The following is a 267105-nucleotide window of genomic DNA, read 5'->3' on the forward strand; positions in this document are numbered from 1 at the left end:
TGCAGCCATTATCCGTGTATAATGTAGACACAGGATGAACAGTGCGTGAGAGAAGAAGCCAAAGGGCAGAGAAAATTTTTTATGTTTACATTTTGTTTGTCTTCCCATAAAATGTGAATTTTATTTCATACTTCTAAACTTAGTACTACTTGCCTAGGAGGTATTCCCAGATGTGGTTCCCAGTATCAGTGGCCTATCCTGGGCTCTGGATCCACAAGAAAAAATGAAACCACAAGCCTGATTTCAGCCCCTCCCCAGCCTCCAGGCCCACCCAACCTAGGAGGGCTTGGAGCAGCTGCCAGGCCTGTGCAGGGTACTGGGGGGGGTCCTGGGCATGACACCTCTGTGTCTCCATTTCTTTTATTACAGGAAACAGCTTTCACTCAGCCTCCATGACCTTCCCTGAGTTTCAATGGCAGATTCAAGTAGTTGTTCTTTAGGGAAGGGAGGGGATGTGAGAACAGGTAGAAAAAACAGTCAAGGGCAGTCTTAGGGCAGGGTCCTGTTTTCCCATCAGCAGACAGACACATCTATATCTTTGAGCTCTTCTGCAGACACTGAAGTTTCTCCAAGTGGAGAAGTTAACTGTTAATGACAGCGTGCTCCCGACAAGTATGGAGACCCCAGACCAGCTGGACCTGAAGTTTGATGGCATTGACTCCTGCTTACCTCACGAACTTATTAGAAGAATGTCGACAAGCTGATCATACCCTCTTTGGATAATTAATATAAAACTTGTCACTATCTTCCCCAGGTGGTTTTGAAGACAGGGGCCTGCTGTGTACCTCTTTGCTGGCAAAGCAATAAAGCTGTCCATTTCTTCTTGCTCTTGTTGTTTAGTGGCTAAATTGTCTCCAACTCTTTGGCACCCCATGAACTGTAACCCACTAGGCTCCTCTGTCCATGGAATTTCCCAAGCAAAAATACTAGAGTAGGTTGCATTTCCTTCTCCAGGGGAGCTTCTTGACCAAGGAATTGAACCTGTGTCTCTGGCTTGGCAGGTGGATTCTTTATCACTGAGCCCCCTGGGAAGCCCAATCCTTTTCCACTTCACCCAAAACTCTGTTACCGAGATTGGATTCCACACCAGAGTACAGAGAAGGTGAGATTTCGGCCTCAAGGAGAGGACTTGTACCCTGGGTGCCCCTGGCCTCAGGACGGCCGGGGGGCGAGGGGCGGCGACCCAGACCCAGGCCCGCATGCCCAGGGCCCCTTCTCATTGTCTCTTGAGGCGGCGGCTCAGACGCAGTCTCAGGACTCCAGGTCTCTCTGAGACTCCGCTCGACCGTGGCCTGAAGCCTCAGTCTTAACCGCTTGATGATCGACGACCCTCACTCCAGTTCCCGCTGCAAACGACCGAGGAGGGAAGTGAGTCGGCGCGCCGTCGGGGACCGCGCCGCCCTGGGTGTGCTTCACTCGCGGGGCGCTCCGCCGCGGGCACGGGTCAGTCTGGGGAACTAGTCGCTCCCACGCCCCGGAAGCGCCCCGCTACAGGGGGTGCACGCTCCGGGAATCACGGCCCCCAGGGACAGGGCATGGAGGCGGGCGCGCCTCTCCGGGGATCACCGCTCGGGGGTTCATCGCTCCCTAGAAACCATCCAGGGGCTGCATCACCAGAAGGATGTACGTCGCTCCGGCATAACCGCGTCTGGGAGCATACCGCCCGGGGGACTCATCGCTTCGGGAAGCCGCCCCGGGGCACATCGCCCGGGGTGCGTACAGCTCCTGAGGCGCAGCTCCGGGGACCGGGGGTCGGGGGCCGGGGGCCGGGGGCCGTGTCGGGGGCGGGGCGGCCTTCCTGGGCACCGGGCCGCCCTCCGGGGGGCGGGGCGCCGTGTCGGGGGCGGGGCCCCGCCGGGGCCAGCGCGCAGGTCCGCCCTCCCGCGCCGCGTCCGGATTGGCTGCGGCCGGGGGCGGGGCCCGCGGGGCATTGTGGGCCCCCCGCTCGCTCCGCCGCTCGCCATGTCGGGCTCCCCGGTGAAGCGGCAGAGGATGGAGAACGCGCTAGACCAGCTCAAGCAATTCACCACAGTGGTGGCCGACACGGGCGACTTCCACGGTGAGGCCGCGCTGGCCCCCGAGCTCAGGGGGCGGGCCGGACAGCAGTGAGGGACTTCGGGCGCGCGGGGCGCCGGCCGGCCTGGCGGCGGGGGGAAGCAGGGGAGGGCCCGGGAGCGCGGGCGCGCAGCTGAGGGGCGCCCTGGAGTCGCGAACCACTTGTGGTTACAGGGGCAGTTTCGTTGCGCGAATGTTGAGCAGGAATATGAGTTAGTTCTGGGCCCAGAGAGGCCAGACACTGCGAATGACACCCCCTGCTTGTGAAACCCCGTGTTGCACACACTTTCCACCCCTGCCCAGGGCACAGGGGTGTGCACGCTGGTGACCATGGCCGGGTGCGGGCCAGTTAGACGTTCGCCGCCTGGGACCAAGGAGCCCCCGGGGGTAAAACCCCACTCACTGCAGGGAGGCAGGCAAAGCTTGCCCCAGGTTTAGGTTTTCCTGGCTTGACTCACCTTCCTGGGAGGGAACTGGGGGGCTTGGCCTTCCCATCCTCTGCAGCGCAAACCCAGACCAGGTGAGCCTCCATTCAGATCTGCTGGGAACCATGAAGGTTGTCAGAGAAATAGTGAAATGCTCCGTGGCTGGGAGTGCTCCGGGGCACACGGTAGGGAAGGGACTTCCTCATTTCTGCTTTCTCATGGTGACTTGAGAAACAGGCTTTATTTCCTCTTTGGTAAGAATAAGACTCTTATCTCACAGAGCTGAGGAAAATGAGTAAGCATGTTTGGCTGCTTAAATATAAACGTTGGAGACGGTGATGGGCTTGAGTCCAACCTGTACATTAAACCAGCTGACAGAAGGTTCCCTCCTGGTCAGAGCTGGGGTCCCTGGAAAATTCCAGCTCCCGCTGACCTGCGAGGTCACTGGCCTCTTTCCACCCCTCCCACCCTGGTCCAGGCCCCTGGCAATGACCTCACCAGGATAGAGGGTCTGGGAAAGTGGCTGCACACCTTTCTGCTCCTTTTTGGTTTTTGTTTTTGGCTACACTGGGTCTCTGTTGTCGCAGGGGCTTTTCTCTGGTTGCGGCATGCGGGGGCTGCACTCCAGCTGCAGTGGAGGGCCTCTCACTGTGCGTGGTCTCTCTTGTGGAGCATGGAGTTTCAGGCTCAGGGGCTTGGTACTAATGGCTTGAGGCTCAGTAGTTGAGGTGCACCAGGCTTAGTTGCCCCAGGGCGTGTGGGATCTTCCGGGCCCAAGGATCGAACTCATGTCCCCTGCATTGGCAGGCAGATTCTTAACCACTGCATAACCGGGGAAGTTGTTTGCTCCTTCTTAGTGTGAAGTATTTCCCATCTTTGCTGAGTCAATGAAGCCCTGGTCTGTATTGTTTTCCTGTTGGGTTTCACTGGGCAGCAGCTGCAGGCTGGCTGGTCTTAGGGTTAACTCTAACGCTTCAGTTCTGTCAGTGTAGGCCCAGCACGTCTGGAGGAGTCTTGGGGAATGTTTGCTTTATTTTCTCCTCTTTAGAAATATTTAAACTCAAGTGCTGACATTTAAGATTGCTAAGTGAATGTTAACGACTTTGTTTAAAAACACGTTTATTGATGATGTGTACAGTACAGTAGGTGTGTGTTTATCTCTTTGTGACCCCATGGACTGCAGCCCACCAAGCTCCTTTGTGGAATACTGGAGCAGGTAGCCATTCCCTTCTCCAGGGGATCTTCCCAACCCAGAGATCTAACCTGTGTCTCCTGCATTGTAGACAGATTACTTACCAACTCAGCTACCAGGGAAGCCCATATATATCTAAATCTTACATAGTTGTAAATTCAGTTTTACGGTCGCTTTATGGACTGAAGGGTCTTGCCTTTGGGTGTCACAAGGCTCTTTGAAAATAAGTCAAAGCTGTAGATGCTCTTCTCAGCACCATGCCCCATGCCAGGTTTTGTATTCTGTTTAAGGGTCCCTGGAGCCTGAAGCCCATCTGTTGACCCCAGATTTTGTTTTTAGTTTTGTTAAAAGTCAGCTTTATCTAGGTACTATCTTCAGCGCATTACACTGGGTTTCAACACATCTGTGTAAGCTCCACTCCAGAGCATGCTTTCTTAACTTGTTATTTTGAAATACTTAATAGACTCCAGGAAGTTGCAGAATTAGCCCACAGGGTCCCACGAATCCTTCTGCCGTCACTCCCCCGGGTGTTCTGTGTGGCCGTCGTGTGACAGCAGAACGGGGCACTTGGTGCCAGCACAGTGCTGTGAACAGGCTGCAGGCCGGCCCTGTGTTCACTGGTTTCCAGCTGCACAGAGGAGGGGTCGTCCAGGACGGTTAGGATACAGCTGTTCCCAGCCCCTGAGAGCCATCCCCCTTCCCTGTTTTCCATCTCTGTACTTTTGTCATCAGAAGATACTTTGAAAATGCTAACTTGCCAAATCAACTTACGGAACCGGCTAATCCTGGAAGCTGAGTTTTGATGAACTTGAGCTCAGCACTGCCCTGTGACAGCCGGGGCCTCGAGACTCCTTGGAATTCCCACCTGGTTATCGAGAAGGAACACGTGTGTTAAAAGAGAATAGTTTGAAGACCCGTGTCCAGCCCCTCTGCGGCTGACCTGGGCGCCAGCACCTCCGGACGCTGCCAGTCTCCTCCTGGCCGCCTCCCTCCTTGCTCCTTGGCGCTGGCCAGCTCTCGGCTCTTGGCACAGCCGCTCGGTGGCTTAGCCTCCAGGTTTCCTCGCTGCGTGCAGCTGCCTCTTGGCCAGCCTTCCTGCATGAAGTGCGGTCGCGCCCTACTTGGCTCTGTTCCTGTGTTTAGGGCTTGCAGGGGTTGTCTCAGGTTTCTGGGTGGAAGCGGGCACTCCACTGACCCCTGCTTCCCACAATTACTTCCCAGCCATCGACGAGTACAAGCCCCAGGATGCCACCACCAACCCGTCCCTGATCCTGGCTGCGGCACAGATGCCCACCTACCAGGAGCTGGTGGAGGAGGCCATTGCTTACGGCAGGAAGCTGGGCGGGTGAGTGCGGGGCCGTGGCTGCCAGCCGGGTCTGCTTGCTTCCCGCCCCTGAGGCGGGTTCTCCAGTGTTTTAGGCTCCGGGAAGGAAAGCTGTCTGCTTTCTTGCGGGCATCACCCATTGTGAGTGAACAGTTCACTGAGTTTTGGTGGCAGGAGCGTGTGGACAGCACCCCAGAAGTCCTTCCCCCGTTTGTAGTCAGTGTCCTCAGCCCTGGCAGCCGTGGAGCTGCTTTCTGGCATTTTGTTACCTTCTAATAGTTTTGTTGGAGTGAGAGTCACTGTCTCAGTGAGCAGTCCAGTTCATTCTGATGCGTTCACGTATACAGTGGTGCAGCCACAGTTCAGTCCGAGAATGTTAGCGCCTCCTGGAATGTTCTCTAGTGCCTCCGCCTGCGACCAGACTGGCTCATCTCTCCATAGACTCGCCTTTGCTGGATATCATGTTAAATGTTCATCTGGGTGGTACTGCTCAGCTGAGAGTGGGCTCACAGGGAACAGTGGCCCCTGGCAGGAGCTGTGCTGGGCTGGCCTGTCCCTCTCTGGCGCCCAGCTGCTGAGGCCAGCCATGTGCAGGGGTGGCAGTCACGCCCTGGGCCTGCCCTGCCCCCCCACCGTGCACCCCGTGCTGGCGGCTCCCCTCACTTCTCGATGCTCCTGGAACTGGTGACCGTGCCCTCAGTGGTCACCAGACTGACTCTGCTCTCAGGCCAGAGATGCTTCCAGTCCATCCTGGAGCCACGCTGTGCACCTTACTCACCCGCCCAGGAAGCGTCAGAGCGGTTGGGGAGAGTGTTTTGCTCAAGCCCCCAAAGACGACGGGGCTCAGCTTGATGGAAGGAAACACTGGGGATGAAGGTGGGCTTGGTCGCACAGTGGGAATGCGCTCGGTGCCCTCACTGGTCGCGTCAGAGTGAGGAGGAGGGTGGCTGCACTCAAGTTCCATTCCTGGTCAGGGAACTGAGTTGTCCTGTGAGATGTGTGGTGTTGCCAAAATTTAAAAAAAAAAAATGGAGAAGATGGTAAGTTTTCTGCTATGTGTGTTTTATCATCACTTTAAAAGTTTTTTAAGAAAAACAGACGGTGGGAAAATAATTTGGGGAGCAAGTAAGAAGTTTTGTAGAATCCTGTGCATTTAAACCTAACAAGCTTCTAACCTAATTTTTTCCCTTGGAATTTCAGGTCACAAGAGGAACAGATTACAAATGCTATTGATAAACTTTTTGTGTTGTTTGGGGCAGAAATACTGAAGAAAATTCCAGGCCGCGTATCCACGGAAGTGGACGCAAGGTAAGGACGCAGGGCTGACGGGTGGGGGGTCAGGAGCAGCAGCCGCTGTTGTTCGCGGCTCCCCACACGGCCACGAGCTGCTCTGGGCACCTGGTCTCTGCCCTGCGTCTGCGTCGGCCCCCTCAGCCGCTGCAAGCCGGGCACCCCGTCCCCCCCAGGCTCTCCTTTGACAAGGATGCAATGGTGGCCCGCGCCCGGCGCCTCATCGAGCTGTACAAGGAGGCCGGGATCAGCAAGGAGCGGATCCTGATAAAGCTGTCTTCCACCTGGGAAGGAATTCAGGCTGGAAAGTAAGTGTCCCGTGAGTGGGGAGCTGCTGGGGCCTCTGCCCGTCCCGGGTGGGCCTCTGGGGCAGCGGGCCTGTGCGGTGCTGCCAGCAGAGGACAGAGTGGGAGTCGGCTCCCCCCAAGCACGCTGGGTGCGGAGGAGGCAGGCGGGCATGGACAGGATGCTGCCCTGGCGCCCAGGCTTGGCTGTCCTGGGAGCGCCTGTCCACCCCCACGGGTCCCTGTGTTATTACGGCCCCGCAGCCTTCTGCCTCAATGCTTCCGAGGGACGGGATCGCGCCGCACGTGGCCTTCATGTGTGGCTTCCCTTGCTTGGCTCGTGTTCCAGGTTCACGTGCGCCACGCCTGTGCTGGAGCTGCGTCCCCCTTAAGGAGGTCTCCCTGTGTGTGTACAGCGCACCTTCCAAGCACATCCTCCTGGGGCACACGGCTGCCTTTGTCGGGTGGGGTTGCTGGCTCGGTGCTGCCACCGAGGCGGCCCTGTGCCCTCGAGGCTGTGCTTCTTGACCGCTTCCCTGCGGCCCGGCAGCGGGGCGCCTCTGAAACCATCTGCTGGGACAGGAACTCGGCTGGCAGATGGTAGAGCGTGGCCAGGCCCCCTTCTCGTGGCTGGCCCTGACGTGTCATCTGGGGGACAGGCTTTCTGCAGGCTGACCCGGAGGGCAGGTGGGGGCCGTGGGGCCGGTGAGGCTGTGGGATTGAGGCAGGATGGTGCTGTGGTTGGAGCCGACTCCGTGATCTCCAGCCCAGAGATTCCTTTTTTTTTTTTTTTTTTTGGCTGTGCTGGGTCTTCACGGCTGCCTGGCTTTTCTCCAGGTGGGAGGGTGGGGGCTTCTCACTGTGGCGGCTCCTCTTGTTACGGAGCACAGGCTCCGGTGCTCCAGGCATGTGGGATCTTCCCGGACAAGGGACTGAACCCATGTCTCCTGCACTGGCCCAGTGCAGAGGTTCTGTGACGAGGGGAGGACTGTGTCTGCAGCTTTCAGGGGCCTTCTCGCCTTGGTCCCTGTTCTGAAATGTGGGTTTGATGAGGTTTGGTCGCCACAAGCCACTGGCCTGAGCTCATGCTGGCGAACGTTCCAGAATTACTCATGAGGGTGGGGCAGCAGTCCCTGCCTCTCAGGGACTGACTCGCACGCGCGTCCCGTCCCCACAGGGAGCTGGAGGAGCAGCACGGCATCCGGTGCAACATGACGCTGCTCTTCTCCTTCGCCCAGGCTGTGGCCTGCGCCGAGGCCGGCGTGACGCTCATCTCGCCCTTCGTGGGCCGCATCCTCGACTGGCACGTGGCCAACACGGACAAGAAGTCCTACGAGCCCCAGGAGGACCCCGGTGAGTGGGGCAGGGGGTGCCTCGTCCTGCGCTCTCGGGGGGCCCCAGGACTGAGGGTTGGGCGGCACGGATGGCAGCTCCGGTGTGTGTCCCCAGGAGTGAAGAGCGTCACCAAGATCTACAACTATTACAAGAAGTTCGGCTACAAAACCATCGTCATGGGCGCCTCCTTCCGCAACACGGGAGAAATCAAGGCCCTGGCCGGCTGTGACTTCCTCACCATCTCACCCCAGCTCCTGGGGGAGCTGCTCAAGGACCACAGCAAGCTGACGCCCATGCTCTCAGCCAAAGCAGGTAAGACCGCCGCCTCCCGCCTTCCGCCAGCCTAGGGCCCCACGGGAACCGGTGCCTTGCTCTCTTGAGGCTGTGGAACCTGGAGCCTCGGGGCGGGCTGCCTCCACCCGGCACTGGGCCTTGTTGGGCGAGGGCGGCTCTGAGCCCACAGCCCGGGCATGTGCTCCTCAGCCCAGGCCAGTGACCTGGAGAAGATCCAGCTGGACGAGAAGGCCTTCCGCTGGCTGCACAACGAGGACCGCATGGCTGTGGAGAAGCTCTCTGACGGGATCCGCAGGTTTGCTGCGGACGCCGTGAAGCTGGAGTGGATGTTGAGGGTGAGCGCCGGGGCCACGGTTGGGACGGGCACGTGGGCAGGAGGGGCCTGGGGGCGGGAGGGCCCAGGGTGGCAGGCCTGGCCAAGGGCAGGGTTGGGGGCAGAGGGCAAGCCCAGCGCACCAGCTCACACCACTCATCTCCAGGAACGGATGTTCAGCACAGAGAATGGAAAATAGCGCCGCACCTGAGGCTGGACCATGGATCTGTGCGTCTCTGAATTGGGGCCTAATTGCACATGCTTTGTGATGAATCTTGGATTTTTTTTTTTACTAATTGGAGCGGGGACGAATCATAGATTTCTGATTTTATGTAAAATTCTGCTCAGCGCATTAAAGCCCTTTCTTTTCCTTCTTGTCTCCTTCCTGGGGCCTGATGAAGGTGGGGTTAGGTCAGCAGCCCCATGGGGACCCCCAGTCAGTGGTGACAGCCCCTTGCCTGCTGCTGGGCAGTGACCAGAGGGCCTTGACTCTGAAGGTGGGGACCCCCAGCCTTCTAGGCTGTGTCTGTGGAGCCGGGCAGGGCGTTGCTGCCCTGCCGGAGGGCCTGCTGTGGGGACACCCCACCCACACAACTTCCTTGGGCCCAGGTTCCTTTGGGGGTGGTGGCGCCACCTTGTGGGCACAGCGTGATGTGTACGGGCCTCAGCTTCCACCCCTCAGACCCGAGCAGAGGCGGGCAGCGGGTGCGGTGTGCTGCGCTGTGAGCGCTTGGCGGGGGGAGGTGATGAGGGGTCCACGGGGGAGCCCCTTCCGCTCTAGCCCAAGTTCCTGGAACAGTGAAGGGGGTCAGGGGAGGGAATGCAGGGTTGGGGGGATGGCCCAGGAGCAGGAGGGGGTGGTTGGGTGTCCAGGTCTGCACCAGGGGGCCAGGTGTTGGGGCGGGCCTGCGGGACACACCTCGGGTCTGGGATGTGCCCACTCCCCTCCCTGGGGGCCCTGCCAGGCCAGGCCTGTTCCCCACAGCTCCCTGCAGGGAAGCGGGGCCCCTGGGAGTGTGGCTCTGGAGCTGCCTCTGGCCGCCCTCCCCAGAAGCAGGAGCAGTGCTGGGTGGGCAGGGCTCAGGGCAGGTGCCACGTGGGCCACGCTGCCAGGGCGGGGCTTCTCCCAGCCCCCCGCGACTGCCTCGCCAGTTTGGGTCAGAGGGCCGCGGCTTCCTGCAAGCCTCCAGCAACCCCAGACTCCCTGCGCTGAGCTGGTCAACAGGCTGTGTCCTAGGAGGAGGTGGAAGTCGCTCACCATGCCGCCTGGCCCGGGGCCTCAGCGCAGACAGCGGATACGGCTGACATGTGAAGGCCACCTGCTCACGGGCCTGACCCCCTGCAGCCAGCGCCGTGGGACACCCTGGTCCCCGGACCTGGCCCCGTGCCCTCCCACTAACGGCCAGTCCACTGTCACTCTCCTGGATATCTCACCTGGTTTTCTTCACTGAGCATGATATGAATGCTGTCCATTAACGGGAACACCCCTTTTATGGAAGCTACGACTCATCGAAAAGAACCACCACAGACGTCCACACACCTTTTTCGTGGACTTGGAGCTCAGGGTCTGTTTTCAACACTGAGCATGTGGGAAATACTAGGGGCCTCTTTCTGGGTCCTAGGCCACCTCCCCCCCACCCCAGTGCCCTGGGCCTGGAGACCCGGCCACACGGGGCCAGCGAGGAGGACTAGGGAGGGCTGGGGAGGGCCCTGCCCCGCAGAGCCTGCCCAGGTCAGGTACGGACACTCAGAAGATGCCCCTAAAGGGTCATCATTTTTCTTTTTTATTTGCGTTACCATTTTAATAAATGCTTTTGTCCAGCCAGGTCCATCACCAGCTGGTGCCGCACATGGGATGGCTGGTGAGGGGGCCCAGGCCCAGGGTGCGGAGGCCAGCAGGCATCTGGAGCTGCGGGCACAGAGGGGCGCGTGGAGGGCCACGGCCTGGTCTGCGGCGCCTGGCCGCCTCCCTCCTCCTCCCTTCCGAGGGGCTGGCCAGGGCAGAGCTAGGCTAAGAGGTGACACACATGGGGCGGGGCAGCTCCAGGGCTCAGCTGTGAGCCACAGGCCGGGCGGGTACCCTGAGGACACTGGAGAGTGCCCAGAGGCTGCACTGGAGTCCGCTGGCTGGACAGCCACCTGGCAACCCAGGACCGTCCGCCACCCCAGGATGGCCGGCCACACTCCAAGAGGAGCTCACGCCACGTCCACCTGGAAGCAGGCGTGGCCGTCAGGACCTGGACACCACTCGGCAGGCAGCCGTGTGCTGTACCCACGAGCCTTTCTCCTAACATCAGAAGGGACATGGAAACGCTGCAGCGTCCACCTGAGTCTACCCTGGCCTTACATGGGATCACCATCGGGCCTGAGACCATGCACCAGGCCAGTGTCCGCCCTCACCAAGGCCCAAAGGGGTGGGGACACCACAGGGAGGCCTGGGAAGACCCTCAGCACAGGAGCAGAACCCCAGGGTCCTGGCCAGCAATCACCCCAGCTTCCCGGAAGGCTCTGCGTCCCCCCAGGACTGTGCCCCGGGGCCGGCGGGCAGCCCACTTGCCTCCCCACCCCACCCCAGGGAGACCCACCACGGTCAGCGGCACGGCCCATCCCCCAAGGCCGACCCCTTCAGGGAGGATCCTCAGAGCCCCCCAGCAGTTACGCCAGGGGCCAGGCAGGCCGGGTGTCATGACGCAGGGTCTCGGGGGACACCCAGGACATCTGGAGGTGGCGGCATCTGCTCGGGGCCTGGTTCAGGGCCTCGTCACTTCCTGCGGGGTAGATACCAGTTCAGACAAAGAGGCTGGGCACCAGGTGGGGTCCCACCGCCGCCTGCCGCGGCCCCTCACCGGCTGCCGCAGAGGAAGAGCAGGTTCTGCACGGCCAGGACGGTGGAGCTGGCGTTCTGCCCGGTGACCAGGTGGCGGTCCAGCACCACGTGCACGGCATCAGGCTCGCTGGCTGCAGGAGACCCCGAGCACCGGGGCCTCAGGCCACGTGCAGGGCGGCCCCCGAGACCCTGCCGCCCCCACCCCACCATCCCAGTTGGGGCTCCCACAGCCCTCTAGACGCTCAGCCCAGCCACTCACCACTGAAGCAGGCCCCTGCGTCCTTCACGAAGTCCTCCACGACCAGGGGCAGGTGGGCGAAACCTGGTGCCCGGACGAGCTCGTACACAGAGGGCTGTGGCGCAGGGGCAGTGCCCAGGGTTAGGGGGCCGTGCCCCCCCCCCCCAGACTGCCCGTAGGGAGGGGTCCACAGCAGGGGTGAAGCTTCCCAGGTCCTCCCCGGCATCAGGACACGGGGTCACCACAAAAGTCCAAGCAGGTGAGCTCAGGGTCGAGGGTCGGGCACAGAGCCCGACAAGGGGGGCCACAGTGCCCCCAGAGGATCCCCCCCAGGACCCGCAAGCAGTCACCCACTCATCGGGCACAGAACAAGGCCCCAAGGGGCCCCCGCTCCAAGCCCCCAGCTCAGAGTCCTGGTCTGAGTCCTGACCAGGCCAACAACTGCTGCCCCCCCAGGGGCCTCGTTCCGCACCCCCCCAGGGGCCCCACCCCGCGGCTCCTGCACCGCCACCCCACCTATGCACACTCACCCCGGTGACGCTGTAGCCTTGGAACACCCAGGACCTGTCCTCGCTGGTGGCGCAGCAGAGGGCGGCCACACCGTGGCCCACAGCACAGATGGGCTCTGCAAGCAGGGCCAGCACCGGCTTGACGCCGAAGCCACCCTAGCCCCACCGACACCCCCACCTCCCCGGCCCTCCCAGACAAGACTGGGGTTTGTTCAGAGCTTGGATCCCCTCAAGCTGTTCAGGGGCCAAGAGCCAGGCTTGGCGGGAGGAAGGCGGCTGCTGTCCACCCCTCACATGGGCGCACCGTCGCTGCCCATCAGAGGCGCCTGACCCGGCCTCTGGGCAGCGCCTGGAGCCCCCTCCTCCGAATGCAGTGGCGGGGGGGACCCCGGCCCTCTGCTCAATCCCAGGCCCCTGGCTCCAAGCACCCCTCTGAGAGGGCAGCCTGGCACAAGTGCGTTCCCACGGCCAAGTGCCCGGACAAGCACTGCCCGTGGAGGCCCCGTTTCCGCCAACAAAGGACACTTTGTGCAGCCCTGGGTTTGCCCGCTGGTCCCGATGCCAGGCCAGGGCAGTGTGCCACGTCCTCTTGGAGCAGACACGTCTCCTCAGAGCAGTTTTCCCAGCCCCCTGCCCCACCGCCACCCACAGACCCCACCAGGAACCAAGCCAGCATCCTGCCTGCCCACCTTGCAGGGGGCGGGGTTCCCAGCCCACAGCCCCGGAGGGAACCAGGCCAAGGGAGGGGCAGTGGTGGAAGGGATGCCCCACCTTCGTGTGTGTGTGTGTCACACACGCGTGTATACACGCTGAGTAAACCTGTCCACTCACTGGTCAGGACCATGGCGCTCCACACTGACCCCAGGCGGCTCCTGAAATGACTCGGCATTCCCACCAAAACCTGAACCCCAACGAGGCCCACGAACACCACCTCCCACACCCCCACCAGACACTCCTCCCTGTTAGCGGGGTCCCCTCTCCCATGAATCTCATACCGCCCCCCAAGCCCGGGCCTGGGGCCACCTACTGCTCTCGGAGTGGAAGTGCTGCAGGATGCGAGCCAGGGACCCGCTGCTGGCCAGGTCCACCAGGGCCCCGGGGCAGCTGGGGATGAGGAGGGCATGGTAGCGGGCACCTGGGGGACCACAGCCCGGTCAGTCACAGATGACGAGGCCAGCAGCTGGCTCCTCTCTGCTGCTGCCGGCCAGCTGCCGGCCAGCTGCTGGCCCCACCAGCTAAGGCTCCCGAGACCCGCCAACCACCTGCCTGCCCGCCAGCTCCCTCCGCTGCTGGGAGCTCTGGCCAGCGGATGGGACATGGCCCGGATGGTCACGGTGCTCTGTGGCAAGCCCCTAAATGCTCAAGGAACGCGGGTGCGTAGTTTGCGGTCAGGACCCAGCGGGAACTGCACCCCCAAGGCCCTCCCAGGCTCCGCACCGTCAATAGACTCCAGCTTGGCGGGGCTGGCGTAGGCTCTGAGGCGGAAGTCCTGCACCCAGCGTGCATTGCTGTCGTTCACGTCGACAAAGTCCATGGTCTTCCCCTGTGGGAGCCCAGAGGCCAAGGGTCAGCACCTCACCCCCTGCTTCTTGCACATGGAGGCTCCAGAAAACTCTGACAAGGGCTGGGACTGCTGGCAGCCACTCGGGACAAAGGCACCGTCAGCCCAGCCCCTCGGCCCCTGCTGGCCGCAGTCCCCGCCTGTAAACTGGAAGCAGGTGTCCCAGGCTCCTCTGGGGGGACTCTCAGGGCAGTGTCCCTGGGGTCCCGGCCCCTTAGGTCCCCCCAGGGATGATGTCACTCTCCTGGAGACAAGGGGGACTGGACTCACCCCGGGGGTGGCCACTTGCAAGTTGAAGGCAGCGCTGGCCAGCGTGAAGCAGTGGAGGAAGGACGGGGCCGACACGCCTGCAAGGAGACACAGCCCGCTGGGTTCGGGGCTTCTCCCGGCCTCGACCACCCTGGGGAGCAGCCCTTCACCCCACCTCACCCAGGGCCCATTCCGCACATGACTGGGGCAGCAGTTGTAGCTTCCTGACCCCCTCATCCCTGAAGGGGGTCTCTCTCTCCCCCCAGCCTGACCACTACAGGCGTTTTCCAGAAGGCAAACCCAAGTGTGATGTTCCCTAACACTCCATCACCAGGGACCGACACCCCCACACATCCACCGATTTCAGCCAGAGGGAGGCAGTGATAGAGGCCTGCGGCTCTGGAGCATGGGCCGCGGCCTGTGTCCGCGGGGAAGGGGGGTGCATGCAGGATGGGGCGGCGGGGCCCCTTCCCTCAAGGAGCTCCTGGCTCCTGTGCCCCCGCCCTCTTCTCTGCGACCAGGGAGAAGAAGGCTCCCGGTTGGGGCTGAGGCCCCATCACAGACACCTGCTTCTGAAGTCACGGGATCTGCATCCTTCCGCCTTTACTTTAACCAGGGGACTCCACCCCTGAACCTCACCTCGGACCTCATCTCTCTCCAGTCTAGGGGATCAGTACCTGCACACTGTACATAGTCTGCACATCTGGCAAAGGCAGTCTCCCCAATTCTGCCCGGTTCCTCCAGCCCCCTCTACTCCACCAGCTTTGGCCCAGGGCCCCCTGAAGGGCCTACTCATCATGCCCACAGAGCCCAGCACCCTTCAGAGCCATGCCCCCAACCCATGTCCTCAACATCCCTCTCGGGGGTCACACCCAGGCCGGCGCGACCCCTCCTCACCATTACCCTGCTCCCAGCAGTCACCCACGACTCCAGGACTGAACCCCACTCTCAGTGGCTCAGCCTTGACCTCTCCACGGGGTCTGGGTGCCCCTCAGTGTCTCCGTTCTGCGGGACAGCTCAGGGACCCCACCTGGGGCTCAGCACACTGCGACCCCGTGACCCGCTGTCCTTGCCTTCTCGCCCACTTGGGCAGCAGCTTAAGTCAGGCCGGAGGCAGGCTCCAGAGCAGGACCTCGGGACCCGCCTGGGCGCCCCGGCTCCCCGCCGAGCGATCTCCTCGCGGAGGCCGAGGCGCCGGGCGCCCCGCCCGCCGGCCCTGAGCACCCGAGGCCTCGGCCGAGAAGCGGCGCTCGTGGCGCGGGGCCCGGCCGCCCGGCTCCCCTCGCACTTTCACCCGGGACACAGCCGGGGGGCGCGGCCCGCGAACCGCAGGGCTCCGGAACAGTCCCCCACCGCGTCCCCGGGCGGCGGCCGGGCGCACTGGCCAGCCCGCAGCGAGCGCCACCGCGGGCCGCTCTCCACCGAAGCCCGGCTCGGGCGGGAGCGCTCGCGGTCCCGACCCCGCCCTCGCGGGCCTCACCTTCCGCGGCGCCGCTGGCCACGAGGAGGCAGGCGGGCCGGCTCGAGAGCCGCTCGGACGCCATGGCGGGTCTGCGGGGGGGGGGGGGAAGGCAGCACGACTGCGCGTGCGCGGGGCGGAGGGGCGCGTGCACGGGCGGCGGGGCGCGCGCCCGAGAGCGGTGACGCCCCGCGCGGCCTGGGGGCGGGGCTGAGCGTCTCTGGCCCCGCCTCCCACCTCGAGTCCGGGTCCGATTCCGGGTCAAGTCCGCCGCACGCCGCGAGCGCGCGTTTCCGGACCGCGTCCGCGGTCGTGGCCGCCGGGATCCGCAGAGAGGTCTGAGCTGGGCCGCTGGACCGCAGCTGTACGGAGCAGACTCCTAGCCCGACCACCGCTCGCGGTCGGGAACACGGTTCCTGCCCCTTCCGAAACCCAGGTCGGGGCCGCGGGCCAGCCTGCAAGGAATGGGTTCCGCGTGGCATTTGGCAACTTGCAGGACGGGGCAGCGGTGGTAGCATGCGGCCTCCCGGTCCCGAAGCCTCATTCTGGGTCTGGCAGTGGTGTGCCTCTCAGTGTCGGCCCCTGAGTCCAGTGGGGAGGACACCCGCAAGATGACCTGTCAGGGCGATTGAGGTGTCCCCTGGGTGGGCTGGGAGCCTCACCCCTTCCTGAGCAGGTTCTCATACCAGGGAGGGCTCCTGCCCTCACGTGGGAGGGGGCAGCGGTGAGGAGGCGCCTGTTACTGAGGCTGGCCCTGAGGCCAACACCTGGGCCGGGTGGCTCACTGCACCTGGGCATGATGGTGGGCGCTGCAGGAGGAGTGACGGGCAGGTGTCTGCTCCTCTGAGGGCAGGCGCAGGACCAGAAGGGCCAGCAGCCCAGCCCAGGCCAGGTGACTGTCTCCTGGTCCATCCCTCAGTCTAGAGGCGAGAAGAAGGGGCTCCCCCTTCAGAGCCCCCCGCCCCATCCTGCTGAGCCCCCTCCCACAGTCTTTGCCCCGGGTCACACCTGAGGTGTCAGCTCACCTGCCTCCCCCTGGGCAGCACCTACACGCTATGCAAGTTCCCGATCATCGGACAGTGAGTGCCCAGTGGAGCAGGAGGCAGGGGAGGCCTGGGGGCCGGGCTCTGCTACTGGGCTGTGGCGCGGTTGCACCAGGGCTCCTGCAGTTGTTTGGGCCCCTGAGGCACAGAGTACCTGGGGACCAGAGGTCATTTAAGTTTTCCTGCAGCAGCGTTTCATTCCTGTCCCGAGAACCTGCTTGCCCTGGACGCCAAGAACAGGTGACTGGGGGGCCACTTCTGGGGGACTTTCTGCCCAGTGGGGCTGGCCAGTGCCTCAGGTCTCCTCTGCTGTCTCCCCTGGCAACTTCCTCTTTTCAAAGTATATCTGAGCCTTTCCCTGGGAGCCATTTCACTTCCTATTTCTATCTCCTGAATGCTGGACCCCACCTCTCTGCCCATCAAACTCCTAACCATCCCTCAAAGCCCATGGGCACCAAGGCACTGTCTACCCAGTACTCCCTTTCTGAGAACACCCCATGCAAGGACTGCCCTGAGTGCCCCTTTATCTCAATCGGCCTGCTGGGTGGACCTCCCATCTAGGTACTTGGGGTTGAGGCTCTCTCAGGGAGGGTGTGTCATGGGCAGCCCAACTTCCCAGACAGGCAGCAGAGGGGCCCAGGTCCCGGGCCAGGAAGCATCCCTCTCCCCATCAGGGCTCAAGCTTCTCAGCTCTGGGCTCTCTTTTGGCCGAGGTTGGGCTGGGAGGCATCCATAGACTTAGATCCCAAGTACCTGTGTGTTGTGCTGCAACGGCCCCTAAACCTAGGCCTGCCGAGGCCATTGCTGCCGGCTGGGCACAGGGTCCCTGCACCTGGAGCAGAAGCATCGGCAGGACTGTTGAGAACGCGCAGACGCTGGTTCCACTGCTGCCCCCAGGCTGACAGTGCCTGGCCAGCAGCTGTCAGGCAGTGGCGTTTTGTGGCCTGGAGTGGGGTGATGCGACAGGGAGGCAGGCCCTGCCCCAGTCTGGCCTATCCCAGGGCCGAGGACATCAGGACAGGGAGCGACAGAGGTCTGGGGGGTCCAGAGGAGCGTCTGAAGGGGATTTCCCGCAAACACACCTCCAGATCCCACAGAGCTGGACGGGGTGCCAGCGTGGGCCCCAGGGGCATCTCCTGAGCGCTCTCTGCAACACAGCAGGTGTGCGCTGCCCTCCAGCCAGGACAGGGGCTGCTCTCGGGGTGCAGGTGGCGGCATGGGGCTCTTGTCTGCTCAGTGGCCCTCCGATAGCCAGCGCGGCTCCACTGGCTGAAGGTCCCAGACAGAAGCACAGGCAGGGCGGTGTCAGTCACTGGGATGCCAGGAGCCTCTGCCTGCCTCGCCCTGTTACCTCCCTGAGGGCAGGGAGCTGTGGCCAGGGCGGGGCTAAAGGCCCTGGAGTCCAGGCCCCACTCGGCATCCACGGGAGGGTCCAGAGCAGCGGGTCACCGGCCAGCTCTGCCCTCCCCAGGCCTCCACCACTCTGCCCTGGTGGAGGAAAAGAGGTTCTGGAGGCCCCTACCTGGCCTGAAGCACTGGACTGCCCCTCCCCCGGGTGCACCAAGAATGAGGTCCCAGGTGGGTCCCCAGAAGGGAGCTGCACACTCTTGGGGGAGGAGAGGGTGCTAGAGAGGAAAGCAAACTGGACTCCCATACACACCTTCTGCATCCCCGTACAGTGACCCCACGTGTGACCCAGCTTACCCTGGCGGCCCTGCCATGGGGCCTCTGGCCCTAGACATGCTGCTACTGTCTGAGTTCTCCTGGCTTTCAGATGTCCTTGTAAGCCTGCATGGGGTTTACAGTGTGAACTTCTTATATACTGAGCACTTTTTATATCTGGTATTTTGTTTAGACCTCAAAAGTGGTACTGTAGTAAAGGTCATTGAAGTCAGCCAGGGCTTCCCTGGCGACTCAGCTAGTAAAGATCCACCTGCATTGCAGGAGACCTGAGTTCGATCCCTGGATTGGGAAGATCTCCTGGAGAAGGGGAAGGCTACCCGCTTCAGTATTCTGGCCTGGAGATTTCCAGGGACTATATAGTCCATGGGGTTGCAAGGAGGACACAACTGAGTGACTTTCATTTTCACTGGGCGCCCCCAAGAGGTTTCATTTTTCATCATTTTGGAAGCATCCCTACCTTCCTAAAGCTTAGGCATGCTATGAACCAGAAGCTGAGGGGCTTCCCTGGTGGCCCAGTGGCGAGAATCCACCTCGCGACACAGGGGATGCCAGTTTGGTTGCTGGTCCGGGAAGACCACACGTCACGCGGCAACTAAGCCCGCAAGCCACAGCTACTGAGACCCGCATGGGCTGGGAACTGTGCTCAGATACAAGAGAAGCCGCTGCAACTGGAAGCCCGCTCACCACAGCGAAGAGAGCAGCTCCCACTCACCGCAACTAGAGAAAGCCCACGCACAGCAGCAAAGACCCAGCACAGCCATAAACACATAAATAATTGTTTTTAAAAAAGCTGAGCCTCAGAACCCTCATGGCACCCTGGGGACCTCAGCTGCCCCATTCTAACATTCCCTGGAAGGGGCCACCAGTAACAGCATGCGTGGAAATTCAGAAGAAATAAGGGAAGAAGAGAAACATAGCATCCCTGAAGCTGAGATGCTGTTTCTTTTAGTGAAAATGAAAATCACTCAGCTGTGTCCTCTTTGTGACCCCATGGACTTCCATGGGATTCTCCAGGCGAAATACTGTGTAGCCTTTCTCTTCTCCAGGGGATCTTCCCCACCCAGGGATTGAACACCAGGTCCCCCACATTGCAGATGGAAGCCAGAGAAGATTACAAACTAGTATCACAAAAGTACAGTGTGGCCTTGAGGCAGGTGCAGGCAGACACAGGCTCAGGAAAGACCCTGGCAGTGTGCAAAGTGGCAGCAGGAGCCAGTCACCTAGGGACTGAGGGGGACCCTTCACGGCCTGATCCTGGCCCATGTCATCCCTGGGGGGAGAGAAATACCACGAGCTCCTCGGCTTAGTCCCCACGAAACCTGAGGTTCAGATGGGTTAAAGGCCTCGCTGTGAGTAAATGCCAAGAGTGTTAGATTAGAAAAGATTCCAGAAGGTTAGACAGTAAAGGGATCAACGGTTATGCATGATAACTTGAGATTTGGGAACTTCTAGACACAGGAAACAGATGCAAGCCAGCCACTGAATACAGATAAGTGCCATTTGGCAAAGGCTTGGAATATGAGACACATAAAGAAATGCACGCAGGAGCGCCCTGTGGTCAAGTGGTTAGAGCTCTGCGCTTTCACTGCCTCGGCCAGGGTTCAATCCTTGTCAACCTTTGGTCGGGGAACTAAGATCTCACAGGCCGTGCAGCCCGACCAAAAAAAAAAAATCCTCCAAATAAATAAGAAGAAGGCCTCTCATCCGCAGAAAAACAGATAAATGGCACCAACAGAAAAATCAGAAAAGGCACAGCCCAGATAGCCAAGAAGTTAGTAAACAGTAGCAGTTGGCTCTGTGCAGACGGAATGACCCAAGGTGGCCCTGATCAGATGGGCTGTCAACCTCGAGGGCTTTGCCCACTCCCGTGTCGCTGGGCAAGTGGCAGCTTTTCACCCGGCCACCCCACCTCTGAGCAGGTCCCCGAGTGAACTGTGTGCTGGGCCCACAGTCGCGGCAGCCGACAAGTGGAGGCAACTCAGCGTTCATCAGCAAATGATGGATACACAAAATGTGGTCCACGCATAGGGTGGGACTTAAAAGGAAGGAAATCCTGACACAGGCTACAGCATGGATGACCCTGGAGGACATGATGCTCAGAGAAATAAGCCAGACACAGAAGGACAAATCCTGTCTGACTCCATTCACCTGAGGTCGCCAGAGGCGTCACCCATAGGGACAGAATGAGCAGGTGTTTAACTGGGACTGAGGGTCAGTTTGGGAAGAGGAATCGTTTCCGAGGGCCGATGGGGTGACGCTCCCACAATGTGGAGGTGCTCAGTGCCCGGGACCTGTGCACCCACAGGGTTAAGATAAAACGGGGGTCACAGTGGAAACAGTGGCTGACTTTATTTTTAGGGGGCTCCAAAATCACTGCAGATGGTGACTGCAGCCATGAAATTAAAAGATGCTTACTCCTTGGAAGGAAAGTTATGACCAGCCTAGAAGGCATATTAAAAAGCAGAGACATTACTCTGCCAATAAAGGCCTGTCTCATCGAGGCTATGGTTTTTCCAGGAGTAATGTATGGATGTGAGAGTTGGACTAAGAAAGCTGAGTGCCTAAGAATTCATGCTTTTGAACTGTGGTGTTGGAGAAGACTCAAGAGTCCCTTGGACTGCAAGGAGGATCCAACCAGTCCATCCTAAAGAAGATCAGTCCTGGGTGTTCATTGGAAGGACTGATGCTGAAGCTGAAACTCCAATACTTTGGCCACCTGATGTGAAGAGCTGACTTATTAGAAAAGACCCTGATGCTGGGAAAGATTGAAGCCAGAAGGAGAAGGGGACGACAAAGGAAGAGATGGTTGGATGGCATCACTGACTCAATGGACATGAGTTTGGGTAAACTCTGGGAATTGGTAATGGACAGGGAGGCCTGGTGTGCTACAGTCCATGGGGTCGCAAAGAGTCGGACATGACTGAGTGACTGAACTGAACTGACTGAAGAATCTGCCTGCCAACGCAGGGACACAGCTTTGGTCCCTGGTGCGGTTACACCTGACTCAGCCTGTGGCCACGCCTGCTGAGCCCGCGCTGAAACCAGAAGCCACTGCACCGCAGCTAGGGAGCAGCCCCACTCGCCACACCTAGGGAAGGCCCGTGTGCAGCAGTGAAGGCCAGCGCAAAGATAAAAAAGGAAAACTAATAGAAAACTGAGGCAGGGCCCCGAGAGAGTCATCGTGTCCGGAGGGCCAGACCCTTAGCTCCTGGCTATGGGGACAGAACTCACCTTCACAGCCACCCCCATCCTGCCCCGAGTCTCCACAACGGCAGGAGACTTTTTTTCTTCTTTTTTTGCATTTAAGGTGCAAGCGGAACAGAGGGAGCGGGAGAGGGGACCAGCTGGCTGGAGAGGGATTCGTGGGCAGCTGCAGGGCCTGTGGACAGGCGGGCTGGAGGCTGTAGCCATGGGCTCCGGTGCCTCCCTCGGTGGCTGGGCCTGGGCCAGGTGGTTCAGGGCGAGGGGTGCGTGCCCCAGGGAAGCGCCCCAGGTTTGTGTGGGCCTGAGGTGTGGGTGCACAGCCGGGGGTGGGTACCCGGAGAGGAAGCCCAGCAGCTTTAGGAGGCCCGTGGGGGGAGTGACCCAGGCTGACAAAGGCAGAGAAACTTCCGGAGCCCGGGGGTGGGGAGCCTTGCTCCCAGGAAGCCCTCACTCCGAAGACCCCCAGTTGGACGCCTGGCCAGGTCGGCTCAGGGGAGGATGGCGGGAGGAGGGACCCTAAGCCGTACAGCGGCCTCCTCCCCCGCCGCCTGGGGATGGGAGCTTGCTGCAGAGGGGGGCACAGAGGCCCAGCGGGGGGCATGGCCCCCTCCCCCGACACAGCTCCAGGCCAGTCAGCCCCGCGCGGTGGTGCGGTGGCCCAAGGTCCGGGCCGGGGGTGGGTCCTGCAAGCTGGGCCTGGGTCATCTAGGGCCAGGGCTGACAGGAAGGCCGGGCCGCAGCCATCTGGGTAGGGCCGGGCCTGGGCAGAGCCACAGGTGGAACACACCCGGGTCAAGGGCACCAGGTGGTGGGAGGGGCTGGGGCGGGGCACCAGGGGGCCCTGGCCCTCCCCGGAAAGCCTGCGGTGTGGATAGGTGACCCCCCACACCCAGACAGGCTGCCCCGCCTCTCCCGACCGCGTGCAGTTGAGGACGCCAGCCCAGTCTTTAGATAACAGTTTATTTCAAACTGACCTCCACTCAGGCCCAGGGTTCCAGTGGCCAGCTGGTCAGGCAAGGGCACATCGGGCTCCCAGTGCCCACTGCCACCAAGACATGCTCCCAGCAGAGCGCAGTCTCCCTGCAGGCTCGACGGGGCTGTGGCCGAGGGTGGTGGTTGCTTGCCCAGCACTTCTATTCAACCTGTTATTGCATTTATACGCTTCTTAGACCCTCAAGGACCCTGGGTGGGCAGGAGGGGCCGTCTGCAGGCGCTGGGCGGCACGGCTGCCTCCCCGCCAGGCTCTCACTTGCCCCCAGGACAACCGCCGCAGAATGGGGAGGGGTTCAGGGCGGGAAGCGTAGGGCCCAGCTTCAGGGGCCGCCTGGGTTCCAGCCAGAAGGTAAACTTCAAGAGCGCCTCTGACACCAGCCTGTGAGCTTTCTGTCCACCCAGCCGGGGCTCAAGCGAGCAGGCAGGAGGCAGGGAAACTCAGCTAATGGGATCACCCACCTTGGATCAGTCCACTGAGGCTGCCCACCCAGAGGAACCCCCATCCTGGCTACACGCAAAGAGCAGAAATGGGACAAACAGCCACACCCTTTAATGTCCCCAGGCTGGCTGGACCCAGCTCAGAATCCATCCCAGGCCCCTGCCCAGCCCTGCTACCCTGGGGGTTCATCAGGAGCTGCTGCCAGGAAGACCACAGGACCACTGGGGCCCTTGGCACAGGCTGGCACACTTGGGCAGGCAGGCCACCTTCAGAGCCCGCTTCTCTGTCCGTCTGCCAGTGCCCGGGTCCACACAGAGCCCCCACCCCGTGTCAGGGACCCACCCGCAGAGCCTGGGCTCCTTCTGCCCTTGGGTTCAGAGGGGTAAGTGCTGGGGACCGCTTGAGGGGGCTGGGTCTCCACCGCTGTCGGGGCCTGTCCACCTCTCTCTCCCTCTGCTTGTATGTGGGGGACACAGTATAGGTATTACATATGTATAGATAGCGGTGTGTGAATTCGGCATGCACTAGACTCCCAAGGTCTGTACAGGATGTGGCTGTGCCCAAGCTGGCCACCGGCCATCATTTTTTTCGGACCAGGAAGGCAACCCCAAGAATCAGGGCTGCAGCAGCCACAGCCACGCCCCCGGCCACCAGCAGTGGGGTCAAGTTCTCGAAAGGGCAGGGCCCTCGGCCACTGGGGCCCCCACCGGGGGCCTCGCCCTCCTCAGCCCCATCCCCAGGGCCCTTGGGCTCGGGGGCCGCGTCAGGGGCGCTGGGGGCCGTGGGGGCTGGCTTCAGGTTGCTGTGGTTGTTGAGAAGGGCCGGGTCTGCCTTGGCCGGGGTCTTCTTGGCAGGTGGCGGCGTGGGGGCTGCCGGCGGCTCCTGCTTCTCCGCCTGGGCCTCCTTCTTCCCTGGCTTAGAGGACGGGGCCTTCCCGTCCATGGCGGCAGGGGCTCGGGCCTCGGCCGCGGCCTTAGTGTCGGCCTTGGGGCTGTTGGTCGGCTTCCCTCTGGACTCCATGCTGGGTGTATGGGCGGGCTGTGCAGGGTATGCGGGGGCAGGCAGGCGTCTGAACCACGGCAGCTCAGGACAGTTCACCCCTGGGCATCCTATGGACCTGGGGGGGAGACCCGATGAGACTGGTGTCCTGTGCAGAGACCCGCTCAGCTCTCTGGACCCTCCTCTCCCGAGGCTCAGCCTCCAACTGGCCTCAGCCACCTCCTGAGAAGCCTCTCCGAGCACACAGGTAGCTGCTGTGGGCCCCCTTTGGGCTGGGGTGTTGGGATGAGACCTGCTAGAGGCTTTAGTTCCCTCATCTGTGAAATGGTCTTGCCCACGCATGTCCTGTGTCCATCATGTCAGCCCATAGTGGGGAGGTCCTGACCGGGAAGAGAGCACCCACCCAGACCCGAGGAGGGTGTGTGGCTGGGGAGGTGGCTGGCACCCCATGGGTCTGGCCAGAACTGACCGTGTACCCTTCTTGGGGCTGGGTGGGCTCGGGGTGGGAGGGCAGCGTGGGAACCCAGAGTCTGGGCTTTCAGGCACATGGGGTCATAATGGGCCCAAGGTCACCAGGACCCTGATCGGACAAAGCCAGGGTGTCTCCCCAGAGGCTGGAGAAGCCAGTGGGAGGGCAGCGACAGGCCTGGGCTCCCAGCCGGTCATGGACCCCCCTCTCAGCGCCCACCCCAGGACCAGCCTTGCCTGCTCCAGCTTCACAGCGGGGATCCCTTTCTGACCCTGAGGTCATGCCTGCCTCTGGGGGAGGAAGTCCTTGGGGTGAGCCTGGGGTGGGCACCCCAAAGGCAGGGCCAGGCAGAGACTGGGCGCTCTGGGCAGTAGGGAAGGCCTGGCCCTGATCCACAGAGTCGGGCGTGGGGCAGGGGGCTGGTGGCCTCACCACTCTGGACCCGTCTTCCCTCCCGGGAGCAGACCCCGCTGTCCGCAGCTCCTCTGGGAGGCTGAGGAACTCCACCTGCGCCTGCCGGGGGAGGGAGCCTGTGTGGGAGGCATCGGCCCAGGACCCCACCCTGGCAATGCACACTGACACAGTGAAGGTCGCCTGAAGGTCACGCGTGGGAACGGGGGTGTCCTGGGGAGGACTGTCCCACTTCCAGGGAACCCAAGAGCCCCTCACCCCTGTCATTCTGGAGGGGCACCCCGCTGCTGGGCATCAAGTTCCCAAAGGGCAGGTGGTCCAGGCTCCCCCTCCCCCAGACCCTTGGTTATTTTGGGCTCATATTGACGTCACCGGCTGCCCCTCCCCCTCCAGGCGGCTGCGCCCAGGAGAGCAGGGGGCCCCGGAGCGCCCCCGGTGACCTTCATAGCGGAGAACCGTCGCTCTGTCCAGGGGCCCCGCTCCCCGCTCCCGCCCCAGATCCCGGGCCGCCGAGTCCCCGCCGCCTTACGCTGCTGCTCGCGGCGCTCCCACCTCAGGGCCGCGAGCTCTCTGCGGGACCACGGCCGACCTGACGAACGGCGGCGGGCGGCGGCTGCGGATGCAAGAACTGGGAGTTTCCCACAATGCTCTGCTCCCGGCGCAGGAAGCGGGGCGGGGACCGCATCAGCACGGGCTCCGCCCACCTGCTCGTGGTCACCACAGCGCCCCGGAGCGGCCGGGACCTCTGGGGCCCCCAAACCCAGCTCCGCTTTTGATCCGAAGGGTGGCTTAGCGTCAAGAAGGTGAGCGGCTGAGGCTGGCTTTCTTGCATCCCCATCAGACCTCGAGGGAGTCAAGAGGTCATTCTAACCAGGCTCCGCTACAGCCAGTGTGCCAATCATGGCTGGGCAGGCGGACTCAGGACGGCAGGGGGAGGGGAGCCAGGTACCACACGAGGGGGACGCCCTTCACCCCCAAGAGTCTAGGAGAAGAGACATCTACTTAGAATATTTATTTATCTTCTTACAGGACAAGACACAAAAAGTTACAACTTCTTAAAACTCTTCAAAGGAAAAAAATATAATTCTGTAAGCAGCAGCAGCAGCTTCCAAGGTACAGATGTGACGGGAGAGAGCAGCTCCCAGGAACAACCGTGAACTGGGGGGCCCAGGCCTGAGCCCCAGGTAGTGTCACTGGGAAGGGGGCTCCGGGGAGGGGCCCAGGGGTGGGGGACACAGCACCGCCACATCAGATCAATCACCAACACGACCACGTGGCTAGGGGCGGGGCAGGTCAGGACGAGCTGCCTCAGTTCACAACACCGAGGGCCGGGGAGGGCGGAGCTTTACTAAGTGTGGTCAGGGGCCTTAAGCAGAGGCCCGGAGAGCAGGCTAGGCCCGGGGAAGACGGGAGGGGCTGCTCCTGGTGCCCCCCAGAAGATGCTCCCGGGCTCCATACTGGTCCTCATGCCTGCCCTCCCCTCTGGCCCACCCGGCCCTGGAGGGGGCGTGGCTTCAGAAGTAGGGGCGGGCGGAGACAGATTCCTGGACGGGGTCACTGGGGAGTCAAGGGCACACACCCATGTGCTCACACACTCCTGCACGCACACACACACACACACACACACACACACACTGCCTGGCCACATGGGGACGGCTGGAGCCCCCCACAGCAGAGGGCGGCCGCCACCCGCCCCCAACATTCTCTCTCTCTCACCTACACACACACCTCACATGGGCTGGGTCCCCAGCTGGGGACGGGGGCTGGGTCCCACAGTGGGGGCGGGGGACCTGTCCTGGGAGTCAGCACTCAGGGCCACCCCCCGTCTAGGATTCCTGGCTCAATATGGGGGGCAGGAGAGCCCGATCCTCCTGCAAGGCTGGCCAAGGCAAGAGAACAGCAGCAGGGGAGGCTGGACGGACAGACGGAGGGGTGGACAGAGCCGCTTGTGCTCGGCAAGTTAATAAATAGGTTTGTGCGGGGTCCCCTCTGTGGACTAGGGGCCAAGCCTCGGGGACAGGAGCTGGTAGACTGGAGGGGAGGGTCCAGCTTGCCCAGCCCAGGCTGGGGGCCCCCAGTCCAGAGACCAGCTCTATCCCTGGGGGTTGTTCAGACTGGGGCAAAGGTGGGCAGGGCTGGCTCCAGGAATGTAATGGTTTCGGCCTTTTCTAAGTAAGTAAGACGTTGATCCCGGGGGTTGTGTAGGCAGGACCCCGCCAGGCACGCGTGTGCACACCTGCACTCCCCCTCTCCCCACCCCCACCCATCCGGGTGGGGAGAGACTCTCGTGCTTTCCCCGGTGGGGGGGCTGCCTGCCTCGGCCCCCTCTCTGGTCCTGCTTGACTGGAGGGCGAGGGGCGGCTGCTGGGCTCAGGGCTGGACGCGTGGCAGCCCCAGCAGGGTCTCAGCGATGCCCAGGAAGTAGACCACTTGAGCGATGCCGAACAGCGGGGCGATGACCAGGGCGCGGCAGTAAGCGCCCTTCAGGAAGGCAGAGGGGCCCTCGTTCCGCAGGATCTTCCTGCAGGGAGATGGGGGGCGGTCAGAGCCATGGCGCTCGGGCTGCCCTGCCCTCCCCGCCCCTCGGGGCTCGCCCACCTGGCACAGTCCAGGAATCCCGAGTAGGTGTCCTCGTTGATGCCACGCTGCAGCGACTGGAGCCGGGTCTTCACCACTGCAAGGGGCACGCGGGTCAGCGTGGGCCCTCAGCCTGGACCCACCCCCAGCCCCGCCCTGCCCCAAGCTGGGCACCGACCGTCACAGGGGTTGACGGCCACGGCGGCCGCACTCCCAGCCACGCAGCCGGCCAGGAAGGACACGTAGAAAGGCGACTTGTCCCCGGATGCTGGCCGGCCCAGCTCGTTCAGGTTGGCGAAGAGGGGGAAGTAGACGATGGAGAAGGGGACATCCCTGTGGGGGGACCGCGGGGTGACTGGCTGGGATGCGTGGGGCAGACGGGTGGATGGGTGGGCCTCCCCTCGCCCTGCCTGCCCCCCACCTGAGCAGCGTGGCCCCCAGGCCCTTGTAGAGGCCAGCGATGCCGCGGCTCCGCAGCAGGTCCCGGGTCAGCTGCGTGGCTGTGGGGCGGGGGGCGGCTGGAGCCTCCACCGAGGGCTGGCCACTCCCCTGGCCTGAGAGCTGGGCCTGGGCGGACAGGATCTTCCTCTGGGCAGCTGGGGAGAAAGGGGGCGGCCTGCTGGTCTCCCTCCAAGCACAGAGTGGGGGCGGGGATGGGGTCCAGCTGGTGTCCCACCATGCCCCACCTCCCCCACACCCTCACCGAGGCGGCCCGCGTCCTGGAGCTGGATCTTCAGCATCTCCATGGGGGTGGTCACGATCACCTGGCAGGTGCCTGCCCCGCAGCCCGCCAGCATCTCCTTAAACAGGGTCAACTTCTGCCTGCAGTAAAGAGGGTGGGGCTGCAAGGCAGAGTCAGAGGACCCTGCGGCTGGGGGACGTGAAGGGGGTGGGACCAGTGAAGACACAGGCAGCTCCCCCCACCCGCCCTCCAGTAACAGGCACCGAGCCCGAGAGACAGCCGGCTCACAGCGGGGCCAGGGACGGGCTGAGGACTGTTCTCAGCAAACAAAACTGGAGGCGGAGTGGGCGGTTCAAGTGCTCCGTGGGGACTATTGCCCTTTCAGCTGCACCCTCAGGTGATAGGGAAAACTGGCCAGTGCCCCCCAAATCTCAGCCTACAAGGGGCAGCAGGCAATGGCTAGGGGCCAAGGACCCCTGGGGCCTGAGTACTGCGGATTCAGCATCGGAGGAGGAGGTGGAGGAAGAAGCCCTGCAGGTTGGGTGAGGGGCCCCCAGGACGACCTAGCTTTTGTCCTCTGGAGGCACAGCTCCCCCTCCCTTCGTGACTGTGGCCCCCAGCAGTCAACCGAGCCCCTCACCCGTCCTTGGAGAGCTGGTATCGGAAGAAGTCATTGGCTGCCAGCTTGATGGCCTTCTCGGGGGTGACGAGGGTCAGATTCACGGCAGCTCCTGCGTGGCGCGCGGATGGGTCAGTAGCTGGGGCCGGGAGGCTCTCAGCGGGCACTCGCCTCAGTTGGCAGAGCCATCCCCCCGCCTAGCGGCTCCTCCTCCAGGTGACCCTCCCGGTCCAGTGGGTGGGCCTTCGTGAGGAACACGCCCCCTGCCGTATAGAGGTGGGGGGCCTGGGCGGGGAGAGGGGGGCGCATCCAGCTTGGGGTGGGCCAGAGAGCTGAGGAGGCCCTCTCTGTGTGAGGACTCCGCTGCACAGCGTCTGGGCAAATCCAGGCTTGGTGGTGTCTCCTAAGCAGCTTTGCAGTCAGGCCCCGCCCCCCCCCCAGTGTCCTGGCACAGACAGGGTCCTGCCTGTCCCGGGAGGCGGCGAGGCCGCTGCGATGGACACACAGGTCCCGCCATGCTGGGTGCTGGCAGCGGTGGAGGACGGGGCTGAGTGCTGCCCTTCCCCACCCCACACCCCGTGCAGGTGCAGCCAGCCCCCACGGGGCACGTCCCCACCGTCACACCAGGCCCTCCCGCCCCCTGCCCAGCCTCACCGCGGTACATCCCGAAGTAGCCCTCTGAGCGGATGGTCTTGATGAGGCAGTCGGACCTGCAGCCCCGGGGGGGAGGAGTGAGCCGGGGGCAGCCAGGGTCCAGCTGATCCAGGCAGGAGCGCCCCCAGGCCTGTCCTCCCCCCACCCCAGCCCGCCAGCTCACATGCTGGTGTACACGCGCTGGCCATTCTGCTGGTTCTGCAGCCTCGTCTTGGCCAGGTCGATGGGGAACACGCAGGTGACCCCAATCAGGCCGGCGATGCCGCCATTGATGAGCTTGGCTGGCAGGCTGCGTGGGCAGATGGAGGTCAGGCGGCCTCCTCGGCCATAGGTCGGCAGGGAGGGAGGGCAGGGTAGGGTGAGGCTGGGCTGGGTTCTGACCTGATCTGCTTATCGGCCATTTAACTCAGGAGCACCCAGGTAGGAGCCGCGGAGCGGGATGCCAGACAGTGGGGGAGGGAGCGCAGGGCGGAGGCGGGTCCTCTGCTTTCAAGGGTGTTTCCAAACCAGAGCTTCTGTCCTAGGAGAGAGGGGACTGCAATCAGCGGGGGTGGGCAGACAGGAGAGGCACACCAGAGGAACAGGCTTCCCCATCTCCCTCCCAGGTCCCCCACAGGGGCTCCGAGCGGCTCCCCCAGGTCCCCAACCCCACTCGGGTCGGCCACATGTTGTGGGCTCGCAGCGTGCCATGAGGCCCACCACCTGGCCCCATCCCTGGGCCACCTGGTTTCCTCTCAAGATCCCCCACCAGCGCGTCCTCCCAGCTGGCCTTGCTCACGCTCACGTGCAAGGAGCCCTTTAAAGGGCCAGGCGCCTCCTCCCCTGGGCTGGGCTGTACCAACCCCATTCTCGAGCAGCCTGCTCTGTCAGGATGGGGGTGAGAGAGCCCCAGGGCCCCCGCGGGGCTCAGCTCACAGCTGCCCAGGTAGATGCGGCCAGCGCAGGTGCAGACCCTGCTCCGTGGCAAGTCCAGGCTGGAGCCCCAGACCACCGCTCCCCTGGAAGAAGCAACCAAACCACAGCCAGCCCTGTGCCCACCCTCCCAGGAACTTCACCCCTGACTGCCCCCTCCCTCGCAAACACACACGCCCAAGGAGGGCGGGGGATGGCGGCGGAGCCCCCCCCCAAGGAGGGCGGGGGCTGGCTAACCCTCTGAGGCTCCCTGTGTCTGGTCCACCACCTATTCCGGGGGGGCAGGCCCAGGAGGCCCCTCTCTCTAGGGGCAGGGCTGGGGACCCACAGCCAGCCCCAGGGGCCTCCTGCGGGGGGCGCCCCCCAGCCCGCGCCGAGACCAGCTGTCCCTGCCTCGCACCCGCCGCGCCGCTACTCGGGTCACACGGCTGGCTCACACCTGCCGTCGCTCGCGGACCGGTGACCTTCACCCCCGCTTCCCCGGGTCGGGCGGCCCCCTGCCCCCTCGGCAGCCCGCCGCCCCCGCCGTGGTCCCGCTCACCCCGGGCACGCAGGACCGGCTCCTCCACTGCTCCTCCTGGAGACTCCAGCCCGCGGGCGGGCGGGCGGGGGAGGGCCAGCGGCCGGGGGCGGTGCCGGCGGCGGGGATTGGCTGCGGGGCGGGGCGGGGCGGGGCGGGTCTGGGGGGCGGGGGGCGACTTTCTCTTTCAGTTTGGGCGGGATGAGGCGCCCTGCCGCCGCGGGAGAAAGGATGAGAAGGGGGTGTGACAGCTTCTGGGAGGCTTGGGCTGGCCTCCGAGCCCCCTTCAGCCCGTGAGGCAGCGGGTCTGACGGGCTAACCCAGACAAGCCACGCAGCCGGTTCGAGGGGCCCCAGCCCGCGGCTACCGTGCACCCAGCTGCTCCTCCGCGGCCAGCAGGCGGGCTCTGGTTAGGGCCCTGGGACCCCAGGAATGGGGCTCTCTCTGTGCCCGGGCACAGGGAATCTGCAGCTGTGGGGTGGAGATGGGCTGTGCCCACCTGTGTCTGCGGACCGTGTGTCTTCTGGGAGGTGCATTTCAGGGAAAACTCATGCAGGAGCGGAGAAGACACGCTTGTCTGCTGCAAAGGCCAGGGGGTGGCTGGATCACAGAGACCCACCGGCTGCCACCCACACTCCCAAAGCCCTCTGCCCCCCAGATGCCTCCCACCCCACTTACCCAGAGCCTCCGTGCCCCAGTCTCAGAGAAGAGCCTGACCTCTGCACTTCAACCTGACTCTCTCTCCCCACCCCCACTCCCCAGGTGCAAACGCCACAGCCGATTGTTGTCCCCGACCCTTGGGGACAAGGTCCATACTCTGCCCTCTTGGACCTGAGCAAGCCCACCAGACCCCACCCCCTGTCCAGGGTAAGGGACACCTGGATGCTGGGGTCCCGGAAGTCGGACAGACTCTCCAAGGTGGGGAGGGGAGCAGCTGTCCCCGGAATAGAGGCAGGCCTGGAGATCCGAGCCTGAAACCGTCAGCCCTGGGTCCCACTCTGCACGCTGGGATGGGGGAGACGCTTTAGAACCGAGTAGTGTGGGGAGGGGCTCTGCCAGGGGAGAACTGGCAAGGGGTCCTCTGGACCAGGAAACCTCCTTTTCCTGTCCTCACTCAGTGGTTCCTACCACCTGCTCATGAGAGCTCGCTCGGAGCGCCCTCCCCTTGCACCCCAGGTTGCCATAGAGACCCGGCAGCCCCAGCCAGGCCTGAGGCCCCGGGCTGTCAGCCCTCCCTGTCCCCCCTGGCTCCCGCAGCGTCCTCAACCGGGGTTGCAGGCGAACTCTGAGCTGAGCTGTGACAGCTCAGCTCAGAGGCCACCCGCAGGATCATGCTGCTGCCTCCAGGCCCCCCAGGAAGTAAAATCTGCCACGAAAGAAGCCCCTGGACTCCCTCACCCCCAAGAAATGAAAAGGCTGTGAGGCTCCAAGTCTGCTGCTGGCCCTTCCCTCCCCATTCATCCCTCCCCGCCCCTTGCCCCGAGGAGGCACTTTCGGTCCCAACGGCTGGAGGGGCGCCAACTCGGCGACAAAGGAGGCGCGGAGTGGGGGCTCAGGGCTGCGACTGGAAGCCCGGCTCAACTCGCCGTCCAGCTGGAAGAAGTCCCCATGGGGCCCGGATCGCCATGCTGAAGCCCGCCAGGCGATGGCGACTTCAGGCACCCACGTGTCCACGTACATCCCGCAGGGCCCCACGTGAGTGTCCCCCACGGCCCGGCTCGTTCCTTGGGGACTAGCCTCCGTCTCCCGACCGGCGAGGACACGTGTGCGCGGGGAGCGCGCCCGGCACCGCCCGGGGCCCGGCCTCCCACACTCCGGCGGCAGCGGATCCGAGCATCCGCCGGCGCGGGCTCCGCAGAAACCGCCTCGTCCGGGCAGATGTCACTTCCCACAGCTGCCGTGGTGCCCCTGGCCCCCGCGGCCGGGCTGCACTCGGGTGGGCTCAGCGGAAGGAGCCGCCAGGCGGGCACTCACCGCGCGCTCTGCCGCCGCCGCCGCCGCCTCTGCCGCCGCGCTGGCCTCCCCGCCTCGCCGCGCGCCCGGCTGCACCTAAGCGCGGGGGCGCGTCCGCTCGGCGCCGCGCGCGCTCCGCCCCCGGCCGGCGGCTGGCTCGCTGACTCCGGCTCCCCCTCCTGGCCGCTACGGCCACTGCGCTCGGCAGGCCCCGGTCCGGCGCCAGCCCGCGCTCTAGGTCTCCAAGGGTTTTCACTGGGCGTTCGACCTCCCCTCGGGTGCATAGGCCAGGGACTACTCCCGTCGGGCCAGCGGATGGAGGGTGCGCTGGGACGAAGTGTCCCTAAGGGAGGAGCCGTGCGAACTCAATTGGCCAAGCATCAGATCCCCAACCAAAAGGCAGATGTGCAATCCCGCACAGGACCGACTGTATTCATGGGGCAGCAGCTGTTAACTTTGTAGCTGGGACTCCTCTCCCTCCCCGATTGGGACCCAATGCAGGCGCTGGGCGCAGACCAGCAGGAATGAGGGCTGTGCGGAAGGAAGTCTGTACAGAGGCCTGCTTGCAGCAGAGCAGGGCCAGGCCTCAGATCACCTGGTCGCCCCTGGCCTTCCACCGGCCTCTCCACCCAAGAAAGTCAGTGCTGAGACAGCGACCAGGCCAGCGTATGTGTGTTACACGGGTGGGGGGGTCACTTTGTTCACACGCAGGGAAGATTTGAAAGCGGGAGCCTCAGGGTCCAGCCCGAAATCTGGGGTCTCGGTCTGGGCAGGCTCTAGGGAGGGTGATGGCGACCGGTCAGGAGAGGCAAGGTTCCTGGGGGCCAGGCTCGTGTGCTGGAGGCCCTCCTGGTACTTGCGGCGGCCAAGCTCCAGGACAGCCTGCACCTCTTCGGCCACATCCCGCCGGTCACTCTGCTCCAGGGCCTGCACGAGGCGCCCCACGGCCCCCAGCTGCCCAGCCTGGCGCTCCGCCCAGGAGAAGAGCATGTGGCGGATCTGCCCATCCAGGTCATCCCTGGGGGGACAGGGGTGCAGTCAGGGGGGTGCCTGCCAAGACAACCCGCCACGCCCAGGGCCTTGCTTTCCCTCCCAGCACAGGGGCCTTGCTCCGTGGGCCAGGGGTGGCCAAACCCTCCCTATCCTGCCCATCTGCCCTGCCCCCCTTCCCTGGACAGAACCTCAGCCAGCCTCTGGGGGGAAGCCAGCAGGACGAGAGGCTCAGAACTCACCGGAACTCGTGCCGGATGCGCTGGAGCTCACGGTAGGGCAAGCCCAGGTGCAGGGCCACGGCCGGCCAGTCGGGGCCCAGGCGCCTGGCCACGTTCAGCAGGTTGCTCTGGGTCAGGAAGCCAGTCTCGGCGTCGCCCAGGTTCAGAGGCGCCAGGGAGAGACCAGCCCCCTGGGCCGGGCCCTCGCATCCCCGCAATCTCTGCGGGCAAGTCGAGGTGGCAGTGAGCTCCGGCCTCACCCCAGCCCACCCCAGGGGCTCCTCCCCCGTCCCCTCCACACGGGGCTCCCCAGCCAGGCCTCACGGGCAGCTTGATGGGCAGAGTGGCCATCCACAGGGCAGCTGTGCCCCTCTTCTGCCGGGCAGCCTCCGCCTCCTCAGGGACCACCTCAGGCACCTCGCCCCGGTAGAAGGACACCTGGGGGGGGAGGGGGGCTTCAGTGCTCTGGCCTTGGCCCGGGCAGCCCGGGGCGCCCACCCCACTGGCCCACCTGGCCCCTCACGGCCCGAGCCCGTCGGTCCAGGGCGGTGGTCACGTACACCTCCTTCAGGTTCTTCAGGTGGGAGTAGAAGACAAAGCACACCCTGCCCTCCACGCAGTCTGGGCGGTCTGTGGGCACAGGGGGTGGTCAGCAGGGACTCGGGGGCAGACCCAGCGTCCCTGCTCCAGGCGCCAGGGGCCACACCTGCATCGATGTCAATTCCCCTCTCGAAGGCAGCAAAGAACTTCTCCCCCTCAAACATCTCCACGGTGTCCGAGGGCTCAGGGCCGCGGTATCGCTCCAGCAGCCGCCGCAGGGTGGCGTCCACCTGGGTGGGGAGGGACCCACTGGCTGGGTGCCCGATGCCCTGCACCGCCCCCCCACCCGCCTCCCCCAGCCTGCCGCCGCTGCCCCCACCTTGTTGCGGGGCAGGCACTGCAGCAGGACCTGCTCGGGGTCCCGGCGTCTCTGCAGCGCGATGAGGTTCACGCGATGCAGCCGCAGCCGCTCCCAGGCCTTCCGCGCCAGGCCCCCCACGCAGGTCTTGGTGGTGTACCAGAGCCAGTACCTGGGAAGGCGAGGATGAGGGGGGCCCTGCAGGCCAGGGGGCGTGGGGAGGGGGCCGAGGCTGTGGGGGCACTGACCAGGAGAAGCGTGTGACCTGGAAGCGCGCGTACAGGTGCGTGAGCTCCAGGGCCACCTGCGCGGTGATGTCGTCCCAGGTGGCCGCGGGGGCGGCCCGGTGCAGCAGGTGCAGGCAGGACCGGTCCAGACTCAGGCCTGGGGCGGGGGGAGGCGGGGGGGGGGCGGTGGCGTGCCGGCTGAGGCCTCTGGCCGGGCACCCCTTCTGAGCAGCACCCTGCCCCGTGCCCACACGGCTGCCCTCACCTGTGATGCCAGGCGGCAGAGGCAGCTGCACGGTGACTGGCCGAAGGAAGCTGGAGGGGCCGCTCTGCGAGAGGCAGAGCAGGGGGCTGGCGGCCGCCTCGGGCTCCCCCAACAGGGCCGGCAGCTCTCTGCGGCCCACGTGCACCACCTGGAGCAGATGGGCCGCCCGAGCGGTCACTTCTGTGCCCAGGCGTCCCCATCACCCCAGCGGGCGTCCCGGCCCTACCTGCATGCGGACGTGCCGGGGCTCCTCGGTGGCCCCAGCGGGGAAGGTGACCCTGACCCCAGCGTGTCCCGAGGAGCACAGCAGCGCCCCCTCTGGTGGCACCAGGCAGGCATCGGACACGGGGCGCGAAACCACAAGGAACCAGGAGAAGTGGGGCACCTGGCAGTGCGCCCAGAGCCGCTGGCGCGGGCGCAGAAGCACACGGTTAGGACCGGCGGGCCGGAGCAGAGCCGGCCCTTCCCAGACGGCCCGGGCCGCCCCCACCTGGGGCGCCTCCTCCTCCAGGTGGGTCTCCAGGTCGCTCCAGCTGTCGTCACTCAGCGTCCTGACAACCACCTCGCGGAAACGCCGGGCCCGCGGGGGCACAAATAGCAGCCACAGGCCCACCTCCTGCCAGGCAAGGGGGGACGTGAGCGCCAGGGCCACGCCGGGCCCTCCTTGCTGGGGCCCTCGCCCGCACCCGCCCTGCCCTGCCCCAGCCATGCCTGCTGGAAGGCCACCCCGTGGGGCTGCAGCTCCAGGACACCGCTGAGCAGAGCGTCGTGAGGACCCAGGGGCACGAGCCGCGGCTCCGGCAGCCACAGGCGGTAGCGGATGGTCACGGGGGCAGCAGTGGCCCCTGCGGGGAACTGCAGGCGGACGCCGCAGGCCAAGGTCACGGAGCAGCCTTGGGGCGTCACGGCAAAGCTGAGGGAAGACAGGTGGGCACAGGGTCAGACAGCAGGGTCCCCTAGGTCTGAATCTGGCGCCCCAGGCACCTGTGGGAGACCCCCGAGGCACGGGCAAGGTGTACAGTGAGGGCAGTGTGGCGGGTGGACAGAGGCTTTTCCAGCCTGGCCCCTCCCTCACGCCATACCTGTCCAGATCTGAGGTCAGCAACAGCCTGGGCATTTCTGGGACCATGGGTGTCCCTGGGGAAGGAAAGATGGGCTGTTGGGCCAGTGATGACACCTGCGCCCTGACTGTGGTCTGCCCCCAGCCCCACCGCGACCCTACCTGGGGGGCTGGGGGGGTCAGGAGGGGGCCTGCCCAAGGGGTTTCCTTGCAGGCGCACAAAGGGGGCGTCCAGCAGCTCAGGGGGCACGTCCCGGAGCTGGTTGTCCCGCAGGTCGAGCCGGGTGAGCAGCGGGAGGCGGGCCAGGCTGGCGGGCACCGAAGCCAGGAGGTTGCTGTGCAGAATGCAGAGCCGCAGGGCCCGCAGCCCGGCTGCGGGAGGCGCCAGCTCAGGGCCTGCGGAGGACCGTCGTGGCTACCCGCCCCCAAGCGCTAGTCCAGGCGGCTCGCACCGCAGGCGTCCGGGGAGCCCTTTCAGTCTCCGCCCCTAGCTGGACTAGAGAGCTCGGGGAGGCCTGTGCATGGGGGAGCCTTGACAGCCAGGGAAGCGGGGGGCACGCGAGGGCTGCCGGGGAGGCGGGCCGGCCCGGGTGTACAGGGCACCGTGGAGGACAGACGGCCGTGGAGGAGAGTAGGGCAGCCGGCGGCCCACAGGCACTCTCCACTGGGCCAGGGGAACCAGGGCCGTGACTCACCGAAGGAGCCAGGGAGGCTCTGCAGCCGATTGGAGGCCAGATTGAGCTCGGCCAGGCTGCCCAGGCCTCCGATCTCAGGGGGCAGGGCCTCCAGCAAGTTCCCAGAGAGATCGAGGCGCTGCAGGCTGGACAGGGCTCCCAGGGCTGGGGGCAGCGTTCGCAGGCGGTTGTGGGTGACGGCGAGGAAGGTGAGGGATGGGAGGGCCCCCAGGGCCGCGGGCAGCTCTGAGAGGCAGTTACGAGACAGGAGGAGAGCATCCAGGCCACACATCTGGGGGACGCAGGCCGGCAGTGTCTCCAGGCTGTTGAAGCTCAGATCCAGGTGGGCCAAGTGGGCTAGGCCACTCAGGCTGGCGGGCAGCGTGGTGAGGGACCCCTGGAGGCAGGCACCCAGGGCATCCCGACGTTGCCCACCTGATGGGGGAAAAGCAGACAGACGTGGCCTTCAGAGTCAGAGACCCAGGTGAGCTCAGCTCTGCTGGCCAGGGAAACGGGTGCATGGAAACGCAGAGCTCCACCCCAACCCCACCACAACAGAGAGAGACGGACAGATGCTGCAGAGCCACCGGCAGGTGAAGCAGGCAGACACAGACGGTGCGGCCTCATCTCAGCTGACAGCCATCACCGGTGACCCACCCCTGGTAAAAGACCTGCCCTGGCATCTGCTGGAGACACCACTGTGCAGCTGCTGGGTCCGGGAGCCCGGGCCCAGCCAGCTTCCTCTCGGGGGAACACGGCTGGGTAGCGCTGTGCAGGGAACAGGGCTGGGGCTGGGGCCGGGGTCCACCTTTCAGGACCAGGAAGCAGAGGCAGGAGCTAGAAAGAGGCTGGGACAGGGCTGGGACTGGGGGGGCTCACCTTTGAGGACCAGGGAGCGGAGGTGTGGCAGGCTCCAACGCAGCTGGGCCAGGGCAGCCTCCAGCAGCTGAGGGTCCTCGTGGCCACTCAGCTGCAGGAAGTCCACCTCCAGCAGCTGAGGGGCCTGCTGGGCACACAGGCGCAACAGCCGGCGGCAGCCCCCAGGGTACAGGTGCAGGCTCAGCCGGTTTCCGGCTGGGAGCAGGGGCGCCTCCGGCCCTGCACCCGCAGCCTCTGGAGCATCTCTCGCAGCATCTTCTGGGGCCGACGTCGCGGGCACCGGCCCCGCCTCCACTGCAGCCATCGCCCACCAGGCGTCCTCGGGGGCCAGACATGTCCCAGCTCGCCAGGCAGGCCTGCTCAGGCAGGGCCCAAAGAGGCTGCAGGGTCGGGGGAGGAGTGGGCTGGGCGTCCTCCCAGCCAGAGGAAGGGGGACTCAGGCTGGAGGGAGCCAGGCCCACTGGTCCAGAGTCCAACGCCTAGGCTGGACAGACTGTCACTGACATGGGCTGGGGAAGAGAACTCCCCGGGGCTGGGAAGGTGGCAGGCAAGAGACCTGTGAGTGCAGAGGGGCTTGGGGACAAGCTGAGGGAGTGGGGGAGGGAGGCCTCACACCCCCAGTCTAGAAACTTGACAAGGGACTCCTAGTCCAGACCCCCGCAACGCCGCCTGCCGGGCACCAGAGTCCCACCTCCAACCTTCACATTTCTCGGCTCCGACCGGAGGCAGTGGTTCTCATCTACCACGTGGGGGCGGTGGCCCAGGCAAGGACACGAGTGATCCTGCCCGCGTCTGTCCGAGCAGCGCGAGGGGGGTCCTGAGGACGGGACCCACTTCCTGGCCCCTGGAGGAGGACTCTCCCGCCACTTCCAGCTCGCACCTCAGTCCGCAGGGGAGGTAAGTGCACCGCGCAGTCGCCGCCCCCACCGCTTGGGGCGTGCCCTGGGGGAGAGACCGCACCGTAACCCCCACCCCCATCCCCACCCCAATCTCCGCGTCCCCTAGTCGCACCCGCGGCCCGCGCGTCACCTGCGCTCCCGGCGGCGCGTTTCTGGGTCCGGCCGCGTGGGAAGCTCGCCTCGCGCCGGCAAGGTCCGCCGGCAGGGGTCTAAGGGTCCCGCCAGCCCTGCCCGCCCTCTGCCGGACAGACCGCCCCGCCGCACTCAGCTTCCTGTCGGCCGGCGTGCGTCTGTGCGACCGGCCTTCCCGCGGGAAGGCCCGCTTTTCGCGCCATAAAACCAACCTCTCCGACGTTCTCGGGCTCTGGACCCGCTCTGCTCTGGCTATGCATTCCCGCCCCCGTGTTAAAATGAACTAGTGCGATCTCTGGCTGCAGGGGGTACTGAGGGCTGATCGCAGTTGCTGTCCCACACCCACCTCCTACCGGAGGTCAGCACCGAGGTCCCCAGCCAGCCCCCAAAGGCCTCCTCTCAGGTCCTGCAGAGCTCAGGGCCCACCTTCCATGACCCTATCTTACGGGAGCACTCTGGGCCACCTCCCAGCCCCCTCGCCCCCAGCGGGCTTCCCCATAGGCTGCCTCCTTTCTCAGCGTCTCACAAGACAGGAAAAGGAGATGGGAGAGATCAGATGTGGCCCAAGGCCACTCGGTGAAGGCCAAAGTCAAGGACCAGATTTGTCTCTCCAGAAAGCCTTCCCAACTGGTCCTTCCACCTCACAGAATAGGTGCCTGTGAACATGCACATCCACCCCAGCCTGTTCTGCCCCAAATGACACCTCTGTACCCTCTTTCCGCCACCCTCCCCAACTACCAACATCCTTCCCACCTGGACGGGCAGTTCCTGCTAGGCCTGTGTTCTCCCCAGCTCGTATTCCCCCTTCAGTTTCCACATAGCTGCTAGAATACACACACACATGCAGGAACATCATTCAGACTTAAAAAGTAATGAGTGATGGCGCATCGACTCAATGGACATTTGAGTTTGAACAAACCCTGGGAGATAGTGAAGGACAGGGAAGTCTGGCATGCTGCAGTCCATGGGGTTGCAGATCCGACAGGACTGAGCCACTGAGCAACAAAAGGTAATGAAATCCTGACACATGTTACAATGTGAATGAACTTTAAAGGGCATTACACTAAATGAAATAAGCCAGACACAAGAGGACAAATACTGTATGATTCCACTTATGTAAGATCCCTAGAGCAGTCAACAAAGAAATAGAAAGTAAATGGGAGCCAGGGGCTGGGAGAGGGATGGGGCTTTAATGTTTAGAATTCAAGAAGAGGAAAAAAGTTCTGGAGATACACTGTGGTGATGGTTGCAGTTGAACGCAGTGTGATGGTCATTGTGAATGCATCTAGTGCCACTAAACTGTATGATTAAAGTGGTTTTACAGTATGTATTATCGTACCATTAAAAAAAACACAACAGGCCACTTTCCCGTGTGACGGCAACAGTCCCATCCTTGCCAAATGGTGTTCCTCACTTTACCCCAGCTGTGTGACCTTCAGCAAAAAAACCTTTCTGTGCCGACACTCATCGATATAATGGGGTTTCCGTGGGGCCTGCGTTATCACATCGGGGCTTGGCCCTAACACGAGCCCGCCTGGGCTGCCTGCTGCCTCTGAACCCATCTCCAGCCACCTTAGCAAGGCCTCTACTCCCGGGGCCTGACGCTAGCCCGGATCTTCGCAGGACCGGCGCTCGCTCACCCTTCAGCCTCCTCGCTCAGGGTCTACCTCAGTCAGGACTGCCTCGTTTAACTACTGTGTCCGCGCACTAGAACCTAAGTTCTGAGGAAGCAGGACCGGACCTGCGCCCCCCAGGACTGACGCCAGCCTGCAGCAAGGTCCCTGACTCGGAGTGAACAAGGAACGTGTGCTGTGTCCGCGGGGAAGCTGATGTCACTTCCGAGAGGGCACGGCCCGGGTGGGGGCGGGTCACATGGGCGTGGACGGTTCTGGCTCCGCTCCTCCGAGCGGCGGTGACAGAGCCTCCCAGCTTCACCTGGGGCCCCCGCCGTGGCACTAGGGATGGGGGGAGCAGCGGCTGGCTTCCGCGGAGTGAAAGCTCGGGGCGGCTCGCCCGCCCGTCTGGGCCCGGCCGGACAGCCGGCTCCCGTACGCGTAGCCCGCCGCACCCCCTCAGCAGCGCCGGGCCACGTGCGGCCCGCAGCGGCGCCCCCGTGCTTCCGGTAGCCGTGCGCCATGGGACTTGTAGTTCGCCGGCCGCGTCCGCAGCTCCTTCAGAGAAGCGACCAGCGCACGGAGGCCGCGCTGCATGCTGGGAACTGTAGGCGCCGCGTGGCATCCTGGGAACCCTGAAGGGAGAAACGCTACATTCCTGGCTCGTGCCTCTCTCAGCCCCACTTCCCCCCGGGATCTCGGGCGGCAGTCGCCCCACTATATACACGAAGACAGCCCTGGAACTGCCTTCCGCCTTTGCGGTGGTGGCTGCGCGACAGACGGGATAATGGCGTCTCCTGCGTCCTCATTGGCTAGGCATCTCGTGACGTCACTAGGAGGCGCCCTCGCGGGGCGCCGAGCGCAAGTCCCGGAGGCTTCTGGGTAGCGAATTACTCCCGCCCCCAGCACCGGCGCTTTCCTTTCCGTCCCTGACGCCGCCGAGGTCGCACGCGCGAGGCTGCTCTGCCACCGCTGAGTGAGTGGGCCGGGAGGGCCGGGCCGCGGGGCCTGGCCGCGGTCGTGAGTGCCGCGGGGGGCGGGCGGGGCAGGGCGTGGGCCAGGCCTCGGCGGCGGATCCGCACCAGCCGCGCGCGGCCCGGCACTAACCTCGCAGGGACCCGAGGCCACCCGTAATGCCGTTGTCCTTGTCTCATGCGTTAGGATGCGTTACGTTGCCTCCTACTTGTTGGCTGCCCTCGGGGGCAATTCCTCCCCCAGCGCCAAGGACATCAAAAAGATCCTGGACAGCGTGGGCATCGAGGCAGACGACGACCGACTCAACAAGGTAGCCGCCTTGCAGGGGCCCGAAGACCCCGCCGACCCTCTACTCCGCATACGGGGCTCCCTCTCCTACCCAACCCAGGGAAGTAGGTTGCCGCGGGTTTGGTGGGAGGCCTTTGCCAGCCCATGTGGTTTTGGAACTGCTCTAATGTACTGGTACAGCCCAAACGAAGAAAAAATGGAGATGAAGTCAAGTCCGCGTTAGCGTGGCTCAGTGGGAACAAGTCACGTGTAAGCTTTTTTTTTTTTTTAAGTGAAAACAAGTCCACCTTGACTTTATTTTTTTGAACTTCATATGGTGGTGGTTTACTTGGTAAGTCGTGTGGGACTGTTGCAACCCTGTGGGCTGTAGACCATCAGGCTCCTCTGTCCATGGGATTTCCCAGGCGAGAATACTGGAGTGGGTTGCCAAGGCGGACTCCTGCAATGCTAGCAGATTCTTTACCAACTGAGCTACAAGGGAAGTCAAAAATACACTACGTGCCATGCTGTGCTTAGTCACTCAGTCTTGTCCGACTGTGCCACCCCATGAACTGCAGCCCACCAGGTTCCTCTGTCCATGGGGAGTGTCCATCCCGACCTAGGGATGGTGCTCAGGTCTCCCGCATTGCAGGTGGAATCTTTCCTGACTGGGCCCCCAGGGAAGCTCTTGCTCAACCTAGTGAAGGTTATTTTGATATGTATTGAGTGTAAAGTGAGATATTTTGCATTTTTTTTAGCAGTAAGTTTTGGAGTTAGTTTCCACGTGTGGGGTGTCTTATCTTACCTGTCCCGAGTGGGTCATAACTGCGTTGCGGAGCGGAGGGGGGGGTGGGGTGGGGTGAGGTGGCGGCCTCTGGTGACCCTGCTTCTCATGTGCTCTAGGTCATCAGTGAGCTCAACGGAAAGAACATTGAGGACGTCATTGCCCAGGGTGAGGTCGTGTTTGAGGCTTTCGTTTTCACGGTCCATTCTAATCCCTGCTGGTCAGCCTGTGACCTGCCAGGCTTCGCTTGTGGACCAGAGCACCCTAGAAGCCTTACCCAGAGGAGTGAGCAGGGTTGCTATGGGCTCCTGCCATGGGCGCTTCTAGACAACCTCCCGGGCAGGGCAGCAGGGTGCCTGTGCTCTCGGTGGGATTCTGTAAACAAGCCTCACCACTCTTTTGTGGGGGGCTAGGACTGACCACAGGCCCCTGCCCTTTCCAGCTGGAGCTGGACTTGATTGGAAGTTGAGCTTTTGGGGAGCTGTTTTTGTCCGTGGGTCCATGATAGGGCAAAGGCAGCCTTGTCTGTGAGCTCACTGCTGGGGGTGAGGATCTGGACACTGGGATGGTGGGTTTTACCTGCCTGTTCGTAAGCATGTTTGTTCAGCTTACCTCCCGCTTAGGGCGTTGTGGACCTACAGGTGTGCTGGGGGGTTCCAGTGTCTGGGAAAATGGGAATCTTACATGGACCCTAACGAGCTGGACAGTGTCTCTTCACTTTGAGATGACGTTCAGGTGGAACACCTGCTCTGGGCTCACCTCCCCTTGGGTCTCTGCAGGTATTGGCAAGCTGGCCAGTGTGCCCGCGGGCGGGGCTGTGGCCGTCTCTGCTGCCCCAGGATCTGCAGCACCTGCTGCCGGTTCTGCTCCAGCCGCAGGTAAGTGGAGGTTCAGGAGCTGTTGGTGCCACGCACTGGGGTCTGTCTCTGCCAGGTGTGTGGCCTGCAGTTCGACTGAGCTTGCCATGCTTTCTCCCCACAGCAGAGGAGAAGAAGGAGGAGAAGAAGGAAGAGTCAGAGGAGTCAGATGACGACATGGGCTTTGGCTTGTTTGACTAGAGTCCCGCTTCCCTGCAAATAAAACCCTTTTTATGTATTTCCTGAGTTATCTGTGAGTGCTTTGTTAGTGTGGTCTCTGCATCTTTGTCTTGTTCTGGGATGAACCAGGACCCTTGCTCAGTGGAGTCTGAAGAGTCAGGAGTGGGGAGCCTGGAAGGGGGTACTTCCTGAGGGTCTTGAGTATGGCCAAGCCTTGAGCCTCCTTCTTGGACATTGTCCCGGCTCCTGAGGACTGCCAGGGTCTTGGAGGGAATAAGGCTTTCGGGGGACTCCCCGTCCAGAAAAGCTTCCGAACCTGGGGAGGGTGGCCTCTGCTTTCTGAGGCGGGTGCCTCCCATTGAGGCCAGCAGTTCCCATCAGATGGAGTGGTTTCAGTTACACAAGGGGACGTGGTGCAACCGGATTCCGCTGTAGGAGCCGGACTCCTCTGGCCTTTTTCGAGTCAGCACCCCAGCTCCACCTTAGCTCCTGAGCAACTCGGGTGTCATGCAGCTGCTCTGAGCCTCAGTGTCCCCAGCTGTCTGGTGGCCACTACCTTTGCTGGGCAGATGTGAAAGTGGCTTGCAGACAGCAGTGCTGGCCGCGTGCTCTTCAGGTCCTTTAGTGGCAGGCCTGCCCATGCCCCTTCTGCCAGGTTCTGGCCTAGAATACGGGGCAGAGGGGAGAGGCCCTCTCACTGCCCAGTTCAGTTCAGTTCAGTCGCTCAGTTGTGTCCGACTGCGACCCCATGGACTGCAGCACACCAGGCCTCCCTGTCCATCACCAATTTCTGGAGCCCACTCAAATTCCTGTCCATTGAATTGGTGATGCCATCCAACCATCTCATCCTCTGTCATCCCCTTCTCCTGCCTTAAATCTGCCAGCTTCAGGGTCTTTTCCAATGAGTCAGTTCCTTTCATCAAGTGACCAAACTATTGGAGTCTCAGCTTCACCATCAATCCTTCCAATGAATATTCAGGACTGATTTCCTTTAGGATGGACTGGTTGGATCTCCTTGCAGTCCAAGGGATGCTCAAGAGTGTTCAACACCACAGTTGAAAATATCGATTCTTCATTTCACTATCCTGGCCCTGTAGCTGTTGGCAGTCTTCACTGCCAAGGCCTTGGGCCTCTGCCCGCTAATGCCAGGCCATCCAGTAGATCCTCTGCCTTTCTGAAGGCTGTGCTGTGGTGGGTAAGTGCTCGGAGCTCACCCTGCATGCAGTAGGCCTTTATGGAGCTGTGGGCTCAGTTTCAGAGGAGAGTGGTGAGTGCAGCATAGGAGATTGTGGAGCAGAGGGGCGGGGACCTCGGGAAGAGGCCCCAGGGCAAGGGGTGCTGTCCTGAGGAGTGGGGGCTTGGACGGGGGTGAGGGCCACGGTAAGGGGAAGAGGTCTGGGTTGTGGAGGCTGGGGGGTTCTGTGTGCCTAGGGACACAGCTGACCCGGGGCTGTGGTCCAAGGCTAAGGTATTGGGGCCCCTCTCAGAGGAGTGGACCCAGCGTCCAGGGGCAGAACTCACAATCCTAGGCTCAACCGCTGAAGAAAAGAGCCCTGTAGGGGCAGAGGACCCCTGCCTGGCGTTCAACAAGCCCCAGGGATTCTCATTTGTACTGACGGGGGAAGGGGCAGGTCCGCCTCCCACTCCACAGACAGGATTCTGGGAAGGGCTCGATGTTCCTGGCTCCAGAACTCCTGGTCCCAGGGGCCTAAAGGGAGGGTTATGTACCCAAAACAAGTCAGCTAGCGTGTGGAAATGGGAGCAGAGGTCTCCCCGCACTGGGGCGGCACAGCCTCATTCCCTCAGAAAAGGCCCGGACGCTGGCCTCCCACAGCAGGCTGCGGGGACAGCCTTCCTAGGCCCCTGGCTGAGCTCACCGTGTCCAGCTCCTCCTTGGTGGCCCACCCTGGTGACCCCCTGAGGTCTGCAGGCTGGCCTTGGGGGTCTGTTCCATTTCCACTGTGTCCCCCCTCATCTCCTGCTGTGTCCAGCAGCCTCCCCAAGCGCTCAGGCACCCCAATCCTGTGCTGTACCTCCATCCAGAGCATTCGGGGTTCTAAGTCAAACACCCTCACCCCCTGCCCTCCCTTTTCCCAGGACCCCACTGCCCTCCCCTCCTCCCACCCAGGGCCCTTGAGGGTCTGCAGGGAGGGTGGCCCTTTGCCTTCCCATGGTTCACCCTTCTCAGTCCTTATTTGACCTTGCGGAAACACTCTCTCCCACTTCAGCCCAACCCCCTCCCCAAGTGGGGCTGGTCTTGCTGACTTTGCTCACTACTCTACTGGTGCAGGCTCCCATGCCAGGCGCACATGCCAAGCACGGGTGACTTGGAGCTGAGGACTGGTTGGCATGATGCCAGATGGCCCTGTCCTGGGGAAGCCCTGCTCTGGCTTTGCCTGGGGCTTGATTGGGGAGTGGCCCCAGGTTGGGTCCTGAACCAAACTCCTGCCTGGGGAGCAAATGTCAGGGGTGACATGCACCCCTGCCTTCAGCATAGGTAAGCCCCTTGTTTGGGAGGTGGAGTGAGGTGCCGGGTGACCTGGTGGCTCAGCGGTAAAGAATCCCGCCAATGCAGGAGACATGGGTTTGAACCCTGAGTCCGGAAGGTCCCAAAAAGGAAATGGCAACCCACTCCAGTATTCTTGCCTGGGAACTCCCGTGGACAGAGAAGCCTGGTGGGCTACAGTCCATGGAGTCAGAAAAAGAGTCAGACGGGACAGAGCCAGTAAACAAGTGAGGTGCAGGGCTGGTCTCTGGATACAAGTCAGGCTAGCCCTGCCCTGCAATCCAGGAGAAAAATGCGGAAGGGGGTGGGAGGGTGACGTTACCAGCACCTGCTTGGGCAATTAGTGAGGGCGGGTCAGGGCTGGAATCACCCGGAGTAGACCCCACAGCCTGAGGAGCTGGGACAGGAGGCGGGTGGAAACCAACTTAGTGCCCAGGTAGAGTTGGCCGGGCCGGGAGGTCTGCTGTGGGTCTGAGACCCGGTGTTCTCTCTGCAAACTGTGGTTTGCACGAAGCCCTGTGTGTTTACGGGTCATTCTGGGGATGAGTCGGTGGGTCCTTCAGGTCCCTGGCCCGCAGCGAGCTCCTCGGTGTCCCGGGCGGGCGGAGGCCTACGCCTGACGGAGGCGGGATGCTGCCTGGACAGCAGCGCCCTCCGCTCCCGGGTGTCCAGCTCAGATGCCGACGTCCCGGGCCTGAGCGCGGCCGTACCCACGCCTCTGGGCCCCCGTCCGCCCCTTTCCGCCTTCCAAGGTGGGGGGCGGGGGAAGGCAGCGGGAGGTGGGGGACGTGTACTTCCCTCCCGGCCCGGCCACTGTCTTTGGCTGGGCCGCGGGTGGTCGCTTCCAGGGGGCTGGACAGCGGGCGGGGTCTCCGGGTCAAGGTGGGCTTCCGGGGAGGGTGTGGCCTCGAGCCGAGGGCGGGGTCTCGGAGCCGGGCTCCGGGGAGGGCGGGGCCTCGGGCGTGGCGTGGCCTCGGAGCCGGGGGCGCGGCCGTTCCCCGCGCTCCCCGATAGGCCCGCGTGAGCCGGCTCCGCCCCGCCCCCCGCTAAATCCGCAGCCTCTGCGCAGAGTCCCCAGCTCCGCCGGCTGAGACCCCGAGCCACAGCGACCGAGAGGCTAGCGGCCGGTATAGCCCCGGCTCCAGAGCGAGCGGCGAGCGCGCGGCGCACAGGGCGGCCTGCGGAGCCCGGGAGCCCGGCGGGCCGCCACGATGTTCCCCAAGGAGACTACATGGAACATCTCGTTCGCGGGCTGCGGCTTCCTCGGCGTCTACCATATCGGCGTGGCCTCCTGCCTCCGCGAGCACGCGCCCTTCCTGGTGGCCAACGCCACGCACATCTACGGCGCCTCGGCCGGGGCGCTCACCGCCACGGCGTTGGTCACCGGGGCCTGCCTGGGTAAGGGGGCCGGGGGGGCTGGGCAGATGCCCCTCGCGAGCGTGGAGCGGCCCCTTCCGTCACCATGGGGAGGTGGGAGGGGTCTCTACCCAGGACTGGGCCGACGGTCCAATTCCGGGCGCCAGCCAGGGGCGGGGCCTGCCTTGTTTTGCTCCAAGGGTGCCGGGGGATTGGGGTAGGGCCCGGTGCGCCTCTGGGCCGAGGCTGCCGCCTAGGGCCCGCCTCTCGGGCGCAAAGGTTGGGGGGCGGGCAGGTGCAGCAGGAATTATTTCATTGGAAAGAGAAAGTAGTTCGTGGGCGGGACCTCGAGAGTCGGGGTGGGGCCTAGGCCGTCCGCCTGCCCCGGGCGTAAGACCGGGTGCCAGCGGTCACTGTGTTCTGGGGCTCCGGCATTCCAGACTGCCGTGGCCCCGGGGCCAGGTATGGAGTTGGCTTCTGAGAGAGCGTCTCGGCACTGTGGCCTGGTGCCTCCCGAGGACTCCTGGAGGAGGACCTGGCAGGTCAGGCCTGGGCCTGGCCAACACAAGCTCTCTCTCGCTCCTGGCGCACCACCCACTGTGGGCCCGGGTCCGTGGCTGCTGCGAGACGTTTTTGCCCCCTCCATGGGGCGAGAGGCGGGTGGAGACTGAAGTCCCAGAGTCGGCTTCCTCCACCCACACTCTTATGGCGGCCCTTGCCAGTGATGTTTACGGCACACGGAGGTCTCCGGGAGGCAGCCAAAGTGACAGAGGGGTCATTAGCTTCTGGAATGCCCCGCCCAGCAGGAGCCTGTCCAGGGTTCTCTCCTGCCCCCTCCCGGCGACCTTCGCCCGGAGAGGTTGTGGGGGGAGGAGCAGAGTGGCCCCGCCCCTTCCCTTCCAGGCGGCCTCCGCCCGGTGCCCCTCAAACCCCCTGTTGGTCCCAGGACACCCCTAGGTCCGTGGTACCTTGTTGAGGACATAGCTCCCATGGCGCCTCCCCCCAACACACACTCCCAAGAAACCTTCCTCACAAGTGCCGGTGGTCTTGGGCAGCTGGAGCCTCCACCCTGCCGCACTCCTGACCCCAGTGGTGATCCTAGCGCCTCCGGGGCCTTCCTGCCCCCTGACTACTCCCGGCCGGCTCCCACTCCAGCTTTGTCCCTGGCCAGTGCCCATGGCCCCCAGAGCCATGTGGAGCGGCTGCAATGGGATGCGAGTTGATTTCATGCCCCCGGGCGACACTAGGGTCTGTGGATCTGGATCTGGCCAAGTGGGTGAAGGCTGAGGCTGCTCAGAGTTGAGCCTGTGGCTTCTACCCTTCCTGGCGGGGCTGGATGCCAGGCCAGGCCAGGCTCTGTGATTCATGGATCAGGGAGAGAATTGGGAAATTCCGGGCAGAGGGCAGGCTGTGGCCTCAGCTGTGCCCTCCCAGGAGCCCCTCTCTTCCCAGGAACAGGTGTTCCAGTTGTGGGCCAGGCTCCACGGACACAGAGGCTCCTCCGGGGTGGACAGGGCCGCCTTGAGTCTGTGCCGTGGTCCCTGGGCACAGAGCCCTGGGGAAGGTGCGAAGCCCAGGAGTGCTGGTCCGACTCTTGGCCCTCTTATTCTAGGTGAGGCTGGCGCCAACATCATCGAGGTGTCCAAGGAGGCCCGGAAGCGGTTCTTGGGCCCACTGCACCCTTCCTTCAACCTGGTGAAGACCATCCGGGGCTGCCTGCTGAAGACTCTGCCTGCTGATTGCCACGAGCATGCCAGCGGCCGCCTGGGCATCTCTCTGACCCGTGTCTCTGATGGCGAGAACGTCATCATAACCCACTTCAACTCCAAAGAGGAGCTTATCCAGGTGGGCCCCGCGGGCCACACTGGGGCACAGTAGGAACCCCGAGGCCCCTGCTCACTGCCCCCTCTCTGTCCCTACCCTCCAGGCCAATGTCTGCAGCACCTTCATCCCCGTGTACTGCGGCCTGATCCCCCCGTCCCTCCAGGGGGTGGTGAGTATCCCCTGGGCGCCCTGCCTGGGTGGCAGGTCAGCTCCTGTGTGGGGGGTGGGATGAATGCCCCCCAGCCCCGCCCGCCTGCCGGCCTGTTGCCTCACTTCCCCAGAGTGTGGGGAGGAGCGGCATCTGTGCCCCCCCGTCGGTGGCCTCACTTCCCCAGTTACTCAAGAGCCGGCCAGCCCCGCGCGGATGCAGGTTTCCGGTGGCTGTTCTCCCCAACCCCACAGTCTGGCCATCTGTTCAGCGGCCAGTGCCCAGTGGGTGAAAGGCCCAGATGAAATGGCCCCAGGGGAAGGGCCGTCAGCGCCCCCTGCCGGGCCCTCCCTGTATGACCCGGTGTCCCCGCCACAGCGCTATGTGGACGGCGGCATCTCAGACAACCTGCCGCTCTATGAGCTCAAGAACACCATCACAGTGTCCCCCTTCTCGGGCGAGAGTGACATCTGCCCGCAGGACAGCTCCACCAACATCCACGAGCTCCGAGTCACCAACACCAGCATCCAGTTCAACCTGCGCAACCTCTATCGCCTCTCCAAGGCCCTGTTCCCGCCCGAGCCCCTGGTGAGGCCCGCCCTCGTCACCGGCATGGGGGACAGCTGCCCGGGGGCCTCTCCTGGCGATAGCCCACAACCTGTTCAGCCTCTGTCCAACCTGGATCTGGCTCTGGATTCAAGTTAGCTTAGGGTGGGGTAGGGGGATGGTGCAGGGACCCCGGGGACCCCAGGGGGCAGAACAGGGTGTGCCTGGCCCCCTGCCCCAGTTTATGCCTCCCCCTGCCTCAGGTGCTTCGAGAGATGTGCAAACAGGGCTACAGGGATGGCCTCCGCTTCCTGCGTCGGAACGGTGCGCGGGCTGCCCGGGGCTGGGTGGGCTCTGCTTGGCCGTCCCCTGTGGGCCAGATGGCCGCAGCCCCGCTGATGGCCTGTCGCGTCCTCCCCACCCAGGCCTCCTGAACCGGCCCAACCCCTTGCTGGCGCTGCCCCCCAGCCAGCCCCCTGCTCCCGAGGATGCAGATGCAGGGGAGGGGTCGGTGGCCATGGAGAGGACTGCTGGGAAGGATCACCTGCCTCCGCCCAGGGAGGATCACATCCTGGAGCACCTACCCTCGAGGCTCAATGAGGGTGTGTGGGGGAGGGGGGCCTGGGGGGAGAGGGTAGAGGGGTCCTGGGCTCCGCCTTCCCCACCCACCTGCCACCAACTAACCGCCCTCCTGCACCCACAGCCCTTCTGGAGGCCTGCATGGAGCCCACGGACCTGCTGACCACGCTGTCCAACATGCTGCCCGTGCGTCTGGCCACAGCCATGATGGTGCCCTACACTCTGCCCCTGGAGAGCGCGGTGTCCTTCACCATCCGGTGAGGAGCAGGAGGCGGGCCTCCAGGACGGACTTGGGAGTCACCCCTGGGTGGTGGGCACACAAGGAGAGAAAGAGATGGCTGGTTTAAGATGCTGCAGAGATGCCAGGTCGGGCCCCAGAGCCAGGGCACAGACCCGGCCGGCCCGGCCGCGGTCCCTGAGCCCATGCCTTGCGCCCTGCCCCAGCTTGCTTGAGTGGCTGCCCGACGTCCCCGAGGACATCCGGTGGATGAAGGAGCAGACGGGCAGCATCTGCCAGTACCTGATGATGCGCGCCAAGAGGAAGCTGGGCAGCCACCTGCCCTCCAGGTGAGCCCCTGCCGCCGTGCCCACCCCGGCCCGCAGCCTCTGGGGCGACCCCCACGCGAGCCCACCGCCCCTCCCTCCTGCCCTCCGCAGTCTGTCGGAGCAGGTGGCGCTGCGCCGCGCCCGCTCGCTGCCGTCCGTGCCGCTGTCCTGCGCCGCCTACAGCGAGGTGCTGCCCAGCTGGATGCGCAACAGCCTGTCGCTGGCGGACGTGCTGGCCAAGTGGGAGGAGTGCCAGCGGCAGCTGCTGCTCGGGCTCTTCTGCACCAACGTGGCCTTCCCGCCGGACGCCCTGCGCATGCGTGCCCCCGCCGGCCCGGCCCCCGCGCCCCCGCAGCACCCGCCGGGCTCGCCCCCTTGCTGAGGGCCCAGGGCCCTGGGCTTCCGGCCGCGGGGCCCCGGTGCTGAGGGCCGGGCCCCCCAGTGTCCCTGCCCCTTGAGGCGGGGCCCCGGGGCCGGCTGAGCTCCCCTCCGCAGCCCCTCTCCATCTCCCTGCAGACTGAGGAGCTGCCCAGGGGGGCTTTGCGGTCCACCAGCGGCTCACTCGCTGCACTGAGGAGGGCGGGGTAGCCCTCCCTGCGTGGCCGCAGGGGCCCCTTGCCTGTGCCTTAACCTCCCCTCGGGGACCCGCCCTGGTTCCGGGCCAGCGTGCTGGGGCCCCCACCTGTGAGCGCAGTATTACTCCTGAGAACTTTGCACCTGCTCCACCGGCCACATTTTTTCATGTTTCTGAAGAATGTGTGTGAAGAATTATTTATTTTTGCCAAAGCAGATGTAATAAATGCCACAGCTCAGCCCTGCCTCCTTCACTTATGTGTGGCGCCCCCCAGCCCTGCCGCCCGCCCCGCTCACATCGTGTCTCTGCAGCTTCAGGCCACGGATTCCCGGGGTCCTGCGTGCCTCTAGCCTGGCATTCAGGGCCTGCCAGCCAGCTCTGGGGCTCCCCCTCAAAGCACTGAGGGTTTCCTACGCTGCCGCCCACTCCTCTGGCTGCGACCTTTGGGCACAGCTTTCCAAGGGTCAATGAAAATATTTGGGATCAAGATCCTTGCAAAATAAAAACAGAACTGTTTAGAACTTAATGGTGTCCTGGGGGTGTGGGATGATTAATGGGTTGGATGGCTGTGGAGGCTGAGGTTGCCCAGCTGAGCGTAGGGGAGAGGTGGGCAGCGGGGGGCTGCTCCACGGTGGGCCTTTGGCCCCAGGCTTGTGGGAGGTGTGGGTCTTGCCCCTGTCATCAGGAGCCTCCCCGCCTCAATGTACCCAGCCTCCTGCCCGAATATAGGAGGGAGCAGGTGTGGTGAGGGGGGCTGGGTCTTGTGGGTGAGATATGCTCTCGAGGCCTCCTCTGCCCTGCCTGGGCAGTCTGAGGGGAATGCGGCCAGCCCCCCTTGGTGACCACAAGGGCCCATGGGACGAGGGGGGTGTCTGAGAGGAGCAGGACGCTTGGCTGGCGGTCCAAAGCTGATTCCTGCTGGGGGTTTGCCCGCGCCTGCCCTCCGCGCTTCCCCATGGCCGCAGCCCCCAGCCAACAATAACGGTCGGGCTGGGGCTGCGACCGGGAGAGCCGGCTTGGCAGGTCCCCGTGCGCCTGTGCCAGGGGCCACCCCTTGGTCTCAAGGTCCCGTCCCGTAGGCCCAGCTGGTTCTAGTTCAGCAGGATCCCTGGGGGAGCGGAGGCCTCCAGCCCCAAGTGCTGCCAGGAGGGCCCTGTGAGGCCAGCTCCAGGTGGGTGCAGGGCCAGGCCGGGACCTGGGAGGGGGACCCCTGTGAAGAAGTGGGCATATTCTCCCTGCGCAAGGAGATCACACACAGGCCCCACCCAGCACCTTCTGGCAGCCCTCCCCCAACAGGAACCGCAGTCAAGGCTGTGCCCCCAAGGAGGGTTTGGGGTGTCTGCTGAGACAGGGCCCTCCTGCCAGCGCCCCCAGTCTCTCCCCTCACACATACAGGCCTCTAAGGCACTGATTTAAATACCATGTTGTAGTATACTACTCGTTTATTGTTTTAAAAAAAATGGGAAAAGAATGTTGGAGAAGCATAGGGAAGAGAGGAAAGTCACGCCACTCCTAGAGATAACCGTTGAAAATATTTTGGTCTATTTCCTGCCTGGTTTTTCCTGCATGCTCTTCGTCGCCTGAAATCGGGATCCTGAGGACTGCCCCCCCACCTCGGCCTTGGCCCTGTGCAGGAAGTGTCCCTGGGGTCGTCTCCACCCCACCACGAGCTCAGGCTCGGACAGGACAGACCCTGGGGGTCGGGGGCTGCATGCAGGGGCGGGCGGCGGGCCGAGTGCCGGGCTACAGGGCAGTGCCGAGAGGCGGGGACTCGGCGGGGACACGGCGACGGCGGCGGCTCCGCCCGGCCGGCCCTGCCGGGGTCTCGGTACTGGCGGGAGGACAGCCCAGTGTGCGCAGGTGTGGCGGTGAAGCTCCCAGGTAGGCAGGCGCCTGGCGGGTCCCCCCACCTGCGTTGGCCGCGTACCCCCACACCCGCCCCCCCAGGTCGCCACAGGGTGCACGGATCCGTGCGTATCACGCCCAGGGACTCCGGTGTCCCTGGGGGCGCGCAGTGGCAAGGGCAGGGCAGACTGGGGCCCCAGGGCGTGGGGACTCAGGAGTCCTCCCCTCTCCGCTCCGCGGCCGGGACACAGCTCAGTTTCCGGCTGGGACGGCCCTCGGGTCCCAGGGAGCCAGGGAGCCGCTGGTGGGGTGGCGTGCCCGCGCTGGGCGGTGGCGATCCCGCGCTGGGGGAGTGGTCTCCGCCCACGTCCCCTTCTCCCGCCCTTCCTCAGACCCGCCCTCTTTATCGGTCGTCCCCCTCTCCCAGGAATAAGGGTGGGTGGGTGGGGGGGCTGGAATCACAGTCCTGGACTGAGGCGTGATGACCCCAGGGTCCCAGGTCGAGGGGTGATCCCACACTGGGGGTTGGTTTCGGGAAATTCAGGGGTCAGGGCTTTGTGGGAACGAAAGGTGGTCTGATGAGCGGGCACGGCACCCCCCGGAGAAGGAGGCCAGTGTGGTGGCGGGCATGGTGCCAGCAGGAAAGGCTGCTAGGCTAGACCCTGGGGTTCCCGACAAGGGCCTTGGAAGGCCTCGAGGCCCAGGTTGGACCCTGCACCTGCCCTCCTTGGGGCCCCAGGTCGGTGGGAGGGGCTGCGGGCGGGGAGGGCGGAGCCAGCCCGCCCGCCAGCTGGCAGGAGGCGGGGCCCAGGGTCCGCGCTGAGAGCAGCCAGGACGGGCTGGTACTCCCACTGGCCCGGCCTGGTCAGCCCTGTGCCCAGGTCGGCAGGACGTGTTCAAGTCCTCTGCGGCTGACCGTTCCCTCACCCGAGCACTTGCCCCCTCCCGCGAGCCCCCACCTCATTTTCTGTCACAAGATCTAGAGCAGCCCCCGGCCCACCCCCACCAACGCAGCCTCTCCTGCACCTGCGGCTTCGAGGGTGGCCAGGAGCCTGCCTCGCTCCACCCAGGCCCCCGCCCGCCGGCGCCACTGCCTTCAGTTGGGCCACACGCCCCCTGGCGGCCCCTCTGCCAGGCCCTCTCCCCCTTCCCATGGGGGCAGGGAGGCTCCTCTGCGCCCCACCTCTGGGTGCCCACCGCTCCCGCTTAGCCCTCGCACCCGCTCTGCCCGCCCTTCTCCTTTCCCCTCGTTTCTTCTCAGCTCTGCTCAGGCCACCGAAGGCTGAGCCCACCTCCATGGCCAACCCCGGGAAGCCCGGGGCTGGGGAGGCCCAGGAGGAGGAGGGGTGGGAGCAGGGGCGCACCCCGGGGCCCCCGGCCACGATGCTGGAGCAGGCCCAGGAGCTGTTCCTGTTGTGCGACAAGGAGGCCAAGGGCTTCATCACCCGGCACGACCTGCAGGTGAGCCCCCGCCCCCAGAAGCCGCCGGCCCCCGAGGCTGACCTTGGCCACTCAGCCCTGCCGTCTGCCCCGCCAGGGCCTGCAGAGCGACCTGCCCCTCACGCCCGAACAGCTGGAGGCTGTGTTTGAAAGCCTGGACCAGGCGCACACCGGCTTCCTCACCGCTCGGGAGTTCTGCCTCGGCCTGGGTGAGCCCAGCCCCTGAGCCCCACCCCCAGCCCGCTGGCACGTGTGACTTGGGGCCCACAAGGTCAGCAGCTCGTGGCCTCCCACCGGGGCACACACACAGACTCCACGGGGAGCCTCCAGATGCGGTGGTGTCCTCACCAGCTCCCACCCCTCTCCCAGAGCCTAATCCCAGTAGGGCTGGGAGCCAGGCGTGCCTCATTCTGGCCTGAGCCCAGCTGTCACCTCCCATTCCCAGGACGGGAGTCGGACCAGAGTAAGGAAGAAAAACAGGAAACCAGGCTCAGAGAATGGGCAGGATATGTGAGGGGGCGGTGGGCTGAGCTGTGGGGGGTGACAGTCTCTCCCTCCCACGCCTGCAGGCAAGTTCGTGGGGGTGGAGCCCACCCCCTCCCAGGCTCCAGAGGAGACCTTTGAGTCGGGTTGGTCGGATGTGCAAGGCGCCGGGGGCTCCGTGGAGGAGGACGAGGAGCTGCTCTGCTCGACGCTGGAGCAGCTGGGGGTGGCCCGGGTCCTGGGCGAGTAAGTCCATGTTGGCTTGACCGCAGCACCCTCCACTGCTTGGTCCACCTGCGCGCGGCCTGTCCACGTCGCCTGCACACTTGTTTCCAGGCAGGGACCCTCGGCCAGACTGGGTCCGGCCCTCTCAGCTGCCACTACTGTGGGCCGGACGTGATTTCCCACAGAATTTGCATTTCTGGAGTCAGCAGTCATGGCTACACCCAGCACAGGCACATCCCTGGGTACACAAGGACACAACCCCACTTGTACACACCTGGCCAGGCCAGGCCAGCCCTGCAAGGGTGAGAGCACCCAGAAGAGGACGCCCTGTTTGTCCAAGGCTACAGGGGCCTCTACGGGCTTACCCTTCAGGGTGGGGGAGTCCTCACTTCGGCTTCAGCCCCTACCCGCCCCCTCCAGGCAGCGGGCAATTCGGACGCTCTGGACCCGGCTGCAGCATGAGCGGCCGGAACTGCTGGGCTCCTTCGAGGACGTTCTGATGCGCGCCTCAGCCTGCCTGGAGGAGGCGGCCAGAGAGCGGGACGGCCTGGAGCAGGCTCTGCGGCGGTGAGGGCTGGGAGGCCGGGGGCTGCCGGAGGGGCTCCTGGCTGTGGTGCTGGCAGGCTCTAAGCAGCCGTCTCACCCGCGGTTCCCCGAAGGCGGGAGAGCGAGCACCAGCGGGAAGTGCGGTGTCTGTACGAGGAGATGGAGCAGCAGCTTCGCGAGCAGCGCCAGCGCCTGCGGGATCAGGTGGGCCCAGCCCCGGCGCGCGGGTCTCCCCGGGGATGCCTTCTTGGAGGGAACTGGTCCCACCCGCGCCCCTGCCGCCCGCGGGGGCTCAGGTGTCCCCGCGCGTCCTAGGGCCTCCCCCGGGAGGAGCGGAGAGGCCACCTGGAGCTGGAGCTGCAGAGTCGCGAGCAGGAGCTTGAGCGCGCGGGGCTGCTGCAGCGGGAGGTGAGCGGCCGCCGCGCGGAGGGATGCATGGCGGCCCAGCCCGAGCCCAAGTCCCGCTGTCCCCCACGCACTCCCTGGCTACTTGGGGGCCTCTCTCCAGCCTCGAACCCCCGCTTCCCCAGCTGGAACAGCAGCTGCAGGCCCGGACCTCCGAGCAGCTGGAGGCGCAGGCGCAGAACGCGCAGCTGTGGCTGGCCAACGAGGCGCTGCGGACGCAACTGGAGGGCGCGCAGGAGCAGCTCCGCAGACTGGAGGGCGACGCGCAGGGCCGCCGCGAGCAAGCCCAACGGTGCTGGGGGCGGGCCGGGCCCTCGGGGGCGGGCCCCGGGGAGGGGCGCGCCTGGAGCTCCGGGCTGCCGTCGCCCCCGGTCGCAGCCCCGCCTCTGGGGTCTCTGTGGGGCGGGGTCCTCCAGGGGGCCGTGGGGCACCCCGAGTCGCCTTCCTGCACCCGGATCACCACCTCCGTCCTGCAGAGACGTGGTCGCAGTCTCGAGGAACATGCAGAAAGAGAAGCTCAGCCTCCTGCGGCAACTGGAGCTCCTCAGGTGCGTCCGGAAGGGGTCCGCGCCGCTGCCGGCTCCCACCCAGCCCCCATCACCGTCCCCCCACCGCGAGGAAGCCCTTCTGTGCCCGCGTCCCCCACCCAAGCGTGCTTCCTCTTGAGACCCCTCAGAGCCTGTGGACTCCTATTCCCCAGGGAGCTGAACACGCGGCTCCGAGACGAGAGGGACGTCTGTGAGGCCCAGAGGCTGGGCAGCGGCCGCAGAAAGGCTCTGAGCTCGGCCCCACTGCTGGGCGCCCCCTGCTGCTGCTGTTGCAGTAGCTGGGCTCGCCCCCCCAGACGTGGCTCCGGCCACCTGCCCAGTGCCCGCTGACCAGCCTGCCTGACTCACTGGGCCTCACCTGGCTACCTGGAGAAGCCACCCCTTGAAGGCGACTTGGCGTGGCTGTGGGCTCTCCCCAGTGAGCTGCCCAGCCTGCCTGACTTGCAGACATGAAGGAACTAACCTGGGGGGTCAGGGACTGATGTCCCTCCCTGCGGTCCTCATCCTATCCCCAGCGCGTCAAAACTAGCGGAAAACCCCTTCTTCCGAATAAAGTCCACTGACTTCGTTCTCCTCGGCCTCCCGTGTGTGTGTGGGAACTGTAGAATTTGGGAGGCACACGCACCAGGCATCCTTTGTCCTTGTGTGTCCACTGGCCATATCTGCAAGCCCTCACCGTCCATCAGAGTTGTACGGACGAAGGGACTGAGGCCAGTTGGCCAGGAAGCGGTGGGCGGGGTGCCCCGACCACCCCCAGCCTCCAGGGCCACCCCCTCCCCATGCCAGTCGTCACACAGCCCTGGGTGGGCTAGTTCAGCCCACTAGAGTTCTGAGGCCCGGGGGGGTGGGCCTGAGCTGTCCCCGGTGCCCCTCAGCCCTGCCAGCCCGAGCCTCAGGCAAGGAGCAGGGGACGAGGGCCGCCCACTGTCTGGGGAGAGCTGTCCCCACCGACGGCGCCTCGAGCTGCAGCCATTCTGCTCTAGCTCCCCAGCACAGCCGGTCGCAGCCTCTGCCCTCGTTCCCGAGCCTTTCCCCACCACTCCCAGGCGACACCCTCCTGTCTGGACCCTCTCACGCCGTGACCCAGGCCTTCCCTGCAAGCCGTCCTCCGCACGGCGCCCAGAGAGGCCCCTGTCTGCTCCTGACCGCACCTCGAGGTCCTCCCCCGGGCCGGCTCGCGTCTGCCCCGGCGACCCCCGCAGCGCCCGCTCCTCCCGAGGCGGGCGCCCTTGGGCCGCAGTCCGCCTGGCCTCGGCCTCCTCCGGTGGCCCCCAGGCCGCCGCCGGGGCTGCTGCCCCGCCCGCGTGCGCGGAACGCTGTCCGGACCCGCCTGCGTCGCCGGCCGGGGGCGGGGCCTACGGGCCCGGGGCGGGGCCCGGGGCGGCCCCGCTCGTCTCGGTCGCAGGCCCCGGCCGGCTGCGTCTTCTCTGTGCTCCGAGCCGCCGCCGCCGCCGCCCGCCGCCCCCGCCGCCCGCCGGACTCGGACGCGTGGCCGGTGAGTGCACCGCCGGGCGCCGACGACCGGGAGCAGCTGCGTGCCTGGCAGCCCCGCAGGCTCCTACCGGGGGTAGACGAGTGCCCGGAGGCCCGGCGGGCCGAGGGTCCGCCAGGCGAGGGCAAGGCGCCTCCCGGGTCTCCGGACGGTGCTGGCGGCTCCCGCGGGCCGGGGCCTCCCCCCGAGCACCCCACGCACTGCGCGAACACCGGTGCCCTCCTGTCCGCCCGGTGCGAGTGGGCGGGCCGTGCGCCCCGCCTGGGCGTGGGGGTGGCGGCGGCGGTGACTTCATCGCGGTGACGCGCGAATTCCTCACCGGCCTGGTGGGAGCAGAGCTGGGAATCCCCCACCTTGGGGCGTGGGTCGCTGACAGGCCGGGCTGGACTTCGGGAGCCGGGGGTGGGGCGGCCGTGTCCAGGGCAGCGGGAACTATTTCTGGCCGGCCCTTCCGTGGGGGCTCACCTCCTCCGGGCACTCCCGGAAAGGCGGCCCGCTCCTCAGCCCTTCGCTCTAGGGCGGGCCGTGCGGGCGGAGCCTGTGCCTGGAACCAGCCTTCCCGGGACCCCGGACCCCAGGGCAGGCCCAGGTCCGCCGGCGCGGGGTGTCTGCGCCTTTCCTTCCCAGGCAGCAGCCACTGCCGCTTCGTGGGGGAAGGGCTAGCTACAGGCCAGGTGCCAAGGCTCAGACTAGGGGGCTTGGAGGAGGCGTGCGGTCCCTCCCAGGATTGGACTGTCCAGAAATGTCTCTGCCCTTCCCCGCCCTAGCCCAGGCCAAAATACCGGGCCTGGCCGCTCCCTTCTCCTCGGGCGGGGGGCGGAGCGGACACTGCCAGCTTTGGAAGGCCGGCTCGCGGCCAATACCTGGGTCAGCTACAAGGAGGGATGGCGGGATCCTGCTGGTTCAGGTTGAGCCTGACCTGCGGCCTGTCCCTGGCCCTCTAGTGGAGCCTCCTCAGGTGGGAACTTCTGTCTACCTGCCCTACAGAGGAGCCATCCCACCAGCCAGGTGAGTGCTGGGCGCGGCAGCTGGAAGTCCAGCTCGGGAGGCACTGTGTCTGTCTGGAAACAGGGCCCCAGGACTCTTCTGCCCTCTGTGTCCCCACCCAGCTCGTGCAGACACCCCAGAAAGGAGAGGGTGGGGTGGCTCTGGGGAGGAGCACAGCTGGAGCTACACTTCGCCCTGGTCCCTGTGGCTGTCCCCATTCAGGAAGGACCCCCCAGGTCTGGGGGTGGTGCCTGCCAGCTCTGGTTGGAAGTAAGGAAGGCCGGCCCTTTATGAGGCCTGAGGGCCTTCTCCAAGACCACAGGACTAGGCTAGAAAAACACAGATCCGTCTACCGTTGAGCAGCTTCTGCTGCCTGCCCGTCCCCCCCAGCAGCCAGTAGGATCCTGCCAGCCTGTGACGTGGGGCCCGGGGAATGCTTGGGGTGGGGTGGGGTGGGGGGCCTGTCTGGGCTCACCCAAGGTGCCTGCTGGGCTGTCCTACCTGGCTGCCCGTAGGGCTGAGTCAGCCCATGGTGGCTGGGGGTCCTCCAAGCCTCCCCCACTGTGCCGAGCGGGGGTCAGGGAAGCCAGGCCCCCAGGCTTCATCTGGGCTGCGGGCACCGCATCTGCCCTTGCTGCCCCGAGCAGCCCTCCCGGGAAGGGTCCTGGTTCCCACAGACACCCCCAGAACCTTCACCCAGGCAGGCAGTTGGCTTGGCCCCAACCTGGTCTGGACGTGTGTCCCTTCCTCCTCTCCCCGCTGGCATTTGGCCGTCCTCCCGGGCAGCCCCTCCCCCACCTCCCGGCCCCAGGATGGGTGAGTTTGGGGAGAAGTCGACGACATGTGGCACCGTCTGCCTCAAGTACCTGCTCTTCACCTTCAACTGCTGCTTCTGGGTGAGCAGTGGGCACCCCCTTTCCCGACCTCAGAAGGAGCCTGGCCGGGGGTTCAGGCCCGGGGCCAGATGTGGTGACCGGTGTGCACTGCTTGCAGCTGGCTGGTCTGGCCGTCATGGCCGTGGGCATCTGGACGCTGGCCCTCAAGAGCGACTACATCAGCCTGCTGGCCTCGGGCACCTATCTGGCCACAGCCTACATCCTGGTGGTGGCGGGCGTTGTCGTCATGGTGACTGGGGCTCTGGGCTGTTGTGCCACCTTTAAGGAGCGGAGGAACCTGCTACGTCTGGTCAGCAGGGCTGGCCGCACTGAGGGTGGGGGTGGGGCTCCCTGCCAGGCTGCCTGGGGTTGGTTCTGGGTTAGGAGGGGTTAGAAGGGTGATGGATGAGACGCTGCAGGACAGACTGCTCTGCTCACCTGGGAGGGGCTCCCTGCCCACCTGTGGGTCCCCGTATCCCAGCTGGGCCGGCAGGGGGAAGACACCTGAGGCGGAGCACTGGGAGGCCTGGGAGTCCCCCAGCCCTCACCTGCTGCCGGGGGCCCCCACCGTGTGGCCACCTGGCAGCTGAGGGCAGTGGCTCCGCTCTGTCATGCCTGGCACTGGGAGTCCTCATGGAATGAGGGTGTCCGTGTCCCAGCCCACCTGAGTCCCTGCCACCTCCCCCCAGTACTTCATCCTGCTCCTGATCATCTTTCTGCTGGAGATCATTGCAGGGGTCCTGGCCTACGTCTACTACCAGCAGGTGAGGGCTCGGACGTGGACATGCAGGGACACACGGCCGTGAGCTGGACACGAATGTGCAGGAGACGTGTGTTCATAGGGACACAGACACCCACACCCTGGGTCACACACACACACAGGCAGGGCGTGCGTGTGAAGACCTGCATGTGCACACGCATGTAGGCTGGGAAGGACATAGACATACAGGCTGCAGTGCTGAGCTGAGCGTGTCAGGCCCTGGGGGTGGGGGAGGGGTCACAGGCGGAGGGTGGACCACAGGGATGGCCAGCTGGCCCTCTGCACCCAAGCTGCCTGCGTGGGGGCCCTGGGGGAGGCAGGGGATCTGGAGTGCCTTCCCTGATGCCAACCCTGCCCACAGCCATCTGGGTGACTCCCAGCCACCTGGCCCCCACAACCACCTGTCCGAGCCAGCGTCCAATGCCCTTTCCCTGACCCCAGCCCTTCCCAGAGTCCTCCTGCACCCCCCTGGTCTACGCCCACTCCCACCCTGCCCACCCTGGGAGTCTTAGACCAGGGCTACAGCCGTCCCTCCCGCACCCCAGCTGAACGCAGAGCTCAAGGAGAACCTCAAGGACACCATGACCAAGCGGTACCACCAGCCGGGCCACGAGGGCGTGACCAGTGCTGTGGACAAACTGCAGCAGGAGGTGGGCGGCTGGGGGGCGCAGGACGGGTGAGGCTCGGGGCTCTGCCTGAGCTCTGCTCCGCTGAGCTACAACTCTGCTGTAGTTTCACTGCTGCGGCAGCAACAACTCGCGGGACTGGCAGGACAGTGAGTGGATCCGCTCGGGCGAGGCAGATGGACGAGTGGTCCCCGACAGCTGCTGCAAGACCGTGGTGCCTGGCTGTGGGCGGCGGGACCACGCCTCCAACATTTACAAAGTGGAGGTAGGCCGGTGGGGGCCTGCTGAGCTGCCGGGATGCTGGGGGCTGGGTGGCCCCACCCCTGAGGTGACTGGAGGACTTGCCGCCTTCAGCAGCCCCTCCACCCCTGCAGGGCGGCTGCATCACCAAGCTGGAGACCTTCATCCAGGAGCACCTGAGGATCATCGGGGCCGTGGGCCTGGGCATCGCCTGTGTGCAGGTGTGTGTGTGTGTGTCTGGGAGGGCTGGGCATCACCCATGTGCAGGTGCGGTGTGTCTGAGGGGGCTGGGCATCACCTATGTGCAGATGCGGTGTGTCTGAGGGGGCTGGGCATCCCCCGTGTGCAGATGTGTGTGTGTGTGGAGCTGGGCATCGCCCCTGTGCAGGTGTGTGTGTGTGAGGGGCTGGGCACCGCCTGTGTGCAGGTGTTTGTGTGTGGGACTGGGCATTGCCCGGGTAGAGGTGTGTGTGTTGGGGGCTGCGCATCACCCGTGTGCAGGTGTGTGTGTGTTGGGGGCTGGGCATCACCCATGCACAGGTGTGTGTGTGTGAGGGGCTGGGCATCGCCCGTGCGTAGGTGTGGTGTGTGTGGGGCTGGGCATCGCCCGGGTACAGGTGTGGTGTGGGGGGGGGGGCTGGGCATCGCCTGGGTACAGGTGTGGTGTGTGGGGGGCTGGGCATCGCCCATGTGCAGGTGTGTGTGTGTGAGGGGCTGGGCATCGCCCATGTGCAGGTGTGTGTGTGGGGCTGGGCATCGCCCATGTGCAGGTGTGTGTGTGTTGGGGGCTGGGCATTGCCCGGGTACAGGTATGTGTTGGGGGCTGGGCATCACCCATGTGCAGGTGTGTGTGTGCTGGGGGCTGGGCATCACCCGTGTGCAGCTGTGTGTGTGTGAGGGGCTGGGCATTGCCCGTGCGCAGGTGTGTATGTGTGGGGCTGGGCATCACCCGGGTACAGGTGTGGTGTGTGGGGGGCTGGGCATCGCCCGGGTACAGGTGTGGTGTGTGTGGGGCTGGGCATTGCCCGGGTACAGGTGTGTGTGTGTTGGGGGCTGGGCGTCACCCGTGCGCAGGTGTGTGTGGGGGGCTGGGGCCGACGTGCTCACACTGGCCGTGTGTGTAGGTGTGTGTGTGTGGGGCTGGGCATCGCCTGTGTGCAGGTGTGTGTGTGTGGGAGTGGGCATTGCCTGGGTAGAGGTGTGTGTGTGTTGGGGGCTGCGCATCACCCGTGTGCAGGTGTCTGTGTGAGGGGCTGGGCATCGCCCGTGCACAGGTGTGGTGTGTGTGGGACTGGGCATTGCCCGGGTACAGGTGTGTGTGTGTTGGGGGCTGGGCATCGCCCAGGTACAGGTGTGGTGTGTGTGGGGCTGGGCATCACCCGTGTGCAGGTGTGTGTGTGTGAGGGGCTGGGCATCGCCCGGGTACAGGTATGTGTGTGTTGGGGGCTGGGCATCACCCGTGTGCAGGTGTGTGTGTGTGTGTGGGGCTGGGCATTGCCCGGGTACACGTGTGGTGTGTGTGGGGGGCTGCGCATCACCCGTGTGCAGGTGTGTGTGTGAGGGGCTGGGCATAGCCCGTGCGCAGGTATGTGTGGGGGGCTGGGGCCGATGTGCTCACGCTGGCCGTGTGCGTAGGTGTGTGTGTGTGGGACTGGGCATTGCCCGGGTACAGGTGTGTGTGGGGGGGGGGGGGGGTGGGCGTCGCCCGTGCGCAGGTGTGTGTGGGGGCTGGGGCCGACGTGCTCATGCTGGCCGTGTGCACAGGTGTTCGGCATGCTCTTCACCTGCTGCCTGTACAAGAGCCTGAAGCTGGAACACTACTGAGCACGCCCGTGGGCGGCCGCCCTCCGCTGCGCTGCAGCTTCTTGCGACGCATTGACTACTGACACTCCTGAGAGCCAGGGTGCTTTGGTCCAGGAGGCGACTCTGCCCCCTCCCCTGCCGGAGGGACTGTTCTGCTGCCTGGGCCCCCCACCGTGCCATCACCATGCCCTCTGGGGACTCCCAAGCCCCAGAGGCAGCTTCAAGTGCCTTTAGCTACACACCAAAATCCCAAGACCTAAGGTCAGCCCCACCTATCTGCTGGGCTTGGGGTTAACAAAGGCCCCCCTCCCACCGCCGTCTTCTTTGGGCTGAGGTCGTGGCCTTGGGATGCTCCCTGAGGCCTGTGCCAGTTGGGCAGAAATGGGCTGGCCTAGGGGAGCCAGGCAGCAGCCAGTGAGTTGGCCCCAGGTGCCTCCCCCAGGCCCTCCGGGTACTGGGCCTCCTCCTCAACTGGGGAGGAGCCCTCTGGGCCGGGCCTTGGCCGCTCCCCCCGCCGACCGCCGTCTGCAGCCTTGTACTGCCTAGGTCACCGCCGTCACCCGCCCCCAGAGGCAGGACCCTGCGGGTGATAGTCACTGCTGTACTCCATGCCTAGGACTGCTCCTGCTACTTGATAGGTGCTCAATAAACGTCTGTGGAATGGATGGCTGAGATGACTTCGCTGACAGAGGTAGTTCTGGTCTCCAAGAGCTGTCACGTGTGTCCAGCAGAGTAGACAGACCCACCCCCAGGGCTGCACCAGAGGGGGCGGACGCGGGGTGATGTGAGCTGAGAGCTGACGGGGCTCCAGGGGGTGGAGGCCGGGCCAGCTGCAGACAGGCCTCGCAGCAGCTCAGCCGTTCCTGATGCAGGGCCGGTGATGCGGCAGAGCCACGAGGGACTGGGGCTAAGACCCCAGGAAGTGGGTGACTGGACCGCTTGCCATTTTCAAAGGCCTTTCTGGCAACCGCACAGGGACCAGGGACGGGAGGGGTGTCTCGGGAGCGAGTCAGGTGGGGTCTGACAGGATGTCTGCTGGCAGGGCAGGGCCAGAGAAGGACGCTGGGCCCAGTGGCCTCTGCAGACCGCTCATCAGGCACCTGGGCAGGTGGCCCCAGGCAGGCCGCCTCCCTCTTCGTGCCCTCTGAGCTGCTGGAGGCGCCAAGGCCTGCCTGAGTCCCGCTGAGGCGACAGCTTTGGGTTTTAAGCCTCAGTCTGAGCTGGAGCGGGATGAGCTGCTCCCCACCCCCACCCCCGCCAGACAGCTCCCTAGCCAGTTTTCAGGGCAACGCACTTAACGCCTGGGTACTGAGAGCCCATTCACGACAGATGCCAGCAGAGCCGCCTCAGGGCACCTCCCACCCACTGTGGGGTCTCAGGGCTGGCTATGGAGGCGCGTGCCCTCTGGAGGGGAGCTGCCTGCTGGCCTTGGGTGGAGCCTGGAAGCTTCTGGTGGCAGCACCCTCAGGATGCGCAACTGTGACCACGGGGGCACTCCACTCGGAGCTCAGAGTCTGGTGCTTTAGATACTGGGGAAGGAGGTGGGGGCCTCTGCTCTCAGCTGAAGGGCACCCAGGACAGCGCTGTGGGACGCCACTGCCCCCACCCCGAGCACTCGTGTGCCTCCTGTGGGGCCAAGTGCGCCCACAGAGGAAGGAAGCCTCGTGCTGACTGCTGCCGTGTGGAAGGCCCACCCTCCTCCTGGGCCACGAGGGCCTCGGGCACCTGCGAGTGGCCTCATGCGCCAGGTAGAACCCAGGAACCGGCAGGGCAGCCCACAAAGCCACACCAACTGTCAGGACCTCCTGGCAGTCCTCAGCAACATTTACTGGACAGTTATTTCCAGAGAGGAAGACCCATGCCAACAGAGCCGTGGGCAGGCATGGCTTTCAGCGCCCCACCCCCCAGGGGAACAAGCCATGGGTGAGACACCGCCTGTGGCATTTCGGGGTCACTTCTCCAGGGGCGCGTAGTTGAGCAGCTTCTCGATCAGGTCCACGTGGGCGAGCAGCATGCGGCGGCAGCAGTAGCGCTTCAGGCCCAGCGCATCCAGGGCGTCCCTGCAGGTGGGCAGAGAGATGGTTGCGGCCTGCCCGTCCTGGCAGATGGAGGGCCTCTCCTGGCGGGAGCAAACCCTGCTTGGCTTGCTGTGGGACCTTCCATGGCTCTGCTCCCCGTGTGGGAGGGAAGACCCCTCTCATCTCCCAGAGACGCAGCCCTGATCACCCTCAAAGCCTCCTGTGTGTGGACACCAACATGGCGCTCGGGAAAGGGGGGGCCTGTTTGGGTAACCCTGACCTGGGGCATCTTGGGGAGAAGTTTGGGGCAGGCTGCCAGCATTCCCTTTGCACTCTGGTCATTCCAACAGCCTCCTCGGAGCCTGGTGCCAACACTAAGGCCATCCGTTGCTTCCCCATTCACCCGACGCAGCTGAGACCCTCACCTGGCTGGCACACTCCGGGTCCCAGAGATTCAAACTTTGCTAAGGACGGGGCTGTCCACACAAGGACCGAAGGTCGGACTCGTCTAGAGTAGACTCGGACAAGTAAGGTAGTGACTGCAGAGCCAAGGGGCAAACACGGAAGAGAGACCCCACAAAAGCCTGATTATGAGGGCCATGTCATCAGAAGCTTGTCCAGTGTCCTAAAAGAGCCTGTGAGTCTGCAGGACATGGTTTGTTGTTCAGTTGCTCAGTCGTGTCAGTGACCCCATGGACTGCAGCACACTAAGCTCCTCTGTTCTCCACTATCTCCCAGAGTTTGCTTAAATTCCTGTGCATTGAATTGGTGATGCTTCCTAACCATGTCCTCCTCTGCCGCTCCCTTCTCTTTTTGCCGTCAATCTTTCCCAGCATCAGGGTCTTCTCCAATGAGGACACGGGGATGGGCCTAATAGCAGGGAGAACTTAGGGAGCTGATGGACAGAGGCGGCCAGGGGCCTATTTGCGGTGGAGGCGTGGAGACGACCCAGGATACCCGAGTCCCCAGACACCAGCGCTTGACAACCAGCTCCCCTCCTCTGCCTGAACTGCGCGGTGGGAGATGCTTTCCTGAGAGCAGGTCCGGAGAACAGGGCTGGTAAAGGCTCCGACAATGAAAGCCTTGCCCGGGTCACCTGGGATCTGATGAACATCCCTTGACCCAGACCTGGAGTCCGGGACCCCTGGCTGCAGCCCCAAGACCCCAACCCCTCAAGCCTGGATCCTCGACACCCGCCCGAGACGCCGACGCCGCAGCCTGGGGCCCCCCTGCTCCCGCCCCGGGCCCCGCAGGCCGGGCCCCCCCGCTCCCGCCCCGGGCCCCGCAGGCCGGCGGCCGGGAGCGCGCCCCTCACCCTTCGGTGTACTCGGCCTGCAGCAGCCCCAGGTAGGCCTCCCACTTGTTGCCGACGATCTTGCCGCACGTGAAGCAGCGCACGGGGATGATCATGGCGGCGGCGCGGGAGCCAGAAGCTTCACTGCCCTGCGGCCCGACGCCCGGATCTCCCGGCCCTTCCGCCCGGGCGCACCCATGGCGCGGGGGTGCCGGCCCGGCCCGCCCCCCGCCCCACGGCCGTCCGGCACCGCCCGCATCCGCCTCCCACCGCGACGGCGCCTCCTCAGCGCGGGTCCGGGGTCCGGGGTCCGGAACCCGGAGTCCAGGTCCGGGGTCAGGGGCGGGGGTGTGGGGCGGGTCCGCGGCAGGAGCCCCCCGCCCGCGCTTTGGTACGTCCCGGCCTACGGCGTCCGCGCGGGGCCGCAAGGGCCCGGCGGCGGCGTTCGCGTTCCTCGTGCCCGGCTGACTGACGCCGCGCGGCGGGCGCTAGGCAGGTACAGCGCCCCCGCCGGGACGCGGCGGAGTGCTGCAGGGCACGCTGCCCGCTGCCCGCTGCCCGCGCCCGAGCCGGACCCGCGCGAACTGGGGCCCCTAGCGCAGAGCCGCGTCTCAGCAACAAGTTGCGAGCGGGGTCTGGGGCGCGGAGAGTAGCCAGAGGGGCCAGGCAGGGGCGGCCTCTCCGCCTGGAGCCGCTGCCCGCGGGCACTCGGGGGTCTCTGCGCAGAGTCCGAGGGACCCTGGAGGTCGCCGCCTGGCCGGGTCGCCCGCACAGTAACGGTCCCGGCCCGGTAGCTGCCCGTATCCCTGGCGGCGGGCGGGCGCGGGGCGACCCAGCCAGTGGGGGGCTCTGGCCGGCGCCGTGGTCAGCTTGGCCCCCCGCTTGCCTTCTTCCCGGGGGAGGCGCTGGCGGCCCAGGTCCCAGTCCGCGCTCGGCTGGGGCGGGCGCCTGTGACCCGGGAGCGCCGGCTCTGAGGGTCGGGACGGCGCTCGGGGTGTCTTTTGAGCTGAGACTTGAAGAGCGAGCCGGGCAGACGCCGGCGAAGGGACCCCGGGCTGAGGCCGGAGGCCGTCCCTGCGGGACAGAAGCTGTGGGAGCTGGAGGCGGTGGGGTTTAAAGGGAGCTGGGGGGTGTGCCTCCGGAAGTGGCGAGAGGTGAGCCCCCTGATCCTGTGACTGGGGGCTGGGGGAGGGCCGCGCACTGAGAAGCAAGGAAGGCTCCCTGGAGGAGGCGGGCTTTGGGCTGAGGAGGGTGGCCTGGGCACGGTGGGGCCCGTGACCCAGGCACCTAGGCAGGGTCTCCTCACGTTTGCTGGCCTGGGGCGTCAGGGTCTCTGGTTGGTGCGGGTGGGCCCGCGTTGGGTCCCAGGCGTCAGCGCAGAGTCCTCCTGGGGTGGGTGGTGGACTCTGGCTGTAGGCGAGGGGCAGGGAGGTGGAGATCCTGGGGTCCTTGGGAGGCTGGCCAGCGCTTCTGCCAGTCTGGAGTTTGGCCCTGGCCGCCCGCCCCAGTGGCGTTCACTGTCCCGCACCCTGGCACGTGCGGAGCCACGAGCAGAAGCCACTTCCCTGCCCTGCCTGCCCCCCTTCCCAGGCTGACTGGACGCACATCCTGTCCCCGCCTGGGATGGGGCCTTGAGTCACAGCGGCCTGGGGTGGACCCAGGCTCGGCTGCAGAGGCGGCTGCGTCTGCGGAGGTGAGGGGGACAGGCAGGATCTGGGGTGCCAGGCGGGGGGCTCTTCTGGAGCAGGGGTGGATGTGCGTGGGCTTCCTGGGGGAGGGGCCCCTGGTCCACCGCACCCCGCTCTGGCCCAGCGGTTGTTTACTCCCAGAGACTGAGGGGCCGGAGAGCCAAGTTGACATTCCTGGAATTCTGAGAACTGCGTGTGGATTTGGGGGGGGGGACTCCTCCCTGCAGCTCCCTGGTTTCCCAGGAGGGGCTTGCTGAGCAGCGTGGTGGCACCGGCCACCAGCACACATGTGCTCAGAGGCCCCTTGGGGCACTTGCCCTCCGTGCCCACTCCGCCCTGGCTCAGGCCTGGCCAGGCTGGACCTGAGGACCCTGGGGGGCCTCACCTCAGCCTTCTCCCCCGCTGGGCCTTCTCCGTCCCCTGTGGGTGCTGGGGGGGCAGGCTGGGCGTAGTCCAGCTGTCCTCAGGGTGGGCAGGGGCAGAGAGCGACCCAGAGGCCTGGCGCACTGGTCGGGGCGTGGAGGGGTGGGACAGGCCTGTGGCGGGGGCCCTGGGGGTGAGCGCAGATGTGGCCCAGACCCCGGGCTGGCCCGGAGATGGGCAGGGAGAGTGAGGTGCTGGGTTTCCGAGGAGGCGGGGTCCTTCCCCCAGAGGCAGGGGCACAGGGCGGGAGGGCGGTGCTCATATGTGGTCTGGAACCCGTGCTCCCTGCTTCCTGCCAGAAGAGGGTCACTTCAGGGCAGGCGGGGGACAAGGGGAAACCCATGATCCAAACTTCAGCTGCTGAGACCCTGTGGCCCGGGTGTTGTCCTGGAAACACCACCTGGGAGATGGAGCTGCCCGGGAGGCAGCTGACCCTGCGCCCTGTCCCGGACCACAGCCTCGGCCTCCCCTTCTATGAGGTGGGGGTCTGGAGGCCGTCCAGCTGGAGGGGCGGGGGTCCCAGCTCAGCCCTGAGCATCCGAGCTCTGGCTGCTCTGGGTAGGCTGTGCTCACACCTGGGGGGCGGTGTGGTGAGCGGGGTGCGTGGATACCTTGTCGGGGTTTGATGGGGTATTCGCCCACCTGCTGCACCCGCAGTGACCCTCTGGGCCCCGGGGACTGGGGTAGCAGGCGGTGTTTGCAGGCCAACTGTGCAACCTAGTGACCGTGGACGGGCCGGGCCCTTGAGGATGGCCTGCTCGGCCATGCCTGGGGCTCCCTGTGGGCACTGGTGTGTAGGGGGCGTGCTGGGCTGGGGTGTCAGTGCCCGGGTGGGGAAGAGGGCTGCCAGGCCCCAGGGTGGTGGGAGGGTCCTGAGCTCGGGTTGGCCTCACTGGGCCTGGGGAACTGCTGGAGGCCCCTGGGTGGCCTCTTCCACAGGGACCCCTCCCCTGGAGGCAGTGTCTTCCAGCCCAGGGGGAGGAGAGCCTGTGGGCCTGGGTGCTCGCACGCCCCTCCCCCGGGGCCGGGGGCTGAAGCGGCAGCAGGAAGGCTGGCTCCAAAGGCCTGTTTGTGTTGGCGGGGCCTCCTGGCTCCTCGCAGCCACCTCGGAGCCGACAACCTGGGGGCCCGGGCTGGGCGGCCGCTCCGCTCTGCACCCTGAGCTGCGGACGGGCTCGTGGGCCCGTCCACCCCAGGCCTCCGAGGCCACGGGGCCAGCACTTTCGGTGTTCGGGAAGGTCCTCCTCTGAGTTGGGCCTTGGTCTGGCCAGGTAGGTGCCCACCCTTCTGGACTTCCTCCAGTTCCGGGCCCCAGAGGGTCCCAGAGGCCCAGCCCAGGGCTGGCAGGCTGGGCTAGGGCTGTCTTGGGCTTCTTGTGTCTGCCCCATCCCAATTGCCTGGTCTGCGTGTTATTCTGGGCACCATGGCCTGTGGGGTCCTGCGCACAGAGGAGGCCCAGAGCAAGCTGGGAGGCAGGAGGCTTCCTGGAGGAGGAGGCCGGGCTAGGTGAGGTGCGGGGGTCCTGTCCAGTCCTGTCTGGCCCTGCAGCCGCCCCTCCGACTGCAGGCTTGAGTCTGGGCTGCCCGGGATAAGGGTGGGGCCCTGGATTCACGGAGGGGCATGGCGGTCACCTGTGGAGGGTCCCAGGGCTGCCCTGGGTGGGGGTCTAGGGGGGGTCGGTGGCTGGGAGGGGTGCGGGTGGAGCTGCCCCTCAGGGTCTGGCTGGGAGGCCACCCGCTGAGCCCAGGTCTGGGGGGTGCGGCTGTGAAGGCGGCCTCAGGCCTGGGAGTGGGGGGCGGGGGGCATGGGTTTCAGTGTCCACAGCATTGCTGTGAGCTCCTGGGAGGGGCTCATCAGAGAACACGGTGGGGGGGTCCCCCTCGCGCCCCTGCCCTCCGTACTTCTGGGTCTGAACCCCTCCCTGGACGCGTCCTCCCAGGGCGCAGGGGCACAGGGGTCGCTGAGGCGGGGGTGGGGTCCCGGGCCTGGTCTGGGTGCCTCCTTTCTTGCAGCGGTGGGTGGGAGGGGACGGGTCTCAGGTTGCCAGGCTTCCACCCGCTCAGTGGCTTCGTGTCTGCCGCAGGTGTGGGTTTGAGAGGACACGCAGCAGCGGGTGGCCCAGGAGGGAGTGGATGTGGGGGTGGGCAGGGGCGGGGGGCGCATGAGCCTCTGCTGTCTGCTGCCAGCTGCTGGAAAGACCACCAGCCCCCCCGCCCCCGCCGGGCTGCAGGGAGCCCCTGTCCGAGGGGTCAGGCGTGGGGGGGCGGAGTGTGACCCTGGCCCTCCTCCCCCGCAATCCCTGGCTGGTAATGGTGACAGAGTCCCCTGCTCTGCGTGAGTGCATTAAGGGCAGATTAATGGGCCTCGTGACTCATCGCTGGCTGGCTCCATGGGGAGGCTGGGGGCTCAGGACATCCATCTCTGGGAAGCGGGAGGGCGCGGGGTGCAGGGCCCTGAGGGATGTGGACCCTCAGGTGGGGCTCCGGGCTGCAGGGCCGCCGGGGGCTGGATGGCCTTCAGTCTGCTGACCACGTGTGTTCCCCGTGCATGTACCCACATGGGCACGCTTGTGCCTCCGGGCACCTTAGAGGGTGGGGAGGCAGCCCCAGGGTCGGGCCATGAGTCTGAGCATGCCACCCCCTGCCCCCAGCTGGCCCTCTGTCCCCGCAGGGACCCCACCCCGGGTGCAGAGACCCCGTGGAGGCTGGAATGAGGCACAGCGCGGCCTCCACTCCACCTGTCTTCCCTCCACAGGCTGCGGCTTTGGCCTTGCTGACTGCTCGCCTGCCGGCTGGCTGGCCCTCAAGGCCATCGGGCACCGCCCACCTTCTTCCCCGGCAAGTCAGGTAGGGCAGGGCCTGCGGTGGGGCGGCGGGGCGGCTCCACCATGCCTGGCCCAAGGGCCTCGCTGGCGGAGGCTCTCCTATTCCCGGGACAGACCGGGACTAAGCCAGCCCAGTGTGACCCTGTTGGCATGTGTCACTGGGGTCCCGCTGCTGGGGGAACTGCTGGACGTCGGGGACGGGGTCCCGGGGCTGGCGGCGACCTTGTGCTCACATCTGTGTTCCCGCTGGCCCCGGCATCCTTGGTTGTCTCCTGGGTGAATCTCAGCTCAGGCTCAGCGGCTCACCAGGGTGGGGGGTGGACTGGAGCAGGGTTTTAGAAACTGGACAGGGTTTTCAGGAGTCCTGGGGCATTGGCATGGTGTTGGCCGAGTGAGGCAGGGGAGAGGGCACCCTGGGTGCTGGGCCCCTTGTGGGAGCCAGCCAGCCTTGCAGTAGGCTGAGGGGTGGAGGGGAGGCTCCGGCCCCCGTCCTGTCCTCAGAGGCACTGCCCTTCAGCCTGCCTGCTCTCAGGGCCCTGAGTGGCCGTCCCTGGCTTGGGCGTGTGGGCTGGCAGAGTTGGGGCAAGGGGGAGGTGGCCAGAGGCTGCTGGGAGCCCCCAGGATCTCCAGGGGTCACCGCTGCCACTTGCTGCCTCTGCAGAGCTGCGGCCAGCGGTCTCTGCAGAGCCAGCATGGGCACCCTCCACAGCCCGCGTCGCCACTGGGCCCTGGTCGGCGGCGTGCCCCTTCTCGGGCCCAGCAGGGCTCAGGCTCAGCTTCCTCACTCTCACTTTGTCGCCTACCCCCCCAACTTTTTCTCCCTTCCCCCTTCCCTCCCCCGTGCCTTCCTTCCCTCTGAGTTCTACTGACCTTGGGCGAGTCCTTCCCTCTTTCGACTTCAGCTTCCTAGACCATCTGTCGGGTGGGTGCTGCCCTGGGTGGCCTTGGTGGCCGGGTAGACCCAGTCTAGGACGGGGGGCTTCCCTGCCTGTGGCACCATCCTCCCCGGGGGGCTGGGCCCCCTGCTGAACCGAGGGGAGGAGGGGGGCTGCAGGCGGGAGGGGAGGGGGCATCTGGGCCTCGGGCAGGGGTCTTCCCTCCACACCCAGGGCGTCCACCAGTGGGGTGGGCTGTGGGGGCGCAGCGGAGGGGCGTCTGTCCCGCCTGCCCGAAGCAGCACAGGCACACAGCACTCTGCCTGTGCAAGGGGCCTCGGAGCTCGAGTGTGCTGCCGCGAGGGGCTGGTGCAACGTGACAGTCAGGGCACCTTGGTCAGAGATTACGGAGACTCTCAAGACAGTGGCAGCAGCGTGTTCCACCCGCGAGGGGTCCTATGTGACTGCACGTTGCACATGCCCGGAAGACAGGACCAGGGCAGGGGCAGAGGGGTCCCATGGGCTCGGGACCTGGAGTCTCTGGCCTGCCTTGGGCCCATTGATGACTCCTGCGCCCCTGTGTCTGGCTCCCTCAGTCTGAACACATCCGCTCCTGCCTGGCAGGGTGACCACCCTCCCGGTGCCCCGGGGGCCCCAGAGCGCCCTCCCGGCTTCTTCTCCCTGCCCCGGCCCCTCCCAGAGGCTTGTCTTTCCAGTCGCCCCTCTGCCTGCTCTCCCGGGACCGCCCCCGGCTTGGGTCCCCAGGCTGACTCAGGGCCCCGCGCAGCCCTCGCTGGCCCGGGGTGGGCCTCTGGTGCACTCTGGGTGTGTTCGGGCTGCGCCCCTTGCGCTGCCTCGATCTGGGCGGAGGACCAGAGTTGCCCCCCGTCGCCCTCAGACAGCAAGTGGGTCACCCCTCATCTGCAAAGCGCTTTGCATTTCGCATGTGGTCGGAGGCCGCCGAACCCGGCCGCCAGCGGGGTCTCGGTGCGCTGCGGCTTCCGGGGACGGCCGGGGCTGGGAGCTGCCGGGCCGCGCGCCCCCAGCCCCCTCCGGCGCTCTGCGGGCGGGCGGAGGAGCGGCGGGCGGGGCGCGCCGGGGGCGGGGTCCGCGGGGGGCGGGCCGGGGGCGGGCCGGGGCTGCGATTGGCCGGCGCCGGCCGGAGCGGCGGGGCGGGGTCCGCGCGGGCAAGGCCGGCCGGGCTACGGCGCGCGGGCAGGTGTCCGCGGCCCGCCGCGGGTCCGAGTGGAGCGGCGCGCCGGGTGTCCCCGCGGGCCGGGGCGGGGAGCCCGGCGGCCCCGCGCGATGCGCCGATCGAGCACGGACGAGTCCACGTACCGGCGCAGCCCGTCGCCACCGGGCAAGGAGCCGGGCTTCGCGCGCGGCGGCCCCTTCTTCGGCCTGCACGCCAGCCCCGGCCCCAAGGCGGCCCAGGCGCGCTACACGTCGCCCAAGGGCAACAAGTACGTGGTCTTCTACCTGGACCTGTCCTTCATCTTCCTCCTAGAGCTGAAGCGCTGCAGCATGGCGCGCGGCTGCCTGCAGGGCGTCAAGTACCTCATGTTCGCCTTCAACCTGCTCTTCTGGGTGAGTGGCGGCGGCCCGGGTCGCCGCTCCCAATGGGGGCGGTAGGGGGGAGGGGACACTCGGGACGCTGGCTGGGGGTGTGCCTGGGGTCGCTGGGGCCAGGGCGGCGCGGCTCCTGGGGGTTCCGGTACTGCTGGGGTCCACCGAGTCTGCACCCTGGTCGGCCGCCCTGCGTCCCCACCGCTCTGTCTCTTGCTGAGACCGGACGTGTCCCGCACCTGCCCCGGGGTGGCGTGGGGCCCTGCGCTTGCCCTCTGCTGGGCCGCTGGCTCCTTCCCCTCCGCCGCGCCCTCGCTCTTCGTGGGCACAGCCTCCCCAGCAGACCGGCCTTCCTGGCTCCAGGGAGCGCACTTGCAGAGGGGCTGGGCGGAGGTGGGTGGCGGCTGGGGATGGGAGGGTGAGCCCTCTGCTGGACCGGCTCCTCGGCAGGACAGGGGCTGGGGGCCAGCGGGAGAACTGTCGGACCCCTCTGCTGTGCCTCCAGCCAGGCGGGGCGCTTCTCTAACTTTATCTAAGGTGGCTGGGTTTGCTCAGATGAGGTGCCTGTGTCCAGGGTCAGAGCTGTTGGTGCTCTGGGGGGCCCCCTCCCTTGAAAAACCCAAACACTGGAGGACAGAGTTGCCGTCCAGACCCAGGTGGCGGGCTGGGCGCGCCTGCAGGGGTGCCATAATTGCACTGGGAGCAAACCCGGCCGGGCCTGGGGCCCACCATCCGGGCTGCGGGGCCTGCGGAGAGATGATGCCAAGGTCATGGCTGCTCCATCGTTAATTCCCCACGCTGCTCTCCTTCCACGGTGGGAGCATGGGGGCGTGGCTGTCCCTCCTGCGGGGGCTCTGGACCCCAGAAGGAGGCCGCCGACTGTAACTCGTTCGCCTGAGCTCCACTTACCTCGAAAGGCTCAGAAAGCACCACCTTGCTGCACCTCCCGTCTCTCCTGGGCTCTGGCCTAAGAAGTAGGGGGTTGCTCGGAGGGGCAGGAGGCTCCTGCCCTAGTTGCCCACCTCCCCAGGCGTCACTTGAAGGGTCGTACTCTGCAAGGGGCTCCTGGGAGGGGCCAGACCCAGGCTGGAGCTGAGAAGTCCCCAGAGGACAGGAGTGAGCAGCAGAGGTGGCTGAGGCTGAGCTCTGCCCAGGCGCATGGGGTGTGACCTTCTCCTCCTTGGGGGACGCTGGCCAGGAGCGGGGGACGCTGGTCAGGAGTGGGGACACTGGCCAGGAGTGGGGGACGCTGGCCAGGAGGGGGGTACGCTGGTCAGGAGCGGGGGACACTGGTCAGGAGCGGGGGACGCTGGTCGTGAGTGGGGACACTGGTCAGGAGCGGGAGACGCTGGCCAGGAGCGGGGGACGCTGGCCAGGAGCGGGGGACACTGGTGTGTGAGCGGTGAGCCGCTGGCAGGGTCCGTCTGCCCCGGGCAGTGTGAGGGGAGCGGGCTGCGGATGGCTGTGTGACTGGTGAGCAGGAAGGGTGGGCGGCGGCAGGGGGAGGTCCCGGAGGGGGGGCGGGGCAGGACCTGCTTCTCCCCCACTTCCGGCCTCCTCGGAGACAGGGGTATCTGCTTGTTGGGAGGAGGAGAGGGGGCCCTCGAGGGGCCTGTGCCTGGGGGGCAGCCCCCCGAATGGCCCGGGGATCTGTCTCTGCCCTGTGAACCCCGAAGGCGCCTCCACACCAGCCGCAGGGTGGACACGCCCCACTGATGCCTGCCGTGGATGCCGTCTCCTGCCCCGGAAAGAACAAATCAGGAAACCCTGGGGACCCTCTCCAGAGCTAGGAAATCCAATCCTTTTATTATCCAATTACACTTCGCGGCCAAGCGCCCTGGGCCGGGGGGCTGGCTCGGCCCCTCCACACCCCACCTTGGTGTCCGGCGGCCTCGGAGGCCTGGGGTCAGAGGGGGGACCCCCGGGAAACACGCTGAGGCCAGGGGTGGTGAGTGTGACCGGGGGCTGGCTAGATCCCCACCCTGTCGGCCCCTGTGCAGCCGGGCCCTTGTGCTGCTAACGAGGCTGCGGGGGGTGGGCCAGAGCCCCCCTTTCTCGGGACCAGCACCGTTGCTCTCTGGGGGTGCTGAGCCCCCACTGGAGGTATTTTTGCCCCTGCTGTTTCCCACTCGGGAGAAGTCCCACTCCAGAGAAGCTGAGGGGAGGTGGAATGCCGCTTGCAGGTCAATGTGCAGTGACCCCCCCCCCCCCGCCACCGCCCCGTGGCTCCCTCTTGCCTGCAGCCCGGCAGGGCACACTTGTCTTTGAGTCGCCCCGGAGCCCCCTTCTCCACTGCAGACCCTGCCGGGCCCACCCCGCACACTGGGCGCTCTCCTCCTGGGCCTAAGCCAGCCTCTCCGGCAGTGCCTTCTGCCCCTCCGTCCGTCCCTGGGGGCTCTGGCTGAGGGTGGGCAGGGGGCTGGCTCTGGAGGTAAGCGTGCTGTGCTGGACGGACTTCCCCTGGGGGCTCCTGGATGGGGTCCGGAAGGGCTGGGCTGGGGCCTCCAGCCTCAGGTCCTCGTGTGGATCTGCTGGGTCCCATGTGGCCTGCGGGTCAAGAGCGCGGCTCAGGAGTTGATGGTATCCCTGGGGCTTGCGAAGGGGCGCCCTGAGATGGAGCCTGGAAGGCCCCGGCGGGCTGCAAGGGGCACCGGGGAGGGGTGAGGCCCAGGTGCCGGCCGACCCCCAGACTCTCCTCCCACCCAGGGCCGCCGGGCCCTCCCGGGGAGGCACAGCCCCTCTGGGGACACCGCTGCCTTCCAGGGGCACCGCTGCTTTCCAGGCGTGCAGGCGGTGGGCAGCCTAGGGCTAGGGTCCCCGCGTCAGTGCTGTCTCCTGGGGAGGAGGGCTGTGTGCGGGCTCAGGAGGTGGTGGTGGGTCTCAGCAGCTCCTGGGCACTCTCCCTACCCCTCCCCAGCTCCGGGTGGGTGCTCAGGGCTCCCCGGGACAGTTTCTGCAGCCCTCGGGGTGATCTTGGCGGTGGGGGTGGTCCTGAGTGGAGGCAGGACCGATTCTGAAAGGTGAAGGTGCTCCTGTGACTGGCTGGGCCTCAGCCTGCAGCCCGGCCGCTCCTGGGTGTGGTCAGCTTCGCTGCGGTCCCCCAGCCCCGTCCAGGCAGGAGCGCTCCCTGCCCCGCCTCCCCTGCAACGTGGGCCGGGCCCGCCTGTGGTGCTGCGGTGGGAGCCGTGCCTGCTCCCGTCGTCTGCTGCCCGGGCTTCTCCACTCTCTGTGGATCCTGCGTCCCCCACCAGCCCAGGGGCGCTTGGTCTTCCCCTTTGACGAGCTGCCTGGCCCAGGTGTCCTGGGCCGCTGGAAGAGGGGCCCAAGGGCCCAAGGGCCCTGCAGACCTGGGACCACCTCCCCCAGCGCCCCTGCCGCCAGGGAAACAGGCAGGCCGAGGGGCCCTGCTGGAGGTCATGGGGCAGGGTGGGGGTCTGTGGACCTCAGACCACGTGACTGCTCTTGGCTTGGGCCTTCTTGGGGGGCTGGGGGCAACTGTGTGTCCTGGTTCGCTTTCTTCCTGCAGCGGGGAGGGGGCGGGGCGGTGGGGGTCCTGCTGCCGGCGACCACAAGCCAGGGTGGGTGGGCAGCGAGTGTGGGAAGTCGGGCTCCTTGGCCGTCCCGGTCAGGTCAGGGGTCAGGATGCCACAGGGTGGCTGTCCGGCATGAGGCCCGTCCCTGGGACCAGCAGCTGGAAGACAGGCCTCTGGGGCCCAGGGTTGGTGCCCTGTGGAGGCAGCGGTGGGTCTCCCTATCCCAGACCCACCGGCACGCCAGCCCCGCTGATCAGGGACTGGGTGGCTTCTCACATGATTGGGGGTGGCAGCAGTTAGTCAGGGGCCCCTGGGAACTCTGTTTGGGGCAGAGAGGTGTGGCTTCAGCCCCTAAGGGGGCCGGGGGGCAGTGGAGAGGCCCCAGGGCCTATGTGGGCGGAAGGGGTGCAGCCCTAGCTCCCTGCTGAAGTCCGGCCCGTCTGCTCCCCAGCTGCCCCAGAAGGGCAGCCCCCTCCTCTCGGACACCAGCCTCAGGAGGGTTGGTGGGCTGGAGCCGGCCCCTGTCCCAGAGCCTGGAGGGACGTGGGGCTTTCTGGAGTCTAAGGAAAACAGTTAGTCAGTTGCACAGATTCTTTGTTTTGGCCGCGTGGCACGTGGGCTCCTAGCTCCCGGACTGGACCAGGGGGTGTGCCCACTCCACTGCAAGTGCAGAGTCTTCCCCGCTGCGCCGCCAGGGCAGCCCCTCCATTGCACAGACTTTCCGCTCCCCACCAGGGTGGTGCACGAGCCTTGGCATTCGGGCCCCCAGCCCCCGCCCTGGGCACCTGCAGACCTGATTTCTAGCCCGGGGACAAGTTTTTCCATCCGTGAACTTCACAGGGATGGGCTCTTCCCTCCCCCTGGGGCTGTTCTTGGCTGGGAGGGGGGTGTCACACCCGCCCCCGTGCCCGGCCCCACCCCCGAGATGGTGCCAGCTGCCCGGTGAGGGGCTTCTGACACAGGCTTGGCCCCTGTGGGCACCAGGCCCTCCACCACGTTCCAAGGATTGGGCCAGCTGCCCGGCCATCTGCCACGCCAAGCCACGTGACTGGAGGGCTGGCGCCCCCCGTGGGCCTCACCAAGGGGCCCCACCTGCCTAGCCCTAGGCCAGTCCCCAAAACATGGACAAGACAGATGGCAGGAGGTGGGGCATGCGTGCCAGGCTGGGCGCAGGGGCAGCGTGTGCGCTCTAAGTGTGAGAGCGGGACAAGGACGCCCTGGGGGCTGCGGGGCTGGCATGGGCACCCCGGGGGCGCTGCCGTGGGGGGTCTGCTCCTGGGCCCCAGCGGGGCTGGGGAGGGGCAGGGAGGACATGGGTGGGGTGGGGTGGAGCCCCCTGCCCACTGCTGCCCGCCGCCCTGTCCTGGGAGGGACCCAGGCCCTTCTGCGTTTGCTCCTCTGTCTGGGTCTCCCACGGCCCGTTTCCCCCGTACTCGGAGGCTGTAATTTTCCTGCCAAAATGTTTTAAAAGCTGCCTACACAGAAGCAGCTTCACAATTACAGGTAATTTTCTTACCCATGTGCCCACATCGCGTTCGCGCTGTTGCTGGTGACTGGTCTGTGCCTGAGTGTGGAGGGCCGGGTGACGTGTCTGGGTGTTGTCGTGGGCCGGGTCCGCGTCACGGCGTGTGAGGCCGCCCTGGGTGACGCCCCTCCGGGTGGGCCCAGGCCCTGCAGGACGCTCCCCCCAGATGCCCTCCCATGACCTCCCCCGGGTCCCCGTGGGGCCAGGGGCTTGGAGGCGCTCGTCCTGCGGAATGGAGCCGTCCACACTGACCTCGAGGGCGGGGCCGGCTGGCTGCCTGTTGGGTTTTAGAGGATGGTGCTCCCCTCTGCTCAGAGGCAGCCCCGCACGCCCACGAGCGCCGGCCTGGGGCTGAGCCCCTGGAGTGGGAAAGGGTGCTGCGCAGTCAGCGGGGACGAGCAGGCGTGGGACCAGGGTGCCCGCTTCAGCTTCCTCCGGGGGGGCAGCCCCCACCCCTGGCCTGGGTCCCCCCTCTGCTGAGACTCTGGGCAGAGGCCAGGGGAGCCTGTCCGTGTGTGTGGTCCACACGGGCGCCCCAGGTGCCCCAGGAGAGCCCGGGGACCTGGGGTGGCCCTGGGCGCCCGTTTCCTGCCCATTGGCTGGTGGGAGGGCTGTGACCCGCGCCCGTCCCGGCCTCTTCAGGGTTCCCGGATGGTGCCCCCGGGCAGGGGCGGGTGCCCTGCTCCCTCAGGGCGGCCTTGCCTGCGGTCAGCACCGTGGACAGCTCTGTCCCGGTGCCTGGCGGGGGCCAGCCACGCGGGGGTCATCCTGCTCCCACAGGTGGGGCACACAGGCGTGCAGACGTTCCTTATGGGGACACACTCACATATGCACACGTCTCATTATGGGAATACACACACTCTCATACGTCTCCTTATGGGTACCCACACACTCATGTCTCATAATGGGGACACACACACACGTCTCCTTACAGCCAGCAGACCCTGCCCAGCCTGGACACACACACAGACACACACTTCCTTACGGTCAATAGACCCCACCAGCCTTGGGCTCGAGCTCCTGTTTCATCTTGGGGTGTCCCCGAGGGTTCAGAGTCCCAGCCGGGCTGCGGCAGCCCCCGTGGCCATGCTGGCCCGCCCCTGCCCCCCGGGGCCAGGCGTCTCCCTGGATTCATCACTGCCTGGCCTCCCCTGCCTCTTCTTCCTGTTTGAATTGATTTTTGTAAGGAGCAATTATGAAGTTCAGTAAAAGCTGCAGTGGTCAGGGGAGTGGGCTGGTGTGGGTTCGGGGGCGGCCCCTCCCGGGGGACGGCTGGGGCTGAGGATGTGTGGGGAGACCCGGCACGGGTGACGGGCCGGGCGGTCAGCGGGCACCTGGTGGGCTCCTCACCGTGTCCCCCTGTGTCCCGGCCCAGCTGGGCGGCTGCGGCATCCTCGGCGTGGGCATCTGGCTAGCGGCCACGCAGGGCAACTTCGCCACCCTGTCCTCCTCCTTCCCATCGCTGTCGGCCGCCAACCTGCTCATCGTCACCGGCACCTTTGTGATGGCCATCGGCTTCGTGGGCTGCATCGGGGCCATCAAGGAGAACAGATGCCTTCTGCTCACCGTGAGTCCAGTGGGGGAGCAGGCCGGGCGGGGGGCAGTCCTGATGGACGCACGTGTACACGCACCCCCACACATGTGCCAGGCAGAGCCCCTCCGACTGGTACTGGGCCTGTTTTCTGCGAGACCCCTCCCCCAGGACTCCCTCCCAGCTCCTGTCCCAGCCCTCTCGGCCCCCCAGGACCCTGTGCGGGGCGGCTGGGGCCTCCGTGCGGGCGGGCGGGCCGCGCGGCTGAGGCTGGTGGCCTGGCCCGCAGTTCTTCGTGGCGCTGCTGCTGGTGTTCCTGCTCGAGGCCTGCATCACCATCCTCTTCTTTGCCTACACTGACAAGGTACAGCTGCCCCGCAGCGGGCCTGGGGCTGCACCCTCCCACCGGCGAGGGGACAGGAGGGGCTGAGAACTGACCCCAGGGATCCCAGGTCTGCGTGGACAGACGCCGGCCCGGCCTGGCTCTGGTTGCAACCACAGGTCCTGGAGGCCAGGCCTGGGGGAGGCGCCAGGAAGTCTGAGCTCACAGATGGCCCTGTCTTCAGCTGTGTGTCAGCTCGATGGGGACGCCTCCCACCCCCCGCCGCCGCTTAATGACACATGTGAGGGTGCATTTACGGGTTTATTCTCTGGTTTTACCCCAACACTGTTATTTTTTGTTCATCTGGTTTAGCTCTGGCGGCTGGAGCTCTTTCTGTGGCTCCCACATCCCTTACCTGCTCCTCTGGCACTTCCCTCTCTGGTGCTAGGAGACACCCCCCAGGTCCATCTTGGGGGGCCCCTGCCCCAGCCCTGGAATCGGCCATTTCTCCAGGGAGCCTGGTTCCTTTATGGAGAACGAATGGTCTTAAGAACCAAGAGCTGGGCCTTGTAGGCCAGCCACGCGGAGCTGTGGGTCCTGGTGGGCATGTGCAGACGCTGCCCTGGGTGTTCGGTGTCCGTCTGTCTCCATCTGCAAGTTAACCACCAGAAGCTCGTGCTGACGTGTCTGCGTCCGACCCCGTGCTCAGCACGAGAGGCGCAGGGAGACCTTGGGGCGCCAGAGCCTGGCGGCGCCTTCTGGGAGGGGTGACTGCGGGGAGGGGGAGGGAGGGCACCAGGGGCGGCGCGGGTGTGGGTTAGGCCGAGGTGGGTGGAGCTGGCCGCAGGGTGGCCCTGCCGTCCTGCAGATCGACAAGTATGCCCAGCGAGACCTGAAGAAGGGCCTGCACCTGTACGGCACTCCGGGCAACGTGGGCCTTACCAACGCCTGGAGCATCATCCAGACTGACGTGAGGCGTGGCGTGGCATGGCGGGGGTGGGACCCGGGTGGGGCCAGGAGGCGTGGCAGGACCCGGGCAGGGCCCCGTTCAGGCAGAGTCCCAACCCGCCTCTCCTGCAGTTCCGCTGCTGCGGGGTCTCCAACTACACTGACTGGTTCGAGGTCTACAATGCCACGCGCGTGCCTGACTCCTGCTGCCTGGAGTTCAGCGAGAGCTGCGGGCTGCACGCGCCTGGCACCTGGTGGAAAGCGGTGAGTCTGTGCCCTCCGGCTGGCCGTGGCCCGGGGTCGTGGGGGCGGAGGGCCGACCTCGCCACCCCCGTGACGCCGACTCTTCCCCCAGCCGTGTTACGAGACTGTGAAGATGTGGCTCCAGGAGAACCTGCTGGCTGTGGGCGTCTTCGGGCTGTGCACGGCCCTGGTACAGGTAGGAGGGACCCCACCCCAGCCCTGAGCCTAAAGAACAGGGCAGTGGGGAGTCTGGATCCCCGGCAGAGGTGCAGGGGGCCTCCCTGGGGATTGTCAGGGACAGCGTCCACGGGGAGGTGACCTGTGACGCCTCAGGGACAGACTCCTGAGCGGAGGGTCTGGTGTCCTGGATGGAAGCACAGCCCGGACACATCTGCAGAGGGCTGTGCGCCAGCTGTGTTCCCACACCCCTGCCCCGGGCTGTGTGTGTGTGGGGGTGGTCACAGGGCTGCCCGGTACAGAGCGAAGGTGAGCAGTGCAGACCCTGGTGAGGGGCCGGCCAGCCAGCCCCTGCTCCCCAACCTTCATGCGAGAGCTGAGTGCCAGCCCCCGGGGGAGCACAAGCAGTATCAGGGCAGCCCATCTCTGGGGTGCAAGCAGGGGTCACAGCCAGACACTCCCAGAGGGGTGATCTCAGTAGGATAGAGGGGTGGAGAGCAGCTGCTGGGGGCCCAGCCTGGAACCTCTGGGCCCTGAGACCAGCCAAGCCCAGGGTGGCCAAACCTACCCCAAGGGGACAGCAGGTCTGGGTCTGGGTCCAGCCCACGGGGTGCCTCTAGGCCTGTGCGGGGCACGCAGTGCTGGAGGCTTCCCAGGGGACGGGAGTTCCAGCCCACCTGGGATGCCGCGGGTGCAGTGATGGCACTGGCCGCTGGCCGTGGTCCTGAGTGGCCCTGCCCAGCCCTTGCTGTCCCCGCAGATCTTGGGCCTGACCTTCGCCATGACCATGTACTGCCAGGTGGTGAAGGCGGACACCTACTGTGCGTAGCTGCCCGCCACCCAGCTTCGCTGCCAAAGGACGTCGCCCACTGGGAGGCGGCCATGCCCCTGTCTGCCTCTCCTGCTGCAGGACCTCTCACCAGCCTCAGGAGCGCCATGCCCGAGTGGGCGGCCAACGACCAGCCACACATACCCCCGGGGCCGGGGTCTGCAGGGGTTTCTGGCGTTTTCCTCGTCCAAGTGTTCTCCACCAGCCCTGTCTGGGGCAGGGGGTGGGAGGTGAGGGGCGCCCCGCTGGCCCTGGTGCTGGAGACGGGCCACAGGCTGCTCCCCACACCCCACAGCGGGGCCGTGGCGGGCTCCGGGCACGTCTAATAAAGTGTGGGCAGCAGCCCCCCACGTGTCTTTCAGTGCCCTGACCCATGGGCCCTGCACCCACTCCCACAGCCTGGTACTTGGAGCGGGGCTCCCAGATGGGCACCCCCACCGCCTGCACGGGTTGGCAAGGAAGCCCAGGAGGTGGGCTCCAAGCTGCAGCAGAGAGGGGCCCCGAGTCTTGCTGACCCACCCACGGCCGGTGCTGTGGGCCCGTCTCTGTGCCCCGCTCCTGACATGGGGGTGCTCCCCCAGCCTCAGGGCTGCCTCCTCCCCCAGGGGTGTCCTTCTGAAAGGCGCTCAGCCCCATCTTTGCCATTCTTTCTAGTCACATCTTGTTCCTGGAAGCTTCATCCCTAAGTGTCACTCATGGGTTTTGTGAATAAAGTCAGGAGGGAAGCAGCTGTCACAGGGCCCAGACTGGGGAAACGGCTGAAGTGCCCAGAGGCACTCCCGGGCGCGGAGGCCAGGGGGAACCCCTCCTGGGCACCCAACCCTCCCCCTGGCTGAGGCAGGTTGCTGGCTCTGGCGCCCGCAGGCCCACCCTGCCGGCCACCCCCTCATGTCCCTTTGGTGCAGCATACCTTCCCTGAGGACCCCTGGGCGGCCACTGACCACCGCTCAGCTCAGACCACCAAGGGCGCCTGGCCCCTCCTGGCTCCCGGCCGCCCACCCCCGTCCTATCCCATCCCTGTGTCCCCCCTGTCCTCCGTGGAAGCCCCCAGAACACCAGAGGTGGTCAGAAGTAACTGCAGATACACACCCAGAACATCTCTAGGCGCCACAGGAAACCAGTGGGAGTGAGAACAGTCTGGCCAAACTTCCCAGCCCTGCCGGCGCCCTCTGCTCTGTTCCTGCGGCCCCGCTTGTGCTTCCATCCACCTCTGCCTGAGGCCCCTGCTTGGCGGGCTCTGCCAGCCCTGTGTCTCTCGGAGGACTTGCAGGCCTGTGACTGTTTCCCCTCTGCTCCACGGGGCACGTGGGGCCCTTGTCTCCAGGGCCCCCTATCCCCTGTGGATGCCCCCAAGGGTCCGGCCCCAGAACCCCCTTCCCAGCTCCCCGTGCCCTTTGCTGGTTCCCCCATCCTCCAACCCAGACCGAGGAGCCTTCTGCTTGGCGTCGGATCACCCCCTGGCTCCATATCGACGTGCTGACCACACGGACCCTGTGGCGAGTCTGCCCCTCCTGGCCCAGCCCTCACCCTCCCAGCCCGAGCCTACAGCTTGCCCTGGGGGCCCTGGCGGGGGGGGGGGGAGCATCGGACCCACCGTCCCAAGAGCCTGCCTACACCTACTGACCTGAATCAGCCAGTCTAGAATCTTCTGTGTGACCCACACCGTGAGCTGCTGGGCTCTTCCTCAGGACAGCTTGTGAGGGTCCAGCTGGGCCACGACCCTGAGGATGGGACCCACCCTCTTAGAGCCCCCCCAGCCAGGCCGCCCAGAGCTGCGCCTGTGCTCAGGGCCAGCAGCGCCGTCAGAGGGAGCCCTCTGTGTGGAGCCGGTGGGCTGGCCAACAGCAGGGCCGGGGCAGCTGTCCTTCGACTCCCAGCAACAGCGGCTCCTCCCAACATGCCCTCCTGGTAGAACAGCCGTAGCCGGTGGGCAGCGGCCCACAGTGAGCTGTCAGTGACCGCAGCCCATGCCCTGCTCTGGGGGGCCTGCCTCTCTGAGCCCCGGATTCCACCATGCCTTTGCCATATGGTGCCCACCAGGCTCCTGGGTGGGAGGCCGGTCCCTTTGCACGGCCCTGGGGTGACGCCTGCCGGAGCGTCCACAAGGAGAGGCACCTGGGGTTGCCCTGGAGCCTCTGAACCCTCAGGGACTGCAGGCCACCGCTGCCTGTGCAGTGGAGACGGTGGGCCCTGCTTCAACAGCCAGCGGAGGGCATGCAGCCAAGGCTGGGCGGGAGGGTCTGCATCCTTAGCTTCCCCCTGGTCCTGTTAGGACCCCCTGCCCCAGGTTACTGCCCTGAGGGGCCTGGGTTCCCAGCCTGCTTGGTCCCCGCAGAGGCCGCAGCACACACAGCTCCAGAAATGGAAAAGAGTCTGTATTTCGCACATCAGTCCCTCTGTCTCTTGGAAAAGGGCATGCTGGCTGCATGCAGGTCCGGCCTACAGCAGGTCGTAGAAGTAGTCCAGGCCCTGGCCAAGCTCCCAGATGGACAACCCCACACCCAGCTCCTGGGCCAGCTCCAGCCGCACCTGCAAGGACTGAGGCGGAGGGAGTATCAGCCCGGCTGCACCGGCCCTGAGGCCCACCTGCCCGCTGCCACCTCGCCAAGGGCCGCCGCCCACCCGCAGCCCCAGCCCCACACGCACCTTCAGCGTCGGATAAAAAACGACGTGCCTCCCGCCGCGGCTTCTGCAAGAGAGCAGACCCTTGGTCCGCCGCAGCCTCCGCTCCCCTGGCCCCGCCACACCAGCCCAGGGCTCAGGTCTGTGCTCCTCCTCGGGCCGGGAGGGCCTCAGGGCAGAGGCTTGTCCCGCGCCCATGGGACCCCAGCCCAGGCCCTCCCCGACACTCACTTCTTGTACTCGAAGAAGTGCTCTGCAGCCTGGCTGTCCCACACCACCTGGGGCCGGTGGTCCTTCAGCGTCTGGATGTACCTGGGGGAGACGGGCTGTGGGTGCGGAGCCCTACTCCGCCCACCCAGACGGGTGGGGGCGGCCTTTGCCATCACAGCAGGTCAAGGCTAACCGGGGCAGCATGTCGACCCCCAGTGGTCCGTGAAATGCCAGCGACACCAGGCGGGGTGGGAGGGCCACGTGGGGTGGCCTGGGCACGATGAATGCCAGGAAGCAGGACCACAGGGTGGGTTCTTGAACACCTGGGCCGGGGCTGTGGCTGGGGGGGAACAAGGGTCCCGACAGGCTGCTGAGATGTGGGGGCCGGGACACTGCCCTGACCCGACAGCACCACGGGTGGACCGAGGCTCTGCAATGTGGGTGCAGCACCGGCCGGGAGGCACAGACGGCGCTCCTGGGCCCCACCCGCTGGGGACGCGCGAGCAAGCCCTGGGAGCAGCCGCGGCTCCGCGTGCCCTCGCCCCCTTTCCAGGGAAACACCGGCGTCCGAGCCCCCTGGGGACCCAGGCTGTCCTCCCTGCCTCCCCGCTGTGGACGCAGCTGCCCTAGGCCTGTGGTGGGCCTGCCTCACTGCCAAAAGGCACCGGTTTCAGACCTGCCCCCAACACACACGGCAGACGAGCTGGTTTCCAGGGCGCCGCGTGGTCGGGACAGTGGGGCCTGCAGCCCGCACGGCATCTCCCTGGCCAGCAGCCAGCGCCCAGACAGGCTGAGGCGGGAGGCGCGGCCGGCCCGCCCCCGAGCCCAGGGGGGCACTGTGTGCTTTGGGCTGGACCACTGATGCCAGTGGGGTGCTGGGGGGGCAGGGCTGGACAGAGCAGTGGGGAATCCACGGTGGAGGACGTGGGGCTCCCCACAGGGTCTGGGCCAGGACCCACAACCCCCCCCACACCAGCTCCAATTGTCCAAAATGATGGCATCATCCTTAACCACAGTCATGCTCCTAGAATCACAAGGATCACTTGCCGCTTTGGAGCCGTCTGCCCTGAGGCTAAGGTGATCTGGGACGTGGGGTGGGGTGGACGTTTCTGAGCCCCCAAGTCCTGTCCTGGGTCGGGCAGATGCTGCTCAGCAGCTGGCTCCAGGCCCTGGGGTTTCGGGAGCCCTGGCCACGCACTCCTCACGGGGGGCTGCCTGCTGGAGCAGGTGGGCTGTGGGGGCAGCTGAGGCTGCTCTCTGTTGGGGTCAGTTCCTCATCCCAGAGGCTAAGGCCGGGCAGTGCCAGGGCTGAGTCCACTCAGGACGCCATGCTCACTGGGGTGGGAGGTGGAGGGGCAGGGAGTGAGCGCCCTGGGTGGGGACAGCTGAGCAGACCGCTGTGGAGTGAGAGCAGGACCCCAGGGGCGGCCCAGGTGGAGGGGCTGCGGTGGGCAGCAGGGGTGAATGAGCGAAAGGCACAGACGGGGCCGCGCGGTCCCTGAGCTAAAACGGAAGGCCTCGGCCATCGGCCGCCTGACCCGTCTCTGAGAAACGTCCCGCCCAGGCAAGTCACAGACGGACCCCATCCCAGGTCAGGGGCCTCAGGGGCCGGGGGGGGGCCGCCGAGACGTTGCGGAAACAGAGGTGGCCGCGCAGCCTGACGAGGTTCTGAACGTTGCTGAGTCAGGCGCTTTGCCACAGCGGACCTTACAGCGTGTGAATGACACCTCCCCGCTCAAAAAAGTTGTCAGCCTTCGGGAAGAAGGGTTCAGGGAACAGCAAAGAGAATCACAGACGAAGACACAGCAGACAGGTCGGCGGAGGATTCAGGGCCCAGAGACGAGCTGCATGGCCCCCCCACTCTGGGTGAGCGAGCAGAGAGCAGGCGGAAGGGGGCTGTCAGGGCGACGGGGAGACCAGCCCGGGGTGGGCTTCCCACCCCCCACTGGGGCCTGGGAACCCTGCGCTCTCTGCCGTGGCCCCTGCAGGACTCAGGGCCCCTGGGCGAGACATGGCTGGTGCTGCAATCCACACAGGACCCGCCCCGGAGGGCGCCGCCTCCGAGCTGCTGAGGACCTGGCTGGGCATGTGGAAGGCACAGGGTCCTCTGCTGCAGGCCCACACGGGTAGTCCGGTGGGCACCGCCACAGGCGATGCGAGGAGGCACCCCTTCCCCCATCTCAGCTCCCAGGACCCACAGGCAGTTTACACGGAAGACCTCACGTCACCCACAGGCAGCAGCACCCCCGTGGGACCCCTGGAGCGTCCCCTAGGGGAGACCAGGCAGGGATGCGACGAGTGGTCAAAGGTGCACAGGGAGGCCCCGGGCACAGAGTGAGGGCAGGAGGCTCGGGAGCCCAGGGGGGACCACGAGGCCCAGGGGCCGGTGGAGGAGAGGGTCTCAGCGGAGATGGGCCAGACCCAGAGCCGCGGGAGCTGCCAGCCCCGTCCAAGGCGGCGCAAGACCCGGGCAGGAGGGCCGCACGGGCAGCCTCCCCAAGCCCTGTGGCCTCAACCCCGCGCCCCCTGGCCCGTGAGTGGTGGGGGAGTATTGCCGGGCATAGCCCAGCCCTGGGCCCGTCTGGCTGTGTTCTGCCGGGGCTGGCTCTCACAGAGGTCCCGGCGGCCCCTGAGCAGAGGCAGCAAGCCCAGTCTGGATGCTGCAGGGGAGTGTGGGCCCACTTGGCCTGGGGGCCTTCAGGGGGCTGGGCGGGCACCCTGACCACCAGGGCAGTGCGGCAGACTCCCAGAGTGGGGGTCAGCAACCACGGTGACCCCTGGATCAGCACCCAGGCCTGTGGGGGTCATGAGTCTGCACGTGGGGTGCCCAGCCTCCCGAGGCTGTTTCACGGCCACCGCGACTCTCAAGGTCGGGGAGCAGTGAGGCCGTGGGGCGATGGGGCCTCTGAGTCACCCGGGCTGGAGAGCAGAGGCAGTGGCCAGCGCATCCAGAGTGCAGACCGCCTCCCCGCCGAGGCAGGCGGGGGGCCATGAGACCCCTCCCACTCCCCGGCAGGCAGAGCCGGCCTCCCGCCCCTGCTGGAGGCCCCGGCTGTGTGAGGAGCAGATGGGAAGGCGCTGATCCCCCGCTGTCCCTGGAGGGGCCCGGGGATGCCTGCCACACACGGCCAGGTCAGCGCCGGGGAGGCTGAGCCGGGAGGGTGGGTGGCCCGGGGACAGGCCGGCCTGGGCTGCTATCGGGAGGGCAGCAGGGCGCCATGGCCCCAGGCTCACTGCCCCCACACCTGCTGGTCGCCCGCTCAGGGCTCCCGGGGGTGTCCAGTGAGGGGCGCGTCCTGGTGGGCTGTGACTCCGGGGCCCTGGGCCTGTGAATACACCCACTCCCTGCAGAGGCAGCCCCCCCACCCCCCAGACAGGCCTCCATCTGGGGCCTCGCTGAACTCTCCCATCTGGCACCCCAGACGCGCCTGAGGGGGGCTACTCCCTGCCCCGCAGAGGCTCTGCCCCTGTCCCCAGAGCCCCCAGGCCTGAGGATGCGGGGGATGGTCTGGAAGGAATCGGCTGTGGGCAGAGGGTGTCAGGGCAACCAGGGCCAGCCCCTGCCCAAGGCTCCCCCAGGGCAGAGGCAGCATACGCCCCAGGGCCCTGGGGAGGAGGTGGCAGTGGGCGTGGTCACCAGGCCGAGGGAGGGGCTCTCGGATGGGCTCTGCTGGGCCTCCAGCGGCCGAGGGGGTTGGAGCAGAGCCCCAGGGCTCGTCTCCCTGGCCGTCCACCCTGCTGAGGCCTTGGGAGGAAGGGCCTTGGCGAGATTTCCCAGCAGCCCCCTGCCCATGGCCCCTCAGAGACCCACATAACCCCTCAGAACAGCAGTCACCCCACCTCGACCTCCTTCAGCCTCTCCCCAGTGTAAGCGCCCTGGGCAGGACCCGAGTGGGCGCCTGGAGGTCAAGGGAAGCGGGCGGCACCCTCTGGGGTCTGCGCCCTCTGGGGTGGTCCCTGGCACGCCCCTGGGCCCGGGAACCCTCTGCCCTGCCCCCACAGGCTGCCCTCCCTGTTCTGCCTCCAGGCACGGTGGGGGACCCCTCAGCTGGGTGACCTCAGCAAGCCCAGGGCAGAGCCTTCCTGTCCAGCTTCCCCCTACGGCGCTCCCGACTCCAGGGACTCGCCCAGGAAACACGTGTGGCACCCCGCCGGGTGGGTGGCTGCCGAACAGCCTCCTGGAACTCCCGAGGCCAACCAAGGGCCAACCCAGCGGCCTGTCCCTCCGCAGGGCAGCCCCGAGGGAGCACAGCACGGGCGGGGCAAGGCCAGCGGGCAAGTAGCCGGTGCTCAGGCGCTGGGCCGCGTGCTGTGTCCCCACGGCCAGCGGGCCTGCAGGTGATCCTGCCCACAGGGGGGCAGCAGTGGGCACACACACTCGGATCACTGGCCTCAGGACCGTCCATGCTCACGGGACAGCTCACAGCGTTCAGGGGTCGCGGCAGCTCACAGCGTGAGGACAGGGGGCTGAGAGTGCGCGGCTGGGTGAAGCACACGTGTGGCCCGAGCAGAGGCCCCCAGAGCGCCGCTCGGGGACACGGAGGGGACAGGGCTGGCCTGCCCGGCAGCCTCCACACACACACTTGGCGTCCCAGACAAAACCCCAGACGAGAGCTACCGGGATACACGGGAGGGAGAGACCCCGCGTAGGACACGACCAGGAAACGGTGTGTGGGCTTGAAGACAGCAAGGAAAACTGAGCCAGAGAAAACAGAAACAGAGCCCCCCGAGACAAAGTGAGGGTCGCCGGGCAGGGGCGAGAGACCGCCTGACACACGAGTGTCGTGGGCCTGGAAAGGGAGGAGAGAAAGGGAGAGCTGAGAAGCTGGCTACTATCTTCCCAAACACGATAAAAAGGATAAGCCCCAAGGTTTAAAAAGCGCAGGGAAAACCAGGTGCAAAGAACGTGAACAAATCTCCGTGAAGGCGCGTGGTTGTCGCAGTGCAGTGGGGCTGGGCAGGGACGAGTGTGGAGACCACGTGGGTGTGAGCAGGTCATGGGATGAAGCGCCCAGGCTGTCTGCGCAGCAGCAGCTTCAGAGCTCAGCACAGACAGCCGACACCGAGCAGGAGCGCGACCGCGCGGCCGGGAACACCAAGGGCTCATCCAGGCCACAGCGGAGGACGCCGGGGTGGCAGGCCACCTGTGCCGTGTCAGGGACACTCCTGCTGACACAGGGCCAGAGGGGGTGCCGGGATGGCACCCCGCGGACAGCCGGCCTGAGATCAGACCCTGCCCGGCCTCCCCACTGCAGCCCCTCACCTCCCGGAACAAGGGTGTCGCGGTAGACGGGGCCGCCGGCTCACCTGGCCCCGATGATGGGCTCGCGGGCGTCCTTGGAGGCCGAGTAGTCCATGCCGTAGAAGTTGAGCCCCAGCAGGATCTTGCTCCGCCACTTGGACTTGGGGTCCAGGACCTGGACGCAGGCTCGCACCCAGGGCAGCGGTGCGTTGGGGCCAGCCCTGCAGGGTTGGAGAGGAGTAGGCTTCAGCACCGGGCGGAGGCCTCGGGCGCCCGGGTCGCAGCAGGAGTCCATGCACACCACGGCAAGGACAGCAGCAGACAGACGGCCACGCTGGACCCGGGCTGGGTGTCTACTTCGCCCGGGAGCCTCAGGCGGCAGAGCGCTCAGCAGAGGCCCGGGGCAGCAGCGTGACCCCCGACACAGGAGCACCGTCTCCTGGGCGTGGAGGTGGGCCCAGTACCCGGCATGGGGCAGCCAGGGCTGGGAGGCGTGGATGGACACCCTGGGATGGCATTCCCATGGGGTGGCCAGCTGCCCTAAGTCACCCCAAAACAAGAAGGTTGCCTGACACAAGGCCAACTGTGGGCTTTAGGAGAAGAGACTGGGCCCTTCGTGATTCTGGAGCTGCGAGCTGACCAAGGGACACAGCCTGAGCAGGCTGGTGGGAAGCGGGACCTCGCCCAGGCATCCAGTGTACAGGCCCGCTGAGGGCTGGGCACCTGTGTGCCGAGCCAGAGCGCGGGGCCCCGGGCGCCCCACTCACGGCTGTGCTGTGGAGTAGTCGTAGGTCATAAGGCTGAAGCCGTCTAGCACGGGCGCCAGCTGCTCAAACTCTGTGTTCGTGAACATGCCCAGCTTGTTTGTCCTGCAAAGAGATGGTGTGGTTTCCATGCCCACCTCGTGGTCACAGCCTCTCCCCAGATGACCTGGGCTCAGCGGAGGACGGGGCATGCCGGCCCGGGGCTCCCAGCTCAGGCCCCTTCCGCCCCTGCTCTAGGAAGACACCTCGGTCCCTTTCCCAGAGGTGGGCAGCGCTTGGGTGCATGAGGTGGCCTGCAGCTGGGTCACGGCTCCAGCAGAGATCCCCACCTCCTGCCCTGGCCCCAGAGGCCTCTCTCACGTGGGCAGGGGCAGCCCAGGCCCGCCTGCTTCCATTCAGCCTCAGGCACGGTGCCCTGCCTCTGGGGGCCTCAGGTCTGGGCAGGTGGGACACAGCTGACAGCCAGCCTGCCTGCCGCCTGTCCCTGGGCGGGGCGCAGGGGACTCTGCGTTCCCCACTGTATGGGCAGAGAAGACAATCCGTCTTCTCGGCCAGTGCCTCCAATCCCTGGGCAGGAGCGGCCCACCATGTGGACCTCAGCCTCAGTCACTAGTTCCACGGAGTCCAGGCGACCCTAAGACATCCCATCACCAGGCTGCCCCAAGCCCGATGAGCAAAGGCCCCTGCCCCCAGCCTCCAGCTTCAGAGGGAGGGGCCTGGAGGCCTGGCCCAGGCCTCCCAGAGACACCAGGCTCCTGGGGACTGTGGCCAGCAGCCCCAGAGCCCTGGGGGACACAGGCGAGAACCCCTGACAGGCACTGGCTGTGGCCAGGAGCATGGGACGCAGCTGGGAACCAGACGCGTCCATTGGGCGGTGATGGCCACAGGCTGGGGCCATGCTCCAGACCACCCCGCTCAGCCGGGAGATGCCAGGCAGCGTGGACCCCACACCGGCCCCCAGTGTTTCAGGCCACGCTCCCTGCTCCATCCCGGCCCCGACAACCACCCGACACCGTGAAGCCGCAACCCCCAGGGCAAAATGCAGCCTACTGGGCTGGACACCCCAGCCCCACCCTGGACCAGTCCTCTTCAGGCCGAGCATCCTCAGGACCAGCGCAGACCACGCACCTCCCTGGCCTTGCCACTGAGGGCAGGTGGGGCGTCCCCCGGCCCATGGACACTGCCCGCAGAGCTGTCTCCACGGTGGCCCAGCAGGCAAGATGGTGGGCCTGCTGTCGGCTCCCACTACTGCCCGCTGCGGGCCCGCCCCAGGGCCTCCTGCCTGCAGCCGCCGTACGTGGTCAGAGCAGAACCGCGCCTGCAGGTCCGGCCATCCCCACCCGTCAGCAAGGGCCCCTCCCCTCCGGCTGGACCTCTGCTGCCTGCACCCACTGTGTGTCCAGGGGTGACCCCTGCCCACGGCCCCGCTGAGCCTCCAGTCTGGCCCCAGGCCACCCCTGGAGCTCAGGAGACGTTAACAGGGGTCAGCCTGGGCAGGGGTGTCCCCCCTGGGGAAGGACCCCACCCACCCCCTTCCCGTGGTGACCCTAAACCCCGGGGGCAGCTGGAGGACAGCTGGGTGCAGCACTGTCAAAGGGGCACCCGCCCACGAGGATGCGAGCTCCCTGCGGGGGAGGTCCTGGGAGGGAAGTCGGTCCACCATGCCTGAGGTCAGCTCCTGCCCGGGGATCCGGGAGCTCGAATCTCAGAAGAAACAGCCTAAGGGGCTGAGGCGAAAACTGACTCAGGGCCCTCCTAGAGCAAGGGTGACGCAAAGCTCTAATTAAACCTGTTGACTGGCGCTGGACCATCAGTCGCGGCCACGCTGTGACATCGGGAGCAGGGCTCAAGTCAGGATGGTCACCCGTGCCAACAGAACCCAAATGGGGGGGGGACATAGACCACGGCAGCAAAAGGCTGCCACGCAGACACCCTCCTGGGCTGCTGTTCCCACGGGCAGCAGTGCCGCCTCTAAGAAGACACTGACGCGGCAGAAAAACCAGGAAATTTGTTTACAGCTCACTAGTTCCTCCACTGGGCTGCTGTCCAGAAGTGCGGGTGGAGAAGGACAAAGCCAACGAGATAAAACCTGGCCACCGGGGCCTCTGCAGGAAGGAAGGCTTGCTCACCAGCACGAGGGTGCAGCTGGACTGTGCCCCTAAGATGTGCCCGGGGCCAGCAGAGGCAGCCATGCCCAGGACCCCGCCGTCAGCCTGGGCCACACGGGCCAGGGCCCCCACCGCCGGTCTCCCTCTCACTGCCCCCCAAGGGCGCGTCCCCCCCGGTCACTGCCGAAGGAGGGAGCCCAGGAGCTCAGGTCAGAGGCCTGGGCAGAGAGCGTGCTGGCTGGAAAGCTGCTCCCCACCCAGTCCCGAGCCCACCGCCCTCGGAGCCCAGGCCTAGGGGTCAGCGCCCCCAGGGGTGTCAGGCCCGCTCACCCTCCCTCACACCCTCCAGCACACGGGGGTCTGCCTTGCACACCTGTCAGCAGGAGGGGCCTGCAAGGGGGCCAGTCCCGCCCGCGACCCAGGCCCTCCCTGGGCTGGAGGAGCTCCACCAATGGCCCCGACGGCCAATCACAAACGTCAACTGGGGCTCCGCCTGTCCCAACCCACCCCAACTGACAGACACTAGAGATCCTGGAAACAGATGCTGCACCTGCAGCTGAGCCCACGGACCACGCGTGCGTCCACTGCCCCAGCCCTCCAGACCAGGGCCCCCACCCCAGGAGGACCACTGGTCCCTCACACACGTGTGTTCCACGCACGAGCACACACTCAGAAGCGTCGGAGGTGACACCCGGGGCCGAGGCCCTCCCGCGGGCTGGGGGTGTCAGGCACAGGAGGGCAGCCGCCCGGAGCTGCTGGGGCTGCCTCTTCTGTGTGAGGCCAGACAGCAGGGTCCAGAGGCCACCCGCCCCATCCCGCTCACTGGCCCGAACTCTGCAGTAAGCTGATGACTGGCCCCTCTGGGCCCCCGCCACCCCTTGGCTCAGCCCCTCAGGTCCCCACTCAGGCCTCCTCCGTGCCGGGCGTGGGCTGGATGGCGGTCAGGCCACAGCGCTGACAGCCGGCACCAGGTCCAGCTCCCTGCCACGGGGCTGGGGTGGCAGGAAGCGACCAGGCTGAGCGGCAGGAGGCCTGGCCTGAGGCAGTCTGGGCCCTGAGCTGCGGACCTGCGAGGACGTGCCGAGGCCACTGAGGCACCCCACGTGCTGATGGGGTCCCCCCAACACGGGCAGTGGCCAGCGTGGCCGGGCCGGGTGGGGGCCAAAAAGGGCCTCCCGGGCGAGCAGGCACAGCACTTACCCCGGGGCGACGGCTGGCGGGATGACCAGGAAAGCCAGCAGCCGGGCCTGGTGCAGCGCCTCAGCCATGTGGGTGAGCAGGTGAACAAGGCCCCTGCAGAGGAGCGGAGGATGGGTCACCCTCCACCCAACCTGGCCTGCATGGCCCCCGACCCCCGAACCACAGGGGGCGGAGCAGAGAGGGGCCGTCACCTCTGGACCCTCCTGGATAGCAGTCAGGCAGAGATGAGGAAGGAGCCTGTGACCCTGGGGTGCTGCGGGCAGGGGTGCCCTACACCCAGGGCGCGGGGGCAGCTCTACTGACGGGGCCTTGTGCTGGGGTCCTGACCTCCCGCCCAGGGAGGCTGCCTTGACTGCCTGCCCCCCTCATGTAGTCACTCCCACCCCAAGCAGTCGCCGACACACAGCTCCGCCTTCCTCAGCTCCAGGAGGGCAGTAAGAACAGTCAGTGGCAACTGCTCCACCAGGCGTGCCTGGACCCAAGGAGAAGCATCTCCGTGGGCAGCAGGCTGCCAGGTGAGGGACAGAAAGGCAGACAGCCCATGGCTCCTCTGGTCACGAAGGGTGCGGGACGTGGCGGCATCTCAGGTCTGGTGGGCAGCGTCCCTGGGGAACACCTGTCTGGAGGCACCAGCCCCGGGCTGCTGGCCGTGCGTGGACCGTGGAGCGGCTGGTTCAGCCCCCCAAGGGCCGCCCTGCCGGGAAGGCAGGTCTTGGGCCAACTCCGTGCTGGGTCCACTCTGGCCTGGCCCCACACTGCCTGGGCGGCTGTGGGCCCAGCGACCGACCCAGGTCCTCCCCCACAGCCCCGCAGGAGCCACCTTGGTCTGCAGCAGAGGCGGTGAGTGCCCCCGCACAGCGTGGGCAGGTGGGGGGGCCATGCGCCCCCAGCCCCTCTCAGCTCGAGCCAGTCTGCACAACGCAAGGCGGCGCGGGGCACAGCTGCGGCCCACCCTGCGGAGGCGGGCACGGGGCGGCCTCTGAGTCTCGTGGGGCCCACCCTCAGCGGGGGGACCCCAGGGCCAAGGAGACGCCACTCCAGCCTCTGAGTCTCGTGGGGCCCACCCTCAGCGGGGGGACCCCAGGGCCAAGGAGACACCACTCCAGCCTCTGAGTCTCGTGGGGCCCACCCTCAGCGGGGGGACCCCAGGGCCAAGGAGACACCACTCTGGCTGTGGCTGTGGGCTCAGGGATGCCCCCGGGGGACACATGGGCTGCAGAACCCAGGTCGGCACCTCCCTGAGGCCGGGAGCTGGCACACCGCCTGTGCCCTTGGCATCCATCACCATCAGTGCCTGCTCGGCTTTGGGGACCACCCAGGGGGCTGAGTCTCTGAGAAGGGGAGGTGCTCTTGTGGCCCAGGGGCAGCGCCTGCCTGGCGGGCTCTGCTGGAACGAAGTCCCCAGGGCTTCCCAGGGCCGCCAGCCCACTAGCCTACCGGCATGAACGCAAGAGACAGGCTTCTTGCCACAGCCAGGCAGCCCCCACTCGCTCCTCCACAGGAGGCTGTCCTGGGAGGGGCCTGGGGACCTGCTGCCCAGGGCTGGGACAAGGTGCATCGCCTTCATCACACACCCAGGGAGCCGGGTCCAAAGCCATCTGCCGGGCTGGCTGGCCCGCACCCTGCCCCTGCCCCGCCGGGAGCCCCAGCTCGTCCTGCCGCGTGCCTGCTGTGCAAACCCTCCTGAGCCGCCCGGAAGAGGCCATCTACCCCCGCCCCGCTCAGGCGTCCTCGGCAGGACGGACCACGCAGCAGGGACCGAGGCAGAGCCCGGGGGGCGCAGGGATCATCTCTCAACCAAAAGCCACCAGAGGGGCCACCAGAGTGCAGTGGGGGGTCAGCTCCCGACACGGGGCCCTCGTTCTCCACCCATCCTCCTTCTCAACTCCGGCCTCGGGGCGCCCCCAGGGAACAAGTGCACACGGGGGAGCCTTCCAGAAGCACCCACAGTGGGGGAGTGTGGTCTGAGCAGAGAAGCGGGAACCACAGCCGCGCAGGCATCTGGGCTGCCCTCACCCCCAGGCAGGCAGCGGCGTCTCCCCACCCCCAGGCAGAGCTCAGCAGGCCAGGCTCCAGGCGTGGCTTCCTGGGCCTTGGGTGGGAGTCCCGGAGCCCCGCATGGCCCCTCAAGAAAACCCTCCTGCTACACTAAGAGGCCTGAGGATGCTGCCTCCGGGCAGGCGGAGAGCAGCCCGCAGCTGCAGGAGGGATGGAGGGAGCCCTGCCCGCAGCCCCCAAGCCGGCTGAGGCAGGGCCGAGGATGGATGGCAGGACCTTCTCCCAGAAGAGCCCATGGCCATCTGCCGCAGGCTCCCCGGTCCTGTTGGGCCACCTCCTCGCCAAGTCCCCTGAAGGCCCCATTGGGCCAGCCCCATCGGTGCTCAGCCGGCCACCAGCCCGCAGCCGCTCCCAGGCTTCCTGGAGCTGCTCTGACCTCGGGGTTCCGCTCCGGCCCCGGCACAGGCTGTGGGAAGACGGCCCTCCCCCCAGACGAGGTCCCTCCACGTCCGGCCTCAGCCTCTTCCCGACCCCCACAGCCGGGAAGGACCTGGTGCACGCCCCGCACCCCGCACGCCACCCAGGCCCACTCACACATGCTTTTGGACCAGCAGCTGGTTCCAGACCTCCACCACCAGGCCGTCGAAGTGCTGGCCCTGGAAGGACAGGGGCAGGCGGGCAGGGCTCCAGGAGGAGGGGCCCCTGCCTGCGGCAGGCAAAGCCAGCCCTGGCTTCCCCCTCCCAACTGCGGGCCCGAGCAGAGAAGCTGCAGCTCTTGGTCCCGGCCACTCGCATGCCTCCCCAAATACCCCCTGGGGCCCTGAAGGGCTCTCTCTGCCCCGCAGCCTGGCACCGGCCTGGGTGATGCGTCCCCCGGGAGGGCAGCCCCTGCACCCGAGATGCACGTGGTCAGGAGGGAGCCCCGGGCATCACCTTGGCCACCTGGACGACAGTCCTGCTGAGCTCCTCAATCTCATCCTCGCTGTCCAGGACGCTCTGAAAGTCCTCGTACGTCCAGTCCTCGAACCGGAGACGGGGCACTGGGGGCAGACGTGCAGACTGTGACCCTCCTTGCCGGCCTGTGGCCTCCAGAGCAGAATGACCACCACCAGTAGCCGGGTGGGCCCCCCGCTGCCACATGGCCTGGGGAGGGAGGGGCACGGGCGGTGCGGGGGACGCAGTCGCTGGCCCTTTCCTCCCTTCACCCATCAAGTCCCTGAATGCCCAGACCCCAGCTCGTCCGGCTCCTTGTTGCCCGGCTCTCACTGGACCATCCCCCACCAGCTCCCCGTGAAACGAACTGCAGGTCCTCTCCCAGGCCCGGCCCCCTCCAGGCCCCAGTGTACTTGGCGATGCGTCCCTTCCTCACCGGCCATGGGCTCTAGAATGGGCAGGGCAGGGTGTCACCCCTGGGCATGGCCCCCAGGAGAGCTCCATGAACCCTCAAGGGTGAATGGAGAGATGGGAGGGAAAGACCACAAGGGAAGGGGCTGGCCTTGCTGGGTTGAGCAAGGTGGGCAGCAGGGCCACTGGGGTCCGGCTGGACCGAGGCCATGAATGCTGGGCTGGGGCGGCCTCGTTTCTGATCCATCAGAAGAGGGACCAACACGCTAGGCAGCGTGGCCTGGGTGAGCAGGCAGGTGTGAGGACTCTGGGTCCCTCCCCTACCCAGCGCGCTCCAGGACCTCCACCTGCTGGGGTGGGGCCTAATGGCCCACAGCCCTGACCCCCTGGGCCCACTGGACTCACCTATGCGCAGGCCCTTGGCTTGTTTCCTGACTGCCCGCACCCACCCTGTGGGACGTGGAGAGGATGGTCAGCGTGGGGGCACAGCCCCTGCCCCTGCCCCCTGACCTGACCTCCCCCAGGAGGAGGGGCTGTGGGCCCAGCGCAGGAGCATGGAAGGGAGGCGGCTGGGGAGTCTGGGGTCCTGCGCCCCCCCACCCCCCGAGAGCAGCCAGGGCTGGGGCAAGTGGCCGCACCAGGGCCACCACCCCAAGGGGCCCGGCCCTTCTCTCAGAGCTGAGGGCACCAGAGAGCAGAAGCTGATGCTGCCCAGCTGTCCTCTGACCCACGGGCCCCCTAGAGTCAGGGAACCCCGCTTCTGGTCAACACGTCCTCTCTCTGAAAACAAAGGGGGAAACACCCAAGCAAACTCAGGTGCAAAATATGGCTGTCAGGACAGCCAGACCCTCGCCTCCTCTCGGCCACTGTCCTGGACGCCTCCTCCATAGATCCTCCCCGGGACACCCTGTACAAACCGCTGAGGGGAAATAGGGATGCAGCTGAATGCCAGGCAAGCATGACACTCAAGTACTCTCACATGCAGACTCACTCGTCTTTACACACACACACACACACACACACACACACTCTCTCACATTCACTCTCCCAGACCCCCAGGATGGGCACAGACAAGCGATGGCATCAGAACCTTGGTCTACGTCGTCCAGGCCTGTGACCTCGAACATCTCGCGGCCATGCCTCCTCAGCTGCAGCCACACGGGGGCGACATGGGTGAACTTGCCCCCGAAGATCTTGGCGACATCGTAGCCGTGTCGGTTCCACTGGCAGAGAGGGGAGAACGAGTGAGCCTGTTGGCAGTGGGGGCCAGAGGGTACGACCACCTCCAGAGGGGGCTCCGCAGGGCAGCCCGCCTCATGCGCAGGACTCTGTCACGACCTTGGTCCCTCTGCTGGGAGGCATCACTTCTACCCCTCCCTCGGTGAGAGTGCCTGGGGAGGTGAGGATGCAGACCCAAGCAGCCACCCTGCCCTCAGGGTCCGCCATCCACCCCTGGCCTGGCCTACCGGTGTGACGTAGCCCAGGACGTCCCCGGCGAAGTGCTTCTTGTGGGCCTTGGCCGAGCAGTAGCTGCGGTGCTCAAGGACGATGTCCTCAGCCTTGAGGTCCGTCACCACCAGACCCCGCTCCTGGGCGGGCTTGCCCGAAACCTGAGTCTGAGGTGGGAAGGCAGGGAGGACGCAGTCAGGGCGTGTCCCCAGGCTGAGCCCCGGGGCAGCAGCGTCCTCTCAGTTAGCAGGGACCCTGTCCCAGGACCAGCGCTGCTGACCGAAGCCTGCAGGGCAAGGCCATCAGGCGGGGTGGACAGTCCCTGAAGACTCACCCTGCCTCCCCGGGCCTTCCCAGAAACCCGCACAAACACAGCCACACTCGGCAGAGCTCAACTGACTCGCCCCGCGAAGCAGGGAGGAGCACAGGGGTCGAGGGAGGGAACCAGGGCCACGGGCAGAGCCACGAGGCCAGTGGGGCAGGCCTGCCCTTGGGTCCCAGCACCAGAAGCTGCTTCCTCCGAGGCCGGCCAGCTGGAGCCTCGAGAGGGCCGGTGCTGGCCTCCTGGAGGTGAAGCTCCCTGCTCGCAGTTGGCTCCCAGGCCCCGGCGCACAGCCCCCAGTGGGCAAGGAGGTACGATGGTCAGCCCTCTGGCAAGTCCCCAGACCACCAACCTTCTCCTGCAGTGTCTTCGAGGCAGCCTTTTTGGCATCTGACTTCGACAGGGTGGCGTGCACAGAGCTGCAGGCCAGGGCAAGCCAGAGCATGCTCAGGAGTGCCCGCATGCTGAGCGGGTCGCAGCAGGGTCTAACCTCGGGGTCCAGGGGGCTGCAGAGAGACAGAGCCCATGGACACCCCGGCAGATGAGTGTTCCCCCTGCCTCCTGGAGCTCTGGTCCTGACGGAGCCTGGGGCCTCCCAGCACTAAGCCGGGCAACGAGCCAGCCCCGACAGCCAGAGTCCAGCAGCCAGCATCGCTGGGCCCCGGCTCCCCCAGACGCCTGAAAGGGCCTTCCCTGCTGCAGGCCAGGAGCCGTCCCACTGCCTCAGGGCTGCCCTAACCACAGCCGGCCGACTGAGCATAGCTTGGCCTCCACCCTCCACAAGCACAGAGACATTCTGGCTACCAGCTACTGGCTTGAGTGTAAAACCACAGAGCCGTGCAGAGGACTAGAAGAAAACATGCCTGTGTAGGTAAACTTGGGGCGGAAGCTGGACAGAGGGATGCTTTTCCACCTAAATCAGCATCAGTAGAAGCTACTAGCAAAATGTCTACATTACGCTACATAAAAACGTGACCCTTTCATTTAGCAGATAAAAAACCGGTTTAAAAAAATAAAACACAAAACAGTAAAATACTTGACAATGAACTTCTACCCCGTTTCTATAGATGACATACAAAGATCTCATACAAATTAAGAAAAAAAACACTCCCAATAAGAAAAGAAAAAAAAATCACTCTGTAAAATGCAAAAAAGACGTGAAGAAGTGTAACACACAAAAACACCCCATAACACAAACCCCTCACAACACACAGACCCCCTCAAGCCCCAAAAAGAGCATCTCGGCTCTCGGCTTCACCAGCAACCAAAGGAACGGACGCTGAGATGAAACAGCATCACCACCCCCACTACCTCCTCGCCTCCCTGCTGTGAGGATTATCAGGATGACACAACCTCAAGGACCATGGCAGCTTCACCCTCAGAGCTGTTCCTGGGAATCCAAGTTCAGGTGACAACGTGGTCACAAATACTATGCTTTCCGACCGGTGTTTCCTTTTTTTCTTTTATAAAATTCCACTTTGAGGGACTTATTGTCTACATGGGAAACGTTCGAAGACCCCACACTCCCAGATGCTGGCATCCTGAGGGCACCGCGGTGCTCACAACCCCCCAGTACAAATGTCACAACGTGCACACGCAAAGCATGATCGTGTCTTTATTGAATCTCTTAGACGAGTGCGCCCACAGCAAGGAGGGAAGAGGACGCTAAGTATATGTGCAGGCTGCCTGGTGTCTAGTCGCTCTCTTTCCCTGGGCTTCCCCACTGGACTCTCATCCCACCAGCACCACCACCCCGCCTCCACCTCCTTCTCTCTGGGGACAGCTGGGCAACACGCAGGGCCAGGCCACGTGCACTCCTTGTTGAGGTTTTGAGACAGTCGGTGTCAGAGCCTGTCGGGTCAACAGTGTCTCAGTCCCGGCAGCACGTCCCCTCTCAGCCTGACCAAAGTCCAGCTGGTCCAGAGGAGACCCCACAGGCAACCCAGGCCCTTGCCCATTGGGTGGACACCCCTGGGGACACCAGAGCCCTGGCCAGGCAGGGTGTGCCCTGTTGGGAGACAGCAGAGCCAGGCCCATGGCACGCCCAGGGACTCCACCACCACGACCTCCTGGCCCGGAGCTCACTCCCCTCACCCCTGCAAACCTCCCCCTTAGCCTACAGTCCTGTACAGACAGCACACACCCGGTCTAGGCTGTCACCGCCTGGGACCTTCAGGACAGGGCCTGGGTCGGGGAATCCAGGAGCCTCCCTCATCCCACTGCCCCCAGACAGAGCGGCACCCCCGGCTGATCAAGTGCTCTTGAGGGGGGTGGGGAAGGATATGGAGACTCAGGCCTGATTTGCCACCCTCTGCCCCCTCCCAGCCATAAGATCCATCCAGGACGGCAGCCTCTGCCACCCAGGTCCAACACTGGCCCCTTGCCACCATGGCCGGGGGCCTGGGCTCCTCCTCGGCCTCAGCCTGGCGGTGGGGGCATGCAGCCCAGAACCATCTGGTGCTCCCTTGGTGGGGCTGAGACTGTGACTGCTGAGCTGTAAGGGGCCAAGCCTGCAGGGCATCTGATCTTCAGCCCTGGCCCCCTCAGGCCTTTCACAACTGTGGGTTCCTCCCTGGCCCCAGGGTGGAGGTCAGGGCCCCCAAGGATGGAGCAGGAAGAGAAATCAAGCAGGACCTGGTCCCCTAGGAACCACTCAGCCGTCACCTGGAGGCACATTCTGTGGCCCTTCCCAGCCTCTGCCCATGGCCAGCTGGTCTGCCTACTGTCCTGCCTGCGTTGAGACCCCTCTGCCCACCATCTGCCTGCCCTGTGACCCGTGCTTTCACACCATGGGAAAGAAGAAAGAGGAAAGGATGGAAGTGGGGCAGATCTGGAGGAAGGAAGATGGGCCCTGCTGGCTTTTGCAGCCGGTGCAGGGGCAACAGAAGCAGGCCAGGCGCGAGTGGGCCGGCATGGCCACAGACCCTTGCAACCCTGTGCCCGCTCTGGCGGGCCAGCTCTGGCGTGCGCTCCACAACACTGGGGGAAGCACTCAGATCCCAGCTGCTCACACGTGCAGGGCTGCTCTGCAGTGGCGTGGAACTTTCCAGATGGACTGCCTCACTGGGTAGTGGGGACATGCTGGCTGTGATGTGAGGGGTGTTCGAGCCCAGCAAGGTGAGGTGTCCCTGGGGGCTCTGTCAGTGCTTCTGAGAGCCAACTCTTCCATCACACTCTCCTCAGAGCTTAGCACACACATGAGCGTCCCAAGTGTGCATGTGTCTTGAGTGCACAGGCAGAAAACAGCTGATCGGTGCTAACCCTGCTCTGGGATGCACTCTCACGTTCTCCGTTTCCTTAAGAAACTAGTTTTAATCCAAACTGCGATGTGCAGTTTGAGAGATGCTGACCGCTGCGCACTGAGTGACCAACACCCACACCCGGCGGGACCCAGAGCCGACTGTCCCGTGAACAGAACGGTTTCGTCCCCACATCAAGTAGTGTCCATCAGATTCTCGCCGGTGGGCACAAATTTTGGGGCCAACTGTGTTCCTGCGGGGAGGGCCGAGGGTGCTCTTGGAAATGGATGCAGTGTAAGAGCAGAAGCCCAGCCCTGGCGGAAGGACACTTGCGACTCTGGGGTGCCGGCCACACGGCGGGTAGCAGGTACCGTCGAGTTCCCTCGGCGAAGACAGAGGAAGCCCAAGACAGCCTGCTGGGCGCAGCGGGAGCGGGCGACACTAGCTCGCCGGGGCCCGGGCCCGCCGCCCCGGCCTCTGGCCTCGGATCTCGGCGGCGCCCTCCAGCGCGAAAAGGCCGCCGCGTCCCAGGGCTGCGGCGGAGGCCGAGAGACAGCGGGCCGAGTCCCGGTTCGCGCCGCCGCCCCGCGTCCGTCACACCCACTCACACCCCCTCACACACAACCGCTCGCACCTCCTCTCAGCCACACGCGCCGTCACGCCCATTCTCCCTCACGCCGCGCCTCCGGCTTTCACACGCACCGCCCGCAGGCTCGCTCGGCGGAGGAGAACCGAGGCTACGAGGTCGAGGCGCTGACGCCACCACAGGCCGCCGCGGCGCCGCTCACCTGCATGTCCCGGAGACGCGCCGGCCCCTGGAGTCGGCCGGAAGACCGCGCGAACGCCACCGGAAGTCCCGCCTCTGAACGCCTGAGCGCCGCCGCTGGCGCGCCACGCCAGCTTCCGGGCCGCCGCTGCGCAAGGCACGCTGGAGGGGGCGCCGGGCCGAAGAGGGAGCCTGGTGACAGGCCAGGGCGGGACGGGGAGGGGCGGGGGTTGGTGGGGTGAGCCAAGGGGAGGAGCCTGGGCTGGCAGGGGCGGGGCATGGGCATAAGGGGCGGAGCGAGGTGGAGGGTCGGGACCGAGGCGGGGCGGAGCCTGGCGGACTGGGTGGGGCTAACTCTCGAGCTAGGGGAGGCCGAGGGGAGGCCGAGGGGAGGCCGAGGGGAGGCCGAGGGGAGGCCGAGGGGAGGCCGAGGGGAGGCCGAGGGGAGGCCGAGGGGCGGGCCGGGCGGGACAGCGAAGAGGGCGGGGAGGAAGGGCCCGCGCCGAGCCGGCCGGGTGGAGACGCGAGCGCCGGGAGACCCCGAGGGCTGTCGCGCGCGCCGACCGCCTCCTTCCGCGGGCCTCGGGTTCTCCTGGGAACCTAAGGCTCGCGCTCGAGAGGTGGCTCAGAGGCGGAGGTCTTCCGGCGGAGGACCGTCTGTGCGGCGACCACGTGGGTGACCGCTAGGGAGCGCCGTGGGTTCCAGGACCTCTGCCCGGCCAGGCCGGGGGCCAGGAGGACCGCGCAGGCCCGACCTCCCGGCGTTCTCTCCTGGGTGCGGGAATCGCCTCCCCAGACTTTGCTCCCACCTTCTGGTGGCCGCCCCCCAGCCTGGCCCTCCTCTGTCAGCCCCCTGGGTGAGCGCTTCTTACTCAGTCTTTGGTTTTGGTCGTTATCCGGGGGCCCGTGGTGCCCACAGTGCTGTCTGGAGTAGGGACACATGCTCCAGACCCTCTGGATAGCCCCTGGACATCGCAAATCCCAGGAATCCTAGAGTCAGCGCTCTCTCTCTCCCTGCCTCTGGGAAGGGCGGCACTTCTCACATGTGGCTCCTACAAAGCTGGAACCCTCCAGAGGCTAACAGTAACAGCCCCCACCCCCCCACCCCTAATCTCAGCTCCCAGCTAGGCGAGTCAGTGCACCTCTGAAACAGACTGAACACACAGTCACAAGCAGTTTTGGTGCTGAAGCATCTGACACCTGATACAAGCTGGCGGACCCCCGCCATCCAGAGTTGTTTACAGCACAGTTTCCTGCAGAAAACCACACAGCCCATCCCTGCTGGGCCAGTCCTGACACCCGCCCCACGGCTGTTTCCCCATTTCTGCTGTTCAAGAGGCTTCTCCCTGAACTGAACTTTGTTCTCTTTCTTCCTACTCAGGTTTCCTTCTTTCTCTTCCTCCTATTCCTGCCAGCTGACCCCCACAGTCTTTCCAGGGGATGGCGGCTGGTGAGTGTGCCAAAGTATGTCACATACCAACCGTCAAGTGTCAGGTTTAAGAGACTCTCAGCCAAATGTTAGGATTCACAGATTAAGTGAAATCTGAACACATTGGGTCGTTCATGTTTCTGGAAGATTTGCAACAATTTGGGGTTCACCATTTAAAATATTTAACCTATTGAGTATATGAGTTCTTGAAGTACCTGATATTTTGTTGTCAATTCAGACAAACTGGAGTACATAAAGGGAAATAAAAGATAAATTAGGTTTGAAATGTTGAAAATGCTTAATTAACTGAGTTTGTAGATGGCAGAGGCCCCTTAAAAATGACTATAAAATCTGTTAGGTTTATAAAGGGGATAACAGGGTTTGTAAAATTGAACTTAGCAAGTTAAAAAAATGGAGCTTTGAAATTAGAACATTAATAAATCGAATCCCAATTATTTAAATTTAATGTAAGTCTGAGTATAACCCTCTTGCTCAGCCCCTAAACTCTCACCCCCAGCACCCGTCGCTGGCCCCGTTGCCTAAGGAGCAGCCTGCCCTGTCAGGTCCAGGCTCTGAGCGGCGAACCCAGGTCTGGCCCACCTTGCCCCCCGCCTGTTGCAGAGGACACCAGAGGACACACCAGGGCAGACGCAGGCCCCGTGGAGCAAGAGGGCCTTCAGAGGCCAGCCCTCCTGCCGCCACTGGGCCCTCCCCCCATGATCTGGGACACTGCAGAGCTAGAGCACCCCACCTCGGGGCACCTGGCCAGCTGAGGAGCCCGAGTCTAAGGTGGCCTCTCCAGGGTGACCTTGAGGGCATCCCTGACTTACTGTGGGAACCCAATGCGTGTAGATACCCCGAGAGCACCCACACGTGGTTGCCGGTGGTGCCTGGGGGCCGTGGAGCTCCTGGGGCCGGGCTCGTGTCTCCCCTGGGCCGGCCAGTGCCCCCAGGGGCGGGGGCGAGGGGGGTCCCTCTCCTCGCCGGTAGCCCCGAGGCGCCCTTCACTTGCCGAGTCAGCACAGGGTAAGGCGTTCCTGCCAGGGGCCTCCCGTGACTCGTCCTGTTTTAATGGGGTCACCCTGAGGGCAGGGCACAAGCACTATCACCGATGGTGTCCTGTCACTTCTGGGCCTCAATTCGGTTCTCAGGCCGGAAGGCCAGGAGGAGGTACGCACGTCCGGATTTCCTGCCGCCCAGCCCTCCCCTGCTTGTGGATGGAGACATCCTCCCTGGGTGCCGGGATAAGCAAAGTCCAGAGGGAGAAGGGCGAGGGCGTGTCACGTGGGGCAGAAGCTTCCAGATGCAACTCCAAGGCCAGCACAGCAGGCCTTCCGTCCCTGGGCCCCGCCCCAGCTCACCTGGCCGGGGCATCCCATACTGACCGGCACGTAGGTGTCCAGTCGCCCCAGGGTAGGCTTCTGCGACTGGCAGGGGGCCGGGCACGGGGTTGTGTGCTTGTGGTGTCGCTCCTGGGTTTTAATGCTTCTCGCCACCCCACGCCCCACATGAAAATACCTACAGCAAGGGTGAGATGGTACACGAATCCACAAAGCCAAACGGGCAGCCTGTCTTGGGGGCTATAGAGGGGCACCTGGAGTGGTGGACGCTGGCAGGCTGTCCACGTCCCGATCTCCAGCCCCTGTGACACAGGCCTTGTTTGGAAATAGAGTCTTCATGGTTGTGAGTAAGAAGCTCAGGAAGAAGTCATCTTGGATCTAGGGGGAGACCTCAATTCAATGACCGGGATCCTTAGGAGAGGGAGGAAGATCAGAGATAGACATGGGGGAGAAGGCCATGGGCTGAGGGAGGCAGAGATGGGGTCCCACATCCCCCAGCCGAGGCTGCAGGCAGTCCCTTGAAGCTAGAAGATGCAGGAAATGGAGTCCTGCGTACCGCCTCCAGGAGAACCCACGCTGCACGCACCTTGACCATAGACTTCTGGCTGCTAGAACCATGAGAGGGTCCATTTCTGCCGTTCCAAAACCATCAGTTAGTGATGATTTGCTGCAGCACCTGGAGGAAACTCGTATGAGTTAGTCGCTCAGTCACATCCAACTCTGCAACCCTATGGACTGTGGCCCACCAGGCTCCTCTGTCCATGGAATTCTCCAGGCAAGAATACTGGAGTGGGTTGCCATTCCCTTCTCCAGGGGATCTTCCCAATCCAGGGATCGAACCTAGGTCCCCTGCATTACAGGAGGATTCTTTACTGACTGAGCTTATGGTGGTGCTAAAGGTCTGGAGTGATATTTTTAGGTATATTTTCTTTCCCAAAGCTGTTTTTCTCAGGCTAATCTTAAAATTGGCATAGATTCCATCAGCTCACCCTTAGAGGAAGGAGCTGCAATGGGTGAGCGTAAGCCTGAGACACCCCAAACGGTCCAAAACAAGAGGCCTGTTCAGTGATAGCTGACTGCCTACTGGCCTGGCTGATCTGTGCTTTAAGGTCAAGGGGTGTATTTTTCAACAGGTACCTTAGGGAGACTGAGAGTCATAGGTTCCTGCTCTGGATTTGAACGGGATGCCTGACCTGGCAGCATCCTGGAGGGGCGCAGGATTTTCATAGCCACCTCTCCCACCCCTCCCCTGGTCAGTGTCATCAGCTGCATTGCTCCTGCAGCCCATGAGTGACAGTGCTCGTAAGGCCTCTTCAAGCCCAAGGGGAATGGATGTGAAGTGGTCTTTGGGGGCTTTTGGGTGTTTTGGAGAGTTTGTTTTTGTTTCTTTGTTTAAAGAAAGGTAGACTGCTGCAAGCAGCACCTCATTTGTGTGTGTCTGGCATCTTGGAGGGGCTTCCCAGGTGGCACTGGTGGTAAAGAACCTGCCTGCCAATACAGGAGACATAAGTGATGCAGGTTTGTTCTCTGGGTCGGGAAGATCCCCTGGAGGTGGGCATGGCAACCCACTCCAGTATTCTTGCCTGGAGAATTCCACAGACAGAGGAGCCTGGCGGGCTACAGTCCATGGGGTTACAGAGTCAGACACAACTGAAAGGACTTGGAAGTTTGACTACCCTAAATTTTCCTCCAAACAGACCTCAAGAGCTTGTTTGGAGGTTCCAGCAGGGGCGTACAGCTACTCAAATCTCTTGACCCCAGAATAGTCCCCCGCTACTGGGGGAGGTTGTCCTCTTCGCATGAGCATGCAGCTTCGGGAGGGAAGCATATGGAGCCATGGAGGAGGAAGGGGACACCTGCCCAGCCAGCCAGATCAACCTGGTGATCAGTGGGGTGACAGATGTTGCAACCAAATGGCCCTCGAACGTGAAGTGGTCTTGATGACAAGCCACAAGACAAATTGGGGGGCCATCCTGACATGTCCCAGGCCCTAAGAACATGAGAATCCCACTGACACAGCACCCTCGGACATGGGAACAGGTGTGAACCAGCATCTAGGTTTGGCAGGTGTAACAGAGCCCCCAGTCACAGCAGCACAAACATGGACAGCTTGAGGGCTCATGCAGTGCAGGGGTGGTCTGAAATGGACCTCCAGCCATCAGAACTGTGCTCCAGGTAGGAGAATGGAAAAGGAGGGGCAGGGATTCAAAATCAGGTCTCTAAAAGTGCTCATGTCACCATCTGTCCTGGGTTGAATTATGTCCTATGAAGTTTCACATGCGGAAGTCCTCAGTCCCCGTAGCTCTGATGCGACCGTATCTGGGTCACTGCAGGTGTAATTCATTAAGAGGAGTTCACACTTGGTCCCTGGTCCAGTATGACGAGTGTCTTTGTAAAAAGGGGAAATTTGGACACAGACAACTGTCGAGGGAAGATGGTATGAGAGACACAGACTGAAGACGGCTGTCAACAGGCCAAGGACAGAAGTCTGGACCAGATCCTCAGTCTCAGCCTCGAAGGAACCAGCCCGCTGACACCTTGATCAACAGCGTCCAGCCTCCAGAACTGGGAGAGAGCACAGCGCTGAGTTTCTTTCTCTAGATCATATGCAGGAATTTCCAGCATCTCGACCCTGTTTTAACATGGGGCCACCGAATCCAGCTTCCAGACCCTCAACTGCCCAGGCAGACTCACGTGACCCAGATCACCGAGTGCCCCTTGGGATTGGTCTGCTCTCTCAGAATCCATCCTGCACACATTCTGCAGAGTTCTGCCGACAGACACTCAGCTTCCTGCAGTTCTCCTGGAGGCCAAGCCTCTGCATTGGGTGTGACTGTGTGTTGGGACCTCAGTCTCCCAGGTCTCAGGGGATGGGGCTGGGCCAGGGGGTTTTGGGGGGAACTGACTTTTCTCCTACAGAGTAACCTCTTCAAGGGATGTCATGACTGGGTCTTCAAGTGTGGGGACAACACTGTCTAATGAGGGGAAAAGGGCTGTGGAGGGTGACGGGGCTCCTGGAGAATAGGGCTTGGCATTGCCTGGGCTGCCCCACCCCCCACCCCCCTTCTCTGGGCCCCAGCCAGGGAGGCCACAGGTTCACCTTCCGTGTCTCTTTCACAACAACACAAATCTGCTGTGTGTGACTCTGGGCTGTTTAACTGCTACGAGAGAGGAGATGGCCACCACAGGCAGGTTCCCACCTTCCTGAGATGAGCAGTCAGGGGCTGGAGCTCATCTCTGTCCTCCAGGTGGTCTGGCTTCCTTCAAAGGCCCCACCCACCACAGAGTTCTTGAATTCCTCACGCTCTGCCTGCAGGCCAAGACAGGGGATGTGCTCAGTCCCTGGAGCCTGGCTGAGCAATTATTCCTGGTGAGTACAGGGGGCCACGAGGGCCCAGGACACCACATCTTGTCCCCGAACACGCAGGGCTGCTTGGACCTCCAGCCCTGTCTGGGCCAGGATGCCAACCCCAATTTTCTGGAAGGCTGTTGTCAGCAACTCCCTCCAGACATTATGGGAAGGAAACTGGGTCACTCGTAAAACTGACAGGCCCAGGTACAAGCAGGATCACTCTGGACACCACGGGCCCTGGCTCTGGGCTCCCCCACTTTTGTTTCTCCTTCAGAATGCAAGGGCCTCCCCCTCCCACCGGCCACGGAATGAGGAGGGCCTGGGAACCAGCACTGGCTGGTCCAGTTCACACAATCCAAGAAATGGAGCACTGCATGTTGCTGAAAGGTTAAGTGACCTGAAGGGCAGGTGAAGGCACGGCAGGAAGCAGGAGGCTGGGGTCTTTCTCGTGGCCAGTGGCGTGTCTCATCAGTCTCTGGACACTGACCACCCCCCGCCCCCCCACCAACATACACACTCATGTGTAGGGATCCCAGGAGGTGTTGGAAGCCCAGGGTCAGCACTGAGAGAGGTGTGATACCTGTCCATCTCTAAGCCTGTCCTCCAAGAAGCCCCTCTACTGTGGGCTGAGTTTGCCATCTGTCCATGCCCCGCATGAGCCCCTGCAGCCTCTTGGCACTGCCCTGCCCTGTGAATGGCTGCCAGAAGTGGGTCATGTTCTCCTCGCCTGAGTCCCCTGGCCTAGCTGTGGTACGGTTATCTCCTGGCCTGGGGAAGCAGGCCCTAGGGGGTCTCTCCTTCAGGAAGCCCTCTGCGGGCCCGCCCTTTGGAAGTTTTGGAAGGTGGTGAAATTGCTGCCTTATATGGATACGGGTCTCCACAGGTTCTGGCTTCCCCTAGGAGTCCCAAAGGACCAGAGCTTGGGTCCTTGGTCCACGGGAGGGAACCTGCCCCTTGTTCTCCTAGCCAGGGTCCATCAGCGGCCGGCCACTTACTGGGAAGTGAGCTGGGGTGGGTCTGGGCTGTGGCATTGGAACCTCTCTCCAGACAGACACAGGTTACAGGGCCTGGATAACCCCAGACAAGGAAGGATTCTCTTCAAAGCCATCCCACTTCGTGAAGGAGAGCTTGGCAGGGCCACCTGCTCTCCAGACAAACTCCTGGGGGTCTCTGCCTGCTAAGGCCCCTGCAGTGCACGACGGGTGGGCCCTGGTCCTCACCTCCACCTCCCCAGGCTGCGGAGGTGCGTGGCGGCAACAGTGGCAAAAGGTGCGGTTGGTTACCAAGGAACTGAATTCAACAGTGAGCCCTGGTCCCCTGGTGCTGTCAAGGAGTGGGGGGAAGCCGTCTCTTCAGGGCTCAGTCTCCTCTTTGTAAAGAGATGGGCCGGCTCTGGACGGACGGGTGATGGACAGCTGGCCCCAGAGCTCTGGGTGGGGACAGGTTCCCCGCGGGAGGCCGGCGGCAAGCGCCCCCAGAGCCGGGCGGGGAGGGCGGTGAGAGGGGGCGGAGGCGGGGCGGCGGGATGGGGCGGCTGGCGGTGGGGGTTCCCGGCGGGGTCGGGCGGTGAGGATTCTGCGCGGCGGAGCCGGGGGCAGCGAGTCGCGCGGCCGCGGAGGCCGGCGCTCTCTCGCCTCCGCCGGGCCCTCCCGCGGCGCAAGTCTACCGGGGCCGCCGCCCGGCTGTGCGCGCCCGCTGCCGACGTGCTCGCCCCCGCACCCCGGCCGCCGTCGGTCGCCGCGCGAGCGAGCGTGCGTGCGTGCGCGCGCGCGCGCGGCGGCCCCGACAGCGGTGCTGGAGCCTGAGGCGACTGGGCTGAGGCGGCTCCTCCCGGCTCCCGCTCCTGCGGCCCGCTGCCCTCTCCTTCGCAGGGCCCGCCAGCCCAGGCCGCTCCCCAGGCCCGAAGATGCCGGCCGTGTCGAAGGGGGACGGGATGCGGGGCCTGGCGGTCTTCATCTCGGATATCCGCAACTGTGAGTGGCTGGGCGCCGGACCGGCCTGCGGGGGGCGGGGGCGCAGGCCGGCGTGAAGGGCTGGCCGGCAGTGGCCTTCGGAGGCTGGGGTCCGGGGCGCGGACATGGAGGGCGAGCGTCCTGGGGTTGGGGGCTGGGGTCGGGGCGCGGACCTGGCGGGCGAGGGTCCTGGGGTTGGGGGCTGGGGTCGGGGCGCGGACCTGGCGGGCAGGGGTCCTCGGGTTGGGGGTGGAGTCCGGGGCGCGGACTTGGAGGGCAGGGGTCCTGGGGTTGGGGGCTGGGGTCCCCGGCGCGGACTTGGAGGGCGGGGGTCCTGAGGTTGGGGCTAGGGTCCCAGCCGGGGGTCCTGGGATTGGGGCTGGGCTCCCGGGCGCAGACCTGGCGGGGGGGGGGGGGGGTTCCTTGGGTTGGGGGTGGAGTCCGGGGCGCGGACTTGGAGGGCGGGGGGCCTGGGGTTGGGGTCCGGGGTGCGGGCAGCGTTCAGCACCCGCGCGAGGGGCCTGGCTCCGCTGAGGGGCTTCTGGCGAAGCCGCCCCCTCCCCAGCATGATGTCACCCCGAGCCGTCTTTCTAGTAATGGAGCATTTAACCCAGCGTTTTCCAGAATAGTGTGCATTTTTCACTGGAAGTGGGAGTAGCGAAACCCGTGTCTTGCGGGGAAGCAGCTGCTTGACCCGGATCCTGGCGGCCTGTTAGGCCCTGATTAAAGTGACTCGTTCCCAGGGAATCGGCCCCGGGCGGTGGGGTGGGATGGCCTAGGGGAAATGCTGCTCTGCCCGCTGTCTTCGGTCAGGGACCGCGTTCTCAGCGACGTGTGCCCCTCACAGCGTGGAAAAATCCGCACGGAAAGGTGAACACGGCCGGAGGCGGGGGTGCACCGTTCCTCCACCATAACATTTAACTTTGGTGTGCAGAAACTCCTGTTGATTTTCAGGTAATGTTCCCTTCGTTTGGGCTTCCCTGTGGCTCAGATGGTAAAGAGTCTGCCTGTGGTGTGGGAGACCAGGGTTCGATTCCTGGGTCAGGAAGGTCCTCTGGCAAAGGAAATGGCAACCCACTCCACTGTTCTTGCCTGGAAAATCCAATGGGTGGAGGAGGCTGGCAGGCTACAGTCCATGGGGTGGCAAGGAGTTGGACACAACTGAGCGACTTCACTTTTCCTTTTATTTAATTAAGAAGTAAAACACACAAGACCAGTTTCTTGTCTGGCTTTAATTCTCATTTTTTACCCACCAGACATTTGTGGATTAGAGTGGTTGAGGTTCACTGTATATTTTTAAAAAATGCGTGTAACCACCTGCTGGTTTGTGCTGTTGTCCGGAGCCCTCCCTTGATCGCCTCACTTCCTTACACTGGGATGAAGGACCCAGACTGGGGAAGGTTCGATCTTCTTTTCCTTCCCCTTTTCTGCAAGGAATCCATGTGGAAACCCACCCTGAGGTCTGCGCTTTTACAAGTAGAGCAGCATCCTTTTGTCCTCCTTTGCTGTGTAATGTGATTTTCTAGATAATAATATGCATAGTGGTAATGTGTTTTGTAAAGCTAAATGTGGGTGTGTTGCTGCTTCAGGAGACCCTTGGGCCAGGACTCAGCTGCCTTAAATTAACCTTGACATCTGTCCTTTCTTTGTGGAAGAAAATTGCTTTGGGTGGGTCATTGAGCTTGAAATCCCTTTTCTCAGTTTTGTAGACTAGTTCTCCTAACTAGATGTGTTCTGTGCTGGGTTTGCCACAGCGTGAGATTTTGGCTTGTCGACTGAGTATAGACAGACTTTCTCCACCTCTGCCCTGTGGCATTTGAGACTGATCACTTGTGTGACTCTCTCCTGTGGCCTCTACCTTCTAAATGCTTCAGTTGTGACAACCAGAAATGTTTCCAGCTGTTGCCCTGGGGGGCATCCCCACTCTGGGCCCTGAGCAGCTGGTGTGGAGCAGTAAATTAGACAGTGTCTTCAATGAAGGAGCTGCTGTAAGAAGTGCCTAATCCTTCGGAGGGCCAGGGGTGGGCTCAGGCCTCTGTTTAACGTGGCCCTCTCCTCAAAACCAGCTTTCCCACCGCACCTTGCTACCCCTCATCAGCCGCGAGGCTGTCCTCTCCTGTCAGGACAGCGTGGGCAGTTCGTGGCTCTCTGTCCCTGCCCTGCCCCACCCTGGAAGCCCCACAGGGTGGGGGCCACACGCCGTCTCCATGTGGGACGGTCACCCAGTAGCTGAGTAGGCGAGTGCAGAGCTCTCCCCTGGGAGTGATCCGGGGCCTGTTCTGGCCAGGCCCGGTGAACCATGGGCACAGCAGGGAGGAGGAGGAGGTCCGACCTGAGAGCCTGCCGCCTGGTCAGAGCTGCTCTGAGCTTGAGCCCTCGGTGGCAGGTGAGGGGTCCCCGTTTCCTCTGCTTGTGGCTCTGCTTTCCTGTCATGAGAGTGACCCCTGTGCAGAGAGGGTACCTGGACCCACAGCCGCAGAGCTCCATCTCCCCTGCAGACACGGACAGTGGGTGTGTAGCTGAAGTATCTCTGAAGTGTTTCAGCTCTAAAATTGTGGCTTCCTTTACCTTTCTGCATGATGTGGTCTCTTAAATGTCCCCCTTTAGGATCACAATAAACTGTGGAAAATTCTGAAAGAGATTGGGAATACCAGACCACCTGACCTGCCTCTTGAGAAACCTGTATGCAGGTCAGGAAGCAACAGTTAGAACTGGACATGGAACAACAGACTGGTTCCAAATTGGGAAAGGAGTACATCAAGGCTGTATGTTGTCACCCTGCTTATTTAACTTATAGCAGAGTACATCATGAGAAACGCTGGGCTGGAGGAAGCACAAGCTGGAATCAAGATTGCGGGGAGAAATATCAATAACCTCAGATATGCAGATAACCCCACCCTTATGGCAGAAAGTGAGGAAGAACTAAAGAGCTTCTTGATGAAAGAGGAGAGTGAAAAAGTTGGCTTAAAGCTCAACGTTCAGGAAACTAAGATCATGGCATCCGGTCCCATCACTTCATGGCAAATAGATAGGGAAACAGTGGACACAGTGGCTGACTTTATTTTTCTGGGTTCCAAAATCACTGCAGATGGTGATTGCAGCCATGAAATTAAAAGACGCTTGCTCCTTGGAAGGAAAGTTATGACCAACCTAGACAGCATAATAAAAAGCAGGGACATTACTTTGCCAACAAAGGTCCGTCTAGTCAAGGCTATGGTTTTTCCAGTGGTCATGTATGGATGTGAGGGTTGGACTATAAGGAAGGCTGAGTGCCGAAGAATTGATGCTTTTGAACTGTGGTGTTGGAGAAGACTCTTGAGAGTCCCTGGACTGCAAGGAGATCCAACCAGTCCATCCTAAAGGAGATCAGTCCTGGGTGTTCTTTGGAAGGACTGATGTTGAAGCTGAAATTCCAATACTTTGGCCACCTGATGCGAAGAGTTGACTCATTGGAGAAGACCCTGATGCTGGGAAAGATTGAGGGCAGGAGGAGAAGGGGATGACAGAGGATGAGAAGGGTGGATGGCATCACCAACTCGATGGACATGGGTTTGGGTAGACTCCGGGAATTGGTGATGGACAGGGAGGCCTGGCGTGCTGCGGTTCATGGCGTCGCAGAGTTGGACACGACTGAGCGACTGAACTGAACTAGCGCGAGCTCTGCCTCAGGTGGCGGCTGGCTGCAAAATGCTGCAGGGCCTGAGCGGTGCCCGAGTCCTCGTGCTCCGTGTAGCTTTGTGGCTCAGGTAGCAAGCCAGCTCTGTGCCTCATACATTAACTTGGTCCTGTCTTACTGACTTCAGCCAGCTAAATTTGACTCAGTGAATTTGGTGTGTGGGAGTTCATGAACTGTTTCTCTCAATCGTTTTTAAATATGTTGTTAAAAACATTCTATTCCTTTTATTTAGTCCTAGTTGCAAAATAATTTCTTTATTCAGAAATAAATATGGAGTCATAGGAAGTTGCAAAGAAATGGGCAGGGAGGCCCCAGCATTCCTCAGCTGTCTCCCCTCTCTCATGACAGTATAGCTTCAACACCAAGAAACTGACGCTCGGGGTAGTCACATTTCTCAAGTGTTGTATGCAGGATGTATGTGCGTGTGCATGAGGGCGTGTGTGTATGTGTGTGTAGGTCTGTGTACTTTTTTTTGGCTGCACCACAAGGCTTGCAGACTCTTGGTTCCCCCATCAGGGCCCTCCGCAGTGAAAGCGAGGAGTCCTAACCACTGGACTGCCAGAGAAGTCCCAAGGTCTGTGTGCTTTCCTCAGGTACAGCTTCATGTAACCCCACCTCGGAGAAGATACAGAGCTGTTTCACCATCACAAAGCCCTCTTGTGCCACATCGTGTGGTCAGCCTCTGCCCTAGCCACTCCTGTGTTCTCCGTCTCTGCGTCACCTCTCAAGGATGCCGTGCAGTGTGTGACCTGGTGAGGCTGGCTTTTCTCACTGGCACAGTCCCTGGAGGGCCATCCATTCAGGCACTGAAGTCGAAAGGAAGGATCTGGGCCTTCGTTGGTGGTCCACTGGTTAAGACTCTGCCCTCCCAATGCAGGGGGCATGGGTTCTATCCCTGGTCAGGGACTAAGATCCCACAGGCTGCATGGAGTGGCCAAAACAACAAACAGCAAACAAAAGGAAAGAACTGCTGAAACTGGTAAAATAATGGCTATTTGCTGTTTATTTGGTTGTTTGGGAACTTTTGTTTGCTTTTGCACGTATGATAGTATCAGCGGAGGAGCTTTACGGATTGACTTGTTGACTCTAGAACATTGCTTCAGATGTAGAACCTGCTGAAAACGTCAGAACTGACTTCAGAGTAACCAGGACCGTGCTGAGGGAGAGGAGCGATGAGACTTCATTCTTGTAGAACCCGTCATGTTGCCAGTGGCCGGGAAAATGCCATTTGTTCCTCCACGCACGCGGTGGTGGGAGCTAGGGCTGCACAGATGAGTGGAGACACTTCCATGGTGCTTGGAGGCTTTTTATTTAATTCCTCCTGGCACTCACTCAAATGAAGGGATTCAAGTGGACAGATGTAATTAGCCATTTGGCCAAAAACAATTTCCGTGTTCTTGGAGAAAGCATGTGGTTTTCCTGCAGGCGCAGTGATTTAACTGGAGGATGACTGGCCGTGCCAGTCCTGTGGTCATCACGGAGCTCGATTCCACGCCCCCCCCGTTTCTGTTGGTAATAACTTCGCTGAAACTGGGCACTCCTTTGAATTGTAGCATGACTAAAGTTTAAAAAATTTTACTTGTTTGTAAAATTCCATTTGTTATGAGTCATAAATTGGACATGAAAATTTAAATTCAGTGTAAAACTTCAATGTTAAAATGAAACATAGGGTTGGCACTTGATTTTCCTGGGTAGTAGTAAAGATCAGAATCAGGGATGGTCAGTCTGCATTTTAACTTTTTAAAGTTTTTTTAAGTAAGGTTCAGTTTAATCTTGTCTGTACATTTAAAAAATGCTGACTTTTTGAAAAAAGTGCTCTTGTTGCATATTTCCTTTTGCACTCTTATGCATAATTTATATTCCTTAGAAACTGATTTAGCAAGTTTGTGCCAAGGCTCGGGGACGGGACGGACCTCTAGGCTGGAAGAGGAAGGAAGTCTTCGGTCTGACCGCGTTGTGGCTTCCAGGAAGTCCCTGTGTCCCCACTGTGTCCTCCTGGCTCCTCTCTGTTTCCTCTCTGAGATGTCGAGGTGCCCTGGTGAAAAGTGTATTCTCCGGCCAGATACTCAGCATTACCTCTCTTTCCTCTTAAAATTATTTTCACTCCATTCATTTATTTATTTTTTGGCAGTAACGTGTCAGGATTTTATAGTTGTGAAGTTATTGGAAAGACCATCTTTTGGGGATTAAGTGGCATTTCTTGGCTTTAAAAAGGTCAAACAGGGTCAGACCCAAGGGTAAGGTTCAGGAGTGCAGTGGGAAGAGGCACTTGGCCTTACTGTGAGCGGACCTAGGGGCTCTGGTGGGAGCTCTGAGCAGCAGGGCTCTCGTTCCTCGGATGTCACTTGCAGGTCTTGGGTGCGAGGTCAGCCTCCCTTAGTTCAGATTTCAAAGCTTCGGAGGCTCCAAGGAGGGAAAGTCTTTGTGAGTCTGTGGCGAACCTGTCTAGTTTCAGTGCTGCCGTGAAGCTCTAGGTGGTCCCCTCCCGGTGAACAGGACGCGTGGGGGCCGTGGCCCCGGTCATGTGCTGGCTTTCTCCAAGAGGCTGAGCGGTTCTGAGTTCTGGACAGCATGGGCCTCAGGTTTCAGTTAAAGGGTAGCGTCTGGGCCTGTTGTGTGAAACACCGCTGGGGTTCTGAGCAGCTGACTATGAAGCTCCCAGCCCCAGAGGTGCTTGCAGACAACACATGGGAGGTGAGCTCCTCTCTACGTCCGCAGAGTTGGGGGACTAGGTAGACAGGGTGGAGGAGGTGGGTCCTTGCCCTGAGGGCGCCCCCAGGTTGGAGAGCGGAGGTCTGGGGAGGGGGCAGAGGGAGTAATAGAGGGTCACAGATGCTTGGCACCCAAAGCAGGGAGTGCGAGTCTGCCTGGGAGCACCGCGTGTTTGCCTGAGGCCCTGTGGAGCATCTTTTTCCCTCGAAGCCTGTCTGGTCCTCGCTCCCTACCCTGCTCTTTGTGAGGAAATGAAGGGAGCGTGTGCAGCAATGCGTCCCTCCCTCTGGTCGGCACTGGGCTTGGTGGACCCCACAGGGGGAGTTAGAGAGCCCGTGGCTTCTGTCAGCTCCCATGGGTGCAGCATGGAGGAAAGGGATCCATCAGCTTACCAAACGAATTGAGAGATACTCATTAGAAGAAAAAATGAGCAGTTTTCACTAGGTCACAGGATGTCTGAGGCGTCAGACCACAAAACTGGGCTCACTGATGCTGGCGTTGGCCTTCTTCAGAGTCTTCATGACTTTGGGATGAAAATTGACACGGGTGAGATGTCATGGAAAGCAATGCGAGTCGCTTGCCTAGGAGGAGAATTTCAGGCTGGCTTGCAGTGGGTGTTCGCTTGTGGTGGGGAGCTGGGGCTGTGTGCTGAGGTCCCTCCCAGTGTGTGGAGGGAGGGCTGTGAGGGATGCCAGGATGCGTGGAATAGAGAACCTGTCGGGAGGAAGCGCCCGACTTAAAGCAGTGCCTCGGAGGCCGACGTGGGTGTGGGGCCAACGTGCGGTGCCAGAAAGGGAAGAGGCAGGCTCGGCCTCGCCCGCGCAGCGTGCCCTTGGGGTGCAGTCCCTGCTGGGCAACCCTGCCGTGCGCTCGAGGGTGGGGGCTCGGGCTGCTGGGGGAGCCGCAGGTGGGAGCGCACGGTGTGGGCTGGGCCAGCGGTCTGCCTTCGGCAGCTGTGTGAGTGGGGTGCTCCAGGTTTAAGGAGGGCAGTGAGGTGCCCGCACCGGCCTGTGCTCCAGAAAGAGAGGCCGACCCCTCTTCCCCAGCTCACTCCTGGCCCTGGGCAGGGGGAGTGGCTGGCTGAGGATTGGACCTGCTCATTAAGGCAGGGGCGTCTGGCCAGTGTTTGGAGTCGGATCCTGATTCTGTCCCTTTTTCTTTCTCACTTTTGCAAATTGTGGCCCAAGACAGCTGGGAGTCTTCATTTTTCCTCAAATTTAAACCCAGTGAGGGAATCCCCTAGCAGTCCAGTGGATAGAAAGAGCTTGGTGCTGTCACCGCCGATGGCCTGGGTTACATCCCTGGTCCGGGAACTCAGATCCTGCAAGTCATACAGCATAGGCAAAAAAAAAAAAAAAAAGGAAAGTAAAACATCTACCCCCTCCCTCACTCTGTGAAACTTGAAGGGGTTTTGTGTTCACCCGTCCTTGTATTTGAGGTGTTTCCTTTGTGTGATCCTTTCCACCTGCCCTCATCTGCAGGATTGCTTAAAAGTGTGAAGACCAAATCCAAATTGGGTTGCTTGGCTTCTGTTTTGCACTGCAGTGTCTTTTTTTCCCCTTTAAAGTCCCTTCTGATGGCAGCAGAAGGGTGTTGTGAGGATTAGGTGTTCAGTGTACCTAGAGCACCTTGAGCTCCTTAAGGTGGGGTCAGGCGCTGTGTGGGGATCCTGCTCTGCTTTTCCTAAGGCTGTCCTTCCTTCCTGTGGTGGGGTTGGGAGGGCAATTACGTGTTTGTGTTGCAGTTTAAACAGCACTGAAAAAGGGGACTGCATTGATACTGAATAGTCTTTTAAAGCACAGTGGGAAAAATAGAGCAATAAAATGAATATTGTGGAATACTTTTGGATTGCATTTATTGCTATTGAAAAATAGCTTTTTCTGGCCGGTTACTGTGAGGGGGGTGTGTCTTGTATGGTGCTACCCGACCAGAACCTTCTTCTGACCCTCGCTGTGCCTGCGAGAGCGGAGCCTCCGGTGATGCGGCGGGTGCTCGGTTGCACCGCGGCCTGTGGTGGATGGAGGCTCTAATGCATCTGCAGGGCGCCTTCCGCAGGCCCCTGCCCTGGACGCACCCCTCACAGCCTCAGGGGCTCTAGCACACGGCTTCCGGTCAGTCAGTTCCCCGTCCAGACTTTGGCTCTCACCGCTCACCTGCGGCCTGAGTCGTCCTCGTCTGGAGCAGCTCCCCGGTCTCCCTGGCTCGGGGGTGGAGCAGGCCTGGAGGGCCGGCAGGTCTGTGCTGCTGAGTCCAGTTCCCGAGGCCTGGCCTTTCTGAGGCTGCCTTCCGTGGATGGGTTGTAGGTCCTGTGTCCACAGCCTCCCAGACTGTCTTGGGAAAGCTGGTCACAGAGGGACACGAGGTGCTGTTCTGTTGGGGCTGATGTTTGTCTGATGTGTGCTCTCCGATGCAGCGTTTACTGTAGATCTGACGTAAATCTGCTGTGTAAGTAATCAAGAAGATACTGTTTTTCATATTACATTCTTGTTTTGTAACAGTTTTGATACAACTCCAAGAGTGAAGGGTGTTTTAAAGGTGTGTATTTAAAAATTTATTTCTTTGTTTTTCTGGACTGTATTTTTTGACATAATTGTTCCATTCATTCGTTCATTTGAGAAATCTGTTGGTGCCCATTGCGTGCTGGGCATTATCCTAGGCATCGGGGATTCAGTGCGTAACCGAAGGGACACAGTCCCTGTTCTTTCAGAGACTTAAATTCTGTGAGAGTAGACAGAACTGATTTCCGCGTTATTCTGTGTGTCTGCTCTCACAGGAATGCACCTGGCCTCCTGTGCCTGCCCCACACTTCAGGGAGCTCTGTTTGGGTCTCTCCTCCCCAGGGAAGTGGTGAGGCTTCTCTTCACTCAGTCACCTGAGAGGTATCCTCTCAGTGACTGCTGTCTTCCATAGTCTGTTGTCCAGTGTCTGAAAACTGTTGTTTCCTATATTTTGTTCAGGTTTTTATTGCCTGAAGTGGGAAGGTAGATCCTGACCCTGTTTATGGCAGTAGGTTTGGGAGAGATGTTGAGTGTGTGTTTGGATCCCAAGGCTGGAATTCGGAGGTGAGCGGACGGCGGCGTTGTGTGTAGGTGGCATGTTAAACCACGAGACTCAAATCTGAGCTGGAAGCTGATGGAAGGAGTGGCGATTGTCACAGAAGCTTTACCTCTGTTTACACAGCTGATCTTCACGGTGATACTTCACAGCAGGTACTGAGGTGCTCCCTGTTTTATGGAGAGAGGAGCGGAGGCAAAGGAGGCCCAGGCACTGCTCCTGAAATGGTCCCTGAGGACCCAGACCCAAGCGACTGGGGCTCCAGACCTCTCCTCTGCAGCGCGTTGCTGAGCCAACTCTCCAGGAGGATGGCCAGAGCCTCCAGATGTGCTGCAGCCGTCAGGCAACCTGGGCCAGGCAGGAGGGCTGGCCAGGGGGTCACAGGAGAGGACTGGGCAGGGGGCCTGATGGGCGGTTTCCAGAACAACTGGGAAACGGGAGTCTCCGCCTAGCTTTGCAGCAGAGAGGGGAGGGAGGAGGTGGAGACCCTGAAGGCTGCTCTGACGTGGGCGTGCCCTTTTTGATTGGAAGCGGGCACAGCTGTGCCAAGCGGGCACAGCCTGGCAGCAGGTGCTCGGCCTGCGTCTCCCAGAGCCTCAGTCCCTCCTGGAGACCGCCCACCTTTCTTCTCCTGCTCTCCTCCCCGTGCCCCCCAGCCAGTCCATCTCCAGACCTGGGTCTCCCTGACCGCTCCCTCAGGTCTCCCGGGGCTCCTCAGGTTTAGGAGGACATCCGTAGACTCATGGGGTCCTAGGATTGGGGTGTGAGTGTCTTTGGGGGCATTCTGCCTATCACGATTGGGTCAAGAGTGCTTTTTTAAGATTAATTCATTTGTTCAGCAAATTCCTGGGTGCATATTTCATACATTGAACAGAAAAACCGACCAAGAGTGCCCTCGTGTGGCTTATATCCCAGTGAGGTAGACATAAAATAAGTACGTTTAAAATACACTGCATTGTATTCAGTGTTGGGGCTTCCCAGGTGGCTCAGTGGTAAAGAATTCACCTGCCAATGCAGGAGACACAGGAGTTTGATCCCTGGGTCAGGAAGATCTCCTGGAGAAGAAAATGGTCCACTCCACTCTTCTTGCCTGGGAAATCCCATGGACAGAGGAGCCTGGTGGGCTACAGTCCCTGGGGTCGCAGAGTCAGACATGATTTAGTGACAGAACACGTGTGCACACATACTGTGTTGAGGGGAACGTAGGGGAAAATAGAAGGGGCTTGCGGTGTGGGTCGGGAGGCTGGGGGTCAGGTTCCTTGGAATGCTGGTGGGTGGGTGGGGAGGCCGCTGTGCCTGCTCTTCAGAGCCGGAGGAGGGTGGGGGTGCGTGGCGGGATCTTGTAGCTGAGCCAGGGCAGGTGAACAGAGGAAGGACTTGGCTTTGGGGAGACAGGAGGGAAGACAGTTAGGAGCCTCTGGGCCAGGTGAGAAAGGTGAGGACCGCTAGGGGGTGGGGAGGTAGACCAGGAATGACAGGCAGGGGCAGAAGGGGAGCTGTTTTGCCAGCAAGTGCTCCGATGGAGGAGGCGGGTCAGGCGCGGTTTACCTGATGGGTGGGGACTGGCTGGGATGGGGTGAGGGCCGAGAGGGGCAGAGAGTGGGTCGTAGTGCCTGGGCAGGGCAGTGGGGCTCAGAATTTGCTCGCCTGATCTAGTTGCCCACTAGAGCTTCGAGGATGGGGGTCCCTGCTGTGGAGCGTGGGGAGTGTGACTGTTGGAGTGGCGACTCTGGGGGACCAGATCTTCTAAGGCGCCACAGTTAGGGTTGTGGGGGTCATTCATCCTGTATGGCGGGGAGGGAGTAGTGTCATAGTAGGTATTTGGGCAGATCTTCCCAATTATATTAATTTTTGCTAGTTACTTGTCCCTAAATAAATGTTTAAAGAAATGAAAAACAAAATCAAGGATATAGTTTACGAAAGGGTTAGTCACTCATTTGTGTCTTGACTCTTATTGACCCCATGGACCGTAGCCCACCAGGTTCCTCTGTCCACGGAATTCTCCAGGCAAGCATACTGGAGTGGGTTGCCATCCTGTTAAATTATAAAATAGTTGACCTCACCCCATTCCCTCATTCCTAAACTTAAGTCAATTATTTTCATTTCACAGCCATCTCTTCTGATATTTACTTAAAAAATGTGATTACTTATTCTAAATTATATGCTAAATTGCATATCAGTCATGGGTGTTTTTCTCCATTTAGCCATTATTTATTGACTTCTTACTGTGGAAGATGAGGAATTAACTTACCTAAGCTTTCCTCTTCCCATGCTCTGATGTGTCACAGTTTTTTTTTTTTTTTTTCCCATTTATTTTATTAGTTGGAGGCTAATTACTTTACAATATTGTAGTGGTTTTTGCCATGCATTGACATGAATCAGCCATGGATTTACATGTGTTCCCCATCCTGATCCCCCCCCCCCCCCCCCGACCTCCTTCCCCATCCCATCCCTCTGAATCTTCCCAGTGCACCAGCCCTGATCACTTGTCTCATGCATCCAACCTGGGCTGGCGATTTGTTTCACACTTGATAGTATACATGTTTCAATGCTGTTCTCTCAGATCATCCCACCCTCGCCTTCTCCCACAGAGTCCCAAAGTTTGTTCTATACATCTGTGTCTCTTTTTCTGTCCTGCATATAGGGTTATCATTATCATCTTTTAAAATTCCATATATATGCATTAGTATACTGTATTTGTGTTTATCTTTCTGGCTTACTTCACTCTGTATAATGGGCTCCAGTTTCATCCATCTTATTAGAACTGATTCAAATGTATTCTTTTTAATGGCTGAGTAATATTCCATTGTGTATATGTACCATAGCTTCCTTATCCATTCGTCTGCTGATGGGCATCTAGGTTGCTATGGTTTTCAATTTAATTCATCTATAGCGTTTAATTACAGTATGAAAATATTATTCTTAGCTGAGAATGATAATGGTTTGACTCCTCAGAAAGCATTTGTTTATTTTATTTGTTCTTGGCTCTGCGGGGCCTTTGTTGCTGCACGCAGCTCTCACTGCAGTGGCTTCTCTGCTTGAGGAGCACAGGCTCTTGGTGCACAGGCTCAGCAGTCGGGGCTCGCAGACCGCGGCGCGGGCTCAGGGGTCGGGGCTCAGGGGCCGGGCTCGCAGACCGCGGCGCGGGCTCAGGGGTCGCGGCTCAGGGGCCGGGCTCGCAGACCGCCGCGCGGGCTCAGGGGTCGGGGCTCAGGGGCCGGGCTCGCAGACCGCGGCGCGGGCTCAGGGGTCGGGGCTCAGGGGCCGGGCTCGCAGACCGCGGCGCGGGCTCAGGGGTCGCGGCTCAGGGGCCGGGCTCGCAGACCGCGGCGCGGGCTCAGGGGTCGCGGCTCAGGGGCCGGGCTCGCAGACCGCCGCGCGGGCTCAGGGGTCGCGGCTCAGGGGCCGGGCTCGCAGACCGCCGTGCGGGCTCAGGAGTCGCGGCTCAGGGGCCGGGCTCGCAGACCGCCGTGCGGGCTCAGGAGTCGCGGCTTGCCGCCCGTGGCGCGGGCTCAGCACCTGTGGTGTGGGCTTAGCTGCTCCGCAGCATCTGGAGTCTTCCTGGACCAGAGATTGAACTCTTGTTCTCTGCTTTGGCAGGCAGATTCTTACCCAGTGTACCACCAAAGAAGTTCTGTTTTTGTTTTATAAATAAGTTCATTTGTATTATTTTAGATTCCACATATAAGTGATATCATATGATATTTTTCTTTTTCTGTTTGACTTCACTTAGTATGATAATCTCAGTCTATTCATGTTGCTGCAAATGGCATTAGCTCATTCTTTTTATGGCTGAGTAGTATGTGTGTATGTATATACATACTTATACAGCATATTCATAAAGAATGTACCTTACGCATGCGTGTGTGTGTGTATCTATATATATGTATGTGAATATACCATACTCAGGGCTTCCCTGCTGGCTCAGCTGGTAAAGATCCGCCTGCAATGCGGGAGACCTGGATTCGATCCCTGGGTTGGGAAGATCCCCTGGAGAAGGGAAAGGCCCCCCACTCCAGTATTCTGGCTTGGAGAATTCCATGGACTGTATAGTCCATGTGGTCACAAAGAGTCGGACACGACTGAGCGACTTTCACTTCACTTCAGTTCCATGCCATATTCATAAAGAATGTATATATTCTTTATCTAGTCATCTGTCAGTGAATACTTAGGTTGCTTCCATGTCTTGGCTGTTGCACATAACGCTGCTGTGGACATTGGGGTGCATGTATCTTTTTGAATTGGAGTTTTTTCTGGGTGTGTGTCCAGGACTGGGCTTGCCAGATCATGTAGTAACTGTTTTCCATGGGTGCTGCACCAGTTTCCTTTCCCATCAACAGTGGACGAGAGTTCCCTTTCCTGCACATTTTGAGGGCTTTCTCTCTTTTTTAAATTGAAGTATAGTTGATTTACAATGTTGTGTTAGTTTCAGGTGTATAGCACAGTGATTCAGTTATACATACACGTATATCTATTTTTTAAGGATTCTTTTCCCTTATCAGTCATTACAAAACATTGAGTCGAGTTTGCTGGGCTGTGCAGTAGGTCCTTCTTAGTTGTCCACTTTATGTATAGCAGTGTGTGCACATTAATCCCAGACTCCTGGTTGACCCTTCCCTTCTTAGTTGTCCACGTTATGTATAGCAGTGTGTACACGTTAACCCCAGACTCCTGGTTGACCCCTTCTTAGTTGTCCACTTTATGTATATATAGCAGTGTGTGCACACGTTAACCCCAGGCTCCTGGTTGACCCCTCCCTTCTTAGTTATCCACTTTATGTATAGCAGTGTGTGCACATTAACCCCAGACTCCTGGTTGACCCTTCCCTTCCCCTCGAGGGCTTTTTTCTTGTCGGAGTGCTGCTTTGTTGCTGGCATCTGGTTCTTGAAGGTGTATTTTCTTCTATTTGTGTGAGAATATCTACTGTTTTGGGGTTTCCTCCTCTGCGTTGCCCATTTGGTCTGAATTCTTTTTCTGTAGGTTTGTGTCTGTCCGTCTCTGGCTTGTGCTGTGAGATGGTCCGGGATGCCTCGTGGTCAGTGTCTGGCCATCACGGGTAGGGCTCCGGCAGAGGCCCCACTGTGGGCCGAGGGGTGAGGGGTGAGGGGTGAGGGTCTCTCTCTCATGAGGGAAGTCGTGTCAGTCGTCTTCTCTGTCTTGGTCAGAGAAGTTCTGGCTCCCTTCCTGCTCGGCAGGCGGGCGGGCCTGGGGAGCCGGTTGCGGCTGGTTGTTCTGGGTGGGGGCGTCTCACTGCTCTGGGGTCTGTCACTCAGCTGTGCTTTCCTCAGCCTCCCTCCAGCGCGTGGTGGTGTCACCAGGCCTGCAGCTCTGTGCTCCTGCTTTTGTGGGGGGTAGCCTGTTGTCTTTTGCTGGGATTTAGGGGGGCCGGGCTGGGGGCGCGGCTGCTGCTCCCTGCGAATCTTCCACCCCGGCCCCCAGGGCCCCCACCCCGAGGCACCTTCCGGTCCTGAGCCTGTCAAGCTCTCTGACGAAGACTGGATTCTCACTGGTCCTTCCTCCTGCGGGCGGCTGGAGTCCAGCTTGCTCTGTTAGACTGAGTCCATAACCATGGTCTCTTTCCAGCGTCCAGAATTGTGGTGGTATCCACTCTCATCATAATTTTCTCCTTTTAAATAAGCTTTGGACTAATTTTGTGTATTACACACACACAGACACACACACACACCATGCCGACCTTCGTGTATTACACACACACACACACACACACACATCCATGCAGACCTTCATATATTACACACACGCACGCACACACACACCCATGCAGACCTTCATATATTACACACACGTGCGCATACACACACACACACATGATGTGGACCTTCATCACCTTAATGGCCATTATTTATGCCATGGATTAATTGCTCCCTGAGGGAAGGTGTTGGGAAAGAATAATGTGGCTTTATGTACTCTTACCTTTGATTCCTAAGTGGAGTGATAATACCTTTTATTGTGAACTTAAGTTTGGGTGGGTGGTTCTCACTAGACATGTTTGACATGAGTTTCTAGTAGAATTTCTGAGAGAACCTAGGATTCTGTGGCTCTTACTTTACTTCTGACTCGAGCAGCAAGTGGGTGGGCTTGTTCTCTGTTCACAGAACAGCTGCTTCCTGGGGCTTGGTTCACAGTGCTCCGGGCCCCAGAGGTCAGGGCAGGGCGACAGGGTCTTGGGAGGATCTGTCTCACAGGTGTGACCTGTGGTATCGAGGCAGTTTCTTGCTGGTGATGGAACTTGGTAAATGGAAGTCTGTCTTTGTGGAGATGTCAGTGGATTCTGTAATCGCTGATAATGAATCAGTCAGGAGAGTTTGGATTCCTAACTTCTCAAAGAGTTACTTTTAACCCTGAGCTCAAACTTTTGAAACTAGAAATATTTTTAGAATATATGCCATCGTGGTGGAGCACGGAAGGGAGCGTGCGTCAGGTAGGGTGTTCACAGAGGGCCTCTCTGAGGACACAGCACGTGAGCTGGGTCTGGAGGGAGCAGGCTGGGCTGAGTCACCGATGTGGCCCTGCTCCAGGACCTGGGAGCCCTAGGCGCCGGAGCGTAGAGGGCGGGCCCTTCCCTGCAGGCTGTCTGCGCTCTCTGAGGTTTCGTGTGGGAGGCTGCTGAAGAGTCAGGCGAGTGACAGGTCCCCCTGTACGTGAAGGTCTCGCCTCAGAGGAGGCCTGAGTGGGAGGTGGGAGGTGTTCTAGCTGAGATGGGACGTGCTGGCGGCAGTGAAGGTTCTGAGTGTCCTGGAGGAGAGTGGACCAGGCCCCAATAGGACGGGCTCAGGGACCGGGAAGCCTTGGGGGAGAACTCCCCACTGGAGGTGAGAGCGTCACCTGCTCCGGTGGCCCTTCCGGGGATCAGTGACGTTACTTGTTTCCTAGCTCACTCGCTTGAAAGCCCTGGGGACCATTGCGAGTGCAGGATAGCTGCTGCGGTCATGGGGCACATGCAGCGGCGTGTGCATTCCTCACCAGGCACCTGCTGGGCACCCGGGGATATAGCCGTGACTGAAAAACGCAGAACTGCCCACTCCTGTGGAGCTTACATTCTGGTGGGTGGAAACAAAATAAAAAGTTGTGTCATACGTCTGAAGACAGGACGAACAAGAGGGAAACGTGAGGGTGAGGAGGTGGTGGGGGACACGGGGCTGTGGGTTCTCCACTTCAGGCCAGGTGGCCAGGGCTGGTCTTGCTCTGAAGGTAGCAGTTGAGCAGGCTGGAAGGCACTGGGCCATGCCCTTGTTGGAGGGGACAGCAGGTATGAGGCCTTTGTGGGGCGATCGTCCGCGTGTGGAAGAGACAGCAGGAGGGTGCGTGGCTGCCGCGGAGCGCACCCAGAGGAAGGTAGATCGGAGGTGAGGTTGGGGTCCTGGAAGTGGGAGACAGGGAGAGGCCTTGTGCAGAGGCTGTTCTTCCTCATGTGCTAAACGCTGAGGGTGATGAGATGCGGCCTTTCCCCTAGAGGGGCCCAGCCCTTGTAGCCAGAGTGGTGAGTGTGTGAGGTGAGTAGTGAAAACCAGGGTAATCAGCTCCTCAGGGAGGGCCGGCGATGGTCAGGAGAGGGTGGCCAGGCGTGGTGGAGCGGGTCACGCTCGGGCGGCCTTTCTGAGCTGCAGGGTGCAGGAAGCGGGAGGAGCGCCACAGAGGGGCGTGAGTGGCAGCGGGACACAGCGGGGATTGTGGGGGTCCCGGAATGAGCCGTGCCTGCAGGCGGGGGACGCGATGGGAGCACTCAGCGTGGCAGCCGCTGGAGCTGGTCCGCGCATACCTCCTCTGTGGGGTGGGGGCCGTTGACGTGTCTTAAACAGCAGAATGATGCTTTACAATTTACCTTTTATTAGTAGAATAGTAATTTTGAATGCAGAGGGTGATTTTAGATGAAGTTTGAGGCAGGGAAGCCAGTTAGGTTGATTGCTCTGGTGTGGAGGAGATGGCAGGCATCAAGGCAGGAGGAGTGGAAAGGCAGGGTGGATATTGGGATCCAGGAGTCAGAACTGCCAGGGGCGTGAGTAGGAAAGCACTGTTTACTCATAGTGGCTGGAATTGTGCAGCAGAAATGCCTTTCAAAAGGATGGTAGAGTGAGGACCTTGTAAATCCACTTGTCTGTAAAAGCAGTGAAAACGCTGGTAAAAATGGTCAAAATCAACTGTGTTGGAACTCTGCAAATAAACTAAACATTGACATAATCTCAGGACGATTTATTCAAGAAAAACTGCTGAACCTTCAACTTGACTTCTTGTGATTCTCCTCTGCCATGACCTGGGTCGCTGAGAGCCACATCTTACAGCCATGGCCGTGGCCTTGCAGCTCTTGGAAGTCCCAGATTGGATCTGGGGTCCCTCAGGAGTCCTCTCCTCAGAGCAGTGTGACTGACTGGCCTCTGGCTCTCTGGAGAGCCCATTTGCAGAGCTGGCCGGGAGGAGCCCACCCAGTGTCTTTGTTACTGACAGACTCCTGTGGATCTTGAAGGCGCGCAAGGCAGGGCTGCTCACGGGGCCCTGGCCTCTCACGAGGTTTAGTCCTGAGTCCTGCACAGAGAGAGCTGAAGGCGGAGGGTACCTGCCTGAGGGCTGAAGGTGCGCCTCAACATGTCCACAAGTCCTGGCGGCATCCAGGACACTCACTAGTCAACACATTTAAAGAAATCCCTGAGCTAACTGAGCAGTGATTTACGCTGGCTGTAAACTATGGGGAATTACAGATGTTCCAGGAAAGTCCTGAACAAGTAACAGTAGCAACAGCAGTCCCTGGGGAAGGGGACAGTCTGAACTGCAGGGTGGCCCCAGTGTATTGTCTGAAATACCAGTTTTCAGTAAGAACTGATGAGATGTGCAAAGAAATAGGAAACTGTGGTCTTTACACAGGGAAACTGTAGTCCATAGAGACTGTCCTTGAAAGGGCCCAGACGCTAGGTTTAATAATACTCGACAAGGACTTTATTTTTTTTTTTCTTTTTTCTATGTATATTTTTTGTTATTTTTTATTTTTTTTTGTAAAATGTCCCAGTTCTTCCATAACTTATAAACATGATTTATACTGAGGGGTGGATGGGAAAGCGGGCACGGGCAGGGTGACTGGGGACGCACCTCTCCTTGCTGCCCCCTTGGGGCTGGGCCCATTTGGCCATTTCGGGGGACGGGGACACCCCAACACCTCCCTGAGGTTGTCTGACCGCCTCTGCCCCTGGTGCTCAGAATCCTGTAGGCCCCTCGACTCCAGAATCGCTTCCTGGACCCCAAGCCCACTGGGCACGCGGCCCCTTGTCCTCCACATCCTGCCGTGCCCGTCCTTCGGAGAATCCCCCCTCAGCTGCTGGGGTGCTGGGTCCCCTCCTTTCCGCTGCCCCCTGACCCCCGAGGAGGGAGGGAAGGGAGGGGGAGGGGGGCTCAGGTCTCCCCTCCGTGGCAGGGGGAGGGGGAGGTGGGATCAGAAGGAGAAAGGGCGAGGAAGGCAGGGCCTACGGGGGCTCAGCCAATGGTGAGGCCGAAGCCGCACTGGAACTTGTTCTTTCGGTGATTCAGGAAGGCCCCGAGGGCCAGCGTCAGGGGCAGTGGCGGGAGCTTCTTCTCCAGCGTGGCGCCCACGATCCAGTTGCTGTCCACAGAGCCTTTGAAGAGGAGGTTGGCCTTGGGCAGGTCCAGCTGGTACCCGAAGGAGACACTTGTGTCCTGCATCCTTGTGCTGGCCTCGAACTCCACACCCACCTGCAGCTGGTCACTGGCTTTGTGGTAGTACGTTGCATGCATGCCCGCCTGGCCCAGTGTTACTGTCGCCAACCAGTTGTTCAATGTATACTTCCCAGCTAGTGACATGACAGTGCCCTCCTCTCCGGGCCGCCGGTGGTAGACCAGCTCTCCGCCCAGGGCCAGACACGGCGTGATGCTCTGGAGGTAGTGGGCCACGAGGATTCCTGAACCCACCAGAACGTCTGGGTTCCCCAAAGTGACGGCTGCTGTGAAGTCGGAACCCCGGTACTCCCCATCCACCTGCCAGTTCACAAACTTCGACTGCTGGGTCTGGATGGCCATCTTGGACCTGAGGCCAGGGCCCAGCTGATGAATGACCTGAGCATTGAGGCTGCCACTATTGTCCATGTCACCCACCAGCACGGGGAATGCCTCTGTGGGACTCAGCTACTTCGTCCCCACATACGTGACCCCGAAGTGGTAGTTGGACTCCCCAGTTGTGCTGAGGGCTACTGTGTGGTTCACCTGGAAATGATTACTCAACCCTTTGTTGACTGTGAGCTTGACACCTTCCATCTGAATAGGAAACAGCTCCTTGCACTTCCGGTGGCACTCCTCGAACGTGCCCGGGTTGGGCAGGCAGCCGCAGGCCCCATCGTCCCCGGTCCCTCCAGAGCTGGCAGCCGCAGTCCCGGGGGTCCGTTCGGAACCTCGACCTGTGCCAGCTCCAGCGCCCAGGCCGCCCCCGAGTGGCGGCAACGTGAAGCCGGGAGGAGAGGGCGGAGGTGGCGGCAGTCCCACGAGGGGAGGCGCAGGCGGCGGCGGCGGCCCTGCGGGCGGCGAGCTAGCAGCCAGTACGTTCCCCATGGTTGCCTGCCTCGACAAGGACTTTAAATTGTCTATTATAAATGTGTTCAAAGAACTAAAGTAAACTATGTCCAAATAATTAATACATGAAAGTGATATCTCACCAAGTAGAAGCTATCAGTAAAAAGGTAGACACTATTTAAAAAAAACATCAAATAGAAATTCTGGAGTTGAAAAGACAATAACTGAAAAATGAAAAATTCACTAGAGGGGCTCAAGAGTAGATTTGAACTGGCACAAGAAAGAAATCAGTGAATTTGGGAATAGGATTTTTACTCTAATTATAAGATGTAAATCAAGGTAAGCACAGATGCAGTTGAGGAAAAGCAAGCAAAAAGAAAGAAGAAAGTGAACAGGGCTGTAGAGGCCTGTGGGGCGCCGTAAAGTGCACTGTTGTTGTTCGGTCGCTGAATCCTGTCTGATTCTGCGACCCCACGGACCGCAGCGCGCCAGGCTCCTCTGTGCTTCCTGTCTCCTGGAGCTTGCTCAGATTCATGTCTGTTGAGTCAGTGATGCCATCCAACCATCTCATCCTCTGCCCTCCCCTTCTCCTTTTGCTTTCAATCTTTCCCAGCATCAGGGTCTTTTCCAGTGAGTCGGTTCTTTGCATCAGGTAGCCAGAGTATGGGAGCTTCAGCTTCAGCATCAGTCCTTCCAATGAATATTCAGAGTTGATTTCCTTCCGGATTGACTGGTCTGATCTCCTTGCAGTCCAAAGGACTCTCAAGATCCAGCACCACAGTTTGAAAGCGTCAATTCTTCTGCACTCAGCCTTCTTTATAGTCCCAAGTCTCACATCCGTACATGACTACTGGACAAACCATTGCTTTCACTATATGGACCTTTGTCGGCAAAGTGAGATCTCTTTTGTGCTTTTTTAACACACAAAACCATTTTTCATAAATGAAATTAAGATATTGCTAAATAAACAAGAATGAGGAAATTTGTTCCTAGGAGACCTGTGCTGCAATAAATATTAAAGGGAAAACTTCCCTGGTGGTCCAGCGGTTAGGAATCTACCTGCCAATGCAGGGGACACAGGTTCGATCCATGGTCTGGGAGGCTCCCACTTGCTGAGGAGCAGTTAAGCCCGTGCACCACTACTGAGCTTGCATGTCCCATGCTGTGCCACGAGAGAAGCCACAGCAATGAGAAGCCTGCTCAGTGCAGCTGGAGAGAAGCCCCTGCCTGCTGCGGCTAGAGAAAGCCTGCATGCAGCAGGATGACCCAGCACAGCTAAAACAAGTTAATTTAAAAAATGCTGAAGGGGATGGTCAGGCACAGTGAGGAGACACTCGGGGGCAGAATACACGCAGAAGTAGAGAGCAGTGGTAAAGACAGCTGCATGGGAAAATCTAAAAGACATTATATTTTTGTAATTTTTGGTCTCCTACCTGACTTAAAAGAAAACTGCATAGCTAATTTTAATATAGTTTAAACAAAATTCTCAGGTGCACAGGGGACATTCTTCAGAATAGACTGTATGTTAAGCCATTAAAAAAAAATCCTCAAATTTTAAAGGATCGAAACCATACAAAGTGTGTTCACCAACCACAGTGGAGTAAAATTAGAAGTCCATGGAATTCTCTAGGCTAGAATACTGGAGTGGGGAGCCGTTCCCTCCTCCAGGGGATCCTCCCAACCCGGGATCCAACCCAGGTCTCCCACATTGCAGGCGGATTTTTTACCAGCTGAGCCACAAGGGAAGCCCAAATAAAATTATACTGATGATCTTGTAGTGTTTAAATGTGTAATTTGTATGACAAAACTACCACACAGGAGGAGGGAAGGAACAGAGCTATATTGGAACAGAATTTCTCTATACTATTAAAGTTTTTCTTTTGGCCATGCGACATGGCTTGTAGGATCTTAGTTCCTTAACCAGGGGTTGAACCCAGGCCATGGCAGTGAAAATGCTAAGTCCAAACCACTGGATTGCCAGGGAATTTCCTAAAATTAAATTTATATTAATCACACTAGATTGTTTTAAGTGTTAATTATGATCCCCAGGCAGCTACTAGGAAAGTAACTAATAAATAAATAAATAGTAAGAAGAAACAGGGAATTGAACTGGTGTGCTGAAAAGCACTTCTGCTTCCTAGATGGCACTAGTGGTAAAGAACTTGCCTGACAATGCAGGAGACATGGGTTCGATCCTTGGGTAGGGAAGATTCCCCTGGAGGAGGGCATGGCAACCCACTCCAATATTCTTGCCTGGAGAATCCTATGGACAGAGGAGCCTGGAGGACTATAGTTCATAGAGTTGCAAAATTGGACATGACTGAAGTGACTTAGCATGCATGCAGTACAAAAGAAGGCAGTGGAAGAATGCAGGAACATGACAGACATTAGAAAACAGCAAAATCGCAGATGTAAATCCTACCTTATTAGTGATTATCTTAAATATAAATGAATTAAGCCCTGGAATTAAAAGACAGATTGGCAGAATGGGTTAAAAAAAAGGCATGATCCAACTAAATAACTTTGTTCAAAAGACACTGTAGATTAATAAAAGGTACAAACAAAAGATACTAGTGAAAGGAAGGAAAACGATGTGCTTTGCAGACAGTAACCAGAAGAGTGCTGGAGTGCTCCATCAGACAAGAGAGGCCTTCTAACAAAAGTCGTCATTAGAGATGTAGAAGAATGTTGTACAATGGTAGAGGGTCAGTGTGTCGATTCTTTTTTTTGGATCGTGCCTCATGGATTGCGGAATCTTAAGTTCCCTGACCACGGCCTGAACCTGGGCCATGACAGTGAAGGTGCTGAGTCCTAACCACTGGACCGCCAGGCAATTCCCAATTCTAAACCCAGTACCAGAGCCTCAAGATACATGAAGTAAAATACCCAAAGAAATGACGGGAGAAATAGATACTTCAACAGTAGTGTCAGTAGTTGGGACTTTAGTACCCGGCGTTCAGTAATAGACACAGTGGACGAAAGAGCAGCGGTGGACAGAAGACTTCACTGTCAGGCAGCTGGACCTCACGGACCTCTGCAGCCTGTGCCGCCCGGCAAGAGCAGGGTGTGTACGTTGTTCTCAGGTGCACGGGGGACATTGCTCAGAATACTCTGTATGTTAAGCCATTAAAAAGAAGCCTCAAGTTTAAAAGGATTGGAATCATACAAAGTTTGTTCACCAACCACAGTGGAGTGAAATTAGAAATCAGTAACTACTGTAGGTAAGAATCCCTTAGAAGTATTGGAGTAGCCCTCATAGGCAACAAGAGAGTCCGAAATGCAGTACTTGGATGCAGTCTCAAAAATGACAGAATGATCTCTTGTTTGTTTCCAGGGCAAATCATTCAGTATCAATCCAAGTCTATGCCCCAACCACTAATGCCGAAGAAGCTGAATTTGAATGGTTCTGTCATAACCTACAAGACCTTCTAGAACTAACACCAAAAAAGATGTCCTTTTCATCATAGGGGACTAGAATGCAAAAGTAGGAAGTCAAGAGATGCTTATAGTACAGGCAAGTTTGGCCTTGGAGTACAAAACGAAGCAGGGCAAAGACTAACAGAGTTTTGCCAAGAGAACACACTGGTCATAGCAAACGCCCTCTTCCAACAACACAAGAGACGACTCTACACATGGACATCACCAGATGGTCAACACCGAAATCAGACTGATTATATTCTTTGCAGCTGAAGATGGAGAAGCTCTATACAGTCAGCAAAAACAAGACCAGGAGCTGACTGTGGCTCAGATCAGGAACTCCTTGTTGCAAAATTCAGACTTAAATTGAAAAAAGTAGGGAAGACAACTAGGCCCATTCAGTTATGACATAAATCAAATCCCTTACGATTATACAGTGGAAGTGACAAATAGATTCATGAGGTTAGGTCTGATAGACAGTGCCTGAAGAACTGTGGAGGGAGGTTTGTGACATTGTACCGGAGGCAGTGATCAAGACCATCCACAAGAAAAAGAAATGCAAAAAAGCAAAATGGTTGCCTGAGGAGGCCTTACAAATAGCTGAGAAAAGAAGTGAAAGGCAAAGGAGAAGAGAAAAGAAATACCATCTGAATGCAGAGTTCCAAAGAATAGCAAGGAGAGATAAGAAAGCCTTCCTCAGCGATCAGTGAAAAGAAATAGAGGAAAACAATAGAATGGGAAAGACTAGAGATCTCTTCAAGAAAATTAGAGATACCAAGAGATACTAAGGGAACATTTCTTGCAAAGATGGGCACAATAAAGGACAGAAATGGTAGGGACCTAACAGAAGCAGAAGATATTAAGAAGAGGTGGCAAGAATACACAGAAAAACTATACAAAAAGGATCTTAATGACCCAGATAACCACAATGGTGTGATCACTCACCTAGAACCAGACATTCTGGAATTCGAAGTCAAGTGGGCTTTAGGAATCATCACTACGAACAAAGCTAGTGGGGGTGATGGAATTTCAGCTGAGCTCTTTCAAATCCTAAAAGATGATGCTGTTAAGGTGCTGCACTCAATATGCCAGCAAATTGGGAAAACTCAGCAGTGGTCACAGGACTGGAAAAGGTCAGTTGTCATTCTAATCCCAAAGAAAAGCAATGCCCAAGAATGTTCAACTACTGCACACTTGCACTCATCTCACACGCCAGCAAAGTAATGCTCAAAATTCTCCAAGCTAGAGGGTGTGGAGAAAAGGGAACCCTCTTACACTGTTGGTGGGAATGCAAACTAGTACAGCCACTATGGAGAACAGTGTGGAGATTCCTTAAAAAACTGTAAATAGAACTGCCATATGACCCAGCAATCCCACTCCTGGGCATATACACCGAGGAAACCAGATCTGAAAGAGACACGTGCACCCCAGTGTTCATCGCAGCACCGTTTATAATAGCCAGGACATGGAAGCAACCTAGATGCCCATCAGCAGATGAATGGATAAGGAAGCTGTGGTACATATACACAATGGAATATTACTCAGCCATTAAAAAGAATACATTTGAATCAGTTCTAATGAGATGGATGAAACTGGAGCCCATTATACAGAGTGAAGTAAGCCAGAAAGATAAACACCAATACAGTATACTAATGCATATATATGGAATTTAAAAAGATGGTAACAATAACCCTATATGCAAAACAGAAAAAGAGACACAGATGTACAGAACAGACTTTGGGACTCTGTGGGAGAAGGTGAGGGTGGGATGTTCTGAGAGAACAGCATTGAAACATATATATTATCTAGGGTGAAACAGATCACCAGCCCAGGTTGGATGCATGAGACAAGTGATTAGGGCTGGTGCACTGGGATGACCCAGAGGGATGGGATGGGGAGGGAGGCGGGAGGGGGGATCGGGATGGGGAACACATGTACATCCATGGCTGATTCATGTCAATGTATGGCAAAAACCACTACAATATTGTAATTAGCCTCCAACTAATAAAAATAAATGAAAAAAAAAAATTCTCCAAGCTAGGCTTTAACAGTACGTGAACCGAGCACTTCTACATGTTCAACCTGGATTTAGAAAAGGCAGAGGAACCAGAGATCAAATTGCCAACACCCGTTAGATCATAGAAAAAGCAAGAGAATTTCAGAAAAACATCTATTTCTGTTTCATTGACTATGCTAAAGACTTTGACTGTGTGGATCACAGCAAACTTTGGAAAATTCTTAAAGAGATGGGCGTGCCAGACCTCCTTACCAGCCTCCTGCAAAACTTGTATGCAGGTCAAGAAGCAACACTTAGAACCAGACATGGAACAATGGACTGGTTCAAATTGGGAAAAGAGTACGTCAAGGCTGTATATTGTCACCCTGCTTATTTAACTTATATGCAGAGTGCATCATGAGAAATGCTGGGCTGGATGAAGCACAAGCTGGAATAACATTGCTGGGAAAAATATCAGTAACCTCAGATATGCAGATGACACCACCCTTATGGCAGAAAGCAAAGAGGAGCTGAAGAGTCTCCTGATGAAGGTGAAAGAGGAGAGTGAAAAAGCGGGCTTAAAACTCAACATTCAAAAAACTAGGATCATGGCATGCAGTCTCATCACTTCGTAGCAAATAGATGGGGAAACAGTGTAAACAGTGAGAGACTTTGTGTTTCTGGGCTCCAGAATCACTGCAGACGGTGACTGCAGCCATGAAATTAAAAGACGCTCCTTGGAAGAAAAGCTGTAACCAACCTAGACAGCATATTGAAAAGCAGAGACATTACTTTGCTGACAAAGGTTCATCTAGTCAAGGCTATGGTTTTTCCAGTGGTCATCTGTGGATGTGAGTTGGACCATAAGGAAAGCTGAGTGCCTAAGAATTGATGCTCTTGAGCTGTGGTGTTGGAGAAGACTCTTGAGAGTCCTTTGGACTACAAGGAGAGCCAACCAGTCCATCCTAAAGGAGATCAGTCCTGAATATTCATTGGAAGGACTGATGCTGAAGCTGAATCTCCAATATTTTGGCCACCTGATGCAAAGAACTGACTCATAGGAAAAGACCCTGATGTTTGGAAAGATTGAAGGCATGGGGAGAAGGGGATGGCAGAAGACGAGATGGTTGGATTGTATCACTGACTCGGTGGACATGAGTCTGAGCAAGCTCTGGGAGTTGGTGATAAACAGGGAGGCCTGGCGCGCTGCAGGTCCGTGGGCTCACAGAGTGGGACATGACTGAGCAACTGAACTGAACGGCGGGAAATTCACAAATCTGTGGAAATCAAACACCCTTCTAAATAGCTAGTGAATCAAAGAAGAGGACACAAGAGAGGTTAAAAAAATACACTGAGATAAATGAAGATAAAATCACAGCACAGCAGGGACTTGCTGGCAGTTTCGTAGTTAGCACTCTGTACTGTCACTGCAGAGCGCCTGCCTTCAGTCTCTGGCCTCCGGGGAACTAAGATCCAACAAGCTGTGTAGTGTGGCCCCCGAAAGAAAAAAGACAAATAGCCTAATTAAAGATGGGTAAAGTAGATACACAGATGTCCAGTTGATAACATAAGCCATTAGGCAACTGCACATCGAAAACACAGTGACAACCACTTCTCACACACTAGGATGGCTGGGGTAAGAATGATAGACAGTAACAAGTGTTGGCAAAATTGTGGAGAAATTGGAACCCTGGCTCACTTGTGGTGGTGAGTAAGATGGGCTTTCCTGGTGGTTAGTGGTAAAGAATCCACCTGCCAATGCAGGAGATGGGGTTTGCTTCCTGGGTCGGGAAGATCCCTTGGAGAAGAAAATGGCAACCCACTCCAGTATTGCTGCCTGGGAACTCTCACGGACAGAGGAGCTGGCGGGCTACAGGCCGTGAAGTCCCAAAGAGTTGGACAGAACTGAGTGACCAGACCACAGAGATGATGCTGCCTTTTGGGAAAACATCTTGTCAGTTCCTCCAGGTGTTAAACATGCAGTTGTCATATGACCCAGCAGTTCTGCAAGTGTGTATTCACACAAAATCTTGTTCATAGATGTTCATAGCAACATATTCATAGTAACCAAAAAGTGGTAACAAACCCCAAACTCATCAAGTGATCGATAACCAAATGTGGCACATCTGTATAAAGCAGTGTTATTCAGCAGTGAGAAGGGATGAGGTACTGACCCATGCTACCTTGAAACAGTCGTGGTGTCTTTTGTAAGTGCTGAAGGAAGCTAGCCACAGAAGAACATGTACAGGTTGTTTGCGTGTGAAGCATTTAGAGGAGGTGAAGCCGTGGAGATGAAGAGTGGAGCCTGGCTGAGGAGGGAGGGGTAGGGGGTGACTGCGGGAGGGTGTGGTGTTTCTTTTTGCGGAGATGAACATTTTCCAAAATTAGACAGTGGTGATGGATGCACGTCTCTGAATGTACTCGAAGCCGTTGAGTGGTGTGCGTCAGGTGAGTGAATTGTGGGACACATCAGTCACGTCTCACTCTGCTGTTAAAATAAGACACACTGTTGGCGTTGGTCTGGACCACGCTGCTTTGATCTGTGGCACAGCAGCTCTCAGTGTTCCCTGGAATCTTGGGTTCCCATCCGCTGTTTGAAGGGTTTCTGCTCTGAGCTGAGACCCAGCCTTCCTGTGCACCAGAGGTAACGAGAAGAGAGAGCTCCGAGAGTAGTCCTGGCGCCCTGCGTGCCCTCAGGCGGCCCGTGGTGTGGCCCTCCTCGGCGCTGTGTGGAGCTCCCGCGTGAGGCAGGAGCGGCAGGGCCCGGCCTCTAATTTCAGAAGCAGGCTTTTCTGTGGTCAGTTTTGGGCCTTTGGTTTCCTCAGTGAAGTCATTTTACACATAGACTAAACTTCTTTGTTTCGATCGAATTTTATTGTAAATTTCAGACTTACTACTCTAAGATTTCTCGGTTTGCTGTGATAGGCCCCTGTGATTTTGTGTGAAGGTAGGTTGTTCTGAGAACACTGGCTTTGGGAGCTGCTGAGCGCGGCCAGCAAACAAGAAGGGGCAGCTAACCAGCACGTTGTTAGCCCGCGTGTGCTTCCAGGAGAAAGGCCCCGGTGGTGACTGTAGACTCCAAGCTGGTTTTCAGAGCCTGTCCTGTCCCCCTGGAGCGCGCTTTGCTCCCGACTGGGTGCATACTGTAGCTGGTTTGGGGGCGGTGGTTGTGGGCTGGCCTGGGTTTCTCATTAGCCCCCAGAGCTCCGACACCCACTGTGGGAACTGCCTGTTAGAAGCTTGCTGTTTTCTGTGGCCGACAGCCTGCCGCGTTCTGGTGGGGTAGGCATGGGGGTCTCACTGCAGGCCTTTGAGGCCCAGCCCCACACCTGGTGCTCTGGCTGCGGCCAGCCCGTCAGGATGGGCTTCTTGAGTCAGGGTGGGCAGCCTCCTCTCCTTCTCCAGGGCTGCTGCTTTATCTGGAAAGAGCAGCCTTCTTGCTACAGCTGCTCCCAGCAATGCGGGGCAGCAGGGCTTGGTGGCGAGATGCTGGGCCAGGAGGGCCGGTCACTCTTGTGAACCTGAGGTGGGGCCACACTTGTGTTTCTCCCCGGCATCCTCGCCACGCGGAGGAGGGTGGCGGTTTGGTGAATTTGGGGCATAAGTGTGGATTTGGACGTGTTGATCTGTGTGTGGTGTGTCTCCCTCATGGCCATACTCGAAGCTTCACCTGTTCGGGCGAGTCAGAACCTGAGCAGTTCCTGGGTGGTGGGGGTCGGGAGGGCCATCCCCGGGGCTGTGAGGGTCCCTGGGGCCGTGGGTGTCCCCAGGGCTGTGGTGTCCCCCGGGCTGTGGAGGTCCCCGGGGCCGTGGGGGTCCCCAGGGTTGTGGGCATCCCCAGGGCCATGGGGGTTTCCGGGGCCGTGAGTGTCCTCTGGGCTGTGGGGGTCCCCAGGGCTATGGGGGTCCCCAGGGTTGTGGGCATCCCCAGGGCCATGGGGGTCCCTGGGGCCATGGGTGTCCTCTGGGCCGTGGGGGTCCCTGGGGCCGTGGGCATCCTCCGGGCCGTGGGGGTCCCCGGGCTGTGGCTCAGGCACAGCCTCGCCCTGCGGAGCACCGCCAGCCCGTGAGGGCCAGTGTGTATGTCCTCGGTCCCCAGGGTGTCGTCTTCCCCGGGTGATGAGGGCACCCAGGCGCAGTCCAGCCAGTGGACGCGGTGGTCCAGCCCAGACCCAAGCCCCCTAGGGTCAGAGATCTGAGGAAGTCTCATTTTCTTCCTTGTATCAGCTGCTTTTTTTTCCCAGATGTTCCAAGGATTTTTTTTCCTTCCTTTTTTTGGCTGTTCCTTGCAGTTGCAGATGTGTTAGCTGGCCAGGGATGGCCCTGAGCTGTCAGCTGTGAGGCTTCGGCAGTTGTGGCTTGCGGGCCCTGGGGCACAGGCTCGGTAGCTATGGTGAGTGGGCTTAGCTGCTCCGTGGCGTGTGGGGTCTTCCTGAATCACGGATTGAACCCGCATCTCCTGCATTAGCAGGTGTATTCTTTACCACTGGGCCGCCAGCGAAACGCTCTTCATTTCTATTTGATCTAAATGATTCTGTCTCTCTTCATCTTCAGCTTCTTTTCAGGCCTCGGTGTGTGTCCTTCTGTTCTTTCTCTTTCTGGCTGTGCCGCACACTTTGTGGGATCTTTGTTCCCTGGGCAGGGGTTGAATCCAGGTCCTTGGCAGTGAGAGCACAGGGTCTTAACAGCTGGACCGTCAGAGAACTCCCTCTTTTTATTCATTTTTTAAATGATTTTTAAATGTCTATCTTACCTGATTTCTCTTACCTAGTATCTGAATTGTTCTGTGAGTTTTTTAGTCCCTTCTCCGCTTTTCTTGCTGCTCTCCAGCTTGTCTGGGGCTGGCGGTTCCGGTGCTGCTCTGTCTGTGGGGCTGTCTGCCTGCTGCTTGCCGTCTCTGTGTGGGCCTGACTCAGCCCCCGGTGGTGGTGGTTTACGAGAGGTTGGTCCTCTGGACTGTGGTGGGCTGGGGTCCAGGGTGGCCCTGCTGTCGCACAGACGCCCTCCTCTGTGTCTGCACTGGGCACTGCTCTTGGTATCTCTGAGCCAGGAGCAGTGCCTGCCCTCTGTCCCGCTCCTCACGCTCTGCCCTGGGGGCAGTCCCTTCTCCCTTTTCATGCTGTTCATGGGGTTCTCAAGGCAAGAGTACTGAAGTGGTTTGCTATTCCCTTCTCCAGTGGACCATGTTTTATCAGAACTCTCCACTCCGTCTTGGGTGGCCCTACACGACATGGCTCATAGTTTCATTGAGTTAGGCAAGGTTGTGGTCCATGTGATCAGATTGGTTAATTTTCTGTGATAGTGGTTTCCAGTCTGTCTGCCCTCTGATGGAGAAGGATAAGAGGCTTATGGAAGCTTCCTGGGAGAGACTGAGGTGGAAAGGGTCTTGTTCTGATGGGTGGGGCCATGCTCAGTAAATCTTTAATCCAATTTTCTGTTGATGGGCGGGGCTGTGTTCCCTCCCTGTTACTAGACCTGAGACCAAACTTTGGTGGAGGTAATGAAGATAATGTTGACCTCCTTCAAAAGGTCCCATGCAGGCAGTGATGCACTCAGTGCCCCAACCTGCAGCAGGCCACGGCGACCCACGCCTCTGCTGGAGATTCCTAGATACTCACAGGCAAGTCTGGGTCAGTCTCTTGTGGGGTCACTGCTCCTTTCTCCTGGGTCCTGGGGCACACAAGGTTTCATTTGAGCCCTCCAAGAGTCTGTTTCCCCAGTTCTGTGTAAGTTCTGTAATCAAATCCCACTGGCCTCCAAAGTCAAATTCTCTGGGAGTTCTCAGTACCTTTGCCAGATCTCCAGGTTGGGGAATCTGTTATGGCTCCTGGTGGTGGTTTAGTTGCTAAGTCTTGTGATCCCAGGGACTGTAGCCTGCCAGGCTCCTCTGTCCATGGGATTTTCCAGGTAAGAATACTGGATTGGGTTTGCCATTTCCTTCTCCAGAGCACCTTCCCGACTCAGGAATTGAACCTGGGTCTCCTGCACTCCAGGCAGCTTCTTTACCAATGGAGCTACGAGGGAAGCCCTGTGGGGTTATGGGTCCTAGAACTTTCTTAGCAGTGTGAGAAGTTCTTTGGTATAGTTGTCCTGCAGTTTGTGGGTCATCTGCTTGGTCATCTGCTCTCTAGTGGGTTAATGGTGACCTCCTCCACGAGGGCTCAGGTCACAGGCTGTGTGACCCTGGGACCCCCACCCGGAGCCATGCCCCCGCGCAGGGGGCTACGAGGTCTGGCTCAGGCTCTGGGTCCTGGTGCTCACAAGGTTTTTGTTTGCACCCTCTGCACAGCTCTGGCGGGTATGGGGTTTGATTCTAAACGTGGTTTCACCCTTCCTGTCATCTTGTTGGGGCTTCTCCTTTGCCCTTGGACGTGGGGTATCTTTTTTTGGTGGGATCCAACATTCTCCTGTCAATGGTCATTCAGCAGTGAGTTGTAATTTTGGAGTTCTCACAGGAGAAGATGGGTGCACATCCTTCTACTCCGCTGTCTCGCCAGGTGAGGCACAGCTGAGTGTCACTGAAGGCATGAGGGTGGGCGTCTAGGGGGAGGACATGAGCAGGAGCAGCCGCGGGGACACAGCCACGCTGTGCCTTCAACTGCCTGATGTGAAGAACTGACTCATTGGAAAGGACCCTGGTGCTGGGAAAGGTTGAAGGCGGGAGGAGAAGGGGGTGACAGAGGATGAGATGGTTGGATGGCATCACTGACGCGATGGACATGAGTCTGAGTAAACTCCGGGAGTGGGTGATGGACAGGGAATCCTACGTGCTGCAGTCCATGGGGTCTAGAGATTCGGACACGACTGAGCGACTGGACTGAACTGGCCCTCTCCTGCCTCCCCGACCAGGTGTGTTGCCATGAGGCCTTGTGACTTTCTGTGGTTTCCTTGTCGAGGGAGCTGTGCTCAGAGAGGCGAAATCATTGCCCTTGGTTGCAGAGCAAACCAGAGGCAGTGGTTGGATCTAGCCTTAGTGCCCCACTCCAGAGCCTGCTCTTGTCCTTGGGAGAGCGTGCCCGCCGTTCATTAAAATAAACGTGTGTGTGTGTGCTGTAAATCGACCCAGCTTAGGCTAAAAAGCCCCAGCTTCGTGCCCCCGCCCGGTCTTGCTGCCCAGAGGCAGGGCAGCGTCCCTGTGGTTCCCCTTGCTCCTGTGTGTCCTTCCCCCTGACCTCCGAGCCTGAGCTGTCGATCCCCTCCGTCCAGCCTGGTGCCCTCTTCACTCCTTTCCAATCCTCTGTCATTTCTGCTCAACTAAGTTCCTGCCACGCAGGCCTGTTTCCCTCGGGCTTGGCGGATAGAGCTGAGTTCGTGTACCGGGGAGCAGCACATAGCAGCTCCTGCACACGCCAGCAAGGGCACACCCCCGCGGGCCCTCCTGCCCCTGCTTAGGCCAGGCGTGGGGCGCCACCTGCAGGTCCTGTGGGCGAAGGAAGGCGCCCATGACCTTGTTTCCTAGCCCTTTCACCCAGTCGGTAAAGCCTACTGCTGCAGAGGTATTAACGTTTTCAGGAAAACTTAATTGCGCTTGACCCACCGCCCCACCTGCAGCTTTGTAGGGTGCCCTTGGGTCCTGGGGCGCCTCTTCCACAGGGCCGGCCTTGGAGCTGGGAAGGAGAGTCAGTCCCCTTGGCCCGCCCCTCACTCCCAGAGCTGACCGCTGTGCTCATGTTACAGACACCCAGCCTCTACTCACCCCCCACCCCCACTTGGAGCATCGTCTCCCTGAGGGCGGAAGTGTTGTTTTGACCCGAGTCTGGGCACCTTGGGCAGGGCCCGGTGGGAGGGCGTGCCTCTCAGCCGGCCGGGCCTCGCTGGAGCAGAAGGGCTCGCAGGAGGGCTCTGTTATTTCGGAGCTGCGCAGCCCTGTTTGTCAGCAAGTTAGTGGTGAAAGAGCTGGTGCCGGGAGCGCCCAGGGGGCTGCCTCTCTGCGGGGTGGGATCAGTCCCACAGGGGCAGCGGTGGGAGCTGGGCGGTGGGCGCCATGTCTTCAGGGCGTCTGTGAGCGCCCAGCCTGTCGGCGGTCCCGGGGCGATTGCTGTGGAAACGTCTTCTCCCTCTGGGGTAGGGACTTCCTTGCCTGCCCCCAGAGGCCTTTGGTAGTAGCTGCACTCCTCCTTTGCAGAAGCAGTGGGATGTTACACAGAGGGAGCGCACGACTCAGCCTGCCTGTGTGATGAGCAGCCTCCTCTGTGCAGTGTTGCTGAGGCGTGTGGCCCTGGGGAGCGGCGTCTGCCCCTCAGGCCTGTGTGCACAGCTCTCAGTGGGCTGAGATGAGCACACAGGCCGACTGTGGCGAGGAGGGTGAGGGGCGCAGAGCAGGGTGTGGGTGTGGCTGCCTGCAGTTAATGCGTCTTCCTTCCTTCTTTATGTAATAGATGGTTCCCAGACTTCACTGCTTACTATAGACGTGCACCTGTCAGATTTTGTGGGCCTGGAATTTCATAAAGAAAGAAAATTAGAAGCCTACAGTAATTAAAACGTGACACTTTAAAAAATGATCTCGAAGTAAAAGTCAGCTTTAGGAGCAGTCGCTTAGCCGAGCGTGGTTTATTACGGAGCATGCTCAGCAGCGCTGTGAGAGCGCCCCGGTCCAGGACTGGTGAGAAGGCGAGCAGAGCTGACCGTGTGCTGCTGGGGGGCTCCCCTCACGCGAGGGGCGTCCACGGACTCACTGGTCCTGACGAGGGGCCGCACCTGACTGGCTGGCCTCTCTGGAGGCCGGTGGCGTCTTCCCTTGGGCTCCTACGAGCCTGATTCTGCCTTTAGCTCTGATGTGTCACTGTTGTCAGGGAAGAGGTGTTTGTTTAGAAATCAGTTAAAGTGATGCCTTTGTGTTTTCTTTTTTAGGCAAAAGTAAAGAAGCAGAAATAAAGAGAATAAACAAAGAGCTGGCAAACATTAGATCCAAATTTAAAGGTAAGTGTTTAACCTTTGTCCACACACACAATATTCTTTTGTAAATTTTGCAAAAGGGACTTAATCTCTTAATCTCATCTTTATTTTTTTCATTTCAAATCAAAGTGAAGGCAGTACAGATGCTGTCCTGGCTCTGTTGATGTTTAAAGTAAAGCTGGTGGTTATTCTGGAGTTGTTTGATGGTGTATGTAGCGTTGATCCTGGATAGCGGGGCTCCTCCCCGGTCCAGCCTTTTCCTGGAGCTGGGGGGACACTGGCCTGGAGCAGTCCCCCTGACCCCGACTCTGCTCCACAGGGTGCAGGAGCTCCAGCCAGCTCCCTGCTCTGCCTGGGGGCCCCTGTGCTTACCTGAGCTCTTCCTGCCGGAGGCATCTTCAGCTGTGTCTGTGTAGTGAACACGCGACCTCTTTGCCGGCCAGCCTGAGGGGCGGGCGCTCCCTGAGCGGCCACATTTGGGAGAATCGTCAGGTGTAGATTTTCATTCTTGGGACATAGAATGTAGGACGTAGACTTTAAATTTTCAGTAAGTTTTTACAAATTTGAGACCTGGTTTAAATCTCTGCACAGACGTTAGCCAGAGGAGTGGCTGAAATCACCTAGAAAAAGTGCGTAGTGGAGAGGGCGGGGTGAGCCCACGGAACAGAGGGGCCGCGGACGGCAGGGCTGCTGGGCGGTTGCTGCTGCAAGCGAGCGCGGGCGTCCGGTGCGGTCAGGATGCAGGCCCTCGTGGGGCCAGGGCTGGTCCTCACGGACTCAGGGAGGTGTTCTGTCTTACTGTTGACCAGTCCAAGGATCCTCTGGGAGGCCTGAGAAAGTCTTGGAATTTTATGTGGAGTGGTTTGCTTATACAAATGTTTCTTGTGTGTGTGTGTGTGTATGGGGGGATGTCTATAACTTTCATTGCTTAAATTTTTAAAAAATTTAGACTTTTTTGTAGAACAGTTTTATTTATTTTTAAATTTTTATTGGAGTGTAGTTGCTTTACAGTGTCTTTTTTTTTTTTTTAATTGTTTTTGGCTGCTGCTGGGTCGTCGTTGCCTTGGCAGGCTTTTTCTGTTGACAGTTGCAGCAGCCTGGGGCCTTCTTTGGTGGAACACAGGCCCCAGGGTGTGCCGGCTGCGGTGGTTGTGACGCGTGGGCCTGGTTGCTCTGCATCACGTGGACTCTTCCTGGACCAGGGATCAAACCCGCTTCCCCTGCACTGACAGGCAGATTCTTATCCTCTGTGCCATCAGGGAAGTCCGTGTCGGTTTCTACTAGACAGCAAAGTGAATCAGCTCTGCGTGTACATATGTCCCCTTATTTTTGGGTTTCCTTCACATCAGCACAGGCCACTGAGGAGAGCCCCATGCTGTGCGGTAGGTTTGCATTACTTGTCTGTTTTACACATGAGTGCCGACTCACTTCAGAAGTGTTTGACTTTTTGTGACCTTGTGAACTGTAGCCCGCCAGGCTCCTCTGTCCGTGGGATTCTCCAGGCGTGAATACTGGAGTGGGCTGCCATGCTCTCCTCCAGGGGATCTTCCCGACCCAGGGACCCAACCCTCCTGCATTGGCAGGTGGGCTCTTCACCACTAGCGCCATGTGGAGACCTCAGTGTGTGCATGTCGGTTGCAGTCCCCCCAGTGTTCGTGTACAGCAGTTGTAGGTTCCCAGCAAGGTTGAGAGGGAGGTGCAGAGACCCCTCAGGCCCCCACTGTCCCCACAGATGTCCCGGCGCGCGCCTTCTGTCACAGCCGCACATGGAGCCGTTCCCTGTGGGGACGCCCTCTGCGTGCTTCCTCGCCGCCCCCCAGCCCCCGCTCCCGCTGGCCTTGGTGCTCTCTGCACAGCTCCCCTTTCTAGAAAGTCACAGCGTTGGGGTCGCAGCATGGCCTTTTCCCGTTTGCTCCTCTCACTCAGTTACATGCATGTAAGGTTCCTTCGTGTCTCACTGTGGCCTGACAGCTCATTTCTTTTTAGATGACTCATATTCCATTGTTCAGTGTACCACAGTTTGTTTATCCATTCACCTATTGAAGGACATCTTGGTTGTTTCCAGGTGTGGGTAGTTATGAATAAAGCTGCTATAAACATCAGTGTGCAGGTTTTGCTGTGGTTGTGTTTTCAAGGAGCGTGACTGCTGATCACGTGGTGAGAGAGTGTGCACGTTTGTCAGAAGCCACCCAGCTGTCTCCACAGGGGCTGCGTGTTTGCATCCCACTTGTGAACTGCAGCCGCCAGGCCTCCCCGTCCTTCCCCATCTCCCGGAGCGCGCTCAAACCCCTGTCCATCAAGTCAGTGATGCCATCCAACCATCTCATCCTCTGTCGTTCCCTTCTCCTCCTGCCTTCAGTCTTGCCCAGCATCAGGATCTTTTCCAATGAGTCAGTTCTTTGCATCAGGTGGCCAAAGTATGGTGCTTCAGCATCAACATCAGTCCTTCCAATGAATATTCAGGACTGATCTCCTTTAGGATGGACTGGTTGGATCTCCTTGCAGTCCAAGGGACTCTTAAGAGTCTTCTCCAACACCACAATTTGAAAACATCAGTTCTGCTCTTGGCCTTCTTTGTAGTCCAACTCTCACATTCGTAAATGACTGCTGGAAAAACCATAGCTTTGACTAGATGGACCTTTGTCTGCAAAGTTATGTTTCTGCTTTTTAATACACTGTCTAGGTTTGTCATAGCTTTCCTTCCAAACAAGTGTCTTTTCATTTCATGGCCGCAGTCACCATCTGCAGTGATTTTGGAGTCTCAGAAAATAAAGTCTGTCACTTTTTATTTTTTCCCACATCTGTTTGCCATGGAGTGATGGACCAGATGCCATGATCTTAGTTTTTTTTTTTAATGTTGAGTGTCAAGTCAGCTTTTTCACTCTCCTCTTTCACCCTCATCAAGAGGCTCTTTAGTTCCTCTTCACTTTCTGCCATTAGAGTAACATCTGTGTATCGTAGGTTGTTGATATCTCCCAGAAATCTTAATTCTAGCTTGTGAGTCATCCATCCCAGCATTTCATATGATGTACCCTGCATATAAGTTAAATAAGCAGAGTGACAATATATAGCGCTATTGTACTCCTTTCCCAATTTTGAACCAGTCCATTGTTCCATGTCTGGTTCTAACTGTTGCTTCTTGTCCTGCATACAGGTTTCTCTGGAGACAGGTAAGGTAGTCTGGTATTCTGGTCTTTTTAAGAATTTTCCACAATTTGTTGTGATCCACACAGTCAAAGGCTTTAGTGTGGTCATTGAAGCAGAAGTAGATGTTTTTCTGGAATTCCCTTGCTTTTTCTATGATCCAGTGGATGTTGGCAATTTGATCTCTGGTTCCTCTGCCTTTTCTAAGTCCAGCTTGTACATCTGGAAGTTCTCAGTTCACGTACTGCTGAAGCCTAGCTTGAAGGATTTTGAACATAACCTTACTAGCATGGAAAATGAGCATGATTGTGTGGTAGTGTGAATATTCTTCAGCATTGCCTTTCTTTGGGATTGGAGTGAAAACTGACCTTTCCCAGTCCTGTGACCACTGCTGAGTTTTCCAAATTTGCTGACATACTGAGTACAGCACTTTAACAGCATCATCTTTTAGGATTTGAAATAGTTCAGTTGGAATTCCATCACCTCTGCTAGCTTTGTTCCTAGTAACGCTTCCTAATAAGGCCCACTTGACTTCACACTCTAGGATGTCTGGTTGTAGGTGAGTGACCGCGCCACCACGGTTTTCTGGGTTGTTAAGACCGTCTCCCGTCTAGCTCTGTGTATCTTTGCCGCCTCTCCTTAATCTCTCATGCTTCTGTTTGGTCCTTGCCATTTCTGTCCTTTATTGAGCTCATCCTTGCATGGAATGTTCCCTTAGTATCTCTGATATTCTTGAAGAGGTCTCTAGTCTTTGCCATTCTTCAAAGTCTTGGAGGGTGGTTATCAGTCAGAATGATTTTTGTCCCCAGGGCCAGAGGCTGGTCCAGCTGGGTTTAGCAAGCTACTGCCACCTACTGAGTGGAGGCCAGGGAGGCCACCAGACACCCCAGAACCGTCTGCCTGAGGAGGCCCAGTGCCGAGGTTGAGCAGCTGGGCTCTAGGAGGAAGTCAGCCCAGAGCTCACCAACAAGAGGCCTCTTTCCACTTCAAGCTGAGCCCTGAGATGCAGTGCCCTGAGGCGGGAGTGACCTGGGAGCCAGCCGCCCTGTCCCAGTCCTCTGGAGGAAGAGGTGACCGTCGCAGGCGGAGCCATGCAGTAGGCGTCACCTACCATCTGCAGTTGACTTTTCAAGGGTGTCGTCTCAGCACCGTCACAGAGGAGTCCGAGGGTGCAGCCGGGGCCAGAGGGGTGACGGCAGCGGGCTCGCAGGGGCCTCTGAGATGAGACTCCGAGGGTGGCAGAGCTGGGCCACTGCTTGTGAAGCAGTGAGACAAACGTGGAAGCTTCAGTGGGGGCCTTAGACAGTATTAAAGGGTACATAGCAGGTTTTGAAATAGGACCAAATGGAAATTCTAGGAGCAAAGCATGAGTGACTAAAGAGCTCACGTGGATATAACAACACACTTATTGAAGAAAGACGGTGTCCTGGAAGGTGGGTGAGGAGGCAGCCTATCCTGAGTGTGACGAAGAGTGGGTGAGAGACGGGGATGGGGGACGAAATTTGGAAGGGTTGGCTGGCCTCCTGGGAGGAGAGAGAGCTGGTGTGACAGACAGCGTGTGAAGATTCGTGAAGCTCACTGAACCTCAGACGCAGAGGCCGCAGTTACAGTAAATAATGAACTCTACATCCAGAGACACTGATGTGAGAATGCTGAGCCTGCGACAGGAAATGTTTGAAGTTGCCAGAGGGGGCGGGAGATGGGCCCTCCTCCCAGGAGCCGTAAGGCCCGGCTCGTCGGAGGGCCAAGGAGCAGCGGGGTGGGGGCTGCTATCAGCGTGCTGGAAGGGGCAGCCCCCAGCAGTCTGCATCTAGCTGCCGGCTCCTTGAGAATGAAGCTAAAAGAGGCTTTTCCAGACGAAAACGGAGAGTTTCCACCAGGAAGCTTGTGCTAATGGAGAGTAAGTGACCTGCTTCAGGGCAGAAGCAGACAGTCCGGGATGCCAACAGAGGAGGACCGTGGTGGGCATGTGGGCGGTGCACGGGCCGCTGGGGGTGTTAGATGTGCACAGGGCGTGGCGTCCTTGGCGACAGACAGCTGGAGGTGGGAGGCATGGACAGGGCCTGGCGCCAGGGCAGCGTCCGTGTGAGACCTGGTCCACAACGGGACCGGCGGCCACAGCCTCGTGTGCAGCTTCCCTGTCGAAGCCTGAAGGCTGCCTCTGGTCTCTGCCAGGCAGCCCTGGACCCCTTGTGGGCAGGTGGCTCCCCTGCCCTGGCTGCCTGGCTGGCCTGGGAACTCAAGAGAGGGGGTCAGGCTGCTTGTGGACACTGGTGGGCCTGCCCTCAGTCCTGGGGCCTCTGGAGATGGCTGCTGTGCTGTCCTGTCGGGGGTCAGGTGTGTTGTCTTGGTGCTGGGCTTCGGGGGACGTGTTCACGTGCGCATTCACTGCTGGGTGCTCACTTGTCCCAGGTGCTGGGGTAGAAAGACGAATGAAAGGAGTTTCTGTAAGGAATGTATGTTTTACAGGTGTAAAGAGACTTGGAAAAAACATGTTTTCATCGAGGGAGCGTGAGTGTGTGCATCGTGGGCTCATTCATCCGTCCTCCTGCTTGGGGGCCTTCGCGGCTTCGACACGTGCCATCCTTTTGCCTGTGTGCTTTCGTCTTTCGCTCTTTTTTTTCTGGGAGATTCTGACAAAATTTTTTAAAAATTGCCTTTCTGAGATATAACTTAGTCAGTCGAGTGTGCACTGTGGGTTTTAGCAAATGCAAGTATTCGTGCAGCCACCCCCACAGCCAAGGTGGAGAGCGTCCCCTGGGAACGTCCCCTTGTGTCTCTGGCACCTCGGCCCTCCCCGCCTGGCAGCGCGGACCTGCCCTCGGTCAGCGCAGTCCTGCCGCTCTTCCTGCGGCGGAGGCCCCCGTGTCTGCTCACTGACTTCGTGTGTGCCTTCGCGGTCTGCCCGCGTCTTGGCAGGCTGAGTGTGGTGCTGGCTCCCCGTGGGCGTGGTGTGGAGCTGCTGTGAATCCTGCGTGCGGGGCTGGTGTAGACGCGTGGTGTCCTTCCCTTCAGGAAGGTGCCTGAGGGTGGAGCCGCTGGCTCGCGTGATGGCTGCGTGTTTGACCTTCTAAGAACCTGTCCCGCGTTTTCTGGAGCTGCTGCCCCGTTTTGTGCTCACTCGGCCGAGTGTGAGTTCCCGGCTCCTCCGTGTTCTTGCCAGCACGTGGTATGACTAACAGTTACGCCTTGGTTCTCCCGGTGGGTGTGCAGTGGTCCCACGTGGCTGTAAGAGTGGAGTGCAGTTGGGCTTGTGGGGTCCTGGGAGGAAGCGCTGGTGCCACAGTCCTGCAGCAGCTCGCAGCCCGGGCCATGCAGACTGGCTCAGGGGGACCACGGGGCTCCCTCTTCGTCCACACTCGGCATGTTGCTGTTTCCCCTCTCTGAACGTAGGCAGGCACTCACTGGGGGTTAGGGCTGGTGCTGAACGTGTCTCTGTGAGAGAGGGGTGAAAGAGGATCCCAGGTGGACGTCCTGCAGGAGGATGCGGTCACCGGGGCTCGGACGCCGTTCCCTGGAGACACTGGTTCTTGCCCTGTGTTGTGGCAGCACCAGGGCCAAGACTCCTGACCGTTCTGGCACCGTGACCCTGCCCTTCCTGCGAGCTCTGCCTCTAGTGCGTCTGCGAGTCTCTGCGTCCCTCACGTGGCCTGGCGCTCTGGGGGCCGGAGCTGCTCTCCAGGGGTGGGGGGGGGCAGCACTTCTGGCTGCTCATCAGAGGAGGCTTCCAGAGGTGATGGAGAGCAGTCTTGTCCTTGAGGGGCGGCCAGTTTGGGGGGTAAGGCGGGGTTGCCTGGGCCCCGTGCCCTCACCTCAGACGCTCTCCTGTGGAGACGGGGCGGGGGTCCCGTCAGGAAGCAGTGAGCCGGCTCCTCTGGTGCAGGTCGCAGTGGGCGGAGCAGGAACAGGCCTGCTCTGACTTGATGTTGTTTGGTCGTTAAGTAGAAGGCCAGTTTGCTGCTGAGAAGGACGGGGGTTTCAGAGCTCCCCGAGTAAGTGTCCCGCTGGCTGGCTGGCTTGTGATCCACGGTCAGCTCAGGCGCCCTGGGGGGTCTTTCTGCTCAGTGCCCTTTGAGTTCGGCCAGGGCTTGTCCCGGGACACAGGGGACTCGCCCTCGCAGAGAGGGCCGTGGCTGCTCTCACATTCCCAGCTCCCACGTCCTGCTTGGCCCTCGACCCTCTGGTCAGGGTCAGTGCAGTGCCTCACTCGAGGTGGCCGTGCTTCCTGCTGTCACCTCTGCAGGCTGCATGGGGATGCAGCGCACGTCTCGGGTGAAAGGAGAACCTCTGCTTTTAAAGCGGCACTGTCTGTGCTGACAGCGACCTGTCTTGAACCTGCCTTTCCATGTCTCCTGGGAGAGGCCGAGTCTCGCTGCCATCAGGGTGGGGAAGAAGCCCTTCTGGTGGTTTTGTGTGACTTCGGGTGGGTGATTTCTCCTAACGCTGGGTGAAGCGAGAGGTTATTTAGAGCGTGTTCTCCTGCCTAAATGAATAAACATATCTGAAAGGTTAGGCTGCCGGAAGTCAGGGTGGCGCTGGCGGGGCTGATGCCCTGGCTGTGCTGGGGGGCCATGTTCTTGCTGCCTGCCTGGGGGGCTGGCTTGGGGTCTGCGAGGGACCCAGACGCGTGGCTCTCCTGTGCCGACCAGCTCAGCAGCGCTGGGCATGAGCCTCACAGTGTGGCGGCCTGGCCGGCTTCCTGGAGGTGGGCCCGGGCATCCTATTCCTGCGCCGCCCCTTCCCGCAGGCGACAAAGCCCTGGACGGCTACAGCAAGAAGAAATACGTGTGCAAGCTGCTGTTCATCTTCCTGCTGGGCCACGACATCGACTTTGGGCACATGGAGGCTGTGAACCTGCTCAGCTCCAACAGATACACTGAGAAGCAGATTGTGAGTGTGAGGCAGGGCGCTGCTTCTCACCGGGGCCCCTGGCGCTTTGCTCTTGCTCTGCCCCTCTGTCTGTCTGGGGATTTCCCTGCTTTAGGTGGGAGTTGACGGGAGGGCGCCCTTTTCCGGGGGCCCACCCAGAGGGTGGGCGGGCCCTCACCTCCATGCCTGCGCAGCGCAGCCCCTCCCACCACCCCATTCCTGACCCGGCGCTGCGTGCGAGTGCTTTAAGAGCGGAGGGCAGGTGTCTGCGCCTCACCCTGGCTCCAGGGCCTTCCGAGGTGAGTGCAGGTGTCTAGGCCCTGAGGGCCCCCAGGCTTCGTACCTCTGGCCCTGTATCCGCTTGGAGTAACAGTATTTGTGTTTTTTCAGGTGTTACAGAGGAATATTTTCCTCTTATTTGTTCAAAAAACTTAACTTACAGAAAGTGAAAAAATACCCTCGATGCCCCAGGAATTTTGTTAAGTATTGGTGTTTACTCACCAAGAAATGAGTTTCCCAAGTGCTAGTGGTAAAGAGTGGGCACTAGTGGTAAAGCTTCTGCCTACCAGTGCAGGAGATGTGGGCTCGATCCCTGGGTTGGGAAGATCCTCTGGAGTAGGAAATGGCAACCAGTTCTAGTATTCTTGCCTGGGAAATCCCATGGACACGGAGCCTGGCGGTCTGCTGTCTGTGGGGCTGCTGAATCAAACACGACTGAACAACTAAGCGCATGTGTGGGTGCACACACACAGACACACACTCACACACAGACACACACTCACACACACATATACACTCACACACCCTCACAGACACACACACACACCCTCACACACACACACCCCACACACACACCCTCACAGACACACACACACACAGTCACACACACAGACAGACACACATACACAGAGACACACTCACACACACACACCTGCACACAGACACACCCTCACACACACAGACACAGATACCCACAGACACCCACACACACAGACACACACACACCCTCAGACACACACTGACACACACGCACACCCACAGACACACACACACTCACACACACACCCCCACTCACACTCACACACACATATGCACTCACACACCCTCAAAGACACACACACAGACACACACCCATACACATACCCTCACAGACATACACACACTCACACACAGACACACACCCCCTCACAGACACACACACACACACCCTCACACACATACACACACACACACACAGACACACACACAGACACACACACACCCACACTCACACACACCCACAGACACACACCCACACCCACACACAGACACACTCACACACACACACACACATCTGCACACATACACACACAAACCCTCACACACACAGATACCCACAGACACCCACAGACACAGACACACACACACCCTCACACACTCACACACACACTCACATACACACGCACACGCACTCACACACACACACCCTCACAGACACCCACAGACACACACACTCACACCCACAGACACACACTCCTGCACACACACACACAGAAATCCCCACACACACACCCTCACAGACACCCACAGACACACACACACACTCCTGCTCACACACACACCCCCTCACACACACACCCTCACAGACACCCACAGACACACACACACACTCCCACCAATAAATTACTGAGTGCCTTCCATAGACCCAGCAGTGTGCTGGGGGCCGTAGGGACACTGACCGTAGCAGGGGTGGACTCTGCTCTCCTCCAGGGGTGAGGCCATCAGACAGCCTCCTGCAGAGAGCGGAGCTGTGGCCAGTGGGAACTGAGGCGGGTGGAGTCCTCTGGACTCTGAGCAGTGGGCAGCTAGTAGGCAGGGCTCTGGGGGGAGGAGGACCTGAGCTGAGGCTGAGGACAAGAGGTGCATGGGGACAGTGGGGACAGACAGGGCACCCATGCGGTAGGCCCATGTGTGGGAGGGCAGGGTGGCCAGAACCCAGAGTGGGAGGTGAGCTCTTCCTGAGACTGACGGGGCTGAGAGGCTGCTGTCCCTGTGTGGGGAAGGTGTGGACTGTGGGAATGGCAGGAGGCTGGGGTTTGGCCCGGTGGTGAGCGGACACTGGGGCTCTGAGACAGCTGAGAGAGGGAAAGTGGTCTGCAGTGTTCCCATCACAGCTGAGGCAGGTCCTTCCATCCTGTTCAGGTCCCCGTGGACGAGTGACTGGGGTGGGGGTGGGGCTCCAAGGTGTCTGATGCCCGTGGGGACGGTGCCTCTCAGGTTTGTCCTGCAGAACTGTCTGAGGGGGGGATCTGGGGACGAGACTTGTGTTCTCGGGAGAAGGCAGGTGGGTCCTCTGTGGCCTGATCACAGCAGTGCGCTGAGCAGACTGGGGTGGGGCTGGGGGCCGGCCGAGTGTGTCCAGCGGTGGTCTCTTTCCTCTCTGGAACCCAGGGCTATCTCTTCATCTCCGTGCTGGTGAACTCCAACAGTGAGCTCATCCGCCTGATCAACAACGCCATCAAGAACGACCTGGCCAGCCGCAACCCCACCTTCATGGGCCTGGCCCTGCACTGCATTGCCAACGTGGGCAGCCGGGAGATGGCTGAGGCTTTTGCGGGGGAGATTCCCAAAATCCTTGTTGCCGGGTATGTGTCTGGTGGCCTGCTGAGGGCACAGTCACCTCCCGCGTGCGTAAGTCAAGTGTGTGAGTTCTGAAGGCTCCATGGGCCTCTTGGCCTCTTAGCCTCCCGTCACAGCCGTGGGTGGAGGTGGGTCGGGATTGCAGGCTTTGTCGTCAGGAGGTCCATATGGGCCTCTGTCCTTGGGTCCCAGAGCCTCACTCTGCCTCCTCTTGGTCCCCGTGGGCTGAGGCGGGCCCAAGCTTGATTGCGTGAAGAGCCCGAAGCAACCTTTTCCTGTGTGTTCCTCCAGCCCCCTCACTGGTGCGCCTCTGTTCCCCGGGGGCTCTGGGGTGTTGTCCGTGGGCTCTGTTCCCCGGGGGCTCTGGGGTGTTGTCCGTGGGCTCTGTCCCCTGGGGGCCCCCAGGGGGTTGTCTGTGGACTCCGTCCCCTGGGGGCCCCGGGTGTGGTCCATGGGCTCTGTCCCCTGGAGTCTCCTGGGTGTTGTCCATGGGCTCTGGGCCATGCTGGTCTCACGGCTGCCTGTCTTTTCAGAGACACCATGGACAGCGTGAAGCAGAGCGCCGCCCTGTGCCTGCTGCGTTTGTACAGGACGTCCCCGGACCTCGTCCCCATGGGTGACTGGACGTCTCGTGTGGTACACCTCCTCAACGACCAGCATCTGGTAGGTGCCTCTGGGTCACGTCCACCCTCTCCTGCGGGGCAGCCTCTTTCGGGTCAGGGCCACATGAGCAGCCTTGTGTGACTTCCAGGACACTGAGGGGGATGTCCCTGGCTCGGCCATCGAGCTGGGAGAGCCTGCAGGTAGGGCCTGGGAGCCCCTCCCCTGGAGTCAAGGCAGATGAGACAGGATCTTTGGCTCACCCTGTCCAGGCATTGGAGGGTCTCCTGCTTGGTAGGTGCAGAGACAAACAACATAGCCTAGCATGTAGAAATGCTACGTCCACAGAGTGCCTGCAGAGACGTGTCTGTCTGCACCCCATTTCGGGCTGCCGTGGGGCTCTCCTGTGGCCCCAGGGGCTCTGGCATGCAGCCCGCCTAATCCACATGGCTGGACATGAGCCAGGCCTGAGCCTGCTCCGCATCGTCGGCCAGGGCAGCGAGATGAGTGAGGCGGTGTCTGGGTTGGCCGTGAGTCACAGGCCCTTGTCCATGCTGACGCTGGGAGGCGGGGTCAGGTAGGAGCTCATGCCGGACAGGTGGCTTTGTCTTGCTGGAATCATGTCCTACAAACGAGAGACTCAAGATTCCATGTGGAGTTTCCCATGGAGCCGAGAGTTGTTAGCATGTTAGCTGGTTACTCCGTGTTTTCCCAGAAGAGAAATCTGCCGGAAGGATTAGATGAGGACTACACGGTCCGCACAGATAGACCCTCGGGGTGAGAGCTGGTGGCCGTGCGGGCTAGCCTGCCGTGGGACAGCCTGCCAGCGTCCCTCCACGTCCCCACACTCTCGGGGGAAATCGAGTCTGCACAGGTGACCTCTCCTTGGGGCGGGGGTGTCTCAGCCAGGAGGCCCCGCTCCTTGGACGTCTCTGTGCCCAGCTGTCTGTTTACTGTCTGTGTTCTCGCGTGCGTGGCTCTGTGGCTGGGGCGCGGCTCGGCCCTGTGTGGTGCTAGGCCGCAGGAGCCCAGCGGCGGTTGGCAGGGGGGCTGCGTCGTAGCCCAGGGTGAGCGGGCACCCGTCTTCTGTGGGCGTGGCTCCTGTCACACCCCTCCTAGCTTTGCCACCAGAGGCCTGGGGTTGGCTTCTTTGCTCTCAAGGTCGGGGATCCCCAGGAAGAGAGTCCCTCGTCCACCCAGAAGCAGCAAGCAAGCCCTTCTGAGGGCAGCAGGGGAGGCGGGGGGCTGTGATACGCAGAAAGCTCTGCATCCGGCCAGGCCCCTCCTGAGTCCGGAGTGGCCCAGGCGTCGCCTGGAAGGAGGGGGAGGAGGCAGCCTGGGCGTGGGGGCCCCCAGCGCTCTCCTCACACCCTCTTCCTGCACAGACCCCTGCAAGCGTGCAGGGAACGTGGGACACCGCGCTGGGCGGCTGACCAGCTTCCTTGACCTCGCTGCGGGGTCGGGTGTCATCCAGGCCTGGTGGAGCTCCCCAGTCAGCGGGCAGAGACATGGCTTGGACCACATTTGAAAATGGGGAAGAATGGGCTTTGCTGTTTTCCACGATCTCAGATTTGGGTTGTAAAGATTCATGTGAGTCTGAACGTAGCGTGTCCATCCCTCTGCGGTCCACACGGAATGACCTAGGTCAGGGGCAGCGAGGGGGTGGGCGGGCGGATGCTGGGGCCTGGGGCTGCTGCCCCGCGCCGCCTCGCTGAGGCACAGCTCTGGGTTGAAGCCTGCCGGGTCTCCAGGTTTGAAGAGAGAGGAGTAAGCAAGGCACCCGGCGTGTGCACCTCGCTTTCTCGAAACATCAAGGGCTGATGGGAGTGGCCCCACTGTGGCGTCGGGGTGTCCGGTTGTTGGTCTGAGTTGTTTAGAAGATGAGTTTAAGACGAGAGGCAGGTCCTCTGGCGGGTGTCTGAATGTGTGTGTGTCCCCTCAGGGTGTGGTAACTGCTGCCACCAGCCTCATCACCACCTTGGCGCAGAAGAACCCGGAAGAGTTCAAGACCTCTGTGTCTCTGGCCGTCTCCAGGTTAAGCAGAGTAAGTCTGCGGAGGGGAAGGGAGCTCACGGTGGGTTTGGTCTTTGTCACTTTATGTACCTGACGTGTGTCCTGTTCAGTAGGCATGGCCTTTGGGCAGTCTGTGATTCGGCGGTGCACGTGGGTCTCGGTTAATGACGGGTGGGCTTTTCTCTGACCCCGTGTCAGAAGTGTCCTGTTGGCGCAGCAAGCGTGCAGGGCAGAGCCCTGCCCCCAGCAGCTGCTGCTAACGAGGCGCGTAGCACCAGTCGCTCTGTGACCGGCTCACTCTGATCATCAGGGTCGTGAAGTCATGGAGCCGTTTCTGCTGCTGATGGTTGACGCGTGTTGCCGGGCAGCGTGTTCACCTGTCTGTGCCTTGCCTTGCCCAGCGCTCGGCTGTCCCCTCGGGAGGCGCTGGGTCCTCGGCCGCCTCCCTGGCCTGCAGCCTCTTGGCCTTAACCCTTCTGGGCACTTGGTCCTGTTGCTTTCTCACTTAGTCTGCATTTTCTCGATCACCCATGAGCTGGGGCAGCTTGGCGTGTTTACCGGCTTTTAAAAAAACTTTTTCTCAAGATAACATCCTTTTATTTATTTTGGCCACACCATGCAGTAAGTGGGATCTTAGTTCCCTGACCAGGGGTTGAACCTGTGTCCCCTGCTTTGGGACCATGGCATCCCAGCTGGACCACCAGGGAAATCCCTTTATTGGCATTTTGAATACCTTCTTTTGTGAAGAGCCTGTTCAGTTTTTCACCCATTTTTCCATGATGTCATCTTTTTTGTTGTTGTAAAAACTCTTATTTATTTCTTTGGCAGTACCTCTTGGCATGGAGAAGGAAATGGCAACCCACTCCAGTATTCTTACCTGGGAAACCCCATGATCAGTGGAGCCTGGCGGGCTACAGTCCATTGGGTCCCAAGAGTCAGACATGACTTAGCAACTAAACCACCTCCCGGCATGTGGGATCTTAGTTCCCTGACGAGGGTTGAACCCTCTCCCTCTGCAGTGGAAGTGTGGACTGCCACAGAAACCTCCTCTTCGTTTTAGATATGAACACTTTGTTGGTTAGATTGGGTTAAACCAAACAAAATTTCCAACATTTACCCATTACTGATCTACAAAAATGCCAGCAACTTTATGTGGTTCAGCCCACTCTGTTTAAAAATCTCGTCCTGCTCTGCACCTTGCCACCTCACTCTCTGGTGAAGTCTTCTGTGATCAGAAACCCCACATTTTAATATAGTCCGGCTTCCTGATCCTTTCCTCTGGGATTAATGCCTTCGTGTCCCCAAACGTGTGGTCTGCCGCTCTTCTGAGGGCTCATTGTAGGTTGACAGTCCAGCTGAGCCGGCGTCACTGTGCGCTGAGTCACGTCGTGGTCCCAGCACCACTGTGAAGGCGCCTCCCTCCGCCTAGACCCTGTTTTAAACTACAGTGACCTGCCCTCAGCAGACGCCTGCCGCTGTCTGTGCATCCTGGCGCCAGCAGCGTGGCTTCAGGTTAATTTGCTGTCCAGTGGCAACAGTGTCCCCCGCCCCCAGAGTCCTGCCGGGGCTCCCTTTATCTGTAGGCCAGTTTCAGGAGAATTCAGATCTTTGCAGTATTAAGGTTTTGAGTCTACGGCCATGGTGTATCTCTCCATTTACTTAGTCTTTAGTTTCTGTCAAATATGTTTCATAAGTTTTCAAGTAGAGGTTCTTTTTTGTTTAAGCTGTCTTTATATATTTTTATTTTAAAAACACTTCTCAGTGATACCTTAAAAACGTTATCTTTTATAAACGTCTGTGCTGGTTTGCGCAGGTGGACTTTGAATGCTGCTCTTGATGTTGGCAACTTTGCCAAACTCACTTATCAGACCTGGCAGTTTGTATGTAGATTGCTTTGGGTCTTCTTTGTATTCCGTCACGTGTTCTGTGGACAATGACAGCTTTTTTCCTTTCCCAGTCCATATTCGTTTGTACTTTCTGCTGTACTGCTCCAATCTGGACCTCCCCTGCAGTGTTGAAAGTGAAAGGTGACTGGTGTGTTTTTCTCCATTGAAGGGAAAGCCTTTGATGTTTTGCTGTTAAGTATGACATTGACAGGTTTTGTCCCATGTCCTTGTCCTTTGCCACATTAAGGAAATTCCGTTTTATATCTTTGCTAACAATTTTGTTATTAGCTGGTGAAGCCATGTGAACTTAGGGTTTTTTTTGTGGGGCGACTGCTAATTATGATTTCAATTTATTAAGTAGTGAGGCTTCAGATTTTCTTTTATCAGTTTTGTTAAGTGGCCTTTTCTTAATTGTTTGCTAACTCACATAAATGTTCAGGTGTATTGGTAGAAAGTTACTCTGTTGGCCCTGCGCTGTGGTCTCCCTTCTTCATTTTGTTGTTGGATATTTGCCCTTTTGTTTTGCTTGATTTATCTCATCAAGTATGTAAGAATTTCTTTTGACTTTGTTGGTCCTGTTTTGATTTTTGTACATTACTCTCTGCTTGTATCTTTATTGTTTTCTTTTCTCTACTGTCTTTGGGCTAATTTGCTAGTCTCTTCCAAACCCTTGAGATTAATTCTTCAATACTTTTGTTTTGTGTTTGTTTCAAGTATGTGCATTTAATGCTCTAAGTTTAACTCTGAGCCTGGTTTAGCTGCCTGAGGGGCATTGGAAAGGCAGCCTTGGGTGGCCGGCTGTGTCCCCGTGGTGGCGTGCTCTGGCGTGGTCGGTCCACTCCGTGTGTCTGCACCCCCGGCTGCTTCTGCTGGGCTCCCCACTGCTCTGCGTGGCCTGGACGCACCCGTTTCAGGCGACCTAGTGTCACAGCCGAGCTTTGTGAGGGGAGCCGCAGTAAGCCCCAGCCATGGGGTGTGGGGAGGCGCAGGCTGTGGGTTTGTGGGTGTGTGCTGTTTCCGCGTGCGAGGGGGTGCGGGTGTGTCGTCTGCCTAGACCCTGTGGTGTGAGTGGTGGGGTGTGAGTGGAGGCCGTGTGCTCTCGGGCCTGCCTGAGGACGGTGGGGCGTGAGGCCAGGCGGGAAAGACGGGCCTCCCCACCCAGGCTTCTGAGACCTGGGTCCTGAGGGTGGGGCCACTGTCAAGTGCTGCCTGCCCGCAGGTCTGTGTCCCTCGGGGTGGGGGTGTCCTTGTGCAATGGCTCTTCTGGGCCTGGGGGTCTGTGCTCCTGTTCCTCAGACCTGGACAAGCGTGTCTGTTCTCAGCACACGGCGTGGGGCTCTTGGGTACACCAGCCCCCCCCCCCCCCATATCTCCCTGTGCTCCCTCGCAGATCGTGACGTCGGCGTCCACAGACCTTCAGGATTATACCTACTATTTTGTCCCAGCCCCCTGGCTGTCCGTCAAGCTCCTGCGGCTCCTGCAGTGCTACCCACCCCCAGGTAACAGCCGAGCGCAGAGCCTGGGGGAGGGCTTCTGCAGCCTTGAGTGTGAGGTCTCGTGTTGAGCGACTGAGCATGCACGCACACGCACTCTTGTTGACAAGCCACCTCTCGCTCTCCTGGTGCCGGTGCCGGCTCCCTGGGTCTCTCTGCTGCTCTCACAGCTCTGGGCTTTCCCAGAGCAACTAGTCGAGGACACTCACTTTGTTACGACTAGGATGAGCTCTGCTTCTGTGTATTATGTACATGTAGGGTCAGATCCCTGTGGGTTTTTGAAACAGTCTTTTAAAGTAATTCTTGAAACCGGTTGAAACTTCACATCCAAAATTGTTAAAAGTTTGTGTCAAGGATATTGTTATGTTTGTTTTATTCTAAAATATGGCAAGTAACTAGAATCACTGGTTTGACAATGCTCATGAGAATTCCTGTTCCACACTTCCCGATTGCCTTCTACAAAGATGGCTTGTAACCTTCTCACTTTAGTCTTCATTTGCTTTTGTACAGCGTATGTCTGTTAAATTCAAGTCACTTCGTGTCCTGAGCGTTTTTTATACTAAAGTGTGAGCTGCTCATCCTGAAGCAGAGCTGAGCAGGCTCGGGGCCCCATGAGGCCTCACCTCTCCTGCTGGCGGCCCTCCCCAGCAGCAGGGCAGTAGTTCTCTCGGTGGAACTGGCCACTGCCTTCTTACTCCCAGACTGGGGTGACTCCGAGCCCCTGGGGGTGAATCTCTCTGTTGCCTCCTCCTTTCAGCCCTGCCTCCGCCCTGGGCGGCTTCGGGGACCCTGCCATCCCCCTGCCCAGGTGCTTGGGGGCCCGCCTCCCCTGAGTGGTGGTTAAACAGGTGCTTTAGATGCAGTATGATGGTTGTTTCTGGAGTTCTGATATTTTTATTACTTTCTTGGTCTTTCTTGGTCTGGTTTGACTAGAGTTTTAAAATTTTCCTTTTTTTTTTTTTGTTGCTCTTCATATGTTTTCTCTGTTTCTTTTGGTAATAGCAGGTAGTGGGGAAAAAACCTTTCATTCCCCCCCACCCCCTGCCAAACTTTCATATTAGGTGTTTTGTCCATGTCTCTGAGGTTTTATTTTCCTCAACTTATATAATCTATATTTCAGCAAACACTTGTGTCTGTTACTTGTGTTAAAACATACATGTAGTCACCCTGGCCATCAAATCCTCTTACTTAAGCAGCCTCAGGGTTTGAGTCAGGATCCTCGCCTTCTGTCGTTAGGTGTGAGGTGAGGGTTACCTTACCGGGCTGGGGCAGGGCGAGCCGCGGGGAGCCAGCCAATGGCTGTCTGTTTTGCCCAGAAGATCCTGCAGTACGTGGCCGCCTGACCGAGTGCCTGGAGGCGATTCTCAACAAAGCCCAGGAGCCGCCTAAGTCCAAGAAGGTGCAGCACTCCAACGCCAAGAACGCCGTGCTCTTCGAGGCCATCAGCCTGGTCATCCACCACGACAGGTGGGCCTGCGCGTGCTCTGCCTCAGCCCTCCGCACACAGCTGGGTGCCGTGGTCTCGCCTCCCCAGGGGGCTCCCCCTCCTCCTGGGCGTCCCACCTGGCCGGCCGCTCCCAGGGCCACCCAGGAACGCGGCGTGAGCGTTTGTCCCGCGGGCTGCATGGGTCGAGGTTGTGTGTGGAAGATGTGTGTGAGGAAGGCGTGTGGAAGCCATGTGGGGTGGGGTGGGGGTGCTTCCAGGTCCCAGCAGGTGCACCCACCTGAGTGCCGTGCTTCCACAGGGCTGGGCGCTGTTAACAAGCTCCCCCACCGGGGAGTTTTCCAGTCTTGGCTATGTCTGAAGGGCACAGACGTCACGAGGACAGAGTGAAAAGCGATCAAAGACCCCCCCGCCCCCCCAGGGTGCATGGAGCTGGTGCTTGAACACTGGTGACCTCTGTGTACCGTCTCCACCTGTGTTTACCTTCTCCAGTCGGGGCTTTCGTCCTCCTGTTGGCCAGGCGGGCTCTCTGGCTGAGCGTGTCACTCTCTGGTCAAGGCATGATGAAAACTGGGGTTCCCTGGCCAGTTTGGTGTGGAGGCTCAGGTTCCTGGCTGCCCCTGGCCCCATCCCCCCGTGGATGCTCTGGGGGCCCTTGTGTGGTACTAACCAAAGTGAGCATCAGGCCTCGTGTCCTGGGAGGCCGTGGTGGCTATGATGGCGGCCCCGGCTGAGCGGGGGACCCCTGCCCACCTGCCTCTCCCGTCTGTGCAGCGAGCCGAACCTGCTGGTCCGGGCCTGTAACCAGCTGGGCCAGTTTCTGCAGCACCGGGAGACCAACCTGCGCTACCTGGCCCTGGAGAGCATGTGCACACTGGCCAGCTCCGAGTTCTCCCACGAGGCCGTGAAGACACACATTGAGACAGTCATCAACGCCCTGAAGGCAAGCGCACTCTGTTCTGTGTCTCTCAGGCTGGGTGGGAGCTACTGGTGGTTCTGGGGTCCCGCATGCTCAGCTCAGGGCGGTCTGCTCGGATGCGTGGGTTCCTGGGTGGCTCTGCGCTCTGCCCCCAGAGACTATGCCCACATAGGCCGCTCCCGCTGGGTCTGGTATGTGAGCAGACCTGCAATAAAAGTTGATCAGTGAAACTGTTCTTTTTGGTGGAAGGATAAGATATTTTGTCCATGTCTGCAAGAAAACTCCCTCTTTGCCAAAGAATATTTGCTTTCTCAGGGAATTCAAATTCCAGAGCAGGATATTCTGCTTTTATGAGGGTTTGTTCCTCAGGGTCAGACACAGCTGGTCGTGCACATTAGAAAACTGAAGGCAGGCAGGGAAGTTACAAACCACTGCCCGGGTCCTGCGCTAGAGCTGAGAATAGGTCTGACCCTGTTCCTTTGGGTTTACGTGTACTTAATAGACATTTTTGGTGTGAGTTTTTAATGTGAGGGCTTACAAAGGTTTGGAATTTGCTTTCTGGCGTTTTGAATTCCTCCTGGGTGGTTGTGGCATCTCTTCCAGGCACCGCCTGGATCAGAAAGACGCCCTTGTGCGCGGTGGCGGGCTCTCGGCAGCACCTCTCCTCCTTTCGGTGCCGTGGAGCATCTGCGCCTTCATTTCTCAGGGTCTGGGGTGGGGCCGGGAGTCGGCACGGTGACAGGCTCCCAGGTGACGCAGAAGGGGCCAGTCTGTGACCACACAGTGGGTGGCCTTTGACCCCCCCCTCTGCCCCCAGGGACAGAGCATGAGCTGGTCTGTCCGAGAGCAGGAGCCAGGGGACAGTGGTTGATGCATGGGGCTAGGGCTCTGCAGGACGCTGGGCTTGGATGGTGAGGGGGGTGAGCTCCAAGGGGGCACTGGGACAAGGGAGCCCCCCCCACCCCAGCCCAGCGCCCCTCATGCTGCTGCCCCTCTGCTCACCCCCAGACGGAGCGGGATGTGAGCGTGCGGCAGCGGGCTGTGGACCTCCTCTATGCCATGTGCGACCGCAGCAACGCCCAGCAGATTGTGGCTGAGATGCTGAGCTACCTGGAGACGGCGGACTACTCCATCCGAGAAGAGATTGTGAGTCTTGCGGCCTCTGTCATCAGGGCCTCTGTGCTTGCATCTGAGCTGAAGTGTTTCTTCACAGGGTCTGCTACAGGCTGGATGAGCGTGCTGTGCTTCATTCAGCTTTTTTATCAGTGTTTTCAGTAGAGGTCCAGTTTTTTGGAGTCACTCTGCGGAGGCCCTGATCCTAACTCTTCCCCCTCCCCTGCAGCGGCCTCGGATGCAGGGGGCTTAGCACGGAGGGAGAGGGTTGGGGCATACAGGCACTTGGGCCAGTGTGGCGGTGAGGGGCCTCCAGTGTCCAGCTTTAGGGGCAGCTCTGGGCTCGAAGGACTTGAAGCCGAGGGCAGTGACAAGGCGGGTGTTCCAGGATGACCTCTGGGGTCATTATGGAGGGTCGATGTGGAGGCCAGAGAAGGTACAGAGCAGGTGGACAGGGTGCTGGGGCGTGGTTGGGAGTTCAGCCCAGGGGCAAGGTGAGCGTGAGTGAGGGCTGCCGCCGCCAGAGGGCTGGGCTCTGGGTCCCTGGTGGATGCTGCCCAGGGCGGCTCCGTGCAAGCGGAGGCTGTGCCTGGGGAGGCAAGGGGCCTGCTTCTTCCCACAGCCCGGAGCAGGCACCCCGGGACAGCAGAGAATAGGGAACAAGTGAATAGGGCTGGTTGGAGCAGGAGCCAGTGACCTAACCGAGCACTTTTCCAGCGGGGCTTCCTAGGCGTGGGCGTGGCTTCCTGGGCGTGGGCGAGACTGAGTGCGGGTGGGGTGGGCGGGTCCACTGTGCCTCTTGCAGAATTCCTTCTCCCTTGTTCTACTTAGCGTGCTCTTCCGCATCTATCCTGGAACCTTAAACTTGGCCTATTCCTTTGAGAAGCTAGGGGGTGCTCTGGCGCGGGTTCAGATCTTCCTGAGTCCCTTCCTCGGCGGCCGTGCCCTGCAGGTGCTGAAGGTGGCCATTCTGGCAGAGAAGTACGCCGTGGACTACACGTGGTACGTGGACACCATCCTGAACCTGATCCGCATTGCTGGCGACTATGTGAGTGAAGAGGTGTGGTATCGCGTCATACAGATCGTCATCAACCGGGACGACGTGCAGGGTTACGCCGCCAAGACTGTGTTTGAGGTGCGCAGGCCTCCCTGCTTCCCTGCCAGCTCTGGGCCCACGTCCACCACCACTGCTGTCCCAGTGCCATGTCTCCCTGATTTCCACATGGCTGCCCCGGGTGAGGTGCTCTGGTCGGTCAGAGGCTGCCTGGGCAAGGTGCCCAGGGCAGGGGGCTCCGGCTGGCCTCCATGTGCCCCTGCCCCTGTCCAGGGTCTGAACTGTAATTTTTGGGAGCAGCTCTTGTTGAAGGGGTGGGATCGACCATGGACCTGTTCCTGGGGCTCCCCTGCTACTGACCCCTCTGCTGATGTGGCCAGGAGGGGGCACAGGGTGGGCAGTGTGGTTGGAAAGGGGGTGGAGGGCTCAGGAGGCTCTGGGGACTGTGGCAGCGCGGGCTCCCCGGGGAGGCCCCTGGGCCGCACTCCTGGCTCTTCACGCTGCTCCGCCACTTTCTCCGGAGGCCGAGCCTGTGCCACCTCCACCTGAGCGTGAGCTCTGGGGCTCTGGGTTCACGGGCTGCTCCTCCTCAGGCTCTGCAGGCCCCGGCGTGCCACGAGAACCTGGTCAAAGTTGGCGGCTACATCCTTGGGGAGTTTGGGAACTTGATAGCAGGAGACCCGAGGTCCAGGTGAGTCGCCCGGGGCCAGAGCCCCAGGGCCAGGTGCTAGTCCTGTGCCCCAGCTCTCATCTGACGGCCTGCTTGAGGCCAGCTGATATGATGAAGTCCTGGGACAGCCCAGAGTGAGGGCACGTTCGTCAGGACAACGGTGCAGATCATGGGGATTCTGAGGGAAAGGAGGTGTGGCTGGGGGCCAACGCTGTCTCGGGGGAGCCTGTACTTGGCCCGGAGCTGGACAGGTGTAGGCCCTGGCGAGGGTGGGTCTCCTCATTGCTCCCTGCTCAGCCATCCCGGGGGCTCCGGCAGGGCAGGCCCCGTGCAGCGTGCGACAGAGAGGTGACCTGTGCCCCGTGTGTCCCCTCCACCCCACAGCCCCCTGACCCAGTTCCACCTTCTGCACTCCAAGTTCCACCTGTGCAGCGTGCCCACCCGGGCGCTTCTCCTGTCCACCTACATCAAGTTCGTGAACCTCTTCCCGGAGGTGAAGGGCACCATCCAGGACGTGCTGCGCAGCGACAGCCAGCTGAGGAACGCTGATGTGGAGCTGCAGCAGCGCGCCGTCGAGTACCTGCGGCTCAGCACCGTCGCCAGCACCGACATCCTGGTGCGCCCTCATCCCCGGGCCGCCCGGTCCCCCCGTCCCCAGGCCGCCCTGTTCCCCTGTCCCTCCCATCCCCCCATTCCCGCCTGGTCCCCCCCGTCCCCCCGTCCCCGGGCCGCCCGGTCCCTGCCATCCCCCCGTCCCTCCCATCCCCCCCATTCCCTCCTGTCCCCGGGCCGCCTTGTCCCCCTGTCCCCCCGTCCCCGGGCCGCCCTGTCCCCCCGTCCCCAGGCCGCCCGGTCCCTGCTGTCCCCCCATCCCCCCCGCTTCCCCCTGTTCCCCCCATCCCCCCCACTTCCCCCTGTCCCCAGGCCGCCCGGTGCCCGCCATTCCCCCTCTCCCCCCGTCCCTGGGCCGTCCTGTCCCTCCCGTCCCCCCCCCCCCCATCACCCCCATCCCCGCCGCCCCCGGGCCACCCTGGGTGGGGGCTGGAGGTCGTGGGGCTTTGTGCTGTGCTGACCTGGGCTCCTTTCCCACCAGGCGACTGTCCTGGAGGAGATGCCCCCCTTTCCAGAGCGCGAGTCCTCCATCCTGGCCAAGCTCAAGAAGAAGAAGGGCCCGAGCACCGTGACCGACCTGGAGGAGGCCAAGCGGGAGAGGAGTGCTGATGTCAACGGGGGCCCCGAGCCCGCCCCGGCCAGCACCAGCACCGTGGTGGGTCCCTCCCGAAGGCCCTGCCTGCCCGAGCTCCAGGGTGCCTGGTACCGAGGTTCAGGACCCCGGATGGTGTCCTGGGTGGGCTGACCCAGACACAGTGTCTGTCGTTAGACTGTCAGATGGTCATCTGGGGTCCACGGTCAGCTCCCATGTCTCCTCTTGGCTTTGGATTTGGAAAATGTGGTCATTTTTGCGTGACGGCTGCATGGGGGGCTCTCCTGCCTCCCCGGGCTGGTTTCCAGCGCCCCCACCTCCTGGGGTCCAGTAGTGAGCGTGTTAGAGTGAGCGCCCTGTTCACACAAGTGCCCTGAGAACATGCCCTCTGATGTCTGTCGCCGACGACGCCGTTTTGAGAGTTGTGTTTCCTCTCTCGTCCCCACTGGGGGGGCTCCCGACCACCGCGGGCTTTGTGGCTGCCACGTCGGGAGGCAGCCTGGAGAGCAGGCCCCACCCTGGATGCTGGTGCAGCGATGTGGCCAGCCACTCACACCGTCCGGCAGCCTCTGTGAGGACGTGCCCGGGGTGGAGGTGCCCCGTGCCCACAAGTGGACAGCCTGGGCCCGGGTGGTTTGCTTGTGTGTGGCTCCAGGATTTTTGTTTGTGAGCCCTGGTGCTCTGCGTAGGGGGGCGCTCACCTGACTCCGGGCCTGCCTTGAAGCCTGTGCTCACGCCTGGCCCTCGGCTTGGGGCCCATCACAGTTAGGACTTCGCACCTGAGCCCTGATGCCGGCTCTGCAGAGGCACCCATGGTGGTGCTGGGGACATGAGTTCTTATTTGTCCCCAGGGCTCAGGTGGTCTGATGGGGGTGGGAGAGGTGAGGCAGGAGGGCAGGAAGGGCCAGGGTCTCTCCTGAGTGGGGTTCTCGTCCTAGGGCTTCTGCCTCCAAACTCAGAGGGGAGGCCCTGCCTTGAAGTGACACTGAGATGTCTGGGTTTTATTGGGAACCTGTGATGCCTTTCACTTCCGTGTAGCATTGGCCAGAACCCCTTTGACTTAGGGTTGCATGTCCCGCCTGGAGGTGGTTTTCTTTGGGACTGTCCTGGGGGCTCGGCTCCTGTGGCCCCAGGATCCTTGTCTGTGCATCTGTGGGGGTGTCTGCAGGCTGCCTGTCCCCTGGGCTTTGGGCTGGCGGGGGAGCCCAGAGCTGCCCCCCACCCCATGGTCTGCATCACTTTGAGCAGTGTAATCTGTGCAGACTGTGCACCAGGCCAGCTCCCTGGGGAGGGCCTCCTCACATCCTGAGAAGAGGACCAGATGGTGTAGAGGAGTGACTCCAGTGTTGCCAGGTGGAGGCCCTGCGAGGGGTCTGGGAAGGGAGCTGGCGTCCTGGGGGATCTCCCCAAGGAACCGCCTAGCTTTTGTGTGTTCACATTTGACTTAGTGGTACAAAAGGGTTTTTCTACCTTAGAAAGCATTTGAACTTCTTCAGGAATCAGTGATAGATGTCTTGCAGCAGGTGGTGGGGTCCACAGGGGCTCAGGGCCCCCGGGAGCAGCCCTGAGCTGGTGGGCAGGCTCCCAGAAACCATAGTGACCTGGCTGGTGGACGGGGTTGCCTGTGACTTGTCCCCCAGACTCCCCAGGCGCACCAAAGCTTCTGCTGATCCTTCCCCACCGGCCCTCTGGGCCCTCCCTTCTCCTGGGGATTCCAGCCTGGCCTTTTCTGCGCCTGGCGCCACCCTGTCTGCCAGCCCGCTTCTTGCCATGGCTGGACCTTAGTGCACTGCCTCCCGTGAGTTCACAGGCCTCCCGTGAGTTCACAGGCCTCCCAGACCCACAGCCTCTCTGCACACATGTGTTCTGTGATGCTTCCTTGTCTTCATGTGGAATCCATACATGAGATCATCTGCCTCCACATGTAGTTGTTTAAGAAATGCAGTGCAGTGCTCTAGATATTACAGGGAGATGAGTAGTAACTTGTGCTGAGGTCGTGGTTTCATCCAGGATGTCACCCAGAGCTGGACGTCCTGGGGTGTGAAGTCAAGTGGGCTTCAGGAAGCATTTCTGTGAACAAAGCTAGTGGAGGTCATGGAGTTCCAGCTGAGCTGCTTTGAATCCTGAAAGATTATGCTGTTAAAGCGCTGCACTCAGTATGCCAGCAAGTTTGGAAAATTCAGCAGTGGCCATAGGACTGGAAAAGGTGAGTTTTTATTCCAGTCCCTAAGAAGCTCTGTGCCAAAGAATGTTCAAACTGCCTCACAATTGTCCTCATTTCAGTCCTCATTTCACATGCTAGCAAGGTAGTTTTCAAAATTCTTCAAGGTTGGCTTCAGCAGTATGTGAACCGAGCACTTCAAGATGTAGAAACTGGATTTAGAAATGGCAGAGGAACCAGAGATCAAATTGCCAACATTTGATCATTGAGAAAGCAAGGGAATTCCAGAAAAACATCTACTGCTGCATCATTGACTGCACTAAGCCTTTGTGTGGATCACAACAGACTATGGAAAATTCCTTAAGGAGATGGGAGTACCAGACCACCTTACCTGTCTTCTGAGAAACCTGGGTACAGGTCAAGAAGCAGTAGTCAGAACTGGACATGGAACAATGAACTGGTTCCAAATTGGAAAAAGCTGTATATTGTCACCTTGCTTATTTAACTTCTATGCAGAGTACATCATGTGAAATGCTGAGCTGGTTGAATTACAAACTAGAATCAAGATTGCTGGGAGAAATATCAACAACCTCAGATAAACAGATGATACCACCCTAATGGCAGAAAGTGAAGAGGAACTAAAGAGCCTCTTGATGAGAGTTAAAGAGGGGAGTGGGAAATGCTGGCTTAAAGCTCAACATTCAAAAACTAAGATGATGGTGTTTGGTCCCATCCTGTGTGCATGCTGAGTTGCTTCAGTTGTGTCCAACTTTCCCCCGTCAAGCTCCTCTGTTGATGGGATTCTCTGGTCCCATCACTTCTTGGCAAGTAGAATGGGGAAAAGTGGAAGCACTGACAGATTTTATTTTCTTGGGCTCTCAAATCACTGCAGATGGTGACTGCAACCATGAAACTAAGACAGTTGTTCCTTGGAAGAAAAGCTGTGACAAACCTAGATAGTATATTAAAAAACAGAGACATGAATTTGCCAACAAAGTTCTGTACAGTCAAGGTTATGGTTTTTCCAGTAGTCATGTACAGATGTGAGATTTGGACCGTAAAGAAAGAAGGCTGAGCTTCAAAGAATTGATGCTTTTGAACTGTGGTGTTGGAGAAGACTCTTGAGAGTCCCTTGGACTGCAAGGAGATCAAATCAGTCCATCCTAAAGGAAATCAACCCTGAGTGTTCATTGGAAGGACTGATGCTGACATGAAAACTCTGGTACTTTGGCCACCTGATGCGAAGAACTGACTCATTGGAAAAGATCCTGGAGCTGGGAAAGATTGAAGGCAGGAGGAGAAGGGGACAACAGAGAATGAGATGGTTGGATGGCATCACCGACTCAATGGACATGAGTTTGAGTAAACTCCAGGAGTTGGTGATGGACAGGGAGGCCTGGTGTGCTGCAGTCCGTGCGGTCTTACAGAGTCAGACACGACTTAGTGACTGAACAGCTACTGCGAATGATTCCCACGTGTGAGTCCTCAGCATAACCTGAGGGCAGACGGGCTGTTGCCTCGGTTGGGTGCGTCCGCGTGCTGGGTAGAGGAAGGGTGGCTCTCGGAAAGGTGAGCTCTGCAGAACCAGCACAGTGCTCACGGCAGGGACGCAGTGACTCCAGGAGGGACTCGGGGGTTGTAAGTGGACACTGGCCTGCAGGAGGGTCCAGGCGAGTTCTCACAGGCTGGGTTCTTGCTTCAGCATGATCCTCAGGATCATAAGTCGGGCTTCTGGAACTTGTGTGCCCACGCGTGGGCAGTGCCATCTCTATGCGGGGAGACGCGTGAGTGTCTGTGACGAGCTGCACACTGCATCTCCTGTGGTTTGAGAGGGGCATTGGAAGGACTTGGTTCTTTGTCTTTTACCTCGAGTCAAAACTTAAAAAGACAAAACAACAAAGCAGTTAAAAAAGACAGATAAAAAAAGTTCTGCAGAACTTTTATCTACTTTTTCTCTGTAACACAGTAGTAGGACTTAGAGATGATTGAGGGTGCCTGCTAACAAGGTGCTTGCTTAGTCATTTCACCTCCTGAGACGTTTTTAGGTGCTTGACAGTAATGTGCGCAGCCGTGTTTCTGAAACCAGACGTTTCTTTTTGGTGCTGTGGGTGGTGAGGGTGCAGGCACTTGGGTTGTCTGAAGTTGTGCCCAGCATCTTCTGCACTGACCTGCTCTTCCCCTGTTTTCCAGTCCACACCGTCTCCGTCGGCAGACCTCCTGGGTCTGGGGGCTGCACCCCCCGTCCCCGCAGGCCCCCCACCCTCTTCCGGTGGGCTGCTCGTGGACGTCTTCTCAGACTCGCCCTCTGCGGTTGCGCCCCTGGCTCCCGGCTCTGAGGACAACTTCGCCAGGTAGTCTGCCGCCTGTCCCGAGGGTGGGCCCCCCTCTCCTGAGTGTGTCCCAGGCAGGCGGCAGCCAGCGTCCATCCCTGCAGCCCCTCACGCTGAGGGGCCTGTGCCCTGGACTCGCCATCTCCAGTTAATGAGGAAACTGGGCTCCAGGCGGGCGAGGGAGCGGGCTGCCCTGGGCTCTCGCTGTAGCTCACCCCCTCCCCTGCACCGTGCCCCGGTCCTCCAGTCATGCCCGTGGCTGCCCTCCAGGGGCCTAGCTGGTGTTTGAGAAGCGCTCTTCAGTTGGAGTCGCTGCTTTGTCCTGTGGGATGTGTGCCGCCTCTGTCCACTCCCCCCCCCCCGCCCCCCGTCGTCACCTGTGTGACTGGTGTCCAGTGTTGGCGTCCCCGATGGGGGCTGGTGGAGTGCTGCATGGGGTTGCCTTTGCTGTGTTCCCTGAGGCCTCCCTCCCTCCCTGCCTTTGCTGCTTGGTGGGTCCTGTTCCTTCTGGGCTTGCTCTTTGTGCCTCTGTCTCTTGACTCTTGTGTCTGGACGAGAGGTGTGGCCCGCCCCGCCCCCCCCCCCTCAAGAGCAGAGCGGCTGTCCAGTCTCAGTCCTGGGCCATGGCGGCGTCTGTGGTCTGCAGCCTCCGCCCTCTGCCCGCCCCTCACGCTGACCTGCTTCCTGTGCTGCGGGAGTGATTGGGGGGGGCAGCTGTGCAGGGCTGCTCCTTGTCTGGCTCCGCCTGAAAACAGACTCTTGTTTTTTGTTTTTTTAGATTGAAATGTAGTTAAGCTGATTTGCAGCATCATGTTGGTGATTCCAGAAAACTAGCTGTGTTTCCCTGTGCTCAGGGTGTGTGCTTGTAGCTTTTCTGTGCGGTGCGTAGCAGTCTGCCCCTCTCCATCCCCTCCCATCTTCCCTTTCCCCTTCTCTCTCCCCACTGGTGACCACTGCTTTGTTCTCTGAGTCCGCTTCTGCTTTGTTATATTCATGTCATTCTTCGATTCCACCTGTGAATGGTGACACAGTCTTTGCCTTTCTCTGATTCATTTCCTAATGCCCTCCGGCCCATTCATGTTGTTACACATGACAGAATTTCGTTCTTTTCTGTGGCTGACTAGTAGTCTGTCATGTGTATATGTGTGTGTATGTATGTGTGTGTGTATATATACCCCACATCTTTATCCACTCATCCATTGATGGACACTTGGGTGGTTTTTGTATCTTGGCTGTTGTAAACAGTGCTGCAGTGAACATGGGGGTACATGTATCTTTTTGAATTGGTGTTTTTGTTCTTTTTGGATATATACCCTAGAGTGGAATTGCTGGGTCGTATGGTTGCCCTGGGTGGGAAAGATCCCCTGGAGAAGGGAATGGCTACCCACTCCAGTATTCTTGCCTGGAGAAGCCCATGGACAGAGGAGCCTGGCAGGCTACAGTCCATGGGGTCGCAAGGAGTCGGATACGACTGAGCGGCTGAACTTCCCCTTTCATGGCCGCTCCAGCTTTAGTTTTCTGAGGGCCCTGGGTGCCGCTGCCGCGCGTCTGCAGCAGCTCACGCCCCAGCAGCAGCGCGCGCCCTCCTCCCTGCCTGTGCTCGCGGACACTTGTCTCTGGTGTCCGTGCTGACGGCTATTCTGACCTGTGCGAGGCGCCACGTATTGTTGTACTGGTCCCTGTCTCCCTGATGGCTGGTGACGCTGAGCATCTTTTCACCTGCCTGTGGCCATCTGTGTGTCTTCTTTGAAGAAATGTCTGTTCAGGTCTTCTGCCCATTTTTTAATTGGGTGGTTTGGTTTCTTTGAATTGAGCTGCATGAGCTGTTTGTGTGTTTGGAGGGTTATTCTTGTGTTGGTTCTGTTGTTTGCAGGTATTCTCTCCCATTCAGTGGGTTTTGTTGATGGTTTCTTTTGCTGTGTGAAAGCTTTTAATTAGATCCCATTTATTTTTGCATTTGTTTCCTTTGCCTTAGGAGCCGATCCAGGAAAATATTTCCTGTGATTTATGTGAAAGAGTGTTCTGCCTATGTTCTCTTCTAGGAGTTTAATGGTTTCAGGTCTCACATTTAGGTCTTTAATCCATTTTGAGTTTATTCTTCTGTGTGGTGTGAGAAGGTGTTCTGGTTTCATTGTTTTCCATGGAGCTGTCCAGCTTTTCCAGCAGCAGGGGCCGGGGGAGCAGGGGAGGGGCCGGGCGGGCTGGGTGGGCGTGGGTGTGTGAGGCCCGCAGACGCCCCGTGAGAGGTCTGTGCCCGATGTCAGGTGCCCGAGCCTGTGGGCCGACCTGATGTGTGTGCTGGGGTGCCTGTGTTCTGCCTGTGTCCGTGGGAAGCCATGCGCAGGTGAGCAGCACGTTCACGGAAAGCAGATGACTGACCCAGCCCCTGTGGTCACCACTCTCGGCTTACCTCCTGTCTCCAGGGGGGTGCTTTCAGCGGTGTTCATTGGAATGTTTTCTGCTTTTCCCCTTCCTTGTGTCCCAGAGAGGCTTTCCAGCCTCTGTGTCCCGTAAACCCCTTCTCACAGCCGACCTTGGCATTTTCAGCGGGTGACTGAGTGACTCACGTGCTGTCCCTTGTCCCCAGGTTTGTCTGTAAAAATAACGGTGTGTTGTTTGAAAACCAGCTGCTTCAGATTGGACTGAAGTCTGAGTTTCGGCAGAATTTAGGTATGTGTTTTACTTCCTTAATGAAAAGTTCTCTCATAAGGGTCTAGTTTCCAGAATATACAAAGGACTCCAAATCAAAAACAGGGAAAGAACCCAGGTTAAAAAATGGGCAAAGTCTTGAGTAGACATTTCTTTGAGGAAGACATTCAGGTGTCCAGAAGCGCTTGACAAGGTGCCCAGCATTGTTGACAACTTGGGAAGTTCAGTGAGGCCACACTGAGGTGCGTTCACACCTGCAGCGGCTGCTGTGAGCGCAGAACCAGCGCCAGACGACAGGAGGGACCGGAGCCTGGTGTGCTATTGGTGGGCATGTCAGTGGGGCGGCTGTTGTGGAAACAGTGGAGCTTTCTTACAAGGTTAAAAGTAGGACCACCATGTACGTGATCTAGCCATTCCACTTCTGGGTGTTGACCCAAAAGATGTGAAAAGAAAGCAGGGCTAGAACAGACACTTGCACACCCACGTTCGCAGCAGCATTATGTATTCGCCAAAAGGTGGAGAACCTCAGTGCCCACCCCTGATGAGTGGCTGTAAACATACCAGGGGACGCTGTTCAGCCTTAAAGGGGAAGGAGACCCTGACAGGCTGCAGCGTGGATGACCCTTGAGGACGTGATGCTCAGAGAAATAATCCAGTCACAGGACAGATGCTATATGACTGCCCCACAGGAGGTCCCTGGAGGGGTCTCGTCCATAGACATGGGAAGTGGATGGGGGGCCAGGGGCTGGGGCTGTGGGGGAGGGGAGTGAGTGTCCAGTGGGGACAGAGTGTCCGTTTGGAAAGATGAACAGATTCTGGGGATGACGGTGGGGAAGGTAACACAGCCTGGTGAATGTCTCAGTGTCCCGAGCTGTGTGCCTGGAATTGGTTGAGATGGTAAATTGCAGGGTATATATATTTTACCACACTTTTTATAAAAGCTGTTTTTGCTTTCCCATAACCCCCCAAATTACATGCACTGACGGTTGGGACTGCCCCTTCTGGTGCCCTCGCAGTGCCTTGTCCTGGAAGCAGTGGGGAGTGAGCAGGGCGGAGGCCGTGTGTCTGCCAGCAGGGAGTGAGCAGGGTGGAGGCGGAGCAGGGAGTGAACAGGGCGGAGGCAGTGTGTCTGCATGCGGGGAGTGAGCAGGGCGAGGCGGTGTGTCTACCAGTGGGGAGTGAGCAGGGCAGAGGCAGAGTGTCTGCCCCGCAGGGACCCCGACCCTTCTCACTGAAGCGGGTGGAGGTGTTCTCCTTTGCGTTGGGCTTAGGCGTTAACTCCGGGCTGTCGTGGGGTCACTCAGGTGCTTGGTGTGTTTTACACTGGGGGGGAGCCATGCACACCTGCGTGTGCTTTCTAGGAGACGTGAGGTCACGTTCCATCCTGGATTCCAAGGGTGCAGACATTCAGGGAGGCCTGTGTGACATTGTCTGCTCTGATGGCACAGGGCTCCCCACGCTGTGGCCAAGGGCTCGGGGTGCCATCGGGATGGGGCGGGGACTCTGTCCTCCCCCTGCAGCTCAGGGGCTGCAATGTGCCCTGTGAACAAGCTGCTCTGCTTCCTTCCAGGTCGGATGTTCATATTTTATGGTAACAAGACCTCCACACAGTTCCTGAATTTTACTCCGACACTTATCTGTTCGGACGACCTCCAGGCCAATATCCTTGGTCCTGTTGCCCCTCGGGCCACAGGCAGGGTGGGTGGGAGGGTTGACTCAGAGGACTCTCCTGGGGCTGGTCCTGCATTTTCAGGGTCTGACTGCTCTCAGGCTGTGCGTCCATAACCCTGAGAACTGCCTGCAGGCGCGCTTCAGCCTCCTGTCCCTGGAGGAGTCCCCAGGCAGAGCAAGGGCTGGGGCATCGGGACCAACTGCACCTGCAGACAGCCCTGGCAGACAGCAGGACTGGACGTGAGCGTCACCAATCTGTCAGCCTTGCCATCCAGGGGTCTGTCCTGGGAGGATGGACTCCCAGATAGTGAGGGGCGGGTGGTCCAACTTGACCACCAAGGACGCCACCTTCTTTGGAGAAGCTGTGTGAAGCAGGAACCTCCTCTCCTCAGATCAGATCTATTTTTCAGTGAATTCAGTCGTTCAGTTGTGTCTGACTCGCGCAACCCCATGGACTGCAGCACGCCAGGCTTCCCTGTCCCCACCAACTCCCAGAGCTTGTTCAAACTCATGTCCATTGAGTTGGTGATGCCATCCAACCATCTCATCTTCTGTTGTGCCCTTCTCCTCCTAAGATCTATTTTTATTTTAAGGTAAACACCTTTTAAATGTAGACTGTTGACGCTCAGTGTTTGTGGCTAGCTGTGAAAGACAGTGTACAGGTTTTGTCCTCGGGCAGGATGTGTGCTCTGTCCTGCCGAGCCCCTCCTGGTGCCCCTCTGGCCGCAGGGCTCGGCTGCATTCCCCTCATTCTCTCGGCCTCCTTGACTCCCGCACATCTGAGCCTGCAGACCAAGCCCGTGGACCCAACCGTGGATGGGGGCGCACAGGTGCAGCAGGCGGTCAACATCGAGTGTGTGTCCGACTTCACGGAGGCGCCAGTTCTCAACATCCAGTTCAGGTGGGTGTCAGGCCAGGACAGTACACGGCTGTAGCTGTCACTGCTGTGACGTGGGGCCTGCTGCTTGGAGGTCGGCTGCGGGAAGGAGCGCCTGCCAGGTCCTCACCGGGGCGTGTGCTCCGCGTATCACACTCCCCACACACAGACTGACTCTTTCTGTGGCATGTTTGTGCTGCTGCTTTGCTCGTTCCTGCTGTTTTTCAGTGACCAGTAGAGTGAGTGACCAGGCTGCCCTGTTGGGTATTTTGTAAGGTTAAATTTTGGAAAAGCACGCTCTGAAATATGAACTCCATAGAGACCTGAAGACAGTGTACCATGTAAAATCTGGGGAAATAGATGTGCAGAATTTTGTTTCATTCTGTAGGCACTCTTTTCTTTAGTCATTTTATGGAAAGAGGAACGACCCACACAATTTATACTGACTTGGAATGTAGAGCATCGACTGCTGGGGATGGGGGAGGTGGCAGCTCTCCCCAGTAGTCGTGACCAACCTGGCAGCGTTGGCTGAGGGTGTGTTTCCCAGCGTCCTTGGCCCTTGATGACTGTGTGCTGGAGATGGACGGTCTTGCTGGGGCCCCGGGCCACCCTTCTGCCTTCCGCATGTGGCCCGTCTGTGCCCCAGGGGTCTCGCACTCAGGACCTGGTCCTGGCTGAGTCTCAGGTTTTCTGCGCATTCGTGGACTCCTCCCATTGGACCTCTGTGTTGCTCACAGGTACGGGGGAACCTTTCAGAACGTGTCTGTGAAGCTGCCTATCACACTCAACAAGTTTTTTCAGCCCACGGAAATGGCTTCTCAGGATTTCTTCCAGCGCTGGAAGCAGCTGAGCAAGTGAGTGGCAGCTTGTCCGTAGGTGGAGAGGTGGGCAGGGGCCGGGTTGCAGACAGCTGACGGGGCGGTGATCTCTCCCCTCAGCCCCCAGCAGGAGGTGCAGAGCATCTTCAAGGCCAAGCACCCGATGGACACAGAGGTCACCAAGGCCAAGGTACTGGTCTTGCGATGGACATTCCCAGGGTCGGGACGTGGCCTGGCCCTCTGAGGAGACTGGTGTGTTCCCCTCTTGGAGGACTCTCCTCTCTGCCGGCCCTGGTGCCATGGCCTCCTGTTTCTCCCCTTTCTTCGCAGATTATCGGCTTTGGCTCTGCGCTCCTAGAGGACGTCGACCCTAACCCTGCGAACTTCGTGGGCGCTGGCATCATACACACCAGGACGGCCCAGATCGGGTGCCTGCTGCGTCTGGAGCCCAACCTGCAAGCCCAGGTGCAGCCCCGTGATGTTGCTGAACGTGCTGAACGTGGTTACTGCAGTGGAGTTTATACACAGGGACACAGGCAGGTCCCAAGGGTGGTCATTTGGTGTGCTACGCGGAAGTGTACACCTGCGTAACCACCACCACCCACTGGTGCACGTGACATTTCCATCGCCCCACAAGGTTCCTGGGCACTCTCATCAGCCCTGGCATCCCCAGGAGGCAGCGCTCTGCGGCCCGGCGTGGGGCCCCCAGCTTCGGCAGGCACCTGTTGCTGCTGTGTCCGTGGGCAGCCCTGGTGGAATATGTTGGCTCTCCCTGTGGGGAGGTGCATGGTTATCTCGTCCAGCGTGCCTGTCCATGGACGTGGGGCTGCTGCAAACATCGGGCGTCCTTTGTGTGCACGTGACTTCATTTCTTGCGGGTGACACCTGGGTGGGCTGGCAGGCTCACGGGGTCCAGGCACCGTCAGCGTTGCTGCCCCGCCAGCAGTGCGGTCCTGATGCCCAGCAGCTGTGCTTGAAGGCTCCAGTTGGTCCCCAAGCACGAGTGCTTGTTACTGTCAAGCTTTTGTTTTAGCTGAAAGCGCCTTTGATGCTTGAGTCTGTCAAACTGGCTGCCTTCAGGGAAGGGCTGAGCAGGGACTTTGGGGGCTGCTGGGCAGGGCCTGGCCCCAAGGTGGTCTGCTGCCCAGAGCGCTCCCGCCCCACCACTACCTGCTGTGTCCTCTCTTCCAGATGTACCGACTGACACTGCGGACAAGCAGGGAGACCGTCTCTCAGAGGTTGTGTGAATTGCTGTCGGAACAGTTTTAAATCGGCAAGGGCGGAGGGTCAGGCTCCCGTCTGTGCATCTCCTCGTCTCCATCTCTGTCTTCATTGCTGAGCTGCAGGTCCGTGCCCTGCCCGGTGTCGCAGCCCCCGGCGCCTCGCAGCCCCGCCTCTTGGCCTCGTCCCTCCTGGGGATGGATGGGGAGTCTGTGTGCCCTTGAGGAAGAGGAGGCTCAGCCTGGACCCAGCCAGCCTGCCGAGTCAGGAGGAAGGGCATGGCTCCCGGGATCAACTCTTACAGAAATCAAGACAGTTCTGTGGTTAAGTCTACACATTAAAGGGAAATTAGAAGTTCAAATGAAAGTGGAAATTTTTTTTGAAATTCTCTCAAGATGCTATGTTCTCTTATTGGTAGTTCATCTCTGACGCCCTCAGAGGAGAGGCGGTGTTCTGTCAGCAGGACTAGATCTTGGCTGCTTGGATGGGAGATGGGAAGGCTGCCACGGCTGTGGGTGTATTTGCTAGGGGCCTCAGGGCCTGTGGCGGCTGAGTTCTGCATCTCCAAGTTAGACAGGCTTGTGTTCTCAGTTACTGTCAGGGAAAACTTGTCCTGCCTAAATTGAGTTTGGTTTCCTTCCCCAGCACTGTGTTGTTAAAGGGAGGCTGGTAAGGTCCTCCGACTGAGTCCTGGCATGCCCAGGGTGAGGAGGGTCCCTGCTGGCCCTGGAGGGTGTCTTCCTGGCCTCACGCGTCTTTGAATTCATTTGAGTCATGGTCACCACAGCGGCCCAAGGCTGGGTCCCGGTTGTGATTGCAGGGTGTGGCATGGCCTCCAGAGAGGATTCTGGAAGGTGAGCTGTCTCTTCCCTGTGCAGTGGCCTTAACCTGTTGGGGTCACGACTGCAGGCTGAAGTGCCGTGGACCTTGGCCTGAGGGTGGGAGGAGGGAGGCCTGCGTGTGACTGGGGAGTGGGCAGCTGGGTGGGGCTGCGGTGGCAACGGCCCCCACGCGCGTGGCTCTCAGCGCCGCACCCACATCCTGAGATGCTGAGGTGGGGCCTGTGTCACTCCCTGGTTTCCAGGGGAGACCAGGCCCTCGCTGCCCCATGGGGGGTGCCACATGGGTCAGGGGAACATGGCGGCCCTCTGCCGGGTGTGGGTCCTTGGGGAGGCAACTTCTGGGAGTTGCCATGTGGGTGCTGGGGCCTCACCATAGCACCGATGCCCCACTCGAGGTTCCCACACCTGCCACCCTGCACAGTCCTGCACGTGCAGTCACGGGCCTGAGGCTACACGAGAGGCAGCTGGTGGCACCCCTTGGCACTGCAGGTGGATGGTGTGGCTGTCCTGCTTTTTGCTCAAGCTCCAGTGTGTGGACTGCCCAGCTCTGGGCTGGTTTCCTGTTAGCTAATGCCCTCCCCCCACCCACCATTCTAGCTGAGTGTCCATCTACAAAGCAAAAGCAATACCGGGGTGGTGATGGGAACACGTGTGGTCTCTAGAGGGAAGGGTCCTTTGGGGCTGTAAGTGCCGATGACACGGGCTATCATCTGGGCCCGGTTCCCCAGGCTCGGGGCAGAAGCCTCGGTGCATCCTGATGACGTGCCTTTTGCTCTGCACCTGGACTCAGGACGTGGGTTGAGCCTGCAGGACTCACCGTGCATGTTGGGGGCCCGCCTTCTGGAGGGCAGGGGTCTAGGGGACAAGTGGGCCCAGGAGCTCCTTCCTGGAGAGTAAGGCTACTGAGCTCAGGCAGGGTGACCCAGCCACAGGTGGGGTGCAGGGTCCCTCAAGATGGAGGGTGTCACGGGAGAGTACTCCTGATCCAGGAGGGGGACAAGGGCCTGCAGGGGAGGGCCTGGGGCCACAGCAGTGTCCCTTCTGGGCCTAGACTGATGTTGGGCTAGTCCCGTGGACCAGGAGTGGGTCTGGGGACTTAGGAACGCAAGGGCGTGGGAGCCACCAGGAATCTTTGGGAGCCTTTGTGCTTTGACCAGTGCCAGTTTATTTGTCATCTGTTCACCGGGGCTGCGGTGCACAGTGCCTGGGTGCCCCTCCTCAAGGTACGCTTTATTGGTGGGCAGGTGGGGTGCTCCTCCCCCTTTGCTTCCCTCTGCTCACTGTGACCTGTGTCTCTCCCCAAGCCTCTCTGCTCGGGGGCCCAGCCTCTCCAGGAGCCCCTTCTGGACGGCTTTCCTTGCTGCTCTCATCCCGGGTCCTGGCTGCAGCAGGACTGGAGGCTGTGTGCATGAGCAGTGGGCGTGGCAGGCAGTAACCCGTGTGGCCCCAGAGGCCAGCCAGTCCACTGCAGCCTGCTGGGTCCAGTCGGGATCTGCAGGGCCGCTGCCTGCACCCCCTTTCTTTTAATGGGCCCAGGTGAGCCACCTCCAAGGGCTCTGGGAGGCCATGGCTGTGCCTCGGAAGGGGCTGCAGGGTCCAGCGTGTCGGGGTGGTTTTGTGGGCGCAGCTCTAGTCTCCGCAGCGCTGGTGGCGGCACGCACAGCTGCTGAACACTTGCACTGTGAGCACCAGCGGCTGCCCCCACACCATAGGGTCCGCGCAGGGCAGCACGAGCTGCTCCTCGTAGGAGCTGACGGGGTGGCAGCAGCTGCAGGTGGTGGCCACTTGCATGGTGTTGGTGTTGAAGCTGCAGAGGAGTGGTGGTGGGAGCGTGTGTCAGGGCGGCCACCTCAGGGTGCCCCTCCCGGGCCCTCGGAGAGGTGGGTGCCAGGATTCCAGCCTGGGCCTTCAGGGAGGGGCTGGCTCCCGTTTCTGAGCTCCCCCGCTCCCAGCAGGTGTGGCGCAGACAGGTGTTTGTGTGTGGGTCAGGGTGACCTGACGAGGTGGCAGCACGCTGCCGGGCTGGGAGCTCTTCTGTGAGAAGTGCCTCTGTCGGGCCGGGTGTGCTCCTGGCCCAGCCCAGACCCGGACAGACACCGCCCAGGGCCGATGGCTCACCTGGCTGAGGAGGTGCACACACCCTCGCAGCGGGTCACTGTGATGTTGGCCGTGCACCCCTGGTAAGTGACTACTTCTTCAGACTCCTTCACGCTGCAGGCCCCTGGGCGCGGAGAGGTGGGCGTCAGACAGCGACCCCGGGGCGTGACTTCTGGGGCTCTGCACCTGGCCCCCTGAGAGCAGGAGCTCTAGGGGGGGTTTTTAATCCCCTTTTTGTGTGGCACAGTGGGTGGTGCTGGCTCCACCGAGGGAAGGCTGCCAGCTGCCTGACTGCTTACATGATCTGAAGGGGACCATGTGGGCACCTGCCAGCTCTCTCCTGCCCACAGTGGTGTCTTCCTTGGGCCCCCACCCTGGGCCCCGGGCCATCTCCCCTTGTCTGAGCCCCCCTGAGGTCAGACCTCACAGCTTTGTGTGGAAACAAAGCCTGATATTAAGTCTCTCTGAAAATTGGCTACATTGGGAGTCCCTCAAGGTCAAGGGTTTCTGAGGATGAGGCAGATTTCCAGCCCCGGCCCTGGTGGAGCCATGCTCAGCTCCCAGCCGCCCTCGCCACGTTCCCTCCTGCCCCAGCACCCACCTGTGGGTGGAGGTGTCTCTGGTCTACTGGTCTCAGTACCTGTGAGAGGGACGGGGTAGGTGTCAGTGTACCCCACGGGAACAGATGGTATCACAAGAGCTCCCTGCAGCGGTCTGTGCTACTGGGGGTGGGGCGGGGTGTGGACCCAGCTGTGAGCTCTGCCCTGCATCCATCCCAGTGGACAGGCTATGATGATGAGTTGTCCTGGGTGCCTGTCAGAGAACTGCTACTGTGGGACTTGAGTGAAAAAGGGAAGGCTGGACAGTCTCTCTTGCCTTCCGACCTGCCCCCTTGCGGGGCCTCCCTGTGGCTTCAAGCCCTGCTTGCCTTGCTTTTCCACTGGAGGTGAGGTGAGAGACTTGGTGGGGACAGAGCTCTGGATGCTTCCCTGTGGTTCCCATTGCCCCCAGCTCTCCTCCCCTCGATCTCCTGCTCCTGCTCTTTCATCTCATGTTCTGGGTCTCCTCCTCCCAGGCAGCCTCTACCCAGTCCTTGTCCCACAAGAGAAAATGCTATTTTTCAGTGCCATTCTGGAGTGGTGGAAGTCCCACTAGGGGAAGCCTGGGGATGTGTGAGAGGAGTCTGGTCCAGGGGATGCATGCCATGCAAGGGAGAGGCATCCCTGGAGCACAGGGTTTCTTGAGCAGGAAGGCAGAGCAGAGCTGGAGGCACCTGCAGTGCTGAGACCTGGGCAGGTGCTGAGCCTGGAGCATGGGCACCCCAGCTGCTAGTTCCAGTTCAGCCCCGGCAGGAACCTGAAGTGAGGTGTGTGTGTACTTTCTGCACCCTGGGGGTGGCTGGCCAGGCTGGAGTTCACTGGGACCTGGCCAAGAAAGGCTGAGGAGAGGCCCAGAGGACATGAAAGCAGCATACAGCAGAGGACAAGATGGAGAAGGGGGGTGGGGGAGGTGTGACCCTGTCCTTCTAGACATCCTCAGGAAGCAGCTGGAGCACCAGAGCTCAGAGACCTAGAGTGGCACGCCAGGGCTGGTCAGAGGCTGTGGCTCCACCTGGTTATGCGTGACCCCAAGTCTACTCATTGTCCTGTGCCACCTGACCATCCCTAGGCAGGGCAAGTGATAGCTTTAGGGGGAAGAAAGACACACTTGCTGTGAGAGCTGGACCAGCCACTGTGGGTGCGGGCAAGGTGTGATGGGGCGCAGCAGGGGTCAGGAGAGAGCACCCATGGGGTCATCAGGAGGTGTGAGGGGGTAAGAAAAGGCGGAGATCCAGTGGGACTGACCCAGAGTGTTGTCTGGAGCGCAGAGACAAGGCTGAGAAGCAGTGTGCCCCGGGGGTCATGAGAGGGCTGCAGAGATGTCGCTCACCTGCAGGGCTGGGAAGAGATGTGGCAAGAGAGGAGATGGACTGGCTCTCAATGGACACAGACCCGGTGGTGGGAAAGGAGGAGCTTCCGTGTGCAGTGATGGAGCTGGTCAGGAACACGGCGGTCTGCAGCCTGGTGGTACTCGGCTGTCTGGTGGTGAGGTTGGTGGCTGGGGAACTTGGGATGGCTGTCACCCCCAGGGTAGAAGACAGGAGGCTATGGGTGGGGGTTTGGGTGGTGAGAGAGGTGGACTGTGAGGTGGTGGACTGAGAAGATGGGATGGAGGAAGTGGGGCTGCTGACTGTGATCCGGGGTGTAGACAGGACTATGGTACTAAAACTGGGGACAGGGGACAGGGTGGGAGACGATGGAGGTGAGAGGGAGGACCTGATGGGTGTGGAGGTGGCTGGGGAAGGGGGGCTGGTCGACAGGGAGGCTGTTTGTGATACAGTCAGAGGTGCAGAGGGGGAGGGACTGTGTGGAGCTGAACTAACAGTTGGGATGCTGTGTGAAGCAGAAACTGCAGAAGGTGAAGGGGAAGATGATATAAAAGGAGAGGTGTTCGAGGACACATGAGAAGGAGAAGAGGAAATAGTGGGTAAGGAGGAGGGTTTCAAGGTATTGGAAGAAGAGTGTTCATGTGGAAGAGTCGACACGGAAACAGAAGTGGTTAAAGGACTTTGGCTTGGGTTTAGAGAAGTTGGAGAAGATAATGGAGAGCTGAAGCTAGAACTTTTTGGTAGGGCTGTGATGACCAAGCTCTGGGTTTGTGTGCTTCCTGTTGTGGTCTTTGTGAGTGGCAAGGTTGTGGGTGTGGTGGTCCCTATTGTTGTTAATAATGGGGATATGGATGTGGGTGCCATGGATGTAACCGGGATGTGTGTCAATGGCGTTGGGGTGCCAGTAGGCTTTGTGGTGGAGTAGGTAGCATGGGACTCAGTTGGGGTAATGACTCGGTGAGAGGTTGGAGTCACCAAGGTGGTGGCAGATGTTGACACATGGATGGGAAGGGTCTCTGGATGTGATGGGGTGGAGTGGGGGGTGGTGGTCCGGGAGGATGTTCCTGTTGGCAGAGCTCTTGTGTGAGAGGTGGTGTGGACAGAAAAGGTGGCACTGGACTGAGTGGTGAATGGAGTGTGTGGCCCAGTGGGGGTGGCTGTTGTAGTGTGTGTCACGGGTGTCCCAGTGCCTCTACTAGTAGATGTAAGGGAGATAGTAGTGAGTGGTGGAGAAGTCGTTACCGGGAGGATGGTTGAAGTAGAGTGTGATATTGGGGCTGTGGAGGTTGTTACTGTGCTGACTGAGTTTTGGGCTTGAGTGGTCCCTGTTGTCTTTGTCAATGGTGGGGCTGTGGGTATGGTGGTCCCTGTGGTGGTTTTGGTCAGTGGTGGGGTTTGGGATGTGGTGGTTCCTGTTGTGGTATTTGTCAATTGTGGGACTGTGGGTGTGGTGGTCCCTGTGGTGGTCATTGTCAGTGGTGTGGCTGTAGTGGTTTCTGTTGTGGTCTTTGTCAGTGGTGTGGCTGTGGTGGTTTCTGTCAGTGGTGTGGCTGTGATGATCCTTGTGGTGGTCTTTGTCACTAGTGTGGCTGTGGTAGTTTCTGTTGTGGTCTTTGTCAGTGTTGTGGCTGTGGGTGTGGTGGTCCTTGTCAGTGGTATAACTGTGGGTGTGGTGGTCTCTGTTGTGGTCTTTGTCAGTGGTATGACTGAGGTCACCCCTGTGGTGGTCTTTGTCAGTGGTGTGGCTGTGGTGGTTTCTGTGGTTGTCTTTGTCAGTGGAGTGGCTGTAGTGGTTTCTGTTGTAGTCTTTGTCAGTGGTGTGACTGTGATGGTTTCCGTTGAGGTCTTTGTCAGTGGTGTGGCTGTGAGTGTGGTGGTCTCTGTAGTGATCTCTGTGGTGATCTTTGTCAGTGGAGAGGCTGTGGGTGTGGTGGTTTCTGTGGTGGTCTTTGTCAGTGGTGTGGCTTTGAGTGTAGTGGTTTCTGTTGTGATCTTTGTCAGTGATGTGACTGTGGGTGTGGTGGTCCCTGTGGTAGTCTTTGTCAGTGGTGTGACTGTGGTGGTTTCTGTGGTGGTCTTTGTCAGTGATGTGGCTGTGGTGGTCTCTGTCAGTGGTGTGACAGTGGGTGTGGTAGTCTTTGTCAGTGGTGTGGCTGTGGTGGTTTCTATGGTGGTCTTTGTCAGTGGTGTGGGTGTGGTGGTCTCTGTTGTGGTCTCTGTCAGTGGTGTGACTGTGGTTGTGGTCTCTGTCAGTGGTGTGACTGTAGGTGTGGTAGTCTTTGTCAGTGGTGTGGGTGTGGATGTGGTGGTCTCTGTCAGTGGTGTGGGTGTGGTTATCTCTGTTGTGGTCTCTGTCAGTGGTGTGGGTGTGGTGGTCTCTGTTGTGGTCTTTGTCAGTGGCGTGACTGTGGTGGTGGTGTCTGTCAGTGGTGTGACTGTGGGTGTGGTGGTCTCTGTTGTGGTCTTTGTCAGTGGCGTGACTGTGGTGGTGGTGTCTGTCAGTGGTGTGACTGTGGGTGTGGTGGTCTCTGTTGTGGTCTTTGTCAGTGGTGTGACTATGGGTGTGGTGGTCTCTGTCAGTGGTGTGACTGTGGGTGTGGTGGTCTTTGTCAGTGTTGTGGGTGTGGTGGTCTTTGTCAGTGTTGTGGATGTGGTGGTTTCTGTGGTGGTTTTTGTCAGTGGTGTGGGTGTGGTGGTCTCTGTTGTGGTCTCTGTCAGTGGTGTGACAGTGGATGTGGTAGTCTTTGTCAGTGGTGTGGCTGTGGTGGTTTCTATGGTGGTCTTTGTCAGTGGTGTGGGTGTGGTAGTCTCTGTTGTGGTCTTCGTGAGTGGTGTGACAGTGGGTGTGGTAGTCTTTGTCAGTGGTGTGGGTGTGGTGGTCTCTGTTGTGGTCTCTGTCAGTGGTGTGACTGTGGTTGTGGTCTCTGTCAGTGGTGTGACTATGGGTGTGGTAGTCTTTGTCAGTGTTGTGGGTGTGGTGGTTTCTGTGGTGGTCCCTGTCAGTGGTGTGGGTGTGGTGGTCTCTGTTGTGGTCTTCGTCAGTGGTGTGACAGTGGGTGTGGTAGTCTTTGTCAGTGGTGTGGGTGTGGTGGTCTCTGTTGTGGTCTCTGTCAGTGGTGTGACTGTGGTTGTGGTCTCTGTCAGTGGTGTGACTGTGGGTGTGGTAGTCTTTGTCAGTGTTGTGGGTGTGGTGGTCTCTGTTGTGGTCTTTGTCAGTGGTGTGACTGTGGGTGTGATAGTTTTTCTGGTTGTCTCTGTCAGTGGTGTGGCTCTGGGTGTGATGGTGTCTGTTGTGGTCTCTGTCAGTGGTGTGACTGTGGGTGTGGTGGTCTCTGTCAGTGGTGTCACTGTGGGTGTGGTGGTCTCTGTCAGTGGTGTGACTATGGGTGTGGTAGTCTTTGTCAGTGGTGTGGCTGTGGATGTGGTGGTCTCTGTTGTGGTCTTTGTCAGTGGCGTAACTGTGGTGGTGGTGGTGGTGTCTGTCAGTGGTGTGACTATGGGTGTGGTGGTCTCTGTCAGTGGTGTGACTGTGGGTGTGGTAGTCTTTGTCAGTGGTGTGGGTGTGGATGTGGTGGTCTCTGTCAGTGGTGTGGGTGTGGTTATCTCTGTTGTGGTCTCTGTCAGTGGTGTGGGTGTGGTGATCTCTGTTGTGGTCTTTGTCAGTGGCGTGACTATGGTGGTGGTGTCTGTCAGTGGTGTGACTGTGGGTGTGGTGGTTTCTGTGGTGATTTTTGTCAGTGTTGTGGGTGTGGTGGTCTCTGTTGTGGTCTCTGTCAGTGGTGTGACAGTGGGTGTGGTCAGTGGTGTGGGTGTGGTGATTTCTATGGTGGTCTTTGTCAGTGGTGTGGGTGTGGTAGTCTCTGTTGTGGTCTTCGTGAGTGGTGTGACAGTGGGTGTGGTAGTCTTTGTCAGTGGTGTGGGTGTGGTGGTCTCTGTTGTGGTCTCTGTCAGTGGTGTGGCTGTGGTTGTGGTCTCTGTCAGTGGTGTGACTGTGGGTGTGGTAGTCTTTGTCAGTGTTGTGGGTGTGGTGGTTTCTGTGGTGGTCTTTGTCAGTGGTGTGGGTGTGGGTGTGATAGTTTCTCTGGTTGTCTCTGTCAGTGGTGTGGCTGTGGTTGTGGTGGTCTCTGTCAGTGGTGTGACTGTGGGTGTGGTGGTCTCTGTCAGTGGTGTGACTATGGGTGTGGTAGTCTTTGTCAGTGGTGTGGCTGTGGATGTGGTGGTCTCTGTTGTGGTCTTTGTCAGTGGCGTGACTGTGGTGGTGGTTGTGTCTGTCAGTGGTGTGACTGTGGGTGTGGTAGTCTTTGTCAGTGGTGTGGGTGTGGATGTGGTGGTCTCTGTCATTGGTGTGGGTGTGGTTATCTCTGTTGTGGTCTCTGTCAGTGGTGTGGGTGTGGTGGTCTCTGTTGTGGTCTTTGTCAGTGGTGTGACTATGGGTGTGGTGGTCTCTGTCAGTGGTGTGACTGTGGGTGTGGTAGTCTTTGTCAGTGTTGTGGGTGTGGTGGTCTCTGTCAGTGGTGTGGGTGTGGTGGTCTTTGTCAGTGCTGTGGGTGTGGTGGTTTCTGTGGTGGTTTTTGTCAGTGGTGTGGGTGTGGTGGTCTCTGTTGTGGTCTCTGTCAGTGGTGTGGCTGTGGTTGTAGTTGTCTCTGTCAATGGTGTGACTGTGGGTGTGGTGGTCTTTGTCAGTAGTGTAGGTGTGGTGGTCTTTGTCAGTGTTGTGGGTGTGGTAGTCTTTGTCAGTGTTGTGGGTGTGGTGGTCTTTGTCAGTGTTGTGGGTGTGGTGGTTTCTGTGGTGGTCTCTGTCAGTGGTGTGGCTGTGGTTGTGGTGGTCTCTGTCAGTGGCGTGACTGTGGTGGTGGTGGTGTCTGTCAGTGGTGTGACTATGGGTGTGGTAGTCTTTGTCAGTGGTGTGGCTGTGGATGTGGTGGTCTCTGTTGTGGTCTTTGTCAGTGGTGTGACTATGGGTGTGGTGGTCTCTGTCAGTGGTATGACTGTGGGTGTGGTAGTCTTTGTCAGTGTTGTGGGTATGGTGGTCTTTGTCAGTGTTGTGGGTGTGGTGGTTTCTGTGGTGGTTTTTGTCAGTGGTGTGGGTGTGGTGGTCTCTGTTGTGGTCTCTGTCAGTGGTGTGACAGTGGGTGTGGTAGGCTTTGTCAGTGGTGTGGGTGTGGTGGTCTCTGTTGTGGTCTTTGTCAGTGGTGGGACTATGGGTGTGGTGGTCTCTGTCAGTGTTGTGGGTGTGGTGGTTTCTGTGGTGGTTTTTGTCAGTGGTGTGGGTGTGGTGGTCTCTGTTGTGGTCTCTGTCAGTGGTGTGGCTGTGGTTGTAGTTGTCTCTGTCAATGGTGTGACTGTGGGTGTGGTGGTCTTTGTCAGTAGTGTAGGTGTGGTGGTCTCTGTTGTGGTCTTTGTCAGTGGCGTGACTGTGGTGGTGGTTGTGTCTGTCAGTGGTGTGACTGTGGGTGTGGTGGTCTCTGTCAGTGGTGTGACTGTGGGTGTGGTAGTCTTTGTCAGTGGTGTGGGTGTGGATGTGGTGGTCTCTGTCAGTGGTGTGGGTGTGGTGATCTCTGTTGTGGTCTCTGTCAGTGGTGTGGGTGTGGTTATCTCTGTTGTGGTCTCTGTCAGTGGTGTGAGTGTGGTGGTCTCTGTTGTGGTCTTTGTCAGTGGTGTGACTATGGGTGTGGTGGTCTCTGTCAGTGGTGTGACTGTGGGTGTGGTAGTCTTTGTCAGTGTTGTGGGTATGGTGGTCTTTGTCAGTGTTGTGGGTGTGGTGGTTTCTGTGGTGGTTTTTGTCAGTGGTGTGGGTGTGGTGGTCTCTGTTGTGGTCTCTGTCAGTGGTGTGACAGTGGGTGTGGTAGGCTTTGTCAGTGGTGTGGGTGTGGTGGTCTCTGTTGTGGTCTTTGTCAGTGGTGGGACTATGGGTGTGGTGGTCTCTGTCAGTGTTGTGGGTGTGGTGGTTTCTGTGGTGGTTTTTGTCAGTGGTGTGGGTGTGGTGGTCTCTGTTGTGGTCTCTGTCAGTGGTGTGGCTGTGGTTGTAGTTGTCTCTGTCAATGGTGTGACTGTGGGTGTGGTGGTCTTTGTCAGTAGTGTAGGTGTGGTGGTCTCTGTTGTGGTCTTTGTCAGTGGCGTGACTGTGGTGGTGGTTGTGTCTGTCAGTGGTGTGACTGTGGGTGTGGTGGTCTCTGTCAGTGGTGTGACTGTGGGTGTGGTAGTCTTTGTCAGTGGTGTGGGTGTGGATGTGGTGGTCTCTGTCAGTGGTGTGGGTGTGGTGATCTCTGTTGTGGTCTCTGTCAGTGGTGTGGGTGTGGTTATCTCTGTTGTGGTCTCTGTCAGTGGTGTGAGTGTGGTGGTCTCTGTTGTGGTCTTTGTCAGTGGTGTGACTATGGGTGTGGTGGTCTCTGTCAGTGGTGTGACTGTGGGTGTGGTAGTCTTTGTCAGTGTTGTGGGTGTGATGGTCTTTGTCAGTGTTGTGGGTGTGGTGGTTTCTGTGGTGGTTTTTGTCAGTGGTGTGGGTGTGGTGGTCTCTGTTGTGGTCTCTGTCAGTGGTGTGGCTGTGGTTGTAGTTGTCTCTGTCAATGGTGTGACTGTGGGTGTGGTGGTATTTGTCAGTAGTGTAGGTGTGGTGGTCTCTGTTGTGGTCTCTGTCAGTGGTGTGGCTGTGGTTGTGGTGGTCTCTGTCAGTGGTGTGACTGTGGGTGTGGTGGTCTCTGTCAGTGGTGTGGCTGTGGTTGTGGTGGTCTCTGTCAGTAGTGTGACTATGGGTGTGGTAGTCTTTGTCAGTGGTGTGGCTGTGGATGTGGTGGTCTCTGTTGTGGTCTTTGTCAGTGGCGTGACTGTGGTGGTGGTGTCTGTCAGTGGTGTGACTGTGGGTGTGGTGGTCTCTGTTGTGGTCTTTGTCAGTGGTGTGACTATGGGTGTGGTGGTCTCTGTCAGTGGTGTGACTGTGGGTGTGGTAGTCTTTGTCAGTGGTGTGGGTGTGGATGTGGTGGTCTCTGTCAGTGGTGTGGGTGTGGTTATCTCTGTTGTGGTCTCTGTTAGTGGTGTGGGTGTGGTCATCTCTGTTGTGGTCTTTGTCAGTGGCGTGACTGTGGTGGTGGTGTCTGTCAGTGGTGTGACTGTGGGTGTGGTGGTCTCTGTTGTGGTCTTTGTCAGTGGTGTGACTATGGGTGTGGTGGTCTCTGTCAGTGGTGTGACTGTGCGTGTGATAGTCTTTGTCAGTGTTGTGGGTGTGGTGGTCTTTGTCAGTGTTGTGAGTGTGGTGGTTTCTGTGGTGGTTTTTGTCAGTGGTGTGGGTGTGGTGGTCTCTCTTGTGGTCTCTGTCAGTGGTGTAGCTGTGGTTGTAGTCGTCTCTGTCAATGGTGTGGCTGTGGGTGTAGTGGTCCCTGTGGTGGTCTCTTTCAGTGGTGTAGCTGTGGGTGTAGTGGTCTTTGTCAGTGGTGTGACTGTGGGTGTAGTGGTCCCTGTGGTGGTCTCTGTCAGTGGTGTGGCTGTGGGTGTGGTGGTTTCCGTCTGTGGTGTGACTGTGGGTGTAGTGGTCTTTGTCAGTGGTGTGACTGTGGGTGTAGTGGTCCCTGTGGTGGTCTCTGTCAGTGGTGTAGCTGTGGGTGTAGTGGTCTTTGTCAGTGGTGTGACTGTGGGTGTAGTGGTCCCTGTGGTGGTCTCTGTCAGTGGTGTGGCTGTGGGTGTGGTGGTTTCTGTCTGTGGTGTGACTGTGGGTGTGGTGGTCTTTGTCAGTGGTGTGACTGTGGGTGTAGTGCTCCCCGTGGTGGTCTTTGTCAGTGGTGGGGCTGTGGTGGTTTCTGTTGAGGTCTTTGTCAGTGGTGTGACTATGGCGGTGGTGGTCCCTGTGGTGGTCTTTGTCAGTGGTGTCACTGTGGGTGTGGTGGTCTCTGTCAGTGGTGTGACTGTGGGTATAGTGGTCCCTGTGGTGGTCTCTGTCAGTGGTGTGACTGTGGGCGTGGTGGTCTTTGTCAGTGGTGTGACTGTGGGTGTAGTGGTCCCTGTGGTGGTCTCTGTCAGTGGTGTGGCTGTGAGTGTGGTGGTCTTTGTCAGTTGTGTGTGTGTGGTGGTCTCTGTTGTGGTCTTTGTCAGTGGTGTGGGCATGGTGGTCTCTGTTGTGGTCTCTGTCACTGGTGTGACTGTGGGTGTAGTGGTCCCTGTGGTGGTCTCTGTCTGTGGTGTGACTGTGGGTGTGGTGGTCTCTGTCTGTGGTGTGACTGTGGGTGTGGTGGTCTCTGTCTGTGGTGTGGCTGTGGGTGTGGTGGTCTCTGTCAGTGGTGTGACTGTGGGTGTGGTGGTCTTTGTCAGTGGTGTGACTGTGGGTGTAGTGGTCCCTGTGGTGGTCTCTGTCAGTGGTGTGACTGTGAGTGTGGTGGTCTTTGTCAGTGGTGTGACTGTGGGTGTGGTGGTCTCTGTCAGTGGTGTGACTGTGGGTGTGGTGGTCCCTGTGGTGGTCTCTGTCAGTGGTGTGACTGTGGGCGTGGTGGTCTTTGTCAGTGGTGTGACTGTGGGCGTGGTGGTCTCTGTTGTGGTCTCTGTCAGTGGTGTGGCTGTGGGTGTGGTGGTCTCTGTCAGTGGTGTGACTGTGGGTGTGGTGGTCTCTGTCAGTGGTGTGACTGTGGGTGTGGTGGTCTTTGTCAGTGGTGTGACTGTGGGTGTGGTGGTCTCTGTCAGTGGTGTGACTGTGGGTGTAGTGGTCCCTGTGGTGGTCTCTGTCAGTGGTGTGACTGTGGGCGTGGTGGTCTTTGTCAGTGGTGTGACTGTGGGCGTGGTGGTCTCTGTTGTGGTCTCTGTCAGTGGTGTGGCTGTGGGTGTGGTGGTCTCTGTCAGTGGTGTGACTGTGGATGTGGTGGTCTCTGTCAGTGGTGTGATTGTGGGTGTGGTGGTCTCTGTTGTGGTCTTTGTCAGTGGTGTGACTGTGGGCGTGGTGGTCTCTGTTGTGGTCTCTGTCAGTGGTGTGGCTGTGGGTGTGGTGGTCTCTGTCAGTGGTGTGACTGTGGATGTGGTGGTCTCTGTCAGTGGTGTGACTGTGGATGTGGTGGTCCCTGTGGTGGTCTTTGTCAGTGGTGTGACTGTGGGCGTGGTGGTCTCTGTTGTGGTCTCTGTCAGTGGTGTGGCTGTGGGTGTGGTGGTCTCTGTCAGTGGTGTGACTGTGGGTGTAGTGGTCCCTGTGGTGGTGGTTGTCAGTGGTGTGACTGTGGGTGTGGTGGTCTCTGTCAGTGGTGTGACTGTGGGTGTGGTGGTCTCTGTCAGTGGTGTGACTGTGGGTGTGATAGTTTCTCTGATTGTCTCTGTCAGTGGTGTGGCTCTGGGTGTAGTGGTCCCTGTGGTGGTCTCTGTCAGTGGTGTGACTGTGGGCGTGGTGGTCTTTGTCAGTGGTGTGACTGTGGGCGTGGTGGTCTTTGTCAGTGGTGTGACTGTGGGTGTGGTGGTCTCTGTCAGTGGTGTGACTGTGGATGTGGTGGTCTCTGTCAGTGGTGTGACTGTGGATGTGGTGGTCCCTGTGGTGGTCTTTGTCAGTGGTGTGACTGTGGGCGTGGTGGTCTCTGTTGTGGTCTCTGTCAGTGGTGTGGCTGTGGGTGTGGTGGTCTCTGTCAGTGGTGTGACTGTGGGTGTAGTGGTCCCTGTGGTGGTCTCTGTCAGTGGTGTGGCTGTGGGTGTGGTAGTTTCTCTGGTTGTCTCTGTCAGTGGTGTGGCTCTGGGTGTGGTAGTTCCTGTTGTGGTGGTTGTCAGTGACGTGGCTGTGGCTGTGAGCACTGTCTCTGTGACTGGGGTGTGTGTTGATGGAGAAGGGGTGCCAGTTGGCCTTGTGGTGGAGAGGGTGGTGTGGGACTCGGTCAGGATGATGACCTGGTGAGAGGTTGGCATCACCGAGGAGGTGGCCGATGTTGACACGTGGATGGGAAGGGTCTTTGGAGGTGATGGGGTTGGGTAGGGTGTGGTGGTCTGGAGGAGTGTTGCCGTGGGTGGAGCTGTTGTCTGGGATGTGGTGGGGACAGGAAGCGAAAGGATGGTGCTGGAGTGAGCAGTCAAGGGGGGCTCTGGCCCAGGGTGGGTGGCCGTGGAGTGGGCAGCCTGTGTGCTGTGACTGGTGGGGGCCGTTGGTCGCAGGCCGGTGTGTGCTGTGCTGGGCCCTGTGGTGCTCTCTGGCGGCCATGGGGGCTCCGTGCGCTGTGTCTCCTGGCTGATGGGGGTTTCGGGGGTCCATCGATGTGTTGAGGATGCTGTTGAAAATAGGGGCGTCATTTCACTCCCTCCCCCTTGTTACCCTGCTTTGGGGTCACCCACACCTTCCGCATTGGTCTCCTCACCTGTGGCTCTTGTGTGCCTGCTGGGGTGTCCAGCAGCTTTCTGAATGACTCTTGTTCCTCTCCCAGCCCCCTGTCCCAGCATTGTCTGTGGGCCCTTGCTGCATCCTGAATGTCTGCAGTGGGTTTTGGGGTCCCTCCCTAGCAGCCCTACTCTCAGGGTGGGCTCCTGTGCCCCGGCCTCAGGCAGGCGCTTCCTCTTCCCTCCTGCTCTCAGGGGAACAGGGAGTTGGTGGCCCTGCCTCCGAGTTGGGGCCTGTGCTTGGCTTAGGGGCCTTTTGGAGCCCTGGCATGCTGAGGCCTGTGGATTCCCTCGGTGAGGGTGGCCGTGGGGGAAGGCTGCTTGGGTCCCGCTGGTCTGGGAGATGTGCAGAGAGGAGTGTAATGAGCTGGGCGGGCTGCCCCCACCTTAGGCCCATGGTCACAGGGGTTGCCCACGGCCGCGCTGTTCCACATGGCCCAGAGGCTCAGGCTGGGCACAGGGGCTGCCCTGCGGAGGCCCCTCTTTGGGGACAGGCAGTGGAGGCGTGCTTACTTGTGGGATGCCCTGTGGCGGTTCCTGACGTTGCCAGGGTTGACGAGGCTGCAGTGGTGCGTGCCGTGGCCCGAGCTGTGGACTGCGTGGTGGTGCTGAGGGAGGGCCCTGGGGGCCGCGTGGTGGCCCAGGTCATGGGAGGGCCCGTGGCTGTGGACCTTTGAGTGGCCATGGGGGCCGCTGTGGATGTGGCTTGGGTGGTAACAGCAGAGGTGCTCTGAGGTGATTCTGCAGGGACGGTGCCCGGTGTCCCCGTCAGCCCCACCCACATGCCCCCCGGGTGTTTGCTCACCCACCGCCGGGCCCCTGCCTGGGCCTTACCCTCCGAGGAGACCGCTGGTTGTGTCCGGGTGGTCGGGGCTGTCCCTGCCTGTGTGGAGGAGGAGGCCGTGGCCGTGGCCAGGAGGCTGGGCGTCTGCGTGGGGACTGTGGGTGGTGGTGGGGAGCCAAGCCCAGTGCTGGGGGTCAGCGTGGTGCTGGCCATGGCTGGCGTGGTTTCTGTGGCAGGCGAGCCTGTGGGGGACATGCGTTGCTGCTGTTGGGGGTAGGCAGCTGCCCCTGCACGCCCTTGGGGAGGAGCCCTCTCTTCCCTGCTGGGCTCCCGAGCCCCCTGGGCTGGGCAGGAGGCCCCGCGGTGCTTGGTGGCCGGGCATTGGGGCCTGCCTGCCCTTCCGGTCTGACTCCTTCCCCCAGGTGCACCTGCCCCCCACACCCACGTGCCCAGCTGCTGCCCCGGCGGACAGACACAGGCGGGCTGGCTGGGCCGTCCCGTGGAGTAGAGCCGGGAGAGCCCAGGGAAGAGCCTGTGTCACTGCGACGCCTCGTGTGTGTGCAGTCACCTGTTGTGGGCGCCAGTGTGCTGGGCGGTGGCACTGCAAGAGGGGGGCCGGTCAGGAGCGCTGCCTCCCTGCCCCCCTGCCCCCCAACCCAAGGAGGCCCTGCATAGCCTTTGGCTGTGTCCCCAGGGTCTGAGTCAGGAACCCGGGGGTTGGAGCTGCCGTGGAAGTGTCAGGACCCCTGCTCTCCATCCTTCCCCCCCTCACCCCCCGTCGGCATGGTGGGCCTGGCAGGGACTGGCAGGGCTGGCTGGGTGCTGCCCCAGGGTCGCTGTAGGTGGTGGTCAGTGCCCCCGGCTGCCTGTTGGTAAACCCCGAGGCGGTCCCTGCCCTGCACCCACACTCCTCAGCAGGCCTGGGCATGCCCTGTGACCAGAGGCTGAGAGAGGGGATGTTTGCCGGGGGAGGCAAGGGCTGATCCTTTTCCCTGTGAGTCTGTCTGTGTCCCAGGGAGCGGGGTGCACAGGGGCTCGCCGGGAGCTCTGTGAGGGCTGGGGGCTTGCGGGCAGTGGCTGAGCTTACTGCATGGCACACACGTCCCCGTGTCGTGATCGAAGTACTCATCCTGGGAGCAGTTGTAGCAGCCTGAGAGGTGCACGCAGAGAATGGCCAGACCTCAGTGCCGAGCCGGAAGTCCCTCTTCCCCTGGCCTCGGCCCTCCTGGAGGGCCTGTCAGGGTCCCTGCCATCAGGCCCCCATCCTGTCTGTCAGTGGTCCTGACGCTGCAGGCCACCCTCCTCCCGTCCCTTCCACGCCCGAACCTTCGATGTTGTCCGGGATGCTCTGTGGCCACACGGGGCAGAGGCATGGCTGGTAGCGCCACGTGCAGTTGACCCCCTGGGTGTACTGGAACTCGCTGCCCACCTCCGTGTGCGTGTTGTAGAAGTCGCAGTACACGGCTGGGGGAGGGACACCATCAGTGACAGAGCCGGGCTCAGGGTCCCCCCAGGCTCAGGGTCCCTCTAGGCTTAGGGTTCCCCTGGGCTCAGGGTCCCCAGGGCTCAGGGTCCCTCTGGGCTCAGGGTCCCCCAGGGCTCAGGGTACCCCCGGGCTCAGGGTCCCTCAGGGATCAGGGTCCCCCGGGCTCAGGGTCCCTCTGCAAGGCCTCCCTGGGCACGGCCCGCTGCCCATCCTGGAGAAACGCTGCAGGTGGGCAGCTCAGCCACAGCCCCGCAGAGGCTGGAGGGCCGGAGCAGGACTCACGGCAGAAGTCGGGGGACCGCCAGTCCACACACACGCCCTTGTCCACGCAGGCCTTGGCGTAGGCGGCCACAGCGTCACACAGGCACTCGCAGTCCCCACCAGTGTCGCACGCACATGTGTCCTGCACGCAGGCCTCATAGTAGGGCAGGCGGTAGACCTGTGGGCGGCCCTCGGGGTCAGATAGGGGCTGGGCTCCCCTGCTGACCCTCGCTGACCGCTTGGCGCTGGTGGGGCGGGGTGGGGCAGGGCCCACCTGGCTGTGGCAGGCAGCGAAGGTTTGGCTGTTGATGATGCTGCACTTGCGCTCGGCCCAGGAGCGACGGAAGGCGTTGAGGCTGCAGGGGTCCAGCGCGAAGGTGGTGTCGCCGCACAGAGGGCTCTCCTTCCAGGAGTTCACGAACTCCAGCTCGCTGGATGCCAAGTACTTGCTGCGTGTCTGGAAGTCGTCCTTCATATTCCCATTGTAGTTGCCACACAGGCCGCAGAGGGGATCCTGCGGGAGCCGGTGTCAGGTGCCAAGCGGGCAGGGGCTCCCCACACCCCCGGGCCACAGGGCGGGCAGTGGTACCTGGGAGGCGCGGGCAACCTTGATGAAGACGGTCATGTGCTTGTTCCAGGTGAGGGTCAGGTTGTACGCGCTGCCGATGGTGACGTCCAGCACCAGGTTCAGGGAGCCAGCCTTGACCCGGAAGTGCACGCCGGGGTCCTCCCCACTCACCGTGTAGTTGGCGTCTGCCAGCACGATGGACAGGCCCTGGGGGGCGCAGCTGTCACAGGCGGCCTGTATCCTGGGCAGCAGCCCAGCGCTGCGGGGCTCCCCCTCCCGCCCGAGCTCTCCTGGCCTGGGGGCCTGCCCTCTAGAGCCTTCTTGGGAGAAGGTCCCAGGGCACCCTGCAATCTGCTGAGGGCTGAGGGTCAGGCTTGGGGGAGACCCCTCCCCACTGCACAGTTGTCCAGTTCTGGGGGACACTGCTGGCATGGTGTGGACGTGGAGGCCGGGGGCAGAGGGCAGCAAGGGCCCTGAGTGGCTAGGCTCTGGGGCCCCGGAGCAGTTGGGGAGGTCGCCTGCTTGCTCACCCCCAGGAGGATCTTTATGGCCCGCGAGCAGGTGGCGCCTGACTTCGCACACACGACGTTCTCTGTCAGGATCTTGAAGGTGGGCTGCGAGTCGCTGGCATTGCAGCCGTCCTGTGGGGAAGGGGTGTTGAGAAGCTGGCCCCATGGCCCCCAGCCCCACGTTGGCCCCCGTGGCCTGGCACATACTCACCGTGACCAGGATGTACTCGCAGTTGCCCTCAAACACAAAGCGCTGCCCGTCAAAGGTGACCACGTGGCCCTCCCCATAGAGGCTGCAGGTGGACGGACAGTGGGCGCTCTGCTGGCAGGACCACGTCCCGTTCGAGCAGGTGCTGTGGAAGGAGCGGGGTGTCCTGGAGTTTGGGGGATGACCTGGGCACACGCGCCCCACAGGACCCTGACCTTGTGGGCTGGCGGGGCCCCTGCCCGCCCCAAGCACTTGACAACAGTTGGGCCACCAGGGTCTGTGGGTGGGGCTGCAGCTCACCAGCTCTTACAGTCGGTGTGGAGCTCAGCGCCCCGGGGGTAGGAGACGCCCGCAAACTCGCACGGGCACTCCTCGGGTGGTACGCACTGCCCACTGGCGTCCTCGTAGAGCCCCTTGGCACAGACACAGCCGGACTCACACTTCGTGGGCACCTGTGGGAGGAGGGTCAGTGGCTCCTGGAGGTGGCCCCACTTGCTGCCACTACAGCCCTGGGCCCTTCTAAGACCCCCCAACCGCGTTTTTCCCAGACCCCTCCCTGCGTGCACCCTGCTCTGGGCCTTTCTCTTATCAAAGCTGCCCCACCCCACCCCTAAGGGCTGGGCTGCTCTGGCCCCTTCCCAAGTGGCAGGCCCCTCAGTCCTCAGGCCTCAAGGAACCCACAGAGAAGCACGCTTGGCGGCCAGGCCGTCGGTCACACGCATCTTGGGGTGGGTGGGATGGAGTACGGCCTGCCATCCCTGAAGGGTCTGTGGGAATCCTCTCATGGACCAAGAAGCTGCGGACGTCCACCGTGGGAATGTCCGCCCCAGGGCGTCCCTGGCTTCCTCAGGCAGTGGGGTCTGCTTTCCAAGGAGCGCCCTTGCCCCTCGCTCCACCCAGCCTTACGCAGGGGGTGCCAGTGGCCAGCATCTGACAGGTGGGGGCGCAGGCTGCCCCAAACTTGTCCTCCGAGGACTGGCTGCAGGACTGGAACGTCTTTGGGGCCGAGCAGGTTGCTGCAGAGACAAGGGGCCCGGGGTGAGGGGGACACAGGGAAGCCAAGGCCCCCGCAGTCCAGCTCCGCCAGCCTTGGCCATAGCCACATACCCAAAAGCATCTGAGACCTCGCTGGACAGCTCAGCCGCCCGTTGATGCAGTGGCTGTGGGAGAGGGGCTGGGTAAGTGCCGCCTGGGCAGGGCTGCAGGCCGGGCAGCTGCCCTCCGGAGCCCTTGCTCACCAGACGACCCCGTTGACCATGGTGGACTGGTCGGCCAGGATGAACCCGTGGTTGTCCAGGAGGCACGGGCACTGGGCCTTGCGCACACACTCGGTCTTGTGGTTCAGGTAGGTGCCCTCGGGGCAGTTGCAGCCGTCCACCGGCACAGCGCTGGGGTGGCACTCGGCCTCTCGGTCGGTCAGCGACAGGCACGTGTGGTCACAGGCCTGGCTGTCGTAGCTGAACGTCTGGTTGCCTGTGCAGGGAATGCCTGCGGGGGGCCAGGGGACAGGAGCCACGTCCTGGGGAGGTGCCCTCCGTGTCCGCCCCGCCGGCCCCGCCCACCCCGCTGTGCCCTCCCCGCAGGCCCCGCCCACCAGTGTGCCCGCCCACAGGCCCCGCCCACCACAAGGCCCCGCCCCCCGCACGCACTGCAGTTGTCCACGCTGCTCCTCCAACCCTGTAGCAGGACGCCCTGCGAGGCGCACACGAGCGCGTAGTCCCCAAGGGCGGCGCAGATGTGCGGGAAGGTCTCCTCGTAGTTGCAGGCCTGGTACACGCACCTCTGCGGGCCAGACAGTGGCCATCGGCGTCTGCCCGGAACCCCGAGAGTCTCCCCCGGGGCCCCTCCACGCCCACGGCCCCGCCCACCTTGTAGAAGGGCTTGGGGTCCACGGTGGCATGGCAATTCTCGAACACCGTGCCCTTCTTCACCAGCACCGCACAGTGGGTCTCCGCACACACCTCTAGGGGGGCAGGCCGGCGTGGGTCAGCTGCCCGCCAGGGTCTCCGGCCCACCCTGCCCCTCCTGGGCAGCACTCACTGTTGAGCTGGCTCATGGAGCAGGGGTCGGTCTCACGCTCCAGCGCAGCGGGGCAGTTCCCCGCCCGCCAGGAGTCCACGAAGAGCGAGGCAGTGCCCTCGGCAATGCCCATGCTCGTGGTGAAATCGTCCGTCGTGTCCCCGTTGAAGTTGCCGCAGAGCCCTGGGCCGATGGCGAGGGTGGGTGGCCCGAGCTCCTTCCTGTCCTCCCCTGTGCTCCCCAAGCCCCCTCCTCCCCTAACCACACTGGGAGGGCCAGCTGTGGTGCTGGATGGACTGGGTCAGCTCCAGGCTCTGTGGGGCCCTCCTCCTCTGGGGTGGCCAGGCCAGGCGGGAAGGGGCATCTGGGCCAGCCCTGGGCAGACTGGGATGGGACTCACCTCTGGTCTGGCCTCTGAACTGGGGCCCGACAGTGATGTACAGCTGGAACACAGGCCACAGCTGGATCACGAGCTCTAGCCCAAAGGTGGTGACCATCTGGAGGTGGGTGGATGTCTGCCTGAAGACCGTGATGTTTCCTGAGGGGACAGGGGCCTCAGCAGGTGTCCTGCTTTGGGACCCGGCTCAGTGAGGCCCCGGGTGCCGGGTGGGGTTGGGGACATACGAGTCTTGTATGGCAGCCACTTGATGTCGCCATTGTTGGTGACCACCTCGTCCTGAGAAATCACGATTTTGTCCTGGGGGAAGGAGGCCTGAGTTACAGGGGGCCGGGAGCAGGGGAAACCCCCAACTCGTGCGGGCCAGGCAGGGTGAAGCGGGAGCTGGGGTGGGTCTGCCTGGGGCCCTGGGTGGGCGCAGGTGGGGTGGCCTCACCTGGCTGGACTTGTAGATGACAGCGACCAGGGAGGTCTCCGAGTGTGAGTAACCAGACTTGTCAAACACAGCCATGACCGAGCCGCCGCCAGGGAGCTGGGGGCTCTGGGGGAGGGGTGGCTCAGGTCAGGCCCCAGGGCGCTCACGGTGTCCCCCCGCCTGTGGCGGGGCCCCCATTGGAGGCTGTGTCCTACCTGGACAAGGATGTAGGTGCAGGTGCCATGGAAGCGGTAGGGCCTGGCGTCGAACGTGGTGACGAAGGAGCCGCCCTCCAGGGCACAGCGCCGTGGGCAGGGCCGATCCTCACACTCCCAGTGGCCCCCCGAGCACCGGCTGTGGGTGACAGGCTTGATCCATACGGCCCCCAGCGTCCCCCCGCTGGCCTGCATGCCCTCTCCCGCGGCTCAGCACTCACCAGGTCTGGCAGGCGGCTGTCGTGACCTCCCCAGGGGCATAGACCACCCCGCTGAGCGTGCAGGGGCACTGGGGTTCAGACACGCAGCTGTGGTTTTTGGAGATGTCGTCCAGAACCATCCCTGCAGGAGAGCGGCTTCCTGGGGCTGCGGCCCGGGGACCCCTCCCCCGCCTGTGGGGGCACGGGAGAGCCCCCACCCTCGGCCCTGCCCCCTCCCTGGGTGCTGCCCCCTGGGTGGCAGGCCCTGTCCCGCCGCCGCCTCGCTCCCCGAGGGTGAGGACCAGCCCGGGCACAGTGAGGCGGAGCCCTCCCTAGGGCAAATCCCAGCGGAGTGTCTGGGGCCTCAGGTCCTGGCTCCCAGCCTGGGGTGGGAGGGCAGAGGCCCGGCTCTGGGCGCCTTTCGGGGGTCCTGGGCGGGTGGCGGCCTCACCTTCTGGGCAGAAGCAGCCGAAGGTGCAGAAGCTGGAGCAGCTATGCTGCGGGTTGGAGCAGGTCTGCACGCAGGTCTCGCCGCACTCCCGATACACCTGGTTGGCTGGGCACTGGCCCACAGCTGCAGGTCGAGTGGCCCTGTGAGAGGGGCCCGTGGCCCCCGGCCTGAGCCCCCACCACCCGCCCGGGCCCTCTCTGCTCGCTCCCCGGGACTCACAGCAGAGGTCGGGGCTCCGCCAGCTGTTGACGGGCTGGCCGGCCATGCTGCACTGGCGTGAGTACTCAGACAGCGTGGCGCAACTGCAGTTGTGCTGGCTGGGCTGGACGCACGCGGCCATGTCTGCCTGGCAGCTCTGCAGGAAGGGCTCCCGGGGCACGGTGCACTCGGGGGCCACCAGGGTCAGCAGCTGCAGGCAGGCCTGGGCCTGGGCACAGGGCCACGCAGGGTCACGGGGGCCAAGGCATGCCCCCCCCACACACGTGCCCGCAAGGCTGGGGTGTCGCTGGCCTGGGTCCCCACCCAACCCCATGCGCTGGCCCCACCCCGACGGTAGGCCCCCCACCTCCGACCCCAGGAGCCCGCCCCAGCTGCCTCACACACGTGCTCTGCCTGCAGGAGCCGGGGGCTGGGGATGGCCTCGTAGGCGCAGATCTCGTTGGGGTCGTCCAGCTTCTGGACAGCAGCGTACTTGTGGGGCTCCAGCAGTTGGCCTGGTGGGGGCAGGGCGGGGTCAGTGCCACGCTTGCCGGGCCACAGCGGGGCTGCCAGCCCTCACCTACCGTCCTCGCTCAGAAACTCGTTGGTCTTCTCGCCATCGAAGTTCCCGCACAGCCCGCACATCTTGCCCATGTACTTCCTCTCCACCAGGACCTGTGGGGGCGGGCATTGCCGTTGGGTGGGTGGGTGGGGCGGGGCACAGGGCCCCGGCCACTCACGCCCACTCCAGGGGCGCAGAGCCCACTCACAGGGCAGGACCTGGTGACACGCCTCCCCAAGTCTGCCCGCCTGGCTCCCCAGTTCTCACTGGCTTGTCCTCGAGCCCCTCGAAAACCCAGGCTCCCCAGCCCAGCCCCTGACCCCTGCTGACGCCCTCACCATGAGGTGGGCACCGGGACCCCACATGACCACCAGTTCCATCTCCAGCTGCTTGGCCAGCAGCCGCACGCTCTGTCCGAAGGGTGTGATCTGGAGCCCGTTGCTGGTGTGGGGCAGGCTGACCACCCTGCAGGGCAACCGTGGTCAGGGCCGCCCCCGGGCCCCCAGCTGCCCCTCCCGGCTCTCCGGCCTACCCCACGTCCTTGACGGCGATGACTGAGCCCTGCACGGTGACAGCAGAGGCCCCCAGCTCCACAATGATCCGGGAGATGTTCCCCCCAGGCCCTCGCCGCAGCTGGACGCTGAAGGTGGATGGGGCATCCTCGCAGACGGCCGCGAAGACATAGTTGCAGGTCCCCGAGAAGTCATATGTGAGGCCGTCGAAGGTGGAGAAGTGGTCAGCCCCCCATGTTGAGCACCGGCCCTTGTTGTCTGGAGCTGCAGAGACGGTGGGGTCTTGGAGTCCTGTGTCCTCCCAGCTGGCAGAGGGTCTGCGGCCCCTCCCAGTCTCCAGACACCCCCGGGGGTGGGTGGGGAAAGGGGCCTGCATCTCCATGCCCACCCAGCTCTGGGCTGGGGTCTGCCTCACGGGAGTGTGGGCCTCTGTCGGACCTGGACTCTGGGATGTGAAGCGGCAGCTTAGCCTGCGTTCAGCAGGACCCCTGCCCCCTCGGCAGGACGAGCTCATCCCCCCCCCGGGGGAGGGGTGGTCTGGGGTCTCCCCTCGCGGAGACTCTAGGTCCCGTGCGCCATGTAGCCGGGCCGTGGCCCTGTGCCATGGGCAGTTCCTCAGGACGGGGGGCTGCCTATGAGCCTCACCTGTCTGGGGGGCGTCCTTCACCCTGTGGAGCCCTGGGGGCACTGAGGAGCTGTCCTCCAGACCTGCGAGGACAGGGCCCCCCATCAGCGCGCTGCCGCCCATGTCTGGGGGTGAGGTCCCAGTGCTGGCAGGTGGCAGGGTCATCTGCGTGCATCCCGGAGTCCCGCCCCTGCCCCCGCCGCTGTGCCCCCTGCCTCGGGGTGCACTGGATTCCTGGCCACACTGACTCCTGAGTCTCAGCGTGGTGGCTGCCTATGTCGCCCCTCTGGGTGACACCAGGAGCCGGCCCACCTGCCTGATGGCCGTGGGGTCCCCGGCCGGCTGAATGGGTGGCGACCCGGCCCCCTCCCCCTGCAGCGCCCACCACGCGGGGCTGCCCCTGGCACGTCTTCTCGGCTCACCACCATCCCCCACGGCGCCTGGAGTTACGTCAGCTGTGCCACCCTGGACGGGCCCCATGGGTCTGGCACACACACTGTTCCTTCTGCACGCTTGGCGGCCCTTCCTGCACTGCCCATTCTGGTCGGCCCGGGCCCTGCTCAGAGGCCTCCATCCCGGAGTCCCCGGCCCCCAGACGTCAAACCGGTGCTTCTGGGCCTCTGGTCCAGGAAGGCAGGGCCTCCCTCTCGCCTCCTCCGGGGCCAGCGCAGGCTCAGCCCTTAGAGACTCCGGCCCGCCCCAACCCCACTGCATCCACAGCCCGAACCCCCACGACGCCAAAGGCACGCCCCTCGCCACCCCTGTGTCCTACACCCACCCTGGCTGGCTCCTGGCGTTTCTCTCCCCCTGGCTCTGGGCCCAGGTATGGGGGTCTCCAGAGCCTGGAATGGGCCCAGGGAGGCGGCCTTGGCTGGGCAGGGGTCCTGGGTGCTCAGAGCCACCTCTGGTGAGAAAGCTGGTCCCTGGGTGGGAGGTAAGGGTGGAATGGGCCCAGGGCTGCCCACTGGCCTCGCGGCCTGCCCCCAGGCCGGGCACCTTTCCCTGGCTCCACACCGAGGTTGCAGGGGCCCTGGGGCTGCCAAGGGTCACAGCGGGGCAGTAGCTAAGCAGGTGGGCCTTCTCCTGGCTTGAGACTGGGCTCTGGGTCAGACCTGGTGTCTGCGGTCAGCCGACCGGAAGGGCTTCCCCCAGGCCACGGGGTGATCCCTCTGGGCTGGCCCCTTCTGAGGGCCGGGCTGGGGGTCGGGGAGCCTCAGCCCGCAGTGGCTGCGATGCCTGGGACGCTTGGCTGAGGGGCCTGGGGGAGGAGGAGGGGGACCCACGTCCCCACAGCCTGACAGGTGAGACTGGCTGGGGCGGCCCTTCCAGCCCCCGCTTCTTTGATCCTCACAGTGGCCACACAAGGGGAGTGTTGCCCCACTTTACAGACCGGGAAACCGAGGCCCAGAGCCCCCCTCCGGCTTGCTGTTCGCAGCCAGGACTCCCCGGAGTCAGCTCTCTCCCTGAGTCTTTTGACTTCAGTGCCCACAAGGCCCCCTGCATGCCCTCTGGCTGCCCCTGGGGATCCCAGAGGCCTCTCAGGACCCAGGGCCCAGTGGGGCGTGCCAGTGCCAGGCTTCGGGCACTGAGGCCCCACCACTGTCCCCCGCCCAGCACGCCTGCGTCCCGAGGGACCCCTGTCCCCTGACCTGCGCGGACACGTGGGCCCTGGCCAGCGGGGCGGCCACGGAGCAGGGACAGGCCGCCCTGGCCCGCCGGTCGTCTCCTGGTGACCGCCCCACCATCTCCTGGTCATCAGCGTCCACATGGCCCGCCCGCCTCCCGCCGAGTCTCAGGAGAGAAGGCCTGGAGACGCTGCCGCGTGGAGGGGCCCTGGAGGGGTCTGGCACCCCACTGCCCGCGGGCCCCCACTCACCAGCACCGAGCAGGGCCCCCCCGCAGGAGAGGAGCAGCAGCAGCCGTGGCCCGAGCATGGCGCGAGGCAGGAGCGGTCACTGCTGGACCCGCGCCTCCGCAGGGCACAACACGGCCGGCTGCACCTTTGCGGCCCGAGCGGGCGCCCTGCGTCTTATGTAGGGCGAGGCCTGCCCGCCACGCCCGCTGAGCCCCACACTCTGTCCCCCAGCGGCCACAGCCAGCCGGGCGCCACGGCGGCCAAACAGGATCTCCGGTGCTGCTTTATCAGGACGTGGCCTTTAGAAAATTCTTGAGCGGGCAGCAGCCCCATAATTACTCACCCCTGGGCAGGGGGCTGGCACACACCCTCTGGGGTCCCGCAAACATCTCCGGTGTTTACTCGAGCTGCTGTTGCCAGGAGTCTCCTGGGGTCAGTGAGGGAGTCAGTCCGGCACCTTCAGCCACACTGAGAGGGGCGTGTCTGGGCCGTGTTGGGGGAGATGCTGGGCTCCCCCCAGGGCACTGCTGGGGGGGTGGGCTCCATTCTCACCTGGACCCTTGTCCCTGAAACGGCGCCAGCCTGCCAGGCCCACCCCACCTGGGAGGAATGGACCCTTGGAGGGACCTCCAGAGGTCAACACTCGCCCTTGGGGGTCCTGGGTGGGGGTTATCGTGTGGCCGGCCTGGGGCTCAGATGAACACCTCCCTGGAGGCCCCAGGAGCTTGTGGGACCACCCCACCTCCCCGGCGTGGGTACCCTGGTTGGCCAGCTCACCCCTAGAGACCCCCTTCTTGGCTGGCCTCCTGGGACCCTGGTCGTGCAGCACCCACACGCTCTGAGCTGCTGACCTCAGGCGCGGCGGGGGTGAGGTGGGCTCAGGGCTGCCCATCTGGGCACATCTCGGGGGGGGGTCTAGTGCCAGCCCTGGGTGCTCGGCCCCTTCAGGCAGAGGAGCAGAGGCTATGCCCACACCCCCAACGCGGGGCGGAGGACGTGGCTGCTGGGGCGGCACCTGGAGGAGCAGGAAGCTGGGGGCGGGGGGGCGCGCTGGTGGGCGCTTGTCCACGGGCAGTTCACACGCCAGCCCTGTGAGGGGTCAGGGCGAGGGTCAGCTGGGGGTCTCAATCAGGGGAGGGGAGGGTCAGGGCGAGGGGAGGGTTGGGGCACAGGTGTTCAGAATCCTCCAGCTTCTCCAGCGTATCCCGGCTCTGAGTAGGGGCCGGGGGGCCGGCATGGAGGGGGCTCTCCTCTTCCTGAGGGAGTTCTGCCCACAGGGACTTGGAGTGCTGAGGCCTGGCTCCTTCCACAGAGAATCTGTGTCTGGGGCCTCCCCACACCTCATGGCCCTGCCTGGCCACCTGCTCCTGGCTCATAAGCACAGAAGATGCTATGCGCTCGCCTAAAGAAATTGCAGTTTGTAGAATAGTGTTTAAAGAGGAATGCGCTCTCGGAGAGCTGCTAGCCCGCGGGGCCCGAGGCCGAGGGGCGGGCAGGCGGGACGTTCTCTGTCGTCTCTCCCCGCTGCTCTCTGCACCCCGTCGGGGGTCCCAGGCCTAGGGTGCATGGGCCCAGGTGGGCGGGGGCCTGCCCCGGAATCTCTGTGGCTGTCCCTGCAGGCGGGGTGGTGCTGAGAGCCGCCTTTGTTCTGGGGGTGATGGGTGCCCTTGGCCGCTGGCCATGCTTTGCCAGGGGGCCTCGGTGGGGGTCTGTCTACCCCAGGGCTGCTCTGAGTGAAGGCTCAGGGCAGGCTGACGGGTGGGGGCTGGGGTCCCTCAGGGACGGGGGGTGGGCCTGCCCTCAGGCCTCCACCTAGCAGGAGCTCCAGGAAGGCATGTGCACCCAGATGAGGGGCCACAGGGAAGCAGGGCTCTGGGGCCGCCGGACCACCTCCCACCCGTCGGCCTAGGGCCCGGGTGCAGCCCAGGGTGGGCAGCGTGAGGCAGAGGGGCCTGGAGGGCTGCCCCTCCCCCGGGCCCCCTGCAGCTGGGGCTGCAGTGGAATCAAACCCCAAGCCCTTCTCTCTCCTGGCCCGCGTTCCATCCCCCTTCCTGGACCCTCCGGGGGCCCCTGAGCTCCTCCATTGGTCAGGCTGTGTGCCCACCTGCCGCCCCTCCCCAGCAGGCGCCTACCCGGCCACGGGGCCTTGGTACCGGCTGCCCGAGCTTCCCACACGCGGCCCCGGGTGCCCCCCGCACCCCGTCCCCCCTCCGTCCAGACTGCGCCCTGCACGTCGGGTGCAGCTGCGTCTCCCAGCAGGCCCCCTCGCATGGCCATCCTCATGTCCTCTGTGCCCCAGCGCCTGGAGGGGGCCCACTCCTCGGGACAGCTCGGGTGGACTGTGGTCTCGGGCTGGGGATGGGGCGGCACTTGTGGCAGGCAAGGGGTCCAGGGTTACCTCCCAGAAGCCTGAGGGGTGCAGACGTCACCAGCCGGATGTCTGGTGGGGATGTCACCGGGTTGCAGTCGGCTGCGCCCGGGGCCTGGACCACAGAGGCCGTGTGTGTGCACTTGTGATTTGGTCTGAGTTTCCTGGAAAAGTCACACGTGTGGTCCAGGATCTGTCACCGCAGGTGGCTCAGGCCCTGAAGTGAGTGAACGGCTCTGGCCTTTTAGCACGGCTGGTGCCCAGGTCCTGCTGCGACCCGGAGAGGGGGGTGTGGGGGGGTCTGGGAGGGGCTTCCCTCTCTACTCAGGAAATCACAGAGCAGGCATTGTTGTCGCTGCCCTGGGGGCGCGGGAATGTGCTGAGCAAACAGCACCAAGATAAGCCTGTGTGTGGCCCTCTCGCCACTGTCCCCGTCGGCCGGCTGGCCTCGGGGACGGAGCCCCAGACAAGCGGGCGACTGTTCGCTGCAGAGCCCTGCCTCACAGCCACCACCCCAGCCTCCTGGCTCAGTTGGGAGGGTGGGCACTGACCCCTAGGCCGTGGCTCGCCGGGGTGGTGGCCGAGGGCCCAGGTGAGGACTCTACACTCACGGCCTGTGGATGCTTCTAGAAGCTCCCGTCGGGGCCGCGTGTCACGCTGGAGGCCCTGAGGCTCGAGGGTGGTGGTTTCAGCACAGCCGAATTCAGCCCGGAGGGTTTGGCCTTGCAGTGCCCGCGCCCTGGGCTGTTTGTGAGCTGGCCGGGTGGCAGAGGGGGCCATGATGACCAGGAGCACTGGGGAGCTGGGCCTTTCACGCAGGGGCAGCGGTGACCTTGTGCTGAGCTGGGGGCAAGGTTGCGACTGCCCTGGACCTGGGCATCGAGGCCCGGGGTGAGTGGCTGCCGGCTGAGTCTTTGGCAGGAGAGACGTGAGGCCACGAGTGGCCGTGGACCAGGACCGTCCGCGGCCTGAGAGCGGATGCTGGGGAGACGTGCCGACCCGGAGACCCTGGGCCCAGAGTAGCCTGAGCAGGGGTTCCCCGAGGGACCTCTGCCAGGGCAGAGTCTCCTGCCCTCTCCCGCCCACCCCCACCCCAGTGTCCTGTGTGTGGCCAACTGGGCAGGCGCCCCCCCACTGTGGTTCTTGAGCCTACAGCCCCTTCCTTGAGACCCCCACCTGCAGCCAGCAGGGAGCGGCCGCGCGACGCTTGGGAGGGGCCCCAGGCCCCCCCGTCACTCTCAGCCGCCTCATCTGTGCTGTTTGGCCTCCTGTCCACTCCCCAACTGGCCTGCTTCGAGCTGGCCCTTCCAGACCCCCACCCTCAGCTACTGGGGTCGGCCCTGTAGCTGGCATCAGTGGGGCCAGTGAGCCAGGAGGGGCTGGGAGGGGCCCCCAGTGAGGGTGCTGCGAGGGGCTGGGGCAGGTGTTCCTCTTGGCGGCCCAGGGCCTCCGTGCTGGCCCCTAGCATTGCCTTTGGGCCCCAGTTCTTCCTGCAGATTCCTGGGCCTGGATTTGGGGTGGGTGCGGTCCTGCAGGGCAGCCCCAGGGCCGACTGTGGCCCCCAGCTCCTCCATGGCTCCGTCAGATGGACAGAACGTCATGTCCCTGGAGGGGGTGAGGTGTAGGACTGGCCTTGGCACGGGGGGGGCCCTGGGGAGGGGGACGCCACTGCCTGAGCCCACGGCTGCTGCAGGCCGGGTGGGACTGAACAGGCTCACTGCCCACCCCTGCCGGCTGGGCCTGGGGTCCTTAGCGTCCGTTTTAGCGCCTGGCCTGGCGGGGCCCTTACCAGGGACCAGGAGGCTTAGGGGCACATTGAGCCAAGGTGGGCTGGGAAAGCGGGCCCTGGCCGCCTGGCCCTCCTGCTGGGGAGGAGGAGCTGAGTCTCTCGGTGACTGCACTGGCCTGTGCTCTGCACGGCCCGCCACCCACTCTGACCCGGGGGGAGGGGCCTCCGATCCCCCTGTGGGGGCCAGCTCCGCCCCTCTGCCTGCCGCTGGGGGCCTGGGGCAGCCCCTCTCGGTTTCCCGGCTGCCGGACCCCAGTCCTCTTTCTTCCGAGCCTGGCTCCAGCGCCCACTCCCGCCCCCATTTGAGGGTCCCGAAGGCTCCACTCGGAGATGCTGGGGGACACTGATGTCTGCAGCTTCTGGCCCAGCTCGGAGCCCCACCCCACAGTTGATCATGCCCCCCACCTTCCACTCCCACCCTACCCTTCCCCATCCCCTCCCCTCCCCTCCCCCACCCCCCATCACCCCCCCCATTTCCCCCCCATCACCCCCCCACCCCCTGCCCAGCTTCACTGTGCTGAGAGCTGGCGGATGTTGGTGAAAAGCAAACAGATAAGGCTGGTCGGAGGGATCCGCGGGGGGCCCACGTTGGGGTTGGGACGGGGAGGGGAGAAGGATGGGATGGAGGAGGGGAGGGGAGGAGAGTGGGGAAGACGGGAGGGGGCAGGATGGGGCGGCGTGGTGGTGGGGGGGAGGGCATTCTTGGCAGAGTGTCCAGGTCGGGCTGCTGGGCAGAGCGGCCTGGAGGCTCCAAGCCAGAGCCGCTGGGGTCTGGGTCAGATCCACGGGGCCGGCTCTGGGGAGGGCCCCGCCTCTGCCTGGTGGAAGGGGGAGGGCAGTTCCGGCGTCTCCTCTTGGGGCCACTGAGCCCACCAGAGGGCCCCACGGTCTCAACGTTGGTGTGAATTTTGGGGAGACGCAAATATGCTGCCCGAAATAAGTGGTCCTGAGTTGTGGGGGTCATCAGGTTGGGGGACCCTGTGGGACCCCCAGAAGCACACGTCAAGTGGTCTCTGAGGGCAAACACAACAGGGAGAGCCCTGAGTAGCCCAGGAAGTCTTCCTGGAGAAGGTGGGCTAGAGGAGGGCCATCCAGACCTTCCAGGCCAAGAGTCGAGTTGGAGTGGGGAGAGGCCTTGGCCAGGCTGGAAGTGCCGCCTGTGTGGCCTGGGGACGGTGCTGAGGAGCGGGGCCAGGCCAGAGGGTGTGTGAACCTCGAGTGAACTGGGAGAAGGGGATGAACTGAGGATGAAGGTGAGGGCAGTGACCTGGGTACCGGTGGGAAGCAGGGAGGGTGGGCAGACCAGGTGGGAAGTGTCCCAGGGCCGGGCTCCCGGGCTTACAGGGGCTGGTCTGCAGGGCTAGTCGCGGAGACTCAGCAGATGCCGCCCGGGACCAGGCAGACTTCCGGGGCCCTTCAGGCTAGGCCCTGACCCCGGGGAGCCTTGGGGCCAGACCTGCTGTCCAGGGGCCATGGGTCCCTCTGGCCGCCTGGGGGGGTGTCAGGCAGGTCCCTGCAGGCCCAGGACAGTGAGTGGCCGCTGGGCTTGGGGCACAGAGGCAGCTGCTTGGGGCCCCAGAACTTGTGGGACTGGAGGGCCCAGCCTGGGCTGCGCGACAGGGGCCTGGGGGCTGGGGGAGGCAGGTGGGCGGGGCTCGGGCTGCAGCGGTCCCGGCGGGACCCAGCCCCGCTGCAGAGGCACAACGCCCCTCCGCTGCTGCCCGTCTGCTCCAGGCTCAGCGCTGGGGGCCATGACCTGTGATCTTAGCACTCAGGGGCAATTCCGAGTGAGGGAGCAGGGTGCAAGGCTCAGGATGGGTCTTTCTTCTTCCTTCCCCTCCTGCTTCTCTGGCTGTTGCTGCTGCTGCTAAGTCGCCTCAGTCATGTCCGACTGTCTGCCACCCCATGGAGTGTAGCCCGTCAGGCTCCTCTGTCCATGGGAATCTCCAGGCAATTATACTGGAGTGGGTTGCCATGCCCTCCTCCATGGGATCTTCCCGACCCGGGGATCAGACCTGCGTCTCTTACGTCTTCTGCATCAGCAGGCAGGTTCTTTACCACTAGTGCCAACTGGGAAGCCCCCTGCTTCTCCTTCCAGAGGTTAAAAGCATAACTGGGGGATGGGTCTTGTTTTTAATAGCTCTGTGGGTGTGTAACAAACACACACAGAAAACGCATAAACAGGCGGGCCTGGGAGATACTGCAGGTCAGTTCCAGAGACAGCAACACCCAGATGGCATCATGACGGGTCACGTGACCTTCTGTTTCCCAGCTGATAGAAGAGTTGCGTTTATGCTCTCCTGTAGTCTAGGAAGTGTGCAGTGGCACGATTTCTAGAACACACACCCAGGGACTTCCGTGGTGGTCCAGTGGTCAAGAATCCACCTTGGAATGCAGGGTCGCAGCTTCAATCCCTGGTTGGGAAACTAAGATTCCCCCCACGTGCTGTGGAGCAGCTAAGTATGTGCTCCACGACCAGAGAGCCTGGATGCCACAACGAAGACCAGTGCAGCCAAAAAAATAAAACAAACAAACCCACACCATGCATATAGCCTAATTTAAAAATGTTTTATTGCTAGGAGAATGGATACGTGTATGTGTATGGGGGGGTTGCTTTGCTGTGTACCTAACTATTGTTAATCACAGCTATCCTCTGTATAAAATAAACAGTTTAAATAAAGGATGTTTTGTTGCTGAAAAATGCTAACCATCATAGGAGCTGTTAGTAAAGACCACTGATACCACAGGTCACCACAACAGACAGAATGAGGAAGAAGTTGGAAACACCGTGAGAATGACCAGGATGTGGTACGGAGACAGGAAGTGAGCAAAAGCCGCGGGAAAATGGGGCCTGTAAGCTTTCTTGGTGCAGGGTTGCTGCCAGTCTTCAGTCTGCGGGAAAAAAGGCCAGATATTTGCCAAGCACCGTAGAATGAGTCTGCCCATCCTTGAAGAGTCCCGTTTGATCAGCTGCATCTCAAGCTCACACCCGTGAAAACGTCACCACCTCCCTGGACAGCAGTCACCTCCTTTGTCCCCAGAAGTGTCCTGTGCCCCTTTGGGAATGACCTGTCCGGAGCCTGCCGCAGCTGTGGACTTCCTCTTGGTCACCACAGATTCATTTGCATTTTCTAGAATTTTACGTAAATAGTATCAAGCGCTATGTACTCTTTGGGTCTGGCTTCTTTCACTCAGCTTTTTGAGTGAAATGTTTTGAGACTCATCCACGTTGTAGTTTGATCCAGTCATTGGTTCCATCTTGTCGCTGAGCAGTCGCCCTGGTTTGGGTGAGCCGGTCTGCTCCTCCATCCGCTGCTGGGGGCCACTGGGAGGTTTCTGGTTTGTGATCGTTACAAACAGCGGCTGGAACAGGTGTGTCTGGTCTCAGGCGGGCACGTGCTCCTGTTTCTCTTGGGTAGGTACCGGGGCATGGCTGCATTGTACAGTTGGTATCCATTGGAATTTTCAAGCCAAATTGCTCTCCAGGGTGGCCCTACCGCCTGCAAGCCCGCCCACCACAGATGAGACTTCTGGTTCCTCCATGTCCTTGCCAGCACTTGGCACTGTCAGTCTCTCGAGTTTTAGCCGTTCTTACAGGTAGTGGGGTCTGACATACACGTGCTTACCTGGCATCTGTATGTCTTCTTTGGTCAGGTGTCCTTCAGATCTTTGCATAATTGGATTATTTGCTTGTTATTCAACTTTGAAAGTTTTTTTTTTTTTAAACTCTAGTCTGGATACAAATTAGTTACCAGGTACAGGCTTTGCAAAGGTTTTTCTCCTAGTCGGCGGCTTGTCTGAGAATCTACATTCTGATTTATTTCTGGCTCTGCTGTGTCTTCACTGCGGCACGTGGGCCTCCTCTGTCTGCAGTAAGCAGGGGCGACTCTCCAGTCGTGGGCACAGGTTTCTCCCTGGGGTGGCTCCCCGTTTGGGGGCACAGTTTCTGGGACTTGCGGGCTTCTGCGGTTGTGGCACACGGATGTAGTGCCCGCAGCATGCAGGGTCTTCCTGGCCCAGGGACTGAACCTGTGACCCTGCCTTAGCACGTGGTTTGTGTTTTTAATCCTGAATAGTTTCTTTCAGAGAGTTGAAGATTTTTTTCTTTTAATTAATTTATTTTTTAATTGAACGATAATTGCTTTACAGACTTCGGTTGTTTTCTGTCAAACCTCAGCATGAACCAGCCATAGGTATACATATACCCCCTCCCTTCTGACCCTCCCTCCCAGCTCCCTCCCACCCACCGCTCTAGGTTGGTGCAGAGCCCCTGTTTGAGTTTCCTGAGCCACACAGCAAATTCCCGTTGGCTATTTTACACGTGGGAATGTAAGCTTCCATGTTCGTCTCTACACACCTCACCCTCTCCTCCCCTCTCCCTGTGTCTGTTACAAAGTCTGTTCCAATGTCTGTTACAAAGCTGAAGTTCTTAATCTTGACAAAAGCTAGTTTACCAAGTTTTCTTCTATGGATTGTGCTTCCAGTGTCGTATCTAAGAAATCAGATTTTCTCATTATGACGTGACCCCCGCTTAATCCCTAATGGGACCCTTCGCTCCAAAGCCCTCTTTGCTGATGTTGACATTGCCGCTGCGTTTTCCTGCTGTGTGTTGGCACGTCTTTTCCTGTCCTTTTACTTCCAATGATTGTACTTTTGTGTTTAGCGTGGGTTTCTCCAGGTCTCGCTTGTTCACGCAGCCTGACCCCGGGCTGGATTGTCCGCTCGTCTCCTTGGGGTTTCAGAGGCTGCACTGACTACAGTTGCCGACCTGGGGCAGCTAACGCCTGCCGCCTTGTTAGTTGGTTTCTCTTTCTTCCATCTCTTCTGCCTTGTTTTGCATCCACTGAGTAGCTTTCATGACTCAGCTTACCTCCTTTGCTGCTGCTTTGCTGTGATTCTTCATCTTGGTTTTTAGTCGCTTTCAGGGTTAGATCCACCTTCAGAGACCCAGCGTGTGAGGGGAGACCCCGAAGTGCTGTCCCCCCACCCCGCACTCTGTGAGCTGGACTGTCACACCTTACAGGGTTAGTGTTGTTTAGTTATCTTCTAAAGAGATTTAAATAAAATGAGCAAAAAATCCTAAATATCCTGTATTTACCTGTGCGACCGCCATCCCAGCCGCTTCCATCTCTGTGTGACCCCATGCTACCACTGGGGGTCATTTCCTGCCGCCCAGAGGATTGGCGTGAACCTCTCCTGTGCGATGGCGGGTCGGAGAACACCCTCACTTTGCCTCTGTTTTTGGACAGCGATTTGCAGGATGATCACTTTCTTTGTTCTGTTGGATCTTCATCTTCCATGTAAATAAAATAAAAAAGACCAATAAAAAGACCCTGGCTTTTTATTTTGGCCGCATCCCATGGCATGTGGGATCTTAGTACCCTGAGCAGGGATCAGACCCATGGCCCCTGCATTGGACGTGTGAAGTCTTAGCCACTGGACTGCCAGGGAAGTCTTTTTCTTTAAAAAGACTCTGGCGGTACCAGAGCTTAGTCACGGCACGTGAGATCCCCTTTTTAATGAATTAACCAGCTGTGCTGGGGCTTCATCGCTGGGCAAGAGCCTCTCCACCCGAGCCGGGGCTGCCCTCGAGTCCCATGTGCGGGCTTTTCACGTCGGCGGCTTCTCTTGTCATGGAGCACGGGCTCTGGGCACTTGGGGTCCGGAGTTGTGGCTCACGGGCTGGGTTGCCCTGCGGCACGTGGGATCCTCCCAGACCAGGGACCAAACCCGCGTCTCCCGCCATGGCAGGCGGGCCTTTGGAGAAGCCCCAGGCAGGGTGTTGGGTCTTTGCTGTGGCACACGACGATGATGTGGGACCCCGTCCCCCGAGCAGGGATGAGCCCAGGCCCCTGCATCGGGAGCGCGGAGGCCTAGCCACTGGACCACCAGGGAAGTCCTTCCTTTTAGAATCTTCTCGTCACTGATTTTGAGCAATGTGACGACTTGTCTTGTGTAGTTTTCTTCATGTTTCTTGAACTTGGGGCTGTTGAGTGTCTCGTGTCTGTGGGCTTCTGGTTTTCATTATTCTGAACAAATTTTGGCCATTATTTCTTCAGTGTGTTTCCTGTCCCTCTCTCCGTTGTGGAAGCAGCTGCGCATAAATTAAACTGATTACAGTTTCCCCACTGCTCACTCCTGAGCTGTTTGTTTTTTGGCTTCTTCTGTCTTCCTGTGTTTTCTCTCGGATGGTTTTCATCGCTGTTCTTCAGGCTCACTAGTCTTTTCTTCTGTGGGGTCTAAGCGGGTGTTAATCCGTCCGGGGCGCTTTTCATCTCCTGTGCGGTCATGGTTTCCATCCCTAGAATTGTAATTTGGATTTTATATATATATATATCTTCCTCGTCTCTACTTAACATGGTCAACCTATGCTTATTTTCTATGCTTTTTGAATTGCTGCTGCTGCTAAGTCACTTCAGTCGTGTCCGACTCTGTGCGACCCCATAGACGGCAGCCTACCAGGCTCCTCCGTCCCTGGCATTCTCCAGGCAAGAATACTGGAGTGGGTTGCCATTTCCTTCTCCAGCTTTTTGAATTGAACACAGCGAATATAATTTTTAAATTTAATTTTTTAATTGGGGGTGAATATAACTGTTTTAACATCCTTGTCTGCTCACTCTAACATCCATGTCAGATTTGGGCTGGTTCTGAATGACTGATTTTTCTCCTGATTGTGGGTTGAACGGTCCCTTTTCTCTGCCTTCCTGGGATACGTCTTGATTGGATGCCAGACACTGTGACTTTTGCCCTGTGGGGCCACGTGTTTCGGCCACCTCTGCATCTTGGGCTCTGTGCGGGACATGGTCGAGGCTCACGGATGCCGTCTGGTCCAGCAGCAGGTCTTGTGCTGGTGGCCACTGGTGGGGCTGGCGCAGTCCTCTGTGGGCAGGGCCTGGGCCGTCTGCCCGCTGCACTGTGATCCTGGGGTTTGCCAGCGTGGCCTGGGGGCTGCTCCCTGCCCGTGGGGGCCCTGGGTGTTGCTCCCCGGTCCAAGCAGGTGGCTCCTCCCAGCTTGGGCACATCCCTCACTTGCGTGCCCTGCCCCGTGGGGCTCAGGGTTCTGCCCGCCCAGGGCTTGTTCTGTGTAGCCCCGTCTTCTCCAGCATCCCCTGAACCCCACCTACCTTGTCCGCAGGTGTCTCAGCCCCCTCCCCACACCTCATCCTGGTAACAGTTTCAGGGCAGCGACCAGGACTGTAGGTGGCTCCCACCTCATGCGTGCCCATCTCCTCTGTGTTCCCTGTTCTTCACTGCCTGACGTTCAGTGTCTTGACCACAGTCAACCTCACATATTTTTTCCCATCCTTTAGTTGTTAAACCTTGTAATGTGGTTCACAGTTGCTGACAGAATGTGGGGAAATGCAGAGAAGTGGCCAGAAGGAAGGCACCCTCCCATGGAGCCCCCCGCCCACACCCACGCTGTCAGCACGGGCCCTCCGGGGCATCTCCTCCTGGCTGTTTTCTGAGTGAGGCGTCAGGCAGCACCACCAGGATGCCCGTTTTACTTTTCCAAGGTGAGTGCCTGGTGTTTATCACCTTCCGGTTCTAGAGGCTGAGGTCTGAGGTCCAGGCCTCAGCAGAGTTGACTCCCGGAGGCTGGGAGGAGCGTCTGGTCCACGATCTGCCCCTCACCGCAGTGTTTCCTGGCCACCTTTGGGGTTCCGTGGCTGGTGGACACATCACTGCATCTGCCTGCATTCTCAGGTGGCGTTCTCCCTCCGTGTGTCTAACTCAAATGCCCCCTCTTTTTATGAGGCCACCGCCGTGTGGGTGAGGGCCCACCTGTTTCACTGTGACCTCTGCTGAAGTGGTTACATCTGTAAGAACCCGACTTCCACGTCAGGCCGCCTTACGAGGCTGGGGTCAGGGCTTCCACCGTGAATGTGTGCATTCTCTAAGGGGCCGCCTGCCCTTTGGAGACTCCGTTTTGGGGGCTACATTGTGTGCTTTGCTCATCTTTTGGAGAGCCAGGGGCAGACCCATTCCTCCCGAAGCTCTGCCCGCACCCCCCATCCCGCAGACACCTGGGCCACTGTCCCAAAGGAGAGGCCCATCTCAGGGTTCCCGCCTACTGTTGCTGGGGTCTCCAGAGGCTGTGGGTTCACCCTCTGAGCCAGAGCACTGTCCCCACCCCCACTGGGGGACCACCCCTGGGTAGGAGTCTCCCCCTACCTCTTTCTGGGCATCACTGAGATGAATGTAGCACCCCTAGGCCTGGGCCTTGCTGGCCTGAGCCAGCCCCCAGCCGTCTGGGTACAGCCTCACCAAGCACTCACAACTTGTAGAACAAGGGTGGGCTTCCAGCAACAGGAACAAATGTGGCAGTGGCGGCTACTGCAGCCCACGCTTACAGCCCCATGCCAGGCCCTGCCCTTCGCATGTCTGTGGTCGGTGGGGTTACCTGGAGTCCAGCACTGCCCACCGGGCCCTGTCCCTTTGTGGCTGCCGCTGGGGTGATGCTGACCCGTGGGTGATGGGCAGGGCAGGTCCCCCAGCTGCTCCTTGAGAGCTTTCTGTTGACTTTCCTGCTCACCTGGCTCAGTAATCTGCTGGTGCAAAGGCCACATCCGCTTCCTTGAGGCCTGCTCCCACCGCGCTGTGTTACCCAGGCCTGGCTCTGGTTCTATCCCTGGCCTGCTGCAGGGTCACCCCTCCTGGGGGGTCACCACTGAAGGCTGTGCTCCCTGCTGTGGGAAGGCAGGGCGTCAGGGGCTCTCTGTACGGTCACTGTGCTGAGGACGTGGCCATGCCTGGGAGGACCGGCTCCTCTCTGGAAGAAGCGGGGATAGATTCTAGTTGTCCAACTTCACTGCCCGGGGGGAGGGGGTGGCACTGTGGCCGACTCCAGGCAGGGTCCCACCTCTTCCTACCCCCAGAGCTGGGGTGGTCACTCTGGGCACTTCTGGACCTTCACATACCCCCTGCCCCAAGGACTAGCCGGCAGTGTGGGCCCTGCTGCCTTCATCCTGTCCCCTGGCTCCCCTGGGAGGGGTTTAGGCCAGGTGGGCCCCAGATAGCCTGTTTGCAAAGGGCCTTCTAGGGTGGGGACTGAGGCCTCAGAGCCCTGACCATCCCCAGGGGGTTGTAGGCAGGACCTCAGGACCACCAGGTGGGGGCTCTTCTCTGGAGGATGGAGGCCATCGGGTTGTCCATTTCCCCCGCACCTGCATGCTGCAACCTGGCTCCCTGCGCTGGCTCAGAGGTGGGTGGTCCTCTGTGGTGCAGGGCCAGGCAGGGAGGGCCCAGGGCCAGGACCAGCAGGGCGAAAGGTCTCCAGCAGTCATGATGGTTAGAGCGACTGATGATTCCCAGCCATCACTGTGTGGAGGCCAGTGACCTGCCCAAGGTCAGGCAGAGCTCTCTCCGGTCCACCCTGTGAGCCCCGCAATCAGGAGGCTGACTCCGCAGCATGTGTTGCTCACCTGTCACAGGGCAGCGGTGCGGAGACAGGTGGGTCAGGGGACGGCGAGACGCCTTCGGAATGACCCCGGCACCCGGTTGCAGGGGCCCTGAGGCCGGCGCAGACCCCGGGGATCTCCGGGTGGGCGTGGTCCACTCAAGCCACGCCCACGCAGGGTCCGGGGGCGTGACCCTCTCACTGAGCCACGCCCCCCGACCAGCCCTGCCCTCGCCCCGGCTCAGGAGTGCACATGCGCAGACTTCCCTCTGGGCGACTGTGCGGGCGACGCGCGCCACCTGCTGGCCAACGTCTGCATCCCCGGTGCCTCCCGCCCATGCGACCTTCCTTGGTCAGGTTGCGCTGATCAAGGCATGGGCTTGCCTGTGATGCCGGGACTGGGTCGGGGGCGAGCTCCCTGCACGTCTGGCTGCGGGAGCGCCCAGAGGAAGCGCTGCAGTGGGCAACGACGAGGTGGCTCGGGGGGGCCCTGGGGCCTCTGGCTCCTGGGACCTCGGGCCTGGCAGGGCCTGTGCGGGCCTCTGGGGTGGGAGGTGGCGCTCCGCTGGACCTGATCCGAGGGACCTGGTGGTCGCCAGTTCTCCACGGCTGTGCCAGGCCTCCGCCCACTCCTGGATCATCCCTGCGAACGTGCAGAAGAGGCAGCTGCCGCCAAGACCCCAGACCCCAGACCCCAGACCCCAGATACAGGAGGCCTGTTCTGCCCCCCTCCACTGCTCATGGCCCTCCACGATGATGTGCGGTTTCAGAGCTGACCCCTATCTGCCGCCAGGCCCCTGCAGCGCCCCCCAAGGGGACAGCACCCCTTGCCCCTGCACCCCAGCCTAAGGTTCTGCCTGAGTCTGGGGGAACCACCCCCAGGACCCCGCCCCTCCCAAGGCCACCCTCTGGCAGGAGGGCGCAGGTGGGGGCAGGAGGCGGCAGCTCACACAGGGCCCTGAAGTGCCACGGCGTGCAGTGGAACCGCCCTCCACCACAGAAAAACTGCAAGCTGTTCCTGAACGCCAGCTGAATGCAGAGCGCGCTGAGGGTGGGAGGCCCTGGAGGACCTCTTCCCACATGTTCACCAGCATCAGGGGCGCTAGGATAGAGCTCTCCATGGCTGAGAGAACTCTCCAAGTTCGCCATGGCTGTGCCAAGACCCCTCTCCCTTCCCTCCCCCCCATTCCCCTAGCTGTTTGGTGTCCTGCAGGCTGCCTGGGGGAGCTACTTGCAGGGGCTTGTGTGGGGGGCTACTGGGTAGGTTGGACATTGCTCCCCCCACACCCCCCAGCCCATAGATGAGCCTGGAGGAAGTAATTTCCCAGGTGACCTTACCTGTGGCTGGAGAGGTGAGCCCCAGTGTCTGCATCTCAGCGCCCCACCCCCCAGGGCAGAGCCGGATGGGTGGCCTGGGCACCAGCCCATCAGCTGTAAAGCGCGCCTAGTGGCCCCCCTGGCGGCTCTGGGCCTGAGGGCAGTGGGTCCTCCTGGTGGTCACCTGGGCCCTGACCGGAGGGAGTGGTCGTGAGTCCCTGACTCACGTGCAGGGACGAGGAGGCCCCCAGCTGCTCCTGGAGGCTCTGCCACATGGGGTGGGCGCCCTCGCTGCTTGCCAGGGCAGCATGCCCGGCCACTGGGAAGCTGACGGTGGTCTTGGGCTCTTGATCCTAAGTACCCCCCTCCAAGCCCCCTTGGTTCTGATGCTTAGTCCTCAGACCCAGCCCTGTGCCCAAAGCTGTACCCTGACCCCACCCCTGCCCTAACCTGTCTCTTAGAAGCCCCTGGGCCTCTGGGCTGACCCTCCCCACCTTCCTCAGTGGGTTTAACACATGAGGCTCAGGGGAGACAGGCGGGTCCTGTCGAGGCTGCACCCCGAGTGTGTGGCCGTGTGCCTCGTCGGGGCACACGGGGCAGAGGGCAGCCTGGGCTGTGGGGGCGCCTGTCCTCCACTCGCCCTGCCCCTGCCCCCGACTCTGACACAGGGCTGCCTGTGTCCTGCTCTCTGGGGAGCTCCCTCCTGGCCTGCACCCTCGACGGGCCCCCAGAAGCCGCTGGAGGAGGAAGGGCGGGGTGCTGGAATGGTGCCCTAACAGGACCTGGCCATAAACTGGGGAGGGGTGGGGCTGCGGTCTAGACCGCTGACCCTCCCTGCTGGACTTTCCCCCCAGCCTGGCCCCCAGCTGTCAGCCCTTCCCGGGAATGGGCACCTTTGTTTGTTCCTTGAGAGCTCAGGTGTCATTGACTGCCTGCCCAGGCCCTGGCGGGCTCCTCTGCGGGCCTGGGGAGGGGCTGGTGGTGGCTGGGCTTCCCAGGGGGCCTGGGGCTGCAGTGAGGCCCACCCACCCAACAGTGGGGCGCAGGCCTGGAGAGGCCACCAGTGGATCAAAGGCCGGGCCTGCGTGCGTCCACTCAGCCATCACCCAGCCCTGAGCTGGGACCGCAGCCGGGGGTCGAGGAAGGTGGTGGTCATTTGTGGCAGAAACAACCACTTTCGTTTAGTTTTGAAAGCGGGGAGGTTATAGGGTTTCCCCCAGCTCCTGCTGGCTGCCCTGCGCAGAGTCACACCCAGGCGTCAGCCTTTAGCGGGCAGTTGTACCAGAGCCCTCGGGAGGGTGCCCTGTCCCAGCCACTCCCAGCATGGTCCCCGAGACAGCCCAGGGGGAGGCTGGAGCGCTGAGCTAGTTTCATAACAAGACTGAGAAGTGGTTTGCCTTTTTCACGGGGCTCCTGTGGGCATGGATGGTGCAGAAGCCCCGGCAGGTGAAGCTGTTGGCTCCTCGGTGAGGATCCTGGCATGGCCACGGGCAGGACCCCCTCACACACACCCCTGGGAGGAAGCGCCTGAGTGAGCCCGGGGCCTCGGCGTGAGCCGGCAAATGCCCCTGACTCAGTGGACGCCAGTCTGGGCCCTCAGCGAGAGCCCTCAGGTGCCAGCCTCTTGCAGTGCTCGCTCGGGTGACGGGCGAACCCTGACCCGTACTAGGCCGGCCGTGCTATTCACACCTGGGGTCTTGGCAGGCGTTTGCCCCCAAACAAGAGAAACAGCAGTCTTTGTTGCCATGGTAAATTCGAGCTTTCTACTGGAAATTAGAATTTTGGAACCTGCCAGCATCAGTGAGACAGCTCCCCGACCTGAAGGCCCTTCTCCGAGCATGTGATGTTGGTGTGAGTCCCACGTGGACATGGAAAGGGAGACTCTGAATCAGCATTTTCCAAACAACCGATGCGTGATGTTACAGAATCACGGGGGCTAGAGACCCGTCCTTGGAGCAAGATGGACCAAGATTCCCCGGGGCCCCAATGAGCCACGCCTGGGGTGGGCTCCTGGTCCAGACAGTGGCTGCCCAGAGAGATGCCCCGAGCTGGGGTTCAGTGTTGATCGGAGAACGTCCTCGATGACCCAAGAAGGCCGCTCACCTGCTCCTGGTTTCTAGCTGCAAGGCCGGGAGAGGCCAGGTTTTCTCTGGATGCTTCGACCAGGATGGTGTCCCCAACAGAGCGAAGGTGGACACGCGGATGAGGTCCAGATGCTGCTGGGAAGCCCGATGTCAGGGAGATTCGTAAAGACATGTATTCATGCCACTCTTCTTACTGCATTTTTGTTTTGGAAAATATGTTGGTTTTTTTTTTTTGGTAAAAATGTTATTTATGTTAGCATGTAGTATATTTAATTTTTAACTGAAATAACAAACATTTACATTTTTCTCATTTTTATTGCCTAACATGGCGAATACTGAGAGATATCACCCTCATAAGCCGAGGCTCTTTGTGGAGGGGTCTTCAGGTAGGGCAGTCTGTCCGGTCGTTGGAGGGGGGAGACTTCGTCCTCGTCCTGCTCGGGGACTCTGACCTTGAGGAGGGCAGGCGGCCCCGTGCAGAGGTGCTGCTGCTCAGGAGCCCCACTCAACAGATCCGCCCCTCTCTGCCCCCCTCCCTGAGGGTCTCAGATGGGGGCTGCTTCCCTGACCTGCTTTTATTTATTTATGACTTCAAGTAAATTTTCTCTTTTAAAAAATGTCTTTTTGTTTTGGTAAAGTACACATAACACAAAATTTCCAGGCGCACGGCTCGGGACCCTGAGACATTCACCAGGCTGTGTTACCACCCTGAGACATTCACCAGGCTGTGTTACCTTCCCCACCGTCATCCCCAGAATCTGTTCATCTTTCCAAACGGACACTCCGTCCCCACTGGACACTCACTCCCCTCCCCCACGGCCCCAGTCCCCGGCCCCCCGTCCACTTCCCGTGTCTGTGGATGAGACCCCTTCAGGGACCTCCTGTGGGGCAGTCAGACAGCATCCGTCCTTCTGCGACTGGATCACTTCTCTGAGCATCACGTCCTCGAGGTCCACCCGCATTCACAGTGTCAGGACGTCCTCTTCTGTGAGCACCGTCAGCGGACGGACGCTGGGTTCCCCCCCCTTAGCTGTTGTGACGCTGCTGCTGTGAACACGTGCAGGCATCAGTGAGGCCCGCCTGCTCGTCTCTGGGGATGCGGGAGGCGGGACTGCCCGCTCAGGCGGGCGGGCGGGCGGGAAATGTTTTGAGGCCCTTCCGTGCCGTTTCCCACACGGCTGTGCCGTCCTCTAGCTCAGGGTCCGTTCTCAGCGGGCCCTGGGGCTCAGACACCCCTTTGCCGTGGGGCCAGCCCCCCGCCCGGCTCCTGCCCTGGGCAGCCCCTGGCCGTGGCGCCGGTCTGGGAAGAGGCCAGGGTGCTGTCAGGACGTATGTCCTGGGGTCTCTGAACGCGGAGCCTCCCCCAGGGCCCAGGCATCGTGTCTGGGGTTTCAGAACCGAGGCCGGGACGACAGCTGGGGTCCAGGCCCGGGCCTCCCTGCCCTGCCAGCGGCGGGCACCGGATGTGGGCCCTGGGCTGACGTCTTTACTGAGTGCTTGCGTCAGGAGGAGCCCGCGGCCGGAAGCGGGCGTTTATGGCCCGGGCGGGCCGGCGGCGGCTCTGAGGGCCGTGACGTCACCCGGCCTAGGCCAGTGGGCGGGGCTGGACGGACGCCAGGCACCCGCCGCTCCCTGCCCGGGCTGCTCTCAGCTCGGAGCGGGGACACGCCGCCCGCCCCCTGCTCTGCCTGAGTTTGGTGGGGACGATTTGTACCTGGTTCTCTTCGCTGAATACCGTTGACTTCTCTGAACCGTCAGTGACCTGGGGACCCCGGCGCAGCCCCCGCAGAGGGGCCACGGCCCTGCTCACCCCCCAGCCCTGCCTCCGAGCCCCCAGTTTCCGCGCCCACCTGCGATCTCCTCGTGATGTGGGCGGTGCTCGCGGCCCACGGGCACCCGCCAGCTGGAGGCCGTGGAGTTTCTCGGAACGGTCAACCACCCTCCAGTCGAGGGGCTGTGGGCCAGGGGCTCACGCTGGCCAGGGGGCAGCTGGAGGGCAGGGTGATGTGACCTGTTCTCCTGGAGGCATGAGGCTGGCCTGCAGGGGGCTGGGGACCCCTCATGGGTCTGGTGAGGCTTCTAGGGTGTTGGTGGGGGCCTGCTGGACCCCCTGCCCTGGCCGTTGCCTTAGCTTGTTTTGTGGACTCTCTGAAGCGCCAGTGTGGGTGTTTTACATGACGCCCCTTGATTCAAATTTGCTGCGGGCTTCCTCGCGGTTGGGAAGGAGGCATGCAGGGGGAGGGGCTCCCCAGAGCGCTGTGTGGGAGAGCGTGACCGCACCATCCTGCCCCTGGCATAACGAGGACCCCCCCCCCCCCAACTTCTTAAGTAGTGAGCCCTGCAGGAGGGGTCTACGACCAACCGCGCTGACAGAAGGTGCGGCAGTGAAGGCGAATTCTCTCTTCCCCTCTAAACTGATTGATTGGATTTTTCTATATGAGTGAGGGTTCCTTCCCGTTTGTTTATTTCTTCAATGATGGGTGTCATTTTGGACTCGATACTTGGGTTACGGTCACACATCACACTTACGGCTTCGGTGGCTCAGCCTACCCGTCTCTGCCAGCAGGGCTGCGTCCTGCCGCCCTGCGGCCTCGGACAAACCTCGAGCCACTGGCCACCTCCTCATGTTCTGATGCCACAAACCAGGTAATCTCGACATTCTCACCCAGAACCTCACCTGCTTCCCCAGGGAGCCCCAGTTCCTTTTATTGTCTGCAGGCCCTCTCGGTGGACAGCACTAGAAAGACACCAACTGCAGACACATCTGTCACCCATCTATCTACCATTATTATTATCTCACCTATCTATCATCTGTGTATCCATTTATCACCTATCTATGTTTCTATTATCTATCTAGCTAGCTATTATTTATATATCTATTATCTATCTATCATCTATCCATTCAGTTCAGTCGCTCAGTCGTGTCTGACTCTTTGTGACCCCATGGTCTTCAGCACTCCAGGCTTCCCTGTTCATCACCAACTCCCAGAGCTTGCTCATACTCACATCCATCGAGTCAGTGATGCCATCCAAACAATCCCCTTTTCCTCCTGCTTTCAATCTTTCCCAGCATCAGGGTCTTTTCCAAGGAGTCAGTTCTTTGCATCAGGTGCCCAAAATATTGGAGTTTCAGCTTCAGCATCAGTCCTTCTAATAAATAGTCAGGGTTGATTTCCTTTAGGATTGACTTGTTTGATCTCCTTGCAGTCCAAGGGACTCTCAAGAGTCTTTTCCAACACCACAGTTCAAAAGCATCAATTCTTCAGCGCTCAGATTTCTTTATGGTCCAACTCTCATATCCATATACGACTACTGGAAAAACCATAGCTTTGACTGGACAGACCTTTGTCGCAAAGTAATGCCTCTGCTTTTTAATATGCTGTCTAGGTTGGTTATAGCTTTTCTTCCAAGGAACAAGGGTCTTTTAATTTCATGGCTGTCTATCCATTATCTACCACCTAGCCATCATCTGTATATCTGTGTATCTATCTTTCTGTGTGTTTATCTATCATCTATGAATCTCTCATCTATCTTGTGCTTATGGTTTGAACCCACTGGGTCTGAGGTGCTGTGTTGTGAGTTGACAGCTGATTCACAGTGTTGCTGGGACCTTGAAAACCGTGTTTCCAGGCTCCCTGGCAGCTGCTCCCTGGAAAGTGCTTTTGGTTGAGGGCAAGGAGCACCTATGCACCACCATCACCACGGTGGCTCTTGGGCAGGCAGTCCCACCACCGGCTGTGCTCCCCCTCGGGAGACCCTCCTCTCTGCCCCTCCAGCCTTGGGGGTGGGAACCACTCCCTGCGGCCCCCAGGGCCTCCTGTCCTCACGGCTTCCAGCTCCTGCGTAACTGGCTCTGTTTGAATCACCTTCTGCGGTTTCCTTTTTCTGATGGGACAGTAATGGTATTGGATGGGTTTCTGAGGTCAGTCCTGGGTCCAAAGGCACAAAGAGACAAGGGCAGGTGGGGCCCAGACACAGAGCCCCGGGTCGGGCAGGGATGCCGAGAAGGCAGTTTTCAGGGGACCTGTGTCAGCACGAAGCAGGTACAGTAGAAAAGAGGACAGAAAGGTCAAGGCTTCAGAGTCCACTGTCAGAAATCACAAAAGAAAAAGAGCAGATTAAACCCCAAATAAAGGGAAGAAAGGAAGGGCATTAATAAGATGAAGCGGAAAACAAAGTACTAGAGGAAAAATAAGGAACCCGAAAGCTGGGACTTTGAGAAGATCAGTAAAATTGATAAACCTATAGCCAGACTGATAGCAAAAATGACTTAAATTACCAATCTTAGGAATGAGAGTTGTGATATTACCACAGATTCTACAGAGACTAAAGGGGTAATAAGGGAATGTTATGAACAATTTTCTGCCAATAAATCTAACAACTTGAGTGAAAAGGACAAATTTCTTGAAAGACGTAATTCACTCAAGAACAGGACTTCCTGGTCTGTTCAGTGGTTAGGACTCCACGCTTCCTCTGCAAGGGTTCCTTGTTTTTTCCTCTAGTTCTTGGTTCCCTGCTTCATCTTATTCATGAGCTTCCTTTCACCCCTTTACTTTTGGCAAAAAAAAAAAAAAAAAAAAAAAAGAATAGCCACATATATTAAAGAACTAGAAAACCAAACCAAACCAAAAACCTCCCCACAGAGAAAGCTCCAGGCCCAGATGACTTCAGTGGTGAATTCCATCATGCATTTAAGAAGAAATAATACCAACTCTGTTCAGACTCTTCCAGAAAGACTGAAAAAGAAGGGATATTTTCAACTCTTTTGATGAGGCTAGTGTTACCCTGATGCCAAAATCATACAAAGACACACCCAAGGGGGAAAAAAATCTGTAGACCCACCTCCCTCATGAACATAGATGAAAAAAGTCTAAGCAAAATTTTAGCAAATTGAATCCAGCAACAAATGAAAATCATGACTAAATTTTTTTTTCCTGGAATACAGGATAGGTTTGACATTCATGAATCAATATAATTCACAATATTATCAGACTAAAAAGGAAAAACTATAGAATCATCTCAACAGATGCAGAAAAAGACGTAACAAATTTCAACATCCCTTCCTGATAAGATCTGTCAGCAAACTAAAAATAGAAGAGAACTTCCTCAACCTGGTAGAGGGCATCTACTAAAAGCCTGCGGCTGGCGTCACACTTACAGCCTAAACGCTTTTCTCTGGAATCGGAAACAAGATCAGGATACCAGTTCTTACCACTTCTAATCAATACCATGCTGGGAGTCATTGCCAGTGCAACCAGGAACAAAAACAAAAATAATTAAACTAGAAAGGAAGAAGTAAAACTGCCTTCATTCACAGGGAACATGATCTTCTATCTAGAGAACCTGGAATATAACAAAATAGCTACTATAATTAGTGGGTGAGTTTATCAAGGTTGTTGGTACTACAAGATCAGTATTAAAAAATCAATTATATTTTTATATGCTAGGAACAATCAGAGATTGGCATAAAACGACCATTTACAAGAGCATAAAAAACATGAAATACTCAGACAAAAATCTGACAAAAGAAATGAAAGACCTGTACACTGAAAAATGTAAAACATTGCTGAGAGAAATCAAAGATCTAAATAAATGGAGAGATAGACCTTGTTCATGGGATGGAGGACTCAGTATTGCTAAGATTTAATTCTTCCAATAAATCTTACTGGTCCAGATATTCAATGCAATCCCCGTCAAAATATGATCAGGATTTTTCTTCGTAGAAATCAATACTTTCTGAAATTCAGATGGAAACGCAGAAGACAGAGAGTAGCCAAACAAAACAAAACAAAACCCACAACTTTGGAAAAGAAAAACAAAATTGGGGCATGAACATCAAGCGATATTACAGTTATTACAAAGCTACAGTGATCAGAACAGTGTGGTATTAGCATAAAGATGGACAAATAGTTCAGTGTAATAGAAGAGAGTCCAGAAATAAACACACACATATATAAAGAACTAGACTTTTACAGGAACAATGCAAGGAGGCAAGGGTGGCCTTGTCCAGAAGGAGCTGGAACAGCTGGGTTAAGAAAGGAAAGGAAACTTCAGTTCATGCCTCACACTGTATGAAAAAATAATCTCAACTTATTGTGTAAAACCTAAAGGTATAGGGCTTCCCTGGGGGTCCAGCAGTAAAGAATCCGCCTGCCAAGGCAAGGGACATGGCTTCGATCCCTGCTCCGGGAAGATCCTACTTGCCTTGGGGCAACTAGGCCTACGCCGCAGCTACTGACCTCACGCGCTAGGGCTCACGCTCTGCAACAGGAGAAGCCCCCGTCGTGAGAAGCCGCAATGAACAGTAGCTCCTGCCTGCTGCAAGTAGAGAAAGCCCGTGCAACAACACAGACCCAGTGCAAACAATAAAAAACAGAGGAAGCAAACAAACCCCCTCAAAAAACCTAAAGGTATAATAAATACTTCTAGAGGAGGACCCAGGAGGAAACATTCCTGACCTTGGGTTGGGCAAAGCTTCCTTGCTATGTCACTTTAGTTGTGTCTGACTCTGTGCGACCCCATGGCCTGCAGCTCACCAGGCTCCTCTGTCCATGGGATTCACCAGGCAAGAATCCTGGAGCGGGTTGCCATGCCTGTACTCTATCATCCCAAGGTACCATCCGTAAAAGAGTAAACGGATGAACTGGACCTCATCAGAATGAAAACCTTCCACTCTTCCAAAGACACTGTTATGACACTGAGCAAAACAAGCCACAGAGTGGAAGAAAAATATTTGCAAAGGGTAACTCTGGTACTGGACTGGTATCTTGAATAGATAAACCAGTCTTGGAGCTGAATAAAAGAAATCCACCCAAATAACCCAATAAATTGGCAGAAGATCTGAGCAGACACTTCACCAGAGAAGACAGCTAGGTGACAGATAAGCTTTCTGACACGGAAAGGTTCTCAACTTTAGTAGTGATTAGAAATGCAACTCAAACCAGGGTGAGGTATCACTGTGCACCTATCGGAACAAGTGTGGCTGGGACGGGGTGCATGGTGGGGAGTGCGGGCTCACCCGCCACTGGGTGGGATGTGACGCACGACGCCTTTGGAGAACAGCCCGCTGTTTCTGAGACTTTGGAACGTGCACCTACTGTGTGGCCCAGACACTTGGCTCCCAGGTACACAGGTCCGGCACAAGCTCCTGGCGGTGTGGTCTGTGATGCTGTCAGACTGGAAACAGCCCAAGCCCATCAGCAGCAGAAGAAATGAACACTTCTATGTGTGCTCAGCCGCTCAGTCCTGTCCGACTCTTTGTGACCCTATAGACGGGAGCTGGCCAGGCTCTTCTGCCCATGGAATTTTCCAGGCAAGAATACTGGAGTGGGGTGCCATTTCCTCCTCCGGGATCTTCCCGACCCGGGGATCGAATCTCTTGCGTCTCCTGCATTGGCAGGAGGATTCTTTACCACTTGTGCGACCTGAGATGCCCCGAACACACTTTTATTTTCACATAAAAGAAAGCCACTCAGTCATAAAAAGGAATGGACGGTGCATGCAAGTGCCATTGTGGATGGATCTCAAAATAATCATGCTGATTTTGCGAGGAGCCAGCAGCAATAAAGGCAGCAGAGGAAGGAGCCAGAGACCAGAATCCAGAAAATAAGAACGACCAGTGGTGGGGGACTTCCCAGGCGGGCCAGTGGTAAGGGCGCTCGGGTGCCACCCCCGGTCCAGGAACTGAGATTCTGCATGCTGCATGGCGCGGCCAAAAGGTAGGAAAACAAAAGCCGTTATGACCCCCTGAAAAACTGACCACCCGAGTCCAGAAGCCAATCCTCCCACAGCGAGCTCTCTCTTCCCCACCAACGTGCGTGAGGAATATGGGCTGACCCAATGAATGGAGGTAGGGGGGAAATTAGTTCAAAGCTTAGACACAAGTACAGAAGGGCTCTCAGAATTAATAATGGCTGAAAGATACAGATATACCCAGAAAATCGGCAAGTTCATGATTTGGGAGTGGTGCTTCCCGAGGGTGATTGCTTCTATGATCTTTCCAAACTAGAAGTCTCTCTTTTGGGAGAAAAACTATCCTGAGTGAAAGAAACCAAACCAGGAAACAGTACCAGTGTGTGGGGCTGTTTGCATGATTCCAGAAAACGCAAACTCACCCAAGGGGCCAGGAAGCAGAGCGAAGGCGAGGGGTGTGAGGTTTCCCGGGCGGCCAGCCGCACGCACATTCACCGTTTCGATTCAGGTGGCCCTGGTCTCAGGTGTGTATTACGTCAAAACTGATCTGATTAGGTCAGGTCCACACTTAGACACATGCTGCTTATTGTGTATCAATTACACGTCCGTCAAACTCAAAACATATTTCAGATTAGCGCTGTTAGACAAAACTAAGTTTTCCAGACCAGTGAATCGTGTTTTCCTTCTAGCAACAGAAAATCATAGCCATAATTTATAATGGCTGCATGACAAAGAGGCAGTCATGACTGAGCACAGCATGGCCCATGGCATGACATTCCAGAATTATTTTAGCAATTAGAGATTTGGGGTTAATCATAAAAATATATTCAAGCCAAAACTAAGGTGATGGTGAAAAAGATCATTGGCTGCACGGGTTTGGTGGGGAGGATTGAGGAGGTGGAGAAGGGGGATTTGGTACTGTAATGGGGCACACGACTGTGTTTGCTGAAACTCATAGAACGCTGCAGCTCACTCCAAGAGGGAGCCTCAGGATGTGCGAAGTACAGGAGTGAGTTAGGAGGCTGGGGACCCCAGGATGGTGTGCAGACGCGTGAGAAAGCAATCTAACTGTACTGTAAACACAAGAGACGCCCCACTGGGGGTGGGAAAGAGGGGGCTCTGTCCCAGGGCAGCACTCCAGGAAGGAAGGGGAAGAAATTCCTCTCCAGGGCTATGAGCACGCAGGAATCGGATTTTCTGTTGCTCATACTGGGTTTCCACAAAGAGCGACAGTCAACTCTCTGTGAAGAATGGCCACACCATTGCCAAGGTGGGCAGAGGGCAGAGAGGCCGCTGTGAGCAGGCCGGGCGAGCGCAGCGGGCTCTTCATGCGCTCTGATCATTGGTTTCCTCATGCCCAGAACGAAGCACTGTGAGCGCCCACCTCTTGAGGTTGTGGAGGGCTTTAATGAGGTGGGCTGACTGAGTTCCTGGCCACTGCCTGCACACACCGTGTCCTTGTGAGGTGGCAGCCATGTGGAGCTGCTACAGAAGGTGCACCCCATCCCTCCTAGAGGCTGTTTGTCCATCTATCCGTCCATCCATCCATTCATTCACCCACCCACCCATCCACCCACCCAGCCATCCATCCACCCATCTACCCGCCCACCCAGCCAGCCAGCCACCCACCTAGCCACCCCCCGACCCATCCATCCAGTCTCCCATCCATCTACCCACCTACCCATCCATCCATCCACCCACCCAGCCATCCATCCACCCATCCAGCCATCCATCTACCCACCTAGCCACTGCCCCTGACCCATCCATCCAGCCACCCATCCAGCCACCCATCCACCCACCCAGCCACCCATCCATCCAGACAGCCAGCCACCCCCCCACCCACCCACTGACCCACCCAGCCACCCCCCACCCACCCATCCATCCATCCACCCACCCATCCACCCATCTGTCCATCCACCCACCTATCCATCCATCCACTCATCCACCCCCCTACGCATCCAGAAGGGAAGTTTGTAAGTGTCTACTGTGACGCTAGTCCGTGGAGGAGCCCACATAGGCTGCTTCCCTCAAGCGTTCACAGTCTGAAGGCAGCAGTGGACCCACAGTGCAGTCAGGGCGGTGAGGACAATGCTCAGGGTAAATGTCGGGTCTCAAGGTGGAGACTGCGTGAACTGATCTCTTGAACGGCAGTCGCCCTTTACGAGGCCATGCCTGTGCCCGCCTGCTCCGTGGAGCCTGGATGAGGAGCCCAGCCCACTGACCCGGCTCTGCCCCACTCACACCTGAACAAACACCTGTGTGTGCGGACCCGCCCACCTTTCACACGGTGCAGGGTGGGGGCGGCAGGGGTGGGGAGGTAATGTCCTCTCGTAAATCCTCGCAGGCCTGGGGGTGACGTGGGGCCTGCGCCTGTGCACCCCCAGGTCTTTCACCAGGTCTGAGACTCCCCTTCCGACGTCTCGGGGAGGACTTGGGGAGGGGGTGGGCACAGCTGATGCTTTGTCTGCCCCTCACTGATTCTTCAGACACTTACCCACCAGGGATTCCATCTGGGCCTGGCTGGGGCTGGGGTCTCCCTTGGGTGTTCAGAGGGCTTCCCTGGGTGCACCCTCCAACTGCCCACGGAGGTCGGACCAGAACTGAGGCCCTGGGGTGGGACCCAGGGTCTGAGCAAGGTCTACAGGTACAGAGGCCCTGGCCTCCCCCTCCCTCCCCTCCCCCTCTCTCCCCTCCCTTCCTGATGAGTCAGGGTCTGTGAACAGACCACACGCACAGCCGTCTTGGGCTGCGTTGCGTGACGTCTCTGGGCCCCTCCCTTGGTCAGTGGTGACCCACGTGGTCCTCGGGAACACTGTCTTGTCAGGGTAAACACTGCTGGGTGTGGGGCCGTGACTGCCCAGGCTGCCGGTGTGTCTGTGCCCCGCGGGGAGTCCGCCCGGCAGGCAGGCAGTCAGGACCCCCGGCAGCCCCGGCTGCGGTGGGCAGAGCGCTGTCCTTCATCGGAGAGCTTCATCGGAGAGGGACAGTGGGCAGTTTGCTCAGCCCTCTCCCGGCGAGGAGTGGGGGTCCCGCTGGGGCGGGGACAGGGCTCCAGCCACACTGAGGAAGTGTCAGGGCCTGCGGGGCCTCTTCCCATGTCCCCAAGTGTTAGCGTGATGGATGGGTGGACGTATGCAAGCGCCCGGGGGTCCGCAGCCCTGCTCAGGGGCTGGAGCCCTCCCCACGCCCACCCTAGTCCGGGGGGCTGACGCCACTGCTCACGGGCCCGCCTGACAACCTGCGACTGTGCCCAGAGGGTTGGGGGTCGGACACGGGGGCCTCCGGTGGCCTGCTGCCCATCCAGAGGGTCCATCAGGCTGACCTCAGACACAAGGGGACCCCGCCTCCTCAGACCCAGGGGGCCCCTCCTTCTCAGACCGGGGGTTGTGCTGGGCACCCTGTGTCTGGCCAGGAGTCCCCGACCTCACCAGGGCAGAGGGAGCCTGGTGGGGAAAATGGCTGCCCCTGGGGCCCGCGGCGGGCCATCCTGGGGCTTTCCCAGGGCTCAGCGCCAGCCGTGCCAGCCCCAGGGGAAGCGGCACGGCCGGCCTGCTGCTCTGGTTTCCTAACCCCGGGCCTCCTGCTTCCAGCCCCACGCTGTGCGGGTCCCTGGGGCCTGTGGTGGGCGGGATGAGGGGCTTCACCCTCGGGAGGGCTGGGTCCAGGGACTGTGGCTCCCAGTCACCCTTTCAGACCCTGGAGTGCCTGTCCCTTGATGTCCTGGCCCTGCGGGGGCCCCAGGAGCCGGCACCTGTGCTGGGGGGGAGCTTGTGGTCCTGGGCGCTGCCGTGGGAGGATGGGCCGTCAGGAGAGGAAGGCCTGGGAGGGGCCTCTGCCGGGGCGCTGGGCTCAGGGACGCAGGGGGTCCCACGGTCCCCCCCCGGGTGGCCCCCTTGTCCAGAGTAACTGCTGAGATGAGCCCCTCCGGCTCGCCCTGAAACCGGGGACCGTGAGGCTGGAGCCTCAGCTCCCCCCATCCGAGTGGTCGTCCACGCTCGTGTTGGCCAGAGTCAAAAGCTGAATCCAGGATGCAATCTGTTTTCAGGACGGGCGGACTGCCTGGAGGGGAGGCCTGACCTCAGCTTATCCACCAGTTACGGGGACTGCCCAGAGGCTGCTAAGGTTTGGGGCTGGCGCAGCTCAAGCGCCCCTTTCCGGAGGCGTTTCCAGACACACTGGGCTTGGCTTTGAGGGTCTGAGACGCGCCCGAGGCCACAGCTCCTCTTGGGGGCAGGACCCTCTTCCGCGAGAGGCCTGGCCTGGGAGCGCCTGCAGCCCGCCCCCCACCCCCCCGCCCGCCACCCTGGTCCTCCCCACTGTCCTGGGAGGCGGCAGGACCAGGCCCGAGAGCCGCCTCCCCGCCAGGACCTGGCCCCTTCCCCTCAGGGATGGCCACTCTCGGCCTGGAGCCAGGTGCCCTGTGTCCCAGAGAACGCTGGGCTCCCCAAGTTCCAATTACATGTAATTCCAGAGGAGGGCTGGGCTGGGGGAGGGGAAGGGATTAGAGAGTGGGCTGGAGCCGGGCCCTCATGGAGCTCGCAGGCTCCAGGAAGGAGCTGTGCTGAAGTTGGGGACCCCCTGGGCCCCCAGGACCCCAAGCCTGCCCTGCCTCGGGCAGCAGGGTTCCGGGAGGGCAAGGCCCCTGGGGGGTCGGCTGCGGTCCAGACGACCTTTGGCAGGCCCCCAGGTGGGAGGGGGCACCTGCCCCGCAGAGTGGGCTGTCCGGGCCCCTGGGGAGGCCCCCACTGGACCTTGCTGTGCCTGGGGTCCTGGACAGGTGAGGTGGGGACAGGGGGAGCGCGCTGGCTGCTGGGACGAGCTTCCGGCAGGACCCCTGGCCCCCGGCTGGTCCAGCAGCAGGAGGGATAGAGGTCCGCCTCGGGTGTGTGCTGGAATCGGGTAGATGGTGCCGCATCCCGGGCACGGCCGGCTCTACCAGGGCAATAAAAGATAAACCCCAGATAACCTGAGTCAATATTTCCCCAGCGGGCCCTCGGAGCCCCTACAGCTGTTTTCCTGATGACCCAGGGGGTGCCCCACCCGTCCCGCGCCCTGCTGCCCTCCCTGCCCTCTGGTGGCTCTGCGGGGTATATAAGGCCCGGTCCCTGCCCTGGGCGCTCTGCCCTGCCGTCCTTCTGGCCACCATGGGGCTGCCGCTGGCCCGCCTGGCGGCCCTCTGCCTGGCTCTGACCTGGGCCGGGGGCACGGAGCTCCAGAGAGGTAGGAGGGCTGCGGGCGGCCCGGAGCAGACGGTCCTGCCTGGAGGAGAGGGGGTCTTCCTCGGCCCAGGCTTTGGGGCGGCCCCCAGCCCTGCTGACTCTGGGTATGGGGGGAGGGAAGGGGGAAGGAAGGGGGCGTCCCTTTGCAGGTGGTGGTCCAGCCAGCATGTCCAGGGGCCAGTCCCAGGTGGGCGCACTGGGCCGGGCAGCTGCCTGTGGGTCTGAGGGAGGCAGGGGCCACCAGGAGGGGCCAGGCCCCCAGTCCTGGGTGGCAGGGGCCCTTGGAGGGTCGAGACCAAGACGGGCCCCTCTGCAGAGCCGGCTGTTTGCGCCTCTGCTCAGAGGCAGCTTCAGCCAGAGAAGCCCCTGTGAGTGCAGGACGGGGGCCTCTCCACCCAGCAGAGCCACCGGGGGCGGGGGCGCGGGGGTGAAGCTGGGGCCCCCCTCTGAGGGGTCTGGCACTGTCCCTCTGCTGAGTGCGGGCTGGCTGGAGCCAGGGGAGGGGGCGCTGGCTGGGGCATCAGTGGACAGAGAGTGGCAACGACCAGGGTAGGGGCCCGGGGCCAGGCCATGGCTGCGGCCCCCGCAGGGTATGAGTGTGAGGCTGTGGCAGCTGCAGACGCCCTCGCGGGGGCCTGAGACCACATGGGTGGGTGAGCAGGGGCCGGCAGAGGGCCCTGCAGCCCGAAGGCTCTGAGCTGCTGCCGGGCACCTCCGGAGCGGAGGGTCCCCGAGGGCGGCAGCCCCGGCCGCTCACGCCTCCCCCCGCGGCCCCCAGAAGGCAGAACCCGGAACCACGGCCACAGCGTGTGCAGCACCTGGGGAGACTTCCACTACAAGACCTTCGACGGCGACGTCTTCCGCTTCCCCGGGCTGTGCGACTACAACTTCGCCTCGGACTGCCGCGACGCCTACAAGGAGTTCGCCGTGCACCTGAAACGCAGCCCCGGCCGCAGTGGGGGCCCGTCCCAGGTCGAGTACATCCTGCTGACCGTCAAGGACGACACCATCTACCTGACCCGCCAGCTCGCCGTGCTGAACGGGGCCATGTGAGTGGTCGGGCCCGCCCCCTCCCGCGTCCTGGTGATGGGGCTGCGGCCCCTGCCCCCCAGCCTGACACGCTCCCCCGGCCGCGTCTATTCTGGCCAACGGCTCAGAAGCAGAGTGCTGGGTCTGAGTCCGGGTCACCGATTCAGTCAGCAAACCCTGATGAGGGCCCGGCAGGACTCCCGCTGGTGCGGGGCTGGGGAGGGGGCTCGAGGGATTTATTTCTCCTGGGCGACTCCCCCAGCCCCTCTGCTGGGTGCTCACCCAGCTCCGGCTCGCGGGCTAGGGTTATGCGGGCCGACAGGAGGCTGGTCCTCCCCACACTGCGCAGCATTGTCTGTGGAACAATGGGGCGCTGAGCACATTCCTGCCCGACCGGTCCCCACCTGCGGGCTTTGCCTCTGCCCTGCTGCTGGGGGTTTAGCTTCCCACAGCCGGGCTCAGCGTGGGGGTGGGCACAGGGCCCCCGTGGAGGGGCTGCGGGGTGGGCACAGGGCCTGCCCGGGGAGGCTGGGTGAGGCTTTCCCGGTTGGCCTGCCCTCCTCCCGGGGCTCCTGGGGGGTCCTACCCAGAACGGAGCCTGAGGAGGGGTGTGGAGAGGGCCCTGGGCAGGTGCATGTGGCCGCATCCGGCAGGCGGGTGGACAGGGGCTCAGCGACTGCTCGAGTGTCCCCAGAGGGTGGCCACCCCAGCCACGCCCACAGCCTCAGCCCCTCTGCCGGCGGGAGCTGCGTGGGCCAGAGTGACCCCCGTGCCCACCCCCAGGGTCAGCACTCCGCACTACAGCCCGGGGCTGCTCATCCAGAAGACCGACACGTACACCAAGGTCTACTCCCGCGCTGGACTCACGCTCATGTGGAACCGGGAGGACTCGGTCATGGTGCGTCAGGCGTGATGCGGGGGCTGGGGGAGGGCCCGGGAGGCTGGGGCGCCTCCTGGACTTGGGGGTGCCCTCAGGGCCTCCAGAACCGCCCCCGCGGCTTCCACCACAGCTGACCAGTCTCTGAGCCCTACTTGGCTGCAGCCGGGTGCGACCCCGCGGCCTGCTCACCTGCCCCCTCCCCCGGCAGCTCGAGCTGGACAGTAAGTTCCGGAACCACACGTGCGGCCTCTGCGGGGACTACAACGGCCTGCAGACCTACTCGGAGTTCCTCTCCGAGGGTGAGCGTCTCCTCGGGGGGCCTCCGCGGGCGGGTGCTGGCAGGGCCTCCGGGCGCCCTCCAGCCCTGCTGAAGGCTGTGCCCGTCTCAGGTGTACCCTTCAGCCCCGTCGAGTTTGGGAACATGCAGAAGGTGAACAAGCCCGAGGTGGTGTGCGACGACCCCGAGGAGACGGTGGTCCCCGAGTCCTGCTCCGAGCACGTGAGTCCCCGGCCGCCGTGGGGGGTCGGGCCGTGTGGCGTGGGCGGGGAGGGGGCCGTGCGGTGGGGCGGGGAGGGCAGGGGGCGTGAGCGGCCCCACCCATGCCCGCCTCCCGCATCCGCCCACCCAGCGTGCCCAGTGCGAGCGGCTGCTGACGGCTTCGGCCTTCGCGAGCTGCCAGGGCCTGGTGCCCGTGGAGCTGTACGTGCAGGCGTGCACGCAGGACCGCTGCCAGTGCCCACAGAACGCCTCCTGCGTCTGCAGCACCATCGCCGAGTTCTCCCGCCAGTGCTCCCATGCCGGCGGGCGGCCGGAGAACTGGAGGACCAACGCGTTCTGCCGTAAGCGGCGTGCGGGGACGGCGGCGGGAGGACGCAGGGGGCTCACGGGGGACCACCCCGGGGAGCGTGCTGGCCTTTGCGGGTGCCCGGCAGGGCGGCCTGGTGTGTCCAGGGCTGGGAGCCACGTGCGTTCACTAGACCCTTCACGGTGTCCGCCGCGCCCACCCCTCGGCTCAGGGGTCTGCCTTTGCCTGTCCAGCCAAGAGCTGCCCTGGGAACATGGTCTACCTGGAGAGTGGCTCGCCCTGCATGGACACCTGCTCACACCTGGAGGTCAGCAACCTTTGTGAAGAGCACCGCATGGACGGCTGCTTCTGCCCAGAAGGTGAGGATGCAGGCGGGGGCGGGGCGGGGGACAAGAGGGAGAAAGAGCACAAGCGCTGAGACCGTCCCCACACACACACGCACACACACACACATGCACACATACACATGCACACATGTGCACACACATGCACACGCATGCAGTGCACACACGTGTGCACACACACACACGCAGTGTCAGCTTCCTGCTCCTCACCTCTGGGCAGTCCTTCTCCAGCCTGGCCTGTGACCCCGAGCCTGGAGGCAGGTCCCTCAGACACAGTGTGGGTCCACAGCGCCCCCAAAGAGGGGTCTGTGGGTGGGAGGCGGGTGCGCCTGTGGCCCTGGGAACGGCGGGGATTCGGGGCGGCCGAGAGGAACGTGTCCTGCTGTCGCAGGCACTGTGTATGATGACATCGCGGGCGGCGGCTGCATCCCCGTGAGCCAGTGTGGCTGCAGGTTGCACGGACACCTGTACAAGCCCGGCCAGGAGACCACCAACAACTGCAAGCAGTGGTGGGTGCCGGGGCGGGGGTCCTGGTGGGCTGGGAGTCCAGGCGGGCTGGGGGGTCCTAGCGGGTGGGGGTCCTGGCGGGCGGTGGATCCTGGCGGGTTTGGAGTCCAGGCGGGCTGGGGGTCCAGGTGGGCCGGGGGTCCAGGCAGGCTGTGGATCCCGATGGGCTGGAAGTCCAAATGGGCCGGGGGTCCCGGTGGGCCGGGGGTCCCGGCGGGCTGGGGGTGGCAGTCGAGCCTGACCCTGGGCCCTCTTCCTGACAGTGTCTGCAACACCGGCCGCTGGGTGTGCCAGGACCTGCAGTGCCCCGGGACCTGCAGCCTGGAGGGCGGTGCCCACATCTCCACCTTCGACGGGAGGAAGTATACCTTCCACGGGGACTGCTACTACGTGCTGACCAAGGTGGGCTGGCGCCCGGAGGTGTGTGGGCGCTGGACCCATGCCCCACCCTCCGTGTGACTACAACGCCCTCTCCCCCACCCCCCACAGACCCAGAACGACTCCTACGCCCTCCTGAGCGAGCTGGCCCCCTGCGGCTCCACGGACAAGCAGACCTGCCTGAAGACGGTGGTGCTGCTGGCCGACAGCAAGAAGAACGTGGGTGTCCCTGCCTGCCCCCCTCTCAGCACCCCCGGGGCCCACGGCCCTTCTCAGCCTGTGTCCCCTTGGCCTTGCCTGTAGGTGGTGACCTTCAGGTCAGATGGCAGCGTCCTGCTGAATGAGCTGAAGGTGAATCTGCCCCATGTGACAGGTGAGTCCTGCTTCGGGCGCCCCGACTTGGGGGAGGAGATGGGGGAGGGGGAGGAGATGGGGGAGGGGGGAGGAGATGGGGGATGGGCAGCCCCCCGCCCCTCACTGTCCCCCCCACAGCCCCCCCACCGCTCCTCACACCCCCCTCACACACCCCCGCCGACTCCCCCCTCCCCCCTTGCAGCGAGCTTCTCCATCTTTCAACCGACCTCCTACCACCTCATCGTGACCACCACCTTCGGCCTCAAGCTGCAGATCCAGCTGGTGCCGGTCATGCAACTCTTCCTGACGCTGGACCAGGCCGCCCAGGGCCGCGTGCAGGGTGAGTGGTCCTGCCTGGCTCCCCCATGCGGCTGCCCTCGGGCCTCTGTGGCCCCCGCCCTTCCCAACCTTGTCCCGGCCCCTCAGGCCTCTGCGGGAACTTCAACGGCCTCGAAGGGGACGACTTCAAGACGGCTGGAGGGCTGGTGGAGGCCACGGGCGCCGGCTTTGCCAACACCTGGAAGGTCCAGGCGAGCTGCCAGGACAAGCTGGACTGGCTGGACGACCCCTGCTCCCTCAACATCGAGAGCGGTGAGGCTCGGCCACTGGGGCCCTGGCCCTGGGGAGACGGGGCTCCCGGAGGGACGTGGTGGGTGGGTGAGGTGTGGCCGGTCGGCCGCCTGCTGCCTTCCTGCTGCCTTGCGGCTGGCTTACAGTGGCCCATGGTGGCAGCCGGCCGAGGGACCCAGCAGAGGGCCTGCCAATCCACGGGTGGTGGCCTCGACCGGACGCCCTCACACCCGCCGGGCCGCCTGCCACGTCCGGGGAGCTGGCGAGAGGCAAGGGGCACCTTGCTCGCCTGCCCTGAAGGGAGGGGCCTGGTCTGGTCCACCGAGGGTGGCGTCTGCTCCAGCCTGGGCGATGGGGAAGCGGGCCCCGGGGACCTGCTAGAGGGGCCGTCCCACTGAGGGGCTGAACCTTCCGCAGCCAACTACGCCGAGCACTGGTGCTCCCTGCTGAAGAAGACCGAGACCCCGTTCGAGAGGTGTCACTCCGCCGTGGACCCAGCCGAGTATTACAAGGTGGGTGGGCACGCAGCGGCCGCCCCCGGCTCAGCCCCACCCCTCCTGTGGGAAACTGCTGAGTGTGTGTGCACAAGCACATGTATATCGCGGTGCGTGTGAGCACACATGCGATGAAGGGTGGGTGTGTGCACGAGTGTCAGGGCTGCGTGTCCGAGCGCTTGTGCACGGGTGTAAGGGCTGCATGTCTGAGGGCTCTCATGGGCATGATGTTCCCCAGCTGGCTCCCACCTCACGGCCCGTTTGCCCCCCAGAGGTGCAAGTATGACACGTGCAACTGCCAGAACACGGAGGACTGCATGTGCGCTGCCCTGTCCTCGTACGCCCGCGCCTGCGCCGCCAAGGGCGTCATGCTGTGGGGCTGGCGGAAGCACGTCTGCAGTGAGTCCTGGGCTCTGGCCGGCCTTCTGGTCCCTGCCGTCCCGCCCTGGCTGTTGGGGGAGGGTGTGTGGGGTGACATCGCAGGGGCCAGTGGGGAACCAGCCTGGGCCTCTCTGCTTCCCCGGAGGAGCTTGGAATCCCTCAGCCCGGAAGGCGGGGCATGAGGCCCCTGTGTGGCCGGGCCGGGCCCAGGGTGACCGCTCTGCTGGTCCCTCGGCTGGGCAGGCGTCCCAGCCGGACACAGGGCTCGGGGCTGGCCTTCGGGGAAGGGAGCTGGGGGCTGCCCCGCCTCACACGGGCCCCTCCCCTCTGCAGACAAGGACCTGAACTCCTGCCCCAAGTCACAGGTCTTCCTGTACAACCTGACCACCTGTCAGCAGACCTGCCGCTCACTGTCTGAGCCTGACACCCACTGCCTGCAGGGCTTCGCGCCCGTGGACGGCTGCGGCTGCCCTGACCACATGTTCCTGGATGAGAAGGGCCACTGCGTGACCCTGGCCAAGTGCTCCTGCTACTACCGCGGCCTCTACCTGGAGGCGGGGGAGGTGGTCCTGAGGCAGGAGGAGCGATGGTGGGTGTCCTGGGGCAGGGGAGGGAGCGCCCCGTCTGCTCAGCAGACCCACCCCCTACCTGCCTGCCCGGCTCACCCCACCTCTCCCTCTCAGCGTCTGCCGGAACGGGAGGCTGAGCTGCATACAGGTCAAGCTGATCGGCCAGGGTAAGTGGCCGCCGCCTCGTGCGTGGCCTCCCACCCCCCATACTGCTCCCTTGCCTGCCTGAGCCCCCACCCAGCTTCAGTTGAGCTCAGTGGCCCCTTTGGTCCCACAGCCTGCGAGGCCCCGAAGATCCACGTTGACTGCAGCAATGTGACGGCGCTGGCCATCCGGAACCCTAGGCCTGTCAGCTGCCAGACGCTGGCTGCCGGCTACGTGCGTTCTGGGGGCGCTGCTGAGGTGGGGGGCACAGGGGGCTCCCGTGCGGCCCGGAGGCTCCGGATCCTGGGCCCTCGGACGCTCAGGCTTCGCTGCCCCCTCGTCCCTTGAGGGAGTGGCTGCCTGTGGGCCCCTGCCCGGCCCTCTGGGGGGACAGGGACCGTGTAGGTGCCCCAGGCCGGCCGTTCTCACTTGTCTTCCAGCCCCGCGGGGAGCCTGAGGGTGGGGCTCTGGAGGCTGGACCAGGGTGTGGGGTTGAGGATCGGAGGGTGGGGTGGGGGACACGAGCAGTGTCTGCAGCGTCAGAAGAGGGGCTGGCCAACCTGGGCCTGGCATCTGGTCCTTGAACCCCACTCTCCAACTGCCCCCCAGTACCAGACAGAGTGCATCAGTGGCTGCGTGTGCCCCGAGGGGCTGATTGACGATGGCCGGGGTGGCTGTGTGGTGGAGGAGGCGTGCCCGTGTGTGCACAACAACGACCTGTACTCACCTGGGGACAAGATCACGGTAGACTGCAACACCTGGTGAGGGCCTGGGCCTCGCTCTGACCCCCGAGTGCCCCGTCGGGAGCCTGCTCGGGGGTACGGGCCTCCTCTGTGTGTGAGCTGCTGGGGCCTTTCTGCAGGCTGCCAGGCTGCTCTCTGAGCAGGGCTGGGGAACCTGGGCCGCTGCAGTCCCTCCAGCCCCCATCTCCCTCTCCCCAGCACCTGCCAGAAAGGGCGCTGGGCGTGCACCCAATTGGTGTGCCATGGCACCTGTACCATCTACGGGAGCGGCCACTACATCACCTTCGATGGGAAGTACTATGACTTCGATGGACACTGCTCCTACGTGGCCGTGCAGGTGAGGCTGAGGGCACGGCCAGGGCCTGCCTCTGCTCTGTGGCCCCTGTGCTGCTGGCCCTGGGTTGTCCCAGCCCAGTGAGGAGGCTCTGAGCGGACGGGGTCTGGGGTCAGAGGGGAGCCCTTCCTTGGCGCTCCCATTCCATGACCTTCCCGTGGGTGTCGGGGGTGTGGGGTGCGCAGGGGCGTGTGTGTGGGGGTGGTTAAGCCACCTCTCAGCAGAGGAGGGGCTGAGGTGGGCCCCAGCTGGGGTGGGCCCTCACCCCGTGGCTGGGTCGGCCTGGCTCACGTGCCCTTGGGCCCCCAGGACTATTGCGGCCAGAACACCTCCCTGGGTTCCTTCAGCATCTTCACTGAGAATGTGCCCTGCGGTACCACGGGGGTCACCTGCTCCAAGGCCATCAAGATCTTCATTGGGGTGAGTGCTGCCCGCCCCCCGGGGGGTGCATGGTCCTTGGGGGACCCTCGGACCAGGCCAGTGATGGGCCCTCTCCCCTGGGCACAGAGGACGGTGCTGAAGCTGGAGGACAAACACTGCATGGTGATCCAGCGTGATGTGGGCGACCACGTGGCCTACTTCATGCGGGATGTGGGCCAGTACCTGGTGGTGGAGGCCAGCATCGGGGTCATCGTCATCTGGGACAGGAAGACCACGATCTTCATCAAGCTGACCCCCTCCTACCAGGTGTGCAGCCGCCTTGCCTGCCCGGGCAGCCCGTGCCTGTGAGCCCACCTGGGCCGCCCAGGCAGGCCCGGGCCAGCCCCCTCCCTCCCGCGAGGCCCCCCGGCAAAGCCCCCTGTCCGGCTTGTCTCTGCAGGGCACGGTGTGTGGCCTGTGTGGGAACTTCGACCAGCGGTCCAACAACGACTTCACCACGCGGGACAGCATGGTGGTGGACAGCGAGCTGGACTTCGGGAACAGCTGGAAGGAGGCCTCCACCTGTCCGGACGTGACGACCACCCCGGAGCCTTGCGCCGTGAACCTGCACCGCCGCTCCTGGTCGGAGAAGCAGTGCAGCATCATCAAAAGCCGGGTTTTCCAGCTCTGCCACAGCAAGGTGGGCGGGGCGTGGGTGTGGGCGGAGCCACAGCGAGGTGGGCAGGGCGTGGGTGTGGGCAGAGCCACAGCAAGGTGGGTGGAGCCACGGGTGTAGGCGGAGCCACAGCGAGGTGGGCGGGGCATGGGTGTGGGCAGAGCCACGGCAAGGTGGGCGGAGCCATGGGTGTAGGCGGAGCCACAGCGAGGTGGGAGGGGCGTGGGCATGTCGGCCTGTGGGCGGGGCCACGGGCCAGGCGCTGTCCCTGCAGGGTCGCCCCTCAGCTCCGTCCTGTGTGTCCTTTGGACACATGACCAGAGGCCCAGTATTTCCTCTGAGGGACGTGGCTGGACCCCCAGGCTCTCCCGTACCTTCCAGGAAGGGAGACAGGGCACAACCCACCCAGACAGCCCTCTGCTGCCGGCAGTGGTCGGGAGCAGTGGTCGGTGGGGGCGGGTGTGGTGGGCACCGTGGCGGGACGCCCCCTGGCAGCGCCCTGGGGTCCCGGCCTCGGGGTCCTGAGCTTCTCGGGCCACGGGGGAGGGCCCGGCCCCGGGAGGGCAGCGTGGACCCCGGCACATGGAGGCCCCTCCCCAGGTGGACCCCATGCCCTTCTACGAGGCCTGCGTCCAAGACTCGTGCTCCTGCGACACTGGCGGGGACTGTGAGTGCTTCTGCTCCGCCGTGGCCTCCTACGCCCAGCAGTGCACCAAGGAGGGCGCCTGCGTGTACTGGAGGACACCCGACCTGTGCCGTGAGTGCCTGCCTGACCTGGTCCCCGGGCACCAGCGGGGCAGGGTGTGAGCTGCTGGGCGGTGGGTGGGGCTGCTGCCCGGGGGAAGGGGGTGTCCATGGTCCCCTCCTCGCCTCCGCCCTCCCCAAGTCTGACCGCACCCTTACCCCCAGCCATATTCTGCGACTACTACAACCCCCCGAATGAGTGTGAGTGGCACTACGAGCCTTGCGGGAACCGCAGCTTCGAGACCTGTCGGAGCGTCAACGGCATCCACTCCAACATCTCCGTGTCCTACCTGGAGGGTGAGGGGCCCCGTGGGGTGTCGCCCTGAGTGCCAGGGGGACCAGGCTCGCCCTGCTGCAGTTTGTTCATCAGACAGTCCGCTGGGAGTCTGAGCTGAGACCCCACTCTCGAGGGGAGAGACAGAAAGGGGGCAGGTTAGCACACCACGAAGTCAGGGGACCTCTGAGGTCAGGAGCAAAGGTGCCGTGGGAAAAGGGCAGGTCAGGATGAGGTGGGGGCTGAGGAGGCTCCTGAGCTGAGAAAAGCTGAGAACTAGAGAGACCATGTGGGGAGGGCGCAGGAGCCATGCCCCCCAGGAGGCTGGGCGGGGCCCGGCTGTCCCTTTGGCCAGGTGGCAGCGCCACAGCAGTAGGAGGGGGTTGGTCCAGGCCCCCCTTCTCAGAGGGCGTCCTGGAGAAGAGGACCTCTCGGGGCGGGGAGGGTGGGCAGGGTGAGGTGGATGGGGTGGATGTGGGTCCTCCGTGCTGGTCCAAGCCCAGCACCCTGTGCCCACCAGGCTGCTACCCCCGGTGCCCAAAGCACAGCCCCATCTACGACGAGGAGCTGAAGGCGTGTGTCACCAGGGATCAATGCGGCTGCTACATCAACAACACTCGCTACACACCAGGAACGTCCGTCCCCACAGGGCACATCTGCCACTCTTGGTACCTAAGCTCACGTCTCAGGGGCCCGGGGAGATTGGCACGCACACACACATGCATGCGCATTCACGCACCCGGGGAGGGGAGAGGTGGCCCGTGTTGCCTCTGCACCCTTGCCTCGTCCCTGCTCTGCCCACACTGGGAACCCACGCGGGCTCCCGAGCCGGCCTTTGGGGCAGTGTTTCCCTGAGGCTGCGGGCCTGTCGTGGGCTGTGGGGGGTGGGTGAGAGGGCACAGGCTCAGGCCTGCAGCCTCGCACTTGCTTTTCAGCATGTGTACCGACTCCTCGACAGTTGTCTGCTGGGTTGATGAAGGTAAGCTGCCCACCCCTGGACGCTCCTTCTGGACCCACCTGGGTTCTGGGTGGGTGCAACCTCCTGCGCTTCCCTGCCCCTTCCTCCCTACTCTTTATCTGCATGGCTGCCCTGGGTCCCTCCCGGCTCGGAGGTGCCTCTAGTTTGCAGCAGCCCTAGGGCTCACCCGACGCGTCTGTGTTTCTCCTGATGGGGAGTGAAGCCCCTTCTGTGACACAGTTTCTGCGTTCTGACGGGCTCCGCTGAGGGTCCTGGGCACGGGGTCCCAGCGGGCGCTGGCTGGCCATTTGTTGGGGGCGGGGGACCCATCTCCTCTCATGCGGACGGGCCGAGGGGGCCTTGGGAGCCTCTGTCTTGTTCCTAATGTGTTGATATCGGCCTCCCGCAGGGAGGATTGTCAACATCACCCAGGACGGCTCCTTCTGCTACTGGGAATTCTGTGGCCCCAACGGGACGGTGCAGCAACACTTCAACGTCTGTGTGTCCACCTCAGCACCCCCAACCCCCATTCCGACAACCCCCGCCACCACCACCTCCACCAGCACCAGCATCACTCCGACCCCCAGCACAGGTAAGGCCTGCCTTCCCCTGAGCCCGGCAGGGACGGCCCTTCTAGGCAGGCAGGAAGTGATGATCTGCCCCTCAGCTCGGGGCGTGTCCCCCGCCCCCTCCCACATTCGACTGCAGCCCCGAGCCCAGGGCAGGGTGACGGCAGCCCGGACACGGGGCCATTTCTCCAGACCTGCAGGAGTCACCCCTAAGGGCTAGAGGAGGCCGCCAGGCGCCCCGGGTCCCTCAGCTGCAATCGTAGCTAGTGCAGAGCTGCCAGGTGTATAACAGCCATCGGGAAAAGAAACATGAAAATTAAAAGATTTAACAAACCTCAGTCCTGTACAATGACATTCTCTTTCCCCCACGTTTTACCGCAGCGCCACCTTCCTCATCACCCACCACCGGTAAGTCACGTTAGCGGCTGGTCCCATGACTCAGGGCGGGGAGCAGCAGAAAGCGTGCCTCCCTCGAGACCCCGATGCGGGCTGGGCTGGGAGGCCGGACCATCGGCTCAGGGACTGCAGGTGGTCTATTTTGGTGACCTGATTCCTGATTTGCTGAGCCCAGGGACTCATGCAGGGGACTTAACTAGCTCTGGGTGAAAACACTGGTCAAGAGTCCGGCCTGAGCCCCACCAGCGGGCTTCTGGGCTGAGCTGGGTGACCCTTTCCTCGTTCATTTGTTTGGCCTGTGGATTTGAAGGTAGCTGAGGAAGGGGCACTCGACTGGTGCCCTCAGGCCTGGGTCTGTCACTGGCGGGGTGTGGGGTCTTGGGTTTTTAGCTGCAGAAAGAGGGGAGAAGTAGAGGGTGGAAGATTAGGCTCAGCCTGAAGTCTCTGAGCCTACCCCGGGCCCTTTGCTGATGATGTGGACAGCTGGTCACGGGGGTCTCTGGGTTCTCTGAGCCCACTGATCTCCCAAAAGGCGCGCCCCCACCTGACTGACCAATGCCGGTCTTGCTCGCCTAGTTAACTGCTGCTCCTGGTCCGACTGGATCAACAATGACCATCCCAGAGCTGACAGTGATGGCGGGGACCGAGAGACGTTTGATGGTGTCTGCAGGGCCCCCCAGGACATCGAGTGCAGGGCAGCCATGGAGCCCCTGCTCAGCTGGGAGACGCTGGGCCAGAAGGCTCGGTGCGATGTCTCTGTCGGGTTCATTTGCAAGAATGAAGACCAGTTTGGAAACGGACCTTTTGGGGTCTGCTACGACTACGAGATACGAGTCTATTGCTGCCAGGAGAAGGATGACTGTCCTACCTCAACCCCAACCACCACCCTGCCAACCACCACCCCAACCACCACCCCACCGACCACCACCCCAACCACCACCGAAACCACTCCACCAACTCCCACAACCACCCTGCTGACCACCACCCCGACCACCACCCCACTGACCACTCCACCAACCCCCATCCCGCAGAGCACCACACTGGCCACCACTCCACCGACCACCACCCCACTGACCACCACCCCAACCACCCCACCAACCACCATCCCGCCGACCATCGAACCAACCACTACTCTGCCAACCACCACCCCACTGACCACCACCACCACCTCCACCCCACCAGCCACCACCTCACCAACCACTGTCCCAACTGGAACCACTACAATCACCACAGTGACACCAACCTCTTCGTGTTTGCCAGACTGCAGATGGACTGGCTGGCTGGATTCTGGTAAACCGAACGATACCAAAGCAGATGGAGACGTTGAATCCCTTGAGAACATCTGTGCGAGGGGCTGGGTAGCCAACATCTCTTGCAGAGCCGCTGACTATCCTGAGGTTCCCCTCCAAGAGCTTGAGCAAACTGTGGTGTGTGACACCTCTATTGGGCTTGTGTGCAAAAACCAGGACCAGAAGCCAGTGGGAGCCACTCCCACGTCTGCCTGCCTCAACTATGAGATCGACGTCTACTGCTGTTTTGTTCCATCTATCTGTTTCACCACACCTTCGACCACCACTACGGAGACCCCAGGCTCATCATCTACCACCCCTTCATCAGAGACACCAGGTCCTACCACTACAGAGACCCCAGCTACAACACCCTCCACAGCTTCAACTGGGACTCCGATGCCACCCTCTAGCACCACCTCAAGAGAGACAGCAACCACTGCACCAACAACCACAGTGACCCCAAGACCGCCATCTACCACTACTACAACAGAGACTCCAACCCCAACACCCACCACCACAGAGACCACCACCCCCACCACTACCACAGAGACCACCACCCCCATCACTACCACAGGGACCACTACCCCCATCACTACCACAGAGACCACCACACCCACCACTACCACAGAGACCACCACCCCCATCACTACCACAGGGACCACTACCCCCACCACTACGACAGAGACCACCACCCCCACCACTACCACAGAGACCACCACCCCCACCACTACCACAGAGACCACCACACCCACCACTACCACAGAGACTACCACCCCCACCACTACGACAGAGACCACCACTCCCACCACTGCAACAACCACAGTGACTCCAACCCCAACACCCACTACGACAGAGACCACCACCCCCACCACCACCACAACCACAGGGACCCCAACCCCAACACCCACCACCACAGTGACCCCGAGCCCACCATCTCCTACCACAACAACCACCACTGTCTTTCCAAGCACCCCCACATCCACAGTGACAACCCCCAGTATAACAGCCACACCTACACGGGAAACCACTACCACCCCAGCCACAACCACATCTACCCTAGAAGGGACCACCACAGTGACACCAACCTCTCCATGTTTGCCAGACTGCAGATGGACTGGCTGGCTGGATTCTGGTAAACCAAATTATACCAAAGCAGGTGGAGACATTGAATCCCTTGAGAACATCTGTGCGAGGGGCTGGGTAGCCAACATCTCCTGCAGAGCAGCCATGTTTCCCAACATCCCCCTCCAAGAGCTTGAACAAACTGTGTTGTGTGACATCTCTGTTGGGCTTGTGTGCAAAAACCAGGACCAGAAGTCAGGGGGAGCTACCCCCATGTCTTACTGCCTCAACTATGAAATTAACGTCTACTGCTGTTTTCCTAATGTTAAACCTCACTGTGTATCCACACCTTCGACCACCACTACAGAGACCCTAGGCTCATCATCTGCCACCCCTTCATCAGAGACTCCAGGTCCTACCACTACAGAGACCCCAGCTACAACACCCTCCACGGCTTCAATTGGGACTCCGATGCCAATCTCTAGCACCACCTCAAGAGAGACAAGAACCACCACACCAACAACCACGGTGACCCCAAGCCCGCCATCTACCACTACTACAACAGAGACTCCAACCCCAACACCCACCACCACAGAGACCACCACCCCCACCACTACGACAGAGACCACCACCCCCACCACTACCACAACCACAGAGACCCCAACCCCAACACCCAGCACCTCAGAGACCACCACCCCCACCACTACCACAGAGACCACCACCCACCCCACTACCACAACCACAGAGATGCCAAGGCCTCCATCTACCACCACCACCACAGAGATCCCAACTCCAACACCCACCACCACAGTGACCCTGAGCCCACCATCTACCACCACCACAACCACCACTGTCTTTCCAAGCACCCCCACCACATTGCCATCCACAGTGACAACCCCCAGTATAACAGCCACGCCTGCACGGGAAACCACTACCACCCCAGCCACATCCACGTCTACCACAGAAGGGACCACCACAGTGACACCAACCTCTCCGTGTTTGCCAGACTGCAGATGGACTGGCTGGCTGGATTCTGGTAAACCGAATGATACTAAAGCAGATGGAGATGTTGAATCCCTTGAGAACATCTGTGCGAGGGGCTGGGTAGCCAACATCTCCTGCAGAGCGGCTGACTATCCTAAAGTTCCCCTGCAAGAGCTTGAACAAACTGTGGTGTGTGACACCTCTGTTGGGCTTGTGTGCAAAAACCAGGACCAGAAGTCAGGGGGAGCCACCCCAACACCTGCCTGCCTCAACTATGAGATTGACGTCTACTGCTGTTTTGTTCCACCTTTCTGTGTCACCACACCTTTGACCACCACTGCGGAGACCCCAGGCTCATCATCTACCACCCCTTCATCAGAGACCTCAGGTCCTACCACTACAGAGATCCCAGCTACAACACCCTCCATGGTTTCAACTGGGACTCCGATGCCAACCTCAAGCACCACCTCAAGAGAGACAAGAACCACCACACCAACAACCACGGTGACCCCAAGCCCGCCATCTACCACTACTACAACAGAGACTCCAACCCCAACACCCACCACCACAGAGACCACCACCCCCACCACTACTACAGAGACCACCACCCCCATCACTACCACAACCACAGTGACCCCAACCCCAACTCCCAGCACCTCAGAGACCACCACCCCCACCACTACCACAGAGACCACCACCCCCATCACTACCACAGAGACCACCACCCCCACCATTGCCACAGGGACCACCACCCCCACCACTACCACAGAGACCACCACCCCCATCACTACCACAGAGACCACCACCCCCCCCAATACCACAACCACAGTGACCCCAACCCCAACACCCAGCACCTCAGAGACCACCACCCCCACCACTACCACAGAGACCACCACCCCCATCACTACCACAGGGACCACTACCCCCATCACTACCACAGAGACCACCACCCCCAGCACTGCCACAACCACAGTGACCCCAACCCCAACACCCAGCACCTCAGAGACCACCACCCCCACCACTACCACAGAGACCACCACCCCCATCACTACCACAGGGACCACTACCCCCATCACTACCACAGAGACCACCACCCCCAGCACTGCCACAACCACAGTGACCCCAACCCCAACACCCAGCACCTCAGAGACCACCACCCCCATCACTACCACAGAGACCACCACCACCACCACTACCACAGGGACCACCACCCCAATCACTACCACAGGGACCACTACCCCCATCACTACCACAACCACAGTGACCCCAACCCCAACACCCAGCACCTCAGAGACCACCACCCCCATCACTACCACAGGGACCACCACCCCCATCACTACCACAGGGACCACCACCCCCACCACTACCACAGAGACCACCACCCCCACCACTACCACAGAGACCACCACCCCCATCACTACCACAGAGACCACCACCCCCACCACTACCACAGGGACCACCACCCCCATCACTACCACAACCACAGTGACCCCAACCCCAACACCCAGCACCTCAGAGACCACCACCCCCATCACTACCACAGAGACCACCACCCCCAGCACCGCCACAACCACAGTGACCCCAACCCCAACACCCAGCACATCAGAGACCACCACCCCCATCACTACAACAGAGACCACCACCCCCATCACTACCACAGAGACCACCACCCCCACCACTACCACAGGGACCACCACCCCCATCACTACCACAACCACAGTGACCCCAACCCCAACACCCAGCACCTCAGAGACCACCACCCCCATCACTACCACAACCACAGTGACCCCAACCCCAACACCCAGCACCTCAGAGACCACCACCCCCATCACTACCACAGAGACCACCACCCCCAGCACTGCCACAACCACAGTGACCCCAACCCCAACACCCAGCACCTCAGAGACCACCACCCCCACCACTACCACAGAGACCACCACCCCCAGCACTGCCACAACCACAGTGACCCCAACCCCAACACCCAGCACCTCAGAGACCACCACCCCCATCACTACAACAGAGACCACCACCCCCATCACTACCACAGAGACCACCACCCCCATCACTACCACAGGGACCACTACCCCCAGCACTGCCACAACCACAGTGACCCCAACCCCAACACCCAGCACCTCAGAGACCACCACCCCCATCACTACCACAGAGACCACCACCCCCATCACTACAACAGAGGCCACCATCCCCATCACTACCACAGGGACCACCACCCCCACCACTACCACAGAGACCACCACCCCCATCACTACCACAGGGACCACCACCCCAATCACTACCACAGGGACCACTACCCCCATCACTACCACAACCACAGTGACCCCAACTCCAACACCCAGCACCTCAGAGACCACCACCCCCATCACTACCACAGGGACCACCACCCCCATCACTACCACAGGGACCACCATGCCCACCACTACCACAGAGACCCCCACCCCCACCACTACCACAGGGACCACCACCCCCATCACTACCACAGAGACCACCACCCCCACCACTACCACAGGGACCACCACCCCCATCACTACCACAACCACAGTGACCCCAACCCCAACACCCAGCACCTCAGAGACCACCACCCCCATCACTACCACAACCACAGTGACCCCAACCCCAACACCCAGCACCTCAGAGACCACCACCCCCATCACTACCACAGAGACCACCACCCCCAGCACTGCCACAACCACAGTGACCCCATCCCCAACACCCAGCACCTCAGAGACCACCACCCCCATCACTACCACAGAGACCACCACCCCCATCACTACCACAGAGACCACCACCCCCATCACTACCACAGGGACCACCACCCCCATCACTACCACAGGGACCACCACGCCCACCACTACCACAGAGACCACCACCCCCACCACTACCACAGGGACCACCACCCCCATCACTACCACAGAGACCACCACCCCCACCACTACCACAGGGACCACCACCCCCATCACTACCACAACCACAGTGACCCCAACTCCAACACCCAGCACCTCAGAGACCACCACCCCCATCACTACCACAACCACAGTGACCCCAACTCCAACACCCAGCACCTCAGAGACCACCACCCCCATCACTACCACAGAGACCACCACCCCCAGCACTGCCACAACCACAGTGACCCCAACCCCAACACCCAGCACCTCAGAGACCACCACCCGCATCACTACCACAGAGACCACCACCCCCATCACTACCACAGAGACCACCACCCCCATCACTACAACAGAGGCCACCATCCCCATCACTACCACAGGGACCACCACCCCCACCACTACCACAGAGACCACCACCCCCATCACTACCACAGGGACCACCACCCCAATCACTACCACAGGGACCACCACCCCCATCACTACCACAACCACAGTGACCCCAACCCCAACACCCAGCACCTCAGAGACCACCACCCCCATCACTACCACAACCACAGTGACCCCAACCCCAACACCCAGCACCTCAGAGACCACCACCCCCATCACTACCACAGAGACCACCACCCCCAGCACTGCCACAACCACAGTGACCCCATCCCCAACACCCAGCACCTCAGAGACCACCACCCCCATCACTACCACAGAGACCACCACCCCCACCACTACCACCACCACAGAGACCCCAACTGCAACACCCACCACCACAGAGACCACAACTCCCACAACCACAGAGACCACCACCCCCACCACTACCACAGAGACCCCCACCCCCAGCACTGCCACAGGGACCACCACCCCAATCACTACCACAGGGACCACCACCCCAATCACTACCACAGGGACCACTACCCCCATCACTACCACAACCACAGTGACCCCAACCCCAACACCCAGCACCTCAGAGACCACCACCCCCATCACTACCACAGGGACCACCACCCCCATCACTACCACAGGGACCACCACGCCCACCACTACCACAGAGACCACCACCCCCATCACTACCACAGGGACCACCACCTCCATCACTACCACAGGGACCACCACGCCCACCACTACCACAGAGACCACCACCCCCATCACTACCACAGAGACCACCACCCCCACCACTACCACCACCACAGAGACCCCAACTGCAACACCCACCACCACAGAGACCACAACTCCCACAACTCCCACAACCACAGAGACCACCACCCCCACCACTACCACAGAGACCACCACCCCCAGCACTGCCACAGGGACCACCACCCCAATCACTACCACAGGGACCACCACCCCAATCACTACCACAGGGACCACTACCCCCATCACTACCACAACCACAGTGACCCCATCCCCAACACCCAGCACCTCAGAGACCACCACCCCCATCACTACCACAGAGACCACCACCCCCACCACTACCACAGGGACCACCACCCCAATCACTACCACAGGGACCACTACCCCCATCACTACCACAACCACAGTGACCCCAACCCCAACACCCAGCACCTCAGAGACCACCACCCCCATCACTACCACAGGGACCACCACCCCCATCACTACCACAGGGACCACCACGCCCACCACTACCACAGAGACCACCACCCCCATCACTACCACAGAGACCGCCACCCCCACCACTACCACAGGGACCACCACCCCCATCACTACCACAACCACAGTGACCCCAACCCCAACACCCAGCACCTCAGAGACCACCACCCCCATCACTACCACAACCACAGTGACCCCAACCCCAACACCCAGCACCTCAGAGACCACCACCCCCACCACTACCACAACCACAGTGACCCCAACCCCAACACCCAGCACCTCAGAGACCACCACCCCCATCACTACCACAACCACAGTGACCCCAACCCCAACACCCAGCACCTCAGAGACCACAACTCCCACCACTACCACAACCACAGAGACCCCAAGGCCTCCATCTACCACTACCACCACAGAGACCCCAACTGCAACACCCACCACCTCAGAGACCACAACCCCTACCACCACCACAACCACGGGGACCCCAACCCCAACACCTACTACCACAGTGAAACCAGGTCCGCCACCTACCACCACCACAACCACAGAGACCCCAACTCCAACACCCACCACCTCAGAGACCACAACTCCCACCACTACCACAGCCACAGAGACCCCAAGACCTTCATCTACCACAACCACCACAGAGACCCCAACTCCCACCACTACCACAACCCCAGGGACGCCAAGGCCTCCATCTACCACCACCACCACAGAGACCCCAAGTCCATCATCCACTGTCACAGAGACTTCAGCTCCTACCACCAGCACGAGTACAGTGACCCCGAGCCCACCATCTACACCCACCACAACTACCACCGTCTTTCCAAGCACCCCGACCACATTGCCATCCACAGCGACAATCCCCAGTATAACAGCCACGCCTGCACGGGAAACCACTACCACCCCAGCCACATCCACGTCTACCACAGAAGGGACCACCACAGTGACACCAACCTCTCCGTGTTTGCCAGACTGCAGATGGACTGGCTGGCTGGATTCTGGTAAACCGAATGATACCAAAGCAGATGGAGATGTTGAATCCCTTGAGAACATCTGTGCGAGGGGCTGGGTAGCCAACATCTCCTGCAGAGCGGCTGACTATCCTAAGGTTCCCCTGCAAGAGCTTGAACAAACTGTGGTGTGTGATACCTCTGTTGGGCTTGTGTGCAAAAACCAGGACCAGAAGTCAGGGGGAGCCACCTCCACGCCTGCCTGCCTCAACTATGAGATTGACGTCTACTGCTGTTTTGTTCCACATTTCTGTGTCACCACACCTTCGACCAGCACCATGGAGACCCAAACCACGACGCCCACTGTGACAGTGACCCCAAGCCAGCCATCTACCACTACGTCAACAGAGACTCCAACCACAATTCCCACTATCACTTCAACTGGGATTCCAACTCCGGCCTCCACCACTACCACAACAGAGACCTCACCTCCAACACCCACCACCTCAGAGACCACGACTCCCACCACTACCACAACCACAGAGACCTCAAGGCCTCCATCTACCACCACCACCACAGAGACCCCAACTCCAACACCCACCACCTCAGAGACCACAACTCCCACCACTACCACAACCACGGGGACCCCAACCCCAACACCTACTACCCCAGTGATACCAGGTCAGCCATCTACCACCACCACCACCACAGAGACCCCAACTCCAACACCCACCACCTCAGAGACCACAACTCCCACCACTGCCACAACCACAGAGACCCCAAGTCCCACCACTACCACAACCCCAGGGACGCCAAGGCCTCCATCTACCACCATCACCACGGAGACCCCAAGTCCGACACCCAGCACCTCAGAGACCACCACCCCCGCCACTACCACAACCACAGAGACCCCAGCTCCAACACCCACCAGGACAGTGACGCCAGTCTGGCCGTCTACCACCACCACAGCTGTGGAGACCTCTAGTGCACCACTGACCCCAACGCTGACAGTGCCGACAGTCACTCCTGTGGGAGGCACCACCCTTCAAGGTATGTGGATACCAGTGTGGTTGTGTACTCATGGTTCTTCCTCTCATCAGGGTGCATCACAGCTCCTGGGACTTCAAACCGGTGCCTCCATTCTTCCCAGGGAATGCAGTTCCCAGGAAGGTTTTTAGAAGGATTCACTTGCTTTTCCTGCCCCCCTAAGCCCTACCACCAAGTGTTCACAGAGGTGCTGACCCTCCACCTGTGTCTGCCCCCACGGGATGTCTTTCCTTGGGCACGGCTGCCCGTGGCCCACATCCTCAGCCTACAGCTGTTTGATGGGCTCTGTGGGCACAGCCATCCTGCGTGAGCCACCAAAGGACCTGGGGTCTCATGGGGTATCGAGGCTGCCGGTCAGGCGCCCTGGGGGATCCACCCTCTGTCTCCCCCTCTCCCGCTGGCGCTTCCCCGCCGGGGCTTCGGGGGCCAGTGGTCAGCCCCTCCGGATGGAGCAGTGTCCTGTGGAGGCCTCCCCGTTACTCATCCCAACGCCCGTGGGCCTGACACCCCATCCAGCCCCGAGGCCCGGAGCTGGGAAGTGGGTGGGAGGCCTTCACACCCCATGCTGCGCCTCCAGGGGGCTGCCCACGTGTGTTTGCTGCCGGGCCACCTGTGCGCGGAGAGGCATGGACCCCCTCAGCCCTCACTGCACCCTCCATTTTTACAGGCTCGCCGACCCCAGGTCCCACCTCCTCGAAGACCACCCCCACCCCTGGATCCACGACGGGGCTGCCTTTACCCAGCACAGGCCCTACCTCCAGCCCCACTGCCCCGCCTGCGTCAGCCACCTCCACAGGCGCTCCCACATCAACAGGACGCCCGTCGACCACGCCAGAGTCCACCAGCACCTGGACCTCCAGTGTGTCCACCTCCACTGTGACCCCAGCAACCTCCCCCCACATTACCACGAGCACTGGCGGGGTCACCTCCATTACTGAATGCTGCTTTTTGAATGGGACCTACTATGCCCCAGGTACGCAAGCTCTTCATTCTGATTCAGGCAGCACAGGCTGGTGGCGCTTTGCGTTTCCGGTGCTTAGGGGTCAGTCGAAGGTCTAAACTGGGAGCTTGCTTGGGAAGCTGGGTGCTGGGCCTGGGTGGATGTGTCCCTGGCCAGCCCCACGTGCTACAGCCACAAATCAGGGGCAGTGGGAAGTGTGGGTGTCTCTCTCATGGCCTCTGGGGGAGCTAGCCTGTGTACTCGGGGGGCCAGCCCTGTGTGGATGGTGTCAGCACTGGTCTCTCCCCTTGCAGGCGAGCTGGTGTACAACGGCACGCATGGAGACACCTGCTACTACGTGAACTGCTCGCTGAAATGCGAGCTTGAGTTCTTCAACTGGTCATGCCCGTCCACATCCTCCCCAACACCCAGCCCATCCACGACTACCACCTACGAATCCAGTACATCCAACCCAGTGGTCCCCGGGTGCCCGGACTTGGATCCTCCCAGGGAGGTCTGTGTCTGTGGGTGACTTTTGTCCCCTCTGGCATCTAAAGCCCCAGGTGCTGGCTTCCTGTAGGTCATGGCCCTGCCTCTGTGGCCCACACCAGCCCCAGTCGGGTCAAGGCTTCAGGCAGCCTGCTGGGCGCAGGGTGTGCGGGGGCCGTCCCACCTTCGCCCCTTGGCTGACTGCCCTCCTGGACAGGGTCGCCCTTGGCTCTCAGTCCCCTGGGCGGGGCCTCGCCAGCACGGCCCAGCCCTCCCGTGTGAGCCTGGGTGCCAGGCTAGTCCCGATGACCCCGTGTCCTTCCCGCCCCCGCAGGAGAACGAGAGCTGGTGGATGTGTAACTGCACCAAGGCCACCTGCAAGTACAACAACATCGTGGAGCTCGTGAAGGTGAAGTGCGAGCCCCCGCCCATGCCCACCTGCTCCAACGGCCTCACGCCCGTGCGTGTCGAGGACCCCGACAAGTGCTGCTGGCACTGGGAGTGCGACTGTAAGCCTGACGCCGTGCAGACCCCCGCCTGCTCCCCCCCGGTGGGGGGCGGTGCTGCAGACCCCAGGGTGTCGTGATGGCGTTGGTGGCTGAGTGCCCGCGGAGGGTCAGGCCCCTGTCTGGAGCGGTTTCTCCTGCCTCCTGCTGGTTCCTCCGCTCAGCCAGGGTGCAGGGAAGGGTGGGGCTGGTCTGGTGGAGGGCGGCCACCGCTGAGAGCGGAGCGCAGAGGGCCACTGTGGGCCGAGGGGCACGGGCACTCTCGGGGCCCAGATGCCCTGAGTGCCCTGGGAACCAGACTGCAGGGCCTTCCGCAGGTTCTGCCTGCCCTTCCCACCCGAGCCTTGAGCATGTCCTGCCCCCGCCCCGCGCCCAGTCGGGGGTGCGAGGCGAGCCCACCCCTCGTCCTCCGCAGGCTACTGCACGGGCTGGGGGGACCCGCACTACGTCACCTTCGACGGGTTCTACTACAGCTACCAGGGCAATTGCACGTATGTGCTGGTGGAGGAGATCAGCCCCAAGGTGGACAACTTTGGGATCTACGTCGACAACTACCACTGTGACGTCAACGATGAAGTGTCCTGCCCCCGCACGCTCATCGTGCGCCACGAGACCCAGGAGGTGCTGATCAAGACCGTGCAGATGATGCCCATCAGGGTGCAGGTACGCTGGCGGGGCGGTGGGGGGTCCACGGTGGGTGCACTGCTGCTGGCTTCCTCGCGCAGTGGGAGGTTGGGCTGCTCCCCGACCCAGAGCCAGGCTTGGAGAGGTGCTCCGTGGACACATCACATGGGCCCTCTGGAGGCCTTCAGGGGCCCTTTGACCTCTGCTGCTCACACCCCTACCACTCATCCTGGACACAGGTCTCTGTGGCAGGCGCCCCCTCCCTGAGGCCCGGGGCTCTCTGCACACCACGTAGGGAGTCCTACCCCTTTTCGGGGTCCCCAGGCCTCCGGGGGACCCTGAGGATGGTGCCCCTGCCACCTGGCCCCTGGGATTAGTCAGGACAAGGATCTGGCCCACTGTGATGGGAAGGAAGTGGGGAGGGGGAGGGCAGAGAGTGCCCACCGCATGTGCTAGGTCAGGGAGGGGTGGCCCCCACGGCTCGCCCCGCCCCCTGACCCCTGACCCGGGGTTTCCGCTGCAGGTGCAGGTCAACAGGCAGGCCGTGGCGCTGCCCTACACCAAGTTCGGGCTGCAGGTGTATGAGTCGGGCATCAACTACATGGTGGACATCCCCGAGCTGGGCGCCCTCGTCTCCTACAACGGCCTCTCCTTCTCCATCCGGCTGCCCTACCGCCTGTTCGGCAACAACACGAAGGGCCAGTGTGGTGAGCCTCTGACCCCTGCACCCCGGCCTGGGGAGGATGGCCTGGCAGAGGCTGGCCACGGGAGCTGCTCCCCCAGGGGTGGCTCTCCACACTGCTCAGGCCCCCACAGGCCCCCCAGCCCCGTCTGGGCCTGGTCCCTGTGGGAAGCCAGTAGGAGCCTTGTCTGTGCCCTTAGGCCTGGCCAGATGACCACCAGGGACCTGGGCTGGAGTGGGGATCCCGGGGGCTTGCCCTGCTGGACGGTTGGGCCTGGTGTGTGTTCACGTGGCCTGCCCACCCGCACAGGCACGTGCACCAACAACACCTTGGATGACTGTGTGCTGCCCAGTGGGGAGAGCATTGATAGCTGTGAGATCGCAGCTGACTACTGGGTGGTGAACGACCCCTCCAAGCCACGCTGTCCCCACACCAGCTTCACCACCAGGCGCCCGGCCACCTCGCCTTCAGCGGGCACCAGCAGCTCCTCCACGAAGAGCTGTGCATCTCCGCTCTGTGAGCTCATCATGGACAGGTGATCCGCCCCGCAAGCCGCACCCCCACCTGGTCTGCCAAGGACCCCCGGCCAGCTGCACCCCCAACCCGGTCTGCCGCAGACAAGCCGCTGGTGCTGGGCCTGGGGCTGGGAAGGCAGATGGCAGTCACAGTGGGGTCAGGACTTGGGCTCCTGTAGGGTATCCAGGGCCCTTTGTGACTCCCCCCCATTCCATCTCTCTTGACTCCTGGGATGGTGCAGTGTCTGCTGAGTGCGAAGGCTGGGGTAGACCAGTTGACCCGGGACAGAGTTAGCATCCACAACTGATGTTGGGGAGGGGAATTTGGGCTTAGAGAGGGGACCAAAGCTGGTATCCATGGGAGCAAGCCTCTCATCCCCAGAGGTGTGTGCGTGGAGGTCAGGACGGCCCCTGCCAGCCTTGTTGGGGGACCTTGGCCCCTGGTGACCACTTAGACGCAGACCTTCCCTTTCTGGGGGCCAAACATGGTGTGCATCCTTTGGCTCAGTGCTGGCTGCCGCGCCTCAGGCCAGCCCGAGCCCCCGAGGCCAGCCCTGATGCTCTGCTCCCACCCTCAGCCCACGGGCATCTGTCTGGTGGTACAGGCTGAGCTGGGCCCCCGAGGGGGTGCAGCCCAGATGGAGGTGCCGGGCAGGGGCACGTGAGAGGCTGGGGGCACTGGCCAGCCCGTGACCTGCAGTCCTCCTCCACAGCTTGTTCGCCCAGTGCCACGCCCTGGCGCCCCCCCAGCACTACTATGAAGCCTGCCTGTTCGACAGCTGCTACGTGCCTGGCTCGAACCTGGAGTGTGCCAGCCTGCAGACCTACGCGGCCCTATGTGCCCAGGAGGGCATCTGCGTGGACTGGCGGAACCACACCGGCGGGGCCTGCCGTGAGTGCCCTCCTGCCCCGTCCCATGCTCAGCGGGAATCCTGGCTGGGGTGGGGGGCCAGGCCGCCTGAAGGCCAGCCCTGCTAAGCCCCTGTGGGGCTGGACCCCCGCCTCCTGGCTTGGGACAGCATGAGGGGCTGAGGCCACGCTCGGCCTGTATGGGATGGGGTCCCGTGTGGGAGGGGCTGGGCGGCGGTCAGTGGGGTGGGTGGGGGCCCAGGCCCCTCCCTCTGACGCTGCCCCCTCCCCAGCGGTGACGTGCCCCGCCCACCGTGAGTACCGGGCCTGCGGCCCCGTGGAGGAGCCCACCTGTAAGTCCAGGTCAGTCATGGTGGAGGCGCTGGGAGGGCTGGCTGGCCCTCTGCCCTGCTCTGGGAGGGTCTGTCTGGGCCTGGTGGTCCCACCCATCCCCAGACCCATCTCCTGATGCCCTCCCCTCAGCCCCTCCCAGCCGAACAGCACACGCCTGGTGGAAGGCTGCTTCTGTCCCGAGGGCACCACCAGCTTCGCGCCCGGCTTCGACGTCTGCGTGGACCTGTGCGGTAGGCTGCCCGTGCGCGCCCTCTGCCCTCCCCTTCCTGGGGCTGAGCCCAGCGCCTGTGGCACGGGCCCGAGTTCACAGGGCCTGTCTCCTCTCTCTCCTAGGCTGCGTGGGGCCCGACAACGTGCCCAGAGAGGTAGGCTACCCCCTCGGCACCGGGGCCAGGCCCTCCCACAAGCCCTGCGTTTTGGGGGGCAGGTTGGGGTGGGATGAAAACCTGGGACCCTCGGAGGCAGACTAATGAGTCCCTGAAGTCCTGGAAGGTTGAGGTAGCGCGTGGCCCATCCACCTGCCCCCCCCGCTCCGCCCACTAGCCACTGGATGCTCTGGCTACACCTGCGGCCTGTCTGCTGTGTGGTGTGCGTGACTCCTGTACGTGGCTGGTTCTTTAGCTCCGCTCTGCGTGAGCCCCGCAGACACGCCTGGTGCTTCTGCCACCGGGGACCACGTGGGAGCAGGTCCCAGTCCTGGTGCGAGTGTCCTCCCCAGAGCCTGCCCCGGGCGCGCGGAGGTGGGGAGGGCTCGGGGTTTCCCGCCGGCCGCTCGATGGGCCAGGCCGTGCGGTGCTGTCTTGCGCTGACGGGGGTGGGCTCCCCCTCCCCTGCAGTATGGGGAACACTTCGAGTTCGACTGCAAGGACTGCATTTGCCTGGAGGGCGGGAGCGGCATCATCTGCAAGCCCAAGACATGCCGGCCGGAGCCCCGGCTGGAGTGCGAGGAGGACGGCACCTACCCGTTCACGGAGGTGGACCCCACCAACACCTGCTGCAACCTCACCTCCTGCAGTAAGGCCCCTGCTGGCGGGGTGTGCGGCGGCCGGGCTCTAGTGTGGTCCTGGAGGTCCGGGCCTCAGGCGTGTCTGCGGGGCATGGGCGCTGGGCAGGCAGGTGGTGAGGGGGCCCAGGCCCAGGACCCGCTCTGCACGGGGCGGCGTCCAGGCTCAGCGGGCGAGGGGCTGCGCTCACCGGCGTGTCCCCACCACCTGCAGAGTGCAACACCAGCCTGTGCAGGGAGAAGCCCCCGCTGTGCTCACTGGGCTTCCAGGTGAAGAGCGAGATGGTGCCTTGGAGGTGCTGCCCTCTGTACTCATGTGGTAGGTGGGCTGGGCCAGGCGGGAGTGAGGCCTAGGGTGGGCAGGGCTCCGGCTGGGTGTGGGGGTGCAGAGGATGGCTGAAGGGGCTCCTGCCTGGGGGCTCAGGTTCTGCCTGGTGGATGCACCCAGCCCAGCCTCTCGCCCCCGTGCTGTCCACTGGCTGTGCATCCACCGTGGGGTCCGGCAGGACCATCTGACGCTTGTTCTGGTTCTTTCTCCCAAGTACCCAAGGGCGTGTGTGTGCTGGAGCATGCTGAGTACCAGGTGAGCCCTGCTGGCTGTGGGGAGAGGGGCGGGGGCGCAGAGGGGGCTTCGGGGGCAGGGTCCCAGGCAGGCTCGGCCGGTGGGGGCCCCTCTCCTGGCAACGGGGCGGCGTCCTGGAGGTGGGGAGGCACCGCGTGGGCCCGCCTCACCCGCCTTCCCTGTGCCTGAAGCCCGGCTCTCCAGTCTATTCATCCAAGTGCCAGAACTGCGTCTGCACCGACCGCAGGGACAATGCCACGCAGCTCAACGTCATCACCTGCAGCCACGTGCCCTGTAACACCACCTGCAGCCCCGTAAGCAGCCCCGGCCCCGGCGGGCTGGCCCCGCCCAGCCTCACCCCACGCGACCCTGCCTCTTCCCACGCCAACCCGCCGGTGTCCCGCAGGGCTTTGAGCTGGTGGACGCCCCCGGGGAGTGCTGCAAGAAGTGTGAGCAGACCCACTGCATCATCAACCGGCCCGGCCAGCAGAGCCTGGTCCTGAAGGTGCGTCCCCCGCCCCTGCCCGCAGGGCCGAGCACGTCCTGTCTCCCATCAGGACTCCGGTCCTGGGGTTTTGGGCCCTCTGGGTGACTTCTCCAAGTCAGGCCACTGCTGCAGGACATGGACCATCTGGGGACTGTGGGCCGCGGGTCCCTGGGCCCCTCCTGGTGTCACTGGCTGCGCAGCTCTGGGCCTGTGGGCTGCACTTGACGAGGTGGTCAGGGGGCTGCCTGGGGCTCCCGCCAGGCCTCACACAGAACCCCGCACCCCATCCCGCAGCCCGGAGACATGAAGAGTGACTCCCTGAACAACTGTACCTTCTTCAGCTGCGTGAAGATACACAACCAGCTCATCTCCTCCGTCTCCAACATCACCTGCCCCGACTTTGACCCCAGCACCTGCGTCCAGGTGAGCGGGCCCGTCCCTGCTGGAGTGGGGACCCTGATGTCCCTGAGGGGCTG

At 61.2% G+C, this 267105-nt stretch overlaps 15 protein-coding genes, 2 long non-coding RNA genes and 1 other non-coding gene across 64 annotated transcripts in view; 9 read left to right on the plus strand and 9 right to left on the minus strand.

The window, feature by feature from the left end:
• The first annotated feature begins 1907 nt into the window (after positions 1–1907).
• On the plus strand, positions 1908–8882 carry TALDO1 (transaldolase 1). Its single transcript, XM_061160729.1, has 8 exons — positions 1908–2059; positions 4894–5017; positions 6197–6304; positions 6463–6594; positions 7748–7923; positions 8020–8217; positions 8389–8534; positions 8679–8882. The coding sequence occupies exons 1-8, from the start codon at positions 1963–1965 to the stop codon at positions 8709–8711; spliced, it is 1014 nt and encodes a 337-aa protein (XP_061016712.1). The 5' UTR covers positions 1908–1962; the 3' UTR covers positions 8712–8882.
• A 1398-nt stretch (positions 8883–10280) lies between these two features.
• GATD1 (glutamine amidotransferase class 1 domain containing 1) lies at positions 10281–15450 on the minus strand. Of its 5 annotated transcripts, XM_061160739.1 has the most exons (8): positions 15377–15450; positions 13918–13994; positions 13524–13629; positions 13114–13221; positions 12108–12202; positions 11599–11692; positions 11359–11470; positions 10281–11280 (listed from the first exon to the last, which is right to left on the minus strand). In XM_061160739.1, exons 1-8 carry the CDS (start codon positions 15438–15440, stop codon positions 11274–11276), a joined length of 663 nt encoding a protein of 220 aa, XP_061016722.1. In that variant the 5' UTR covers positions 15441–15450; the 3' UTR covers positions 10281–11273. The 5 variants fall into 5 exon arrangements, with proteins under 5 accessions (XP_061016722.1, XP_061016749.1, XP_061016739.1 ...); XM_061160766.1 differs by lacking the exon at positions 13114–13221; XM_061160756.1 differs by lacking the exon at positions 11359–11470.
• Positions 15451–22264: 6814 nt separating this feature from the next.
• CEND1 (cell cycle exit and neuronal differentiation 1) lies at positions 22265–25229 on the minus strand. Of its 3 annotated transcripts, XM_061156283.1 has the most exons (3): positions 25126–25229; positions 24618–24698; positions 22265–23834 (listed from the first exon to the last, which is right to left on the minus strand). In XM_061156283.1, the coding sequence occupies exon 3, from the start codon at positions 23735–23737 to the stop codon at positions 23297–23299; it is 441 nt and encodes a 146-aa protein (XP_061012266.1). In that variant the 5' UTR covers positions 23738–23834; positions 24618–24698; positions 25126–25229; the 3' UTR covers positions 22265–23296. The 3 variants fall into 3 exon arrangements, with proteins under 3 accessions (XP_061012266.1, XP_061012272.1, XP_061012261.1); XM_061156289.1 differs by lacking the exon at positions 24618–24698 and having other exon boundaries at positions 25149–25229; XM_061156278.1 differs by lacking the exon at positions 24618–24698.
• A 364-nt stretch (positions 25230–25593) lies between these two features.
• SLC25A22 (solute carrier family 25 member 22) lies at positions 25594–32599 on the minus strand. Of its 8 annotated transcripts, none has more exons than XM_061160817.1 (10): positions 32535–32599; positions 29510–29648; positions 29292–29417; positions 29129–29184; positions 28496–28586; positions 27877–27995; positions 27595–27769; positions 27352–27506; positions 27195–27270; positions 25594–27117 (listed from the first exon to the last, which is right to left on the minus strand). In XM_061160817.1, the coding sequence occupies exons 2-10, from the start codon at positions 29527–29529 to the stop codon at positions 26967–26969; spliced, it is 969 nt and encodes a 322-aa protein (XP_061016800.1). In that variant the 5' UTR covers positions 29530–29648; positions 32535–32599; the 3' UTR covers positions 25594–26966. The 8 variants fall into 8 exon arrangements, with proteins under 8 accessions (XP_061016800.1, XP_061016839.1, XP_061016792.1 ...); XM_061160856.1 differs by having other exon boundaries at positions 29510–29643; positions 32535–32596; XM_061160809.1 differs by lacking the exon at positions 32535–32599 and adding an exon at positions 31060–31119.
• Positions 32600–32919: 320 nt separating this feature from the next.
• On the minus strand, positions 32920–40686 carry PIDD1 (p53-induced death domain protein 1). Of its 15 annotated transcripts, none has more exons than XM_061160896.1 (16): positions 40399–40679; positions 38426–38669; positions 37728–38107; positions 36870–37283; positions 36337–36546; positions 36197–36251; positions 35826–36027; positions 35341–35730; positions 35115–35262; positions 34871–35006; positions 34644–34794; positions 34431–34554; positions 34236–34354; positions 34049–34162; positions 33746–33945; positions 32920–33531 (listed from the first exon to the last, which is right to left on the minus strand). In XM_061160896.1, exons 3-16 carry the CDS (start codon positions 38029–38031, stop codon positions 33189–33191), a joined length of 2910 nt encoding a protein of 969 aa, XP_061016879.1. In that variant the 5' UTR covers positions 38032–38107; positions 38426–38669; positions 40399–40679; the 3' UTR covers positions 32920–33188. The 15 variants fall into 15 exon arrangements, with proteins under 15 accessions (XP_061016879.1, XP_061016908.1, XP_061016860.1 ...); XM_061160925.1 differs by having other exon boundaries at positions 37728–38083; positions 38419–38669; XM_061160877.1 differs by having other exon boundaries at positions 38419–38669.
• A 506-nt stretch (positions 40687–41192) lies between these two features.
• On the plus strand, positions 41193–43492 carry RPLP2 (ribosomal protein lateral stalk subunit P2). 2 transcript variants are annotated; one of them, XM_061161007.1, is made up of 5 exons: positions 41193–41347; positions 41533–41656; positions 42517–42565; positions 43177–43275; positions 43379–43492. In XM_061161007.1, exons 2-5 carry the CDS (start codon positions 41534–41536, stop codon positions 43453–43455), a joined length of 348 nt encoding a protein of 115 aa, XP_061016990.1. In that variant the 5' UTR covers positions 41193–41347; position 41533; the 3' UTR covers positions 43456–43492. The 2 variants fall into 2 exon arrangements, with proteins under 2 accessions (XP_061016990.1, XP_061016997.1); XM_061161014.1 differs by having other exon boundaries at positions 43382–43492.
• On the plus strand, positions 42596–42730 carry LOC133040935 (small nucleolar RNA SNORA52). The gene has a single exon (XR_009689074.1). It is a non-coding gene; the product is annotated as a small nucleolar RNA SNORA52 (small nucleolar RNA).
• A 3507-nt stretch (positions 43493–46999) lies between the features above and the next one.
• On the plus strand, positions 47000–51751 carry PNPLA2 (patatin like phospholipase domain containing 2). The gene is made up of 9 exons (XM_061161026.1): positions 47000–47338; positions 48909–49141; positions 49224–49289; positions 49647–49856; positions 50078–50138; positions 50240–50416; positions 50518–50650; positions 50838–50960; positions 51051–51751. Exons 1-9 carry the CDS (start codon positions 47152–47154, stop codon positions 51319–51321), a joined length of 1461 nt encoding a protein of 486 aa, XP_061017009.1. The 5' UTR covers positions 47000–47151; the 3' UTR covers positions 51322–51751.
• Positions 51752–52591: 840 nt separating this feature from the next.
• CRACR2B (calcium release activated channel regulator 2B) lies at positions 52592–57575 on the plus strand. Of its 5 annotated transcripts, none has more exons than XM_061161069.1 (10): positions 52592–52684; positions 54620–54819; positions 54896–55007; positions 55368–55527; positions 55927–56073; positions 56166–56256; positions 56368–56460; positions 56583–56749; positions 56934–57005; positions 57158–57575. In XM_061161069.1, the coding sequence occupies exons 2-10, from the start codon at positions 54655–54657 to the stop codon at positions 57333–57335; spliced, it is 1185 nt and encodes a 394-aa protein (XP_061017052.1). In that variant the 5' UTR covers positions 52592–52684; positions 54620–54654; the 3' UTR covers positions 57336–57575. The 5 variants fall into 5 exon arrangements, with proteins under 5 accessions (XP_061017052.1, XP_061017045.1, XP_061017037.1 ...); XM_061161062.1 differs by lacking the exon at positions 52592–52684 and adding an exon at positions 53252–53394; XM_061161054.1 differs by lacking the exon at positions 52592–52684 and having other exon boundaries at positions 54143–54819; positions 56561–56749; positions 57158–57347.
• Positions 55291–56010, minus strand: LOC133069455 (uncharacterized). The gene is made up of 2 exons (XR_009695873.1): positions 55872–56010; positions 55291–55744 (listed from the first exon to the last, which is right to left on the minus strand). It is a non-coding gene; the product is annotated as an uncharacterized LOC133069455 (long non-coding RNA).
• An 824-nt stretch (positions 57576–58399) lies between the features above and the next one.
• On the plus strand, positions 58400–64453 carry CD151 (CD151 molecule (Raph blood group)). Of its 3 annotated transcripts, none has more exons than XM_061161102.1 (9): positions 58400–58500; positions 59442–59504; positions 60246–60380; positions 60478–60669; positions 61049–61123; positions 61665–61769; positions 61852–62010; positions 62120–62206; positions 63750–64453. In XM_061161102.1, exons 3-9 carry the CDS (start codon positions 60297–60299, stop codon positions 63807–63809), a joined length of 762 nt encoding a protein of 253 aa, XP_061017085.1. In that variant the 5' UTR covers positions 58400–58500; positions 59442–59504; positions 60246–60296; the 3' UTR covers positions 63810–64453. The 3 variants fall into 3 exon arrangements, with proteins under 3 accessions (XP_061017085.1, XP_061017071.1, XP_061017078.1); XM_061161088.1 differs by having other exon boundaries at positions 58434–58500; positions 59442–59505; positions 60271–60380; XM_061161095.1 differs by lacking the exon at positions 58400–58500 and adding an exon at positions 59039–59086 and having other exon boundaries at positions 59442–59505; positions 60271–60380.
• A 1138-nt stretch (positions 64454–65591) lies between these two features.
• LOC133069472 (uncharacterized) lies at positions 65592–67250 on the minus strand. The gene is made up of 3 exons (XR_009695883.1): positions 67122–67250; positions 66232–66345; positions 65592–65848 (listed from the first exon to the last, which is right to left on the minus strand). It is a non-coding gene; the product is annotated as an uncharacterized LOC133069472 (long non-coding RNA).
• Positions 67251–67543: 293 nt separating this feature from the next.
• TSPAN4 (tetraspanin 4) lies at positions 67544–83929 on the plus strand. Of its 5 annotated transcripts, none has more exons than XM_061161126.1 (9): positions 67544–67596; positions 71966–72057; positions 74418–74497; positions 80910–81101; positions 81355–81429; positions 82235–82357; positions 82468–82599; positions 82691–82774; positions 83516–83929. In XM_061161126.1, the coding sequence occupies exons 3-9, from the start codon at positions 74435–74437 to the stop codon at positions 83582–83584; spliced, it is 738 nt and encodes a 245-aa protein (XP_061017109.1). In that variant the 5' UTR covers positions 67544–67596; positions 71966–72057; positions 74418–74434; the 3' UTR covers positions 83585–83929. The 5 variants fall into 5 exon arrangements, with proteins under 5 accessions (XP_061017109.1, XP_061017116.1, XP_061017101.1 ...); XM_061161133.1 differs by lacking the exon at positions 67544–67596 and adding an exon at positions 68117–68254; XM_061161118.1 differs by lacking the exon at positions 67544–67596 and adding an exon at positions 68608–68793.
• A 2013-nt stretch (positions 83930–85942) lies between these two features.
• On the minus strand, positions 85943–105015 carry CHID1 (chitinase domain containing 1). 5 transcript variants are annotated; one of them, XM_061161160.1, is made up of 13 exons: positions 104871–105015; positions 101196–101349; positions 100539–100688; positions 100163–100295; positions 99478–99522; positions 98662–98768; positions 98323–98384; positions 95731–95823; positions 92426–92527; positions 91724–91879; positions 86438–86518; positions 86231–86273; positions 85943–86122 (listed from the first exon to the last, which is right to left on the minus strand). In XM_061161160.1, exons 2-13 carry the CDS (start codon positions 101304–101306, stop codon positions 86024–86026), a joined length of 1182 nt encoding a protein of 393 aa, XP_061017143.1. In that variant the 5' UTR covers positions 101307–101349; positions 104871–105015; the 3' UTR covers positions 85943–86023. The 5 variants fall into 5 exon arrangements, with proteins under 5 accessions (XP_061017143.1, XP_061017139.1, XP_061017141.1 ...); XM_061161156.1 differs by lacking the exon at positions 104871–105015 and adding an exon at positions 104717–104864; XM_061161158.1 differs by lacking the exons at positions 99478–99522; positions 104871–105015 and adding an exon at positions 104717–104864.
• A 7721-nt stretch (positions 105016–112736) lies between these two features.
• On the plus strand, positions 112737–182319 carry AP2A2 (adaptor related protein complex 2 subunit alpha 2). 4 transcript variants are annotated; one of them, XM_061161181.1, is made up of 22 exons: positions 112737–112942; positions 147154–147222; positions 155090–155232; positions 157642–157835; positions 158364–158493; positions 160373–160474; positions 163720–163828; positions 165139–165289; positions 166041–166209; positions 167194–167331; positions 168251–168433; positions 168946–169043; positions 169407–169638; positions 170116–170289; positions 174578–174738; positions 177305–177387; positions 178937–179026; positions 179815–179938; positions 180652–180768; positions 180853–180922; positions 181063–181268; positions 181924–182319. In XM_061161181.1, exons 1-22 carry the CDS (start codon positions 112876–112878, stop codon positions 181934–181936), a joined length of 2823 nt encoding a protein of 940 aa, XP_061017164.1. In that variant the 5' UTR covers positions 112737–112875; the 3' UTR covers positions 181937–182319. The 4 variants fall into 4 exon arrangements, with proteins under 4 accessions (XP_061017164.1, XP_061017172.1, XP_061017169.1 ...); XM_061161189.1 differs by having other exon boundaries at positions 181063–181197; XM_061161186.1 differs by having other exon boundaries at positions 165142–165289.
• Positions 131431–132951, minus strand: LOC133069542 (mitochondrial import receptor subunit TOM40 homolog). The gene is given in 1 exon segment (XM_061161174.1): positions 131431–132951. A coding segment is annotated over 1 exon segment (1086 nt). The 5' UTR covers positions 132930–132951; the 3' UTR covers positions 131431–131843.
• A 2105-nt stretch (positions 182320–184424) lies between the features above and the next one.
• On the minus strand, positions 184425–208483 carry MUC6 (mucin 6, oligomeric mucus/gel-forming). The gene is made up of 34 exons (XM_061120932.1): positions 208426–208483; positions 206570–206632; positions 205945–206188; positions 205751–205877; positions 205435–205525; positions 205256–205365; positions 204872–205079; positions 204653–204775; positions 204223–204343; positions 204002–204140; positions 203808–203912; positions 203599–203671; positions 203375–203512; positions 202996–203157; positions 202824–202918; positions 202605–202737; positions 202194–202443; positions 202063–202115; positions 201862–201971; positions 201256–201407; positions 200959–201100; positions 200769–200879; positions 200260–200445; positions 199945–200184; positions 199692–199848; positions 199250–199387; positions 199011–199073; positions 198369–198524; positions 197949–198165; positions 197653–197880; positions 186822–187159; positions 185494–185532; positions 184914–185016; positions 184425–184602 (listed from the first exon to the last, which is right to left on the minus strand). Exons 1-34 carry the CDS (start codon positions 208481–208483, stop codon positions 184425–184427), a joined length of 4851 nt encoding a protein of 1616 aa, XP_060976915.1.
• Positions 208484–238162: 29679 nt separating this feature from the next.
• The window catches only part of MUC2 (mucin 2, oligomeric mucus/gel-forming), a 30021-nt gene continuing 1078 nt past the window's right edge, over positions 238163–267105 (plus strand). The window contains exons 1-46 of one of the 2 annotated variants that reach the window (XM_061161200.1): positions 238163–238271; positions 239049–239319; positions 240083–240197; positions 240388–240478; positions 240569–240678; positions 240809–241019; positions 241219–241344; positions 241721–241838; positions 242100–242238; positions 242326–242433; positions 242518–242587; positions 242771–242908; positions 242995–243159; positions 243556–243650; positions 243905–244031; positions 244347–244602; positions 244697–244749; positions 244860–244960; positions 245336–245487; positions 245668–245806; positions 246113–246223; positions 246311–246490; positions 246624–246863; positions 247440–247596; positions 247749–247880; positions 248378–248525; positions 248793–248836; positions 249225–249407; positions 249766–249792; positions 250357–259620; positions 260285–260590; positions 260872–261071; positions 261381–261555; positions 261968–262215; positions 262700–262883; positions 263169–263394; positions 264088–264266; positions 264517–264586; positions 264707–264807; positions 264911–264942; positions 265414–265591; positions 265795–265899; positions 266123–266163; positions 266334–266456; positions 266549–266647; positions 266924–267052. In XM_061161200.1, coding sequence (XP_061017183.1) covers positions 238196–238271; positions 239049–239319; positions 240083–240197; positions 240388–240478; positions 240569–240678; positions 240809–241019; positions 241219–241344; positions 241721–241838; positions 242100–242238; positions 242326–242433; positions 242518–242587; positions 242771–242908; positions 242995–243159; positions 243556–243650; positions 243905–244031; positions 244347–244602; positions 244697–244749; positions 244860–244960; positions 245336–245487; positions 245668–245806; positions 246113–246223; positions 246311–246490; positions 246624–246863; positions 247440–247596; positions 247749–247880; positions 248378–248525; positions 248793–248836; positions 249225–249407; positions 249766–249792; positions 250357–259620; positions 260285–260590; positions 260872–261071; positions 261381–261555; positions 261968–262215; positions 262700–262883; positions 263169–263394; positions 264088–264266; positions 264517–264586; positions 264707–264807; positions 264911–264942; positions 265414–265591; positions 265795–265899; positions 266123–266163; positions 266334–266456; positions 266549–266647; positions 266924–267052 — 15543 coding nt within the window. In that variant the 5' untranslated portion in view covers positions 238163–238195. Of the gene's footprint in view, positions 238272–239048; positions 239320–240082; positions 240198–240387; positions 240479–240568; positions 240679–240808; positions 241020–241218; positions 241345–241720; positions 241839–242099; positions 242239–242325; positions 242434–242517; positions 242588–242770; positions 242909–242994; positions 243160–243555; positions 243651–243904; positions 244032–244346; positions 244603–244696; positions 244750–244859; positions 244961–245335; positions 245488–245667; positions 245807–246112; positions 246224–246310; positions 246491–246623; positions 246864–247439; positions 247597–247748; positions 247881–248377; positions 248526–248792; positions 248837–249224; positions 249408–249765; positions 249793–250356; positions 259621–260284; positions 260591–260871; positions 261072–261380; positions 261556–261967; positions 262216–262699; positions 262884–263168; positions 263395–264087; positions 264267–264516; positions 264587–264706; positions 264808–264910; positions 264943–265413; positions 265592–265794; positions 265900–266122; positions 266164–266333; positions 266457–266548; positions 266648–266923; positions 267053–267105 lie in introns of those variants that run through there. The other variant, XM_061161204.1, reaches the window with a different exon arrangement.

This window comes from Dama dama, chromosome 2 (assembly GCF_033118175.1).
Source record: "Dama dama isolate Ldn47 chromosome 2, ASM3311817v1, whole genome shotgun sequence".
Lineage (NCBI taxonomy): Eukaryota > Metazoa > Chordata > Mammalia > Artiodactyla > Cervidae > Dama > Dama dama.

Excerpts from the sequence above, each read along its gene's own strand:
- TALDO1 (XM_061160729.1), top strand. The coding sequence starts at position 1,963 with ATGTCGGGCTCCCCGGTGAAGCGGCAGAGGATGGAGAACGCGCTAGAC. Across the intron at positions 8,218-8,388 it reads CATGCTCTCAGCCAAAGCAG|CCCAGGCCAGTGACCTGGAG; the intron begins GTAAGACCGCCG and ends TGTGCTCCTCAG. Across the intron at positions 8,535-8,678 it reads AGCTGGAGTGGATGTTGAGG|GAACGGATGTTCAGCACAGA; the intron begins GTGAGCGCCGGG and ends ACTCATCTCCAG.
- GATD1 (XM_061160739.1), bottom strand. The coding sequence starts at position 15,440 with ATGGCGTCCGAGCGGCTCTCGAGCCGGCCCGCCTGCCTCCTCGTGGCC. Across the intron at positions 13,222-13,523 it reads CAAGCTGGAGTCTATTGACG|GTGCCCGCTACCATGCCCTC; the intron begins GTGCGGAGCCTG and ends GTGGTCCCCCAG. Across the intron at positions 11,693-12,107 it reads AAGGCTACAGCGTCACCGGG|CCCTCTGTGTACGAGCTCGT; the intron begins GTGAGTGTGCAT and ends CCTGCGCCACAG.
- CEND1 (XM_061156289.1), bottom strand. The coding sequence starts at position 23,737 with ATGGAGTCCAGAGGGAAGCCGACCAACAGCCCCAAGGCCGACACTAAG.
- SLC25A22 (XM_061160817.1), bottom strand. The coding sequence starts at position 29,529 with ATGGCCGATAAGCAGATCAG. Across the intron at positions 29,418-29,509 it reads ATGGCCGATAAGCAGATCAG|CCTGCCAGCCAAGCTCATCA; the intron begins GTCAGAACCCAG and ends CTGCCCACGCAG. Across the intron at positions 29,185-29,291 it reads CAGCGCGTGTACACCAGCAT|GTCCGACTGCCTCATCAAGA; the intron begins GTGAGCTGGCGG and ends CCGGGGCTGCAG.
- PIDD1 (XM_061160934.1), bottom strand. The coding sequence starts at position 38,031 with ATGGCTGCAGTGGAGGCGGGGCCGGTGCCCGCGACGTCGGCCCCAGAA. Across the intron at positions 35,263-35,340 it reads CCCGGCACGTCCGCATGCAG|GTGGTGCACGTGGGCCGCAG; the intron begins GTAGGGCCGGGA and ends CATCTGCTCCAG. Across the intron at positions 34,555-34,643 it reads AGTGCCTGCCCCGCAACAAG|GTGGACGCCACCCTGCGGCG; the intron begins GTGGGGGCAGCG and ends CTCCCCACCCAG.
- RPLP2 (XM_061161007.1), top strand. The coding sequence starts at position 41,534 with ATGCGTTACGTTGCCTCCTACTTGTTGGCTGCCCTCGGGGGCAATTCC. Across the intron at positions 42,566-43,176 it reads TGAGGACGTCATTGCCCAGG|GTATTGGCAAGCTGGCCAGT; the intron begins GTGAGGTCGTGT and ends GGGTCTCTGCAG. Across the intron at positions 43,276-43,378 it reads CGGTTCTGCTCCAGCCGCAG|CAGAGGAGAAGAAGGAGGAG; the intron begins GTAAGTGGAGGT and ends TTCTCCCCACAG.
- PNPLA2 (XM_061161026.1), top strand. The coding sequence starts at position 47,152 with ATGTTCCCCAAGGAGACTACATGGAACATCTCGTTCGCGGGCTGCGGC. Across the intron at positions 49,290-49,646 it reads CCCCGTCCCTCCAGGGGGTG|CGCTATGTGGACGGCGGCAT; the intron begins GTGAGTATCCCC and ends TCCCCGCCACAG. Across the intron at positions 50,651-50,837 it reads GCGGTGTCCTTCACCATCCG|CTTGCTTGAGTGGCTGCCCG; the intron begins GTGAGGAGCAGG and ends GCCCTGCCCCAG.
- CRACR2B (XM_061161040.1), top strand. The coding sequence starts at position 54,511 with ATGGGGGCAGGGAGGCTCCTCTGCGCCCCACCTCTGGGTGCCCACCGC. Across the intron at positions 56,461-56,582 it reads CGGGGCTGCTGCAGCGGGAG|CTGGAACAGCAGCTGCAGGC; the intron begins GTGAGCGGCCGC and ends CCGCTTCCCCAG. Across the intron at positions 56,750-56,933 it reads CGCCGCGAGCAAGCCCAACG|AGACGTGGTCGCAGTCTCGA; the intron begins GTGCTGGGGGCG and ends TCCGTCCTGCAG.
- CD151 (XM_061161102.1), top strand. The coding sequence starts at position 60,297 with ATGGGTGAGTTTGGGGAGAAGTCGACGACATGTGGCACCGTCTGCCTC. Across the intron at positions 61,770-61,851 it reads TGGACAAACTGCAGCAGGAG|TTTCACTGCTGCGGCAGCAA; the intron begins GTGGGCGGCTGG and ends ACTCTGCTGTAG. Across the intron at positions 62,011-62,119 it reads CCAACATTTACAAAGTGGAG|GGCGGCTGCATCACCAAGCT; the intron begins GTAGGCCGGTGG and ends CCACCCCTGCAG.
- TSPAN4 (XM_061161126.1), top strand. The coding sequence starts at position 74,435 with ATGGCGCGCGGCTGCCTGCAGGGCGTCAAGTACCTCATGTTCGCCTTC. Across the intron at positions 81,102-81,354 it reads ACAGATGCCTTCTGCTCACC|TTCTTCGTGGCGCTGCTGCT; the intron begins GTGAGTCCAGTG and ends CCTGGCCCGCAG. Across the intron at positions 82,775-83,515 it reads TGTGCACGGCCCTGGTACAG|ATCTTGGGCCTGACCTTCGC; the intron begins GTAGGAGGGACC and ends CTGTCCCCGCAG.
- CHID1 (XM_061161156.1), bottom strand. The coding sequence starts at position 104,748 with ATGGGCGTGACGGCGCGTGTGGCTGAGAGGAG. Across the intron at positions 100,296-100,538 it reads TCCTGGGCTACGTCACACCG|TGGAACCGACACGGCTACGA; the intron begins GTAGGCCAGGCC and ends CCTCTCTGCCAG. Across the intron at positions 98,385-98,661 it reads CTGTCGTCCAGGTGGCCAAG|GGCCAGCACTTCGACGGCCT; the intron begins GTGATGCCCGGG and ends CTGTCCTTCCAG.
- AP2A2 (XM_061161181.1), top strand. The coding sequence starts at position 112,876 with ATGCCGGCCGTGTCGAAGGGGGACGGGATGCGGGGCCTGGCGGTCTTC. Across the intron at positions 169,044-169,406 it reads GCAGGAGACCCGAGGTCCAG|CCCCCTGACCCAGTTCCACC; the intron begins GTGAGTCGCCCG and ends TCCACCCCACAG. Across the intron at positions 179,027-179,814 it reads TTCGGACGACCTCCAGGCCA|ATCTGAGCCTGCAGACCAAG; the intron begins ATATCCTTGGTC and ends TGACTCCCGCAC.
- MUC6 (XM_061120932.1), bottom strand. The coding sequence starts at position 208,483 with ATGCTCGGGCCACGGCTGCTGCTGCTCCTCTCCTGCGGGGGGGCCCTG. Across the intron at positions 205,878-205,944 it reads ATCGCCGTCAAGGACGTGGG|GGTGGTCAGCCTGCCCCACA; the intron begins GTAGGCCGGAGA and ends GTTGCCCTGCAG. Across the intron at positions 198,525-199,010 it reads GGGGACGTGTGTGCCATGCA|TGCCACCGCCCAGCACACTG; the intron begins GTAAGCTCAGCC and ends CCCCTCTTGCAG.